Source organism: Dryobates pubescens, chromosome 2, assembly GCF_014839835.1.
Source record: "Dryobates pubescens isolate bDryPub1 chromosome 2, bDryPub1.pri, whole genome shotgun sequence".
NCBI classification, from domain to species: Eukaryota; Metazoa; Chordata; class Aves; order Piciformes; family Picidae; genus Dryobates; species Dryobates pubescens.
The window spans coordinates 37,950,354-38,200,901 of record NC_071613.1 but is presented as its reverse complement, the minus strand read 5'-3'; the positions used below and the strand labels follow the sequence as shown (position 1 = coordinate 38,200,901).

The following is a 250,548-nucleotide window of genomic DNA, read 5'->3' as shown; positions in this document are numbered from 1 at the left end:
CAACAGAAGTGACAAAGGTGGTCTTTTCACCCTTAGGGGCTGGGGCACCCACAGACTACCCCAAGGTGGCAGAGAGGACCCCAGGTCCGGAGGCAAGAGACCTCTGCCTAGACAGGGAGCACGAGCAGCTACTTGCTGGGGACAGAGGACGGCAGAGGCAGGATGGCCCCAGGCTGCCCCTTCCCCACCCTCAGGACATTCCTGCAGTATCGGGTGGTGGCAGAGCCGCATTCCTGCAGCATCTGGGCTGGCTCAGCAGGCAGGTGCTGGCTGATACGGGGCTGCCGCGAGCGGGGGGCACCCCGCACTTCCTCATGGGCTCGGAGGGACAGGGGACCTCCCTTGTCCCTGGCGATCACACCTCAGGGAGCAGGTCCACCTCTAAATTGTTGTCCCACCGGCAGGATTCAGTCCTTGAGCACTGAAAATGACAGTTGGACAACACCGGGGAGCAGAAGGAAGGCAGGAGATGGTTCCTGCTCTTGGAAAGCATTGCCTCCACCCCCAGCACTGTAGGTAACCGTCCCCACCATCATGGGTAGGAGTGGGGCAGGTTGCTCCGTGCTTCCCCTGGGACAGTGCACTCCAGTCTCTGCCCACACTGTGACCGGGGCAGAGGTATCTCTGCCTTCCTCAGGCAGAGGCAAGAGAAATTGAAATACTCCTTGAATGGGCCAGAAGGGACAGAGGGAGATGACTGGTGCATGTGGACTGGTGGGGACAAGGATCAGCTTCTCCTGGAGCCCTGCCCTCAGGAACAGTGCGTCCATCGAAGGCCACATGCTCTCCTGACCCACAGTCCACCCCATGGCAGTTGCTGCAGACATGCACAGCCCCGATAGCTTGGCTGCCCCACTGCCCCTTCGACCACCCCCATCCCTGATCACCCTGCCCCATGCAGCCCCGCATCCCAGTCTCCTGCCCCATGTACACACCTCACTCCACTGCCTCTCCTCAGGGTCTCACAGGGCCAGCACCCAGCTCCTGCTCCTTTCCCCAGCTCTGCTCCCGGGTGTCAGTGCGCAGAGACCAAATGTTACAAATGCCTGCAGCTGCTGTCCCCAAAAATACCCTCTGATGACACGCTGGGTTGATAAGACTGAGCCTGCTCCATTCAGCGCCTGCCGGCGCAGGGCTGGTCAGCCCTATGTATAGCAGCCTGGCAGTTGCCACTGGGCCCAGAGCAGGCAGGCAGCTTGCCTCTGGAGATTTGGGGCACCACAGACATGGTTGTGCCTTGGTGCTGGGGCAGCCAATGGCCAGAGGTAGCATGCTCTATGGGAGGCACAGCATGCAGTGCATGGTGTGGGATCCACAGTTTGCCATGCATGGCATGGGATGCATGGGGTGGGCCATGAGGCTGCATTATGATGGGACATGGCATGCAGAACATGCTGCACTGGATGTTGTGTGAGACACCAGGCTGCCCGGGATGGGATATGCCATATGTGCCATGTTATGTGGGGCATCAGGCTGCAGGAAGAGTGAAGGAGGTGCAGAGGCTGCCCAGAATCCTCCTGAAGCTGGCTCAGCATTCCCCAGCCCCAGGCAGTGTGGAGACCTTTTTGGTATCCCTCCTGCTTCACGTCCCCAGGATCTCACCAGCCACCTGGCTGCCCTGGAGGTACGACAACCCTCCCACTCCCCCAGCTTGCCATTCTTAGGTTCTCACACACTGGCTGTCCTGTGACCTTAGGGTGCCACAGCCATACCAGGCAGCATGGTGCCTGCCACCTGCAACATGGCCCCTTACGTGAGGGTCTTGCAGGGCTCTGGACCCCATCAGTTCCCTGCTCAGCTGTTGCTGCTGTGCACAGCCACTACCACCTCCCACTGTCCTCCCTGAAGCCCCAGATCTGCAGATTCTCCACCACGGGGACACCCAGCACTGATAGCTGCAAAGCTCACCCAGACTGCTCCCTTCATCCCTGCCAGTGCAAGAAAACTATCCCAGCAACACCCTGCCCACAGCCTAGCCTCCCCAGCCCCATGCATCCAATGCTTCTGTCAGCATCCCCCCCCACACACCCCCTGTCCAGGCGCCATCCCCCTGCAGACCACACTGTCCTTGCAGTCCTCACATTCCAGACGTCTCAGCGCTTTTGCTGCCCAGAGATAATATTCACGGCGAGCAGACATTTGCGTCAGTGTCAGATAGGTCTCAATGCCACCCTGCCCCAGGAGGAGTGCAGCGGGCAGATGGGCTGGGCAGGCAGGCAGGAGCCCACAGCAGAGCCCCCTGATCTGCCCCACAGTCATGCTGCTCCTCCTGCACCTGCTGCCTGCCATGCTGCCCACTTCAACCCTGGCTGGCTGCCCTGCAGCCAGTGCTGACCGGCACCTCATTCTAGCCAAGGTGCGGGCTCGGGTGCTGGAGCATCTGAGCCCCCCAGTTCTTCAGGAAGAGCCCCAGAAGGAAGCACGGAGGGTGCACAGGAGGGACATCGTTGAAAATGCTGAAGTTGAGCCAGAGGAGCTAGAAGACACCTCCCAGGTGATCCTCTTCCCTTCCACAGGTGAGAACATCCTGGTGAGATGGAGGGGGGAAAAGGGGTGAAGGGGCAACACAGATGCAGCAGGATGGAGGGGCTTCTGTGGCCATACGCAGGAGAAAGAGGGTACCCCAGTCTTGGGGCACAGGCATGGGTGAAGTTTGCTGGCAAGCCAGGTGGAAAGGTAGGGCAGGGAGGGACAACAAGCAGAGCAGTCTAGAACACAGGCAGGGAGAGGAACAGGAGGCATAAGAGTGTGCTGAGAGGCTGTGGAACAGCTGAGCCAGGGTGGATGTGGAAAGATGGGGAAATCTGAGACACAGGCAGGGTGGGATAGGGTGAGATGCTAAGGAACAGGGCAAATGGGTTGGGATACTAAGAAACAGGGTAGGATGCTGGTGGGAGAGGGCGGGATGACCAGCTATGGGGCAGGACACTGGGAGATGCAGCAGGACACAAGGGGACAGGGCAGGATACTGGGGCATAGGGACAGCAGTAATAGGCCAGCCCAGGGCACAGCAGAGCTTGGCTGTGGTGCGCAGAACAGTGGCTGATGCTTAGCACTAGGCATCTGCTCCCATGCACTCTCTAACAGCCCCTTCCAACAGCTGGGCACCCCACCTCAGGGACCCTCTGCAACATCTCACCCAGCACTGGGGGCCCTCCCCAGGTTTGGGAGCACACCCTGAGCATCTTTTTTTCCTCCTGCAGATGTGCCCTGTGAGCCCATGCAGCCAGACAAGCTGCTGGAGGAAGAAGGGATTTTCACCTACCTCTTCCAGCCCTCAGCACACACCCTGAGCCGCGTGGTGACCTCTGCCCAGCTCTGGTTTTACACCGGTCCCTCAGCTGCCCCCAACCACTCAGCCCCTGATGTGCTGACCCTGTCACCACAGGGCCGAGTGCCAGTGACAGCCACAGTGGTGCAGACACCCGAGCACTGGACAGTGTTTCACCTCGCCCCAGAGCTGCTGTCCCAACTCTCACAGCCACTCTTTGTGCTCCTGGTACGCTGCCCTGGCTGCCCCTGCCTGGCTGAGGCAGATAAGATGCCCTTCTTGGTGGCCAGCACACGGGCCAAGGGCAGTGAGAGGGCTCGTCGTTCTGCTGTGCCCTGGTCCCCAGCCGCCCTGAGCCTGCTGCAGCGCCCATCCGAGGACCTGGCTGCCCACACCAACTGCCGCCGGGCTTCTCTCAACATCTCTTTCGAGGAGCTGGGCTGGGACAAGTGGATTGTGCATCCCAGCAGCTTCGTTTTCCACTACTGCCACGGGAACTGCGCCGAGGGCCACGGGCTGAGCCACCGCCTGGGCGTACAGCTGTGCTGTGCTGCCCTGCCTGGCACCATGCGCTCGCTGCGTGTCCGCACCACCTCCGACGGTGGCTACTCCTTCAAGTATGAGACCGTGCCCAACATCCTGGCCCAGGACTGCACCTGCGTCTAGGGCACCCCACAGCCCAGCCCCAGACCGTGATCCCACTGGGGACAAGCTGCTCAGCCCTGCGCTGCAGGAGCCAGAAGGACCCAGCAGGGGTATCTGTGCTGTACCACCCTCCTACTGCACAAGTCAAAGGTTTGGGCTGCCTCTGCCCCTTGCTGAGGTCAGCCTGGTGTCTGCAACCAGTTCAGCCTCCATTTCTCCCTGCCTGCTCTGCCCCCAGCAATTTTCTCCCCACCCCAAAAAAGACCTATGTCCTGCTCCTGCTGCAGAGTGCTACATCCTCCCCATACTCCTAGGCAGGTTCAGGCTGCCATAGCAGGGACAGGAACAGGGACAGGCTGTGCCACACTGAGACTATGCAAGGACCTCAAACCAGTGACGGGGCTGGTGGTACATGTAGTGCTGCAATTGAGTCCTCTCCTAGCAGGACACCCTGTTGGAAAGCTTAACAGGATAAGTGAAATAAACCTTTTTTCTTTTACTGAAACAGCCTGGAAATTCCAGCTTCCATAGGAGGCAGCCACAGAGGTGGTGTGAGGTTGTGTGTTGGGATACGAGTTCCCCAGGGTCTGGAAGAGGGAAGGGATGGGCAAACACCGCAAGAGGCATCCAGCTCCAACCTGGGGGCCCTGAGAGGGGACTGGGTTATGCCGGCCAAAATCAGCATAGGGCGGCTGGGTTTGATCTAGCCTCAGGGCAGGAAAGCGCAGGGCAGGGCACCATCCCTTCTGGTCCTGTCAGCAGAGGTGGGGAGGCACAGGAAGGCTTCTCATTGGGCCTCTTGCCAGGGAGAGGACACGAGAGGAATGCAGCCGGGGCAATCCCGCTCCACCAGGCCAACGGACACTGCCCCGGCCACAGCCGCCTCCGCATGTCAGGAATGACTGAGTCACCCCCATCGAGCGGGGAGGTCCCAGCCCAGCTGCACAGGATTCCCTTCCCACCCCTTCCTCCCGAAGGACCGGATGCAGCAGTTCAGTACAAAACGTCTCCAGCCTTTACTAATATAGATATAAAAAAGAAACAAAACAAAAAACCAAGAAAAAACAGTGACAATCATTTCCGAGTTAAAAACAACGCCATGAAAACGTGTGTGACCCAGGCTGAGATGATCAGAAACGCCCCACTGGCTCCCGGCCAAGACTGGCTCAGGGCACCATGTCCCCCCACCCTGGGATGAGGGTCTGACCCTGCACAGGGGGTCCCGGGCCCATGGCCAGAGAGCAAGGAGGTAGGCTTTGGTCCAAGAGCGGCCGTCCGGGAGCAGGGCAGAGTTGGCAGGAAGGACAGCCCCTGCCCTCTGCACAGACATTTCCGAGCAGGCCAGCCCCACAGCTTGCAATCCTCTGCCGGGATGCTGTGCAGCACAGCCCTCCCTGATGCTCTGGTACCTTCCAGCAGCAGCACCATCAGGACCCTTTCCACCCCTGCCCTCTCCCCATTTCAAGCACAATGCCAGCCCAGTGCCCTGCCCCAAGGTTCAGCCCAGACAGATCCCCAGGATAGCCTCCCCTAAGTCCCCATACCACAGGGGCAACACCAATGTCACCAGCATGGTCGTCTGCACAGCACTGGCTGGCAACAGTGGGCATGGGAGGGTACAGGGAGGTGTGAGAAGATACATAGAATACATAGAATAAACCAGGTTGGAAGAGACCTTCAAGATCATCACATCCAACCCATCAACCAATCCAACACCACCTAAACAACTAACCCACGGCACCAAGCACCCCATCAAGTCTCCTCCTGAACACCTTCAATGATGGTGACTCCACCACCTCCCCCGGCAGCCCATTCCAATGGCCAATCACTCTCTCTGTATAGAACTTCTTCCTAACCTCCAGCCTAAAACTCCCCTGGCACAGCCTGAGACTGTGTCCTCTTGTTCTGGTACTGGCTGCCCGGGAGAAGAGACCAACATCTGCCTGTCTACAACCTCCTTTCAGGTAGTTGTAGAGAGCAATGAGGTCACCCCTGAGCCTCCATTTCTCTAGGCTAAACAATCCCAGCTCCCTCAGCCTCTCCTCATAGGGCTTGTGCTCAAGGCCTCTCCCCAGCCTCGTTGCCCTTCTCTGGACACGTTCAAGTGTCTCAATGTCCTTCCTAAACTGAGGGGCCCAGAACTGGACACAGTACTCGAGGTGCAGCCTAACCAGTGCAGTGTACAGGGGCAGAATGACCTCCCTGCTCCTGCTGGCCACACTGATACAGGCCAGGATACCATTGGCCCTCTTGGCTGCCTGGGCACACTGCAGGCTCATGTTCAGCCTACCGTCGACCAGCACCCCCAGGTCCCTCTCAGCCTGACTGCTCTCCAGCCACTCTGACCCCAGCCTGTAGCTCTGCATGGGGTTGTTGTGGCCAATGTGCAGAACCTGGCACTTGGATGTGTTCAATCTCATGCCGTTGGACTCTGCCCATCTGTCCAGCCTGTCGAGGTCCCTCGGCAGAGCCTCTCTACCCTCCAGCAGATCAACTCCTGCCCCCAGCTTGGTGTGGTCAGCAAATTTACTGATGATGGACTCAATGCCCTCATCCAGATCATCAATGAAGATGTTAAAGAGGATGGGGCCCAGCACTGATCCCTGGGGCACACCACTAGTGACTGGCCACCAGCTGGATGTGGCACCATTCACCACCACTCTCTGGTGCATCAGGAAATGTGTGTGGGAGGACAAAGGGGTGAAACAGGAGATGGGGACACAGAGGTTCAAGGTAGAGATAGGGAGGGGAGTATAAAAATGCCAGGGTGCACACGCTGACGAGTTTATAAAAATGTACAAAAATAAGATATTCCCTTTCTGAAAATTAAGAATGTCGCCACAGGCCCCAATCCCTGCCACAACCCACTGGAACAGGGCTGCCAAGCCAGTCCGGTCAGGCAGGCGTGGAGGCACCCTCTGTCCCCCACTCCTGGCAGGCTGCCCGTCTTGCGGTGGTGGTAGCAGCTGCTCTGGCAGACACCTCTGTCGTCCCTGGTGGCGCTTACAGCCCTGTGGGGAGCAAAAGGAAGGTTAGCACATGCCACAGGAGAATTACATCCCCTCCCTGGGAGCCACTCCCATAGCCCCATACAAGTCACACAGATTCTTCCCCCTCCCCAGCCCACCTGTGGTCCTGTCGCAGGCAGTGGTCCCCTTCTCATGGGCAAAGTTGAGGCGGTTTTGCTCAGCGGCGATGCCATTGGCCTCAGGGCTGCTGCTGCGGGCAGGACTCAGGGGCCGTGGCGGGGGCTGGAGGTGGAAGGCCACCTCCAGATGCTCCTGGGCCAGGCGCAGGTGCTCACGTAGCCGGTCCAGCTCATGCACTGGGGGAGCCCTGGCCAGGGTGAAGTGCCCTGCTGCTGGTGCTAGACTCTCTCGGTAGTCCAGCTTGCCATTGGGCAGTGGTGCTTGCGGAGGCTCCTTCTTCAGCGAGTGGTAGGTAGGGGGTGCACTGGGAGCTTTCTTGGGGTACTGCGGTGCAGGGCTGCCACCAGCTGGGAGCGGGGGACTGTCGGACCGGCTCAGGGCATCCCGGATGCGCCCCACGCCAAGGTGCATGAGCTCGCAGAGGTTGAGGAAGAGGCAGAGCCCACTGACAGCATACATAATGAGGAGGAAGATGGTCTTCTCTGTTGGGCGAGAGACAAAGCAGTCGACAATGTGCGGGCAGGGGCTGCGGTTGCAGACATAGGAGGGCCTCACCTCAAAGCGGTAAAGCAGGTACTGCCCGAAGAGGAAAGCCATCTCCAGCAACGAGCGGCACAGCAAGTGCAGGACGTAGGCACGCATCAGCCCGTCCTGCTTGATGCGGCGCCGGCCGTCATGCTTCTCTCCACCCTCAGGGCTCTTCTCCTTCTCTACCTCGATCTCTTCAAAGATCATGGGGTCTTCTTCATTATCATCCTCCGCCTCCTCGTAGTCCCTCCCGGCTCCTCGGCGCACCACTGGCATGCGTGCCCGCCGGGCTGCTGGTGCCTGGCGCCGTGAGGACTCAGGCATGCGGGCAATGCGGTGCATGGCAAAGCCCAGGTAGAGGACCGATGGTGTGGCTACCATGATGATCTGGAAGACCCAGAAGCGGACATGGGAGAGTGGGGCAAAGGCATCGTAGCAGACGTTCTCGCAGCCAGGCTGCTGCGTGTTGCAGACAAACTTGCTCTGCTCATCGTAATAGATGGACTCGCCCCCCACGGCTGTCAGCACGATGCGGAAGACAATGAGGACAGTCAGCCAGATCTTCCCCACAAAGGTTGAGTGGTTGTTGATCTCCTCCAGGAGCCGCGTCAGGAAACTCCAGCTCATCCTGAAGAGGCAGTTGGCTCAAACCCTGTGGGGAAGAGGCAGGCAAACAGGTACTAAGAAACCCCTGTGCGCCTCACCAGGTCCCCCCAGGCCAGCAGCCTTCACCCCAGCCTCGCCCATCTCATAGCATTGATATTCCTTCCCTTACCCACCAAGTCCACAAAAACAGCCCTTCAGGGGCACCCATCACCCCAAAATCGCATCTAGCACCTCCTTGCCAAACTCCTATCCACATCCTGCTCCTGCCCCACCACCAGCCAGGGGCATGGAGGGAACCAGGGAAAGGCTGGGATATCCCTGTCCTCTGCAGGACACAGTCTGGAAAGGAGCCAGCATGACCACAACCATGATAAACACAGCAGCACAGGGCAGCACCAGCTGGGAAGGGTGAGGGGACAGAGCCTCCTCTGCCTTCAGTGCCATGGCACTCATCTGCCACCTGGGCAGGTCCCCAAGAGACATCACACCCTGCACCAGCACCCACAAGCTTCCCACAGGGGTCTCTGTGCCCCTGAGAGAAAGCAACATGGAAGGGTACTGACAGGCCCTCTGTCCCACTGCAGCTGCCAGTCCCAAGCCCCAGCTGAGAGGGCTCCCCTGAGCAGCATCTGCCACCAAAAGCCAGGTTCCCTGCACCCTGCAGAGATGCAGCATCACTCTGCCCCACCAAATCCTCATGCTGTGCCCTCCCACCTCCTAATGCTTACAAGTCCCTGAAGGCTGTGATGGCTGGTGCCCAGAGAACCCCACAGCCCAACGGCAAGGGCTGGTAGGGGAAGTAGAGCAGGAGACAGAAGAGCGATGCAAAGGCAGTGTGGGGTGACCAAGGAATTGCACAAAGTTCTGGCAAAGCAGCTGACACTGGAGGTCAGGGAGGAAATGACGAGGATTGCGCTGCATCTCCCGGCCAAAGGAGAAGATGCAAGAGGAGACATCCCACCACCACCCCCAGTTTCAGCAGCTTACGCACAAGCTGATGCAAGTGACAAGGCTGTAGCAGGTGACAAGGCTGCCCAGGGTGAGGAGAAGGAATGTGCCCTCCTAGAACTCTCAGCCTTCCTGTTACCTCACCTGTCCTCCAACCAACCCATCTGATCACCTCCAGCCAGGGTACATCCCTGTGGACAATGGCTTCTGCTGCACTCATGCCACTATTGTCACAGTAAGGGGATCTTTTTGCTTAGCTCAGTAACCTCACCTAAACAGAAAAGCTCCTCCAGCACAAGCACCCATGTGAGGGACATGCTCGCATTGATAATATGGTGCTCAGTGAAGCCTACTAAGACACAGGAGGTGGCACAGGCTGGCACCAGGGGGCCAAACCCAGCCTATCAAGAGTCACTGTTCTCCCAAGGTCAAGTACCCTTCAAGGTAACACTACTGCTCTGTCTTTCCAGTGCAAACCTCTCTCCCCCAGGACCCCACGGGAAGAAGGATGCTTTGTGCCTGCCTTTAGCACATGGCTGAGAGTAGCACACCCACCTGGCCCCCAAGTGAGAAGCTGGGGCAGGGGACAAGGCGAGGGGACCAGGCAGGAGGGCAGCCCTGGGAACTGGCAAGCCCATGGAAAGCACACAAGAGCACGCCGTTGTGGTGGCCAAGGAGAGACAACACAAGAGTCAGGAGCTGAGGTGGGCATGGCTGAGGCAGCACATGGCTCCCCGCACCCTTTCATGGCAGGTAGCCCAAGCCCAGCTCTCTACGGAGGGTGCTAAGCCACCCACCACCTCCCGGCCACGCTGTCAGACAAGACCAACGCCACGTGCTGTAGCCAGGCCCTACACGTACACCTACACCCCCAGCCCTACCGACCCCAAGGTGCTCCTGCCTGGCCCCCCAGGACTCTCCCCCCTAGCCTGCCCTGCCCAGCGATTCCATCTCCCCAACCCACAACAGGGCCCCTGTGCCCCAGCACCAGGCAGCCCACCCCGGGCTCGCCAGCCGCTGCCCACCCGGGGACCCCTCCCACACTGACCCCGGCCAGCCCAATGTGGGACTCACTGACCGCTGTCAGCCTAGGGACACAGTCCCCCAGGCCCAGCCTTCCTGGGGTCATCAACCCCACCGACGCCAGCCCACCGGGGACTTCCAGCCCTGTGGCCCCCACAGACCCTGCCCATAGCTCCCGACGCCCCCCTCCCCCGCCCCCAGCCCGCCCCGGGGTAATTCCTCAGCCCCACCGACCTGCGCACTCCCGCAGCCCCCGCTCTTCGGCCCCACTCACGGCGCGCCGGACTCCCGCCGGCAGCGGCGGACAAAGCGGCGGGGCGGGCGCGCCGCCGCCTGCCGCCGAACAAAGGGGCCTGGGGCCGCCCCGCCCCGCGCCCGCCCGCCGGTGCTTACCAACCGCCCAGCACCGACCCGTGGCCGCGACGCTTGGCGTGGCTCTCCCGTCCCGTCCCGTCCCACTCCGGCCCCGCCGGACCCGCTTAGCCGCTGAGCGGGGCGGGGCGCTTCGCTGCCGTCCCCGGTCCCGGCCTGGGCCCCCTCCCCGCCGGCGGCTCGGAAGGCCGCGCAGGGCTGCGGGCAGGGGCTGGCCTCGGCGAAAACTCCTCCGAGCGCCGCGGCTGTCGGCGACATGAGCGACGGAAAACCTCCCGGTCGCTCGGCCGCCGTGCCGGGCCGTCCCGTGCAGCCCCCGATGGGGCGGCTCTTCCGCCTTTGCCCCCTCGGGAGCTCCTTGACTCCCGCGCCGCCTCTCCCGCAGAGGCTGCGGCTGCCTGCTCGTAGCAGGTAACCGCTCCAGACCGCTGGTGTGGCAGCAGCCTCAGGCCCGGGCCGGCCCGCCGGGTGTGCAGGGGTGAGCAACACCTGCCCAAGGAGTACCAGTGTTCCTGGCCGCAGGGGAGGAAGAGATAGCCGGCACTTTGACGGCCTCCTGCACAACCACCACCTCCTCCCCAGAATACCAAATTCGTGGAATGGTTTGGCTTGGAAAGATCATCCAGTTCCAATCCCCCTGCCTGTCCAAGGGACACCTTCCACTAGACCAGGTTGCTCAAGGCCTCATCCATTGTGGCTTTGAACGCTTCCAGGGAGGGGGCATCCACTACTTCCTGGGCCACCTGTTCCAGTGTCTCACCACCCTCACTGTAAGGCTTCCAGTGAACAGAAAGAAAGGGTGAAAGTAAGGAGAGACTCAGTGCCACCAAGGGAGTGGTGGCCCTAGATGTGGTGTGAACGTGGAGCAAAATGTGCACATGTGGTGGCAATGTGCACCAAATCTTTGAAGTCTTGGCGTTGCTTCTCATGGCCCACACCAAGTCCCTGAAGGAGGACCAGGCTGAGCGCACAGCATCTCCAGCTGTTTGCTTAGAGTCACCACTGCTCACCCTGGTTAATAGGACCAGCCTTCCAAGGCCAGAGCAATGGCAGCAGTGGCTGCCGCCCTCCACCAGACCACCCTGGCCACTGACTTTCTGCATTGCTAAAACTGGCTGTGGGGATTTTTGTGAGGCCTGAGTCACTACACTAGGCCAGCCACACCCATGATATCCTAGTCAGAGCACCCTGTCCTTGTCCTCTCATGTGGGGACAGGGAGGGTTGCCAGGATACCCTGTGCAACCCAAATAGCTGGGGAGAAGCTGAAGTCAGTGTAAGCTCATGAAATGCTGCTTCGTCCCACTGAAACATGCTCCCTCCTGCAATAGGGTTTCCAGGAGCAGGCACTGGTGGGTGCAGCACATCTGCCCACCTCGTGTGGGAAGCAGGAGGGCTGATGCCAGGAGGCTGGGGCAAGGAGCAGGGTGGGAAGCATGGTTGCTGCATCCGGTGTGGGTTTTTGGTTATTCTGGGCCCACTGAGTAACGGCAGCCCTGCAACTTCCCCTGCCACTTCCCTAAGTCAGCAAGAGGTGCTGCCCCAAGGCCCACCCATCCCGAGCACAGGCTTGCTGCTCTCACACAAGAGAGCAGTCAGAGGCCTCCAGAGGAGCGTGCTACACCTTGACAGGAGTGTAGATATGTACACAACAGGGAGAGGGAAAGGGTCCCACTTTGGGCTCTCTTGCCTAATCCTTACTTACCTGCTGCGCATGGATAGGTCCTTCCCATGTGACAGCTTCAGTGGATGGTCATGAAGAAACACTTTCTGTTGAACCCTGCTCCCATGCACAGAACTGCAGCACTGACTTTTTGGAAGGGTAAATTTGTATTAGAGATCCTCCAACAGGTGCTCTGGAAGCAACCCCTGGGAACAGCCTCCATCTCAGGCCAGGAGCCTCAGGCAGGAGGTTGGATAGAGGGAGAAAGCTAGATAAGCACAGAAACTCAAGGTTTTGGAAGGCTGCAGGGAAGTGTTCAGGGGCAGGGTAGAAGCCCGGGGCTGCAGCCAGGTGGCATGGAGAGGTGGGTGTAAAGCAGGAGGTTGCCAGCATAAGGGCCACATTGCAGCTGCAACAGGAGGGAAAGACCTGCATGGGAGGGCGAGCAGCACGCAAAGTGGAATCTTGTGTTCTTGCCAGGTGGTTAAAAAGCAGCTTAGGGGTTTCTTTCCTCACAGTCACCACTGGTTTTCAAGCACTCGTAGGTCTTGCTTCCAGCTTGGCTTCACCCCCAGGTAGCTGAGCAGTTTGCCAGGGGTAAGGAACAGATGTGACCCTTTGACTTTGGTACTCAGCACATTAAGAACAAACCCCCATATCAGCCTCATGTTAAAGTGGAGAGCATGACTCACTGAGGCACTACAGAGGCCATTGCACTGAGAACAAAGCCACTTGTTGGGCCAGGGCCAGGTATGGGTGCTGCAGCAGCATTTTAGCAGAGCACATCTCAGATCATGCCTCAGGAGACCAGCCTCAGAGGCTGGTGTCAAACAAACCCATGCTCAGCCATTACTGAGCTTGTCAGCACCTGGCCACTGGTGTCACATCCCTCCTGTTTCTGATGGTCCCTTGTGTACTATGAACTCTACCTTCATCTTGAGCTTGTGACACCAACATGCCTGCAGAGACATCACTCTTCCAGCCTAGGGCAGAGGACAAACCCATAGCAACTGGGAAAGGAAGGTGGTGGGTGAAGGGTGGTGCCCACCCTTACGCCTTCCCACATCAGCTGAGGCTGACAGAGCCTGGTCCTATCCAAGGCAGGAAGGATGTGCAAGACCAGCAGCCTTGCAGGGTCTGGCTTGGAGACAAACTTCGTAGAGGAAACAGGAGCACTGTCACCAACCACAAAACCCAGGATCAGCCCCAAAACACTGAGCCTGTGGTGCAGAGTCCAGAGCTGGAGCAATTGTGTGGAGCATGGCAGGGTGGCTGCACAGCCCAGAAAGAGTGAAGGGAGCTGGTAATTAAGGAGGTATGGCTGAAGGGGACTCTAAGGGCAGGAATAAGGAGAACATCCACTTCTGGGACAAACACTACCACTCAGGAGGGACGGGACATGGAAAGAGCTCCCACAAGCAGCCCCTCCTTGGTCACTGCTCAACCACAGTGCCACGATGGAGGCACCCTCTGGGACTCCATCACCAGACCCTGCCTTGGCTACCAGACACAAGGTGTCAAGGAGAGCACAGGGCCCAGCCTGGCTCTTGATATCAGCCTGTTCCTGCTCTGATCAATAGGGCAAGATGGTCTGGGCCCTATGACTGCCTCTTCCAGGGCTGGGATGGTGGTAGCACAGCAGATAGAAAAGCCAGGCACCCTAGGCATGTTTGCTGTGGGGCAGCATGGACCCTGCCCAGCTGGCACTTGGCAGCAGGGTGAGGAAGGGATGAGCAGAAGTGATCAAGCCAACTTCATTCTCCCTGATCAGGGACACAGGCAATGCACATCCCCAGCAGCAAACACTCTCTTCCCAGATTAAACAACTCATATGGTACAGACACAGGGAGCACACAGCTCTATTAGGGACTGTTTGTCCTGATATAGGACAGTTCCACAACTAGCTTAATAACCTTCTGATAAGAGGCAGAAGCACACTTCGTCGCAGGAGCACAAAGGGCAATGACCATCTGCTATAACACAGGCTAAGAAGGCTGAGATGGCTTCAAAATTAAGTTCCTTTCCCTTTCCTTTCCCTCCTTGAATAGGAAGTGTAGTGGGGAGTACGTAGCATAGTCCCCTTGCCCACCTCCCTACTGCTAGAGTCTCCTTCCCAGTTCCTGGGTGCTGACTTCTGCTGGCACCCTGGTACCGCATATAGCATGCAAACACAGACTTTGGGGTCTGCTCTTTCTCTACCAGCTAAGCTGGAGGTTGGCCCACAGGAAAGGGTTTCACATGGCCCCAGGCCATTGCTTTGTAAGCTGGGTAAGAAGTGTTGACACCTATAGGAGAGATGAAGCTGGCCAGGCAGGTCCACAAGCTGCAGGGAACATATGCCCTTTGTTGCTACAGCTCTGGTCTCCTGGAGATGAGACCAGCAGGGATATTCTGCTGGAAGTACATGACCAGTCCCTCTAGCCACCCAGTTTGATTAGAAACAAAGATTTGTTAGATTGCAAGGGGGCTGACAGCCAACCCACAGGCTATGTATGCTCAAGGCAGTACTGCTTTAGAGGTCAGAGACACAAAGTAGGAAGCACTGAAATAGCCAGACCCACGGCTGAGGCATCATCTTCATTGACAAGTTGAATGAAGTAAGGCAGGGCTGCTATGTGCCTGTGGAAAAGTGGTGGTACCTCCAGGCTTCTCACAATGGCCAGCCTCAGCCCACCACTGCCTGCAGCCTGTCTCTGGAGCCCTGAAGCCATTCCATGCCTGGGTATTCTAGCTACATACACCTTGAGAAAAGCCTGCTTCAGGGAAATATAGGCAGGGGAATGCTGAGATTCAAACCAGGTTTGTTCTGTCCTAGCAACTCAGTGCTGGAGCCAGCTGTGTCCTGAAGAGAAAAGGGCAAAGAAGGGGAAAGTTTCCAAGAGCACAGCTTGGGGATTGCAGGATTGCATGCACAGAAGACACCTGCAGTTGGTTTAACATACATGACACTTTTCTGCAAACCTTGGCCCTCCTACATAACCCCTGTTCCTGCACAGCCCTCAGTCTGCTGTGCAATACTAGGGCTGCCTGCAGGGCTGGAGTGGAGGAGCATGCCACGGAAGCTCTTGCACATGTCCAGCTGAGGCAAGGAGGCCAGCTAATTCTATCACTACGCCTAGTATGAGGAGCACCACAGCAAAGCGTTCACGATTACAAATTAACCACAAAGGAGTTAATCTGGCCACGACCACATCAAAACCCAAAGGGAAAACAAAGCATTTCATGAAGAGGCAGGATACAGGTTGTGGCAGGGCGTGTGAGCTTCCCCATCAGTGGCTGAGGGAACGCAGAAGAGCAGGAAGCTGTTCACAGGGCCAAAAGCCTAATTCTGAGCTGAGGGCACAAACCTGCAGAGACGTGGCAAGGAGCAGAAGCAAATGAACAGTCAATTATGCAGTAAAAAAAATAGTGGGAAGAGCTATGGACAGGCACAGCGCTGAAACCTCGGGTTTTGACAATCCCCTCATCACGTATCCAGCAACAGATGAGGAAGAACAAAGGTGCAGCTTGGGTAAGATGGAAAAAGAAAGCTCCAGGGATAGGTTTTCTCAAGGCATCAGCTTATGCAGAAGAGACATCAATGATCTGGTCTAATAACTCCGATTTTGACACTTGCCCTTTGTGAAAAACACAGCAATAGCAAGATGAAGACAGAACTTAGACAAGCTCCTCATGTGGCAAGATGAAGACATAAAACCCTTACTGGTCTTTACTGTCTCAGCTCTCTCAGACTCCTGTCCCTGGACAAAGTGCTAGGTGCTGGCAGCACTTCCACTGAGCTCATTCCTGCTTGCACTCAGATCACTCCAAAGAAACAGCAAGCAGCAGCCATATGCCCATTTAGGAAGATGGGAGAAAGTGGAATGTGTTGTGACATTTGCCTCAAGACAGCACAGATCTCATCAATCAAGTCTTTAGAAGGCTAGATAAAAATATTGGCCAGTGCAGGCCTTCAGGAGCTCAACTGCATCTGGAAGTGACAGGAGGAAGTCTAAGAGTGCAGCAATTCCAAGAAAGCATCTGCCTTCAGACCACTACAAAGTATGGAAACTGAATTTTGCACACTCCTAGAACTGTGGGGATGGCAGAGCTGCATTTGAGCAGGGAAGGAAACTTTTATCTTACCCACCCAGGTGAGACTGAAGCAGCAGGATGCTGTGGGACCCAGTCATTTGTATGGGATCCTGTGTCCTAGGGGATAAAAACTGAAGCCAGAGACACCAGCTCTAGGCATGTCTCTATGTCATAGAGACTGCTGCAAAGAGCTGATGTACCTGGTGTCCAAAGAAAACGAGCATCAGGTCACCAAATGACAAACACCTGTCTTTAAAGAAAACAGGATCACCTTGATGTAAAACAGAGGTTTTGTCACTAATGATTCAGCTATGGGAAAATTTGCCATGGAACTGTGAGTTGAGCATTCATGGCAAGAGAGAGACATTACTTTGGGAAAAGCAGACATCAGTAAAGGTCCCTGTTTGGGCTATCAGGGCCCACCTGGCAGCACCTTAATGTAACAGGCCCATTTCTGCTCACCCCCATGAGGAGCTTCAGCTACACTGAAGCACCACACATGGCATCTCCACTTGCTCTTCACTGGGCAGGGTGCAAAGATCCTGTGACACAGCAAGCCCAGGCCAAGCAGCAGCGGTTTTTAAGCTGCATGTAACTGTGCAGGAGAGGTTGAGACAAGGTAAAGCCTGGTACAGGGAAGGACCTGGTGGCAGGTACCCTCACGCCACAGCAGCAACAGCTCCTTTCAGATGTATGCCTCTGAGTATATCAACAGCCAGTAAGCAACTTGCTGGGGCTGGAAGCCCACAGGATGCTCACCTGAGGGCAATTGTCACAGGAGAACACCACAACCAGCACCTGTTGTCAAGCCTAATCCTGTCTGGGCCTTGTTCCTTGGTTGCTGCTTGGGAGCCAGGCAGGTAGAGAAGATGACTCTAGCAAATCATCAGCATCCACCCTGAACAGGAGTGAGAGAACGACTGGAATTCTGTGAGATGTTGAGGAACCCTTGAAACTGCTGCAAAGCTAGTACACGAGACCTCACAGAAACACAGCAGTGCAAGATGAAACAAGGAAAACGTGGCAATTCAATAAATATAAGCTTTTATTACAATAGAAAATAGTAAAACTCATGTTAAAATAGACTCTTGCTTTTGGACTGCTCAGAAAAGCCTAAGCTTTTTACCTGCCAGTGCCCACCAGGGTCCTGACCCCTAAGTGATGAGCAACACATTTCCGTGCTAAGAGCCTCCCAGCAAATCCCTCCCGTGACAGTGAAAGACTACAGCAGCAGACGGAGCCATATCCTGCCAGGCAGGCAGGTAAGGACTCTCTGTGGGCTTGCTAGTACAACATGACCCAACTCCTTGTGCAATCAGGCTCCTGTGTGAAGCAGGCAGCTTTAGGAAAGCCATGGACATGAGGGACAGGGGAGGAAAAGGGGGAAAAACCCAAGAGTCATCAGCAGATAACGGAAGCTGTTCTGAAACAGCTTGGAAGGCAGCAAACACACCTGTTAGAAAGACCACAGCACTCAACTGCCTCTGGCCTGCTGTTTGTCTAGTACCACTGCATGCTCTGCTGAATATGCTCTGGCCTGGCTCCCCTCTTCCTTCAGTGACACTCCGTGTGATCCTGAAGGAGACCAGCAGATACTGCCAAGTTAAAACTCTTGTGTAGCTTATGCAGCATAACAGGAAACACCCTCCACCTCCTCCTTCCAGGGCCAGCCCAGTGCAAACAAGTGACTGTGCAGTCTTGACAACTGTGTGCTTCCCTCCTCCTTCACCATAAAGGGGCAGGGGCAAAAACAGAGTAAAAAGCAGAGGCCACAGGACAGCAACGTCAGATGGGAGTGGGAGACACTTGTACACCATTGTCAACACAGCAGCACTGGACTCCCTGTCCTGCCTGCCTACAGCCAGGAAGCTCACTCCAGTCCTTCGCACACAGCCTTCCGTAGCTCGATGGAGAACATCTCCTCCCAGGGCCTGCGGATCCATTCCACCAGCTCTACCAGGAGCTCAGGGCACTCTGTGCGGATGTGCCAAGTGCTCTCCACCTTCAGCACCTTAGAGGGAGGAAACAGAATGAAGTGAATGAGGAGGGCCTAACCTGAAAGATACTGATCAGCCTTGAGCTGTTAGCTCCTCCCAGTTCTTAAGTGACATCCTCCTCCCTCTGTGGAAGTGTCCCTGCATGACTTCTGTACAGTGGCAATTCACTGTGCTCCCCTGCCTGTGTGGTGCAAGCCTTTAGGTTAGGATGGGAGATGACAGCCTCAAGACACTTGGCAACAAGAGGATCTGACCACAATCCACTCCCAGCATCTTTTGTGACCCACAACCACCTCCTGCTTACCTCATCATAAAGCATCAGCTTGATGTCACAGGGACAGAGGCGATAGGTTATGACACTGCTAATACTGCTGATCGGCTGCTTCTCTTTCAACTGGATGTTGCTACTAGGAGGCATTTCTGCCTCACTGTATTCATGTGAGGAGGGCTGCACCTGCCACTGGTGATTCTCCTCCAGCAGAAACAGCGTGGTGCGGGTGCTCAGCAGGGTCACAGGGAAAGCAGATGTCCCTAAAAGGATATGAAGGAATAGGAGAGGCTCTGCCGAGAGCCTGAGTCACTGCAGAAGCCAGCTTTGCTTTCCATTCCTCCCCTAGGGAAATCCTTTCCAGCGACAGTAACTGGGTGAATAGCCTTAATCAGCTTCCTGGCTGAAGAGAAGGGACAGCTAAATGTGGCTGGGCTTGACCAGCTTGGCCAAGCTCACTGCAGGAGCATGCCGAGGAAAAACACTGCCTTGCAAGCCTTGTCCAGCCTATGCCCTCATGAGAGGCAGGAGAAGACCCTCGAATCCTTTGACCTGTCAAACAACACTTCACTACTCCTTAGTTAAAAGCCAGCAGCTCCAGCTAAAAGGTTGCCTTTCTGGGCCCGAATCCATCAAGCTGCAGCTATCTGATGGTTGGAACAGAGAGCACACACAAAGTTTAAATACCAAGTTGGGATAGGTCATAAGTATGGCAGGCAGCAAAGCAGTTTTGATAAACTGTAGGGAGCACAAATATCATCCAGATGATTTCAGTGGATGTAAATGAAAAGCATCAGAACTTGGGCATAAGTCAGAAGCACAGCAATAGGGAATCACCAGCAGAACTAACTGAGGTCACAGGGTGTCACAAGCTGCTACAGCAAGACGTTGCCTTTCTCATCCCAGCTCACTCTTGGAAACTAATAGGAGAATCAAAAATGGGCCTCAGCTGGAACTGTGTTCACTTTTGGACACCATATAATCTAGAAAATATCAGGGTAATAAAACTGTACTTTAAGCTCTTTCTCCCACAGACTATGTTTTTCAGTTTGAGGAGAGCAATATACAAAGATTAGAGACCAGTTTCCTGCACATTCCTTCAGATTCTCATTCTCTCATACCTCCCCAGTGGCCAATGGTGAACAAGGGTGCAAAACCAGTAACAAATTCAGCACAACATGATTGTTTTGTTCATGTTGGAATTGTTTACTGAAGACTCAAATCCCATCTTTAGCACATCTGGCCCTCACCCATGCCCCTGGTCACTGCTTGACCAATGGCCTGGCTCTTTACCCACAGATTGCTCAATAAAAATACAAGCGAACAGCACAAGGCGTGGGACACCTGGCCACTGAGATCTCCTGTACCTTGGATCAGGTAGGCCAGCAGGTAGAAGAAGCAAGTGTCATCTGCAGAATCTGTAGTCTTGGAGTCCAGCAGAGGCCTGGAAGAGATGAAACAGTGGCCTGATGAAGGAAGAACTGTTTCCAGTCCAGGTTTGCTGTGACCTAGATACTGTTCACTGTCCTCTTGGAAAAGGGAGGGACCCCTCTCCTCCAGATGTTGCAAAATTCCTCTTCTCCTAACACTCTGCCTGCCACCTTGCCAGCCCCATTTTCCTTCCTCTATTATATTGTGCTCAGGCTCCTCCAAGAGAGCTGGAGTTGCCCTGGCTGATCCCCTGTGCAGCAGACACCTGAGCTAGCTGCCTTAAACCTGTAAGTTAGGCCTGGCTGCTACTCCACTAGTGTCCCCTCCTGTGCTGCCTTATTTTGAGCACTTTGCTCCCCAGGCACTGCTGGACAAGCAGACATCCTCTTCTGTCCAAAACTCTCGACATCTCAGAGCATGTTCTTACCATAGCTGATGTTGTGGATTCATTTCCACAGTGGGGATTTCCTTCACCTTACTCCTGTGCTTAGCAGGCAGTTCTTGCATGAGGCCTATAAAGGGAAAATGTAGATGTCATTTATTCCAAGCCTAAGGGCAGTACATAACAGCTCAGGATAGTTTTCTAGCGTACAGTGTGGCACTGGAAGTTATGCCAGCTGGGGTTCTCCCCCCACTTTTTCTCTGGCAAGAGTAACTCTCCAACATACATCCAATTACAGCTCTCCTGGTCACTCTCCCTGACCCCACCCCAGGCCCACTACAGCTCTACTCTTACATGTCAAGGCCTGCAGGAACTGGTCACAGCAGCTCTGGTTCCGGATCAGCAGACTATAGGAGGCTTTTGGGTTCTCAAACTCCATTCGCAAGCTCTGGTGGCAGAGTCCCACTTCCAGATGGGAAATATCAGACACGTAGTAAGAGTCATTCTTCTTCAGCCAGTCTGCAGGTTGTCCCCTAATCACAGAGCACAGCCCTCAGTTGCAGCAGACTGCCCCATCTCCTTTCCCACGTCAGATTGCAGCAGAGAGGTTTGCCAGATGAGCCTTTGCATGTCACCACCAGGGTAAGGCTAGCCCAGGTGGGCACTATCCAGCACTCAGCCTTGCTGCAGGATCTCACTTGACACCATTCTCCTCACCTGATAGCTCCAGTGACTTCCAGCACATAAATCTTGAGATCAGAGGCAACTAGAATCGAGAGGAACTCTTCCTGTCGGCCAAACTTCACCATGACCACCTAGAGCACAGAGAGGCTAGGTTATAGCACTGGCCTGCCCCTTGCCAGCCTACTCATGGAAAGGACTAACTCAAACACTCTTCATCTCCCTTCACATCCCACAGTCTCTGGGATGCCACCCTACTGTAGAACTTGCAAGGTGGCAATAAGGACAGCCAAGGAGCTGTAGAAATGGTCCTGCAGGAGCTCACCTTGAGGAAGAACTGGAACTCCTCAGTGTTCTCTTCAAAAACCTCCATATCTAGGTACAGCTTCAGTCGATGATCCACAGAACGGAAGTCCCTTGTGTTCAGGATGCTGTTCACAGCTGAGGAGAGCAAAGGGTAGGACTGACAGTTTGTCCACCAGCCACGTGCTGCCCAAACATTCCATGGCAGCAGTATCACCCTCTCTGCAAAGCTGCTTCCATCAAGTCTCTCCTCAAGACAAAGGGCTAAAGCTAGGGCTTTCCAGGCCACAGATCTCAAGGTGGAGACAAGGGACTTCATCACCCCCAACATTTGCTTTTCAGATATGTAACACTTTGGCCTAGCCCATCTTTAAGCTATGCATAGATATTTAATCACAGGAGGACTCTGTTTTGCTGCCCATTTTGGCAGGGAAGCAATTCTTTATCACAAAGCCAGAAAGACATTTCTCATTTCAGCTCAGGTCAGCAATATAAACTCTGACCTCAGCTGTGGTGACACTAAAGGGGACTGAGGAAGACACCAATAAAATTGTTTAAGAACATAATTAAGTTTGTCATGCAATTGTATGACCAAATAATTTATATACTATACTGCCCAAGAGTACACATTTCCCAGCACAGGCTGTTCTCTACCAGAAACACTACACTGACCAACTTCTCAGCAGAAGCCTTTTCATGGGCTCAGTTTTAACTTGAGACCTTGCAATTTGGCCCAAAAAGTAGAGACTGTTTTAGTTCTCACACTGCAAGTGTATGAGACTGAACACAGAAATCCTAAACACTGGTTCTACACCAACTCTTCTTTAGAGGTGCAGCAGTCTTAGAAGGCTGGGGGAGGTCTTTACAGACTCAGAAGCTGAAAGGTCTGCAAATCAGGACTAGGCTGCAATTGCAATGGTCACTTGGTGGGCTGCACCAGATAATCTCCATAGCTCCCCTCCAACTTCAGTTATTCTGTAAATCATAAGCTGATGCCCAAGTAACAGCAACAGCCCAAGCAAGTTTTGATGTCTGCCACATCAAAAGTCCAAGAGCCTTCACAAAAAGCATTTGTGTAGTAGTAACCACTGTCTTGCACAATAGTCATAGCCAGCATACAATCCTTTCTTTTGGACAGACTTTGCCATCTGAAGCTCACAAAGACCACTGAGGAAAACACATGTAGCTATGGATTTGCTAACCAGAGGCTCCTACAAACACAGCAGTCTCACACTGCACTGAAGCCAGACAGCAAAGACAGAGAAGCTGTGCACACTGCTCTCTGAAGGTAACGCTCCTGGCAGCTCACTGCTGCCACAGGAACCGGGGTGTCTGTAACTGAGCAGTGCAGTTCCAGAACAAAACCCTATTACTCAGGGCTGAGTAATACCAGGGATGAGGAGCTGACTCAGTTTTTCCAATCTTCAGACATAAGGATTGAACAAAGAAGGGAATGAAGAACTCTGCTCACTAGAACCATGGTCACTGCTGCTTACACTTGATGACCCCCCCTTCTCCATTAAACAGGAAGCAGTGCACTCTGTAAGCACCAGTGCTAAAGCCCAGCACCAAGCTGTGCACACTGCTAAACCCTGCACAGCTCCTGCATACTCACAGGGACTGAGATTCCACATTTCCTCAGACTCGGAGTTCAAAGAGAGCTGGGAATGAGTGGGCCCACGAGAAACACTGTAATGGTAGCTCCCCATCAAGCTGCCTCCATTGGTGTTTACGTGGCTGAGGGACAAGTACTGGCTCTTCATGTCCAGCTCCTTCTTCCCACAGCCCCCATCTGAACTGTGGGAGCTGGCATAGAGAGTGCTGCCATCGTGGTCACCGCTCAGTTCTGGGGTCCTGGTGCTGTTGCTGGTATCCATCTCCAAGCTGTCTTCCCTGCCAATGTAGAACTTCCCACTTTCACAGGGTGCTTCCTCTGGGCCCTCCTGCTGGCTGCCTCCTTCCAGGACAGAGTCTGACAGATCTTCACTCATGCTGTCAGGGCCAGGAGCCAAAGGTGTGCTGGAGTACACCTCTGAAGGCAGGATGACCACGTGGTCACTGCAACAACTGGGACAGGCTATGGGCTCACCAGGTGCTGCAGCATCTGTGGAAGATTTTTGTCATGGATAAAGAAAAAACACCCCCAACAAGATTTTAGTTCTGGGTATTTTTTTCCCCTCTGCAAACCACAAACCACCCCTTTCAAAGCAGACAATATTTAGTCTGACTTGAGGAGTTTGTTGAGCAACTCTGTTCACAATCATATCCTACACACCTCCCATTCTACATCAACGAGAAATTCCATGTCAGTGCCAAGATCCACCTGAAACAGCTCTGCTCAGATTTAGGGTGACCAGTGTGTGCTGGGCTTTGGCTCATGACTTCCCTCTGCTTTGTGTCCACAAGTGCTCACATAGACTTTGAAGGCAAACTCATGACCAGTTAACCCAACTTTCCTTAGCCACCTACATCCCCAGATGGGTTTATCTTCTAGCAGGCCAAGCCAAAAGCATGCTATATCCCTCCTCTGGCTGTCTTTATCCCTCCTGACCCCAGTTCCTGGTGCTTCACACAGACTACAGCAGACTCAGCTGGATCCTGGGACTCCCACTACAGTGGTGCAGGGGTGAAAGTGTCCCAGGGTGGTAGTTAGTGTTGCAGCCAGGACAGCACCTCTGCCCTCACTGCAGTACTTCAGTCTCAGGATACATCGTCAAACAGGCAGCATCTTCCAAGCTAAGGCTGGGCACTTCCCACTTTGAATATAAACTGAGCTTTGAAGAACTCAGGAATCAGAAGATGCCTGTTCAGCACTCACCAGGTCTCAGCTGAAAAACCACATCTAGTTTCAGACACCCAAAGAAAAATGTGGACAAATGGGAAGGAGTACAAAGGAGACCAGCAGGAGCAATAGCATTGTATAAGATATGAGTGACAAGCAAATTATCTAGGGAGTTGAGCTTATTTAGTCTAGAGGAGAGAAGACAGGACTGGTGGCAGGGGTCAAACAATGGACCTCAAATACAAAGAAAGGAATAAATCATTCCACGTAAGGGAAGCAAGACTGGGCTTAAGATCACAGTCAGGAAAACTTAGGTTAGGGTTCTGGTTGCTTTACTGATGCCCAATAGCCAAGGTTTTACCTGAAATACTGGAGAAGATTCTCCAGAAGCCTCTGTTAGCAAAAGCCCTTTAGAACAAACTACTCGCTCTGGCAGAACTGACCACAGTTTGAACGGGATGAGAGCTTACACGACCTTTAACGCCTCTCCTAGACTTCAGATTTCTGTGGACCATCTGCAATTCCCAGCACCTCTGTGTTCTTTCAGACCCCAGGCCACCCAAAACAGGGATGCTGTTTGCTTAACCTCAAAATGCTGATTTATTCCTTCTAGTGAACAAGGCAGGGTCTTCCCAGTCAAAGTGGGAGTACATCTCAGAAGTTTAAATTCCAGTATAGCCAAGGCATCACCCTCTCCTGTAAGTTCCATACTGAACACCACAACTACCATTTTGGCAGTCTGCCTGGGATTAGCCAGCATCCTTTTCTGGGCACTACATCCTACCTTGATTTGAGGTGGCTAGGCTATCCAGGATTCTGGCATCTTCAGCCTCTGAAGGATAAGAACTTTTGTTCCAGGGAACCAGGGACTGTGAAAACTCATGCTTGCATTTCAGGCACTGGAGCCTCATGGATCCCTTTTCCTGGTCTTGATTTTGCCGATTCTCTTCAACAGCTGGGGACAACACTTCAAGGACACACTAGAAGTAGTGGCACAGGGAAAAGAGTGCTACCAGGAAGCTCTAAATGTCCAAATGAAAGCAAGCCTCTGACATCAGCAAGTCTCATGTGCCTCGTTACAGCATTTCAGAGTGCAAGGGGTCCCAGGCCATTACTTGGCTAAAAGAATACCACAGCCAGCATGTGCAAGACTTACCAAAAGCACAGAGCTTCACTGTAGAAGACCAAAAGAACCTGGTTTTGCAGGTCTGTGCCTTGTATCTACATACTGACAGGCTCTTTCTGGAACTCTGGTCTCAAAAGTCTCATCTATTTCTGCCTTCTCTGTTACAACTTGTTTAAATATACTTAAATGATAGTACCTTCAGAAAAATACTTGGATTTGAGACCAGAGCTAGTACAGCAGCTGCACAGGCCAGAGCTACCATAGCACTGAGACTCTCACCATCCACAGGCTAAGTGGAGGCTACCATGCACTCAGCACCCTGGAAACACTGTGCTGCACATACACAATGAGTAAGGTTCACTAACTCAATACTAATTTTGCTTCCCATGAAATACCCTTTATGACCAACAGCTCCACTGCCCATGGCCATGCTCACAGGGCCCTCCACAGGTCATTTGTGAAGCAGGATAAATCCTGAGCTAACAAGCCAGGCGTGGGCTGCCACAGGGCAGCAGATGCACAGGTGCTTGGACAATAGGGGCCCTTTGCTGCCAGGAAGAATTCTGTGTCTTCCAGTAACACTGCCCAGCTTCCCAAGCCTCCAGCCTGCCCTACCTGCAGGCACTGCTCTGGGCAGTCATCAAGCACCACGTATTTGCGCTTCTGCCGGTCCTTGCGGATGTAGCTGAAGTGCAATGTGAGGACAGGGAAGACTCGTTCCAGGTCCTGCAGGAGACAGAAAACACCAGTTCTAGAAGGAGGACACAGCATCCTGTATGCAGACTGGATACAAAACTTTCAAGAGGTACAGTGGTAGGGAAAAAAAACGAGTTGAAGTTTTTGGGGAAAAGAGAGAAATCAGAGAAGCCTGTGAACGTGTCCATGCACACACTAAAATCCTGCCATGAGGAAAATGATTGCCAAACTCCCTTTCTAAAGAACCACATAGCAAAGCAGGGCTGGGAGTGCTACAGCCTGCAGACAGAGCAAATGGAAAATCACCTGCTGATCTACCAGTAGATTTCTAAACACCAAACTGAGCTCAGTGCTTCACTGTCTAAGAGAAAGTGCAATCCAAGGCCAGGGAGATGTCTCAGTGAAGAATGGACACGAAGGAGGTCTCAATTTAGGCTCCTCAAGAGTCTCCCATTCCTGCACTCTGAAACAAATCCAGCCATTGTCTTTAACTCCAGCTTTGGAACAGAACTGGTGCTGGCTTTTGCTGTATTACCATAGGCTCTCTAAGCAATACAGATGCTGTCAGATACGCATGCGTTGGATGGAAAAGATGCCCACGCAGGCAGGCTTTGCGGGAGCTAGGAAAAGACATGAAGAGGTCCAAAGCCAGAATGCTGGCCCACACAGGGAGTAAGATGCCAAAGGCTCACAGAGAGGCATAACTCACCATCCTCTTCCAGTTCATCTCAGAGGTTTCCACCTTCTGCAAGCATTTCAGCTCCAGCTTGTGGAGGACTCTGCCAGCCTTCAATTCCACCTCAATCACATGCTTAGCTGTGACTCGCAGAAAGATCCAGTCTGGCTCTGGGTCCCCTTCCCCTTCTATTTGGCTTACCAGCACTGGCTGACAAAGGTCCACTGCCAAACAAGACAGTGCAGGTCAGTACAAACAGCAGGCCTTCAGGCCTGCTTGAACCAAGTCATTAGAATTTCCACAGTACTGGGCAGCTTCAGAAATATCACACTTGACCCATCTGTTCTATTGTCACCTGAGCCTTCAAGCACAGCAGTGAAAGGATCTGATTACCTTCTGGCTTCTCCTCTTCTTCCTCCCCCAGCATTAGCTCATCTGCCTCCTCTTCTCCTCTCTGTTCTTCTACAGGCTCATCCAGCTGTACTTCTGGCTCTTCCTCCTTCCTAGTATCATTCAAAGGAGGAGAGGATTCTTTCTGTGATACCTGTGGTGTTCCCTGGTCTGGGTCAGAAGTCTCACTCTGCAAGTCCATTGCAGCAGGTCTGTCTGTGATTTCATCTGCAGAACGGCTACGGCAGATGACAGGTACTTGGTCCTGCTCCTCCAGATGTTTCTTGTACTGTAGCCAGTCAACACCAAAGCGATCTCTGAAGCTGTCCAAGCGCTCCATCTCCTTCTGATGCTGTAGAACCAGGCCTGCAGAGAGAAGAGCCATGCCAGAGCACTCCTATGACTGTGGGCAGTTCAACTCTGTGCTACTGAGGAAGAAGGGAAGCCTCACCAGCAGACAGAGGCAAAGCCTGGGACTCATGTTCTGTGTCGCTGGGCTCTGAAATACTTGCTCTGCGCACTTTGACTTTTCCCTGGAATAAAGGAGGTAAGAATAGTTGGGAAGCACCAGAACAAACAAAACAGAATCTGATGACAGGCTCTGCCAAGCTAAAGGGGTCATAGCTGTTACAGTGCAGAAGCACACCATGAACCATTTGTCACAGTATACCAAGACTGGAGCTAAGCCCAGCCCCTTCCTGACACACGGCAGCATAGAGGCTCATTACCACACCATCAGTACAAGACCACACTCCACATGGAACTTTCATTTTGAGGAAGCCCCTTCACCCAACACCCCAGATACATGGTTAAGAAGCTATCTCAGTCCCAAACCTTGCTTTTCTTCCGAGGGAGTCTGACAGCCATATTCTCTCCTGGAGACTGACTGTCACTGAAGTCTGCAGCACAGGAACTGTCCAGAGCACTGCGGTCCAGTGCGGTCTTCTCTGAGGTAGAAGTGTGGATGGACTGTGACACGCTTTGCACAAGTCTTGGAAGGTGCTAAAGCCAAAAGAGAACACTGCAGGCTGAGTGCAAATGGGAGATAAGGTAACCAAGCCACAGCTCATGCTGACAACTTCCCTGCCCCTCACCCCAAACTTCTACCATCTCAGTTGAGGTGGTTGAGTGGATTGTTTATCACGACCACTCCCCTTTAAGTCAATCTCTGCCTTTCTTAAAAACAGCAGATGGTAAACTGGTAACTGTTTGTTTAGCTGACATGTAATCAAAGCGTCAACTGGCAGATAGCACCTGAAGAGGAAACAGGCCAGGCTCCAAGTTCTGCAAGACTACACAGGACAGAGTTAAGTCACACTGGCCAAGCCCAACAATTGCTAGGAGTAAGCATGGACTGATCCAAAATAAACTGTGTCAAAGAGTCAAAGCAGCCCATACAGATGTAATGGGACACATTACAACACAAAAACCTGCCACAGTTCCCTCTCCCAAAGCCAGTAAGAACAATTATTCTTACCATTACGTCTGAGGAAGAGAGTGGCTCCCCATCCAAGAGGAACTGTAATTAAAGACCCATTTGCAGTCAGATTACATTTGGCTGGCACATACTCAGGACAACATCTGCTCACTCCTATTCCTGTTCAAACCAACCTAGGGTTGGGATCCCTGGCACAAAACCCTAAACACTACCAGAAACAACCCTGTTCCTGCCTATCCATCACTCCTTTAGTTATAGCTACCTGACCTAATAGCACATGTGGCCAGAAGGGCACATTGTGAATTTCCTGTTTACAGACTTATGACTCCCAGAAATGTATCCAAGACAGCCTGCGGAAGAGATACAAAAGATTACTCTACAATGATGCATGAATTGTTTTGAAAGGTACACACTTTCACCTCAAAGCTTGTACCCTACTTCTAGTCAAAGTCTAACTAGCTTCCAGTAAGTTGAGCTCAGTGAAACCTTGTGCCAAGATGTAGTTTGAAGAGATTGAATGCAGCCATTTGCCGCTAATATAAAGGGTAAGTCGCTTCAGAACCCCTCTGGACATTAGCAAGCAAGTAGCAAGCAAGTTTACTTTGCTAAAATGCTCTCTTTGCTGGCTGCTTTATTTAAAATCAGACTACCTAGAATTGACCTAAACACCAGAGTACACCAGAGATGACACCTAGCTGAGAGAAGAGTGATGGGGAGAAATTGAGAGGTGGCCACAGCTGACAAAGGAATATGTAATTAGCCAAGGAGGGCCAAAGACAGCAAGTTCCTTCTTTGCAAAGTCCAGCTACATAGCCACCATCTAGCAGGAACAGGGTAAAGTTTTGGGCCCATCACTGAGTAAAACTGATGAAGTGCACAGTGGAGATGTGTTAAGATCTGAGGTCTTGCAGACCCAAGATCAGTGTTCAACTGTGGTCACTCCAGCCAGCACATCACATAAACATTTAAGGATAAACTACTCTACCTGAAAAAAAGAAACAAAACAAAACAACAAAACACTACCAAACCATAAAACAATCACCGCTGTTATGCCACTGGAATACATTTTTAGGTTTATGAAATTCTTTCCCCTCACTTGCCCCTAAGTGTCAGAACACCCCACACCCTTAACTGCCAGGGCAGAAGGCACATTGTTAATACTCACATTGGAGGAGGCTGCCCTGGGAGACAGATGTACAAGGGTTGCAGATCGGTGGTTTTGATGGAACCATAATGGGTTTCCCTCTAAATGCAGCTAGGCAGGGAAAAGACAGAAATTATTATTACAAGCAAGAGTTTAATGCTCAACCTAATCTGCCTGCAGGTTTTCTCTCTGCTTCAGGAAATTTTCTTGGAGCAGAATGGTGATCAAGGCAGGAGAGGACTAAGCTTTTACAATGAGTCCTGCAGTTTGTTCAGCAAATAGAGAAGAAAATTTAAAGTACTTCCTACTCATCCCCCTAAATCATTAGGGGCTTTTCCAGTACTGACTCTGAGAAGTGTTGAGAGAAGAATCCTTTGCAGGCTATCTTCCCTCACAAGCACTATAGTGACTGGAGCTATCCTCCCTTAGACTTCTTTGAAAACACAATCCACAACAGGATTAGGGGAGGATCTTTACTGAACCTGACAGTGTTAAAATTAGAAAGGGGGAGAATGGAGATGGGGATGGGTACATTAAAAAGGGTTAGCTTGAGCAGGGTGAAGGATAAAATACAGGTGTTTCTCTAAGGCCCCCCTCATCAGCTTCCTGCATTAAAATGGAATGCTCAAGAGCTGAACTGATCTTTCAAAAATCTCTCACCATACAGTCTCCACTTTGCATCCTCTGACCATGACATCTCTAATCTACCAATCCACCAGGCTTTGTGCTTACTTTTTTTAAACAGTGCAGAGTGGACAATGGTGCCAACTGGGCATGTTCCAGCAGGAGGTTATAGGCCACATCTAGGTGCTGCAGATTCACTAGCTGTTCAACTCCTGCAAACAGAGAAGCCATCAGCATGCTAGAAGATGTATCTCCCCATCTAGTCTCCCCCAAAACTGAACCCTAGTAAAAATAGCTATGCCCAAGATTTCAAGTTCTGTTCCTCCTCAGGGATGAGACAAAGGCTTTGAACTCAGAAATGCTCCTTTCTTGTGGGCTTACCATTAATGCTGTCAAGCTCATTGTTGCGCAGGATCAGAGTCACCAGCTTGGATCGGCCGAAGATGCCAAGGCTTGGCACCTTGGACAGGAAGTTATAAGCCAGATTGAGGTACTCTAGTTCTGCAAGGGTCTGTTCAGAGAGAAGAGCAGCACTGGATCAACGGAGACCTTGGCTCAAAGCCTGACCCTGAACTCAAGACAGGGCACTAGCCCTTGCCATAGTTTCCATTCTGCCAAGGTCAACCAACAAATGACTTAAGACTATTTCCATAGCAAGACTTTGACATTCACATTTGGAGTGGCTTGTCCAGGGATGCTCAGCATGATCTAATCACTTTACAGAATTTGCTAGGTGCAACCTTCTTCTTCCTCATCAACTTCAATGGAGCACAGGAAAGGACTGGACCCACTGCCTCAGCAAAAGGCCTGAACTACTAAAAGCAGCCCTTCCTTACCTTTGCAAAAATGATGGGGAATGATACATTGTGAGCCCCATCAACTCCCCACCAATGAAAACCTTTCACAGCTTCTCTTAAAAGAAGGGGATCCAGCCCCACAGAGCATGGATTTTATTGCTACTCCCCAGAGATGCACATGCCACTGTGATGGACTGCCACCCTTCTACAGTAACCAACAGCAGGTTTCCGAGAACAAGAAAAACAAGCAGCAAGTCTCTGCAGCCCCAAGCCTGGATACGTAACTCCCACCTACTGCAAAACAGACAGCCAAGGCTTGGCCACGACTGAGCACTGCATGTGTGGCTGTACACAGTGTGCACTGTGGGTAGTTATCTCACAGCCACACCAGAGTGACGAGGGACACACACAGCAGTACACACAGCTAACCTTGTCTCGAAGCGGGTGAGGAACACTGCCTTCTCTGCCTCAGTGGCACAGGGGCTGCACATACAGGAGAATAGCTCTAAATCACATGCCTGCTGGGCCACAGCTCAAACTTATTTTGCTATGCTCCACCTAGCAAGCATATGGTCAACAATTACAGCACTTTAGCAGTGCCCTCACCATACAAGGAAACGCTGATGCTCACCCATGATACTCACTGTTAAATAGTGCTCACAATCCTGGATCTTGTTGTGGCTCAAATCCAAGACTCGCAGAGCATTCAGTAATTGCTGAAGGACAAAAACATGCTAAATTGAGTGCTACAAATATCTCTACTGCAGCATGGAAACCCTGTCCTGCTGGAAGAGGCCAGCAAAATGAACGCTGCCCACTGCTTCCCACCCAGAGCTAGCAGCATCAGTAAAGGAATGCCCAGTTTCTGGCTGTGATTATCACCCCTCTTCCCCCTAGCCACATGAGAAGGATGCCACACTCACCAGTGAGTTATCCAAAGCAGTGATTGAGTTATAGCTGAAGTTCACAGTCTGCAGTTCCAACCACGGCAGAGCACAGCTCAGATCTCCACCACATGCTGATATGATTTCCTAGGAAGAAGTGAGGAGCCATTCCTGGGTGAGTATTAGCTGTTACAGTAACAGCAGATGGATATAGAACAGCTCGTCTAGAATGAGGCTGGTATGTTGTGCCTTGCAGACCCTGCCTTGTCCAAAGAAGCAATGACTTTCATGTCACTAATTCAAGTATTTGGAGGTGGTGAGAATTGCATGGCTAGATATTTAGAAAGAAGGGGAGATGCTGGAAGAGGAGATGCTTTTGCTTCCTACGCTCAAGTGGCAATAGTTAACCTGTTACAATTTGTAGGCTCTGAACACTAAGCAGTGATTCATGCTAACAAAAGCTTTTTCACACCTCCTTCAAAGCAGAACTAAGACACATATGCCCCGGACAAACAACTTGTGCTCTAGCAGATGAAAGAAGTTCTCAAAGCATGCCCTATCAGCAGCTCCTGCTCCCAAGCAGGCAGCTGCTTCTGTGCCACAGAACGAGGCCCAGGGCCCCACAGCTAGCACAGCCCACACTACTCAGTTCTCTGTGCCTGGAGCTTGGTTTCAAGTCTCAGAAACCTGCTGGGCACCACTGCAGATAAGACACTGGGGCACAGCACTCCCTCTGACAACCACATCTAATTTAAGGAAATTAACCTCAATCAGGTGCTTGTCTTTGAATGTGGAAACAGCCAGACACAGAACAGTCAGACCTTGTTCATATGAATATTGGCTGGAGCCAGGAATTCTCAAGCAGCTAAAAAGGAGACTACAGAGCACTCACATAGGCAGCCAGGGAATACTTCAACACAGTTTGAGTCAGGAGTAGGACCCCAGAATGGAAAAGGGACAAAAAGCCATATACAACAAGGACTGATAGGACAGTTAACACGTTCTCCTACATCTCCCTTGTGTGAAGGGCTGTGGGATTAAGACACCCTTTCTCCTGCAATTTTCCCCACAAGCTGTGTAGAGACACTCACCTCCAGAGTACTGATGCATTTGCAACAGGTTAGAGATTCCAGCTGAGAATAAACAAATCGCAGCCCTCGGAGGCAGTGTGGAGGGACAGACCTCAGCTGCAGCAGTGATAAGAAAGTAAGAACAACATACATCAAAATATTACAGTGTAAATAAAATATTATGGTATAAAACTATACTGTAAGCTACCATCCCAGGCCTATCTTTGCAAGGGATCTCTCATTTCCTTGCTGGACTCTCCCTCGTTAGAACACCAGCCTTTGCTTATGTCCAAGCTTTACCCCAAGCTAGTGTTGCAGGAGTTTAGACTTGGCCTTCTAGGGAAGTCACAAAAGCCTACACATCTTTTAGAATAGGCATTCTGCAACCACAAAGCTAAGTCAGGAAAAGCCAGACAGCAAGACTCAAAGCCAGTTCAGCCTCCTATACTTACTTCGAGATGTCGGAGGGACTTGAAAGGGAAGATCTTGACAGCAGATTGCAAAGCACAGTTTGACACGTGAACAAGCTAGAGAAATCAGAAAAGAAGTCTCATGTCAAGCTCGATCTGTGCTGCAGTACTGCCCTCCTGATGCACTGACCACAGTCCCTTGGACAGGCCTCCACCTCCAGCTCAAGTGTTCACTAACAAGCTCTCCCCCAGTGCTAGTATCAGCAGTCTCCTGGCCCCGTAACATGAGAGGTCAAAGAGAAAAACATGTTAGCTAGTGCAAGACCACAGTCTGCCAGATCATAATGCTGCTTTTTTCTCTCCTGCACACATGGCTTCACAGGGAAGTCTGACAGCTGGATTCCTCATCAACCAGCATGTACAAATCTTCTGTATAAAGACAAGTCTAACTGCTGGAGCTGTGTTTATTGAGCAGCTGAGCTGAACTAGCACACTGGTGGGAGGTGTGTATGTGCACTTCACTAGAACAGGCCAAATAAGGCAAATCAGATACAATGGAGAACAGAGTTGGTCTCCAGGACACTTTTAGCATTAGACTGAGGTACCTGCAGACCTCCTGTTTGCATTCTGTAGTGCAGCCACAGCCTCTTTCACCACAGGTTTGTGAGGCTGTGTGCATGTACCACAGAGCAGCTTATTCAACCAAGTCCTGTATGCTGTCTATGGACAGTGCAGAACCAGCATTTCAAGGCAGAGTCAAGAAGTAGTTAATGCTTCCATCAAACACACCAGAGTACCACTGCAGAGATCATCTCTGCCAGCTACATTGACTTTCACGCAGAAGTGACTCATCAAGTGCAGAACTGACAGCCCAAGGCCGCCTCACCACTACCACTTCCACAGTTACAGCCCTGATGGCGATGAATCACTGCCCACTGTGTGCCAGCACTAATGCAGTGTGTTGAACAGGACCATTTGTAGGGGAGACTTGCACTGAGAGGCTCTGACGATTTATTTTAGCAAAGCTTATTTCAGGTGCCATCCTCACTCCATATCCTGTCTCCTCTCCCTCCACTGTCTTAAGAATCTGATCAGGCTGATAGATGTTATTAGTTTTTCCAAGCAAATCAGTTACTGCACCTCAATGGCTTGCTTCCCCTTCTTTGTTATAGAAAGAACCCATTTTTTAGTTAACACAAGCATTTGTCACAGCATGCTCCTGACTCCACCTCTCCTGCCAAGGGACACGTGTTTCTCCAGAGGCTTTGGGCCCCATTTCAATCTCCATCCTCAGCACACTGATACAAATTTCCCCCAGCAACGTTCAGTATTTTGTCTCATACACAAAATACTTTTAATGACATTGAAGGCCTAGTGCTTTGCCACAACACCTCCTGAGCACCACTGTGGAACCTAAGAACAGCTGCTAATTCCCTTCCCCCTTTCAGGCATTCATAACCGTGCCCCACTGCTGACTATAATCCTGTGGAGCCTCATAACACATGCCACCTTCCAAAAGCCCTTTAAAAATTCCCTGACTGTATATTTCTATCTTTATTACAGCCTTCTTAAAATGAAGGAGGACACACTACCAGCACTATCCTACACTGTCACACAAATCAACCATTGCCACTGCCCAGGCAGGAGCATGTGAAACTCCGAAATAAGCAGCTGAAGGTCTCAGAGCAGTGGGTGCACACATCTAACTGCTCTGCCCAAATACCCTGGCTCTGCTGCCTCCAGCAAATCAGTCACCACTCACGGAGTGCTCAGCTGTGTTCACTTGCCAGACACTGCCGGAATTGCTCAAGCATTTCAGGAAATAATCGTCTTCCCAACAATGTCAACACCTTACCAAGGTCAGAATGTCGGTAACCTCTGCAAACCTGGCTTTAACTCTGAAAAGCTTTCCACTGAGTAGCATGGCTGATTCTAGATGGAGTACCTACACACTATGATGCTGAACTACAACCCCGTCCAACAGCCCTATGAGAACTGCTCAAACCATGGGCAGCAGGCCCATAAGACAGCATCAGTGGGCACTAGGGGAGGCTGCTCTGAAGCAGGCGGCTGTGCTTCCCATCCCCACTGGCCAGCCCTGCAGTACTGGCCCCTAACATCCCCAGCCACAGCAGATACCGACCTTCAAGGAGTGAGTCTTCTGCAGGACGTCGAAAAGGAACTGTGCCTGGAGGATGGCGGCCGTCTCGGCGGGGTGCGAGGGCAGGGCCACGAAGCCTCGGTTCTGGTTGCGGAAGCCCAGGTGCTGTTCGAAGACCTGCGTGAGGTGCTGCAGGGTGGGGGTGAGCAGCGTCAGCGTGCTGGAGCCGTCCAAGACGAGGTCCCCTGCGGGGAAGCGAAAGGACAGAACGGATCGTAAAGGCGGCTGCCCCCACATCGAGGCCTTCACCCCGGGCAAGCCCAATGGGTTCCACACTTACCCGCGTCCTGCAGAAGCCGCGCCAGGCCGCGCACCAGTGTCTCCGCCGCCGCCATCTGCAGGCGAGCGCCAGGCGGAGGCGGTCGCGGCCCGGCTCGGCACAACCCGTCCTGTCCCGCGCCGCTGCCGCCGGTCCCTCGCACTTCCGCGTTTCCACAGAGACGCGCCCTTCCGCCGCACCAGCGAGGCGGCCGACACAGCTAGAGCGTCGCCGCTTACATCCGGTTGCCATGGAGCCCGCCCCAGCGTCCTCCCTCCCGCCCGTCGGGGCCCGCGCCCCGCAGCCCCCGCCCCGCCGCCGCCACCCCGCGCTGCCTGAGAGCTTCCCGCGCCGTCGCCCCAGAGACCCACCGGTAAGCGGGGAGCGGCCTTGGAGAGGCGGCGGGCCTGTGCCGCGCCCAGCGCAGGGCCGGCGGGAGTCCGGGAGAGCAGCGCCGCCCGCCGCCGCCGGCGCGGCACGGCACGTGTCGGGCGGAGCGCGGTGGCGGGGCCGGGGCGCGGCGCGGCGGCGGGCTGCTCTCCGTCTCCGGCGGTGCGAGGTACGGGCCGGACGGGGGCTGAGGTGGGGGCGGGTCCTCGCGCTAGCCCCTCCGCTGCCCCCGCTGCAGCAGTCCACGGGTCCCGCGGTCCGGCGTGGTGGGGGCTGTTGCCCCTTAAAGCCCGGGCAGCGCGCTTGGCCGCTCTCCCCCGGCCCCTTGTGCGGGGCTAGGTGTGCGCAAGGCGCTCCGGTGCTGCAAGGTGCATGGCGCGGTGCATGGTGCGGTGCACGGCGGTGCATGGCATGGGGCAGGACGGTGCATGGCATGGAGCATGGGGCGTGGCACAGCACGTAGCGCATCCCCGGGCCCGGCACGGTGTGGTCCCGCGCACCGCACCATACAGGTGGCACGGCACGGTACAGTGCGTGGTGCATCCCCAGTGCTGTCGCTCCCGCTACTGTATGTATGTCTGTCTCTCTGTCTGTTTGTCTGTCTGTCAGAGCCGTCCGTACGTCCAGTGAAGGGGTGTCTCCTTGTCACTGGTAGTGATACTTCGTTGTGAAGCGGGTTTTGTCCCCATGTGCTCCTGTGTGTGTCAGTGGGCTGTGTGGCTCTGTCCCGTCTGGTGCCTCCTTGAGGGGGCTGGCAAGGCAGGTCGGGGAACAGGGCAGGTGATTCAGGAGTGAATGGCTGTGGTGGCTTATCCAGGTTCATTCAGTTTAGGAGGGTGTAGGTTTCACTGAAATATTTAAGACTTATAAAATACTTCTGTATTATTAGTTTTGGTGTAGCCATGTGGCAGAGAGGATCTACAGGTTAAACTCCTCATGCCTGAAAACTTTCTGTTTACTGTCTTATTTGTTGCCTTTCCATTCTGGTGTGTGTCCCCATTCCACCATTGTGGCTGGGGAGAAGTGGGGGCTGCACAGCCCATTCCTGTTTTGTGCAGTTTTGAGGCTGTGACTGTCGCCGCAGGATCTGAATGCTTCAGTGTATGCAGCAGCACCCCTCTGGCCACTCTCTCTCCTCTGTGCCCAGGCTTGTCAGTATGTCTTCCCAGGAAAATCTTCCCAGGAGTCTAATCCTTCTTCTTTTTGAGCTCTTCCCATCTGTATCTATCAGCCAGTCTTATCTTTTCCTCTGTCCCCAAACCAGCTTTGCCTCTGTGGCTTTGTCACTATCTTAACATCCATGGCTTGTTTAGACACTCCAGAGTTAAATTATTCTCAGCCTGATGGCCGGGGGATTAGAGAAGAGCTGAGGAGGTGGACTCTGGGCCTGGTGGCTGTCTCCATGCAGCCCCTTGCCAGGGAGCTGGGGCAGCCTGCTGTAGCCTTCCTGGTTCATTTTTATTGCAAAGGGGCAGCATGAACTGCTCGACTCTGCCCCCTGAAGACATGCCAGATGCGTTTTTCTCAGCCAAACAGGAAAGCTCCTGTACTGCCACTCTAAAGCAGCCTTTGGAGGTCAGGGGAAACCCAGCCGGAGTCCCTGTTAGCAACATGTGGGAGATGCTGTAGCTGGCAGTGTCGCAGGGGCATGCCTGCTTGCTTTCCTTCAGCATTCTTTTACCTTACGTGGTCAGTACAAGGTATGGCGATTTAGGTTCTGTTTATGGATGTGCTTGCGGAGAGAGCAGGGAAGTGTGAAAGCGCACAAGTCGGCAGGCTGTGGATTTTTCTGGCCTCCCTTTGAATCTGGCCTGCTGGCGTGACGCTTCTATTACTGAAAATTACTTCTAGCGGGAGTGCTGAATCACGTACTCCCAACAAACAGCAGATACAGTGGGATGAAGGCATCATTCATTCAGTTTTCTTTACTGTTTTTTTTGGATTTTCTTTCTTCTTTTGGCTTGTGTTCTTACAGCAGCCCATGCGGTGATTCCGGCAGGCTGGGCGCTTCGCCTTGCTGCTCGTTAGCAGAATTATCCCTGATATCAATTTTAAGTTTCTCTTTTAATTTATAACCCGTTTCCAAGTCTCTTTTTGCAGGGCCACCTGAAAAAATAAATAAATAAATGTTGTGTTTTACACCCTTGAGATCTTTCCAGACTGCTGCCTTGTCCCCTCCCCGTCTTAGTCATCCCATATTGCGCTAGACAAATTTAGCTCCTAACCTTTCCTTATAAATCAATCCCTCTGGCCAACTGGCAATTTTTTGTTGCTGTTCTCTGAACTCTTGTCTGTTGTGGGTAGTAGAAAAGCCAGGCCAGATCCGAGGAGGTGTCCGTCCAGCCTTTCTCCCAGCAGTTGCACAGAATAAGAGGCAAGTGGCCTCTAGTGGCCGGCCATCAATTAATGCACCGAAAGGGAGCAGCGGCGCTCCCAGGCAATGGGATCTCCCCTTTTGAGAAGACAGGAGAGCCTGCAGGGTTAGGACTGGAGAATATGCTTCCCATCCTCACCCCTCTCGGCGCCAAAGTAGCAGACCCCTTGGCAGCTCTGACCCAAGCCTCCCCCAGCTTGGAGTGCCCACCCAATGCATCCCTCTTTCACAGGGTGATGAGTAGGGGATTGATGGAAACCTGTGATCACCTTGCAGTCCCTCCAAAATTACAAAGCAACTGCCAAAGGCTCTCTTACTTTACTGCTAGTACCACTGTCTTGCTTTTAGCTGTTCACTAGCATCATTGGAGTGACATCTTTTTGGTGTGTTACAGAATACGCTGCTTGGATGCATAAAGAAAGACTAAATGCTGGACATGCCCTCCTTTTTAACTTCACTTAGGCCATCAGGCTGTAGCTTTGAATTCGGTGCAACATCTAGCAAAGCTGGAGCCAGCAGAGTTTTTTGCACCCAGCCATTCTCCTGGCTGTGGGTTTCCTCCTGCCCAGAGCACTAATATCTCTGTGAGCCTCTGCCTAGCTCCAGACAAACCTGGGCTTGTCCAAAACCAAAGCACATTGTCTTACAGCGTTGCCGATAGTGTTGCAGTTTCCATTGGAGGCCCCATAAGGCACATTGGTGGCACACAGGTGGAGCTGGGCATTAACTACTTTTTTTTTAATAAATTACCATTTCACAAGTGTTTAGGGTTTGTGCAGCTACAGGAGGTGCTGTCCAAAGCTCCATTGTCATTTTATTCCCTGAAGCAGCAGTGCTTGCAACGTGTTTTTGCAGGCAGACTGTTGCAGTAGCTGTTATGTTCCTTACTAATCCTCAGTCCTTTCTTGAGCAGTCGTGATGCTGTGGCCCTGCAGGACTGCAGAGCCATGCTCCCCTGCCAGATCTTCCCACTAGAATAAAACATTCCCTGCCTTCAGTTTCAAACGTGCTGCTGTTTGCTTTCATGGAATGATGCCCTCTTCCTGAGTTGAATGCAAAAGGAAATAAAAGCCATGTATTACCCTTTTCTCTATTAATGTCTCCTTCTGAAAAGCAGCCGAGTTTCTGCTTACAGATTATTTCTCCTTTTTTCTTTCTCTCTTGGCACCCTTTTGCTCTATCTTTCTTGGAAAATGGGGTGTGAAGTTGAAGAGTATAGATTAAGATCTACAGGATAAATTGTGTATTTTCTTTTTTTTTCCTGTCCTTTATGGCCTACACTCTGCATTTGCCTTTTAGACATTTGTCTTGGCAGCATAATTCTTTTGAGCTGTTGAGGTCTCATCAAAGGGCTCAATTAGAGTCCGATGAGATGTGTTTGAGGGGTTTCTTCCATTAAGTTTTGCCTTGTTCCTGATAGGTAGGAAAGTGGACCAAGGGAGTTTATTTTATCAGTGGTCAGATTAGCTCCTCAAAAACTTGCCTTACAGATGGCCCTGGGGTTAGGAAAAGCCATTCGGGTAGGCAGAGTAAGCAGAGACTATAGTAACACCTTCTGGAGTCTTCAAAGACAGAAGGATGGGTGATGAAGTGACCTTACTGATGTCACCTTTAGACCATCTATTTTTGTGTTTTAGTGGTCTGTTTTGAACAACATCTCTCAACAGATCAGTGTGAGGGGCTTGGAACACAAGCCCTATGAGGAGAGGCTGAGGGAGCTGGGGTTGCTTAGCCTGGAGAAGAGGAGACTCAGGGGTGACCTTACTGCTCTCTACAACTACCTGAAGGGGGGTTGTAGACAGGCAGAGGTTGGTCTCTTCTCCCAGGCGAACAGCACCAGAGCAAGAGGACACAGTCTCAGGCTGCACCAGGGGAGATTTAGGCTGGAGGTTAGGAGGAAGTTTTACACAGAGAGAGTGATTGCCCACTGGAATGGGCTGCCTGAGGAGGTGGTGGGGTCGCCGTCGCTGGGGGTGTTCAGGGCGAGGCTTGACAGGATGCTTGGTTGTATGGTTTAGTTAATTAGGTGGTGTTGGATGATAGGTTGGACACGATGATCTTGAAGGTCTCTTCCAACCTGGTTTATTCTATTCTATTCTATTCTATTCTATTCTATTCTATTCTATTCTATTCTATTCTATTCTATTCTACTCTACTTTTCCCAGAGCTTTCATAGCTGGAGAATAGCTTGTCCTGAAAGATGTGTTTTAACTTCTCTTTATTTTTGTTGTCACAAATATGACAACTTGTTATCCAGAGAGATAGCCAAGCTATCCTCTGACTTTTCTTTTTTTTTTTTGCTCCTCGATGATATCACTGGAAAAAATGTTTTCTTTTGCCAGTTTTGAACTAATTTGTATTCTACCCCTGTAGTTTTAACTAATGTCTCTTGTGCTGTAAGTTGAGAACGCTGTTCTTGTCGCTGTTTCCAAAGCTGTGTGCAGGTGCTTCCATCTTCTCTCCTTCTCTGTATGAGTTCAGATGAGTTGGGGGGGGAGGGGGGGTTGATGTCTTCCCAGTGCCATTTTCTGTGCCATCTCCAGTTTTTCCCAGGGTGCAGCACATGCTGAGCTCTGCACTGTTGCTATAGATGATATGACAACGTCTGTTTCTGTGTTGGTTTCCATCCCACTCCTTATCAACTGTGGTACCTCACTGATTCTTCACTTTGGAGTTGTATATTGAGCAGAGCTTTCTGAGATGGTCATTTGTGACCTTTAGTCACACCAGTGCAGACAGGGCTCAGATCTGCAGTCTGGAGGTTGGCCTCTTTTCCTGTAAAGTGTTGTTTTGTGTTTGTTGTTTGAATGCTGAAATGTTTGTCCTTGTGCCATCTCCCTGGCCTGCACAGATCTGTCTGAGCTTCCATCTGGCCATGTTCAGATCTTCCCAGCTGAAGTTAGGTACAGCTCCAATTAAGCCTGCTCCTGGTATGCCCTCCCAGCACTGAATCTCTCCAACTTCATCGTTCCACAGCAGTCAGTCAAGCCCTAACTTTGCACAGGTGTGCCAGTGAGAGATGGCTTATCAGGAAGCCTTTCTTTCTCTCACACAGCTGGTGCAGAAGTTATGCATAGCCACTGCCTTGGTTGGCCCCTGCATCCTCCACTCAGCAGGTCATTTGGAGGAGGACAGGGTCCCACCAGCCTGTGAACTGCTGGAGCTGATGCACAAAGCAGCATGAGTTGGGCCATTCCTGTCCCCTCGCTGCAGTGTGCCAGGAAAATGTCCTAGGAAATGCTGGGGAGGTTCCCCAAGGACCTCTCTGGGTTAGGATCCAGGGGGGTTGAGGGCAGTGGCCAGCTGTCTCCCACGACATTCCCTTGTCCTGCCCTTTCTCCACAGGTTATGCCACTCTCCAGGTTTGCTGAGTGCCTGCCGGTGAAAGAGAAGGGTTGATATTTTGCCCAGGCCTTTAGGTCCTGAACCAAAATGGCAGCTGGAGAGTCCCCTCCCATAGGAGATGTCTTCATCGACCTGCAGCAGGTGAGGTGGGAATCCAGCAGTCGTGGGGCTGTCTCTTCCCCAGGGACTGTGCTCCTGCCAGGCTGCCTGCGGACCAGCATCCTGGCAGCTTGCTGCAGTAGGAGATGCAGCCTCTGTTCACCAGAAACAGGTCTGCAGAAAGGATGTCCCAAGGCTGCCCACAAGCCCACATCCACTCTCACAGCGAACTGTGGCGCAGAAAAGGCCTGAGATTGCTCTATGGGGTCTCTCTGCCTTCTCAAGCTGTTGGGTGGGGCAGGGAAGCAGCAGGAGGAGCTGGGCAGATTGGAATTAGACTCTTCCCGTGGAGACTGGGCTTGGGACACCCCTGCGAAGGTGAGAGGAGAATCAGTCTCACATACAGATACAAAGCTGCTCCCAAGGCACAGCTGGGAGCAGATGGAGGATGTGAGGAGAGGCACAACTCAGCTAAAGCCGCCTTGCTCCCTCTTTCCGCCCAGCACAGACAGATTTGTCATGGTTGGGCCTCTTTCTGTTTCCATGGAAACACGAGAGTCCACAACAGCTCTGCGCTGGCATTTTGGCTTTATTGACGGAAAATTTTAACAGCTGCAGCTGCTCGACAGGCAGAAAGGACAGGAGTCACCTGCCGATGCTCTGCTTGGAGCATCCCCACCAGCAAAAGGCAGAGAAGTGCCCGTGGCCTGAAGAAAGCACACCAGGGGGAGCTGGGAACCCCTAGGAGTGCTGAGAGGAAGTGGGAAGGCACAGCATGGTCACTGGTCTAAGAGCAGCTTACCAGAGCAAGGATGTTGTTTCCCAGGGGTAAATCCAGAGGTGGTTTAAGAAAAGAAGGGAATGCAGACTGGTCAAAGGGAAGGCTAGGGGGCAACAGTGAGATGTGAAGTAAGAGAAATTACAGCTAAACAAAAGGTATTTATCCCCTGTAGGAGGAAAGACATCAATGACATAGTCCCTTGATACTTGTCTCGAGAGAGAGGTGTGGAGGACTACTAAAGCTTGCTAATCTGTTGTGAGAAGCCTGCTGCCTGTCAGCAAGCCCAGCACTGTGTGCAGGATCCAAAGGGGTGTAGGGGTCTGCAGTGTTTGATTCTTGTCTGGCGACTTCTGTGCAGGGCAGAAATCATGCAGAGAAAGGCTCTCCTGGTGCCGAGGACGATGAGGACTTGGATAAGACTTTGTCAATCGAGAGATTTGGGGACCTGATAAGCAAATCAGCATCAAGCAATCTGGAGAAGCAAAGACGCAGCTACAGTGAGAGAGACTTTGAATGTAGGTTTGAACTATTGTATCCACTTCCACCTTCACCACCAACCCTTGCTCAGCCCTACAAACTCTTGTTCAGGGACCCTAGATATGATGTTAACCTGCTCTTCACTTCCTTCCTTCAGCCTGTTCCCAAAGTACTACATATGCCCAGTTTAGCTCCAGTGCCCACAGCCTCTTCCCAGTCTGTTCCCTGGCCCTGCAGGCCTAGCTACTGCCCAGGCCACTTGGCAGTATAGCTCAGACTGGGGTGTTCACTCACCTCCCCACTCAGCATTGAGGACCTCTGAAGCTGCTTGCCCCACATTGAAATTTCCAGTTTGAAACTATTTTTTCTTCCACATGGCTGCAAAGAAACATCCAAATATGGTCACAAGCCAGGCTGTCCTCAGTCCCAAAGCAGATGGCTACAGTCAGGCATGCCTGTGTCTTTCTGAATAGCAACCATAAGACCATCAGGGTTTTCTGTTCAAAGAGGACTGCAAAATAAAAATGGAGTGTGAATTTAGAATGTGGAAACAATCTCACCTGAACTCCTCTGATCAGCATATTTATTCCACTAATGACCCTTCCATGATGAAGGCAACCGTCTGCCCAAACTCACTTCAGCTGTAAATGGGAGTGTGCTCACAAGAGTGGCCATAAGCTATTGACTGGTGTAGGTGGGTCACATTAGCTTGTAGTAACAGCAGTGAAGGGCAGGAGGAAGAGGCCCTCATCCTGCAACCTCCTTGTGTGGCAGACAAGTAACAATGGTTGGAAGAGTTTCCCAGTCTCTGGCTCTTTACAGTCAGATACTGCTTATTTTATGAATTAGCTTTAATGGGATACAGCCTTGGGAGCATTACTTTCCAGGTAGATCACCAGGCTATTTTCTGCTTGGCTACTCATTTCCAGTGGCTGCTGTAAAAGTTTGCCGGTAGAAGCCTATACTCTAGTGTGCCCCAGCTGCTACTTTCTGCTTGTGTCATTTCTCTACAAAGGCTCCATTCAAACAACACTTTCTGCCTGAGCACACAGTCACACTCACACATGGCTGCAAGGTGCTGTTAGCTTTGCTGTGGGTTGAATACCTGTTCTGTGCCTGTAGGACTTACCTGCTTAGAAGCTCTGCCTATGTGCACAGGTGTGTGGGTTGGCTTGGAGGACATGGAGAATCTGCTTGAGCGTGCATGGCAGAAGCTTCTTTGAAATTTTGACTAGAGATTTGTACTGTTTGGGATTTTTTTTCTTAATAAGAGAGTTGTTCTTTGTTGGAATCAAGCTTATTTTCCTCTGAGCTCCTGATGTATCCCTGTTATCTAGGGCTACATCAACCCTGGTTATCAGAAATTTGATGCAGTTCGTATTCATAGAGCTGCAAGATGTGGTTGAGTCATTGAACCTTGAAAGATAACACACCAGCCCATGGAGGTGAATGCTCTCTAGGTTTGGAAATGTTTCCTGCCTTATTCAAAGCCAGGAATTCCTAATATGTAGGTTCTTCCTTCTGGGCTCCTTATCCAAATGACTTTTTCATATCTCTCATGTCAAGTTCAGAGGTGTAGTCAAACATCTAGCACACTGCTTTGGCAATAACCTTCCACACAGGCAGGCTCTGCAAGGGAGGAAGCAGGGATGGAGGGCAGAGGCTGAACGTGCAGGAATTGCAGGAGGGCAAGGAGGAAGAAGAGGGAAATATGAAGTCTTTTGTGCTTGGAAGAGGTATGTTTTGCCCACCTCCAGCCAAACTCTGTGGAGATGTAATTGGCTGATATGAGGAGGGCTGAGAGCAGACATAAAGAGCAGTGCTCCCCTCTGTTGCGTGAGCTCAGCTGCTTTCCATCACTGCCCTTCCCTGCAGTCAGTTCAGTTTCCTTCTGATCCAAAGGGTAAACGTTTCTGTCTTGGGCTGATGTGAACAAGCCAGAAGGAGAAGATGGACTGTGTCCTCACCAGCAGCTTTGTGCTGTAGAAGGAGCAATGCCTGTACAGTTGGGGCCTTCCTTGCTTCTTCCTATATTAAAAATTCATGGCTGACCTATCTGTGGCATGCGGAGTAGTGCTACAGGAATGCAGCAGAGGGACAGGAGGGTCTTGAAGCCAAAACCTGTGACTGAAATAGGGTACATATAATTAAGTAAAAAAAAAAAAAAAGAGCACTTTGGAGGAAATAAAGTTTTTAAAGAGCCTAAACCCTTTCCAATTTGCAGATATCTGACCATTCCAAATCTCCTCTAACTTTGCCACAAACCCCTCTTGCTGAACCAGGGATGTGTGTGAAGTATCCCTGCTGTTCCCAGGGGGGGAAATCAGGGAGAAAAGACTTGAGAAACCAAAGGAAAGGAAACATGACAGAAAAACAATGAACCTGCCTGGCTCTCCCAGGGAGCAGGTTACAGCTTCCATTGAAAATATCCTTTGAAGGTAGTTTTCACTATAAACAGATTTTGCTGCCATGTCACAGGAAAGCTGGGAAGGAACCAAATCAAAACAGACTGTGAACAATTCCTCAGGAAGAGCTGCTGAGCAAAGCCCCCTTGCAAAGTAGCTGGTGCCCCTGTGATTTCAGCTGCTCTGGGTGCAGCCCCATGAACTGTGCATCCTGCAGACTGTCTATGGGAGCCTTTGTGCCTGCAGATAGACCTGGCAGAAATTGCTTTCCTCTCTTTTGGCAGGCTGAGCTTACCCTGCTCTCTGCCTGGTGTATTATCACTGGTTTTGAGTGAAGGCTCAGAAATGCCATTAATTTCTTCTCACTCTGTAATTCCCTCGACACACAGGTCAGGCCTGTATGAATTTCTCTTTATAGATTAGTTTAAAGAAAAGTCCTTCTGGCCTGTTTTTCTATCCTGGTTTTTAAAAGACAGCCTCCTAACTGAACCTGCATTTCAGAGGCTGGTAGACACAAGTCCTCACAGTACCCACAGCATGTGGGTTTAAGTTGCACCTGCACTAAAAGGCCTTGTCTGTGGTTCCTGTGGGTATGCAGGAGGGACTTTCTGTCAAAGACTGAAGGATCAATATAAATATGGTGCATCTACTTAACCTAAAGAACACTGTGCTGGAAAGAAATCATAGAATCACAGAATCATTTATATTGGAAAAGACATTGAGTGCAACTGTAAACCTAACACTAAGTTCACCACTAAGCTGTGTCCCTAACCCCTAAGCGATGTCCCTAGAATGTTTGTAAAGGGACCACGTCATGCTTGTTTGAGAGTATGAGAAACATTTCCCCATGTTTAGGAAGGGAATGGCAGGTCATCACAGTTCTGCATAGCCATGTGGTGATGGTGGCTTTCAGTGATGCTGGGAGAGCAGCCCTGCCTTCCCCAGGGTAGTGGAGCTGCACTGGAGTGACTTGGCCCTGTGCAAGGGCTGCCTCCCCAGCTGCCCCAAGCTGGACACATCCTACCGCATCACTGGAAGAGCTTTGCTATGTCCCTGCGGGCTGGTGGCTCTCCTTGCCCTTCCTGGTCCTTGATCTCCAGACCATGCTGTTTCCTGGAGGGGTGCCTGGCAGGTTCCTCCCAGCCTCTTCCTGCCCCTGACTCTCCTTTTCTCTCTCAGTCCACCGTCAAACCTCGCACCACATCCATCATCCGCTTTCCACTCACCTCCCTTCTGCCCTCAAGTTCCAAAAGAGGACTCCCTGTGCCAGCAAAAGGAAAAAAAGGAGAAGGAAAAAGAAGAAAACCTCAGTACCCCCCTCGGAGGTCACCCCCACCATCCAGGAAGAGGACGAGGAGGGGGGAGAAGAGGAGGAAGAAGAGGAGGAAGAGGAAGAAGGAGAAGGAGAATCTGAGGCAGAGGAAGCCCACGAGAAAGAGATATCTGCAGAGTCTGAGGGTGAAGCTCGTGGGAAGGATACATCCCCTAAGCTGGAGCCCCTAAGCAAACCAAAGGCAAGGCTAGGGCATCCCTGCCTGGATGGGGGTTGGAGGCTGTGGGGAGGTGGAGTCAATGCCAAGGGGGTGCCAGGGTGTATGATCATGGGAGCATGCTGCTCAGGAGGAAGAGTTTGTGCAATATTGTGAGAAGAGTGATTTTGTCCCTGACTAGCAGATGCAGGCACTAGAGAACAGTGGCAGATAAGCCATTGCTTGGGGTGGATGCTGTGCATGACCATTTTGGCAGTGTAACATCCATGGGGGAAGATCAACATGTCTGTACTTAGAGTGTATAGGATATGTGGGAGGGGTTCAATATGGCCAGTCCCAGGGTATGAGGCACATGGGAGAAGCATTGTGGCCCATTCTAGGAGATGGGGAGGTGGGGAGGCTCTGTGTGAGAGGGGCTGGGATGAAGGCTGCCCGCCCTGACTCTGTCAGGACTGTTGTCTCTGCAGTTCACCATTGGTAGTGATGAGGAGGAGTCTGGCAGTGCACAGGCCCCTGCGCAGTTCCACTTGGAGGAGGAGTGTGGCATCCTGTCCCCAATGCCACGCTTCGCTGACCTGCTGCAGGACAAGGGCTCTGCCTCCCTCCGCAGGTAGGTGAGCAGTGCCAAGCTGTCTGCTGCTAACCCTGGCTCAGGGGTGCTGCACAGACCTGGTCCTTGGGCATAGTGGCTGCACTTTCCTGCTGAAGCAGAGGGAATATGGGGCCCAGAGGGACAGTCGCTCCCTGGGTCTCCTGCAACCTCCTTGGGTCTGTGGAATCCCTGAAGTGTGTTTTTGGGGGCACTGGGTTGCACATCTGAAGTCCCTTTCCTTCTCCTGCTGTCATGTTGACCTGCAGGCTGGGAAGCCTACAGACTCAGCTGAGTCAGGGGACCATGAGGCCATTGACTCAGAGGTGGGTCCCTAACACTGAGCACAAGCTGATCCCACTCTGTGGTGGGGTAGGGGAGGAGCAGAAGGGGCAGCCTTTAGGTTACTGGGATAGGTGACTCCTGGCTTTCCTTCTCAGGGACTTCTTGGTCAGGGCTGGGCTGAGGGACCTCAGCTGCTGAGGGGCCGGTGCCCACCCTTATTCACCCTGTTTTCAACCATCAGTCTCTTTGTTTCTTACAGCCCCCCTGGGCCTCGGGAGCATCTGCCTCGAGGCTGGGAGAAGCGCAGGCCCTGGGGCCAGGTGGCAGGCGGGCAGCGGGTTACCTATGACCTGAAAGAAAGGATGTGCATCGGCAGCATGACCACACTGGAGAGCGCTGCGTACCAGCGTGTCCCCACAGATGAGGCCGAGGCCCAGATGCTGGCATCTGCTGACTTGGATGGCATGAAAAGTGAGGCTTTGCAACTCTACTTATGTTACTATGTGCATGTCCCTTGTTTCTCCCTCCTTTGCCCTGTTCCCTAGCAGCTCCACGCCTAGTCTTCAGCCTGCTGAAGGACCTGGTCCTCACCGCCCTGTCCACCAGCCCCTGCTTGTCTGGCCTTGACTCGTCTCTCTCGGCTTTGCAATGTCCACAGTGTTGGTCCCCGTGTTTCCAGCACCTCTACCCACACCCACCCCACAAATGCTTGCTCCTTCACCTGTCCTACTGCCCTCTCTTGTTCAGGGCTCCCTGCATTTCCTTGAGACCCAGTTCTCTCCTCTCCTGACACACTTTCCCAACGACCAGCCCTCTGTGTGACATGCCAGCTCTGGCATCGCACAAAACGCGAGGTGAGGAGCCTTCCCTCTTCTCCACTTTCCTGGTGGAGAGCCAGCTACCCCCTCCAGAGCTCCTCGGTGCAGGACTGCCCCTGTGTGCTGTGTGAGGGCAGACAGAAGAGACGTCATGGAAATGCACACTCCGGGCCTGAGGACATGGAGAATTCAATAGGTTGCTCTGCAGGCTGGAGAGGGAGGGAGACACCAGAGGGGAGTGAGGGAGAGAAGCGGTGCTGCACACGCAGCCTGGCTGTCCCTGGGCCGCGGGCATCACGTCCCTGGGCATCTGGCACGAGACTCTGCAGCAGAGTTGAGGACCCTGTTCCTGAGGAGCTGGTGGAGCAGTCCCCCACTGAAGCATCCCTGGGTGGACCTAGCCTTACAGGAACCTCATCAGTCCTCAGGGGCTCCTGCCGCCAGCACCTTCATGCCCTGTGAGGAGGGGAGTGAGGCACTGGGGCTGTCCCCAGGGCTGTGGTGAAGCCCTGCCGGGAGCCAGCTCGCTTTCCACCGTCAACCTGGCTACCTCAACCCCTCCTCTGAAGGCAAGTGGCTCATGGCACCTGACCCCTGACCTTCACAAGGACAAAATGACAACCCTTCAAGTGAGAGAGGAAACAGCAAAGGAATTGGAAGGGGTCAGCAGCCCAGAAGTAGCATTAAACACCTGTATTCGCAACTCACTCGGCTATGAAGACTTTGATGAATTTGCCTTCAATTTTGAAGACTATGATTTATGGGAGGCTATCAGAAAACATCTGGGCTATCCAGGCAGTGAGCCCACCTGTAAGTACCTGCCAGAGCAAGTGACCCCGTGGTTGCAGCTGTAGATCAGAGCCCCCAGCTAAAGTGCTTATTCCTCACTCTGTGTTTGCTGTCTGCACCCTCTTTGTGTCAGGTTGGTCTCCTGGTTTAAGGGAGTTATGGTCTGCCCCACTGTGTGCCTGGGGACACTGGAGGAGCCGCCCGGTGTCTGTATGTCTGAGGTCTTTATACAGATCTGTGCTGTAGTGCTGTGGTGCTTCCCTGGGTGCATCTTGCTCAAGCAGCTCTGGAAGCAGCTGCATCTTGCTTATCAGGATGTGTCCCCATGCCGTGGCCAGAGAAAAAGCAGTTGCCTCAAGGTGTGTATAAGGACAGCGATATTTCCCCTTTCATCTGTGTCACAAGGTGACAGCATGCTGCTATTCTGTTTGCTGGAATTCAAGCTGAGCTGCGGATCCAACAGCCGAGGTGGATATCAGGTTCTCGGCTCTGCACAGTAGCCTAACACCCAGAGGAAAAAATAACCTAGTCCCTATGTCTGCAAGCTTGAGTGTGGCTGTGAAACTGGCTAATGGCAGGCTGGCTGGGGTGCCTGGAAAGGGGTAAAGAGGAAGGAAACGAGTGGGAAAAGCAGGGAAGGTGAATAGGAATCCCAGGAGTGAAGAACACCTCTCTGTTTTCCACAGCTGTTTCCATACCTGCACATCCCTTGGGGAGAGCTGGATCTCCAAGCTGTCCCAAGGGCTGTGAAGAAACTGGATCCTCAACCCCATCTTGTACAGGAGGTTCTTCCTCATCATAGTGGTAACTCACAGTTCAAAGGTGTCTTTGTGTGTCACCTTGGGAGTGACACTGTTCATAGCCATAGCTCTGTGGCAGTTGCCCTTGTCCTGATGATGTGCTATTTTTTCAAGGGATTTTAGGAGTGCACATAGGAGGGTAATGTGGTCTCAGAACTAGCCCTCTTACTGGCTTTGCACACAGGGGTAGAGAAGCAGAGTGCTTTCAACAGGGACTCCAGATACTTTGATTTAGCTTCTGGCTCCACCACAGCCTCTCTGTGTGATCTCAGGCAAAGTACTTAACATCCCCAGTCCCAGCATCGTTTTGTCTTTCTCAGCTGGTCCATCTTTACAAGCCTTCAGGAAAGAAATGTCTGCCTATGTGCTTCTGCAGGGACCAGCAAGTGGGGACTTGCTTCTGGCTGGGTCTGCTACTTGTTACTATAAATTGATAGATAGCAGTAGATAGCAGTAAAGTTCAAAGTAGAAGCCTGGAGTGAGTTGGCTCCATCAGCTGTCCCAAGCTGAGCAAATTGTACATGAAAAGTGTGAGGAATTGCCTTAGGTTCACTCAGGGAAGGATGGCTATTCTTGGAAAGGTAGAGGGGCAGATGGCTTCTGCAAGGTGTGATATGCATCCCTTATAAAGTGGGAAAATGGAGCTTGCTGGCAGTTAGCACATTCATTAATTGCTACAGCTAACACTGCAAGTGCTTGAAATAGGATGTGCTGTACAGTCAACTCTTAATTATTTCTGCACAATGAATCCACACTGTGGATTAATCCTGCAGAGAGATGTGGTGGAGGCAGAGATGCCAGAGTCAGTTCTGTGCAGAGCCAGCTCATGTCCAGCCCGTGTAACTTGCCCAGCTCCATGGCAGTACCTCTTCCAAGATCAGCTCAGATCCAGGAGGAATTAAATAGATTTTGAGCAGAACAGAGTCCTTGTTGGACCTGAGTGGGTTTCCTTGCACTCATTTTAGTGTTCAGAGCATGGGGAAGGCCATGCAGGGACACCTGGATGGCAGCAGGGATGAGCTGGGGTCCAGCTGTCCCCATCACATCAGCCAGGAGAAGCTTGGACTGTGTGCAGGACAGTAGCTTTTTCCAGAAGCCAGCACAGGGTTGTAATTTACTGTATGTTGATTAGCATTGTGCTAAGTCTAACTTTAGATATTCCAAGAGATGGAATTTCAGTCTCTTTTTTTCTCTTGCTATAACTTAACCATTGGGGTTACATGGGAAGTGTGCCTCACCTCCGTGATGCTGGGCTAGCAAGTTGCTCTCTAGTTCTGATAGAAATACTCTTGATGCCTCTTTCTGTGCTTCCTCCTTATGAATAGAGGCTAATGAAAGGAGGGAAGCAGGAGCTAGCATATGAATTGAGGGCAGTTGCCCACTGAGGTGGACCGACTTGCACAGGCACTCTGGGGAAGAGTTTAACCAGTGCAGTCGTATTTATCATCTTCAGTTTAAGCTGGTGGGAAAGGAACTTGGTCATCCCATGAAATCTGACTGTGAAAGCCAATGTAGCAAGAAGATCTTCTGAAGGAGGCTGTAGGAGATCCTATGTGGGAGGGTGACAACAGTTCATTATAGTGGAGCCACCGCAGGAATCACTCTCTGTCCTCAAACATTGTCACCAGCTCATGCTTTGCTCCTGGGGAGCACTGGAGAGGAGGTACCAGAAGAGCTGTCCTTGGCTGATTCACAAACTGAGGAGTTTGGCTTCAAGGAGGGATGGCAGAGCTATGCCCTGGGCACATCACTCTTGGGTCTCAGTCTAAGATCCTGTCCCAAGTAAGGACCACAGATGCAGATGCTTGCTTGAGATTGACTTCCATTTGGGGAAAGTGACTTTCATTTGAGGGAGGCATCAATCCGATGGGACACAAAAGGTCTCTCTGTAGAGCAGCCTGGAGCACCTCAGCTGGGCTCTGCGTGAGACTCCCAAAGCCAGCAGCCTGTTCCTAAACAAAGCCCATGAGTCCATCCTGCTCCCCCGGCATCTCCCCCAGCTGGCATTTCAGTGGCCACAAGCACTGCCAAAGGAAAGCAGTGCAGTGTGCTGCTTCTCAGTCTTTGTGGGGCTCTGGAGGTGTGCTGTCACCGGCTCGCTCTCAGCCTGCTGCGCTCCGGCTCCTCTTCCTGTCAGCGAGTGTGGGAGTCACTGGAGATGCTGGCAGGAAACTTGTGTCTTTCCATTTTATCTGTCCTCCAGACATTTGGTGGCTGAGACTGAATGCCTGTGCGTGCTTTCTAGGGCTGTTGCTGAGGAGCACTGCTCTGCAGCTTGTCATCACCATGGGGGAGCCTTGCCATGCTCTGGCTGAGCGCTATGTCTTGCTGGGCAGAGCATCCTCTGGCTCTGGTCTTCTGGGGACATGGTGAGAATGAGTCCCAGGGTGTGTGGCAAAGACAGAAGCTGCATGGATTGGAGTGAGGGTGCCAGATACCAAGACCATCTGCCCAGTGGACTGTTTGTTTTATGCTTGAGCATGTAGAAGTGGCCACCATGCACACAGGAACTGAGAGATGCACACAAAAGTCCAAGGAAGCCCCACACGTGTCCAGCTCCCAGAAATGTTTGCAGCAGTGGGCAGTTATTGGCTCCTATTGACATAGCAACGCAGTAAGTGGAGCAGGGAGGAGCCCAGCTGTCAGCAGGCCGTGCATCAGCAGGGCAGCCAATGGGGGAAAATGCCCTGAGGCTCAGTATTGATTCATTTTATATTTAATTTAGCGACCCAGATTTACAAGGAGCAAGGCCATGGTTTGCCTGGCCAGATGCTGGGTGTGTCTTTCCATGCCAGAGATTCACAGATGTTTTCCTACAACACTGAGGAGACCACTTGTCCTTCAAACCCAGTGCTTTTTGCTCTCTCCCATGCCCTGAGAGTGCAAGTCTTGAAGCTAGAGTGCAGAAAGATACGTGGAGACTGAACATTCATCCCAGCCGATGGAGAACTGCCTTTGATCCTCCAAGGAGAGGAGACCTCAGCTTTGCTTTCCAAGCAGGGCCAGCAAGCCTTGGTGGACTGAAGCTGAGCAAACCCCCTCATTCAGTAGATGCCTGTGGAAGCCTGCCCATCCTGGACCTGGGCTCTGAGGCCCCATGGGCCGTCTGTGCTGAAGAAGATACACCTGCTGTCTCTGAGTAGTGTCCAGAGAAACTGCCCTCCATGGCAACTTGTTGCCTGAGTGCTGTTTCTCTGGCATAGCAGAAGGGACTGGTACAGTTGTGGCTGGGTTTTGGTGGGGATTGGCTAGCCACCAGCGCTGGGAGTTTGGTGTTGGGTCTGTAATGCCGTCTCAGCAGCCTCTCTGAAGGCTTCAGGAAGCTTTGATTCAGCCAGCCAAACTGTAAAATGGACCTTTAGGAGGCATTGCAGTGGCACTGCAGATCATCTGGAAGCAGCAATAGTTGGAGCAAGCTGCCCAGCCTACATGCAGCTCTGGTCTGCACTGTTATCCTACAGTCTCATTGCACAATTAAATCAAACAGTCATTGATATTTCTGTGTGTCTCCCAGATCAGCAGCTAAATATTCTTCCCCTTCACTGCCCTTTATGCTTGCTGAGCACCAGGCCTTCCTCCAGTGGGAGAAATGATCCCCAGCCAGGTGTCTGCCTGTGCTAGCTGGGTGTAGACCTGTGCAGATAAGGCTTCAGGATGCTTTACATTGAAGGTTAATGCACCACTTATTTGGGTACCATAAATAAAAGCTTTTGCAATGATTCTGCAGTGTATGCACTGTCTGGGAAGCCTTCTTCTTGAAAGAATTAGCTCACAGACGTCTGGAAGAGCTGAAAGTAGGCAGATAAGTCAGAAAGGATCTTCAAAGTTCTGGAGGATGATTGCAAGTGCTCCAGCTGCCAGGACTTTGCTACCGTAAGCTAACAAGAGAAGGATGGGCTTGGATGTGTTTCTCTGCCAGACAGTGTGTTTCCACTAGACAAACTAGTGGTCTTTTTTTTCCTTTCCTGTGTCTTCAGGCCACCGTTTTGAAGATAACCCTGGTGTGAGGAGGCACCTGATGAAAAAACCATCTCGGAGTCAAATCACCAGGACAAGCAAAAAATTAGCATCAGCTCCATCTGTCAAGAAAAAGAAGAAGAAGAAGAAGTTGGATAGAAAGCCCCATGAGGTAACCATGTGCTGTCCTCCCACACTTGTTCAGAAGCCATAAATCAGGACTAGAAACAAGCACTTCATAAAGTCATAAACATGGTTTCAATATACTTATTTTTTTACATGACCTCGGGGGTGGCATTTTAGGCTCTTATTGATTATCATAAGGACTGAAAATACACTTTTTTCCCCTATAAAACCACAAAGCTTTGACCTTGGAAAAGATGCTATAAAGTCACAGGGTAGTGCTGTTGTGGAAGTTGGCAGCACAGTGACAGCACCATCTCTGCTAAGTGTGGGAATTCGGGGGGAAAACCAAGAAGCAGGCAGATGACAAAATGGTCACAGTTTGTTAGAAAGGAATTCAGCACTGTATCATTATCCTCTGCCCATGCCATCAGACTTGGAGCTTTCTGGTGCTCCATGTGCTGATGGAATCTCCTCTGATGCTACCAATGATATTTGTCCTGGCTGCTTCTGTTCACTAAACTTCTAGTTAATTATGGCAGGCCAAGTGGTACCTTGAGAACAAACCCAAGGCTTTCCACATAGTGATGCTAGAGATGTACACATCAGGGAAAGTCCATTGTCCTCTGTAATTCACACTAGGTGTTTGTGGAGCTGAATGAGCTGGTGATGGATAAGAACCAGGAGATGCACTGGAGGGAGACAGCCCGCTGGATCAAATTTGAGGAGGATGTGGAGGAGGACACAGCAAGGTGGGGGAAGCCCCATGTGGCTTCACTGTCCTTCCGAAGCCTGTTGGAGCTCAGGAAGACAATTGCCCATGGTGAGTTAGAAACCACAAGCTAGAGTTGATGTCTTACTGTGGGACAGGTTTTATTGCACAGCTTCTGTCACTGTTTGACTCTTCACTGTAAACAAGCTAGCAGCATCTGTGTCCAGGTTCTACACAGGGTCTGTGATGACAGACCATTCTGCAGCCAGTTTGCCAGGGTTTGCATTAGCCCAGGCCTGCCTCTGCTGGTTCCTCACTCTGCTTTGCAGCTCTCAGACATGTGGCAGCTGCCACATCCAGCTGTGCCTGGGCCAGCAGGTCTTGGACACATCTTTGGGGTGAAAAGGCAAATTTGGGTAGAGTGGGAATCCAAAATGAGAAAGAGGTACCATTGCATCTTGGAGCTTTTGGATTCTTTTGGGACAAGGATTTAGACAGAGGGCATGAGACAACTGGACATTTCTTGGTTGAGATTCTCTCCAGCCAAAGCTTGGCTACTGGTGGGACAACTGTGTGCTCAGAGTGTGCATGTGGTGGGGAGCATTGCACACTAGGAGCAGGGCTTTTCACCTCCTGCTGGCAGGTGCCATCCTCCTTGACCTGGAACAGACCACTCTACCTGGCATTGCTCACCTCATGGTGGAGACCATGATCATCTCTGACCAGATCAGAGCAGAAGACAGAGCAAATGTGCTACGTGCCCTGCTGCTGAAGCACAGGTGGGTGGCACATGGCTGAGGGCTGTCAGGGCTCAGGTTTTATCTGTGAGCCCCAGATGGCAAGGGAGGCAGGTCCCCTCATGGCTACCACTCTCCCTCTCAGCCACCCCAATGATGAGAAAGAGGGCTTCTTCCCAAGGAACCACTCCAGCTCCAGCATGAACTCCGTCGTGGGGAACCACCACCACAACCACACCACTGACACCTGCGTGCCTCTGATGGGGGAGGAGCGCATTGAGATGGCTGACCCCAAGGCCAATGAGACTGAGTGCAAGGAGGTGAGGGTGACATGGGGCTTCGCTGCTTCCTTTTCCACACCCTGGGGACAGCTGTTAGCTGGTGGCAGCACTTGGTATCCATCTCTGGGCCCCTTTATGGGGGGCCTTGTACTTGCAAGGGCTGGGCTCGCCTGGATCACCTGGGCTGCTGGAAATCAGGTCGCTGCGTTACGATTTCAAGGCCTAATTTTAGCCTCATGCTGTATGCAGATGTCTGCTTGAGCATGCAATGGCAGCAACAGCCCTGGCACTTGCAGGGTGGCCTCTGCCTTGTCTATTGAAGCAAGGTGTTGGGTATGCAGCTGAGACAAACCCAGTTGTAGATAGGCCAGTGGGGTGCAAGGCTGTGTAGGGAGACCAAGGTGTGGAAACTTTGTCCTTACTTATTTTTATTCTTCCCTGGCAGAAAAACCCTCATCTCCATAACTCTGAGGGCCACCGTAAATACCTGAAGCTGATGGAGAAGATTCCTGAAGATGCAGAGGCCACAGTGGTCCTTGTGGGTAAGAGGCAGCATGTAGAGTCCCCCAGCACCAAATGAGACTAGTGCAGAGCCTGGTCTGACCCCAGCTGCCTGTGCCCTCCTTCCTGAGGGGTATTCTGTCATCTTGTACATGTCCCCAGAGTTCAGCTGGGGAGGGAGCCTTGTATGCTCTCTCCTCTGGTGGTGGGATGTTTTGTTTGTCTGTAGTAAATGTGTGGGGTGCCAGGGTGGTTCCTCTCCTAAATTAAGAAAGAGGTTGATAGAAAGAGGTTGATGGACACTGCTTCTTGTAGCTGGGGCCCAGTTTGGAGGAGAAAGTCCCACCAGGCTCACCAAAATATCCCATTTTGGAGCTCAGAAGTGGGCAAGTGATGCCTGAGGGACTAATGGCCAGGCACTGATTGCTGTAAGTCCTCCCACTGTCCTCTAACTATGGCTACCCTCCTTGTGGCCTCTTCACACCTCACCAGCAGCTGGACCCTGCCCCTGGCCGGTGTTGGTTGCTGCTTGTGTGTGCCAGGTTACTTTGTATTTATGGAATCAGAGCCTGGCTGGTGGCAAGTTTTTGGGTATCAGCCATAGCACTGCCAGGAGATACTTCTGTACAAGAGGCGTGTGAGCACAAGCCTCAAGCGTCAGTGGGCGTGGTGCCTTCTGACCACCAGAGTAGTCCTCAGCACTTTGCTGCTATTAACATCTCAGCAAGGTTGCTACACTAGAAGCAAAGTAAATGTCATTGCCTATCTAGTGGATGAAAAGTTCAGACAAACAGGCTTCGCAGCTCTACCAAGCTGATGCTTAACCACCATGAGGCCAAATCAGGTTCATAAACACACTTTGAGTACTCTGATAACTAAGCACTGCCCATTTCTGAGGTCAGGCTGTCGTAGGATTTCTCGGCCACTTCGGATGGCTCAGATTTGACAGTCTAACACAGAACACAGCTACTTGCTGGACACAGATGGCAGAAAGGTCAGCAATAATGCCAGAGAAATGCAAGTGTTCGATAGAGGTTTGTGTGCAGCATGGGAAGGAAGCGGCTGCTGTGCCCGAGGTTGCAGGAGTACTTCCCAGTCTGTTAGGAACCAAGGAGGCTGCCAAGCATTGATGAGATTTGGACATTGTAAAACGAACTGTGCAGTTTGCACCGATGAGTTTTTAGAGAACTGGCTCATTTTCATCTCCAAAAAAGAAAAAAAAGTCTTAAGAATGCAGGGAACATAAGAGAAAAACAGATGAGAGCTCATAACTTCTGTGCTCTAGAAAGGAAGAGCAGTGATCCTGTGCCTGTAGGTTGGTCAACCTGATGTCCTTCTTGGACAGCATAATGGCAGAGCTGATATGGGATTTATTTAATAAAGAGCTAAAGGATAAGAATGTAATTATTGCCAAGAAGTGAGGTTTATGGGAAATAGGTCACATCAAGCAAACCTGATTTCATTCTTTGATGCGATTAGAAGTTAGTTTGATAAAAGTAACGTGTAAGAGACTTCCTTCCATAAGACAGTGGCTCAGTGGAAAACAGCCTTCTGATTTAAAATTAGCCCCTTCCAGTATAGGTCGAGGCCCATCTATAACAGGTTAAGAAAGGACTATGTGAGAAGCTACCGAAAGCAGCACTGCTTGGGTGTGATCAGGGAACAGAGGACTTGAGCAGTCCTCAGTATGAAACTCCATGCTGTATCAGTGCTCTGAAGACAAGCACAGGACTGCAAGGGTCATGGGAACCCCCAAAATCTCTGTTTCTACTGTTAAAGGCAGCTTGGTACAGCTCACCCCATTGATTAACTCTGCTCAAAACATTGCCTCCTGATAGGTTGTGTGCAGTTCCTGGAGCAGCCAACTATGGCCTTTGTCCGACTAAATGAGGCCGTCTTCCTGGAATCTGTCTTGGAGGTCCCAATCCCTGTCAGATTCATCTTCGTGCTGCTGGGGCCAAGCCAGGCTAACATGGACTACCATGAAATTGGCCGTTCAATCTCTACCCTCATGTCCGACAAGGTGAGGAGCTGACAGACAGTGATGCTGGCACAGGGGAGGGAGCTTTGTTACCTCCTCAGAAGTCGGTCCTGGGACGAGAGTGCTGAGAGATGCTGTGCAAAAAACCAGTTGGGGCAGGCAGATGTGAGCATCTGGTGTTTTTAAGAGCAGTCTAGCTTGACCAAGTAGGATGCTCGCAGACATTTGTCTGGGACAGAGAGCACTAGGCTGGGTGAAGAAAGGCACTCTGTGTAAAAGCAGGAACAAAGAACTGCCCAAGGTTAGAGTTGTGCTCAGCTGACATTTCACAAACAGAGAGGAGGGGAGGCTGAGCAGTGCCTGTGACCGTGATGCCTGGCCCAGGCCACACTGACAGCAAGACCCAGCAATGCCTGAGAACTCTCATCCAGTGTTTGGATGAAGCTTTTTAGCTGTCCTGTGGCTGGGTCATCCATGCAGAGAAACATATCTATGCAGGAGGAAAAATGAGGAGGCAGGGAGGTTTTTCTGCCAAATGTGTGCACTTATAGAAGCTCCCCATCTGCCTAAATGGTAAGAAAGAGAAATTCAGTATTGTGGTAAGCAACTAAAGGCAAAGAAAAGACAACCCAAGCTTCTGCTGCATATGTCCAGAACAGAAGAATCAGGGGTTCACAGGATCCTCCTGGCTGGTACCCTGTAACTATAACAGAATAACAAACTGCCTGTCCTGCTGCCAGCACACAGCTCTCCGTGAATGGGGGACTAAGAGATCCATTCAAGGCAGGTGGGTTGTGGCCAACAAGGGCTCCAAGCCTAAAGATCCTATCCTGGGAGTTGCTCAGCTGTGGCTGTGTTTTTAGCCAGGAGAGGTGAGGTGCCATATTCCAGCTTCAGCACTGCCTTTGTGGGCTGATCTCGCTCACTTGAGCCTCCTCTGTTGCAGGAAGAGGGGGGCAGCTGCTGCAGCTGGGGCTGGTTGTAGCAGAGTTACACAGTGGCTGGCGCCATGAAGACAGCATGGTATCATTTACACGTTGAAGCTATGGCTCCAGGGAGTCTGTGCTGCAGAGACCTTAGCTGTCTCCTACCTGCTTTACAGACTGTTCACTTGTTCATCCTTTCTTCAGCCTTTTCTTTGCAGGCATGTTCCAGAGGCACTTCCACCCATTTGCCAGCACATCTCTGCCTATCTGCAGTAGTCCTGTCCCCTCATGGTCTCCTTAGAGTCCTTCCTTGTCATCTTGCCCTCGCTGTCAGGGTGTCTCCCTTTTTCTGCCTAGTTTCCCATGCATGGCTTCCCTCATGCTGTCACCTCCTATTTTCCCTCTTTCCCTTGTGGAGACTCCCAAGAGTCTCTTATGTTCCCTATACTCACGTTTTGAATCTTGTGCTTTATTTCTGGTGCTTTAGGGCTCCACCAGCTATTTCCTCAAAACAAACCCAAGACCAGACTAGGAGGACATCAGTCTGTTGCAGAGTCCTAATTTTGAGCTGCAAGAGGAATAGGGGTTGGGGGAGAAAAGCAGGGGCAAGGATGGAAAGGATGGATAGGGAAGGGAGGGGAGACATGGTATTGGGTGGAGGTTATTGGATAGAAGGACTGGGAGGAGGGACTCAGGAGTGTGGGTCACAGAGTGGCAACAGCAAGACTGAGTTGAGGAAGCAGAATGTTAGTCTGGTCACAGCAAGCATTGTGTTTCCAGACTGTAGGTGGCTGGATGCAATCTTGGTCTGATCTTTCTCCCTTTCTTTTTTTCCCTGCACCTCCCAGCACTTCCATGAGGCTGCATACATGGCAGATGATCGTCAAGATCTCCTCAATGCAATCAATGAGTTCTTGGACTGCAGCATTGTCATCCCCCCATCAGAGGTGGAGGGAAAAGACTTGCTAAAATCCATTGCCACTTTCCAGAAGCTGCTGCTGAGGAAGAGGAAGGAGAGGGAGCAGAAATCCATGAAGGAGGGGGCTGTCCAGGAAGCCAAAGGTCTTTTCACTCACATTTTGGCAAAAGAGTTTGTGTGTAGTGCCCTGTGTGTCCCAGTGGGCCGTGCCCTCACAGAGCCTGGTAGAGGGGTGAGCAGGGCCTGGCTCCTGCAGTAGGCAGTGGGGATGGGACACAATGGCTGGGGGCAGCTCTGGCAGCTGGGGGCAGCTGGAGGCAGTGGAATGTGCAAGTCACAGGGTGCCCATCAGGTTAGCAGTGCTGGAGAAAGGTCTTCATGGGGTATGGAGGAGAAGAGCCAAAGGACAAACCTGCATTCCCCTGCTCAAGCTGCACTCTGTGCACCTCCAGAGCTGTGTGAAGTGAAAGCTGATGAAGAGGAGGAGGAAGCTGAGGATGACCCTTTGAAGCGGACCGGGATCTTTTTTGGAGGTCTGGTTCGGGACATAAAGCGCAGGTACCCCAAATACCTCAGTGACATCAGAGACGCCTTGCACAGCCAGTGTCTCGCGGCCGTTCTCTTCATCTACTTTGCTGCTCTCTCTCCTGCCATCACCTTCGGGGGACTCCTAGGTAATGGGCCTGCTTTCTGGTCTGCCCTTTGCACACTGGGACACCGGCTGTGCCTGTGTGATGCTGTGCTGGGGTGGGCTTTGGTGCTGCTCGCTCAGGGAGAGCAGCAGCACTGCATCTTGGCTGCTGCCTTGTCCCTTCCCTGCCACTTGGCCTCTCCAGCCTCGGCTCCCTGGGCTCCCTCTGTGCTCCCTGTGCAAAGCAGGGGACCTCTGACTGATGGGATGGGGACTTGTCTCCTCTGTCTGGAGCTGTGTCTGCAGCCTGCCTGCTTGTGGTGACAGTGCCTGTATCTGGTCTGCAAGACTCACATGTTATTCTCTTTCTCAGGAGAGAAAACTGAGGGTCTAATGGGGGTTTCCGAACTCATAATCTCCACCTCGGTTTTGGGGATCCTCTTCTCCCTGCTCGGAGCCCAGCCACTCCTGGTCATTGGCTTCTCAGGGCCTCTGCTGGTGTTTGAAGAAGCTTTTTACAAGGTACATGTGAGTCAGTATCTATGCTTGGCACTAGCTTGCTCTGCCCTTGTGCTGGAGAGGGCAGGGGGCATTTCTCAGCTCTCCAAAGGATCTTTAGTGGTGTAGACTCCTTGGATTGTGCCAGGCTGCTCTCAGCTAAGTCGAGCTTAGCCCTGGCTTTGCTGACCGTTTGCAAGCAACACCATAGAGACGTCTGCCTCTGTTACTGCATCCTGTGGGCTGACCTCCCTGGATGTGTGACAATACACTCTGCCTGCTGACTGTGAGGGGAGGTTTGTTTCCCTGCTCTGTGTTGCAGCCCATCCTGACACAATGACCACTTGTAGCTGCATCCTAAAATAGTGATCCATAATACTTTCTTATTCTTGAGGCTTCCTTAAAAGACCAATTCACAACTTTTACCTGTGCCCAGGCTCCTTGTGTGGGAACCCAAAAACATTCAGTGTACCACCTGTTTGGGATGTTCCATGTACATTACTTCCACCTTTTAGGATGAGCCCGAGTGTACATGTGTGCAGAGATCCTGATGAAGCAGGATGAACATGTTTCATTATCAAGCAGCATGATCTTTTCACTGTTTAAAGCATCCCTGTATTCCTCCAAGCAGTGGGTCTAATCCCCTTTTTTTTCTGAATCCTGTCATGTCTGGGATTTTAGAGCATGGGTTTTCCTACAGCTAGATCTTCACCTTGGTGTGTCAGGAGTTTGGAGCTGGTGATGCCATTGCAGTGGGAAGTTCTCTGATCTCCTGTGACCACACTTCTCAATGAATGCTTTTGCTTTGTCCCATCATTGTGTATAAAGGTTGGACTCAATGATTTTTGAGGTCTCTTCCAACCTTGGTGATACTGTCATACTGTGATGAACTTCTGTCCTTTGTGAGGGCACTGTTTGCAATGGCACTGAGGAAGGTGCCAAGTGAGGGATATGATTTGTGCTGGAAGTAGTTGGCATTGCTGTGTGTGGATAAGCAGAGGCAGTGGAGATGGTCTGTTGTGCCAGCCTGGGGGCTTTTTTACTTTCTGTCTGGGATCACACCCCAGCTAATGTAGCCTTTCTGCAGCAGGACATAGCAGGCTGCTCAGGCATTCATTTGCAGGGAATAAGTTTGTGCTGTTGAGTGCATGGAGCAGTGGAGAGCTGTGTTGGAGTAATGGCACCTCCATATGGGTGGGATGGGGAGTACCATGCATGGAATGGCTTCAGCAGAGAGCAGAGGAGGCACAAAGACTGGAGTGGTAAAGACCTGCTTGGTGTGAGCTGGCTGATGTTGATGACAAGTTTGCAATTTTACCTCTGACTCCACTGAATTCACTGTCTCTGTGCTGGATGGCCAAGCAGATCGAGATCATTTTTTTTCCAGGAGAGTCTTTGATCTTAATATGGAGCAGATGTGGGTGGCAGCCTGAGGAGCCATGATTGACTTCTTCCCCTTTCCATTTCAGTTCTGCCAGACACAAGGCATTGAGTATCTGACAGGCAGAGTGTGGATTGGTTTGTGGCTCATCGTCTTTATCTTCATTATCGTGGCAGCCGAGGGGAGCTTCTTGGTGCGCTACATCTCGCCCTTCACCCAGGAGATCTTTGCTTTCCTCATCTCCCTCATCTTTATCTACGAGACCTTCTACAAACTGTACAAGGTGAATCTTCCCCTGGGAGACAGGCTGCCACATCTCTCAATCCCCCAGGAACCTACTGCTTTAGCATACGGTAGATAGAGAAAGAGGGCCAGCTCAGCCACAGCTTTCCTAGGCATTCTGCAGAGCAGTTCTTTGCTAGCCTCTCATACCCCAGCCCAGCTGGTCCCTGTGCCACCAGAAAGGCTGCCTGGATAAACCCTAATATCTGCCTCCCATTCTCTTCCTGCAGGAGGCATTAAAGAGGTGCCACTTTTATTTCCCCAGCCTTCTCCAGCTGGATAGGTGGTGTGGCAAGGTGACAGATGCTGGGATTGTCTGTACCTATCATCTACCACCCTCTTCACAGAGCGAGACACCCATATTTCCCCCTGACCCCAGTGGTGACAGCACTCCCTGCCTCTCCTTGTACTGACAGTGCCTGCCGCTTCTCTCACCTGCCCAGGTGTTTGCAGAACATCCTCTGCTGAAGTTCTACCCCCCAGATGTGCAGAGTGGCCTGAACGCCAGCATGCTCTCTGCGGATGCAATGTCACTGGGACTCAGAATGCAGCCCAACACTGCTCTCCTCTCCCTCATCCTCATGCTGGGCACCTTCTTCATTGCCTTCTTTATGCGCAAGTTCAAGAACAGCCGTTTCTTAGGAGGAAAGGTGAGACATTTGTGGTGCCTAGATGTTAAGGAGAAGGGATGTGCCAAACAAATAATGTTTCTTGCTACAGCCCTTTGTTCTTCAGAGCATTTCGACCCTCCCAAAGAAACACCTTAAATATGAAGCAGAAAGGATGTAAGCCTGACTTAGGCTGCCAGTGAGCCTTAGTGGAAAGTCCCCTGGGCCCTGGGAAACCTCCTTTGGCTGGATGCAAATTTGTTAAACTAGAGAATAGGGGAAGAGTTTACAACTTTTTCTGTTTGGACACTGATGTACATGCAGGGCATCTGTGTAGCACCTGGAGCACCAAGTAGGGCAGTAGGAGCACTACCATTCACTTAAGAGTGGCTGGAGGACTGTGTGTTACATGGGCAGTGGGATGCGCAGCCCTGTGGGTCAAGGCTGGGTTTACTTGGCTTGCTCATCAGCAGTGCACAGGTTTGCTGTGGTGCTTGGCCCCATCTGGTGCTTCCATTTGCTGCAGGCCCCTTATAGCAGGGTGCTGCCACAGAGACAGCCCATTCCCTTTGTTAGCAAGAGTGTTTGTTCTGCAGGCTCGGAGGATCATCGGAGACTTTGGGATCCCCATCTCCATCCTGGTCATGGTGCTGGTGGATTACACCATCACTGACACATACACACAGGTAGGTGTCAGCACCACCCTCGGAGCCCCTCCTGTAGCCTAGTCGTGATCCCCGTGGCACCATGGCCTGCTCTTGTGCAACAGGGATTTGTATTTCCTGCCTCTTCAGTCATAACAGTGCAAAGCAAGCAGAGGCACTTCCCTCGTCCTCATTCCCACACTGAAGGAAGGCTCCAAGGGTCTTGCTGAGACTGAGAGCAGAGCTACAGGGACTGGAGTGCCCTGGTATCCCTCTGGTTCCAGCTGTTAGTAGGAGAGACTTCAAGGAACCAGAAAGGTTCAGCGCTGTTAATTCCTTGTAACTCTTAAAATTTGCAGTCAATCAACACAACATAATCTGGTTGTGCACTCTGAAGGGGGTGGCATTGAGAGTGGTTTCAGTGAGGTACTTGCCACGGGTTGAATACTTAACATATTTACAGTCTCTTTGATTATAGGCTACTAGATGACAATGATCTCTTTCCCAGATTAAGCACAAACTTAATGTTACCAACCGAACCCATCTCACAGGTTTCCATTTCTCTCCCTGCCCCCTTTTTTTTCAGTAGATGTGTAGTTATATCTTTTTTGGTTTGGTATTGTTTTTTTCAACTAACATTGTGGAGAGGGTGGAAGGTATTTCCTGTTCAGTATGCAAGCTCTCTAACAAGACAGCCCAAGGCTTAACGGAATCCAAATGGATTTTTATTCATTTAAATTTCAATGCCAAATCTGGGTTTATCAGATGTTAGTAAAATCACACACTTTGTTACATCCTTTTCATACCCTTCTACACTTCTACAATTAATATCAAAAGCATTATCATTTCAGTATTCACTCAGCATGTGTACAAAGCGTTCTGAGAAAACAGTAGCTAGTTACAGAGCTTAGCTCAAGTACAAGCATTCCAGGAATATTATTCATACTTATGCTGATTACCATAAATGCAAATGATAAGCTCTCTCTGCAGTGTTCACGCAGGAAGATAGCAGGAACCACTGTAGAGCAGCTCAGAGCCAAGAGTTCAAATGCTGGTGAACACAGGGTCAGGACAACATACAGTCAGGAGTCTGTGTGGTCTCTCATGGGAGCACAAACATGATATTCCCTCTGAACTTAACCAGAGTGAGGTCATTTCCAGAGAATGTGGCCACTTCTGGGGTCCATGCTGCAAAAACAATACCAAGACATGTCTCAGAAAAGGCATGGAAAGTCTGGAAAGCCACCTCAGAGAAGGGCAGGCAGTTCAGGACACTTGATTTCCCCAGAGGCAGGAGCAGCCCCATGGATATGAACTGAGCTGGGTTAGGCTGCTGAAGCCTTCCTGTTTGAACATGCCCAAGGTGTTAGCCTGCCTCTCAGTGATGAGCAGATGAGCAGCACAGGGGGTTTGTCTAATTATTACAGTCTGTGTAACATATTGAGGGAAAATGAAAGCACAAAGCCCCTGAGAGAGAGCTGGTGCTGTTTAACCTGGAGAAGACTGAGGAGGGGATCTCGTTAATGCTGATTGATAGCTAAAGGGCGAGTGTCAGGAGAATGGAGCCAGACTTTTCTCAGTGGTGTCCAGTGACAGGACGAGGGGCAATGGACACAAACGAACACAGGAGGTTCTACATAAACATAAGGAAAAAAATCCTTCACTTTGAGGGTGGAAGAGCACTGGAACAGGCTGCTCAGAGAGGTTGTGGGGTCTCCATCTCTGGAGGCGTTCAAACCCTACCTGGATGCATTCCGAGGGAGGTTTAGGTTGGATGTAAAGAAAAATTTCATTGGAACCGGTTGCCCAGGGAGGTGGTGGAGTCACCATCCCTGGAGGTGTTCAAGAAACATGTGGACATGGGATATGGTTTTGTGGCCATATTGATGTTAGGTTGACAGTTGGACTTGATGATCTTAGAGGTCTTTTCCAACCAAAAAAATTCTGTGATTCTGTGATTTATGCAAGGAGAGGTCAAGGAGCATTTTAACCATGGTTTGCAAGCACTGACATAGGGGTAAGGTTCCTAAGGGAAGACATTTCCTTAGGAAATGTCTCTTGGACAAACCCCAAGGGAATTCCAATAGCTGAAAGGAAATGAGATAGGCCTGTGTCAGAGGACATGGAATTTTTTGCACTGAAGGGGATTATCCATGAGAAAGTGCTGCTTGGGTCAGGGTAGCTGTCTCATCATCTGAAGTATTCAGACCAGAGATAGCAGGAGGATCAAGGCTAGTCCTGTGCAAGGCTGTGGGCATGTGTGTATCGATGAGTAACTGCTGGGTTTTGTGGCTACACCACCAGAAGCTGAATGTACCCTCTGGCCTGTCAGTCACATCTCCTCACAAGCGCGGCTGGTTCATTCACCCCATGGGCAGCAGTGGAACGTTTCCCATGTGGATGATGTTTGCCTCTGCAATCCCTGCCCTCCTGGTCTTCATCCTTATCTTCATGGAGACACAGATCACTACGTGAGTACCTCCCCTGCCAGCACCATCCATCACTAACACCTGGGCAGCCAGACTGAGACAGGTGCTGATGCCATTCATGCGGAGATGCATCTAGCATCCTGACAGGACAAGGGCAGGGTCCTGGTCATTTCAAATAGTATCCTCTTTGGTTCTCCCATCATCTCTTGGCTCCCCTGATGGTGTACAATGTGGTGGAGGTCTGTATTAGCCAAGCCCAGGAGGAAACCTCTAACCTGAGGTTGACAGCCACTGTCCCTCAGCCATCTCCTTGCCTCTGTGCACTCTCTTCAGAGAGTGAATGCTGTCGCCAGCCACAGTGCTGTCCCTGTACCATCAGGCTGGGTGTGGCAGTGACCCAAGGCTCTTCTTCCTTCCAGGCTGATTGTGAGCAAGAAGGAGAGGAAGCTGCTGAAAGGCTCTGGCTTCCACCTAGACCTTCTGCTCATTGGCACAATGGGGGGGCTTTGCGCGCTCTTTGGGTTGCCCTGGCTGACCGCGGCGACGGTGCGCTCCGTCACACATGTCAACGCCCTGACGGTCATGAGCAAGGCCATTGCACCAGGAGAGAAGCCCAAGATCGAGGAGGTGAAGGAGCAGCGTGTGACAGGAGTGCTTATTGCTGCCCTCGTCGGTGAGCCTCTGCTCAGGTGAAGGAGTGAGGGGGGAGGTCAGGGCCAAACACCTGAGTCTCCTGGCAGTGTCCCTGCCCCACAGCCAGCCCGTGCTCTGCCTGCTTGCTGCGGGACTGTCCCCACCTACACTCAGCTCCTCCAGCAGCCTTCAATACCACTCCCTGTGGTCAATCCATCTCTGCAAGCCTTCCAGATAGACCATTCGTGAGCTTCCTTTCCCTTGCACCCTGAGACAGAGAGGAGGTGGGAGGGGGATGAAGGTGCCGTGCCGAGGGGCAGGCGAGGGACACCTCATGCCCTGAGCTCTGTGTGTGCAGGTCTGTCCATCGTGATGGGGAACATGCTGCGGCAGATTCCACTGGCTGTGCTCTTCGGCATCTTCCTCTACATGGGGGTTACGTCGCTCACTGGCATCCAGCTCTACGAGCGGCTGCTCCTGATCTTCATGCCGTCCAAGCACCACCCTGACCACATCTATGTTGTCAAGGTGAGCAAGGTCAGATTGCAGGGAACAGGTAATGAAGAGAAGAAGAGGTGGGTGAGGGGAGGACTTTACTTTGCTAAAGTGATGCTTGGCTTGGTGTCCTCCCTTGGGTGCAAGTTTATGCTGAGAGATGTGTGCAGTCCATGCACAGAGGTCATAAAATACTAGGATAGTGTGCTGACAGGCTGCACACAGGAGTGTACTGCCAGAGACTGTTTAGAGGAGTAATGCATTGCATGAGTGGGTGTAGGGACACTGTGCTGCCAGGTGGGAATGCTGCTAGGTTGCACAGAGGCTGATGTGTTAGGCAGCTCAGCCTTGCTGTAGAGTACAGGCAGGTAGTGTGTGCAGCTGTGTTGCTCTACTGCCCTGTGCTATGCAGAAGGGTTATCTCTTGCCAGCTGGATCTGTGTGGATGGAAAATTTGTTCATAGACTGGATTTACCTTGCTAGGTAAAGACCTGGAGGATGAATCTCTTCACCTGCATTCAACTGGCCTGCATTGTGCTGCTCTGGGTGGTGAAATCTACAGTGGCATCCCTGGCCTTCCCCTTTGTCCTGATCATGACAGTGCCCCTGCGACGCTTCGTGCTGCCTCGCTTCTTCCATGACAGGGAGCTGAAAGCGGTAAGCAAGTAACTGTCCTCAGAGTCTAGCTCACGACTTTAGAGTAAGGCTGAGGAGCTTTGGCAGACTGAAAGGCTTTTCCTGGTGTTGTCTGGGGGTCTTTGTCCAATCCAGCAATAGCTGGGTGGATGGTTTCCTCAGAACTTGTAGTCCTGGGAGTGCAGTGTGGGATGGATGGGCACCCTAGAGCAATTTACCATGCAGAGGCCCAGTAAGGGTTTTCTTTCATCCTCCTCCCCATTTGTGGCTCATTCATCAAGAGACACCCCACTTACCCATAGAGACAGCATTAAGTACAGCCCAGCAAAATACCAGAGCTTGGCATTGGAGCACCTAGCTATAGAGCCAGGGTGCTGGCAGCTCCTCAGGTGCTGGCAGTTCCTCTGCCGCTGCAAACATCCTGATCTCCCATCGGAGAGCAGCCTGGAGCAGCACCCTTCAGTGAGTGCTGCCAGCAGGAGAGGAGAGAGAATCTCCTGGACCAAAGTGCTGGACCAATGCCCCAGTGATGGGCCACTGTCAAACACAAACATGTATGGGAAAGGGTATCAGACTGGGGGTGCATGGATAAGCATGAGGGGCAAAAAAGGAGCCAGCTGGGAAGGAAAGGAGAAAAAGCTTTGCTCTTCCTAGTGCAGCCCAGCTACCTGGCTTGCTGTGCTGCTGACCCCTTCATGCCAGGCTTGGCCCTGCACTGGGGGTGGCTGTGGCCTTCAGAGTCCGGTCTCTGCCTCTCCCCAGTTGGACTCGGAGGACGTGGAGCCGAACTTTGACGAGGATGGCCGGGATGAATACAATGAGTTGCACATGCCTGTATGAGCTGGGAGCTGCCCTCCCTGCTCCTGGGACAGGCCACTCGTGCCTGCTTATTCCTCACACAGACTTAACTGGAGACTTGCTGTGAGTCACATGATATCTTGCCTGGACCAACGAATGGCTGTTCAATAGCCCTGCTGGAGGCAACCCCAGCTCCTGCTGCCCCATCGCTTACTCAGCAGAGGCTGTCAGTCTCTCTTCTCTGGGACCTGGTGGGCTGAGAAATGCCTCCTCACATTCTGAAGCAGCATGAATCCCCAGTGCCCATGGGTCAGGGTTCTACCCCCTGGTTGCTGGAGGCAGCCTGTAGCTGGTCTCCATGTGATTAAGGGGAACCATGCCAGCTGGTGCCGCTGTGTCCCTCTCTGCCACCGTGAAGTTTGGGTGTCTCAGCACCACAAGCCACTGAGCAGTCACAGGGGTAGGCTGGATGCTGCCTGTGGACAGCCAGTGGACTTATCCCAACCCAGGAGTCTCCTTGCTCAGCTGGCAGATGCCTTGTTCCTGCTCCCTCTGCCTCCTTCCAAGAGAGCTTGCGCTGGGCCTGTGTCACAGCCCCTGGCCCATGGCACTGCTACAGCCTGACTGATGGACAAGGAGGGACCAGCACCCTGGCCCTGTCCTCCAGACCATCATCTGTCCAGTCACTCTCCCACAGAACTGTTTACAGCTCTTGCCTGGCATATGCAAGGCTGTTTGCTTGCTCCTTATTTTCCCAGCCCACTTCCCAAAGGAAAACAGCACAGCAAGGGAAGGCTGGGGACAAGCAGGTATTCTGAAGATTCAAGTGCCTGCCCTCTTGCAGAGACTAAGAGGAGTCCTGTGCCAATCAGCACCTCCACAGAGGTTGTAGGGGTGAAAACATCATGGGGCTGCATCCCAGTTCCTGATCCCCATGTTCCTGTCCCTGAGAGCAAACCATATTTGAGAAGCTATAAAAAACGATGTGGTGCTGGGGCACAAAGCAGTCCTCTGGATCCCCTCCCTTTCCCTGTGCTGTGATCCACTGGGTCTGGCACCCTGCAGCCTTACAAAGAAGTCACTGAAACCTCCAGCTCCAATTCTGCTGCCATACTGGGGTGACCTTTAATGTCCAGGGGTCCCCTCCAAGGAGGAAGGAGCAGCATTCATCATGCTCAGCTTCTGCTCCCCTCACCTCTGGGCAGCTCTGAACACTTTTTCACCTGGCAGGGCTGTCCCCTGGGTGCCCTTATTGCCTGCAGCAGGTCCGAGAGCAGTGCCAGAAGGATGTACAGCCCAGCCTCTCCTTGATGCTCAGAGCTGGAATGGCCTTGTGGAGGCTGGAATGCTTGCTTCACTGTTCAATTTGGGACAAGCTGCTGTCTTGGTTCCCACTGAGCAGGCTGACTCCTGTGAGAGATGGTGGATGCTTCATTACTGGAGAGGGTCTGATGCCTTCCCCAGGAGGCTGCAGAAATACACTGCCAGAGAGAGAAACCTCCCCCCATGGCAGGTTCCTGCCCCACAGCCTGGCCACTCAGCTAGGCCTGGGGTGGAGAGACAGTGTCTCTGTGTCTGTGGCCATGTGTGTCCTGTCCTCCCCATGTAGTGTAGGAGGCCTCTTGTCGCTGTGCATTGTGACTCCTCTGACTGTAGTGGAAACAGCTACACCAATAAACTCTAGACAGGATTGTGTCTGGCTCTCTGCTTTTGTTTATTAATTGGAAATAAATGAAATTGAAACACAAAACTCCTTCCTGTGCACAACAGTAGTCAATGAGAGAGGAAACCTCAGCTGAAGTGGGGACTGTCACCTTTTCTACCCACTAACAGCATGGAGCTGGGCTCTCTACCACTGCCACCAAGCAGGCCAGTTACTGTGGAGCCCCCATGCTGGCTGCTGGAAACAGAAGACCGAGCCCCATATTTACCAAGGGATGTGTTCTCATGCCTGCTTGTGTCCATACATGTGTTTGAGCATGCACCTGTGTGCTCAGTAGTGCTCACTGCCCATCTCCTTACCCAGCCATGCACTCACCAGCAGGGCCATTGGCTGAGCATGCAGGAAATCTCTCATTCAACACATGTTCTCTCCATGCTTTCTTCCCAGGCAGGAGCTGAGCCAGGTTCCTGTGAGCTGCTGTCTGCCCACATGATGATGGTTTTAATGTTCTCCAGTCCAGTCATGCTTTCCTGAGTGCTGCTGCTGGGAGCAGGTTACGTTCCCATCTCCTGTGGTCAGGTTTGCTGGCTCTTCCTGGGGCTGTGGCAGAAGTGGTGGCCGTCCCACCTCTGAGCTGGACCCACTGTGGGGCAGGCAGCGTCTGGCCTTGCAGCATCCTCTCCAGGTCCCAGTAGTGCTGCTGAACCTGTGGAAGAGAAGGCAGCAGAGGTGTCCAGCTCCTGAGCATGCAAGTGGGCTGCATGGGAGTGTCCATTAATGTTTTCTGCAGGCTGCTCCACCATGTTAAGAAACACTCCCTCTCCCATTCCTCACTCCATGGGTTTCCTTCCTCACACCTGAATGTCTAGGGCTGCCTAATGGGCCATTGGTTTGGACCAGAGAGGTTATGGCTCTACCTAGTCCCTCAAGATCCATTTCTCCACATAGCAGTGCCCCTGCTCTAGCTCTGGGACGTATGGTGGGGAGGGCAAGCAGAGCCAGTGTGCCCCTTACCACATCGATCTTCCTGATAAGTATGGGCCTGACCTCCAGCTCTAGCAGCCAGTCTGCTTCCAGGATACTGCAGTGGTACTCTTCCAGCTCCAGGCTCATCTGCAGCTCCTCAGCCAGGGCAGCCTGGTAGCAGTGATCTCCTGTGCCCATACCCAGGCTCTGCTGGGGCTGGCGCTGGGCCAGCTCCATCTCCTCACCCTGCTGCTGCTGGCACAGGTCCCAGATGCGCTGGACGAGGTGATGGATCTGGGAGTGCAGGGCAGCTGCCCGCTGCTGGCAGCTCAGCAGTGCTAGCAGTGCCAGCAGCTCCTATCGGCTCTCCTGCAGCCGAGCTCTCAGCACCCTGGCACTGCTCTCTGTGCCTGAGGCCTGCAGTGGGATCAAGAGGTTGGGCAGTGTCAAGGGAGAGCCAGACTGCTGGCTGCCCTGCGCTGGTGGCTGCTGTGGTGGTGATGGTGACCATGATGGTGGCAGGGAGAGGCTGTACTTGCTGTGGTGTAGATGGACCCACCTCTGGGCAAACTCTGCCATGGCCAAGGTCTGGTAAAAGACATCAAGGACCAGCCACAAGACCTTCACAAAGGGCCCCGTGCCAGTAAAGCCATGCAGGTCATGCAGGCTCTGGGGGCTGCAGACCTGCTCACTGAAGGCTCTCCCCTGCAGCAGCAGCAGCAGCCCCCAGTTACTCCTGTGGGCAAAGAGCTGTGCAGCCAGGCATGGGATGGGTGCCAGCAGGGTGCGCCAGGTAGGGTGGGCAGTGAGTTCCTCGTGCACATACAAGTTCTTACAGAGGGGGACCACCACCCTGGCCTTGAACTTCTCCTTCAGCATGCTTAGGTGTTGAAGGTAGGAGGCCAGCCAGCCAATGTAGCTGGCCATGTCAGGGTGCTGCCTGCTCTCCACCTGCTCCAAGGAGCTCCATGGCAGCATCAACAGCAGCATGTGGTACTGGCTGCACAGATCAAAGCTTTCCTGGCACTGCTGCATGTGCTTCACAAAGGTGCTGATCTCCCCTTCCAGGGCAGAGTAGAGAGCCTCCATGGGTAGCCATGGTGATGGAGAAGAGGCAGCTGGGACTGCAGCTCAGCCACACAGCCTTGGTCCCTGGGTGCACCAAGATGTGATGCACAGGCTCATGAAGGCAGGATTGCTGCAGGGCTCTGGTCTGAGTTATGCATGTAAGTTTTGCCAGCAGGTAGTGCAAAGGATGTCTGGCATGCTGCTTTGAAGAATGGGGTATCTGGCCAGCTTGGATGAGTTGGTTCTAGTTGCTCTTCTGGAGAGGAGAGGAGAGAATGGGTGGGTGAGGAGGAGGGCAACAGGGATGGGCTGGAGTGGGAGGAGTGAGTCAGCTGAAAGGGGTGAGCTCAGTCAGATACCCCCATTTTTGTGGGACCAGGGGAAGAGGCTGCTGAGTGCTGCCACAACAGGAGTGTGCTGGATCACAAAACACAAGTGCTGAGCATGGAGAAAAGAAGAGAGGCTGGCTGCAGCCCCATAGGCTGCCACTGTGTGTGTGGCAAGAGTACAGTGGGTGCCTGCAGCCTCCCAGCTGCCCAGGGGATGCTCTGGGAGGGGACAGGGGTCCTTCTGTTCCCTGGAAAGGGATATGGTTTTGCAAGACCAGCACTGCACTCTGTTGGGCCGTTTCTCCTACCTCTTTGCTGTTTGAGAAGAGTTTTATCTTTACAAAAGTAAGCAGCCACCATTGCCTGTCTGGAGAACTAAAAATGAGTCTGTTCCCAAAACTATCAACCATAGTCATTGTATGTTTAAGCAAACTCTTTGGGTTTCTGTTCCTGCCACCCAGGTTCAAGTATACTCAAGCTACCTTCTCCAGCTATTTTTATTCTCCACAGCCAGGAGAGGCTGGCAGATCTCTGTTGTGAGATAGCACTGGCACCCATTTGAACAGCTGTACATATGGGAAGTTAAGGAAACTGCTAGCTAGGAACATCCCCATGACAAAACTGGGAACCAGTACCATTGACAAAGTTTCTCCTTTTCCCCTCTATATCTGGAAGTCCTGGAAGCCAGGGCTCTGGTGTTTGCTTTTCAGGCACTCAAACTTACCTATTTTTTTTCCTCTTCCCCAGGAGGGTTTCTGAGCTCTGCATCTAGGGGGAGGTGTTGGGGGGAGGTGGTAAAAACAGCAGGAGGTGGCAGCAGGGCATGTCCCTCAAAGAGGGGGTGGCTTTGGTTGCATTCACCTTCCCCAACAAGTGTCTGCAGGTGAGTTTGTTTAAATGTGAGTTGCAACAGCTGGGACAGCAGAGCTGGTGCTGAGGGGTGTGATGCATGCATGTGAATCCTCAGCTCAGGAGTGCTAGCATCCAGCTTGCTGTTACAGATGCTGAGGATGGGCAGCAAGTACTGCTGAGCACCAGTGGCCCTGCACATCCTTCTGTGGCTTCATCCCCACACTCTCTGCCTCCTTCTGCCCTCCACCCATCTCCCCTTTATGTCACTCAAAAACAAGGACTCACCTACCCCAGGAGAGGCACGGGGGAGAGGAGAAAGTGCTGAGCTGGGCCCTGCTGCCTGTCAGGTGAGGAACCTGCCCTCCTCAGGCACGGATACAAACCTGGGAGCAATTCCATGATGACAACATTGGGACACTTCTCTTGCACCCATGCAAGGTTTTTCTGTCTGGTGCATGCTGTTGGCTGGGTTGCATCTACCCACAAGCTGCTATGTCTTGGTGCGAGAGATGACTCACAGAAGTTTCCCTCCTGAGAGGGGCAGTGCTGCTGTAGTCAGGACAGGGAAGGCTCATCCTGAGCTCTGAAATGTGGCTTCCAAATATTTTTCCTTGAAAGGAGCAGCAAGGAGGTTTGCTAGAAGCCATGGGTGTCCTACCTCACTCAGAGGGGATTACACAGGAGCCACAGCAAGGAGACGTGCTGAGCACCAGCGCTGCACATCATCCCCCATTATTCCTGCCACACTCTGTGACCTCCTGGGCCACAGGCTGCCAGATGTGACCTTGCCAGTGAGCAACATGGAAGGGTAATCCCCATCTTAGGACTGCTGCAGAGAGGGGGGGATCTTGTGGTTTCTGCTGCAGCAGCAGCCCAGCTGGATGATTGCCTTCATCTATCAATCCATTGTCCCTGGAGGATGTCCCTGGAGGATGTCCCCCTCCTCCAGCACACAGGGTACAGCAACATCACCGAGGCTGGGAGAGCCTGGAGAGTGGCCAGCTCCTGCTGTGACAGACTCTCACCCTCAGTAAGGACAGAGGGAGAGATGCTGGGGCCAGTCCCTGGTGCTCTGAACTGGGGCTGCACTCACTTTTCAGACCTGAAATGGACCTCAAAACCAGGTGCTCTGGCAGACAGGAGGAGCTATCACAGTCTCACCTGTTCCCTGGATTTACCCAACATTGCATGAGTAATGGGGACTTACAAGGGACACATAGAGCAAAACAGGGCAGGTACTGGCATCAGTTTGGTGTCAGGTGCACAGCAAGGGGAAGCGTTCTGTCCTTTAGCACAGAAATGATTTTGCACACTGAAGCTGCACAGGCAAGACCAGGAAGAGGAAATGTTCTGAGCTCTGGCTACCAGCACTCATCAGCAGAGCTTAGCTGTGACCAGTGGCAGTGATATGACACTATTTAACCTCCTCACTTGTTCACCTGGATTTATCATGCAGCCAGGGACACACAGCTACCCGCATCTGGCAAAACATCCCAGTCTGGGAACTGCCTGCACCACAACTGGCTGACACACTTTCTGCAGCATGAATCCTGCAGTATTGGCATCTGTGAGCAAAGCCCTGCTTATACACCCAGCTGAGCAGAATTCACAAGGCCCTTTGTAACAGAGCCATCTGTGACCTCTGCAGAATCACCCGTTAATAGCAAGGCTTGGTCTGGGTCATGCAAAAGCAGGGCAGGCTTAATAGGAGAGGAAATTAGGTGGATGCGCTTGGCTGGCCCCATCCCTGCATGTTCGTCCTGTAATTAGAGCCTTGTGCAGCCCAGCTCTCTTGTTCAGCACTCTCACCACCAGGACTGCATTTCTCAGGGGCAAGGTGCAAAAGCTGCACATGGATATATTTTTGCCCCAAGCAAACCTGTGGCAACATGAAGGGAGAAGTGGCAGGGAACCTCAGCTTGTCGCTGCTGGGAGCTGCTGTGTGGCCTGGAACGTGGCAGGGAAGGATGGGTTGGGCTGGGAGAACAAAACCAAGACCTCTATCCACAGAGAAAGCTGGAAATATTCAGTTATGGGTTTGGTCCATCCAACATGGCCAAGTGCAGACGGAGCTGGTAGAAAGTCACAAGCTGGTGCTGGCCCTAATGACACAGTTCAGGAGGATCCTTCAGAGTCCAAGAAGTGGCACATGGCGGCACTGGATGGGATGTTTCCCAGCATCCACCCTCTGAAGCCTGCCTTAGCTCTCTGTTCTTGTGCTCAGGCTAAAAAATGAAGAAAGTATTCTGTTTTTCTGACCTCCAGAGAAAGTAGAGGGCATTCCTGTACCTTGATGTGGTAAAAGGCTTCTCCCACTGTGGACAGACTGAGGAAAGGTGCAGCCATCCTTGGCCTGGACCTGTAGCGTGCACAGGCAGCACTTTGCTTTTCAGTGAGATGAGCTCACTACAGACAGTATCTGAAGTGAGGTGGGAGCCAATGGAGTGCCTAGGACAGATACCAAACCCACCCCCCCCATATGTTGTTCCCCCTTGCAAGTAGGGCTTCCCCCCATGCTCCTGCTCTCCAGGGGAGCAGGTGCCACAGTGCTTGGTGTGACCCTGTGAAAGCCCCTCCAAGCGGTCTTAATTACATTCCTCCGGAGCAGGGACACATCTGGTACAAATACGATCCTGTCCCCAAGGAGCCTGGGCTAATTCCTGCCACAGAGCCTCAGAGCAGCCGCAGGCAGGGAGAGCTTCGTCACAGCTTTGATTGTCTCCATCCTTACCTTGCAGGGGACATGACTGCCTTGTGAGCAGTGGGGCAGGAGGAGAGGTCCACTGCTCTGTGCTGAGTTGGGGCAGTATGAGCCTGGGCTGTCCTAGCCAGAGTGCCCAGGTCTATGCTGTGGCTGGACTCCCTGGAGGCTGGGAATGGGAGATGGGAGAAGCTGCACTTTTCAAGAGTTGATTTTTAAGCCTATTTCAAGCTATAGTGAAAGTGAGGTGGGGAGCCAGAACAGGGTGCTTGGTGCTGTGGGTTAGTTGCTTGGGCGGTGTTGGATTGGTGATGGGTTGGACGCGATGATCTTGAAGGTCTCTTCCAACCTGGTTTATTCTATGTATTCTATGTATTCTATGTAACTCTGGGGTCAGTACGTGCCCTACCACGTGTCCCCTTCCCCTTGCACTTGTGTAGTCCTGACTGCCCCATGTTTTGGGCAAGGCAGGATTGGGGGACCCTAGCAAAACTGCCGGGGCTGTGATGGTAGTGATGCACAGCAGAGCACAGATCCCCTTCTCCTGCATCTGTACCTCCCCGTGCCCCTGGCTGGATCCAATATATCTGTCTCTGCTGCTGGCTCTCTCCTGAGATCATCCCAGGTGTGATGTCAGAGATCAGTTCCCCACCCTACGGGTATGATTGTAATGAGCCACTGGGGAGGTGACTGGGGAGGTGGCACCTATGGGTGAGGTATCACAGCTTGTCCTTGCAGGTGGTGGGAGAGCAAGCCTGGCAGATACTCACAGTCTGCAGCAGGCGCACACTGGCCTGCCTTCCAGCCGTGTGCCAGACCCGTGGCAGAGGAGGAAATTAGGATATTGTCTGGTGTCCAGAAGGAATTCCTGCCTTGGCTTGTTCCTGCCAGTCCTCCACCGACCTTCCCTCAGTGTGGAAAGTCCAGCAGGAAGCTGACTCACCGTCTGCTGCCGCCGGGGCTGGGTGTGGGGCTCTGCTGCCTGCGGCACTGGAGGGCTGCTCCTTTCATGGATGCAGGAACAGTTCATTGCCCAGGCCCCCCATGCCTGACCACCCAGTCAAAGCCCATCTCTCTGCCGACAAGCAGAGAACAACCATGGAACCCTGCTTCCTGTGCCATCTGCAGCTGTGATGACAGGAGGTCTGGAACCTCACCATGTTGCCAGCATTGCTGCCAATCATGCGGGCAGTGCATGGGGTTTGGGGAGCCTTGAGCCGGGGAGACAGTTGGTGTGCTGGAGAAGGGTCCAGGCTTGTCCTGCATGGTGGGGCCCATGTCTTTGTTGACTGCTTCATGTTCATTGTGTTGCTGGTGTGGCAGCCAGCCCTGGAGCTGCCAGGGTGCCAGAGGTGAGGTGCCAGACACATGGTGAAGGTAGCACCTGGGCAGCCAGCAAAAGCAAGTCAGCACTTGCCTGCTGCCTGCTTATCAAAACTCTGTGAAGAAGCAGGTGGTGGTAGTGACCCCTTTCAGGCAAGCAGCACCTAAAGAGTGTCAGAGGACTGTTCAGACATCCACAGTTCCAGCTGGGCTGTATGACTGTAGGACTATTGGTTTAATCTTCTAACAGAGAGGAGCAAATATCAGGCATAAGTTTCTTCTCAAGATTCTTGACACCCTTCCTACTGGGCTGTTAGAGCACAGGACTTGCAGCATCAGTCACTGTTGCTGCATTTGGGAAATACATCTATTCTATGAAGAGTTTGGAAAGCCTCTTTGTTCTAAGGACCAGGTCAAGCCACTTTCTTCATCCCTCATTGAAAGTGTCGTTTGACAGTAGTGTTAATACTAACAAACTTGGGTTTTGAAACATTGGTTCTTTACCTTGGCTTGGGTTTTCCCGGGTCGCTGGCTCAGAGCTGCAGGGAGGTCTGTCAGGCTGGAACACCCACTATTCCCTTACAGCCCAGCAATACATGTGCTCCACCATCACCACCATGATGAAAACTGCAGTAGTTACAGGCTTAGATTTTTTTTTTTTCCCCCATGGTGTGTGCCTGGGAACTAATTAATGGGGAAAGGAGTTCACAAGGAACTTGGCCTGGTAAGCAGGGCTTAGGCCCCACGATTATGATGAGTGCATGCAGATTGCTTGGTATGTTTACTCTGAATAGGTTTGCTGATGACAAATGCATAGCTGCAGAGATGACTGCCAAGGACACATTGCTGTTGAGTTGATCCAATCCCCTCTGCTAACAGGGTAATTGGCCTTGCGGACAGAAGTATTAGATCTGAGATAAGGACTGCAGTTAGGCTCTGGCGCCGTCTTGCATGATGCTTTCACCAGCCAGGGAAAGTGGTGTAGATTAAGCTAGCGCAGCACAAAACCAAGAGGCTGGATAGTTATACCCCAGGTGGCACTTAGTGACTTATCAAAATGGAAGGACACACTCACAGTGACTCAGATATCAGAAAACCTTAGCAAAAGGCCCAGATAGTGAAGGCAGAAGAGGCTGGTGGGGGTGGTCATCACAGGTTAGGCAGTGGCTTAGGTGTTTCTCTGTCTTGTGGTAGAGGTTGGACGAGATAGTACTACTCCATCAGAACCTCTCTGTGTTTCAAGTAGTTTAAAAAGCACATTACTGACAAAAATAACAAACCCCCAAAACTTGTGTGTTCCCCTCCTCCTTCATCAGATCTTCTTTTCAGACTAAAGAAATAATTTCTTAGGGCCAGAAACAGCCTCACAGTGTAGGTACTTGTGGACTATGGTCTAGCCACACTTTTTTGACAAACTTCACCCAGCCTTTTGCTCTATGCTGGCTGGTCCAGATCTCAAGAGTCGTAATTTTGAAGTTGTTAATGGTCCCTTTCACTATATCGTGCTATGATGACCTGCTGCAGAGACCTTGAACCCAAAATGTTTGTTTTTGTAAACGAAATCACTTATTCTTCCAAAACCCGCCCTTGGGTGCTCTGCCTGTATAGAGGTGATTCCCACTGCGTGTCCGAGGGGGCACTGGCCGCTCGGGCTCACTTCAAACCCTTCCCAGCACTCTCCACCTTCGGGATGGCCGCTCCTCCCCACTCAGCGTGAGCAGCTCCCACTGCTCCTGAGCGCTCCGGGGCGGAGCGGCCGCTCCCCGCTGCCCGCGGCCGGCGAGGCGGAGCCAGCACGGCGGTGGGGCGGGTAAGCTGTTCCTGCCCGGCCGCGGTGATGCGGCGCTGAAAGCCGGCCGGCAGCGCTCGGTGCGGGGCCGGACCGCCGATGGACGCCTCTCTCCGTCAGGTGAGCAGCTGCGGGGGCGAGGGGCACGGCGGTGGCGGGGCTGCCCGCCCGCCTGCTCGCCCCGGCTCAGGGGCTGGGGAGGCTGGGAGGGAGCCGGGCGGAGGCCGGGCGGCAGGGTCAGGTCCCGGCGTGAAACAAGCATCCATGTGCCGTGCCCAGGCTCGGAGCTGCCGGGCGCTGCCCTGGGCCGGGTGCACCGGGATGCGCGTTCCCTGCGGGGGGTCTCTGCGGCCCCGCTCCTCCCGCGCCTGGGCAGTCCCGGTTGCACTTTTGCCGGAGCACTAAGATGCAGCGGGTTTATCCCCCGCGCTCCCCAGGCCCAGCGCCGCACCGGCCAGCCCCTGTGCGGGGCCGAGCGGGTTCCGGGAGCCTGAGCCCGAGGGATGTGCGGCTCCAGCAGCTCGGGCTCCTTGCAAGAGGAAGGAGCGGATTTGTCGCATGATAGTTATGGCTGCCCAGAGACGGCTGGGCTCGCACGCTGCTCTAATCCCCTGGAGCGACTCAGGGGGTCCGGAGCCTGCTCCTGCCTGCATGTGCGTGTCACAGCTCGCCGCGCCGCACGTGGCACCGGGCCAGAGCCCGCGGAGGAGCCGCGAAGCGTGCGACAGGAGGGAGCGTCCGCCCCGGTCCCCTGCCATCTCCGTGTCTCTGCCCGGTCACCTTCACGCAGGCGGCCAGAACGGGCATCTCCGGGAACAGGCTTGGACCCGTTAGACGTGGGCTCTGGTCCCACGTCTGCCCGCAGTGACCTTTCCTCGGGAGTTCACAGCAGCCGTGCTGGGCATTGTGTGGCACAGGAGCAAGGCATGTGCAGATGTAAGGCCTGTGATCTAGTGCCATGCATTCCAGACCCCCCCAAAATTATCTCTGCCTCTTTCCTTGCTTGAGCACTCACAGGTTTCCATCACAGCCTGGTGCTGCCTTTGGTTGTGCGTTACAGGGGGTGCCCATGGCACTGGCAATGGGCACAGCAGGCACTGTGGTGTGACAGGGTCATCCTGAAGTCTGCAGCTGAGTTTTGAAAGCCTCCTCTGCCCAGCCAGGAGCATCTGTCATCCACCCCTCTCCAACCTCTGGTTGGTTTCCAATGCCTTAAACCCAGGGTCTTGCTCTTGCCATGTCCTGGGTATGGTGGGAGTACTGGCAGCCCCTCCAGAGCAGCCTGGTGTCAGTGGGGCAGAAAAGCTGATGAGCTGATGAGCCTGTCCCCTCCCCAGTGAAGCACTTTCTTTATCAGAACAGATGTTTTCCCAGATCTGGCCCTGGAGTGAGGAAGGATTGGCTGCCCTGGGGGCTGTGCGGCTGAGGCTGCCCTGCGGCATGTGCAGCACATCACCCAGGATCTTTTCAGCCATTAACTGATTAACCTGCTGCTCCTGGAAGCCTGGGCCGTCTGTATCTAATCAGATGGAGGCCAAGGTTTCCCAAAGGGCAATTTCTCCAGAGCCTTTATGCCTGCCTCTCTTTCACAAGGAACCTTCTGGCCTCTTACAGGAGGAGTAGCCACCAAAGAGCCTGAAGCGCCTGATGGGAATGGGAGGCAGGAGAGTGGATGCTCAGAGACGCATGTCTCAGCAAGCAGCACCCAGCCTGCTTTGTCCAGCTGCACTTGTCCAAGCGTGATTCTGCCATTATCTGGAGAACTTTCTGGGGAAGGGCTGTGGGGCAGTCTTGAAGCCAGAGACTCTCAAGGAGTCTTACATCTCTGGTAAATCATGGTCTTAAACCCCAGCGGAGTGGAATGGCCAAGGCTGAAGAGCCAGGGCGAGCATGTGTGAGAAAGCATCAAACTAGGCTTTGCAGGAAAGGCAGTGGGGGTGGGAGAGAGGGAACTGGCTTCCCTGGAGCGGGAATGTTTGGCATTTGCTGCACCCCAGCCACTCTTCCTCTTTCTCCATGGGGGGGTTCTTGGTGGGAGGGCAACGCCTGAGCAGAAGGGAGTTGCTCCACCTCTTTCTGCTGCAGCAGAAGCCAAGCTTGTCCCAGGGGATGTATGTCATCCCTTACAATGAATAGTTTAAACCTCAGCATGTTGTTAGTCCTCCCTTAGAAGGGTTCAGTGCAGTGTTTGCAGCCTTTAGATATCACACTCAGCAATGTGGTCAGTGTCTGGGGTTAGATGGAGATGCCGTGGGTCTTCCCAGCTTCCCTGGTTCTTCCCTCAATATGCTGCAGACCAAAGGAGTTCTTAATCTTTGAAGTTTATCTATGATAAGTGGCTTAGTGATGGATTCAACCTACTTATTGTCCTGGCTTTGCCAAAGGGAGAAGTTTTGGCTGGTTGTTACCAGCTTGATGCTGCTGAAAGGCTTCCATGTGCCATGCTCTCCTCTGACTGCTGACCCTGGGATCTGTGAGCTGGTGAAGTGTGTGCTGCTGCCCCCCTTACCCTGCAGCATGCCAAGTGGGCCAGGTTAGAAAACTTTTGTCCTCAGCAAGTGGTACAGCACAAAGACATGTGGCTCTGTAATCTGGGGTTTGCAGCATGGCTCAGAGATGTGCCGGCTTTGGTCCAGCCAAGTGTGAGCTGAGGAGCTAAGACAGTGTGTGTACTCCACTGTCTCCTTTCTTGGCTACTGCCATGAGTCCTGTGCCCAGACAGGGAGAAGGGGCTGTGGAGGCCAGGGCTGTGGCACGCTGAAGGATGATAATTTCCTTTCGTGTCTGGAGTGTGGGCAGGATGTGGGGTGACACATAGGATGTGACTCGTTCTCCCTAGGAGCAGGAATGTCATGCCCAGGGTTAAAGGAGACACTTCTCCCATCACATCTCTCTGCTCTCTGGTTGGAGTGGCCATCCAGCATGGCTCCATGGTCAGCCTGCACTGAACAGCAGTGTCCAGTGGAGTCACAGATGCTATTCTCCTTGTGCTCGTGCGTCATTGGCCTAGAAACACTGGCATTTTGAGGATTAAACAGTTTTCCTCATTGCCCTTTTGGTGAAATGCAACACTTTTCATCTGTGTTGTAAAATAAATCCCCCAAAGTCCTTAAGCTTCCTGACATAGGAAGAGAAAGGGAGGGGGGATTCTGTGCTAATGCCTGCATGGCTGTGGTGGTCTGAGCTGTCCTCTCTATGGCAGTCCTGGTCTTCACTTACTGTCCCTCATCCTCCCCTGGCTACAGCCTGTCTGTTTGTCCTGTTGCTTAGGACATCTGTCTTGGAGGTGAGGAGAGGAACCACTTCTCCTAGGGAGACAGGGAGAGCATCAGGGAGTCCCAGAGTCAAGTCCATGGAGGAGTACAGGGGCTCCTTGAGTTGCCACCATGCATACATCTGAGCTGCTTTCTTAGCGCCAAACTGAAGTGGAGAGGAAGCAGCTCTTCAGTTCCCTTTTGCTTTGGCAGCGCTGCCCTGGCTGCTGTGCAGCTTTGTTGACTGCTTGATGTAACTGGGAAGTGTCTGAATACCTCACAAAGCCATCAGTCTGCACAATATAGCCCTTTGTCAATCATGGGCTACTCAGGTGTGCACACTGCCCTCCATGTATCTGATGGTGCTTTACTCCTAGTGTGAACTCATTGTGTGTAAACATTGTCAGAGTACAATTCTGACCAGCTTTGAGCTCTTGGTTGAAGTTGTCCTGCTGCATCATTGAGAGATCAGTGTCTTCAGGAAGACTGGCTTGTGCTGGGTGAGGAGGGCGTGTGTATGGCATCCTGAACTGGATTTTTCAACAGCTTGGTTTGCCCTCCACTTGATCTCTGCAGCTGGGAGAAGGTGGAGTTCCTGTGAGTGAGGAGCATTGTCTGGATGTCGTGGGGAATCCTTCCAGAGACTCCTGTCTGAGGTGAGGGAAATGGTTCAGCTGACTCGGGTGATGCTGACCATGAGTGATGTGTTGTCTTTCCTAGTAACAGTGAGCTGAGTGCTCTTGTGTTAACAGCCCTTGGCTTAGGAAAACTCCATCTTGGAAAGAAACAGTAGCTAGAGCGCCATTGTCTTCAGCAGTGGGGCTGCTCCATGGAGGAGTATTCCTACCAAGCCTCTCTCCTCCCCTCTGAGGTGTGCTTTGTTGGCTTTCCCTGGTCGTTTTCCCTGGCTTTCTCCTCAGTTTCCAAGAGTACTGTGACCTCTTAGAAAAGAGGATGTGGGGAGACTGGGAAAAGAAAAAGAATGCTGACTGTTGCATCCATGCTGTGTATGTAATGCTTACTGAGTCGACACCAAGCCCTCTCTGTCTGTGTTAAACAGCCTGTGTTAAACAGTTAAACAGAAGTACCACTGTCCTTGAAGGTATGTATTAGGATGGAGTAGCATGGATGTTCCTGCACACAGAATCTTCCACCCCAGCTGCACCTCCCCAGAATTGTTCAGTGTGATTAAAAGGCAGATGTAGGGCGAAAGGACCCAGCTGCCCTGTTCTGGAACAGCAGTTGCAGGGAAGAAAGCTCTTGTGCCAAAGGTGACATGAAGAAGTGTCTGGCGGAAGAGCGGGAGTCCTGTTAGCTCCCTCCTTAGGGCATTCATCTGGAGCCAGGCTGTGTGAGCTGTGACCTTGTCAGATCCTATCAGCAGTGCAAGGGTGGGCTGGCGCAGGCACTGCATGGGAGCCCTTGTCTGAAGGGAGCTGGGTTTCCCAGGGCCAGCTGCCCTATCACTGCCCCCAAGACCACCTTGTATATCCCTTTGCTTTCACTTCTTGCCTCACTTGTTTTTAACTAATAATCACAGATATTTCACAATTTCTTATTTCCCATTTTGCTCTAGGGAGAATGTGCAAGCTATTTAAATGTGATCATTAAGACTGAAACTTCTGCGAGTCTGGGTTTCCTGGTTATCCTCCAGTTACCCCAAGCTCTGCAGTTCTGTCTCTGCATTTCCCTCTGAGCTTGCACACAGTTCAGCAGTGCTGTAGAGCTGAGTCCCAGGAAAAGCACCTATGGAAGGCCCATCTGGTGTGCATTGCTTTGCACAGTGTCTGGGGTACTTTTGGGTCCTGTTAGCAGTAATTATTGTAGCAATGCACAATGCTGAACCAGCGGCAGGGCCTCTCTTAGGTAACATCAATCAGCATATTTGACGAGAAGGGGGAGCCAGGGCTGTGTACTGGTCCCATTTATTCCTGATACCTGTGTCTTGAACCAATGGTTAAGATTTGGCTGAATCACACTTCCTGGAAAAGCTTCTTATTTTTGGAGGATCCTCTGCTTTTTGCAGTTTCTTCAAGTGGTTACACAACCTTGTTTTAAAATAAATCCTGCTTAATTTCTAAAGTGTCTGGCATCTCCATCCATTTTAGGGTTCTACTTTGCTTCTCTTTCATGAGAGTTGTTTCATCCCAAATAATCGTCTGCAAGAAACTATTCTCTGGCACCAGGTAGCCTCTGGGTTGCTGGGAAAGATGAGACAGCAGGTAGCAGAGCAGTGGTTTCAGTACTGCTGGCAGCAGAGTTCTCACAGCAGGGTTTAGTTGGTTGAGTATGCAGGGACTGAGGTGAGGTCTGCAACTCATGCTGGGCCACATGCTGCTGTGATCCCCCTCCTATCAGTGTCTGGGCTAGATAGGGCAGCCTAGCTCTGGCAAATCTACATAATTACATTAACATTTCACAAATACTTTTGCATTACAAGGGATCTTTCTGAATAGCAAAAATGACTGATTTTTGGTGTGTGTCCCCCCAGTTTTCTCTGGAAAGCTTCTTTCTCACACCTCAAAGCATAAGGAGTAAACTTCCTTACTTCTGTTTATATGTCCCAGACATGCATGAGCTCTCATTGCAAACAAATGTCTTGGGAGGTTCTGTTCAGAAATTTGCAATCCTCTTTGGGGCTGTGACTTTCCAGAAGACATTCCTCTGAAGTGCTCCTTGCATTCCTTCTCCCCTGAAGCTGACCTTTCTATTTGGCTGTGTTTTAATCTCGTTTAGTTCAAGCAAGCAGGCTTGTGGAATTCACACTGCTCTGATGGTCTTATGCTTGTGGGTACTTACTGATCTACCAGATGTTCGTGCCTGCTAGTACTGTCAGCAATACTTTTGACTTCAGGTCCTAGATGAGAATACAAACTAGCACTGACCCTGTCTCTGCAGAGATCAGTTAGAAACTCCCTCAATTAGTCATGATTTTCCCCATGCAGATTTTTTTTGACATCTCTTGGCTGCTGTTGGCTCCTCAAGGACTGACATTTATCAGAATAGTGTTCTAGATCAGTGCCATAAGAATCTATGATTCCCTATTTATCTCTTATGCTTGGAAAAGAAGAACTTGTCTAGATTTCTTTTGACATGCTCTCTAGCACTGGAAAATAATTAAAGCCAGGGTATCTTTAAGTTGGAAGTGCTGAAGGTAGAACCTCTGAATTTCCCTGGGAGTGTCAGGCTAAGCAACCCATGGTGTGTGTTAGGATAATCCTGCTACCGCCCTCATTTAGGCTCTGGCCCTTCCTGTCTTTTGGAATTTTCTCAGCATTTCCAGGCTGAGTATCAGCTGGTGAGAAACTTTATTGGACAGATCTCTGGGAACTTTTGGACCTGTTGATTTAAAAAATGTTTTACATCCTCTCCATTTGGCTAATATGTGGGGAAGCACTTCAGCCTCCCAGTGTGATGCAAGAGGGGTGCTTTCCAGGGATGTTTATGAAAAGCTTCTACATGTCTCTGTTGTTATCCACAACGCTGCCCTTCCACTCTGGTAGTTGCTGCTACTAGCACATGTCTTTGTCCCTAGTGATTTTAGAAGAGAAAATAGTGAACCATGGGTTCTACTCTCTTTACTGTTCCCCAGCTTCTCACTTTCATGGGCTGTATCCCCCTTTTTCCCCACTGGTACTTATACTTCAGACTGGCCGACACTGCATCTCAGCTCAGAGGCATTCCACTTGCTTTCTGTGTGGTGTTTGAAGGAAGGACACTGAGGATTATCGAACACCAGGGAAATGTCTCACGTGGTGAATTTAAAATCTTGAGACTACTCTATTAGTGAAATGACAAATAGGAGGAGACATGGCAAACGAGCAGAAAATAATGGATGAGACAGGGAAGGTGGATTAGATTCCTCTGTTCTTCCACCTCTGACCGTAATAAAAAGACATTTTCTACTTCATAGTGATTGATTAAAAAGTGTATGATTCCATATGATGTGTGAGTAGATGGTAGAACTCCATGTGGCAGGGAATTCAATATTGAAGTCAAGGATGTGGCAAGATGCAAATAGGTATTAGACATAATCCCAAATTATGCATAATAAACACTGCAGCAGAAATGCCGTTCCAGGGCTCTCATCTAAGATCTTTTGCATGGCATTGCATAGTGACTGTTTGGAGGCAGGATGTTGGAGCTGGTGTCTCTGTGATAGACTGCTGTATCCTTGTGGCTTCCTGAGGCCATGAGCTCTTATCTGTGGATCTTGAATGCCACTCAAGTCTCCCTTTTCAGCTTTAAAGACATTGGCCTAATTTGACAAAGGGAGGGAGCTGCAAGGAAGCTGCTTCATTATGTGTTTGGTTGGAGGAGGGAAGAGGAGGTGCAAAGTGATGTCCAAGTTGAGGGCAGGAGTAGCTTTTCACTTGCTCATTGTGGAGTGGCTAGCTGGCCAGTGAAAGTTTTGCTACGGCCATGCTGGGCTTTTGCACTTGCCACGCTGCTTCTTTCTTTCAGGGCTACAGAGAAGATGTAGGAAAGCCACCATTGCTGTGATATGTCAGGGATGTTCAGAGACAGGGAATACAAACCTGTAGGTATCCATGTGAGTAATCTGCTCTAGGGAATTACTTGTTTTAATTCAAGTTTTAAGGGGGGAAACCTCATAGAGAAGGCATGGAAGTGGTGCTGGCTTTTTTGAAGTGATCTTCAGTATGTACTTTTGAGGCTGGTGAGAAGTTCCCTGGTGGTTGCAACTGTAGGATTGTTGCTTCACCTGAAGAAGGTACTGACTGCACTGCCCATGGCAGAATAGCAGGGGGCAGCTCTTCTTAAACTGAGCCTGGAGAGAGCTTGAAGTCTGGAAGGATGCATACCTGTCCTCTCCCCATGCACCTTGTGCTCATGGCAAAGGGCAGCCTTGAAGCGTGGGAGAAAAGTTGGAGGTTCACTCCCTCCACTCCCGTGGTGAAGAGCTGTGGTTGCTACTGGGTAGCTGCTTCTTTTTGAAGGTCAAGGACCAGGCATTTCCTGGGGCATCTCTGAAGTTGGGAGATGTGCAGGAGAGTGGAGAGGAGAGAAGCTGTGCAGCAGCCAAGTAGGGGGAGGAGAAAGGAACAGAACAGATGGAAGGGGGAGGCAAAAGAGAGGTGGGAAGCAGTGCACATACATCAGTGACCAGAAGTGACAAACTGCTCTTAGATTATTTAAAATGCAGAAACCTTTTCCTGATACTACTCTTCCGCAAAGCTGCTGGCAGACTGGAGGCTTTGCTCCTTAATTAGTAAAGAATGGGGCTGCTAATTGGCAGAACTAATCTGAGTCATTGATTCAGCCTGTGCTGCAGCTCCGGAGCAGCAGGACTCACAGCTGCAGGTTTGTGCTCAGCTCCATGAGCTGTGCTGATTTGCAGAGTCTGTCTAGGCTCCGTGGGCTGCTGTGTGGGAGCCGTGGGTCCTTCCCAGGTGAGATCCAGTCCTTTTTTGCTCTGCACTGTGTCCTCCTTGTGCCTTACAAGAAGTAGACTTTTGCTTCTGTTAGCCCTGCTGCTGTTGCAGGTATTGTCCCTCTTACCAGCTGGCCTGTGTTGGCTGCTTCCAACTCAGCTGTTCTTGCTTTGGATTCTCTCTTACCTGTGGCCTCCTGGGATGTCCCCTCCCTTCCAGGAGATGTGTCACGTTTTGCTGATCAGATACAACCCAGAGACTGGCTGTATGACTGTTTCAGCCTGACATCAGAAAAAGAGCAAGGTTGCATTCCTTCCCATATGGATTTAGTGTGTCAGACTCCCCTTCCCCACCAATCTTGTATCCATTAGCTAAGTCTCTTCATATTTGCCCTATCACTTATTCATGAACATCCAGATCAATCTGTTGAACAGTGCATTTATTGAAACCTGATCATGGCTTTGGATTTCAACAGCCTTTCTAGCCCAATCTCTGCTGTGCGGTCTACAACCACAAAGCCCATTGAGGCTGGGAAGAGAGCTGGCTTAGCACAATGCTGCTTCCAAGCCTGGTAGCACATGGACTCCTTGCCAGGAAAAGCACAGGGGTTGAATGCCTAAAACTCACTGAACAGCCTCAGTGTGCCAGGAGGATAAAGGTATGTATATATACAGTACTCATAGCTGAAAAACTTACAGCACCTGCAGAAGTTTTTGGCTTGGACTCAGTGCAGGGTTGTACAGTTTTGAGACGTACCTGCTTCTTGCAGCGTGGTTGCAGTGGTGATCAGGGATAGTTACCCAAACCAAGGCACTGCAAGAGCCTCCTGTAGTACTGTGTTTGCAGGTGGATCTGGAGGCTGAGAGCAGCGTTCATTCACAAAGAAGACATTACAAAAACATCCCACAATGAAGCAGTGGACAATTGTGTGTCTATTTCATACACTGTGAGGTGTCTTCTAACCAAAAGCACTTTCCTTCTCTGACTAACCCCTGGAAAACTGATGCACCCATCTTGGTCATAGGCTTTGCTGAGCGTGTTAGTCCCAGAAGTTACACAGGTTTGTGCACAAGGAGGAACAGCGACGTGCATACTGTCAGGGGCAGCACTGCTAACTGCCTCCTCAAATTCCATACAGCTGAGGTATAGCTCATTCTCACTTCTTCCTGGGAAGAAGTTTCCAGAAGAGGGAGAACATTCCTGGGGGAACATGAAGATTCAAGGCTGTTCCAGACTACACAAAAAAGGGGAAAGCTGGCTACGAAGACATGTTTCTGAAGTGTGGTATGGTTGCAGAGCATTTGTTTGCTCACGCTAGTTCCTGAATGTGTCTCCTGCTGGTCTGGGAGGCTCTGAAGAGGCAGAGGCACCTGCTGCATGTATAGAGTTCTGCATCTCATCCTCTGGAGCTTACTTTGCTTTCAGTGGCTGGATAGCTGATGTGGGTGCATCTGCACGTGGCTACATGCTTCGCTTTAATGCACAGGTGCTTTACTTCGGCAGTCAGGGCTATGTGCTGCTCGTCTGCCTCTCCACCCCTTCCCTGGGGTACAGTGTACCAGGTCACCCTTGTCCTTTCCCTGCTGACACAGTATTCTGCATCTGCTGAGATGCAGGTACAGGTGTGTGAATGCAAGAGAGAACCTCTGTATCGGTCACCGAAAAAGTCATGGAAGGACAAAGAAATCGGTGGCTTCAGTTGATTTCTCGACCTCATGGAAACCTGGAAATGTTATTTCTAATTTTCAAGTCTAGGATCCTAAAATGCCAGGTGTTATGTGAACAGAGAAAAAAATGATATCTTAGAGTTTACTGTGGAAGATTGGTGTGACAGTGAGGCAGTACTGATGAAATGCTAGTCTCAGTATAGAATCATGGGATGCTTTGAGTTGAAAGAGACTTTTAAAGGTCATCTAGTCCAACCCCCCCTGCAGCAAGCAGTGACATCTTTAACCAGATCAGGTTGCTCGAAGCCTTGTCCAACCTGACCTTGAATGTTTCCAGGGATGGGACTTCTACCACCTCTCTGGGCAACCTGTTCCAGTATTTCACCACCTTCATTGGAAAAAATATCTTCCTGATATCTTAGTCTAAATCTGCCCTCCTTTGGTTTAAAATCGTTACCCCTTGTCCTTAAAACCGTTATCTCTTTGCAACAGGCCCTGCTGAAAAGACTTTCCCCATCTTTCTTACAGGCTCCCTTTGAGTTCTGAGAGCCTGCAGTAAGGTCTCCCTTATGACAGCAAATTTATTTTCTAAGTTATAACCCTGTGTTATGGGATCCATTTTCCGACTGCTTTGCTATGCACTTTGTGGCAAGGCCAGTTCATGGACAGCTTGTCACTGGGGCCATAGGAATGAGGATGTTTGTCTCAGAGTTCTTTTAGCATCTGAGTGACCTACCCTTGATACGGGAGCTCTGGTACATTACTACTTGGTTCCTTCTTTCATTACTTGCCGTTTCTGCTCCACTTAAAACCAAAACAACTCCCCTAATAAAGTCTTAGAAGAATTGGGAGGGGATGAGCTACTCTTACTAAATAAAGGGCTCAAGTTAACTGCAGCACCAGCACTCAGCCAGCTTTGTTCAATGGAAAGCAATTGCAGAAAATTCATTGCTCTGTTACTCCTTCGCTGTCTTTGAAGGGGTTCTTTTCAAACCAGTGGTTGCTCATTGCTTCATTTTGTTCAACGGTTTTGCCTCTAGATGCAGGTGAGCACTCCTGCATTCCAATTTGAAAACCAATTTTATCTTCTCGTTCGTCGTTCGCTCTCGTGCTAGAAGAGCAGGGCTTTCACCACCATCTGCGGTGCCTGTGGAAGCTGGGATCCCCCAGAGCTGGCAGGTACACCTCTCTGCGGTGCTGGGCTGTGCTCTGCTTTGGTGCCCTTGCTTTTCCCATGGAACTTCAGCCTCGCTGCCTGGCAGTTCTGGGAAGTTTTCTGCTCAATTTAATCCTTTCAGCTGATCAATGAAATGTATGGTATTGGGGAAGAGAGGAGTGATCCGAGGGCAGTCTCTCTGGAGTCACCATCTGTTTCAGTATTTAGTCAAGGCTCCTTTGGGACTTTCATGTTTAGAAAAAGGGGCTGATGGAAGAAGATGCACTAAAACAAACTCAACCTTTCAGGAAATGGGCTATGCTGGGCAGAAGTTACAATAACTATTTGCTCTGTGGTTCCTGGTCTAACTATCTCAGCATGATATTCCTTTTGGAAACGACATAAATGGGTGCAGTTATTCTAATGGACAGAGTCAATTGCTCTTTTAAAAATGTCTAAGTAAACTGAACTGAGTAGTTCTGGGCAGCTGAAATTCCACAGTGCCTGGGAGTTTCATTGTGTTGCCTTCTACTTAGCAGCACCCAGAAGGATCTGCCATAAGCCCGTAGGAAATGCTGCAGTGTTGTACAAAAGAAGTAGATCTCCTTTGGAGATTATTTGTTAGTACTTTTCCACACGGACTTCTGCTGAGAAAGAGATCTGAGTCAGTTCTGGACTTTCCGATCATTTCTTGGTGTGAAGATACCAGAGGGATCTCTTTGTCCATCTCCTTTCTTTTTGCCTCTGAATGATACCTCATCAATAAAAGTGTTTGTGCCCATTGTGTGCCAGATTATCAACTGCCTCCACCTCCAAACAAGTTTCTGAGCTTAGGAGTATGTGTAACCTGGACCTCCCTCCCTGGCCTGCAGGGACAGACCATGTTCCATGAGCATGGCACGCTCCTGATGCTGCGTGGGTGCTTGTATGCATGCTGTGGCATTGGGGTGCAGCGTGTGCTCGAGGGTGCAGGCCTAGCTTGTGGTTAAACTGCACTTGCCTGCAAGCTGTAATCTATGTGTTGCTGGTTATTGGTGTCTGAAGGCAATGAAATGCCGTGTTAGGAATGTGTGTTTGTGGTAAGTGTATTAGAAAAGGTTTTCTTTTATCCTGCTCTTGGAAGCTCCAGACACAACTTTGCTGTTTGCTGACTTTTTGCTCTATACTGTGCTATAGAAAAGTAACCTTTGGTGAAAATAGCATACAAGATCTTTTACTATCACATGTTGCTGTTCATATCTTAATGCAGAGTAGTCAGAATGTGGTTTGGGAAATGAATGATTTCTCAACAGCAATGTCTTGCCCAGATCCCTCAGGACACTATGTCTCAGGCATCAAGAATTTCAGAAAATGTAAGAGGATGTCCTGAAGAGCTCTATACAGTTCCTCAAAATCTGTGTTCAGTGCATTGCTTAGTAGCTCTCTGGGAACTTAGAACTTGAATCTGTAACATAAGAAAGCATTTTTTTCTACAGCTAGTGCTCACTGGCCATGAGAGGCCACCCATCATCCTGGGGCTTGGGGTGCACTGGCCCTTTTCATTCACTTGGTGAGGGGAAATCAGTTCACCTGCTGTGGAAACTTTAAAGCAGAACACAACAGCGAAGCTAGAGTTGTGTAAGCCTTTTTAAATGTCGCTAAAACCAGTTCTTTTACTGGGAGGGCTGGAGTTTGGCCAATGGACTTATCCTCTACAGTAAGGAAAATCCAGGGTACTAAAGTGTTTAAAGTGACTAAAGTAGTTTAAGCCCCCCCCATCCCCCCAACTAAAATGAAGCATTAAAAATAGAATTAGTTTTCCACATTCTGTATAATGTATAATAGAAATACTGTTGCATCTCTTCAAACATCATAAGCCTATAAGCAAAAAGCTAATGGTGCTGGCAGGTTTAAGAGAATAGGAAGGGCTTTTATAATCAATAACTTAGGGACAGAAAACAAATTAGGAAGAAAGTAGGTCTATGAGTCGATGAAAAGCAGGCTGGCCTTAATGTTACTCAACAATTCAACTTTCCTCAGTACTTGCCTAAGCAGAGTTTATGTGATTTCTATGGGAAGACATTGAACAGATTAGTATGCAATAACTGAAATGCAGTGGGATGTTATGTCTAATTCTGCATAATTGCAGGTCAGGCTCTCCCTGATTTGCTTTCTTGCTTCTGCTCTGTTTCCTGTACCAAGTCCCCAAGTCAGTCAGGATGAAAGAGGCTGATCTAGCAAACCGATTTCCCCTGCACTTTCTTGATAGACAGGCTATGAGATATGCTTGCCCTGCAGGTCCCTGCATATGTGTTGTCAATAATCTGCCTTGGTGCTTAGGATTGTCTTGAGAGACAGTGAGCAATTTAAGATGGTGTAGTGTGTGTGTGAAACTGTACGTATAGCGGGGGCCATCATACGTACATCAGTGTATATATACAGCAGAGAAACACTCAAGTCATGTCACTTACAGAAGGAAACTGTTGCAGGAGAGGCAGACAAAGCTTTGTGAAGTTTCCGTAGCTGTTGCTGATGCTTTCTGGAAGTATTTTGACTTACGATGCTGTGGGGGTGCGTGAAATTGTAAACATGCTTTATTTACATTTTCTGCTATTATTATCATAGCATGACTTCTAATGACCAGCTAAGTTTGAAAATATTTAGACAGTTGAAGCCACTATTTCTGTGTGTTTGTATCTTTCCATGGTTCTTTCTATAAAACTTTGTGTCCTTACTTTGGTTTCTGCGTGAAGCCAATTAAAACTACATGTTCTGCTTCTCATGTTACCTTAAAAAAAAAAAAAGAAAACCAGTTTCCTTTAAAATGTGTGTTGGACTTGCTTAAAAATTTTAAGCAGCTGTGGCTTGGAAGTAACCTTTGAATATGATGGCTTCCCACAGCTTTCCTTGGGTATTTGCTTCTCGTGTGCACATCTCACAGGCTCCACTTCTTTCTAACGAGAGGTCTTTGGGTTTTGCAGGGTGCCAGGGTATGGCTGCGGGAGCAGGACCAGCTGCAGCCGTGCACTGTTGGCTCATGTGCCAACGGAAATGTGCTCTTCACCTCAGATTATGGCATGGTAAGTGAGGTTTGCCTGAGGTTGTAGCCTCTGCCGAGTTTCAAGATTGACGTCTTGTTCTTGCATGACCTTCCTGTTAAAAGAAAATGTATCAACTGAAATGCTGAAATTCTGTCTGAAAAGCGACCCAGCTCTGTTACAAACCATGTCAAAGGGTAAAAAGAGATTGTTCTCTTTCTTCTGTTCATTTGCCTGCCCATTTCACTTGTTTTCTCTTGTGCCATCTTTGAAGGAGTTGCATTAACTTTGGCAAAATGCTCCTAGGGAAGAGGCAGCTTCACCAACTATGCAGCCCTTTCTGCTGGGGCAAGGGGGTTCTTCTTGCAAGCCATGCTGCTTGCAAGGACTGTTGTGCTCACCAGTCTCCTTCAGCAGCTTTTGCCATCAGCCATTTGGGTCAGGGGCACATGGAAATGAGCTGCCCGTGTCTGCAGTGGAAGTGCAGCAGCGTGGACGGTTCAACAAGTCAGCTGAACTCTTCTTAGAGCAGAGCTCGCTGCCAGTGATAGCAATCAGGTCTTTTCCCTGAGTTATTTCCAGCCCTGTGTTCTTTGTGGTTCCCTGGAATGATTGCTGCAGTGCTCATGGTAAGAAGGGACCTCTGGGAATCATTCAGAGTCCTCAGTGAGTCAGCTCAGCTCAGCTCCTTGATCCTGGGAAAACTATTCACTGCCCTCAGTGAGGTTCTTGGTGAGTCAAACTGGTGCCTGGGCTGGGAGGAGGATGTGGAAATGGGCAGGACTGTGCCCTCCAGCAGTGAGCAATTAGATCTGCTCAGCTGTTTTGGTGAACTGTGCTCTGCTGCAGGCAGCTTCTTTGTACAGAAGACTGGACAGGGTTTTTTTCAGACCTTACCTGGCAAACAAAGGAGGGTGCAGGAGGAAAGGGGTTTTAGGACAGCAGCAGATGGAGAGTCAGTAGTAGGACTATCATGTATTTCACTCTTGCTTTGAAAGGGCTGGATTGCAAATCATCATTCCTTTTTAAAGAGCCCGATTTGTTTCTCAGAAGCAGAAGCTCACCTAGCAGACACACATATTTTCTGTCTGGTTACTCAAGACTCTCAAATCCTTTCTTGATGAGCTGCCTCCTTTTGGGAGTGCTGGGTAGTCACTAACTCATTTTAGGAGATCACAGGGGCATTCATCATAGATAATGCAGCAGCCTGCAGTTGGTCAACAACCAGTGAGTACTTCTGTGACTCCCAGACGTGCTTCTATCTCTTCTGGGGTTCTTTCAGAGGTGCCAGCTGGGTTTGAAAGATCAGAAATCCCACCATAGAGCCAAAATCCTAGCACAGAGCCAGCTGAGGGAGTGCACCCACCACCAGCCTGTGTCCATATAAGAAAATGTGCTGTGTGGAGTCACAGGTATTAAAAAAAAATGAATTTGGGAGTTTTCTTCCATGGAAGAAGAAACCACTAGGCTGAAGGAGTATGTGCTTTATGGATTATGAATAAAGCATTAAAGGACTCGTTTTATTCAGTGTCCTCCACAGTAGCTGCCATATGTGCTTCCCTTGCTTGCCACCTGAGGAGGGGTGAGCTGCTGGACTTGTAGTTATGGGCAAGGGTATTTGGTGAATGTCCCCAGCTTTAGGGAGAGACAGGTGACATCTTGGCTTCTGGTGTGGTGTCAGTGTGGCATCAGACCACTCCTCCAGGGACTGTATTTCACCTCTGCAGTGTTTCTGTCCAGGGGTTACCAGAGCCCATGCTCCTAATGCACCTTTGCTGCAGTCCTGCTGGAGAACTTACTTCTCTTTGAAGATCTTGGAAAAGGTTTTTTTTAGGGAGGGGTGACTGAATGCCTCCTATCAAATGGCTCAAGACAGGTTTCACAGATGATGATCTAATTCCTACTAATAATTTATTGTGTATTTAGGGCCCCTGATAGTCTTTAAGGTCCCATTTGTTCTGGCGCTGTCTACAAGATCAAGTAAAGAAAGAAGCTCTTACCCATCACACAGTTATTCTTCATGCATAGCAGCCTCTTGGCACAGGTGCCTGACTGCCTGGTGTCTTTAGGGACACTTGTCCACTTAGCTTTTTCCTTAGATGGTCTCTTCAGGCCATCCAGTAGTGTGTTGACAATCCAGTAGTAAATGAGTAAGTGTCAGGCAGATGTAAGAAAAGATCATGTCATACTGTTTTGGACTTGTCCCCTTCAAAGATGTGTCCAGTTGGCAGTTTGGCAGTCTATGCTTGCAGAGTGAGGGTCCTGCTGCTGGCAGTCACAGCTTTCTGATACCCAGGCACAGAAGTGGTCTGGAGAAGACCAGAGAGGCCTGGAGAGAGCCTGGGTGGGCTTCATTCTACTCTGTTCAGGAGCATGACCTATGTATTTTTGAAAGCCTCATGACTAGCAATAATTGGGCTGTGGGCAATATCCCAGTGGAAGAAACTGAGTCCTTGTAATACTAGGTGTGACTGGGCTGACCTGGAGCAAACACATCTGGGGAAAGGATCCTGCTGCTCCCCACCAGCTCCCTTCAGGAAGACAGTCGCTGTTTCATTTGTGCAGGCTTTTGCAGGCATCATGGGTGTCTGGTAAAGGATCCTGTGCCAGGTTATTCCTTCCCCTTGCTGGCAAGGATGCAGGTTCAGAGCTGAGCAGCAGTGCTTGCTGGGCACCTGCAACGCACTGCAGCTATAAGTGCCCTGCAAGAAACTCATAAGGGTGGCTCACTGAAGGGGGAAGGGTGACCTCATTCTGTCTTCAGCCTGCAGCTGTGTGGATGGCCTCTGCCTAGCAGTCATGGCAGCCTGAGGACTCCAGGAAAGCAGGCAGGAGAAACCAGTTAGATAACCATTATTGATCATGGTTCATTCCGTATGGAGTCTGTCAGTTTCTTGGGGCATCTGGGAATGCTGACAAGCAGGGATGGAAATGAGGTAGAGACTATACCCCCAGAAGGGAAGGAAGAGCCCAGTTTTCTTTGGAAGGGTTAGTGCAGGCCAGTTTGCTCCTCCAGCCTGCCTGTATGAAGTCTCCCATCTGTCTGTCTTGGGTCTTACCATCTAGTGCAGCTTGGGATGCTGGGGGGGAGATGGCACATGGTGGAATCCAAGAGTGGGAAGCAACTGAAATAACTGTTGCAAAATGCCAGCATCGTGCTTGAGAAGGAGGAAAGGAAGACTGGGATGTGGCTGTGGTGGAGGGGAACAGTCACATAATTTCAGCTGCGTTGAAACAGGATGAAGAAGATAACCTGATAGCTGAAGAGTGGGTTATTGAGGAGGAGGAAGCTTTAGCAGGAAGAAGGATGCAGCAGTTGAGGTAAGAAGAGTACAACAGCTTAGAGAGAGAAGTGGGTACTTCCCAGAGCAGTGATAGAGGTTAATAGATGTCACTGTACATACACTTTAAAAGCTGCATCATACACACACGTGCCAGCGTGTGCACAGGATGTCAGTACTTCATTTGGCTTCTTATCTGCTCTGCTTTCCTTTGCTCTTGACAGAAACCTTTCCCAGACACTCTCTGGCTGCTCCTATGGAGAGTGCAGGGCAAACCCTGGAATGTGAATAAGCTTTGCCTTGATCTCCTCACACTCACGAGACAAAATCCCACCTGTGTTTTTGTGAAAGACTGTGCCTGGTCTCTAGGGAGCAGCTGCCATCATTGTTCAGGGTCCTGAGTGCAGTGTGCAATACCTGTCCAGCCTAGGGCAGCTGGAGGCTGCTGCTGTGCCCCTGCTAAGGGGATTTGAGTAAAATGCAAGTAAGCTTGCATTGATCTGTCTCTGTCAGTAGTGAAGGTAAGAGATTAACATTGTAGCAAAAGAAGGGGGTGTGCTGTGTGATTTCTGGCCAGAGAGATCAAATAGGAACAGGAACAGAAGAGTGATTATAAAAATAGGATCTGTGCCTTATTCATTTCCTTTTCCAGTGCTGAATTATGAAGCTGTGGAAATGGGCATGTTTCTGGTAGGAAATCAGACCATATGCCCAGGTGTCATGAGCTTATTTGTCCTTCTCTCCATTCTTCCAGGTATTCCAATACCCCAAGGCCTCCCTATCCAGAGAAAAGGTCTTGCCAATGCACCAGACCAGTGTTGATGGGGTAGAAGACATGTCCATGCTGGGAGATCTGCATGAAGCTGCCATCCTGCTTAACCTGCACCAGCGCTACCAGCAGGGTAACATCTATGTAAGTGCTCTAGCTGTGCCACATCTTCTCTGGCTAATGATTTTTACTAAGCTTCAGGGCTACCACTTTGCATATTAAATACAGGCTTTATCGTTGTTTCCTAAACATTGTTTCACGTGGGTAGAAATTGAGATACTTTTTCTGCCTTGCCAGCTTCATCAGCTCTGTGAGACCCTACCCTTAACCAGAGGGCCCTCTTTGTATCTATGGAAGACCTCCCAGAACATGAACATTCACCTCTAGGCTTCATGATAATTGTGCAGCTCTGTATCCAGTGGCATGAACATCTGTGTTTTCCAAGCTGGCATTCATGTTCCCTGGATTCCTCTTTATTGCTGTTCAGAGGTTTAATGGCCAAGCAGACTAGAAAGTGCAGTGTACACAGGTTGTTGCCGAATATACCTCCTCATCTGCAAAAACTACTGTTTAACGAAGTAGGAGAGCAAACCTGTTGACTAATTCTTCTGCTTTCACGTGCAGTTATGGTTTTTATGGGGGTTGCTTTGCTCTCCTTGCACAGATGAGCATTCAAAGCACCTCCTGATTTCCCTTTTGGGCCCTCAGGAATGAGGCGAGTGCCAGGAAGGGGACTTGTGAGGGAAAGCACACCTGGGATGCGATGTCCCTGAAGTGCTGGGGTGGCAGCATGCTCCTCTGAGACTTGGAGAGGACAAGGGAAATGTATTACAAAGACTGTTCTACCTTGCTTTACTCTTACCTTGCTTGTCCGTGCTATATGCACACAGAGTTTTTCAGATTATGACAAGAAAAATGTAAAATCTCTGTGTTGCATAGCAACTGTTACTGAGGCAACCAAACCCTATGCACCTGTATTCCAGGAAATGATCAATAAAGTGACCCCATTTCTGAGCCATCTCCTACACTGGCATGCAGAGGAGACTGTGAATTCTCCTTCTTGCTGCTGTAGACCCACTTGCCTGTTATCAATGCAGCTTTGTGATCCTGTGGCAGTACACTCTCTTTTGATGGCCTTAGTATTTCGTGCTCTTTCTGACCTGTGTTTGAGTTGTGCTGAGTGTCTGTGCAACCTTTTGCCTATTTGGGTATATTCTTCCCATTTCCCCTTTGTCACACTTTGAAACATGAGGCAGCATTCTCTCCCTTTTCATTCTGTGCCTTACACCAGAAATGCCACAATGCCAACACTGTGACAGTCTTAAAGCAGCCATATCTCCATATCCTATTCAACATGAATGCTGTGCCTTCACTATGCATGTTAAAGTTTAAATATGATGTCACTTCTGCCTGTCCATAGTGCATGAATGTCAGCTGTCCACCTCAGATCTAAATGTTTTTTGGAGATTCATGAAGGGGCCTGACTTCTGTAACGTGCTGACATGTGTAACATCATGCAGTTGTTCTTCATGTGTAGCAGCCCCTTGAGTGGGGTTGTATTCAGATACATGACTGCACCATGTCTGGCTTGGAGGACACCAAACCATACAACGTGCTGGTTTGCAATTCTGCAGTGCAGACATGAGTAGTGCAGATACCTCATCACTGTCTATTAGGTTTTGCCATTGTCCAGCTGCATACAGTTTTCATTTAAGCAGCAAGTGAAAATGTCAGCTGTAGTGCCACCTAATGATCTGCAGTGATCTGTGAATGCCATGAACATTGCAGGGCTTCGGTTCATTTATTATCATCCTCAGCACTCTGCACAAGTAGAACACATAGGCTAAGGCTGCAGGTGAAGCTGTAGTGAGAGGAGTCATTCCTATCAGTCAGGGCTAAAAATATGTGGAAGCAAATAAGAGAGATTAGAAACATGTGAGAAATGACATCATTTTCTGGAAAACAAATTCACCTGAAGGAACAAGTAACCTGGAGTTAATGGCAACTAGTATTAAAAATAAGTAAGAATAAAATAATTAATGAGAGGATGGAAAACTGAGACTGTGAAGAACTACAGTATAAAAGGGCAGTGCTGAGCTATATTCCTGGAGGCATCCTACCATGAGCTCCTAAAGGGGATTGGTTTTGGTCAGGGAGTGTAGGTAGCAGTATATCTACACTGGTGTGGTAGCCATATTAATGTGTTGCAGCAATACTGACAGTCTCAACAGTTCCTTTTGTTTTCCAAGGAAATACTATTCAATCTATACCAAACTTTTAAAGGATGTTATATGAGCACAGCAACAGCCTGCAGCTTTTAGGGGTGCATCTTCCCCCTTCATTCCTGCTATTTTTGTATCTCTTAATACAGTCAGAAACAGGATAACATGAGTGATAAATGAGTCAGGGGCTGCACAGTTTGTGCTGTCCCTAGCTCTGCTATGTCTAACTATGCAGGTAGGATCTATTGTCTTGAGAAGTAGACATGCCACATGTGGCTTGTCCTGCTCTGCAAAGTTCTCTGGGGACAATTACTCCTTGCCCATACAGCAGCTGGTATGTACATGGTTAATGCACAAATGCTCCTGCTATTAAAAATTGTGGGTAGAAATTGTCTATAAGAGGACTGCAGGTAGTGAGGAGGCTGCAACAGGGAGATGAAAAAATTTCCTAGAAACTCCTTTGAAAGGGATAGCTATAGTTGAAGAAGTTCTATACAGCGCTGTGATGAGAAGTCAGCTGCTTGGGAGAATGAGAAAATGCAAGATGAAACATCTGAGAGGAGAAAGTGCTTTGAAGATCTGGGAGAAGTCTTAGGATGGACATCTCTGTCTTGTAGTCTCTGGACAAAATCTGTTACTCACCTGCTTGTATGGTGCTTTTTCTCAATCCATTTTTCTCTCTCAGTGCTTTCCTATTTCTTTCCACCTGTCTTGCCAAAGATCATCTGCTTGCTTAGAGTTTTTGTCATCAATGAATTGTATTTCTGTCCACAGAGGTCCATGTCAGCAGGTCCTCACAACTTGTTCCATGCTCTCTTCTTCATGCTGATAATGCAGTTAGGCCTAGGTGATGATATGTTTATTTTCCCCCTGATGATCTCTGGCTGCTGCTTTAATAAATGACTTTTAAATATTTTGGTGACTACATCATCTTATTAGTCTGGCTTCAGAGCTTAGTATTGCAGTATGGCCCCAGATTTCATTTGGCAGGGAGCAAGCATGTGCCTTTCTTGTCACCAAATGTTTCATTTTCAGCTTCTCCAATGGATGCATGCAAATCCTTGTATATGTACATGGTGACTCATAATTCGTAGTTTGGCAGTCACACTAGGTGTTGTCCCTGGCTACCACGCTTGGCACCTACTGCAGGAGTCTAGAACTTCTTCTGTCACCCCTGCTGAGAATGGATATTCCTGGAGTAAAACAGCCCAAGATACCCCTGTGAAGGAAGCCACCATACCAGCAGCAGGATTTAAGATAGGTGTTGGCCATATCTCAAAGCCATTGTTAGAAGCAGCTCTGGGAATAACTGGATTTGAGCTGCTTGGCTGAACCGAGAAAGTCATGCCCCAAAAAATCAAATTTAATCTCCTCTGACTTCACAAAATAGTATGTTTGAAATTCAATATTAGGCTTTAGGTATTTCACTTTAAGCTGTACTATCTCTTTCATTGAACTGTGAGATTTTTTTCAAAATAAATATTTTCAGAACGTTTAGAAAACACAGAAATATTTTGAGGGGAAATCCTGAGCTTCATCCTCAGCTGTCAATTTTGATTTGGCTTACCAAATGATTTCAGCTGCTTCAAACAGCATTTTTCAGCAGAAGAAAATTGGTATGCTGCAGTGGCTCTCTGCACACATCTGTGCGCGTCTCTGTGTCCCACCTCTTTGTTCAGGAGGTGCTTGAACTCTGCCAGGCCCCCTCCACTTCAGATGTGAATAGGGGCACTGAAGGTACCTCTTGACACTCCTTCAGTCCTGGCTCTGCTTTTCATCTTCAAGCATAGTGCAGGGTAGCACTGGGTATGATGATGGCTTTGACTGTAAATTGTGTAAGCTTATTTAGCAAAGGCAACGGGCTAAGAACATGTTACTGTAAAGCAGCAAAATTCAAAGTCCTATACCCAGTCATGTAGACCCTGCCCTGGGGTTTGACAAATTCCAGGCAGACTTCCTTACTGAAGCTTTCTCCCATCACCATGAGTTATTTTAGGGCCCAAGTTTGTCATGTTTGTTGTGTGTGGGGTTTTTTTTTTCCCCAGGAGTTTTATTTCCTTGCTCTGTTTTGTTTTCTCCCCATAGACAAACATTGGTTCCATCTTGGCATCAGTAAATCCCTACAAACCCATCCCTGGTCTGTACAGCGTGGATGCCATAGAGCTGTACAGACAGCACCGCCTGGGTGAGCTGCCTCCCCATATCTTCGCTACGGCCAATGAGTGCTACTGCTGCTTGTGGAAGCGTCATGACAGCCAATGTGTTCTGATAAGGTCAGAAATGGGAGAGCCAGCAATTCCCTGACTGCATTACCTGCCTTGCTCCTGCTGCTTTGTTGGCAATGACATCTGCCTAAATACCCACACCAGCCTCCCTATCCTTTGCCTGATTCCTGCTTGCCACAGTGCAGATGCCACATGTTTATTCCTGAAGATCATGTCTCTGCTGTGGGTGGGATGGTCATTAACTCTTTTTGTCCTGGCTTCATGAATCAAAGGTATGTTTTTCCTTAACAGTGGAGAAAGTGGAGCTGGAAAGACTGAGAGCACCAAGTTGCTGCTGAAATTTCTGTCAGCCATGAGCCAGACCTCCCTTGGGGCACCTGTGTCTGAGAAGAGCACTCATGTTGAAGAAGCCATCTTGGAGAGCAGGTATGACCACCCTCACAGACACCAGTGTGCAGAGGCACTGCCTTCTAGGCAGCTGGGCTGTGGATGCAGCCAAGTCTGGGCAGTGAGGATGATGCAGCTGAACTGTGCCATGTCAGGAAAATGTGGAGGTCATGGTCTCACTCGGACACCTCACGCTGGCTGCTCTTCCAGCTACTCTTTGATGAACTAGGCATCTTTCCAATAGCAGTACAGGGTGCACCCAGAGAATCAATGCTCTAGTCAAGGCTGGGATCTCTCCTTCCTTTGGTAACTCATGTCCCATGCCTGCCTGGCTTGCACTCTTGAGCTCATCTGCAGATCACTTTTGGCAGTGGCTGGAGAGGATGTGGGCGACATCCCTTCCTGGCTGTCCCAGGCTGTCCTTGTATTCCATAGCTCTCAGTTGTGGCGGTGCTTGTAGTGAGCCTCCATCATACTCTGACTTTTGGTCTCTTGCTTTACATCTTGCTCTCCCCCAGCCTCTGTTGGTTTCAGGCCTTCAGTATGTCTTGCCCTCAGAGGTCCTGTGGGCCACCTTGCAGCTCTCTTGCTGTTCAGACAGATGATTTCACAGAGAAACATTCATGGGAGCTGTGAGTGGTACAAGTGAGGAGGTTTGCTGGGGGCTGCAGCAGGGCTTGTATGACAGGAGGCCCCAGGCTGATCAAAACTGATTTTGGCAGGAGCTTGCACCAGGGAATAGCCATCACCCACCAAAATTTTGCCAAGGTGTAAGGCAGGCAGGGAACTGCATGGCATCCCAGATCAGATGTGTTGAGAAAGAAACTGGCAGCCATGCGGGGATAGAAACACACTCTGTGGAGCATCTTTCATGTCAAAGGAGGTCAGGAGGTCTTGACACCCCGGAGGGACCATGGCCCATGCCAGGGCAAGGACACCTCTGAGGGGCCATGACCCACATCAGGGCAGGGAAATCCCTTAGGGACTGTTCTAGAAGATGGACACCAGTGAAAAAAATATCAGGAAAACCTGAAGAAGCAGAGTGCAGCTGAGGAAGACCAGTAAGAGGCTAAGAGCAGCAGAGAAAATGAGGAAGTAAAGAGCAACAGGGAAGACAGAGTTGTGTGTGTACCCCCAGCTCCCTGCACTGCCTTGTCAGGGGAGTTGCAGGGGAGTTGCAAGGGACTGGTTGTAACCTGAGGTAAAAATAGAAACTGAGGCTAAATAAAGGAGGATAATACATGTTAGACTTTCAGGTATGCCTTGGGAAGAGAGCAAAGTGTCTGCTTTATTGTTCATGTCCTCCTTTTTTGTAACACCCGAATTCTGTTTAATACATTAAACCAAATGAAACATTTCCCAACGCAAGACTCTCTCACCTCTGACTGAAGCACTTGCTGGGGTCTTGTAGTTTGGTGCTGTCAAAGGTTGGCCCCAGTTTGTGAGCCTGTGGTAGTTGGAGAAGCCTGCAGAGGAGTAAATCAAATGTCTGCAAAAGGATCTAGTTGTGTCATAAGCTAGAAACCTTTGAACCATCTGTGTGGAAGTGACTCTCGTGCACATGGTATATTTCAGGGCCCAGAGAGTAGAGAGAAGAAACCTATCCTGGAAGACAGTGATGCAAAAAGAGTTGCTAGTAACTGTGGTGAAACTAAAACCAGACATGCAGTGCCATACATGGCAGAGACAAGAGCATTGCAGATTTTAGGATCCTTATATGCAGAGGAGCATTGAGCAGAAGGGTTGTTGCCTTTGGACCTGATGCTGAAGAGAGCGTCGTCGGATGATTTATCCTCTGCAGGTGTGCAGGTTTTACCAGAGACATCTGCAGATTGGAACAAGCTCTTAAGTGTGATACAGTCACGACTGAAGATCTGCAAAATCCACTTTAAGGCAAGCGGCTTAGAAGGCTCAAGCCCACTTAGCAGTTAAGTGGTGACTTGACTGGGATCCAGGAAGCTTGCGATGGTAGATAGGTGATTCCTGAGTCTGCAAGATCCCACAGCTGTGAGGTGGAGTAAGAGCTTACAACCTCTCTCGTGTGTGTTTCTGACCTATTGCAATGTGAGTGCAAGAGAATTTGATTTGTTACCTTTTCCTTGAGGAAGAGAAGCTGAAGACCTGGCCCAGAGCCAGAAGCTGCTGCCACTCCCAGCAAGTCTACCTCCTATGTTTGCGGTTCAGCTTCACTTGCTCTGCCATTGGCCCTCCTCTGGTTAGCTTGTGGCCGATTTTCATCCTTGCACCCTAGCATGTACCCAGAAACAGTGCTGTCAGACAGCATTATAAACAAAGCATCGTCAGCTTTCCATTATTGGTGTGTTGTAACATTCATACTTGGTGTATTTCTCAGAAATTGAGCTCTGAAGACTCCCTTGACAATCGGTCTGTTTTCCTTCTGGAAAGTATCCATCATTCCTTTACAAATTTTGCTAACTTCCCTTTTAGCTTTTTTTCTTGCTTGCTCCACTCAGAATCTCAGTTTTTCATCTTGGGTGCCACTACTGGCAGCATAGCCACCTTTCCTGTAATTCATCCCTCTAGTCCTTGAATCTTGGTTTTTGTCATCAGCTATGTTTCTCAGTCCTGTGTATGTCAGTGTTTCCAAAACCCAGGCTTTGCCTTCTGCTGCCCTGCTGAAACTGCTTCCCATTGTTTTGAGTCCTGCAACACACTCTGCCCATGTCCTGCCAAGCAGCCGGCGTCACTCCAGCTTGCACAGTTCACTGCTCCATCGAATGGTGTGTTGTGATGTGCCTGCTAGTGCACCTGCCTTCATTCCTGCCACTATCTGCTCAGCCACCTCTCTGCCCTGCAGCTGCTGCCAGCCTCAGACACCCATGTGCCTGTTTCCTCCCCTGTCCCTGAAAGACTTCTGCACTCAAGTGCATGAGCCTATTGCCGAACCAAACTATAAAGATACTTCCTTGTGCATTCCTTATCTAATTTAACATGATTTACAGCCATAAAGATTGTCTGGTTGGTAACTGCACTGTCCCTGTCCTCCCTTTTTCTCATTGTGCTCATTATTTTGTGTTGATTCATGGCATTAGTGTGTTTCAGAGGCATAGCTCTTGCAGAGGCATGGGTCTTGGAGTTCAAATTCTCCAAGGCAAGGAACTTACCTCCTGATCTGTGCGCACAGATTTCTGTGGCTGGGATTTCTATGATTGTAACATGTTTTAACAGAGCAATTTAATTTCTATGGTTTTGTTTCTTTCAAGTGATATTTTCAAGAGACAAGGTATTTTCAAGTAGGAAAATGCTGCCTGAATTTTGCTGAAGGTTGTTGGACCTTTCCCACAAATGCAGCTCCCACTTAGCTAGCACTTACCATAGAATCGTAGAATCAACAAGGTTGGAAAAGACCTCAAAGATCATCAAGTCCAACCTATCACCCAAGACCTCATGACTACTAGACCATGACACCAAGTGCCACGTCCAATCCCCTCTTGAACACCTGCAGGGACAGTGACTCCACCACCTCCCTGGGCAGCCCATTCCAATAGCTAACAGCTCTCTCAGTGAAGAACTTTCTCCTCACCTCAAGCCTAAACTTCCCCTGGCGCAGCTTGAGACTGTGTCCTCTCGTTCTGGTGCTGGTTGCCTGGGAGAAGAGACCAATCCCCTCCTGGCTACAACCACCCATTGTAGACAGCAATAAGGTTTCCCCTGAGCCTTCTCTTCTCCAGGCTAAACAATCCCAGCTCCCTCAGCCTCTCCTCATAGGGCTTGTGCTCGAGACCTCTCACCAGCCTCACTGCCCTTCTCTGGACATGTTCAGGAGTCTCAGTGTCCTTCTTCAATTGTGGGGCCCAGAACTGGACACAGTGCTTGCAAGGCCTGAAGCCTTCATCAAAGTCCAGTGGTATCTGTAGCTGTGATTGTCATAATTATTAACTTGTGAACAGCCCTGCATCCACCCCTGTCTGCAGTGGAGCCGCACAGTGTATCAGTGTGTGTGTGTTTTAAAAGCCTGTATTTCTCAGGGCAATAATGGCAATATTTTTTTGTTAAATAACTATGCATATTAAAATTAAACATGACCACACACAGGCTGCTCTTGCAGCGTCTCCATGACTCCTCGCTTGTCACACCCTCAGATTGTTTTAGAATTGGCTGAACATACAAAAGTGAATATTTTAATCCTGGATTCAGTGTGTCAGTTTGAATGGCTTAGGCTTTTCCCTCGTACTGTTCTGTGGAGGAAGAACCCTGCTGCATTTTTAACTCACTATTTTCCATGTTCTGTGAACCTCCTGAAGACCGGAGGGTGGCCGGGAGACAGAATTCAGCTGATCACCTCTCTGAGGTTTTTCCCAACATTGTTTTTTTTTCCTGAAGTGGATGATGTGGCTTTCTCAGAATGAATTTTTCAAGTCTGCAGTGTGTGGGTAGTCCCCCTACTTGGAAACCACATGGCTTGTATCAACCTAAGGAAGATTTTAAGTAGCAAGGGCTTGTATGTTTCAGTGTCAACTGTCAGTGTCAAAGGAATCAGCTTAGTACTATGTTTGTTTGTTTGAAAATGTTTGTAATTTCAAGAGATGGCTCATAGTGTCTTCTTTCAAAGGAAGAAGCAGAAACAAAAATGTGGTTTAAAGCTACAGAGTGTTTGCCCTTTATGCCTGATGCTTCTGAAATACCTGAAAAAAATTTAATGGGATGCTGCTGTCTTAAACACACAACCTGACTGGGTTTTGCCACCTTTAATTTCCTGAAGCCACATCGGTGGGGTATGCCCTTGACAGCATGAACATCAGCTGCCCATGCTGACCAGGGACTGATTTAATCAACTCCTACCCCAATGGTTTAAAATTTATCTAGCAGCGTGTTAAATTGCTCTTGCCATCCTTCCTTGCCCTTGAGCTCTTCTTGCTTGTCCAGTCTGGTGCTGTAACAAATTAATCTCACATGGCAGTGCATGCTGTGCAAATGGCAAAAGGCTGGGCACATGCTTAGTTTTAGTGGTATCTCATCAACAATCGTATCTTCTTTGCCTTGTTTCTGCAGCCCCATCCTGGAGGCCTTTGGAAATGCCAAGACAGTTTATAACAACAACTCCAGCCGCTTTGGCAAGTTCATCCAGCTGCACTTCTCTCAACATGGACACATCCAGGGAGGCCGAGTAACTGATTGTATCCTTTTCTCCAGAAATGGATGGGCTGAGGAAATTTCTCATCACAGTTGCTCAAAGGCAGTTTATAACTGTGGCCAAATTTGCAGCTTAAAGTGGGAAGAAGTGTTTGTTTTGTGGCTCTGTAGCACCTAACCCTGGAAAGCCTTTTGTCTAGGTACTACAGGAGGCAGGGAGGTGTTTGACTTTTCACTTTGGCAGTCACGTTGCTTGTTACTTAAATCTCTAGAATTTGCTGACTAGGAAGATCCTTCATTTTGATTACATCCTGTCTTTCTCAGAAGATTGTTCCCTTCTTTTAGCTTTGCCAATGACTTAACGACTTATAAAAGTGAGACCAAGCTAAGAATCAATATATTCTGTATATTCTGAGGAGAACAGGAATTTAGAGCTGCAGTTATAACTCCCTGTTTTGGGCTGCCCATCTCCAGTGGGCCTTGGAACTCTGACCATAGAATCATAGAATATCTCAACTTGGAAGGGACCTGTAAGGATTGTCAAGTCCAAACCCCTGCTCTGCTCTGGTCTACCTAAAACTAAACCACATGACTTAGACTGTCATCCAGACATTCCTTGAACTCTGACAAGCTTGGTGCTGTGACCACTTCCCTAGGGATGCTGTTTTAGTGGCATAAAGGACAGGGAAATTATCAAATGATCTTGTGCTATGACACCTTCCTTCTTTGTATGCCCATGTACTCTTCTCCCAAAGGCTTTGATGAATCTTTGTCTATACAAGGCAGCTAAAGCAGCCCTGGCTGCATTTCTTGGTTTCAAAGCTGCTGCTGACTGCAAACCACATCAGTTTCCACTGGAGTAGCAGCCAGATGAATTTACTATTGTTGTAAATAACAATCTTGGATTGTTTAGTCTTTGTTCTTTGTGCTGTCAGTAGGTTAAAGATTGCAATCTCCTGCTGAAGTAATGAGAACTGATGCAAGACTTCTGTGTGTCATACAGACTTTCAGATTTCTAAGTGTCCCTAATGTGGCTCATCCTTTGTTAGGTTTCCTCACCATTGTGCTCTATCTGACCCTCCCTTTTAAATATCTCTTTAGGACATAATACCTCCTTGGATAAGGAGTAGGGAAGAAGGATGTTTGGGGCTGCTCTTAGCCCACTTTCCAAAGCAACAGTTCTTTAATGATTTGTTGGTTGTTACAAGGTTCATCTTAATGTGTCTAGAAGATTCTTTGTCAGTTGTCAAGAGACCTGTGCATATGTCATTTGAATGTTTTCTCCTTAACATGCTGTTCAGATTTACTGGAGAAGGTAGGTATCACCTCTACTGACTGCTGGGTGAGCCTCCCCATGGTATGGTGGGGCAGTGCCAGATCTCCTGGATGATGCTGCCACCATTACAGCACATAGATATTATTAGCTCTTTAGGTGTTACTACTGCAGCTGTCCCAGCTGAGGAAGAGGATGGTGTAGGAACAATGTTTTTTCTTTATCTCTCAGCATCTGTTCACCTGTCTTTGATAAACTCTGTGCATTACAGAGAGACTCCCAAGAAAAAGCTGTTTACCAAGAGGAAAGGGAGAAAGAACATGTACCTGGAAACTCAGTTCCATAGAGATTAATATGAGGGTACAACTCCACAACATCTCTGCTCTGGTGTATTTTACTTTGGACTGAGGAGCAGGGTTAGAACTGACAAGGTTCAGTTTGTCCATGCACACATTCTCTGAGTTCAGAGAAATCTGCATGTGCTGACTTGCACAGCCACACATGTCAAGATCTTGATGCAGAGCTTATTTATACAACATGATAACTAAACTGGAAGAGGCCTCTCTTGTGCATTGGCCCTGGAGAATTGCCTGTATACTAGTCCCGTCATTGCCCTTGCAGCCACAAGTGTGATCTCTTTTCTACTGGCTACTCCTGTATTCTTTGTTTCAGAACAGAGTGGTACACCAGAACCCTGGAGAGAGGAATTACCACATCTTTTATGCTTTGCTAGCTGGTGTGAGTGGGGAGCAGAAAGGTAATTTCATTTTCTGGGATATGACTCAGTTGTCTTTCCAGTCCAGTATATGAAGCAGGTGGAGAGAGCATGGATATTTCAGATACTTTAAGTATTTTCTGAATGCCATATGGTGATTTCATGAGAAACAGAAACAGGAGTTGAGAGAAAGAGGGAGGGTGAGGATGACAGAAATGCTATATGAGAGAAGATACTTCAGGCATTCTAGGCTGGAAGGAAAATTCTCTGCAAAGTGATGAGGTAATGAAGCTGGCTAAAGGGAAAGGAAGGGTAAAGATCCTTGAATTAGATGCTGATGGAAGCTGTTCAAGGACTTCAGAGGTTGGACTGACAGACATACTTTTACACAAACCTTCAGTATACATAAAAGTAGTGATAAGGACTAGAAAGACCAGGCAGATTTGTATGTAGGGACAGGAAAAGTGGGTTTGGCAGAGGGCATGGAGAGAAAGCAGCAGCTGCCAGCTGTGGAAGTATCCTTTTTGCAGTGCAGCATCTAATTCTGGTTTTATGTTTAGTTCTATGTTCCTTCTAAAACTGAAGGAAGTTTTTGACTGCTGCTCAGCACTGAGATGATATCTTTCAGAAATCTTACTATGACTTTCTGAACTTTCTCTCAAGTGGTGACACCCCATTTAGCAGTATGTGTACAGTTAGGACTATTTGTCTGTACACTTTGTGAGATTGAATTTAATCTTCTGGGCATTTGTTGTTTGTTTGTTTTTTTCTGAGTCAATTCAGCAGTGCAATATTCTTCACAACTCTGCAGCTTGGGATTTGACTGTTATAAAACATTCTGCATACCATCTGCAAGCTTTGTTGCCGCACGCCCTACTCTTTCCCTTCTCCAATGCATTCACTGCCTATGCGTGGCTTTTGAGGAACATGGAATCTGTTCAGATGAACTCTCTCCCTGTGGAAAACATGCACGCTTTTGGGGGTCCAAGATTACAGAATGAAAAGGCTGATTGCTAAATAAATGGTTGTCTTTCTCCTCCTTTCCTCTTTGTCCTCTATTGCAGAGAGCCTCTCCCTCTCTGAGCCAGAGGCTTACCGCTACTTGAACCAGTCTGGTTGTGTGACTGATCAGAACCTGAACGACGTAGAGATGTTCAGTAAGGTCATGGTGAGTCCTGTCTGAACTTTTGGGCACAAGGTCATGGGTGAAATGTGCTGCTTGGTCTGAATCTCACAGGCAGAATTTATTTGCCCTAAGCCAATATTTGATGTTTGATGAGTCTGAAACTCGGCTTTACCTGCTTATGGTTAAAAAAAAAAGAGGCTTGAAGAGTGGTTTTAGGGTACAGAAACAGCAGAATTTGGGAAACAGTCAAGGATGAATAATTTAGAATGATGGAGGCTTGGGGAAGCATGAACCCCAACTGCCACCCCATAGTGGTTCCTGGGAGTCACCTAGATGATTGCCTGATGCAGGGAACCTCAAACTGACCATCAGGAAAGGAACTGTTTGGAATGAAGGTAATGTCCTTCAGAAAAGTTCTGGTAAAGTTGTCCCCCCCGTGCAAACTGCATATTCTGAAATAGCACACAGATTTCAATAAACATCTGTAACTGTACCAGAGGTCATGGGTTTAGCAGGATGAATACTCTACTGTTTTGTTTGATAAGTGGTTATTGGCCTGAGGGCTTTAATAATGTAGGTGAAACCAGATAGGCAAGATGTGAGGAATCATCTTAGGATTTCAGTAGCTCTTGTTTAGATGTATTTTACGGGAAGGAAATGTCTCCTGCACAACAGAGGGTTCAATGGCAACGTGACATCTAAACTTCAGCTGAGGAGATGCCTGGAGGAAAGATGGGAACTAGAACTCTTGAGTGCCCCACTGACAGGGCAAATGCATGAAAACCGATCCTGCCTCTCAGTCAGTTTATGCCCCAAGAACCCTGCTTCACATGCATGCATTAAAACAGGGGGACTGTGCTGTACTTCCTTACGATCTTGTAACCTGCTTCTGACCTTCAAGCAGTTGATGCTGGAAGCCTGTGTTTAAATATTGTTGCATAAATCTACTATGGCAAGCTAGAGTAAATTAAGGGCTTATGTGGATCAAAATGAATCAAGTATGTTGTAAGGATCTGTCCTTCAGGGAAGACAATAAGGCAGAATGTAGAAGCAGTCCAGTGACATCAGTAAGCTTTACTGCCAGTGTGCAGGGAAGGATTCTCTCACACAGGCAAGGACAAACACCTTCTTCTTGGGACAGTCAGGCAGTGGCAACAGCAAAGTCCAATGTGAGGATACAGCAAATGCCCACTTACCTTAGATGAGGATAGAGTAAATTAAGGAGAGTATGGGAGGCAGTGATCATCATTGACAGGGGTATAACAGGGAGGGTCTTTGATTCATGACACTGTAATTCTGAGTACAACTGATATGGGCTGTGCATGAGTGTGGTGGTTGTGTTGTACTGTACATACAGCCAACATTAGCTGTATGCTTTTGCATAGACTGCCATGAAGGTAGTGGACTTCAGCACTGAAGAAATCAGAGACATCTTCAAACTTCTTTCTGGCACACTTCATTTGGGAAACATTGAATTCATGACAGCTGGCGGGGCCCAGGTTACAACAAAAGCAGGTAAGCAAGACCCTAGTATCTTGGTTGATCATGCAAAGCCCCATAAGGCCTCCAAGAAAGCTCACTCCATAATCCTTTTTCTCTCTGTTATGCTGGCCTGTGCTGCTTTTGCCAGCAAGTTCCTTGCAGTTTGGCTCTGCAAAAAGCACTGCCACAGGATGCCTGGCTCCAGAGTCACTGATACGATTCACCTGGGCAGTGTAATCCACTTGTTCTCCTGGATACACTCAGACTGAGTCCACACTCTCCTGGTCTCTCTTGTGCATTGAAAGAGCAGGAAGAAATAGGAACAGGGAGGACTTTGAGATAAAGCTAGTCTGCTGCAGACTTTATCTCATCTTCTTTTGAAGCATCTGCTATTGTGCACTCTGTTACGGTTATCCAGTCTGACCTGGTTTGGTAAAGTGAATCCCTCAACAGAAGCAATAAATACATATTGCAAGTGCTTCAAGTCTTAATTGCCTCTCTTCTTGATATACAAGTTTAGAAATCCAACACTCAGACTGCACTTTTGTGGCTTTAGGAAAACATTTTCTCATTCAATAACTGCTTTGCTGGTGCTGAGCTTTACACAGGGCTTTGCTCTTCCTGTTGTTGGCAGAAAAGCTGACTTATATAGGAGTGTCTGTGGCCCATAACAGGTGTTGGCCCTGCCTCAGACTGGGCATTACAGCTTTTGGTATGCAGAGACTTAAGTAAAGAAGAGTGTGTTTTGTGCTGGGGCTTAGTCACTTGCCTTGTAGAAGTCCCTGGGATTTCCTTGCTGGCCTGCAGAATATGGATCCCCATGAGTGGCAGGATTCCATGCAGGAGAAAAAAGTGTGTCCTCCTTTGTTATAGTGCTCAACATTGCCAGTGACCTCCTGGGTTTAGACGCCTTTCAGCTTTCTGAAGTACTGACACAGAGGTCCATGATTCTGCGTGGGGAAGAAATCAGCTCCCCTCTCACTGTAGAGCAGGTAAGTGTCCTAATCTATGCTACTCTTCTGTCGCTTCTGCATTTCCAGGTCCTATCTCCCTCTTGTACCACCCATTCAAATTTAGGGTTTCCTGTTGCACCTTGGAGGTGTTCAGCTGTGTCCTCCAGTATTTTGCCCTTATTGGTAGTTCAGGTCCCTGTGTTGACTGTGATTTTTTTAGTCTTTACAGGTGAGTTTGGTTGCAAATGGCAATGTACAACACTAGTTTTAAGTCACCTTCACTCACTAGGAATTGGTCATGCTTGTGTCATGCAGAAAGTATGGCAGATGCTTTGTGATAATTGCATGTGCACATGCCTTTACCTTGCAGGACTCCCAGGTTGCTCTGCATTTACTGGAAGATAAAAGCTTGCACACAGTTACCATGAAACATCCAACAAATGGTAGGCTGTTACCCCACAGTAGCTTCTTTGTGTGTCCATACCAACCACAAAAGAGGATAGAATAGAATAGAATAGGAATAGAATAGAATAGAAATAGACTAGACTAGACTAGACTAGACTAGAATAGAATGGAATAGAAATAACCAGGTTGGAAAAGACCTTCAAGATCATCAAGTCCAACCTATCACCCTTCATCATCTAATCAACTAAACCATGGCACCAAGTGCCTCATCCAGTCCCCTCTTAAACACCTCCAGTGATGGTGACTCCGCCACATCCCTGGGCAGCCCATTCCGATGTGAAGAACTTCTTCCTAACATCCAGCCTGATACATAGTTTTCATCTTCTGAACTTGGAGCCAGTCCTGCTTACCTGCTTACAGGCACCTAGTGACAGGAAAAGAGGGTATGGTATGAAGCTGTGCCAGGGGAGTTTTAGATTAGCTATTAGGAAGCACTTCCTCACAGAAAGGCTGATTAGGCACTATAATGGACTGCCCAGGGAGGTGGTGGCACCTGGTGGCATGGTTTAGCTGGTGTTGTGGTGTTAGGTCACAGGCTGGACTTGATGATCTCAGAGGTCTTTTCCAGCCTCAATAATTCTGTGATTTCTCTGTGGTTCATTACAGTGTTGTGCCTACTGACTAATTGGTGATGCTCATGATCACTTGAGGGCACTCTTGGTGTTTTTGGTCCATGCACAAATAACTGCAGAAAATCTTCCATCGTAAATAAAATGCAAGACACTAAGAAATAAGGAATGATATTACTGAGATGGGAGAGGCATCATCTGTAATGGAACTTCTGTAAACTAACATCTGCAATGGAAATCTTGTGCTGGCAAGGACTGCACAGGGTTATCAGTCCAACCCCTACACTGGCAGAGAAACCAGAGTTACTAGGCTCTCTCTGGCACATGTCTGTCTAACTTGCCTTCAGACTTCCCGGGAAAGGAGTTTCACAGCCTTCTCAGGTGTTCCTGAAGATTCTCCTGATATTTAGATTCTCTTTGACATCCCAGCTGTCAACCTTATAAGCACCTGTTTCTGTGAATTTTTTTCATATGGCATTCTCTTTTCTAAGCTAAACAATCCAGTGCCTTCAATGTGTCTTCGTAAGCAGTTTTCTAAATCTCTTCTTCTGCCTCTGTTTTCCCACATCTTTCAAGAAGAGGAGTGCCTATAACTGGACACCATATTCAAAGTGAAGTCTCAGCAGTGCTCATCACAGCAGGATAGTCACTTCTCTTCTTGCAAACGAACCTGCTAATATACTACAAGCTAAGCTTTGCCTTTAAGGAATGGTATTTTCTTTTTCATAGTCTGTGACCTTTCTTTGTGATTTCTTTGAAATTCTGTGAAAATTATTTTTCAGTCTGTGGCAGATATCCTCTGTATCCAGTATCCAAGGTTTCTCTTCTCAGCTGTCTGTACTAAATAAGCCACATCTTTATCAGTGCACAAGGGTGGATAGCAAATAATGCAAAGACACTTCATATGGTCCAGAGCAATGGTGCACAGTTGTAGGATTTACAGGAGTCTCCCTGAACAGAGCTTTCCCTGATATTATAGCTATTCCTGATGTTTGTGCATGTTGGACTCCACACTTACTGCTTGCAGTCCAATGAAGTACTGAGATTGCAAGAATATTCTTCTAGCTGCTACTTATCTGTCTTAACCAGGCGAGCCTGTGGCACTGAATGCTGGGCCTGTAGAGACTGTTCCCACTTAAGCCCTCATGTTCTGCGCCCACCTATTCCCAGTTATTGATGTGGCTCTGCATTGATAGAGCTGCCAGGGATGTCTCATTGTGTAATGGGCTCTTTACCCATCTGAGCTTTGACATTTCAGTAGGCTGAATAGATGAACTGGCCTGAAGGCGGGCAAAGCTGGGAGGATGAAAGGAGCCTTTGAGAATCTCATTTGAGCCATATTATGGGGAAAGCGGTTTTGCTTACAGCTGGATGGGGAGGTCCTGTTCCTGGAAAATGACTCCAAGTTGCTGTGTAGCCAGAGACACTACAGAGGCATGGGCTTGAGGGCATTCTCCATCCCAGCTAGTATGACAGATCATCTGATGGAACAAAGAAATAGAAAAAGCATGTGTGCCCATGCTTGGAAATGTTCTCTTCTGTGGAGAAGTGAGGTTGCTGAGAGAGGTTAGGAACATTCAGAGGCAGTTGGTCTGTGCCATTATCAAAGCAAAACAGGACAGGTTGTGTTATTCAGGCTTGCAAAACTGAAGAGGATGGAGCATGTAGAAGAGCTCTGTTTTTGCTGGTCAGAGTTTAACAACCTGTAATTGATTTAGGTATTGTGGTTTGTTTGTGAAATGACAAGATTATAGCTTTTACCTTATCAGGTTGTTTCACAATACTTGTTCGCTCACACCTCAGCTTTATGTTCACTTGATGTCAGCTTCTTTTTCCAGGGAGGAGATTGCTTCTTGTCTAGGAGGGTCAGGCAGAAAGTTGTGTTGGTTCATGCTGTGTAGCTCCTTGCAGTTACCAGTCTCAGGAACTACCAGCCAAGGTCCTTGGGCACACCCTGATATTTGTCTCCCTATGTCTTTGATCTTCAGGATCTTTCCCCATTTCCAGTATCTTTTTTACAGTCAAGATTTTTGCTGTCTTACTTCCTGGCCCCTTTTTCTACTCTCTAGGATCATGTCTTCTCTTTGGGAAGCCTTATTTCCGAAACCCTGAGCTCTGATTTCCTGGTATACATAGTATATGTTCAGAAGGACAGCATGCCATCAGCCTTTACATTTGTGGTTGTGACTCATGTCTCTTTGTTAATTGGAGGATTTGAGGTGTGCCACTTTTGTTTAACCCAAGTGTTACCAAAACTTGCAACCAACCCATTCCTGTTACAGCCATCAAGTATCATGCTTTTGCTTGAGATTTCAGAAGTTTGATTTCAGATGTTCATCTACCCACTTACACCTACCTGATTATCTACTGCCTTTTAGTGATCACAGTTTAAGTTATTTTTTCTACCTGTGACTCTTGGGGTATGATCACTGCATGGGGTCATGTTGAGTCAGCTCCTGAAAAGTCTCTCAGCCCATGCATTTCTGGGATGTGTATTCTGGCTGTTGGCCAGCCTACCTGACTTCCAGTAAGATGATGCTGTTTGCAGGAAAATTTTGGAGAGGGGATTTTTGAGGGTAATGTAGTGACAAAATACTCTGTTAAATGCTGCCCCAACAGTTTTTGGAGAACAGAGCTGACAGCCATTTGTCAGCTGTGCTAGGAGCACTAAACCAAGATACTTTGCCTGTCACTGCAAATACTGGTTCAGGTGATGAAATTGACGCTGCAGGCATAGTCATGAGGTACTTTGTCAATTCTCCTGCCCCAGATCTTGTTCAAAAAGGTGTCAGTGATTTTGCTACTTCCTTCAGCCTCTCAAGTTGTTATTCAAAGGCCATATGTGGCACATCTGTGTATGGCTGGGCTGTTTGCAAGCTTGAGTGTTGACTGTACATAAAAATACAACATTGTGCACAACCAGTACAGAGGCTGAGACATCTGAAGAGGAGTAGAGGAACCTGAAAGTCCCATAGAGATTTATGGTGCTGCTTATGCCTTCTGTTCTCCCCGTGACTCATTTTTTGCTCTACAGGCAGCTGACTCCAGGGACTCCCTCTCTATGGCACTCTATTCCCAGTGTTTTTCATGGCTTATTAGCAAGATTAATAAGAAGATCAAAGGCAAGGAAAACTTTAAGTCTGTGGGCATCCTGGATATCTTTGGCTTCGAGAACTTTCAGGTCTGGATTTTCTCTTTTGTGGGGTGGGTTACTTGTGGAGATGTCTGTGCATACAGGAAGGGATTGTGGTTGGTTTGTATCCTGTTTAGATTAGCATAGGCCATGCTGGGATTTCTCCAATGTCACTTCCCCCTGGAAGCAGCAAAGTATATTTAGCTGCCCACTTCTGCCACCTGCATTCATGAAGGCTAATGTTCAAGGTCTGGTCTGTAACACAGACCCTAAACAGATAAGCTGTGATAGGTAACAATGATTTTTTTTCACGTGCCTACAAATTTCAGTGTCCAGCTCCTATGTGCACATTGTTTACATCTGTTTTGCTTTGTGTTGAACTCCTGTGTGTAATGCTTCCAAGTGCACCTGAGGAAGAACGTGTGTTGAAAAGCCATGTAGTGACTACTGAGATATTTCACAGAAGAGAAAGCTCAGTGACCTAGCAATTAGGGAATTATAGTTCGTTCTTTCTCGGAGGAAGAGAAATGTTATTGTCCGTAGCATTCTTTGCTACCATTTAGACCGAATGAATTAACCTTGCATGAGCTACAAAAGCTGTTCTCCTAGTGGACCTGAACATGTTGTCCATCTGACACCCCTTGTCTCTGTGCTGTCTGGCTGAATTTGAAGCCTGACACCTCCCCCCTTGCTATTACAGATTCTTTTAGAGCCCAGGGAGAAGAATATCAAGTTTTATAATGTTTGTGTGTTCTTACAGGTGAATCGTTTTGAGCAGTTTAATATAAACTATGCAAATGAGAAACTCCAGGAATATTTCAACAAACATATCTTCTCCTTGGAGCAGCTGGAGTACAACAGGTGATTTGCCCCTATTTCTTTCATGGGTGATAGAATGGAGGACGTCGTTCCTCCTTTGTGCTGTCCAGTCTTCACTGCTAAGGCAGGGGAGGCAGCTGCGCCTTAGTGTGACCCTGGGGGTGGATGTGTTTATAAGCAATTGCTGTGTGCTCTGCCAGAACAAGTCACTTGTCTCCAAGTAAAAGCTTTCTCTCTTGTAGTATTTAGGAAGTTCAGATTCCCATCTATCTTTTGGATGAATGGGAATATCTTGGGCTCACACCCATTAGAACACAGGGTCACTGGCCTTATTACTGACTTCAGTAATGATTTCCCTGAGGTGGTGGTGTTGTTATGCAGGTGGATTATTGGTGTGCAAAAACTACCATCCCTAAAGGTAGATGATTTGATATTAACAGCTCTTTCTGTCCTAGTGTTTCTTATGATGTGAAAAGGGCTTTTTTTCCTCAGCAAGGAACTTTAAATCAAACTGTTTCCTGAGCTTAAAGAGCATGAGGCTTTCTGCACAGCTGTTTCTCTTGTGGGCTTCATATTGGGTTGTGTTTTGTGAAGTACCTGGGATGTTCTAGAGTGTTTCTGCTTCTAGAGAAAGCTGATAGACAAATGCTTAGTTCTTGCTCTGAAACAGAAGCCTTTATGTTTGTGAATGAAGCAATTGAATAGGGTCAGTGAGGGCAAATGAGAGCAGCCTTTTAAAGGGAGACAGTTGAATAGGCAATTCATGACATTCTAAAGATTACAAAACTGCAAGGCTATTTGTGCACTCATTTCTCAGACCAATTCCACCACTGCAGGAAGCTTGCATTAAGAATGGTATCACTGTGACAAAAGATTTCTTCCTGACGAGGAGTTTAAGTTCTGTGGCTGAATTTTGGGAAGAACAAGAGAAGTTTATTATTGATTACTCATCAGGTTATTCTTGGGTGATGTGCTTAAAGCTTATCTTTCACAGTATCAGCTCTGCTTCCTCAGGTTTAGTAAACAGTTTCATGTATTTCATCATTTGATTAGACAAGAAGCACTAGAGATAACTTGATTTATTTGTGATTTCATTTGTTTCAGGAAACTCCCTTCAATTCTAGAAGGTTTTCTTGGTCTTAGAAGGAATCCAAGAGGTCTTTTTACAAAAAAATATATGGCCTCTCTGACACCCATTGTTGCAAAAGTCCAAAACACCATAAACTGATGCTTTTTGTCATTAAGTAGATCAGATATTCCATTCCTTGTGGGGAATAGGTAGGGTTTTCCATTTTTCAGAAATTATTCCACTTTGTTGCTTCCAGCTGTTGTCCACAGGTTTCTGAATGCTTTGAACATGAAAGTATGCAGCCTAAGCTGAAGGATTTGTAGACAACAGCTTCACTATCTTCAAAATGTTAGCTAGCATTCACCTGGAAGGTGGCTGTATCACAGAATCATAGAATGGTCACGGTTGGAAAGGACCTCTGAAGGTCATCTAATCCAACCCTCTCTGCAGTAAGCAGGGGCATCAGAGTGTTAGTAAGTAGCTGCACACATAGCCTGTAATCTTCCTAGGATTCCTGAGCAAGGGTTATTCTCTGAATTCTGAAAACAGAAATGGCCTGCATTATGAGACTGTAAGAGAGGAGAAAGCACATCCAGCACAGATTTACAGGATATCATGGATGACTTTCAATGCACACTTACCACACAGCTGTACCTACATCAGTTCCCATACTGCTGTACCGACATCACTTCCCATTCTCAAAGATGCAGAGCTACTGTGTAGGTCCAAAGTTCTCTCTGAAAAGTTGCTCTTCTTCTGGTGGACCTATGAATTGTGGATCAGTCTTCTCACAGAGGTGCTTCAGGCCTGCTGTCCAGATCATTGGGCAGCAGCTTACTCTTGAAGCCATGTAACAAACTGTCCGTCATCGCCACCACTTGGCCTGATGCTCATCACTTCTGAAAGATCAACTGAGAGCAACAAGAATTTCTTAGTGCTTTGTGTGGAATTTGCTCAGTGACTAGCAAGATGAGCATCAATTCAAATCATGGAGATGTATAGGAGAGGCTATTTGCTACTTCTGTCCCCTTGCATTAGCAGTGCATTGTCTACCGTATTCTTTTTCAGTCTTGGGACAGCTACTGTGCTTAGCTTCTTCTGTTCTGCTGCATCTCAAGGCATTTCACATCTTTTTTCTGTTTGTTTTTGACTGTCAGGGAAGGGATAAACTGGGAAGCCATTGACTGGATGGATAATGCGGAGTGCCTGGACCTTATTGAGAAGGTGAGCAGTGACAGTTTCCAGGGATCACAGTGGGGACTACTGATTGTCTTGAGACCTTTCCTGGTGTTTCCTGATCCTCTTCCCATTGGCAAAATTATGCTGTTCTAGTGTGGCATGTTCCAGCCATAGTCCTGGCTCAAGAAAGCAGATCTCTGTTCCTTATTGAGAGTAAGCTTAGGGAGGGTGTCATAGTTTTGGACAGGGAGCAGCATTGCAGTAAAACTTCCATCTGAATTTTTTGTATTTAATCTCACTTATATTCTGCTTGCTGAATGTATTGGCTGGCCAGAATTTGGCTTTCAGCTCAACCTTTGCTGCATATAACTTGAGGGTTACTGCTCAATGTGCTGTCCAGATCTCCAGTTCTTGGCTTGTTAGTTAGAGCTTTTGCTGACTGTAAAAGCCTGTCTCATGTTTGGCTGTAGAAACTGGGTCTACTGGCTTTGGTGAATGAAGAGAGTCGATTCCCCAAAGGCACAGACAACACCCTTCTGGAAAAACTTCACAGCCAGCATATGGTAAGTAAGAAAATAACCTGGCAGTCAAATGATCAGTATGTTAGCCCCATCAGCATTTCAAAACTGAAAGTGAAGGTTTTGATGATGTAAATTATGTGCTTTGTGCAGGAAATTTAAAATGCCTGAGGTCCAAACCTGCAAGTATTTAATAAGGCTGCCCTGAACAAAAGTAATGTGTGAAGAATCCTGAAAAGAGGCTCTTGTGCCCATAGAGAGAGGGAGCATCCCATGGGCTGTGTGTAGAGGAGACTTGAATTTGTAGCATGGGATGGAGATTGGGTTTTGCAGCACCCCAGGCATAGGATGTGGCTGCACAGTGTTCATGGGTTTCTCCAGTCAGCTGACACACAGGAGTCTGCTCCAGAGCAAATCTCTGTCTCCTGGGACTGGGGATGGCTTTTGCCTCATGATTTTTAATGAAAGTTCTCTTATTGTTCCTAATTAGTCCAATTCTGTCCTCCTCTTATATTCTGGACACAGGAATTGAAGGTTTCTTTCATGCAGATCAGAAAGTTATCCTGGGGACACAGAAACCACAGGGAGATGACTAGCAATCTCTCACCCTGCCTCTGATACAGCCAACACTCTGTTTTTCTTAATAGCAAAGAGATTGAAAACAAAACAAATTACACCCTCTAGCAGTGACTTACTAAAGTAGTAGATTATTCCATGAGGACACTCTCGGCTAATGTTGCCTAGTCCTCTAATTTGGCCTTATCCAAGCCTGAAAACGTACAACTTTGTATCCTTTATCTGACTTTATTTTAAATTGTCATAGATGCAGCTATTATAATTTTTATATTTACATCTACCTCTGCTAGTAATACTCATGGCCACAAATTGGACACTATAGCAATGACATAATTTTGTGGAAATATTTCCCTTTTTCGGGCTTAAATTTCTGCCTTCGATTTAGTCTGCTGTGGCATTCCCTTGTGTTGTAGGTCAGGTTATGTGAGAATGCCTGATTTGCCTTGTTTATTTTTTTATTATTATTGTTGTTGGTATTTTGTTATCTTTCAGTACAGAACTTATGAATATTTTTAATACATCACTTCTTTTGAATTTTCTTTCTGAACTGTCTCAACCTCTTTATTTTGTCTCAAAATGGAGAAATTCCAAAGCTCCTCTTTCTTCTGTTTTTCTCTGAATTCCTCTACATTTTTTTTCTCTGAGATAAATAATCAGACCAGAATGTGCTTCCCTTGGTAAGAAGGTACCTGTCATTTATTGTACAGCAGCATGAGACTGTCAGTATTATTTTGCATTCCTTTATGCCCCACAACATTTTGGTTGCTATTTTTGGTGATTTCTGTGCATTGAGTAGCCTTTTCATTAACCTGTTCATAGGGTCACCTCTGTCTGCATTGAGGGGATAGTAGTTAATGAGGAACACTAGGGAGCTTATGGAAGAGGCTGAGGAGTTGAAGTGCAGGGATGTATGGTTAAATAGATAATGCTCTAAGGTTTGCATTTTCTGAAGGCAAGTGTGGGTTTTGTACCAGTTAAAGCCTCAAGTTCTCACTGATGGAGCACTGGAAGGCATCCAGCCAGCATTGCCCTCTTTGTGTTTTCTGTGGATTGCAGTAGGCTTAAAGAGGGAAAGAACAGAGCTGGGATTTGAGAGAATATGACCTCTGGTACAACTGGAGAGAGGAGCAGTAGGGGAGATGGAACCAGAAGTGGTTGTAGACATGGGTGAAGTAAAAGGACTTGGTAGAGAGGGAGAGGAAAAGAGGATGCCAATGTACACAAGTCATATTAAGTCATGTTTGGAATGTTCCAGCCAGTGTGTGGCTGGAAAAAGATGACTGGACTGGGGAAAGGGAGAGCATAGCAATAGGGTCAATATGAAAAAAAGGCAATTAAAATTGTCAGTAGTATTAACAAATTATCAGGGTCAGAAGCCATCTGCCCAATACTGCCAAGAGGACTTGAAGATGAAAAAAGCTGAATTGCTAACAGTATTGTGCAGTGTCTTACTTAAAACTTCTGTAGGATTTGTATCTGAGAATATGGCAAATAATTTGTAGACAGTGTTCTAGGAAATTATAGACCTGTTAGTTCTCTATTCAGAGAATACAGGTGGTCAGTTACCTCAGTGGAGGGAGGCCTGTAAGACTTGTCTCATATGAGTACTGAGGTGTCGGCTTTCTGATGATTCATGAGGAAGGCTGAACTGAGAGGAGCCTTATGAGACTGACTGGGTTGAAAAATGAATATGAAAAGTTATGTAGATAAATGTAAAATGGTCTGCCTGGAGGAAAACAGTCCCAGGTTCAGTCCCATCTGAAAAGACAGTCCCTGAGCTGATTGCTGTTCTTCAGGAGCAAGACCCTGACAAAGGCTTTGATGGATAGTTCTATGGAAACATCAGCACACTGCTCAGCAGTGATGAAATCCTCTGATCAAGAATTAGAGAATTCTAGGAAACAAAGAGAATAAAACCAGAAAACATTCTTACAACGCTGTATAATCCGTGGATCACCTGCACTTTGAACAGCATACACCACAAGGACCCTCCACTCAGGAAGGGGTTGTATCAAATCTGCTAAACAAGAAGTCTAGGACAGCATCAGTATTGCAGAAAACTATACTGAAGGCACCCTGCAGTGTGAGAATGACAACCAAGAAGGGATGCAATGGGTTTAAAAGTCACACATGGCTCAGAGAAGAAAAATAGCACTAATGGGAGCCATGCTTAAAAACAGCTAGCTGTACTTCCATTTGTGGTTGGTTGAGAGGTTCCTGTGAAAAGACAATCTGGTTGCAGTGATTCTGTATATGGGTTCAGGTGTGGAATGGGCAAATATTTCAAAGTAGTCCACTTGGGCTTACTAATTAGGCAGACCTCATGGAAATCATCAGAGTTTGAGAGAGTATTAGGATGAGAGAATTATTCACTTGCCTTGTTTGTACTCTACCCCACATAGCCACTGTTGCACTTAGAATACTCCACTGTTGGTCTCAAGCAGAAAGGCTGTGCTTACATAGATAATGGGTTTCATAGAACAGTGAGAGGAGGGAAAAAGTGAGAAAGTAGAGCAGCTAGTAAAAGAAAGAAGGAAGAGAGGTGCAAAGAAAGATGAGGTAGAGATGAAGACAGGAAATTGGTAAGATATTTCTTCTGACAAAGATAAGACATGCAGTTGTTCTGCAAAGCTGCCATCTTCCTTGCATCCTAATCCTGTGTCCTTGCACCACGTGGTTTGTGTGGAGCCCAGTCCCCTCAGGTGTCAGACATGCAAGAATTAACATTTCATCCATGGCATGCCTGCCCAACCTCGATTCTGCAAGCTCTTGATCACATCAGGAATGCCTTGAAGGGCTGGATTTTTCCATCGTGTTTGAATTTGTAATGTAGCTGCAGCCCATGTTGCCAGGCCCTGCAGCAGCTAAGGTCCTTGCCCATGCCAGCCTTGTCATAGTCATGGCATAGTTCCTATTTATTCTTAAACTGGCATTATAAGAAGTCTTCTTTTTCTTTCATTTCAGGGCAACCACTACTATGTGAAGCCTCGGGTAACAGACCATCAGTTTGGCATAAGACATTATGCTGGGGAGGTAGGTGTTCTTGGTGTGTCTTGGGATTGGGGACCCGGATTTTAGATTCCAAAAATCAAGAATGTCTCTGAGCTGTGTGTTTCCACACAGTTGGTGCCCCATGCCAGAACACCAGTAGTGTCATTCTCCAGTGTTAAATTCTCCAGACTGGACATTTGTTTTTCTCAGGTAGCTTTTGGTTTGGGGAATAAACTTCTCCTTACTTCTGTTAGTCACATGTGTCTTTTTACAGACATTCACAAACAAACAAAACCTAAAGTGAAAGTCAAAAGGGAAATTTGACTTCTGGGGAGGAGGGAAAAAAGGCTAAATACCTATTGCCAGAAGGAAAAGGTCTCCAAGCCTTCAAGGTTACATGCTGCTCTTCTTTATGGAGAGATGTGGAGCAGATGGAGGCATGTCAAGGGAGAGCACCTGCACACTACAGAAGGGCTAAACTCCCTAATGGTTGGACTCAGTGATCTTAAAGGTCTTTTCCAACCAAAAAGATAGTATGACTCCTTCTAGAATCATATCTGGTGAGCACTAGTGGTTGGGAGGTCATGGCACCAGGTGGTACAGTTAGTATTTCCTGAAGTGAGTTGAGTACTGTTGAGTACCTTGTACCTTCCAGAGGATTTCCCCACAAACACAGCTGGCAAATCTCTGCAGCTGTTTCACTTGGCTCCTGTGTTTGAGAGGCTTTCATGGTGTTTGGTTTTGGGTGTTTTTGTTTGTTTGGTTGGTTTTTTATTGATGACTAAAAGCAGCTTTCGTGCTACTAGTGGCAGAGCTCTGGAGCTCTAATCGCCAGAATTCGGATCTTGGCACACGTTACTGCACAGCTCTGCTGGAGGTCTTGTACATTGGCATGTTAATGATTTGTATGGCACTGTTCTAGTGGCTCTGTCTACATTGCAGGTGCTATATGATGTAAGAGGCTTTCTGGAGAAGAACAGAGACACCTTTCGAGATGACATTTTAAACATGCTGAAAGACAGCAGGTATGCTGCCCTTATGCTTGTGAGGAAGCCACATCTGTTTGGCTGGATTAAGGCACATTCATGTCAAAAACAGACTAAGGAAAGTAGTTGCTGTTGTCTGAAAATCAGGCATCATTCCTTGTCATTCTTAATGTTGTGCTTAAGTGTCCTGGCATAAGAAAGGAGAGCTGGAGAAGTCAGATGAGGCACAGATTTAATCAGCACTGTTGTCTCACTTTTGAAAAGAGCTATCAAAGCATGACAGAAATCCCTCCAGGCAATGCCATCTTTTTCCCTGCTCTCTTCTCTCTTTCCTCTTCTTCATCTTACCTCCTCCATGTCCCAGTAATGGCAAATTTGCCCCTGAATGATTCAAGGCTCTTCACCATGCTGTTAAATGCCAGCCTTTGTACAGAGGCTGCTTTTTTTTCCAGCCTGCTTTTTAGTGGAGAGCCAGACTGAGCCCTTGCTGCAGGACTGAGCATGGCCCCTAATATTTATTATATCCTGGTGCTGCAGCATGGCCCTAGAGACATAAGCTGACTTTGACCTTGAGCAAGGTCTGGAATACAGAGGTGGAGCCTATTAGAAGGAGAAAGGCATTTAATAACATGGCAGACCCTAGAAGTTTTTGAGTAGCAACTCGATCACATGCCTCTTGCCACAGTCCATGTATTGCCTCTGGCTCCATCCTGACGAGCCTGTTTCGGAATTGCATCTTCTCCGATGCCTGCTGCAGAGTTTGCAGTGTGAAACAACTTGAGGGAGCTGAAAATAGGAGTTGTTTGTAGCTCCTTTACTCAGACAGTGGCATCTGGGGAACATTTTACACAGGGCTTGAAGCCAGAATTGTGGTCATCATTGTCCAGCATGATGGAAGAACTCAGTGTTTTTCAGCAAGCCAGAAAGGGAAATTCTGCTCTAAGCAGTCATAACAATAAACTGGCACAAGCAGTGCTGGAGAACTTTCTGCAACTTCAAATAACCATCACCACTGTCCTAAAGAGTAGCAAAACAGTGGAAGATTCCTCGTAGGTGACCTGCACTGAGGTTAGCACTAGAAGTCTTCTGTTGACAAAAGGCAATTGCATAAGTATGTCATGGGATCTAAGGTGGCTGGGATGTCGCAGCACACAGTCTAACTGGAGGTGCCTTCAAGATAGTTCCATCTGAGGCATATAGCTTGAGAGAGGTGTCCTGTCCAATGCAGAATGAAGATAGTCCATTGTGTAATACCCTGCTTGACAGTGTGAGATGGGGTTTCTGGCTTTGCAGCCAAGTGTGGCATACAAGAGCAGCCCATGGGGTCTGGACAGCCACATGGAAAATACTCATTTCCTCCCTGAAGTACCCAGCTGAACTGCCTTCTGCAGCCACTCTGTGGCACAGCAGGAATAAAAATTAAATGTTTCACATTAGGACAGGGCAGTAGCTGAGACTGAGAGCCATCTTTTCACAGCTGGTGGGTGTCTTGCATCTTCTTCAATTCTTTTCTTCTCCCTTAGGCTGGACTTCATCTATGACCTTTTTGAAAGAGTCTGCAGTCACTGCAGTGAAGAGACACTGAAAATGGGCACCCAAAGGCGCAGACCGACTGTCAGTTCCCAGTTCAGGGTAGGACATTTTCCAAGATAGCAGCAGGCTTCTGGGGAGGAGCAGATGGGTAAAGCAAGGCCTGCAGCCAAGAGGAGTCATTCATCCTTGTTTTGTGTCCAGCACCAAAAATATGCAGGAATGTTGTAGTGTGAAAAAAAAAGACAGCGCCACTGCCCCAAGGATTTCTGTCTGGTGTAAAATGTGAAATGCTAAAACTGAGCAGGGTGGCAGAGCAAAAGATATTTGGCTAAGTATACAAAGTTCTTGAAGCTCTTTGACATTTCATGTTGGTTTGGTGTTTCATCTCTGTGTGTGTGTGTGTGTGTGTGTGTCCTTTTAGGCCATATCTTTTACAGATATAGTGGCCATTCCAATAAAACCTTATTGAGGGGACCTTGCAGGTATGAATCCCATCCCCCTAGATTGTCTGCAAACTTTCTGTTAGTTTCACAGTTTTAGTTTCCTATATTTAAAGTTTGATAGTCTTGTAAAAACAATTCATCAGCTGTACAGCTCTGAGAACAAAGATGTCCATGTAAACAGTGTTAGAGTAAACAAACTCTGTGTGTCTGTTTTGGACAGGAAATGTTGGCAATCGGAGCCAAAGGCCATTAGGAATGGGAGGGCTGCATGAAGGACCCTATTGCATCAAATGTATCCCTCCTGTAGTGACTGATCCTTTGGATTTTGTCTTGCTGCTTTGCAGGATTCTCTCCATTCTCTGATGGCCACGCTTAGTACGTCCAACCCATTCTTCGTCCGTTGCATCAAACCAAATACAGAAAAGGCAAGTCTGACTTCCAGGAAAATGTGTGCATGTGGCACAGGCCTCCAGGAGCACTCAGTTGCACAAATGCCTGCCTCATGCCTCTGTCAGGGTCCAAACCAAGGATAAGAGCTGTTCCACCTCACCTTCCCTTTTTCCTTCTAGTTGTTTTATGGTGAGGAAAATACACCTTCCTCCTAGTAATCAGATGAAAGACTGCATGCTGAGAGTATGATACAGCCATTCCCACCTCTTTCTGTTATTATGAAGCCTGAAGATGAGTCAGGCTTGTGCAGAGCTGTGGTAGAAGCAGCAATCATTCATGTTTGTGGTGCCTGTAGACAATTTGTGCTGGAATGCAGGGTTTGTGCAGCAGGAAAGCATGTCCTGCAGATCCATGGCTCTGAGGCAGAGGAGGTGGACACTTCATGAGCTAGTCACAGTGCTCAGGGACAAGCTGGCTCTCACTTGTATTGTGAACTGTGATGGGAGGGCTAACTAGGTTGTGTGGAGAGCTCTGAAACCAATCATTGTCTTTGTATGTTTTGAAACCATGTATGACATGGCAGAAGAAAATGTGCTGGGGTTTTCATGTCAGAAAAGAATTCTGCAGTTTGTCTCCAGTTTGTCTGAAAAGAGCCAGCGAAGAACTGAGTCAGAGTTCTGCATTTTGTATGTGTTAGTGCTTTACTGCTCGGATCTGACTACGACAGCAGTCTGCAGAATGTATTTTTTCCTAAGATCTGCCCAACCCCCTCTCATCTGCACCATTTTCTGCGCCATTCATTGCTGTGAGGTTGCTTTCCTTTTGATCCAAACTTCTCCCTTTTCACCTGCCATGCCCAAATATGCACAGCTGACTTTCTACAGAGAAATGGATGTAGAGGCTGTGACTGTCTGTGTTCAGAGAAGCAGTCACTGTTGAGTCAGCAAAGTAACACCAAATGAACACCTGCTCCGTCTCTCCTTTTATTTGTTTTTGAACCTGGATCACCATGTAGGCACCGAACCTCTTCAATCCAGATGTGGTGCTAAATCAGCTCCGATACTCAGGGATGCTGGAGACAGTGAAAGTTCGGAGAGCAAGTTTCCCCATCCGGCGCCTTTTCCAGGACTTCCTCAGCAGGTAATTGCTATCATTGTACCACATGCTGTAACAGCCCCGAGGTATAGGATTCTGTATGTTTGTTCCCTCAGTAACTGCAGTGACTGATATGGATCATCTGTGGAATGTTTTTCTAAACATGGCCTTATTGACTGTATCAGAGGCTGATTTGGAAGCCCTTGTGGAGATTTGCCTTTGGGTGCAAGCCAGAATGGAAGAACAGCCATTTTCTTCTAGCCTTGCCACAGATTCGCTTGTATGATGGCTGTGAAACTCAGCTGGTCATAATGTGTAATAAGAAGACATCATGGTTAAAGGCTTTAATCTGGCAGGCTGAAACAAATTTTAATGGACAATATAGTTGATTAATATTGGAAAGAGTATTTCTTTTAATTAGCTGCATCAAAAGGATTTCTTGAAGTTTAAAGCTAGGAGGGACCATTGAACATTGGTTCCTTTGTCTCTTGGAACATTACATTCCACCCCTATACTGAACAAAATAACTTCTGTCTGATGAAAGCACATGTTTCAGAAAGACAGTTGTTCTTTACTGCAAAATGCTGTGGAGTTTGTATCTTATTACTGGGATTGCAACAATAATTGCCAATGTGGTAGAAACAGATAAAGGTTGGTGGATGGAAATTTCCAAATTGGAAGGCAAACACGAAGAAGGGAGGTCCCCGAGGGAGAGAGACTAATGGGAGGAAGATAATTAGAGTTAAAAGATTAGGGTGGGAGGGGGTGGGTTACCATCATACACCTCTCATGTCATTTTGTTTGGTTCTTAGGTACAAGATGCTTGTGAAGGGACCAAGTCTCTCAGACAACAGCAAAGCTCTGTGTGCAGGCTTTCTTCAGACCTATGACAGCAGCAAGAAAGAATGGCAGTTGGGTAAAACCAAGGTACTTCATCACTGTGGGGCAGGGCATGTTTTTTTCCCGTCTGCTAGGGATTCAATTGCATCTGATGAGATTCAAACCAGTAAAAAAGGCTAGTGATGACCCTTTAAATACATTGGAGTATGCCACTGACTTGTAGCATCTTAAATACTTCCCATATTATGTACCTAGAGATGTAGAAGGCTTTCTGATTTTCCCTAAATTCCTCTCTGACCAAGCCAAGCTGATTTTGTTGTGTCTGATCCAACTTAAGAAGCAGCAGCATGGGTCTTATTCTGTGCAATTGCTGTGTGTGCAGTTAACTCTTGCCTCTTGTGCCAGGTATTTTGCTCTGCTTGGCTAACTGAAATTATTGCAGGAGGCAGTGAGCTGCTGCTTGGTATAGATCTAAACTGTGAATAGGTAGCTAGATCACCAGGTACGTGACAGCTTTCTGCTGTGGAAGCTCAGACGATGGTTTGTGCAGTTAGCCCAGATGCTAACATACATTTTCTAGTAAAAGGTATCCAAATGCTTCTTCTCATTTGCATCATTCAGATTTTGGTGAATGTTTATGATGTCTCTCTTACCTGATGTAGTCTGGAAGTTTGTGCAGGGGCAGTGTTCTCCAAATACCCACCTGGAAAAGTACTATTATCTTTCATTTAATGGGGAGGGAGCTGAGTGTTTCAAGAGGATTTTGTTCAAGCTTTGAGACAGCTGCACACATTGTGAGGTATATTGCTATAGAAGTCAAGAGTGGGACTTTTTTATCTTTATTATAACTTTCCACATACTCCAGTGAATTCTTCAAAGAATATCCAAGGCAGACAGCATTTCTAAGTAGTGGGTATGCAGTCCATCTCCAGAACATATGGTGCTCCATCAAAGCAACTTTTCTTGCATTTTTTGCCCTTATGCCTTCCAAAAAGTAGTTCAGAATATTTCCAGAGTCACAATGGGCCTGGAAGTGTTTCTAGTGAAATTCACATTTAATTTGCCCAAGAGATCAGATAATGGTATTTGTTGTTTAGAGGAATAATTTCATAATGAGTGGATAGACTTAGAATGTTTCTTGGAGAGTGAGATCCTTCCTTCCTTTTCTTAGTTGAGTGCTGGTATCCCACTTTGGTAGTCTGGACTATGAACTCTATGACAACCAATGAAACCACTGGCCATTGCTCTGGGAAGGAGGTGTACTAACCTGAAGTTTCTAAGGCCTTCATTCACATGCTTCTGCTGATGTTCAAGAAAAAAAGGATTTATGACTTAGCTGTATTTCTGCTCTGTGATTAAAGTATTCCCCATCTTTGATTTGGGAATCTGGTGTCTCTTCACTGATCCCTTCAAGTCAGGAAGCATTTCAGTCATTCTTGTCCCTAGATAATCCACACTACTTGGGTGGCTGCCAGTCTCACAACATTTTAGTCTTAAAGCCTGTGTGGAGTATATGTGTGTTGCAAAGCTGCTTGTGCCTGGGAAGCTTTAGAAAAGGGTGGTTAGAGCTGGTAAACATGGAATTTGAAGTTTCTTCCCATCATGACAAGAGATGGAAGATTGCTGAGCTACAAGAAGGGCAGCAAGAAAATACATACGAGGACCAAACTCACATGCACATACCATTTAGAATATAAAAGGTTGTAAGGTATATAATCAGAGTCCAGGGACTACAACAGACTGACAACAAGCAGGAAATCCAGGCTGCTTTGAGCCCCAGGCAGAAATGGAATCCCTTCTCAGTCTGAGTTGCACATCGTGAAGGACTGAGTCCATCTGTCTTTTTTCACCCCTTGACCTGTGCAAACAAATTATTTTGGAAAAACAGTGTAGGTAGTAACTTGTGGCAAACAAATGTGTTTGTATTTTGCCAAAACACTGGATGTACTCTATTTCTTTTGAACAATTGTGTCCTCTAAACTAGAACTTGGCTGAAGAGCTGTATGCAGCATGTTGGCAAACAGAACTCTGTCTGCTCAGACACTGGTTGCTGTCAAGTCTGAATATTGTAGAAAGAAATGAATTATTAAGAATGTCAGTCTTTGTATCTATTACCTTCCTATGAAAAGGAAAACTGAAAGGAAGCAGCTAAGCCATCTTGTTTGGTTGTAGAAGTTATTTTATATTTGATATGGTTTGGGTTAGGGATGTCTGTCATGGTTGAGGGGAGCAGTTCTATTTACTCTAAAGAATGTATCACTCCAAGGCTGCCTTGGCCTTTTTCACCCTTTCTGCCATGCTGAATGACTGGCCAGCCCCTGCCTGCTCCAAGGTGCTGTCACCATTGTCATGCCATTTTATTCTTTAGTTGAGTTGCTTGACATTCTTTCCCATGCTCAGATGGTGGCAAAACCCATCTCATTGCTTCCTTGGAGACCCCTCTTGCAACTCTGCTTTGTGACGGTGCCTCCGAAAGTCTGCCCTTAGGGAAGCAGATGCCAAGGTGAGGCCATGCAGAGCAGTGAGGTTCCTGGTAGTCCCTTCCCTGCTGCACGTATCCAGCTGTTGTTTTGGTTTTTGGTCAGGGTGCTTTGTCCGTTTCCATGTTTTAGCAGTGCTGGGTAACACAGGCCTAGAACACTTGGCCTAATTTTTCCAGAAGCTTTCAGGCCAGAGTGAAGTAAAGCTACCAGCTAAGAGGCACAAAGTGTAGGTCATTGTCCTGGGAGGGAAGTTCCCTGTGTGCCCTTGCTGCAGCTTTTGTGCTACAGGTGCAGCTCTGGGTACCCAGGCAGTGATTCCCAGAACTAGCCTTGGCCTATGGAGTCAGGAGTAGCTACTAAAAAAGGTGTGACAGGCCAATGAAGATGTAACCTAGGAAGAAGTATGTGGGGTGAATGAAGAGAAAGGCTTATTGAAGGGGGAATAGTTCCTGCAAAATGAATAGAAGGATAATTATATCCCTAGCAATTGTTTGGAGGAGGAAGGAAAAGACTCTGTGAATTAGTGTAGGGGATTGTGTAGCTTGGGAAAGGAAATGGAGGAGGAAGGGCAGGATGATCTTTGTGTTTTTCATTAAGAATAGAGCAGCTGCTGTGCTGGCAATTGTCAAATTAATGTTTATAAAAGGTATTAATGTATATAAGGCAGGTTTTATCCGGTGGCATGGCAGAGATGAGGGCTTGGATGCAAACAAGCAGTGTGATGATGGAAGACCTTGTGCTAAGATGCCCTTAAAAGTCTTCCTTAGAGATGTGCTGGGATGGAGCAGCAGTTTCTGTGCCCTTTTCCTCAGTGCACCTGGACCTTCTGGTACACTTTCCCATACCTACAATGCAGATTTCCTGTGGCTGTTTTACACACTGTTTAATCCTTGCTGTTAGAAAGCATTCATTTCCACATCTCAACTTGCTGGTTTTCAGGGCCCCTTTGAAGGAGGAGGTTTCTGTAGACTGTTTGACATCCAGGTCACAGTGACCCACTTCCTGCTTTCCCAGTGTTGTCCCCAAGAATCATATGATCCCACTTACGTACACATGGGTGCACATGCCGTTACATTTGTGTCTGCTGATCTGCACGTAACCTTAGCATGTTCACTGTTGTACTGATGGTGCGTGCAGGCATTGAGGTTGTGTGAGCAACAGTCACGCTGCACTGTGGTATAGAACTTGGTCAGGTTCTAATATGAGCAGATATGATAGAAGTAACCTTCTATGTTTTGTTCAGTCATTCCTTCCTCTGATGAAAGTGATCGTGTTTTCAGAGAGTGACTGTAAATGATAACAAAGAAAAGGCCACCTTCCAAACTATTTCTGCAAGGTATCAAACATCTTTGTGGATTTGAATGCAATTTACTCTTCCTCATCATCTATGGGAGTCTAAACAAACCCTCAAAATACCAATGTAACTAGATATTGTATGTTATTTAAGGTGAACCCTTCACTCTCAAGCATATGTAGAAAGCTCTGTAGGATTAGAGTTGGGTCTTGCTGAACTCTGCATGTCCCAAACTTCATTTTTGTTGCACTCACTTTACTGGCAAAGCAAAGTGAGTGCTTGCTAGGGAAATACTGATGGACTGAGTATTTTTGCTATTTGATTGTAAGGTAATGGACCGAGACAGTGTTTTGCTGGTTACATTCTTGAAATGGGTGACTGTTGCTTGGTTCTGGAATGTAGTGGAAAGAGCAATCCCTGCCTCAAAGAGTCTTTAAAAGATTGTTGAGTGGATGTACAACTTGCAGGGAAGCATGCCAGCTTCATAGTTGGCAGTACCTTGGTAATGAACCCTCTTACAAGGCTACACATGGTTACTTTGTCATTACATAATAGTTCATTTCTTAAGGCCATCTTAATGGCTATGGCTCCTCGGGATAAATTTGAGTCCAGGGAAGCCACTGGCTACGTGTCCTAATTCAGGGAGAGGTTTCAATACACAGTGGTCACTGTGGGAGAAAAAAACCCATGTAAATAAGTGATGACACCAAAGGCAGTGATGGAAGGGAAGGAACAGAGAGACATAAGGGGAGGTTAAGTGCAGAGAGGGAGAATTTTGCAGAACACTGGCCTAAATGACTGTTCAAATCTCTGAACATCCCTCTGGCCTCTCAGCATAACCACATGGATCCAATAAATTTGTAAAGAGTTCTTACTGATTAATGCAGTTCTGCAGATTGTCAGCTCAGCCCATGTTCAAGGCAGCGCTTTGACAAGCAGAGCAGCACTTTCCTTGTGTAGCCTGTTCTGCCTCTGGCCCCAGCAGCGATTTGGCCAGTATCAGGCAGCAGGTCACATGGACATGGCCATATGGCAGTTGCTGCCATGACTGCAGCTTGTGTGGACATACCTTAGCCAATTTATTCTAGGCTGGATACTACTTCAGCGTATTCACAGTGCCATGGAGTTCCATGTGGACTGCATTCCCTCTCAAAAAGCAAGGCATTTATTTCAGCACCCTGTGCTAACATAGTGCCAGCCAGCTCAGATATGTCAGCACATTTCCTGTAAAAGTGCCCTTATCTTGCTTGTATCTCAGTCCTTTTGTCTCTAAGACAGCACTGCCATCCCTCATGCACGCATTTAGTATTGAGCAGAGGTTTGAAATACAGGTGATGGAAGATGCTTAAGAATTAAAATACTGGACACTGAAATGCAACCAGTAATATCTGGAGACCTCCTTTATTTGGAGATCTCTCTCTTAACACGTGCTGCACTGCTGAACCTCTTCAGCACAGAAGCATTCCCACCTCAGCCTTTCTGGAGGTTGGTGGTAGACTGAAGGTAGGTTTAGCTTCGTACCTCGACAGGGCTTTTAGCTTTCCAATTCTCTTACATTATTAGGATTGCTGGAATCTTAAAAACTAAATGTTTCTTCCTTTCCTCGAAATGCAAGGGAATTTCTGTGCAAAGTGTTTGATCACCCAAGCAGTTGTCGGTGCCAGCTGCAGGTACTGGGCTGTGTAGGGAAATCTGTCAGCCGGTAAAGAGTTAATCACAGGCGCTAGCACAGGCTCTCCTCCTCTTCCCTCCTCTCTCCCTCCTTCCTCTGCTCGCTCCCTCCCTCTCTCTCTCTTTTAAGTCTTGACCACAGAGTGAGGGAGGCGGGGGTTGGGTGCAGAGATTGGCTCCTGTTGTTGCAGAACTTTTTGCTGGTGCCCCGAGCACGGCGGGCGCCGGGGCGGGCGCCGGGCAGCGGCTGCCGCGGGCGCCGGACACGGATCGTGCTTGGCGAGTGCTGGTCACCGGGGATGAAATCTCCCGGCTCTCCCGGGGACTGACTTCTTTCCTCTCTTTGTGTTTATTGAAACTCCTCCCCGTGGCGTCAGGTTTTCCTGAAGGAAGCTCTTGAGCAGAAGCTGGAGAAGGATCGGGAAGAGGAGTTGAGGAAAGCAGCTATAGTCATCCGAGCCCACGTCTTGGGCTACATGGCAAGGTCAGTGCTGGGGGCTGCCCTACCATCCCTGTGCTTGCCTGCCTGGGTGGCCCCGACCCCCTGCTCTGCTCTCTAGTCCACTCGTATCCCTCCCTTCTTCCCTTCCTGTATTCTAAGGGAGAGTATCTGCCCTCCCTGCCACCATCAATCCTGTTGAAACCTTTCTGTACTTCTGCCACCCCTCCTTTGATTCTGTGCGCACTTGCACCTTCCCTCCACACTACTTAGCTGGCTTCTGCAGGGAGGGACTTCTGTACTCATTGCTTGCCTCCGATGACACCTTTTCCTTGCCTTCAGGGCTTTCCTGGCTGGGCCCCACCTACGCTTTGGGTCCCCTCCTTACGCTTGTCAACTCTTTTCTGCTCCCCCTATAAACCGCTTCTCCTTCACTTGCAGCTCTGCCTTTGCTCACCCTCTTTCCTCGCCCTGCCTGTTTGCCTCGTGATCGCCCTCTCCTTTTAATTAACTCTTCAGAATTGGGTTTTGGCCAGCTTTGCACCAGTACTCTCTTCTTGCCGCTCCCTTTTGCACCTGACCAGAGGAGGGCTGGGAGAACCAACTGCAGACAAACTGCCCCTCCTCTGCCCCTCTCAGTCAGTGTAACAGCTGACTCCTTAATGGCTGTGGCATGCACACTTAATCCCAGTAAGATGCTCTTTCCTGGCTGGTCTCTGCTCCAGACACCTGTCAGTCAGGAGTGTGAGGAAGTGAAGTCCCTGGCCAGCAGAGCCCTTCCAGCAGGCAGTCCTCTTAGAGCTCCAGTTACACCAGGTAGCTCATTTTGCATTGGGAGGTGTGTGCAAGGGTTGTGCCCTCCCTTGACAACATGGAATATCAGCAAAATACACGGTTTTGTGTCAGGGGCTTCTTACTAATTTATTTATTTCCCTCTAGAAAGGTAAGTATTGCTTGTACATGAGATTGCAAGTTCTCTGTGTCAGGGCCTCTGGTCTATTTTACTTGTGTCTAGCATTTGGAGAGAGGAGTAGGGGTTAGCACAGGAAGATTAATTTTTCTGGAGAAGACCACTGAAAGCAAACTGAGCACTGCATTTCTGAGTTCCTGGGGAGGTGGCTGCTGCCCTGCAAGCCTGTGATGGAGACAATGTTGCAGTAATGTTCTCTTGGCTGGAAATCCTGTGGTCTTGTAGTCTCCACGGAGCCTAATTCCTCATCCCACATGTTGCTTTTCTGAGTCTCATCTTTAAGAACAAGCTATACTTACACAGCCAGAGTGGAAATCCTCACAAGCAGCTGGAGATAACTGGACTGTGCAGAGGAGGAGAGCAGAGAGTGAGGAAAGAGCTAGGAAGGCAAACTGGAAAACTTCCCTGTGAAGAGTTTCTAGTTGCACTGCACCTATATTGGTGAGAGTCCAGTACAGTTCATCTGGGCAAGTAGCAATGGTCTCTTGGAGAGTTGGACAGAGGTCAGGAGAATTAGTGTGCACTGTGTTGAGCTTGATATTATTTCTGTTAGTTTTGCAAGGATAAGTGTATTTAAATTCATTTGGTCTCATGCAAAGTAGGTTGGCAAAGAAGGGTACATATGACACAGGAAAGATTTTACTAGTTTCTCCCCCTCAATGAACTTGCTCTGTGAGCCTGGAGAACCAGTCATAGGGGTAAGAACTTTTTTTTTGCTTTCATTACTTGCAGCCTAGTATCTCTGTTCACTACAATGCGAGACAAGAAAAGCAAGCTCATTCAAATGACCCCATTTTTTTGTAGCTAATCTGTGGAACTCTGAGCTGCAGGTAACAGCTTCACCAGCTAAAATACACATAACTGTTCCAAGGCTTGCAGAATCTGCGTACAAATTTGGCTGTATCCCTGGATTCTGTGAGACCTTACTGCTCAGAGGAAGATGATAGTAGGAAATTACCCCATAGCCCTGTGTTCTTTAGTCCTGGGAGGCATAACTGCTAGTGACAGCTCATTGACAGAATAATTAACTAAATTCTAAATGCTGCATTGGAACCGTGTAGCCACTCCATCTTCTTTTCTGATCTGTGGGCAGGATGTCTCCCAGCTCCTTAGCACAGGGTGCAGGTTGAATTTCTTTGGCCAGTGCAAGAAGGTAAGTGGAAGGCTGAACCAGGGGAATGAAATTCGCAGCTCATGTGCAGTAATTCCAGCTGAAGGGCGTCTGCAAGCTTGGCTGCAGTCGTGAGGAATGAGGGGGCACTTCAGCCTAGCAGTTCAGTAGGCAGAGCCAGCCTGTAGCTGGGCAGGACTTGGCACATGTTGCACTTGAGAGAGTTTCTGGCAGATGCATTTTGTAAAAGTCAGAGTGCCCTTTTTGATGCACTTATATCTGCTTTGGCAGAGAGTGTGTGTGCAGCTGTTCACACCCCATGTGCAGGGAACAGGGAGGACAGAAGGAGTAGGGGTGAGGGGACTGCAGGCCAGGAGCAATTAATCTACAGCCTCCCGGTTCTTATCACCTACTCCCTTTCCTCTTCTTTTTTCTGTGCTTCCTCCCTTTGACTTATTACTTCTGGAAGAGAGCATGACCTCTGCACACTACTGCTGTTAGCATCCCTCTCCTGATTTTCTTGACTAGGCTGATGTATCTGATGTACAGGGAGGTGGCAACCGTCAGTATGGGTCCCTGGTGCCGTTTGAGGGGAGTTTGGTTGCCAGGAAGGGGATTTTGAGGTGTGTCTTTTCCTCAAGGGGTTGCAGAACATCTGTGGAAAGGATATGTGAGAATGCTGTCCTGTTCCCAGTGTGCTTTCTAGGACTGTAAGACCTCAGGATTTTTCTGGCTGAAGATCCTGTGTAACAGCCCCATAGAATTTGCCTTTACAGTTTCTGGTTTGGAGTAAAGAAGGTTTTGATTTCAATAGCACAAATTACCATTTCCCTGCAGCAAGATAGTATGGTATCTAAATATATTCAATTTTTTAAATGCCTGCTAATTTCCAGCCTGTGGAGACTACAGGTCAATTAAGTCTTCTGCTGCCTGTTGGATAAATGGAAATGCCAGCCAAAAAATGTGGATACTTTGACAGACTTTTCCATAATCTTCCTGTTCTTAAGATTACGGAGCAAGTACTCTCTTTTATAAGCCAGACTTTCTGCTTCCAATTCTGCTTCCTCAGAAGTCACTTGAGTGTCTAACATCATTCTTGAAATAGAGGTGGTAACACTGAGCACAGGATAAAGGTGGCAATGCAGTCCCCTTCTGCACAGTATTTCTGCTTGCAAGTATAAGAATCCCAGTAGCACTTTTCCCTGTAACGTTGTGATGGAAGTTTGCCTCCACCTATGATCTTTGTGGCCCTGAAACGCTTGCTTGGGGCGCTGCTTCCTAGCGTAGTCCCATATCGGGTGCGTAATAGTAACTCTTCTGTTGTTTGCCCTGGTTTTGTATCATGTACAAACGTCTACCAGTGACTTTTCTTTTCAGATCTTGATAAAAACGATCTCTAATACAGAGGCAAGAACTGACCTTCCTAGAGCTTAACTATACAGAAATCCTGAATGGTGATTCTCTTCTTCTGGGGCTGCACTGTGCTTTTTGTTTTTAAAATACTGCAGAGTTGAATCTGATGTCATTATTGATTAAGCAAAACGTTGTGCAATAGAAGTATATGTTTGTGGGATCCTATTATAGTGTTATATTCCAGCAATCAATATTGTAGCATCACTGTGTTTCCTCCTAAACAATATGAGATTAATATGACCAGGTCTATTTTTGCCCTTTTCCCAGAGTAATTTGCTTTTAGCCACTTGTTCTCATATGGTAAGGCCATTTGTATGTTTTTGTTACAATAAATCCACACTGAGTGATGTTGCTAATTGCACAGTGAATGTGTTTATGTACAACACAAGGAGACTCTGAGCCAGTGGACCTTCTCTTTACATGTGCCAAGTATCCGTCCTTCATCCTTGAGAATCTTCACTAAAGCAGGTGCCCATGGAAACAACCTAAGGGTAGGTATGGGAGTGAGAACAGTGAGGAGAGCATTGGCAGTAGAGGAGCAGGAATTGTGTCATTTCTGAGTAGTATTTTTCCAAATGCATTTTCCTGTGGATGCGGTAAGATTGCTCAATATACAAGGGCACAAGAAATGCAAAGCATGTTACTTCATGGTGCAGTAAGTGTCTTGTTTCTGGTTTTAGGAAGAAGTATCAAAAGGTGCTAGCCAGTGTTGTTATAATCCAAAAGAACTACCGTGCATACTTCTGGAAGAAGAGCCTGCTGCGGCTGAAGGCCTCCGCGATCACCCTGCAGAAGCACTGGCGTGGGCACCTGGCTCGCAGTCTCTACCAGCACCTGCTGCAGCAGGAACTCAGGCAGAAGCAGGAAGTGGAGGAGAGAAGGAAGCAAGAAGAGGAAGAACAGATCAGAAGAGAGGAAGAGGAAAGACAATGGCAAGAAGAGGAGGAGCATAGGAGGAAACAGGAAGAGGAAGAGGTGAAGGAAAGGTACAAGATGCTGAGGTGTAAACGTGGGTGTGGGGCAGTGGCATGATGATAACACTGGAACAGAACTGCATGAGACAGTGTCCCAGTCCTAGGGTGGAGATCAGCGTAGGCTGGGGGCAGCTTAGAATAGAAAAGCAGTGTGGAAAAGGAGTGTCCTGCTTCCTTTAGGAAAGCCATTTCTGCTGTATTTTTACCTCTGCTTAGTGCTTTTCTGCTTTCAAATATACATGAAAGGAAGCAGTTTCACTGGCTGAGCAGAGATGCGTAATTTTCTTGTTGCCTTTGCAATGGAAAATGGTAAAGGAAGTTTTATGCAGTCTTCCAAACTCTGGAAAGATTAGCAGTGTAAGAAGGTACCATGGAGCTTGGTATGCCCAATAAGCAGGGTCAGAAAATAAGATGGGGAGCGCGCCTGTGCTCCCACTGCCGTTCTTACGCTCATGAGAATACGCTTGGTCTCCCCACTCCTGCTGCTGTGTATCTCTCATCAGGAGTAGGGATGCATCAAGATTAAGAGAGGGGGGGGAAAAAAAAGCTAATGTGACAAAGGGAGGCAATCTGTGAGCAGTGACAATACACCAGCTGAGAATTCTGCACCTCAAGTGTCATTTACTGTTCGCTCTGGTTACCTACATCCTGTCCAAACTCGGTGTCTCTTTTGTTAATCTTTCATTTTTAGAAGTGTAAAGCTTCAACTATGAAATTGTTACAAGCTTTAACAAATAATCCATTGACATTTTAAGTTGGTAAAGTTTCTTACAGGCTTTTGTTACATACTTGTCCCAAAGTTGGATCTTGGCAGACTATGATGTGTGACAAGCATCATAAAACTCTGAAGTTAGAAGCGTGTCACAAGGAAAAGAGATTGCCTGTGATTTCACTGGAGACAGTAGGGTGATGTATCTACTGGAACAAGGCATGGAGTCAGTGACACCAGTTTGGCCAGGGAATTAGTTGAACAACACTGAAAGCTCCATTTTGTCAATGTGTCTATTTTCAACAGCACCCTCATCAGCAACACAAAGCTGTTCAAGTTCAGAATGTCAATAACTAGTTGGCAGATATCAAATGCTAACAGACCCTCTCTCAGGTCTGAAGTCCTCATTGTATTCAGTAGAGCTCATCCCTACCTAGTTTTAGATAAAAGGACCTGTTTAGCGTATTCATTCTGGTGTGTTTCTGCCCATGCCCTTTAGTTCCCAACCCATGAAAGATAAATTGAACCCAGCATCGTTGTAAAGGAGTGCCGGTGTTTCTAGGAATCAGGTGCTCATTTTGCTTTCATTTTCTTCTTGATATCAAGTGGCTTCATTCACGGTGAGTAGCCAAGAAGGTACAAGGAAACCAGTGTGGCTAAATGCTGAACTTCCATTTGACCTCAAAAGTGATGGGGAAGTCCACAGACATTGCAAATTGGCTAATGTACTGAGAAGAAGCAAAGAAACCCAACACACAGGTAGAGACAAAATTAGAAAGACCAAGATGCAACCTGAGCTATAACAAACTAAAAGTCATCATGCAGTTATTGTGCACACACTGCTAGTAAAAGAGGGACGTAGAGGAGTTTGGTCTACTGTTCAACAGGAAAAAAAATGTAATGTTGAGAAAGCTGAGGTATTTCATGCTACTTTTGTCTTCCCACAAAGCCAGGGAAACAAAAGGTTAGAGAATACTCAGCTAAATCAGATTATAAAGAAATCGTCTGGACTTGGTGAAATTCATGTTTGGGTACTTCGAGAACTGGTTTAAATCAGTAGCTGTTCTCTTTGTCCTCCTTTGTGAATAGTGGTGGAGTTTCCATAAAACTGGAAAATTCCAAACATGACGACACCCTTGTAAAATGGGAAAAGGAAGAATGAGGGAAATGTGAACCAACCCACCTAACCTCAATTTCAGGGTGATTTTGAAACAAGTTATGAGACAGTAGTAAATGCTTAATAAAGGAGCCAAAAGCCAGCATAGACTTCTGAAGAACAATCAGTGTTAGTACCTTTGCTCTCTACAACAACTAGTACCTTTGCTCTCTACAACTACCTGAAGGGAGGTTGTAGACAGGTGGGGGCTGGTCTCTTCTCCCAGGCAACCAGCACCAGAACAAGAGGACACAGTCTCAAGCTGTACTAGGGGAGGTTTAGACTGGATGTTAGGAAGAAATTCTTCATAGAGAGAGTGATTGCCCATTGGAATGGGCTGCCCGGGGAGGTGGTGGAGTTGCCAGCGTTGGAGGTATTTAGGAGGAGACTTGATAGGGTGCTTGGTGCCATGGTTTAGTTGATTAGGTGGTACTGGATGATAGGTTGAACTCGATGATCTTGAAGGTCTCTTCCAACCAGGTCTGGTCTATTCTATTCTATTCCATTCTATTCTATTCTGTCTCCAGCTGATCTACACTCTTCCTGAAATGTGATATCCAAAATCAGGGACAGTTCTCCAGCTGAAGCCTTACCAGTGCAAAGCGGAACAGTAGAATCACCCCCACATCGTACAGAAACAGTGCTGTTTATAGACAGCATTTGCTTTCTCTTCTCACACAGCATGACAGTGACTAATACTCAACTCAGCCTCTTCCTGCTGTTGAAGCAGGCATTCCTCCTTCTCCCTCTGTGCATTTGGTTATGCAGATCTACAGTTAGGAATATGTCTCTATGGAAAGTTATCCTATATTTCCCAGACTGTTTATTTTAACATGCCAAAATTATGTGTCCTCTCGCTCTGGTGCTGGTTGCCTGGGAGAAGAGACCAGCCCCCACCTGTCTACAACCTCCCTTCAGGTAGCTGTAGAGAGCAATAAGGTCTCCCCTGAGCCTCCTCCTCTCCAGGCTAAGCAACCCCAGCTCCCTCAGCCTCTCCTCATAGGGCTTGTGTTACAAACCCCTCCCCAGCTTTGTTGCCCTTCTCTGGATGCGTTCCAGCAAGTAGCAAGAAGTATCAGAGGTCTAAAAATGTGAGGAGCGTTTGCAGGAATGAGTAGGTGATTATTTCTCTTTCGGTTTCTTGTTTTGTTGTCTCTTTTCTTTTTTTTCTTTTTTTTTTAAATGGCTCTGATTCTTGAACCCTCTTATCATTTAAAGCAGTTGTTTAACTCATGACTACTGTTAGAGATCTTTCAGCAGAGATGGAACCATCTGGAGCTGGCCTAAGTCAGCTTACATTTATAAACATTTCCTGGATTTTTTTTATTGTTTTCTGAGAGCGAAAGTGCAGCAGTGAGAGCTGTAAGGACTTTGTGACTTGGGGCTGCAATTTAGAATTGGGCTGGGGAAAGCTGCAGAGCCTGGGAAATAAATATTGTTGCCCTCCTGTTCTGCTTGGAGTTGAATTATAGATGGAGTTGAATTACAGATTTGAGAGTTACCACTGGCAGTCTGAATTTAGCTGCACAGTGGTTGCTACAGGCTGACTCTTCTACCCAGCCACATCCTATCCATCCTCTCTGTGCGTAACCCTGGCATTTTCTGTCTCCTGTTGCTTGTAGCATGCTTGCTGTGGAAGAACTGGCTGTAGTGACTGCTTTGCCAAGGAGTACAACCTTTTTGAGCTGGGTAGAGATGCAGCACTGTGGGATATATATTCTTTTTATTTCTCCTCTACTCACATTTACTAACAGACTCTTGACTCTTCCAGCCTTTACTAATAAACTAGGTTTTGAATGCCACCGAGGAGTTCTGCAAACTGGAGCACCCAAGTCTTCAGAACAGCAAATCTTCATCTTAGTCATTTAACAAAGTACAAAAATGTGATGAATTTGGAGTACTTCAGTACAATAAAAACAAAACAAAAATTCTACGCTGGTACTGCAGTAATTCTGTCCTCTATTGAAAGAGCAGGCACAATTTCCTGATATCTGTCAATTGTGCATGTGCAACCTCATTTAATGTCCACAGATGTATAGTACTTCAGAAGATTCTGTTTACAATTATGATGAGTCTAACTGATCTGTCATTCTGTCACTGTTTTCAATGTCCTTCATAGTGTGTTCCAACTAATCCAATTTCCTGATTGATCTGAAAGTTAAGTGCGTGGGGAAAATCTGTTGTATCCACAAAGGTCATGCCAACCACAGAGAATTGGATTTTTACTAAATTACAAAAGCTTTTAAGTCAGTCTTACAACAGGTACCTTATTTTAACCTTATCCGTGAAAGGTTGATACATCCATGTAATTCTGAAAGCCTCATGTAGGAGAACTCACTATCGTGTCTTGTTTTTCAGCAGAGAAAGGGAGCAACTGAATGCGCTACACCAAGTGGCTCAGGTAAGTTTGACCATTCTTCTTTCTTTAAGGAAAAATTCTCTCTCTCTACTTAGAAGTTCCTGTTCACAACAGAGACAAGAGTTTAGTAAGGCTTTATTCGGATAAAGGGAGAGTCCGCAGGACAGTTCCTGGTGGTGCCTCTCAAATTGCTGGGAGTCGCAGCTCCCCTTTTATCCTAATTTCCCGACTGCAAATTTCCTTCTCCTTTTCCCTATAGGCTCAGGTACTCAGGATTTACAGTCTTTCCCGAAACACCTACTACATGTCCCCTTTTACATTCAATGCCCCCTACTACATACATTGTATGTTCATTTTTATTAGGTTCCTCATGACTTTGGGCGGAGAAGTTAGTATCTAGAAGTCTATTAAGCCTGCGCTCTGGTCAAAAAGTTCAGAAGTTTAGGCTATGTTCAGTGTCTTGTCATCCTCTGACAGGCTCCCACTGATTTACCTTGAATTTAAGATAAAGGTCTTTTGCAGCTGCTGCTTCGTTGTTTATATACATAGATAAGGGAAACTGTCTGGTTCCCATCCCTTCTTCTTCTAGCCCCCCTTCAGACAATTCTTCCTTTGTAAAGACACTGGTTACTTTTAATTCCATCATTTCCATATGTCTTCCTTTGAGTATTTGTGAAGGGTCCTTCATGGTTTGTGCTTGGCCTGGAGCTAATACTGTTGTGGTGGTGACACCACCTGAAAGATTATTCAGGCTTTGTTCACTCAAAACCTGCAGATGCTTGGTTTTGGCAAGGTAGGATTTTTTTCCAAGGCTCATGGATTGGCTTTCACAGTTCCTGCTTGAACGTTTTGGTATTGAACATACAGCATCCTTTTTTGTCTCTACTGCTGAGCTTACTGCACTCCTTGTGATGTGCTACACTGATACTGTCTGTTTGGCTGGATTGTCACCTGTAACAGCTAAAATAAGAGTGCAATGGGCTGATACCACGGCTAAAATAATAAACCCTTTGTAACTGATCTAATTGTTGGGACTTGATACATCAAAGAGCTGCCCCTGGGGTGTGTGAAAGCAGCAGTGTGTCTTTCTTGTTCCTTTTCCCGAACCATTTTTTCCCCTTTTCAGGCCAGCATTTGTCCACAAGTAAGAGTCAAGTAGAGAAGAAGCAGCAGGGTAACTGTAAACAAAGCGAGGGATTAGCTTAAATGGGCCATCTGATTGGCTGCATTGTCACACTCCTATAGGAAATCCATTAAATCCTTTTGGAATTTATTTTTGCTTTTTCTTGTGTATGTTTTCATCATCCCCCATGGAGGGGAAAATGGCTTTATCAGGGAAAGTTACCAGTATCTTCTGTATTCTGTTATTGTGTACCTGCTAGAAATTTCTGTTACTTGAGTATAGAGAATAGAGGAGCACAGAGTCTTCAGCAGCTAGCCACTGTTCATCCAGCGATGCTAAAGAATGCCAAGAAATTCTGGGTGGAGTTTTGGTGTGATTGTGGTGGATATAATCCCACTTCATGGCAAATAGCCCTTCCAGACCTAAATTCTGATGGTCAGACCCTCCAACTCAGGAAACAATGAAACCTCATGAAATTCTAATGAATTTCTGGGAAATCTTCAGCTCTTAAGCAGGCCATGTGCATACACATATTTGTATATATTTGCTTTCTCTGTGCATACACATATTTGCATGTATTCGCTTTCTCTATACGTGTGCCTGTTTTTGAGGTGGTTACAAAAGAAAAAGAGGATGGACTTTCAGAATGCTTTTATCTGAATCGTAGTGTACAAAGGGCTGTAACACAGGTAGCATAAAGAGAGGCTCTTCCAAAAAGTCACTGATCCCAGTGAGCTTCCTTGTATGATTCAGAAAGGAGGTAGGCTGCTGGAAAAAAGGAGGTACCTGAAGATCCAGTAGTTCTACACAGTAGATGATTGCAGGATGCTTAAAGTCATCTTTATGCAGATGGGAAGTACAAGGCCAGCACAGGCGATAGGAAGAATGAAAGGTCCAGGCAAGGAACACATGTATACTGAAGGAACTGCTTTAACACTATTACAAATTCTTTAAGGTGGAAGCAGTAAAGACTGAGGAGGTAGATACTCCCCTGCAAGAAGAGGAGAGACGTCAGATGGAGGAGATTTTAAGATTGGAGAAGGAGATTGAGAAGTTGCAGCAACAGAAAGAGGATCACATGTCTATTATATGTGAAAACACCAGGAATGAAATCAATCGGCAGCGAGAAGAAGAGATCCAGAGACTGGAAAAGGAGGCATCAAGGGTTGCCCAGGAGTTCTTGGAACTGCTGGATTTTGGCAATTTGGATGAAAGCGTGCAGAACCTAGAGCGCTCACTTTCAAGCGAGGGAACACTCAATATTGACTGTAGCCTGGTGGCACCACTGGCTGAAGAAGAAGTGGATGAGGGTTTTCATGCTGATGACGAAGGACGGCCAACTTCCAGTTTGGTCTTGAGTCAGCACAGCACAAGAAACTCAGAGGAAGTTGCAGACACAAGACTTCCACTTCTCCAGACGGAGGTGGGAGAGGTTATCCCTGCTCCAGGACAACCTGTGGAAAGAACCAGTAGTCCCAAGGAGCAGAAAGCCCTCTCTGACCCAGCAGAAACTATTTACAGCGCTGTCTCAGATAAACAGAGGACTAACAGCAGAGAAGCGGGAGAGCCAGTTTACACTTCACCTCAAGATGTGGAGTCTGACTATGACCATGAGGAGTTTGATGGTAGTGGAGATGCAGGGAATGCCTCAGCTGAGCCTCTCGATGGTGAGGAAGGTCTGAGACACTCCCATGGTACCAGCCTGGACTCCAACCGTGGTAGCCTGGACTCGGTAAGAATCCCTCCCCTCACCTTTCCAGATGTTAGTGTGACTCTGTTGATATTGATAACACCCTCGAGTTCTTCTTAAGAACGTGCTTGTTTTGAGCATTGTTACTAGTGCATAACTTTCGCTTGCATCAGTAATCAGCTTGAAAAGAATGAAAAGTCATAGGTAGGCTGAAGGCCAGAGTGCTTGTGACTGTCCAGTAATCTAGTGGTACACAAGCTAGCGCATATGTACCTCGGCTATTTTAGATTATTTCCATCACCACATATTAATGCAGCACCCTTTAGGAAGACTGAAAGTAGTCTCCTTTCTTGTACCTATATGTTCTGCCTTAGAGAGGTTTTGCAGAGATAGCTTGAGCTTCCAGTGGACAGTCACGAGAAGAAATGGTGAAGGCTGGTATTTGATTTGTTTTCATCATCAAAACTTCTCTTGTTCTAGTCCTGTCACTGTTCAGAGTCAAGGGTTTATTTTCAGCTACTCTTTACAAGTTAAGCTATCCTAAGGCTTAAAAAAAAATAAATCACAGCGCTGATCCGGGCTGTGTGTCCCAGTCCACACAACCATGACCACTGAACCTTTTCATTCCTACCACAGGGACAATGACAGGGTAGTAATGCTGGGCTGTTAGCCTTGAACTTGAGGCATCTCAGCTTGTTTCACACACTAGGCTCTGGGCTTCCTGAGTGCCTTCAGGCTAGTTGCTTAGTAATGCAATGATAAATCCCCTCACAGAACAGGATGTCAGATAAGCCCACATAAGATTGTGAGGACTTCAGGTGTGAAGCTAATGACATACTTCAGATAAATGGTGGCTCTGAGAGCAGAGACTCAAATGACAAAAATATCTTTTAGAAAAGGGTTGATACTGTTTTTTTCTTTAAGGAATTCAGTTTGCTTCCTTGGCTGTTGTTTTCCAGTGACAGACCGTGACCATTCTTAAAACGCTGCTCAATTTTTCCTGTTTGCATTTCCCTAATGTCAGCTGCCAGCTGTCAGAATTTTTTTATGATGTGATCTGTTTCAGTAAAGATACCCTCTCTGTGGGCAGGTACTCACAGATCACTGTCAGGTAATCTTCAAGTCATGAATCATTCTGTCACAGCCTAGGTTAGTTTCTGCCATTCTTCCTAAAATGTAAATAGGGGTGGAGGGTTTTACTGGGCTCCTCAGTGAGTACTGTCTTGTCTGGCAGAAAAATCAGAAAGTAGCTCCAAAATGAAAACTCTCTTAATGCCATACAATTAGATTTTGGACTGTGGGCTCTGCCTTGAAACAGGAAGGTTTGTTACTTGCTAGGTAACTGGCGTTTTCTGGGTATGTCCACTGCTGAATGTCGCTCTCCTTTCTGGTATGAAAATTGCATGCTCTGGAGAGTGTTGCTTTAGGCATTAATGGGTAAGCTGTCAAGCCTCTGGTTTTGCTGTATTGCTTTTTTTGTGTGAAGGGAGTACGTGTCGTTTTGCACCTTCTGATCATGCGACTTCTGTAGCCTTCTTAATTTGCTCCAGTCCTCCTGCTACTAGGAGAACCCGAGCAGCCTGTATTTCTTCTTTTCCTTTTAGTTTCTGGACAGTGAAGAAGAAGTGGATGTTTACATTGATACAGATGAAGAGTTTTGCAATGGACGAGTCACTATCTTCAATGGCTCAGGACCACCCTATTTTCACAGCTATCTCTACATGAAAGGTAAGTGAGTTTAGTCAAAAACATGGAAGGATGGAATTCAGGAAACCAGCTTTCCTCTTCTGTTTCTCTAGAATTATTGTCTCATCTGCTCTTAGTTCTTTGCGTAATCTCTTTTCTTTTCTTCTTTTATTAAAACAAGCAAATAAAGAGCTAGGAGGTGGATGTCAGGGAATTAGACTGGATATCTTTGCCACTGAGACTTAGCTGTGCCCACTTGGGCTTAAATGACTCATTCTGAGCTACAAAACTGAAGACAGTACAAAACGTATTCCTGTGTTTTGTGGTTTTGGTGGTTTGGGGTAGTTTGGGGTTTTTTGGTTGTTGTTATGTGTGTGTGTTTTTTGATTATTTTTGTTTGGGTTGGATTTCTGTGTATATATGTGGTGGTTTGTTGTTGGGTTTTGTTGTTGTTCTGTTTCTTCTCTGTCCAAACTTAACCATAACTTTATTCCTGCCCTTTGGCTCCTGTGTTTTGTGTAGGAACTGAAGTGCTATCTAAATGCCCATGAAGCAGGATCATAACAGAGGCATGGCCCTTGTTGCATATTTGATGAAATCTTCCTCCCTCACTTTGCAGGAGGCCTCATGAACCCATGGAGGCGGCGCTGGTGTGTGCTGAAGAACGAGGCCTTCATGTGGTTCCGCACCAAGCAAGAGGCACTGAAATCAGGCTGGCTCTATAAAAAAGGCGGAGGCATGTCGACGCTTTCGCGCCGCAACTGGAAACGCCGTTGGTTTGTGCTTCGAGAGTCCAAGCTGATGTACTTTGAGAATGATAGTGAGGAAAAGCTGAAGGGGACAATTGATATCAGAAGGGCAAAGTGAGTGAAGAAACAAATCCTTTTCTCCCTGGTATTCAGTCTCTTTGGTCGGTAATGAAGTGTGCGCTGCTTCCAGTTTGTCAGCTGATTCGTCTCCCATAGGGCTAGGAAGATCAGAAATATAAGGGAGAAAAAAAGACAATTAGAACTTCCAGTTTTACTCTGAAGGGAGTCTGTAATTACTTGATAGTTATTTTTCCAGTCTTGTATTTCATAATCTGTTCGAATCTCTTTCCAAACCGTGGATGGAGCCAGACCAGGAGGGGCTAATTAAGTACATGCCCCATGCATTCTCCCCTACCCTGACTCCATCTGTTTCCTGGCTTTTCCAAGCATTTCACAGAGGTGGTATGAAGCTCACAGTGGGATTTGAGTTTGGCAGCACATACTTTGCCTTTTCCTGAGTCCTGAATGCTTTTTTTGCTGCCATAGCCAATGCCTCAGCTCCTGCTGTAAGAAAGCAGAGACTCGTCATCTATTAGCATTATGTGGACATGTAAAGTGCCAAAGAAGAGTGGCACATCCACTTTGTAAACAGCCTCTATATCAACCTCTCCTTTATCACTTCTTCCATCTAGTCTGCTGGTGTCTGCAGAAAATCCATTTAAGGCCTTAAGATTTACTTTATTGCGAGATGAACTGTATTAGTATTTTTAAGGGAACCCTAAAAGTTTTAAGGTACGTTGGGGGAGTTTTGTGTTTTTGTTGGAGTTAGAAAGGAAAAACTGACATTTGGAATTTAAGCCTGTGAAATGTTTTCAGTTTTGTCTCTTGTGATTTGCTTTGTTCCAGGGAGATTGTGGACATTCATGAAAAGGAGAATGCCTTGGACATTGTGACAGAAGACAGAGTTTATCACATCGTCGCAGAGTCACCAGAAGATGCCAGGTAGAAGGAGTTTTGTTAGGTTTGTTCATTCTGTACATGTCTGACCCAACTACTCATAGGAGAACCTGAGAAACACGGTCTTCCTTTTGCTGGAGAGAAGAGGGGATTCATTCCAGTGTTACTTATTGCTTATTGGGATGTGGCACACCTATTTTGGGGACTCCTTATTGCAGCTACAAAGATGGTGGTTCAGTCACAGGATTTCCATCCCCTTATGTGGCTGTGGGCATGTTGAATTCAAGGGTTACTTCAGGAGACACAATATAAACTGGAACATCTAATAGCTGATTTATTTATTAAATGGAATCTTGAATCAAACAAAAAGTCTATTCATGTTGTCTGTAAATGATTGCGAGAGCAGCTGGGTTTTATCCAGGAGACAGAGAAAAGGCTGCAGTTTATCAGAGTCTGTAGTGTCATCTGATAAAATCTTCCCAGTGCAAGGCAAACAAATGACTCATGTCCTTCCTTCTTGTCATCCTGGCCAGGCAGTGGGAATCAGTTGTTCAAGGGAAGGTTGGACAACCTGTTCTGGCTATGCAAAGCCAAGTTAAGAGGTTACTGTTGCTAGCTGCTTCTGTCTTCCCATTTTTCACACTTTTACCAAGGCTTCTGCTCTTTCAGCCCGGCCACTGCTCGGTTTTCATCTGTTTCTGGGATTTAAGGTCTGTTATTAGACTGAAAAACAGCCATAAGAATAGAAAACTAGCAAATTCAAAGGGCAGTAGCTGAAGAAACAGTAATTTCTTAACCCAGAAGTTCCACAACTTCAATAGGAATGTCGTAAGATAACATTGCAGAATTGCTAGGCAAACCAAATATGGCCTCTGTCAATGTCATGTCAGTCTCTGTTCTGAGAGAGAAGAAAGCACCAATACTTGCACTAGCAAGGGGCAGAATAGCAGATACCATATTCAGTTTGAGAATCCTCCATGAAGTCTAGATGTTTGCTGATCTCACTGTAAGCTGCAGATAAGAATCTGCTTGTTCTGCAGCAGAGATTAGCCTCCAGATATGTCTGTAATAAGAAGCCCTTTCACAGACAAATAACTCCAAATTAACTTAGAAGTAAAGCCATGAGAAATTGACAGCCATATGATTTTCAAGTTTATGAGCAGATCAGTGAGATACTGGTTACAAAAGCTTGCTGGTGCTGCTAGGACTCTAAGCCAGGAAGATGCCGAGCTGACCCTGTCTTTACAACTGGTGTATGCTCCTCTCAGTCTGCTGATGCGTGCTTTTGGTAAGGCCATTGCCTGCTTACAAGTAGAAGCCTGGATTTTGTGGGAGCAGCTGTCTGTGAGCTGAAGAACGTGGACAGAATTTTCATGGATAAATAAGGAGGAGGGAAGACATTAGAATTCAGTATGATCAACCCAGGACATGTTTTGTAGCACAGTCATCAGGAAACTGTGAATGAAGAAATCTTCCCACTGGCAGCTAGTTTTTACTACCCAAGTCTTAACTTTGATTCTGTTTTCATTGCCAGCGGTTGGTTTAATGTCCTGAGCCGAGTACACAGCGCAACAGTGCAGCAGCTGAGGGAAATGCAAGATGAACAGGCCAATCCAAAGAACGCTGTGGTGAGTTACTGTGCAACCAGCCTGTGGGCATGTTTAGAGCCCTCTGTGTTTAACTGTTTTGCACCTGCAGTGCTGTAGTTCATGAGCAGTATAAGAAAGCTGGACAGTTAGTATAAAGAAACAGCAAAGCAAATATTAAAGAGAGGAAGCAGTGGGGAATGTGGTGGGTGGGTGGTTCAGCGTCAGTCTTTGGTTTGGGCGGAAGAAGGGGACTGACTTACGCAGATAAAATGTCTTTGAATGGGATTACTGGACTAGTCGGGGGTCACAGTTGTTCCAGACAGAAGATATATATTTGAGAACAACAGTGTATTTATGTATTTTGCAAGTACTGAGAGACCAGCAAAGGTTATTTCAGACCTTCATAATGCTCTCTGGAAATTTGTGGCTTTTGGTTTTCCTCCAGTCCTGTGGAGCCTTTGCATATCTTCTCATGCTGTTTAGGGAGCAAAAATGACTCACTTGTGCCTTTCTCATATGTTCATTTCTATTCAAGCTGTTGGAATCAGAAGAATGTTTTCAGTTCCAATCCATGAAAGAGATGGTCTGTAATTTAAGGTGTAATTGCTGTTATCTGTGTCCTTCTCACTGTACAGGGCACCCTGGATGTTGGGCTTATTGACTCTGTCTGTGCCTCAGACAATCCTGATAGGTAGGTACCAGCAACCTGACCATCTCTTAGATCAGAAACTCTCTAACATAATTTCCTGGGTAGGTCCAGGTCATAAGAATTTATCTCCAAACAAAAAGACACAACTGAAGTCTTTAGCTTATTTCAGGCTAGGTCATTTAACAGACATGAAGCTTACACATGTATTTTCAAGTAAGAGCTTCTCATTTCCCTCTTAAAAGCAGAAGCTGCGTAATCTCAATGTCAAGAAGTTATAGTTTCACCACTTGCTAACACTGAACAAAAAATGTCCTGCAAAAGCAACACTTCCAGTTTTTCAACAGAGTAATTTTGAGTTAATCCTGTAAATTTAGGGGAAAGTAACAGCCTTGTGGAAGAATAATGGATGAATTTAGACATCTGTACTCTTCTTGAAATCTTTGCAATGCAACAGAGCAAGAGACTTTGGTTCACAGATTGGTTAGTTTCAGAGAAGAGATTATGGGACATTTCATACCACTTTATGTTAACACTGTGAGAAATAATTAAATGTTAACACGTTCAGCCAGAGCAAAAATTCTTACCAGAGGACTGAAGTAAAATGTTAGCTATTAAGTTTATGTAATAGCCAGACAGTTGCTTGATTTGCATTATTTACCTTTTGCTTCATATTTGCATTTTACTTCTTAATTTCTCATTTTTTATACAGACATTAATGTTTACTTGCAAAGCTTTCTCGAGGGTGTCCTCTGGGAATTAGTCATATTTTTATTTCTCCATTTTCTTGTAAAGCATCAGTTCTGTGTACAATTGTGAATATTCTTTTGATAGGACGCATTTGTCTGTTACAGGAGAAGGTGCAACATAACAGATTTTCCTCTGTATTGTCAGGATCAACTAATCCTTAAAACCTATCTGAAACATGTTTTAGCTCACCCTGCTGGGCCCTATGTTTGTTACCGCATCACTGGTTTTAATAGGTACTAGGAGACTGGCTGTACTGGCTCAGCCCAGTTGTACTAGCTCAGTCCAATCAGAGCATAGAACAAAGTCCTTTGCCTGTGAACCCAGGACATTACAGCTGGTCTTTAGCGAATTAATGTTTTGTAGTCTTTAGAGATAGCTTTTGAAAGATTTTCAATTCCATTTATCTGGTCTCTGCATTCATCAGTTTGCAGATCGACTGCACGGGTGGTGCTGTTAAATGTTCCTACGCTTCTCTGTAGTTTGGATTCAGAGAATCTTTCTGCATTGTTTATGGGAAGGTAGAGGACACGACATTGGGTGTGCTGTGAGTTGAGGTATTTGTATGGTTACAACCAATTTCAATGCTTTTATTTTCTGGCAGACCAAATTCTTTTGTGATCATCACAGCAAATCGAGTTATTCACTGCAATAGCGACACCCCTGAGGAGATGCACCACTGGATCTCCCTGCTGCAGAAACCAAAAGGCGAATCCAAGGTTGATGGCCAGGAATTCCTTGTGAGAGGTAAAAGGAAATGTATGCAATTATGACACGTGAAGCTCCTCTTCCATTTAAGATCTGAGGGGGAGGTTTGATTGCAGCTAAACTGATCCAGGGTTTAGCTACTTCTCCAAAACAATCATTCTTTGCCCCTCTCCACCTTCCTGCCCACTGCTTGCCAAATCATGTGTTGTGCTGGCACTGGTTCTTACCTGATTCCCTGACAGGTGGATTAAGAAAGCTAAAGCTGGATAATGTAAGTAACTGGTTTATGCATTTCGTTTTCTAATATTAGTCTGTAGTCTTAATTCAACACATCCAGCAAATGCCGACAGGGAACAGGAGGGAACGTGGCTGCTGGAGCAGCTGGTTTAGACCGACTATAACATGACACTGCAGCTTTTGTTTTCAGAAAGCTCTATTCCTTCTGACACCTGTCATAGAGAGAGGGAGGAAGAGAGATTTTTGTGGGATTGCTACTGTCCTCAGTCTAACAAACTAATGTGATTATGGTAGCCATAGTGAGGCAAGAAGAATTTTCTGAGGCTAAGCAAGTGATTTAAATAATGTCTCCAGTTAGAGCTTAGCTGCAGACAGAGGAGCTGATGCATGAGCAGTGATCACACATGTATTACAAAATATTCCCTCATTTGTCTCAAATAATTTTAAATTTCCTTAGGACTTTCAGCTCATCACATGATCTTAAATGTATTCTTACATGCACTGTTAGTCATCTGTGTTTCCCCATAGTTTGTGGAAAGCAAGTGCATGAGAAAATTGCCTTACATCTTCCGGTAGGTATCTGTGAGGGAATAAAGGTCTGAGAGTGGTAATGGACAGGCAGGAGAACAGGAAGAAAAGCATGACCAAAAAGTGATGCAAGCTTTCCATCCTAAACATTTCAAGGAAACTGAATGATAAAAAGCAGATGCTTAGACAACACCTTAAATTCAAAATAGTTAATTGCAAGGCAACAGTTCCTTTTATCTCATGTTGTTCATTTGTTAAAGAAAAAAGGGAATACTGCTGTGCAAAGTCAGTGTATGCTCTGCACTTCATAGGAAGATGTCTGAGTGATAGCGGCATAGCCATGAGAGCGTATGTTTGGGAAGGTCTGGCTCCTTCTGTCTTTGGAACCTCTGGGCTCAGTCTCATATTTTTTGACATTTTTTTGCCTTGTAGAGGGACATTGATTTTTACAGCTCTGAATAGAAAATGGCCTTTTTGACAGCTGTAGTAATGCAGATTGTCTTTTTTTCTTTTATAGTGTCAAAATTTTTTTTATTTTTCTTTTATGAGAAATCTGAAAGGAGAGGTTAGTTTTCCTGACCATAGGAGGAAGAGATACCTGTAATGCTTATAGATCTTTCTACTAGAAGATAGGTCTCACCAAGCCTCTTCCATTGAGGTTTGGATGGGCATTTGGAATTTCTTTGGAGGAATGAATTGTAAATTATTTCTATCAGATGTTTGTGACTTATGAAGGAAGCGTACTGAACAGGATGCCCTCCTGGTCATAGCAAATTAAACTGCAGATAATTAGAGTAACAGCTCTGTGGAAAATTTTGGGCTAATTTCTTACTGTAACTCCGCAGGATACTGCTATACTCACTAAAGCAGAGCTGGTAGGTCCCAGTGTGATCCTTTCACAGAGAGGGGGAATTTTGGTCTGAGTTAGAGAGCCACCAGGCAAGAGACAAGATTGCTCTGGTGGTGAAACAGTTGATATGTTTGTGTCCCCATGCTAGGCTGGCTTCATAAAGAAGTTCAGAGCAGCAACAAGATGTCATCTCTGAAGATGAAGAAGCGCTGGTTTGTTCTGACAAACACTGCCCTTGATTACTACAAGTCGTCTGAGCGCACAGCTGCCAAGCTTGGCACACTTGTGCTAAATAGCCTTTGCTCCGTAGTGCAGCCTGATGAGAGGGTCTTCAAAGACACAGGTAAGAGGAAGAAAGCAGTAATGAGCAGAGTTTACATGTGTGGAGCTGCCTGAAGAGGAGATGGTGCAGGAGTGTAGTGATGAGACATGTTCAGAAGGTAGTCTTGATGTTATCTGAGGCTCTGCGTCTGACTGCAGACATCTTCCCCACAGAATCAGTAAGAGGATTGCAAAGAGTAGCATGCAGGTGACGATAAGTCCCTCACATCTGATGGAGATACACAGTGCTGGTGCTTCTTCACTGGGTAGTGTCACTGTTCATCTAAGTTTTTCCCAGACATGGAAGGGGTGTGGGGTTTTATGGTTGACGCTCTAATTATCAGCACATCTCTACAGATAACTGTACCTTTGTGGCATGAACAGCATAGGTCTCTGGGGCCAGTGTTACTGTCTTACGTGACATCAGTAGTATGAACTGTAAACCTTTTCTGTAGCATCACTCAGCTTGCTAGAAACAAAAAGATTTTGACAGGGGCCTTCCATGCAGTATGACACAGTTCTGGGAAGACAGGAACTGGCATGATCATCCATGCTTGCCTTACGTGTTCGGGAGGGAACTCGGGTTGCTTGGAAGGGTCATGACAAAGAAAGTGATCCTTTGGACAAGACTTGAAATACTGGACATTTGAGTAGTGGAGTTACTTGGGATAGTTTTCAAAAGGGCTGGAAGCATTTAGTAGGGTGAGCTGAGAAGGCATTTATTCTTTTCACTCACAAGAAACTGTCCATGTTTTTGATCTCAACAGCTATCTAGGGCTGCCTTTTGCAGAATGAATTATCACTGCCCTAACATGTTCTCTGAATTTATTTCAAACACATGACTTTCAAAAGTTATGAGAACTTACTTGGCAGTCTGACTGGGAACACCACTTGTTACTGGCTGCTAACTGGATTGAATTCCATTTGCCACAACTCTCTGGGCCCAGCCATCCAGACACTTTTTTATTCAGAAAAGAGTGTGCCTGAACAAGCCCTGAACATACAGTTTCTTCAGGAAAACGCTGTGGGAAATAGTGACAAAAGCTTTACTCATGTCTAGGTGGACAGCATCCACAGCCTTTCCCTCATCTGCTAAGTTAGTCACTTTGTCATAGAAGGAGATTAGGTTAGTCAAGCAGGACCTGCCTCCATAAACCCATGCTGACTGGGTCTGACTCCTTAGTTCTCCTGGATATGCCAAGATGGTTACTCTTTTGCCTTCTGTGGCGCCAAGGTCAGGCTGACAAAGCCTGTAGTTTGTCAGTTCTTCCTTCCAGCCCTTCTTGTAGATGGGCATCACATTTGCTAACATCCAGTCTTCTAGGTAACAGGGAAGCAAGTTTCACCTTCCAACTTATTTCTCCACAGGCTACTGGAACATCATTGTCCATGGGCGAAAGCACTCCTACAGGCTGTACACAAAGCTGCTGAACGAAGCCATGCGCTGGGCCTCTGCCATTCAAGGTGTCATTGACTGCAAAGTTCCCATAGAAACACCCACACAACAACTCATTCGTGACATCAGGGTAGGTGGCATCATCCTAATGCTCAAGGGAGTTGGGAGCAGCCAGAGCACCACTGGCCTTACCCATGTGCCTGCATTGGCTGTCAGCCACAAAACACATTTGGAGTCAAAATCCTGTGCTGGTGCCCTTTGGTATGACCGAGCACAACCTACTTTGGTGTTTAATGTACAGAGTAACTTTGATACATGAATTACACTTTGCTCACCTAGTTCCTCTATGGACCTCCAGAAACTTGGATAAAGATGGTTGAGTTTGAGCCTAAAGGTACAAGGGCATCCTGCAAGGACTATCCCCATTTGAGGATAATTTTTTTTTTCCTCAGGAAAACAGCACAAACTTGGAAGTGGTGGAACAAACATATAGGAGGAACCCAATCTTGCGATATACTCAGCACCCCTTGCATTCCCCATTGCTCCCACTGCCATATGGAGACGTTAGTGTCAATTGTAAGTATTTTACCCATGTGACAAAATCTGCTCATGTTTTGAGGACCAATGTGGAGCCTGAGCACCATGAAAGTGGTCTGTAAGCTCTCTCTGTGCAGTGGAAGACCATTTGGTGCAGGGTAGCTCACAGGATTCAGGGAGGAAGCAGTTCCTTTCTCTACCCAGAATGTATTCTGTCCACTGCCTTGTGTCTTAGGAACTTAAAAGTAAGTGAGGGCAGGTAGTTTTATAATCCATTCAGGGCATGTGCAGCCTGTCATCCTTGAGCTGCAGCTGCGTTGTGAATGACTGCAGTGGAAATCCTACAACATGCAACTGGCAGTGGAATAGTCTTCATACAGAAGCTGCTGTAAAACCAGACTAAATGAATTGCTTCTTCAAATGCTTCAGGAACGTGAAACAGCCAGAATGTTTTGATAGACCACCAGAAAAACAAAGTAGTTTGCTGATGATTCCAGGCTGTTTGGTATGCTAAAACTGAAAGCTGCTGCTGATGACATACAGAAGAATCTATAATGCAGAGTGACTGGGACACAAAATCTCTTCAGAAGTTAATGTCAGTTTGGGTATGGAAAACAACGGATTGTGATTTAGTCCTGCTTAGAGAAGGCAACACAGGTTTATGCAGCCTTATGAAAATGTCTGCTCTTGTGCTGAGCACAGAAACAAAACAGCCAGTGCAAGGTTTTGAAAGCTTAGAAAAGGAAAAAGTTTTTGTGCAGCTGTGTTGATATGTGATGCACCTGCATCTTGAATACAAGATGCTGCGTGGCCTTTGCATCTTAGTGAAAATACAGATGTAAAAATGCACCCAAAGACATTCAAATGCATAGAAAGACTTATCTACAATTAAAAGGCTCAATACACCAGGACTCTTCAGCCTCACAAAATAGTTTTTAGAGTTGGACTGTCATGAAGAAAGAGGGAAAGAGGAGCTCACTGTCTTTCCTGATACAGGGATCAAATTAGGTGTCAAATTTGAAGCACAGGACAATCAAATTCTGAACTATAGAGAAATTACAGAGCAAGTACTTATACTGCAGAACTTACTGCTACAGGGCTGTGTATTTGTACTGTTTAATTAATGCATGTCCACTGGGGAAGCAGTGGCTCTATAGGAGATTCAGAAGGACCTGCAGCCCCAGAGATGTGCAAAGCAGGATGCAAGCCTCCAGCAGTATAGTAGTATCATGCACGTTGGAGCAATTCAAAGCAGATGTGTAGGTGCTTTAAAAACTTACTCAGTTTTGGTGCATCCATGGTACAACAGTTTGCCAAATTCACAAGTCAAGGCTAATTTGGGCACAACATACAGTTTTGGAAGTACACAACTCAGGCTGTGTTGTCTGCACTGAGGTACCTAAATCCTTATCTTCATTAGTCTCTCTTCTTTATAGGTGTGCTTAGGGAGGACATCGTTTATACATAGATGACTTTCTGCCACAATTGGCTATTTCTGCCACAAATTTGTTATTTGTGGGGGTAATAATAGGTCTGTTGATAGTATTGTACCGAGAGAGATGTGCAGCTAGCTGCTCTGTCTCTAAGCAGAGAAGGAGACATAAAAGATCTGGGTCTAATGCAAGCAATTCTAGTAGTGAGGAAGACACAGAGACAGGAGAAGCTGCAGCAACAGGCAGTAGCAGGCAGGCAGGAGTTAATGGAAAAAAACCTCATGACCAGTTTGGTGCAAACGTGAATAGGTGGGATGGTCAACCAACTTCTGCTCTGTTTAGGAGATTACAGGAGCTGCAGAGTGGCAGAGCCCAAGGTAGCAATACCAGAAGGGTAGCTGTCACTTCCTCAGTTTCCCAGAACAACTCTAATTGCTCCAACAGTGATTCTAATTCTAACACTAGGTACTGTGTCAACTGTACAAGTGGATGTAATCCCCATAATTAGGGGTGCCCTGCCTCCCGCCCCCGGAGGAATAATGGGGATAACAGAATCTATTGGGATGTTTACATTCAGTGGCCTGGCACACCACTACAGCTGTGTCTGCCCACAAGGTGCCAAAAGCTGTCTCTTGATGCCTCATCTGTAGACAATGAAGCCTAGGGGCTTGCGAATACTAATTAAAACTGCATTTGCATATCTAAAGGGGAAGCATTAATGATTTTTGAGTATAAATTTAAGTTCAGGAGATGAGCTTACCCTTCTTTGTCAGACTATTATAGGTGCTCATAATGTGGCTGGGCCAGTAGAAAATGAGGAGATACTCACCTCTCTGTCACCTTTGTGATTGTTCCCCAGTGCAACAAGAGAAAGGTTATAGCAGCTTACAGGATGAAGCAGTGAAGATCTTTAACTCCCTTCAGGAAATCGAGACAGTGTCTGACCCCATACCCATTATCCAAGGCATTCTGCAGACCTGCCATGATTTGAAGCCCCTCCGTGATGAGGTGTACTGTCAGCTCATCAAACAAACTAATCACATGCCGCATCCGAACAGCACTGGGAACCTGCACCACTGGCAGCTGATGTCATGCATGAGCTGCACGTTCCTGCCCAGCAGAGGCATCCTGCGCTACCTCAGGTTCCATCTGAGAAGGTACTGCATCTTCTTCACTTGCAGCCTCTTCCTTTTCTCTCTGCTTTTCTTCCGCTGCCTGTTGTAGTTGCCTTGCCCTCCTCCTGTGCAAGCATCTTCCCGTGGTGTCACGGGAAGGTTAGGCTGGAGGTTAGGAGGAAGTTTTACACAGAGAGAGTGATTGCCCACTGGAATGGGCTGCCTGAGGAGGTGGTGGGGTCGCCGTCGCTGGGGGTGTTCAGGGCGAGGCTTGACAGGATGCTTGGTTGTATGGTTTCGTTGATTGGGTAGTGTTGGACGATAGGTTGGACACGATGATCTCGAAGGTCTCTTCCAACCTGGTTAATTCTATTCTATTCTATTCTATTAATCTCCTGCCTTTGTCCACAATTCTTACTACCAGTTGTTCTGTTGTGTTCAAACTTACTTCTTGCCACCTGTCTGTTGTGTTGAAAGGATGTGGTAAGTAAGGCCACCCAAACAGAATTCCCTGGCACTGTGTTGAAGTGGATTTACAGCTGATGACCTATTACTTGCTAATACCCATATAAACATTCTGAGCCTGCAGGAGAGACAAGGACTGCACTTTCTCATATACACGGAAATCTATGCTACCTTCCAGCTGCCACAGGCAAAATGTGCACTCTGGAGTAGCAGAAATACTGAAGATCCAATCTAGATTTCAATATTTGTTTGCTTAACTATGTACATAAGGCTTACAAAGTGTATTTCTCATTTATTCTAACCTCCAGCTTTCCTGAACCAAATAATTTGCATTTCTTCCCAATTAATCTTCAGCATCTGATGCAGCTTTCCAAAGCAGTTGGGGTTGTGCTTGTAGATATGTAGCCTCACTCTGTTCACTAATGATGAAAAAGATCAGGAAGGTCTATTTGATTCTTTCCAAGCTAAGAAAGAGTGAGGTGAAATTTGTGGCAAAAATACACAGAATAGCTATATCCAGGGCCTGGTTCTAAGAGGTGCTGAGGAATATACTTCATGTTATTCTTCCATGTTTTTATTGCTGGAGCTGCAGATATAACAATCAAGACTAAATGAAAAGAAACTCACATTTGAGTTTACAATTTTTAATTTCAAGTTGGTGAATTGAGATAGTCAATCCTACTCCCTTCAGCTGGTACTGAAGCTTTGAGCTGCTTGGGTATCATTGCTGCTAAGTGCCACTGGAATGACTTACAAGAGCAGGTTTAGGAAATAAACAGGCTCATTCTTCCTGTGGTTGTACTTTACATCATTCTCTCTCTCCTGAACTCTTTGCATACTGTAGTGCAAGTTGCATGGTAATGTGCACCCTTTCTGGTTTACTGTGTAATGGTTGGTTTTGTTTTATCTTTACCATCAGGGTAAGAGACCTCTTTCCAGGTTCAGAAATAGACAGATATGCACAATTCATAAGTGATTCCCTGAAAAGGACAAAGACAAGGGAGTTTGTGCCCTCCCAGGAGGAAATCCATGCTCTTCTCACCCGTGAAGAAATGACCACGACAGTGTACTGCCATGGTGGTGGCTCCTGTAAAATCACCATCAATTCCCACACGAGCGCTGGGGAGGTAATGCAGCATTAACCAGATGTTAGCCCATCTCTGGATACTGGGTCCGTTGAATTGACCTCTTTTTCCCATCCAGCTCCAATTTCTCATTATTTATTTTTCTTATTACAATCCTTCAGCTGTATCTGCAAAGCCTGTAGGGAAAGCACAGCTTATTCTGCAGGTTCACAATTGTACAAGGCCTGTGCTCAGGCTGTAGAGTATCTCTAAAGAGCTGTGTTGCAGAATCTAAGAACTTCTGGTATTCTGCCCATTAGAAAAGTAATAATTCTGAGTGCTTGCTAAAGACAGGTTTCTGGTGAAGTTGAAATTCCAGTTCATAATGTAAATGTAATTCTTCTGAAAGGAATATCCTACCAGTACTTTGATGATTAGCAGGCCAGAAGAAAGATTCAGTGTCTATGAAAACATTAATACTAAGCAGAGGTAAAAATAGTAGTGAAGAGTAGAATTGTTACTGGAGGCATCAAGAATATCACCATAACATCTGAATCCATATCTGCCTGTATCTTGTGCAGAGTTGCAATTCTTTCATCTTCAAAAGGGTAGTGGAGATTGAAAAGGTTCAGAGAAGAGCAGCAAGGACAATCAAATATACCTAATGACTTCCTTGCAAGGAATCCTCTTTAAGGTTAGAATTCTTTAATCTGAGAGCAAAATAATTAAGGGAGAAATGTGGTGGATGAGCATCCTGAAGAAGCACTGATTCTTCATTGTGAAAGTGTGTGCAATCCCTGCTCATTGATCTGTCTCTCTGATTTTGCAGGTGGTTGAGAAGCTGATCCGAGGTTTAGCAATGGAGGACAGCCGTAATATGTTTGCTCTCTTCGAACATAATCAGCAGGTGGACCGTGCTGTTGAGAGTCGGGTCATTGTGGCTGATATATTGGCCAAGTTTGAGAGGTAGAAGAATGTTTCATAATACCTTTAACTCCTAGCTGGGTGTAACACTGGGTTAGGTGATGGTACAGTCGGGTAGCTACATCCAAAGCAGCTGCAGTGATTCAAACATTCACTCTGGTGTGAACTCCCCTTTGGTAAGGTTCAGTTGTTCTTCCTCACCATTTGGAAAACCAAGTTCACATATTCTTTGGTGATGAAGAAGCATTCTTTATCAGGCTCATCAAGACAAAATTAGTAGGCCCAGTAGGGCTCAGGGAAGGTCTGTTTAAGTCTGACAATTACCTTGTCAATTTACATTGTAATAGCTATACCAGAAGTGAGAACAACAATTTGGGCATAGAAATGCAACTCTAGTTTCTTACTATGGACTGTGGTTTTGTGGCCAGACATACAAAGAAAGGAATAAATTGTACAAGAAGCTGGCAATGCCATTGTCTATTTTACATCTATTCTAAAGACAAATAAAAAATATTTGAAAGGGTGGCAAGGCTTTTCACAGTCACAGGATCACACAGAAACAGTATCTTGAAAATGGAGAATAATTTGTGTCCTGTCTCCAACTTTTGTGTTTATCTAAAACCATCAATCTAATTTTTTGATCAAGTATACATGATCAGAACTTTGGGTCCTTCTGAGTTAAAATCCTGTGTGGCTCAGAGGCAAAAATGGAAGCTACCAGAAAAGTCTGCTGCACTGATGTTGTCCTGGTAAATCAGATACTTCTGTATGCTCTTTGCTTCAGAAATCTAGGGATACCTTCATATAGTGAGTTGCACTATGGACATCCCAGTACCATTGTGCTTCTGGTTACTGGTTTCTTCCCTTCTTACTAACTCTTTCCTGTCTTACAGACTTGCTGGCTCGGAAGAAGAAGAGGAGGAAGGACAGTGGCAGCTGTATTTTAAGCTTTATTGCTTCTTGGATATTGAGAATGTTCCTAAAGATGGAGTGGAGTTTGCCTTCATGTTTGAGCAGGTAAGCTTCTTCTGGGAGAATGATTTGGTTTCCAGGGTGGCAGAAGCACAGAAGAGTATGCAGAAAACTGGCTTGCCTTTGCATTAGAAGTGGGAATACTCATTGGAGGAGAAGAATTTACTCCACTGGATTTTTGTGTAGAATCTACCAAGCAGATGTACTGCAAAGTTCTCTAGGGAACGGGAGTGTTAGAACAAAAGAAAGAAAGATTAACAAGGGCTTCAAAAATATGGAAGACCAATGGTAACAAAATGCTCTTAAAATTTATCTTGAATTTTAAAATCTGCAGAAATGTGGATAATAGTTCTAGAATCATCACTAAAAATAACTTCTTGCAGAACAGAGGTGTAAAGAAAACTGGAAAATCTAGCTCTCTGCAGAGAAGCTTTCAAGAACAACACATCTGTGAGGTGTTAGAGGAATTAATGAAAAAAGCCTACCTTTTGGGCAATTGCTTTTGATTAACAGAAAGGCACTAGCAGAGTGCTAAAGGAAAAGGCAGTGTAGGTAACAATACTGATCTGCTGAGTAATCTTTTGTCACATCACTAAACTCCATAGCACAATGATGCTGGTTAGGCCAGAGTTCACAGAATCACAGAACATTAGGGGTTGGAAGGGACCTCAAAAGATTGTCCAGTCCAACCCCTCTGCCAGGGCAGGATCACCTGGAGTAGGTCACACAGGTACTGGTTTGAAAAAGCCTTGCAATTAGGGATGTGAAACTAAACTTACTGGAGTACTCAGCTCTGTGATTTTGCCTCATCTTTATTACTTCTAATGAACACTTTGATCTTGCCTCAGAAAATTACAGCTGTTGAAAATGAATTGCTAGGTGTTAAAGGGGGTCAGTGTCCTGAAGACTGAAGTTGGCTGGTAGTGGATGGCATGTACATCACACAGACAATGGTACCCCAGGAGTGTTTTCTTGAAGTGAAGACTAAGTGTTGTTTACTTGCTGAATGTCTAGGAAACAGTCTAGACCAAGACATCTGGTACTCTGTGGAAACTCAGTTGTACCAACCCCCCCCATTGCCAGGACTTCCAGTCTACAAAACTTTCACTAGCAAAGAGTGGTGAAAGAGAAGTAACAGTAGGCAAGTAGCTGTTACTCAGAGATTAGATGTATGTGGAAACACCTCCCCCCAAATATATTTCACAGATAAACAGGCAAAGGGAATCAGGTGAAAGAGAAGGTGGGAGGTGCCATGGTGCAATGAGACTGAGATTAAGAGTATTGAGTTTATAATATCTAACTCTCTGCTGGGGAATATAATCTGCACACAGAAGCTGTAGCTGGTACAGCACAAACCAAATTGCCTCAACTCCAGTCTCTCCAATCTGTCCCAGACCTAACAAGTCCTCAATGCAGGACAGGATCCTCTTAGAGATACCTCTCCTGCCCAGGCTTGAAGAAAGAGATGTTCCCTCAACATTGTCCAGTTTCATACTTAGATTTCTGTATTATTATGTCTACTTTGACCCCCTGATGGGATTGACATTCTTGCTGGGATGGGCAAATGCCATAGGAATCTGGACATGGACCCAGCTGTGACTGAAATGTGCTTCTGCTTTCTAATGAGTTTGGGGGAACGTTTTTGTTTGTTTGTAGGCTCATGAAAGCCTCATAGATGGTCATTTTCCTGCACCGGAGGACACTCTGCAGCGCTTAGCAGCTCTGCGGCTGCAGTATCTTCATGGAGATTATTCTAAAATTAGTTGGACCCTTGATGGAATCTACCCAGTTAACAGACTAAAGTCCAAAATACTGCAGTCAACAAAGAACACTGGCACTAGCAGTCACACTTTAGAGAGGAGACGGACCAGCTTCCTTGAAGGGACGTTGAAACGTAGCTTCAAGACAGGCTCTGTAAAGAAGCAGAAGATAGAAGAGGAGCAGATGATGGAGATGTGGGTAAAGGAAGAGCTTTCAGCTGCTCGGGCAAGCATAGCACAGAAATGGACCAAGCTGCAGGGACTCTCTCAGCATCAGGCCATGGTGAAATACATGTCCATTGTAAAGGAGTGGCCAGGTTATGGGTCAACCCTCTTTGATGTTGAGGTGAGTAATGTGTAAACTCATGTAACTACTGCCAAGGAGAGGTATTAGCCTGGAGAACAGATGCAGCTCTGTGTATTACAGTGCTCAGCAACAGAAGTGAATTTCAGGAACTGGCTGTATTTTGCCTTAGTAAGCTTAGGGTAAGCTTGAGGTACTGTGTACCCAAGAGGTGTGACACAGCACAGAACAAGCAAGTTGCTGCATCCTAGTAAATGGAGGGAGTCAGTGGCTTCCTACTTCATTGGAATAACGATACCCATTTGGAGGGAGCTTTAAAAAGGTGGTGGCTGGTGAAAGCAAAAGTAAAATGAAGCTCTGTTCTCCTTACCAGCAAAAAGTGCAGTCCTGTTTTGTAGCAGCACAACAGAAACTGTTCAAACTGTGTCAGTTTGACCACTCATGCTCAGCCTGCTAGAGTACAAATTCACAGTTGCTGCCTAGGTGGATTACCATGGGAATTTGCTTGCACTCACTGTATTATCTGCAAAACACTAACTGGAATACTGATTTCACAAAACACTTCAAAATCTAATGAGAGCTGGTAGGCATTACAGTTCTTTATTACTCAACTAGTATTTGACTTACAGCTATGTCACTTCTATGTCTTTGCAACAGGGGCACCTGCAAGATCCCCTCTGCAGATAGCCCTTTGTTTCTATTGGAGTGAGGAGCTGAAATGTCCTATAGGAGCCAGAAATGAAGGGCTTTTCATTCCCCAATGCATTTGTGCAAAATTTGGTGTTTCTCTTTCTGCAGTGCAAGGAAGGTGGATTTCCAAATGATCTTTGGCTTGGAGTCAGCACAGAGAATGTGTCAGTCTACAAACGAGGAGATCCTAAACCACTAGAAACCTTCCAGTACGAGCACATCGTTTTCTTTGGAGCACCACAGCCTAACACCTTCAAAATTACAGTGGATGAGAGAGAAATGTTCTTTGAAACATCCCAGGTATATGAAAGCACAAAGCTTGTATGTGGAGTTCCACTAGCACCTGAGTGAAGCTCGCTTTCTAAGGACTAGACAGGTTTATTTGCAAGAGCTCTTGCAGAATGGACTGGACAGCCACTAAAAAAGATGAAGGGAGCTTAAGCCTGAAGTGGCATGGTCACTGTTCTTGAATGCAGGGATAAACAGAGAATGCCAGTTAGACAGAGGATGCCAGTTAGAAAGTGAAGGATGTTGAATGGTCTTCTAGTGCCATGGGAATTTCCAGTTTTGGGGTGCCTGTGAGTGTGGTTGGCTTTTTCATTCCTTTCCAGTATGCAAGCACAGAGTTCACAAACTTTAGAAAACAAAACAAAAAAACAAGCAAACACATGAACAAAGAAAACCACCAACCCATCAACGCCAACAAAAAATTAGTAGCATTAGAGTTGCTTTTCTTTGAGCTACAAGCCTGCTAAGGGTTGCCACACCACAGCACTAACTTATTAAGCATTTCTTTCCCTAGGGTCATGTTCACATTTAGTGTACTCCACGCAAAATTTGTAGTTCCATGGCTTTGGACAAGAGGGATATTTTTCTGCACAATATCTGGTATGCCTCAGTGGAATTAGGTTTTTAGTGTACTTATCCTCTGTTATTGTGTTCTCTCTCTAGGTGGGTGAGATAATAAAGATTATGAAAGCATACATCAACATGATCGTGAAGAAACGCTGCAGCGTCAAATCAGCCACCAGCGTGGACAGTCACGCTAGCATCTGGACTAGGTGATATGAATGCACTGCCACAAGAGAGAGGAAGTTGTTTAGTGATTGGTATTTGCAACTTGCCAGCACAAGTGTAGCAAGGATGTTTTTTTTAAGAACTCCACTTTCCACTTGACTGACTACTGTACTTAAAAACTGAAGTGACACCTACAGCACCATAGGATTTGCACCTCTGCCCAAAGACATTAAACAGTAACAACTCTTGTTAAAAATTAATGACCCCAAACTTGTTTTTCCCTTGCTTGTTTGATGAACAATGTACCTTAAAGAAGCAAAGTCAGAAGCATCCTCCTTCTCCTGTGTGTCCTCTGCTGCTTTCACCATTACCTGTTACAGTGGCAGAAAAATTGACAAGAATCATTTCTGCACTACAGGAGACAGACTTAAGCTTCCATATGAATTTCCAACATGCAGACATCTGAGGTCATACAGATCTGAGGTCAGACATCTGAGGTCATGGGATTGCAGTACGATCTGCTGAAAGAATATCTGGGGGTTTATTTATTTTGCAAGAAACTCTAAAATATATCTCACTGTGGGGTTTTTTTCCTTCAGGATATATTAATGATCTGATCTGGTCTTAAAAGAAAATGCCTTTGTGTAATGGAAGCCAGGTGGTCCAGCTAAGTATGGAGAGAGTATTATCATCCTACATGAGAGAGCACCTACATAAACATAGCCAAGGTGGTTCTTTACCTTCCAATAGAAGTTCACAGGTACATAACTATAAAAAGTGGCACTTTAAGTTAAAATTCTAAATACTCCAACATAGGAGAAAATCTCTGGGACTAGCACCATTGAAACAGATCATCAGGTGCCATTCCAGGTACATTCCAAATAGCACCTATTGCCTAAAAGTGAAGACTGCCTTTCCCCTGCACACCCCAGGAGGGGAGATTGATTTAGTTGTGTTCCCAGGAGAGCTACTCCTCACAAACTCTGGGTTTTAGATGGAGGCCAGGGGTTTTTATGGTGAGCAGCCTGCCTCCACATAAAGTTCCTCCTTATATGGGATTTCAGGATGATTGAGATCCCTGAAGTTTAGTTTTACGTGAACTGTTTCCTACTGAGTGAATAGGTGCCTAGACAAGAATTTCACTTCCTTTATACCACTGTAAGCAAATGCCAAACCATCCTTTAAATTCTAACTGGAACTACTTCCATTGCTGAGTCTCCAACTCCCCTTCCAGTCTCCTCTAGGTCCCTAGTTATCAGCAAAACTTGAACACAATGCTGTTTTGCCAAAACAACTGCTTCTTGGAGGTTTATGTAGCTACTTGCAATTTGAAGAAGCAGAATTATATTTGTTTTCTTCTCAGTGAAAGATGACATCCATCTTCAGTCTCTTGACTTCAAAAACTTGATTACATTGTTTAAAACTATTCAGTATCAGCCACATCATAAACTGGTTGTGTTAGCCATCAAGAAACCTGATGGCTAGTCCTTTTCCACGGCCCTTCTCTAGTCTTGAGATCCCAGAATGCAAAAGGCCAATCACTAGCACTGTGTTGCAGACCACTGTAGTTTTGAGGTTAACAGTACAAGAGGGAACCCTGTACATAATCCAGGCTTTTCTCTCATTCCCACTGCGCTTGCAGCATGTGCAAACACATGTGTGTCCACTTGTCACACAACCAGCCTAAGAGGATAGCCACTCCTGTGTATCATATGTTCAACTGGAGTTTTGCCTTAAAACCGTTTTACTGAGAGATCCTACAAACAGCCCAGTTTTTGTCACAAAGAATACAAACACAGCCAGGTCACAAGTGAGAGAGCAGGAATGCAGAGGCAACCTGAGAAGCAACACTTTCTATCAGTCCATACACTGACTAGATTGCTTTATGTATCAAAATAGCCCTGATTATCCCTCTTACTCTGCACTAGCTCTGTGTTCTGGCTCTTGGGTTGCTGCAGGCAGCTTGAACCCACTTGGAAATGTAACTCCCATTACTATTTGTTGTAATTTTGCTCATTTCTATTACAGAATTCCTTCTGCTGTCCTTTTTTTTTTTTTTTTTTTAATTTGTAACTGGCTTTACAAGATGAAAGTTTAATAAATTATTGGATTGCACAGGCTGTATTCACTCAGACATTGTGTGCCCGTGTTGAGATGACTGCTTGGGGATCTAACACTCACAACTTGTAAGTTTTGCAGGCATCATCGGCATAAGGAAGCAACAGCCCTTCCTCTCAGAAGCAAATTTGGCCTTTGTGGTGAATTCTAGAAAACAGTTTGTTGCTACAATGGAGAAGGCTTGGTTTCAGTTTCTGCCGCTTGCTTTGGGGCTGAGTCACACCATTGGTAGGTGGGAGATGTCCTATGGCAGTTCAAGGAACTGGTTCTGAGGTGATTACTGTGGGAATTGTCTCTGAAGACCTAATCTGCAGAATCAGCCCCATTCCTTCTCTTGGGCACAAGTCCAGAATCACTAATAACAGAGCATTGCTCCTAGCTCACAGAAGCTGCCAGCTGCACGTCTCATAGAACAGCAGGACCTGGACATAGTCCCTGAAGGGGTGAATCTAGGTGGGAGGCAGCTGAGCAGGCAGCAATGCAGACAGCCTGGCCTCTGGCTGACAAAATTTCACTCTGCATGCACAGGTATGGAAACCAAGCAGTGATGCATGATCCCCTTTAACATGCTCTCATATATCCTTTGTTCAGATGCTCAATGAGTGCCTCAAGACCCTAGAAATACATTATGCAATTTTCATCTCCAACTGTTCACAGATTCTTAGTTTCTCCATCCTTATACTCTTGCATAGTTTTTTCAGGTCTTTATTTGAGGCTGGAACTGCCTCTGCTTACTTCAGCAGTTGCTTTTCTATCCTAAGCTGTCACATTCCTTTCTGTGCACTTGTGGAAACTCGCTTCCTTTCTGCTTACAAAGTCTTAAGTCAGTTGTGTGCAGGCAGCTACTGCATGGAGGAGGGCATCAAAACCAAACACATGCTGCTAGGCCTGGATGTCTGTCTGAAATAACCCTCTTGTGATACAGCACCCCTCAGTCCCACCAGGGCCTGGCATGGTGTGTCTCCCCCACTCACTGCCTGCTGAGCTATGACTGAAGCTGAATTTTTTTTTAATTGATGGCAAACACCGAGACCAACTGCAGCCATCATGGATTAAAGCAGGAGCCAAGTTTTGCTTTTTGCATCTGTTGCATTTCAAACTGCTCTAGCTTCATCTGAGACACTGCTACTGTGATTAAAAAACCTGCACTGCTGCAGGTCCAGCACAACTCTGACGACATGGCACCAATTCATCTATGACTGATGGGGGTGAATAAACATGCAAGTTGGTGGCTGACTAACAGCATTCTCTCACTGCCTTCCTAATTCTGTTAACATAGAATCACAGAATCACCAAGGTTGGAAGAGACCTCAAAGATCATCAAGTCCAACCTGTCAACACAGACCTCATGCCTAAACTACGGCACCAAGTGCCACATCCAATCCCCTCTTGAGCACCTCCAGGGACGGTGACTCCACCACCTCCCTAGGCAGCCCATTCCAATGGTGAACGACTCTGTCAGTGAAGAACTTTCTCCTCACCTCAAGCCTAAACTTCCCCTGGCGCAGCTTGAGACTGTGTCCTCTTGTTCTGGTGCTGGTTGCCTGGGAGAAGAGACCAACCCCTTCCTGGCTACAACCTCCCTTCAGGGAGTTGTAGAGAGCAATGAGGTCTCCCCTGAGCCTCCTCTTCTCCAGGCTAAACAATCCCAGCTCCCTCAGCCTCTCATAGGGCTTGTGCTCAAGGCCTCTCCCCAGCCTCTTTGCCCTTCTCTGGACACATTCAAGTGTCTTAATGTCCTTCCTAAACTGAGTGGCCCAGAACTGGACACAGTACTCAAGGTGTGGCCTAACCAATGACGAGTACAGGGGCACAATGACCTCCCTGCTCCTGCTGGCCACAATTCACTATTCTTGATGCATGCCAGAATGCCATTGGCCCTCTGGTTTTATCACCCCATCTGGCCTCCATCTCGGTATTTCTTTTAATAGTTAATTGACGTTTGTATGTCCTAATATTCATGTTCTATGAAACAGTTGCAAGCCAATGGGTGTTAGTTTAGAATAGGATACAGTTAATAATCAGCACCTACACAGTAAGCATAAATGGTTTATATACAAGCTCACAGCCCAGGTTAAGTTCTGTTATCACAAGCACATGCATCCTGTTACTAAAGCATCTTGACTACAAACTGCAACCATTTGTTTACACCTTGCTCCAGACCAGGCAGCCTTTCCCTGTGTCAGCTGCGTGTTTTATCACTACTCTGTGCACTGACTCCAACATTTACATGCTCCCCTTGACAAACAGGTGCCACACACCGAATTCAGCCCCTTCTGTAAAATAAAAGCTCCTGAATCTGTGGATTGCAATTTTGCTAAGGTCTTCTCTATATTACACATCAGAGATTCCTAATGCCACACTTTGGCTCCATGCCACTGTCCACACAGAGGTGATTCCTGAGACCTCACATGCCAGTAGAATTCACAGTATCACAGTATCACCAAGGTTGGAAGAGACCTCAAAGATCATCAAGTCCAACATGTCAACACAGACCTCAGGACTAGACCATGGCACCAAGTGCCATGTCCAATCCCCTCTTGAATACCTCCAGGGATGGTAACTCCACCACCTCCCTGGGCAGCCCATTCCAATGATGAATGACTCTGTCAGTGAAGAACTTTCTCCTCACCTCAAGCCTAAACCTCCCCTGGTGCAGCTTGAGACTGTGTCCCCTTGTTCTGGTGCTGGTTGCTAGGGAGAAGAGACCAACCCCCTCCTGGCTACAACCACCTTTCAGGTAGTTGTAGAGAGCAATGAGGTTGCCCCCGAGCCTCCTCCAGGCTAAACAATCCCAGCTCCCTCAGTCTCTCCTCATAGGGCTGTGCTCAAGGCCTCTCCCCAGCCTCATTGCCATTCTCTGGACATGTTCAAGTGTCTCAATGTCCTTCCTAAACTGAGGGGCCCAGAACTGGACACAGTACTCAAGGTGTGGCCTAACCAATGCAGAGAACAGGGACACAATGACTTCCCTGCTCCTGCTGGCCACAATTCTCTTATCTCTACCTTCCTGTTCAGTGCTGTCTTCTTGCAGACCTGCAGACTGGCCCACCTTTGAAACCCTGATGGAGAGGGCTCCATCTCACTCTGTCTGCAACACTGTTCAGCTCTGGATGCAACCAGGAGCAAGTACATTTTTGGGCGATTCCTGGCTCTTGCCAGATGCGCACGGCCCAGCTGACAGCAGGTCACCACTGGCTGTTAGGGAGCCCACCTCCACCATCTGCTACCACCACCCCCAGGACATGCCTGTGGCATCCCACAGCCCTAATGCACCATGTCATCTCATCTGCCCCTGAACAATGGGGTCTCAAGGCTTTCCCCAAACTGGTGTGGTGGCTCTGGCTTACCAGTACAAGCAATATGTCCTTCCTGTAAAAGCAAACATCTGTAAATCCTGAGTGACTCTTCATGAAATAGTGACAACCTGTCACTATAAACTTAAGTGGTTCTGTAGTGCATCAGGCACTGGAGATAGCTTTTGCAAGTCTGCTAATGAACCACACATTCACAGGTGAAACTTAACTGCCTTGTTTCTTTCTCCTATTGCAGCACGATGCTGAGGGCAATTCAGCTGACCCTGCTTGTGCCTTGTCAGGGTGTGTCGATGGACACAGCAATATTTAAATCGTCAGCCTTCTTGTCCTAGCCCCCCTAGGATGGTTGTGCCTTGGTAAGTCAGTGTCTCTCAGCACAGCACTATAGAAGATCTGTGATTAGGCGCTTAGAACAAGAGCGGGATCTGCAAGGTGAGACTGGTGTGGGATATAAGGACACCGAATCTTTGTGGTAAGAGAAGCTCTAGTTGAAAGAGTGGAGGTGGGAAGGGAGGCCCTTGGGGACCCAAAGAGGGGAATGTTTGCAGCTGACTACAGCAAACTCCTTGTTGCTTTCCAAGTGCTTGAACCAGGGTCAGAGAGCTGCTCATTCTGGGGTTGCTGTGGGTTTGTTCCTTGCAGAGCCTCACCAAGGCTGTGGTGTCCTGGTGTTACAGGATGTTCTGGCTGTTCATGCAGGCTAGTGCTGGTGGTGGTGGGCTGTTGGCTCTGCTCATCCCTCTCCCTTCAGGCTCGTGGCTGCACTCAGCTGGCTGCTGCTCTTCAGAAGGTGGTGCTTTTGGGCCTCCTTTCCTAGGAGCTCACGCTGGTGGAAGGCTGCCAGGTTGGCTCTTGTGCCTATAGCAGTACACACGTTATTTTGTGGCTTAACTGTCAGTGCTGCAAAGCTGGTATGAGTCAGAACAGGTATAAAGCCTCATCTTTGTGCCTGGTGGCTGCAGGAAACAATACAAGATGCAAATTGCAGGAAGCCAGCCCTTTTCCTTAAAGTAGCTCACAATCCTGGTAAATGTGTCCTGCTGTTGTTCACACGCAGACCTCTAATTTACGCTCTCACCTGACACAAGATGCTCTTTAAACACCCAGATCACATTTATGAAAACAAAGACATTTCCATGAAGCAGAAAGCAGTTTGGTTGCTAATGGGGATGATACTCAGTCACAGGTGTATTTGTGAAATCCTCTCACCCAACTGCTTTGTAAGTGTGAATATGCATACAAGGCTTGATAGTTCTTACGACGTACCACACTTTTGTGTAATCTGTTCTGTATCATCTGTTAAAGGGGTGCTACAACTCATGACACTTGAAAATACATGTTTTATAGAAAGCAGTAGCACTCTTACTGTCCATATGAGTATCCTGAGATGCAGTGTGCAGAGAAGGTCTTTGTTCTCGTTCATTCTAACAAACAAACAAAAGAGCACATTTCGCAATCGTTATTTTGTATCACTGAAATCCCACGTTCTCAAAAGCCACATTGGAGTAAACTATTATATTTATGCTGAAAAGGAGCAAAGCTAACAAACAACTGTTGTTCTCATTATAGTCCCTTCTGTACTAGCAAACAGAAATCCTGAAGGACTTGCAGTCTGTGTTGCATTATTGTGTAATCACAATAAAATCCTCATCTGGTAATCCTCCTCTACCCCTGTGTTAAAAATTTTAGTTCCTGGCAGATATTACAAGAGAGCATACAGGAATTTTTGAGGTGAAAGTATTATAAAGGAATAAAAGCAAGATAACAACCTTTTAAAATTGCATTTATGCTATGCACCATTTGCAAGTTAATTTGCTACCAACAGAAAATTACCTTTTCTAGTGCTTTGTCAGCTCTCATCTTAAAGCCCTTCAGAACTAAATGGGAAAGGTCCATTAGAGTAGTAATTGAATTTTTCTTTCCAGTAGCTAATCTTTTTCCTAAGCTTAGTTCTTTAATACTGCTTATAGTTCTTGCTTTTAAACTCTGCAGTCTGTTTAATTTGGTCAATAAGAACTTTATGTACCTCTTGACAACAGAGTGAATTTGAGTAACTTCTGTGATCTTGGGCATTACAGATCCTACTGTGCTCCATACATACAGCAACAGTGGATGCACAAAGGGTCCAAACTGTAATTGACTTTTGGCAGCAAACATGTTTGGTCTTTATTTGCAGCCACACCAAAACAATATCACTGACAGGCCATGCAATGTACTTCCTTCTTTCAACAATGTTTAGATGTGTAACATATGTCCAGAGCAATGAGCAGATGGTGTGTTTGGTTTAAAAGGAAAAAAACATCCTAAGAAAGAGAACAAATGCATCAGGCCCAAACGGTGCTCCTGCATAAACACTTGTGGTTGATTTCTATGCCAATTAAGTTATTGACGCAGAAACTATTTATTAAAATAAAAATGCTGGCTGGTCTAGTGGCAGACGTGCATTAAGCTTTCCATGACACAGAGACCATTTTGGATTTGATGATCTTTGGGGTCTCTTCCAACCTTGGTGATACTGTGACCAGGCAAAATTCAAGAGGAAACAAAACCTATGCTGCTCCACACACCGTGGGACAGGCTTATCCCCACAGGAGCAAGCTCTGCCCCAACAAGAGGGAGACCAAAGAGAGGATCACACAGCAAGATCTAAGTGTACAAACCCCTTTCTACATTTACCTGAAGCTCTGCAGTTTTTGTTTAGAGGTGCCATAGTCCAGCAATCTGAGATGGAGTTCCAGGATGTCTTCTCACCTCCATTGCTCTGGGACCTGTGAAAATTACTTCATTTATGTGCTTCTCTTTCTCTGCTCATCATCTTTAGGTTTTGGATTAATGTTTTTGAAGCAGATAACCTTGTTCAGCATCCTGCAAAATAGGGTGTTTATCCCAGCAACCCATTACTGTAGCTAAAAGTAACATTGCCCTTTGTCCAGCAGTCACAGAATTAGGAGGTCTAGAATTCACAGTTCAGGTGACACTTAAAATGAACTCATCTCATGCTTTAATTGCAAATGTTACATGGCTGGAAGTAATTTAACCTTGCTGGAAGTAATTTAACCTTGCCCATGCTTTAGGAGGAGTTATGCTGGGAGCTTTTAGAACTTAATCTGGGCCACGAGGCACTAATGAACTACTACTTGATTAAAACAATGCACAATGTGTTTCCTTTCTCTGTGAGCCCTGATGCAGTTTGATAGAAGCGAGGTGTAACCATGTTCCATCAAAATGCTTTCAAATGACAAAAAGAAAGTTACTGGCATGCTTTTAAACGCATCACAGATTTTTAGTGCCACTCAAGTTTTCTCATCATGGTAATAGATAATTATCTGCTTTAATTGTGGTCACAGTTCCTGTGCTATGTGCCTTTTTTTTTCTTTACCCAGGGATTAATGAGCTGTAGGAGCCTTATCAGCCTTAGCTCTGATAGCTGCATCCACAGAAATAAAACCAGTGTAAGCGGTTTACTGTTTTACTTAACTTTATTCTTTCTGTAGCAATACTGCTAAGTAATTTGTGTATATCAAATAAAATGGGTTATTCGCCTGCACTAAGGCAGTTGTGCTTCCTCAAATAAGAATTACCAGTGATTAGACAACTTGGGTATGATGAAACAAACACAAGAAATGGGGCCTTACAAAATTATTTACATCGCTCATAAGAATAAATTATACCATTTTTTTAAAATAATAATAAACAGCATATAATTCATGTCTGTTGGAGAATTAGGATTTTACTACTAATTTCCATTTTCCATTTCCGATTCACACCTAAAAATGCCTGAAGTATAAACATCTATAAAACTAGTGTATCTCAAAATGTGAGAAATTGCAAGTAATTGTTGCCGTTTACCACTGCGGTTAGAAAAGGGCAATAACCGACACTTTCTTTAGTCCATTAAGTTAGAAGTCATTTGGCAAAGCACTTCTGCATATAAACTAAACCAGAAGATGAAAGGAACCAGGCTTTGTTTCAAACGCTTCTCATATCAGGGTAAGCCTAAGAAAGGAGAGAGGGATATTTTCATTACATAGCCACTATCATCTGAGCTACTATTTCCACAAGTTTCCTCAAGAAGAAAGAAAATGTTCACAATTGTGCCCAAAGTACCAAATAAACAACAAAGTGCTTACTTATTTGATCAGCAAACTAAACACAATGGCTCCTTCACTGTGTCCCTTCAGGCTGCTGTTTTAACAGGCTCTAAAGCTCTCAATACAAATGATAAACACTTGCTTATCAAAATAGTGCAAACAGGAACAGAAAAGTGCTGCCAACATACGTAAACTGCAGGGGGAAAAGGCAGTTGAACATCACGACCACACACCATGGCTTCAGAGAAATCAGTAGTACTTTTCTCAGCATGTCAGACCAAAGGTATTCCTATTTATTGTATCCTACCCTCCATTACACAGGCAAGGGATCCAGTCCTTTACATAGCTTCCTGCATAAATGTGCCTGCTTTTTGTATTGTGCATTAAAAAAGCCTCAAGACTTTTTCCAAAACATTAATTGATCAAATCATTAGAGTGATTAAAACACACAGTACTGTCTGTCTTTTCTCCCTTTATAGCTTTCTTTGGAGTGTGTGGAACAGGCCACAGTGACACAGCATGTATAAAAATCAAGTTTAAGTTGTATGTAAAATACTCAAGTATTTTTAGCATTTATGTACAAAAGTTTATTTACCATACATCCTTTCTCACTCTCTTCTTAGATATATCTTTATCTTGTTTCTTGGAAAGATGACATACTTCACCTCTAAAGTTAGTTGGACATTTATCTTCTTATAAATAAGAATATTAGGGGAAGTAAATGTCAGGAGGATCTCATTACAGAATAAGGAACACTGCCACTTCAACACTCTTGTCCTTGGAGTAGGTCTTTTTGGTGTTTTGATCCAAAAGAAAAGCATTCAAGTCTAATTTTAGAGTAGTCTGAAGATGTAAAAGAGAATGTGGTGTGTCTTTCTCTAAATACTACTCCCAGCGCAGTTTTTTTTACTCTTATTTAATTAATGCTTAGGTTCAGATGCTGATTTTCACTGTAAATATTTCTGCTATTTGTGTATTCCAAACTTTGTGAAGGGAGCTGTTAAAAGAAACTGAAGCACTTAGTTAAAGAGCAGTTATGTCACAGGATAAAACATACCAATCATGCCTTCGCTTTTAGAGGGCGAAGGCTTTCGTTGTATCTTGGCTTCTGCTGTGTTTGCAGTTAGCCCTTAATGGGTATTTTTGTTAGCCTCACTACCACCTTCAGGGGGATAAGAGTAGTGATCTATCAGCTTGCCACAGTCTCAGGCTTCAAATAATCTGTTTATTTAATTTACTCCCAGACTTTATGGCTTTAGTGGAAGGTATTTCCCATGACTCTTCATTAAAAACAGACAACCTAAGAGATTCTACAACACAGGGGGCAGGGTTTGTGTGTCTTTGGGAGGGGGGAAAAAACAAAAATCACAGTATGACCTTCTACATGGATAAGAATGAATCCTTAATTGTCTGGTAACTCCCTTCACCCCTGCTGTACCAAAATTTACAACTGCTTATTACAACAGTTGCTTCTACAGGATAACCTAACTTTAGCAGCAAAACCCTTACAGCGTATCAAAATGGCAAATCATTTGGCTTGATGTTATCAATGGATAACTGTACAAAGTTGCAGAATTCACGTAGCAATTTTAAGTGCATTCATTAAGGTGACATTGCATGAAGTAATGTTGGCATTTGTTATTTCATCAAAAACCTCCTTCTGGCAAAGAGAGAAACTACTGTAAGTTTAAAAATATAGAACTCTAGAAACCTTGCACCTTATAGCTGGCTGAGGTCAAATGTAAATAATTATTGTGGACTTGAGTAAAAATTGCACTTCTATAAAAGACCAAAATTTAGCCCCCATTAATAGCCTTCTTATTACTTTTCCAAAAAGAAGTAATAAAACATCACATAGTTCATTCCTTATGGCTTCACACAGTGAAGTTCATGCTAAATTGCCCAGAAGGAACAGTTCCTCAATAGCTGTCTTTAGTGAACATATCATCTGTTTCATCATCGTTCATCCCTCTTTGGTAGCGTACTGAAGAGAAGGCACTCCAGTGAAGATGCTGCTTTTTATAGAGATACCACACTAATCCAACAACAAAGACTAAGATAATCAGCAGAGCAAATGCTACAGCCACCCCAGTATGATTAGAACCTGTAACAAAACAAAACACAAACAGTTATTCTAGAGTTTGGGTGAGAATATTTTGTTTGATGCTTAGGTAGCTACACACTAATACTGTATGTATTTAGTTACGGCAAACTGCTTCATCGTATCTCTAAGTCTTCATCACGTGGGAATTCAGGTCCCCTTATGAAACACTATTTATTGGTTTATTCTTGAGCATTCTGTTGTTAATTTCTTAACCATGTTTAGGCTGGAAGGGACCTTTGGAGGTCAAAAAACCATACTAGTAAATGCTGCACTCATTTCAAGGTCTGGGTAGTTCAGAAATCTAGTGAGATTCTGGACTTCTTTGGAATTATGCATCCCTTGGACTGCAAAGATACCCCTGAGGTCTTCCATAGCAGCAGAAATGTGTATCTACTCCTGCCTTTCCACTTAAGTGAAAACATATAGAAAAAGAAAGAATTCACTGCTGCTCAGGAACTCACTTGCTTAATGCTCAGTTAACTGCTTGCCTTCCTGTACAGAGCAGAGTATGAGACAGTAACATGAGGCCTGAGTCTTTTCCTAGAGCTGCAGAGCACCATTTTCAGAAGCCTCCTCAAGACTGAAAACACAATCTGCAGTATCTGCTGAGCATCTCTTACAAGCAGAAGTCTTTCTGTTCTCACCTACAGACTCACCCATGAGACAGACCCTGTGGTAAGTAAGAAGTGATACCAACTAATCTATTTTCTAAGTGGAAGTTTCAGTTCTCTCCCTTACCCTTTAAGTAGATAGTGGGAGGCAGGAGAAGTAAATTCCTAGAGAATACACTGAATGCAATTTTATGGCAAAACAGCAACAGAAGGCTCCTGCTTAGGCAAAAGTATTTGACAGGTTGTTTTGTGAATTGCACTTTGGTTATTTCAACAGACATTCCCCACCAAAAAAAGAAAATCCTGGATATAGTCACTACAAAATTAAGGCTCTGCTAAAATCAGTGCTTCCATACCTATAGGAGCTTTACAAACCACTCTGCTTCGACTATGACTGCAGTCAACTTTGGACCACGTGCCAGTTGTGGACAGGATAACGCTGCATTTCTCATTGACTTCTGCAGTTTTGTTTTCCCAGTTGGCATAATTAACTGATGAGCCATCAAGCCAGTTCAGGGACTGATCTGCTAGGGGAAAAAAAATGCTTAGTTTAGACCCCCAAAACATGCCATAATGCTACACATTCACCATCTAGTGACTTTTCACGCTGCTAAAACAAAGAGGGGTGAATCTGTCCCATATATTAAAAGCAATAAAGATGAACACATCACTTTTAGCCACCTCTTGGCCATATCATTAGCATTTGATGCATTTGCAGCTTAACCATTAGGCAGCAATGACAGTGCTGGGGAAAATTCAGTGACTCCTTGAGATCCAGTGAAGTCCAAAGGGCTTTCTTAACACTAAAGAAGGGATCTGAACCTCAGCCAGAAGTTACTGCAGGCTATCAGCACTACAAACTTCTCTTATTTGAAGATTTATGCATTTTATTTACCACACAGAAACACTCACACAGGGTTGGCACTTCTTACCCTTCGAGCTCTGAGCCAGGCCAAGCCATACATTCTTGGTGATGAGATCATTTTCCTTTATGTGTGTGCTCACAAATGCATTTTCTTCAGCATCCATTATAGTCAGCAGGGTTGCTGAAGGATCTAAGGGGAAGAGAAAAACCAGTCAGAATTGCAGCTTCAGAGCTTGTACATGAGTTTTCTGTGGGAACAATTACTATGTAAAAAGATTTCCTGATCCAGACTCGTAAGATTAGCTGCAGGTAATCTGCTGAATATTAACCTCCTATTCCCTACAATACTGCATGTCATACAAGAGGCTGCAGGTGACTGGCTGTTCAAGCAGGCCATACAAAATAAAATGGGAGTAAACTTACTGCATCCACAGCCTACACACATGGAAGATATCAAAAGATATGCCACATTTAGAATCATTAGTCTTGTCCCAAGAAATAAGCCCTCTTCAAAAATACTAGCTTAAGAAAAGCTCAGCATTTTGTGGAGTCAAGTTCATTTCTGATTCAATCCCTCATTGTGCCTCAGGTTTTTACATATTGTGTTACAGCAATTAAGGACTAAGAGGGAGGAAAGGTTATTCTGCACTCACAGAATGTACCCCTTCTTTACAGGTATATGCAAATATAAGCCAGAAGCTTAATTTAGAGAAAGATTGCTTTCTCTTTGAACTACCAGGCCATGTAGAACTCAATATTGAACTGCATCCAGGACTAGGACTACCTGAACCACCCTTTTTTTTTTTTTTTAAATCCTACATCAACATTACCTTCATCAAAAAGCAACACAGTAAAAGAAAGTTATGACAGTTAGTAGCTTCCAGGCTAAGAATGTGATTAAAAACTCTGTACATGAGACTGCCTAGTATCATCTTCTATAATACAATTCCCCACACAGTTTATCAAAGAAGAGTGAAAGTCTTTTAAGTTTTTTAGTGGTATTATGTGCCTTAATCTTTACAACATTCATGTTTTGAATCATTTAAGTTAGCAGGCTCTGTATTAGCAAGCAGCTATAGCAGGGATATAATAAGAAAACACTGCTAACAGCACTAACTTTGTTATAAATAGTTAATGGTATGAAAATGCAATGGTTTCCTCCAAACTGTAAGCCTTACATTTCCAAATTCTCTATCAATGGCTATCTGCATTTTACTGCAGAGCTGTGCTCTAGTCTGTCAGCATACTGCAGGTTTTTTTTACCAAGAACCTTTTACAGACATCCAAAGACAAAGCTTGCCATTAACTTTTCCTAAAAGGAACCGGAAGAACTGAAAAGCTGAACTATTACCCAGTGTTGGGTTGGTTTTTTTATGCTTGTGGGGTTTTATTTCTTTTCAAGTAGTGAACTAATTATTCTCTTTATCACATTACAAGTTGTGAACATACTCAGTTTCTGGCAGACTTTCTTAGCATCTTCCACGCTGTACACTGAAAAATTATAGAATGCCATGTCAAACGCATAGCAGTGATCCTTGTACTGTATCCATGGCAGGGTCTCACTGATCTGTGGGCATCCTGGGGCTCTGCTTGCTTCCTTTGGCTGGAATTGTCTCTCTGCAAAGACAAGAAAATGACATGATTTCTGCTACAAGAATTTGTGCACAGTCTCTGGAGTAACAGGACAGTTAAGTAAGTAACAAGGACTACTCGTATCAACAACCACGATTCAATTCTTCACCTGTTATAGAAAAATTCCTCTGAAAATGAGCACAAGACCAGTCCCAAAGGCTTGGGGACCATTTTTTCTTGCCTTTTAAGGGGGGGTTGAAATTTATTGTGTGCAACTGATAAGGATTTTGACTCAGAAAAGATACATGCAGTTTGATATTCATATCACAGGCAACTGAAAAGCGACCAGATTTGGTTTAGCTTTTCCCCACTTAGGGGAGAATGAATCTCCCCAAAGTATTTAGAAGTGTTTCATCATTCCTGACAGACAACTCTTCTTAAAGAGGGAATTGTGTGTATTTCAGCCTTCATTTCTAGTTCTAAATACAACATGTAAAGATAGAATGCCTGAGACAACTGTACAAAATATCAAAACCACCACTTACTGTTTGGAGGGCTATAGCAAATGGCACCTTCAGCAACATTTGTACATTTTGTACGGTTCCAAGATCCTTTAGTATCCAGCAGAACACAGTTCTCAGTAGTATTTGAGTTTTCCAGTTCCCAAGGATAGTAGTCAAAATCGCTTCCATCTGACCATTCAAAATTAGCTTTACTACCCTAATTAAAGAAAAAACCCACAACTTTTAAACCACAAAGATATGCTGTGGTTTAAACCTTGTCAATCATTACTAAGTCACGTAGAAATATTCATCCTTTCTGGAGTGATAAAGTGCAGGTGGCCTCACTTCCTAAATCCATACTAAATAAATGTACAACATAGTTTGCATTTTCCAATCAATTAATTCCTGATTATTTGTGGGAGCTGAGGAAGTGTACCACGTTCAGAAGTTTAAACCTGCAGTCTGCCTTGTTTCATCCTATAGGGAACATTTGACTTAATTTCCTCCTCTGTTTCATTTGAGCAGTCTGCCTTCCTTTCTGTGAACATTGCTAGATGTGTTGCAAACTGCTAAACTGTTGAGATGGCCTCAGCAAGTAAAGCTGGGCAGATCAGGAATGGTTTGCCATGCTAGCTCCTACTGCTGGAAACCCACAACAATGACAAGTCAGTTGTGGGAAGTGGTGGGACACATTCAGGCCAATGAACAGGCAGCGGTAGCAAAGGTATACAGAGAAACCACACACCTCTGTAGAGGTGTTTTCCCACCAATTAACTCATGTGACCAGGTCTGGCAATTTGTGCAGGGAGCAGGGTTGGGGCCACAAGCTTTTGGCTCCAAGGTTCAGCAGACAGAGGTGGAGGAAGATTAGCATCTGTCTCTTGCTTTGCCTCATGGGAGAAGGGACACAATTTTTGCTGGAAAGCCAGGTCCTGAACTGCCCTGGAGAGCCAGTCCTGACCTGCACTAAACAGGTTCCATACAGCCTTGTCTGACTATTTGCTAATGGACTCTGATTCTAGAGGCCATAAATCTGAACCTCTAAAAGGTTGTGCTGCAAACTGTACTTCCCTGTGCTGCAAGGAATTATTTTAAAATGCCAAGGATTTGAAAAAAATACCTTCATGTGGGTACATACACTACAATGTAATATACTGTAACATACATTACACGGGGCTGAAAAAGTAGGTAATGTACTAGGTGGAATAGATTCCAAGAAATTGGGAAAAAGCATCAGAAAATATGTTGTATCCTGTGCACAAAATTATTTACAAGCTCTGTTCCCAACACCACCAACAGTATATACTTACATCATGAATTGACAACCCAAGCCACAGAGGGTAGCCGTCCTGCTTGACAAGATCCTCTAGAAATAACTGTTGTGACTCACTGTGTACACTTGCTAAATCACTCTTATTTTGTTTGCATTCTCTCAGTGCCTCATACCAGGTCAACTTTTTCTGAAGGATCCTGTATGTTCTGTTTCCATGTGGAATAGATTCAGGCAATGGAAGCTTGGGCTGTTGGGGTCCTATTTCAGAGAATACAAATACAAGAAGTTCTGTGAACTTAATTTGTATTACTAGGAACATACAGAAAGCATTAAAATCCATCTGTATCAATGCAACTCAAGCCTTAAAGTGTTCAGTACAAGCCACTTGCATCAAGTCACCTTTTGCTACTTTGAACACTGAGCAGTTGATGGAGGAGTACAGCAAACACCTGCCTCCTGATCAGAATATTACAGCAGTGATGCACAGCCTGATCATGTAACCCCAGAAGCCCATGACAGCTGTGCCACTTGTTTCATTGGGAGCAAAACTGAAGCCTTTTATAGCAGGTACTGCAGAATTAAGACTTTTTCATTAGTGTCCAGCAACAGGCACAAATTAGAACACAAGAAGTTTCATCTGAAGAGGAGGAAATTCTTTATTTTCACTTTGAGGGTGACAGAGCACTACAACGGGCTGCCCCTCTGGGTTGTGGAGTCTCCTTCTCTATAGATACTCTCCATCTGCCTGAACATGGTCCTAAGCAACTTGTTCTAGGAAATCTGCATTAGCAAGGTGATTGGAACAGATAATCTTCAAAAGTCCCTTCCAACTCCTACCATTTTGTGATTCTGCAACTGAAATTATGACCCTCATCCAATACTACACTTAAATCCTCTCCATTACTTACCCCTTTCAATTTTACAGGCGAGAATACTGTACACATTATAGTGATGAGCATGCCAGCTTTGAGAATAGTTATAAATATCCCAAAACCCATCAAGATTTACACCAGCAAAAAAACTGTTCTTCTTTATGTTAGGTCGTCCCAGCCTCCAGTTATTGTAAGTCAGATGAGTTTCATCATACCACTTCAGAACTTTATCTGTGGAAAGTATTTGATATTTATTACACCACTGGCATTGTGTGTACAAATACCATTTAACTCCAAATATATTTATGACATTTACAGATACTCACTTTGGGGAAAAAAGCAGTGACAGACTTGAGCTACTATAAATCGGTTTCATTACCATTACTCATCCATTATGCCTTGCTGCTTTTCAGGGAAATCAAATCTAGACTAAACAGAACATCCTGGATCTAATTATTGCTCAAACAGAAAGCATGTCTGGTTATTCTCTTCTAGAAGAACTATAAAGTGAATGCAAATGTATAATGATATTCTGTTTCTACACTGAAACATGCAAGGAACGTGCACTTAATGCTGTAAACTTTGTCTCCAACCCAGTTATTATGAAAAGAAACCTTAAATCTTACCATTGTCATCATAAATCACACCCAGCCAGACCCACATAGCCAGGCCACTGAATGCATGAAGCTGCTCAGTAACAAAGTTGTTCTCTTCTTCATCTCGAACACTCAGAACAAATGCTTCTGGGTCTGTTGAAAGTGTTCTTAAATTACTTTCTTAGAAATTCTCTTTTCAGTTATAAAAGAAACATTTCCCTTCCCCCCCCATTATTGTTACTAATTCTTACAGACAGGTCAAGAATGTGTAAAGGCTAGTCTTTTATGGCCCTCATAATTAAATGAACAGTGAAAAAACAATTTTCAAAGGTTTTATCAACAGTGCTTCCCCTGGTTTTGTGGATAAGGGAAAGATACCAGCTTCAGAAATATTTGTAGGGCCTACTGATGCTTCAAGTTGCATGTAACAAAAATTCCCTGCCTGGAACATAAAAATATCATCAGTCTTTCCTGATTTTCTTGAACTGCCTAGCAGAGAAACAGTACTAAGATCGAATTTACATCAATACATGAAAAATAAAAATGGTTTCTGGAAAGAAGCATGGTCTGGAGTGCCCTGAGCAATGGTTTAACAAAGAGGAAAGCTGTTCCTAAGCTTATACTTCGTTCAGGATGGACAGAAAAATCCCACATGCTTTTCTGAATTGGACTATTCTCGGTTTACTTTGTCCACTTAAGTGTTCCACACTGCAAGGAGGGGGAAAAAACCCCATGAAGTAAATGTGACTGTAAAGGCAGAAAGTTGCTAAGGGGATAACAGTTGCCCCATCTATTTAAGATCTTCAAATTATAAAGAGAAAACCAAACCACCAACCACCTTCCAATTTTTCGGAGATATGTTGCAATGGTTCCTAGCCATCTCTCTCTCTCAAACTCTCCTACCCATGCTCTGGCACTTTTTATCAGAGTAGTGCAAGGACAAAGAGTGTTGGGCAGTGCAATACTCATGCACATTTCCAAACGCTACAGCCTTTCTTAACACTTACTTTGCTGTCATTGTAAGACAGTGACTCAGATCAAAAACTCATCTCCCTCAAGCTGGTAAAAGTCCATAAATACCTGTAATATGACACAGAACTTACTCATTTTCTTGCATATATGATGAGCTTCTTGAGACTTCAGTTCTCTCCATCTATTTTTGGTTACCATAAAAGTGTAACAATTGTTTCTAAATGATATCCACGGTGTATTTTTAATCTTATGTGGGCATTTAACTTGTGCAACTTGTTCTTTTTCAATCTTCTCTAAGGAAAGGAAAGAAGACAACCAGGACATGACTTACTAATAACAACATTTAACCTGACACACCCCAAATCACTTTCAGGTAACGTTTGAAAACATACAAGACAAATGAAGTACCATCCTCTAAATGTGCAATACATTGCTGCTTTCAGTTTTCTCATGATGGTGATTTCTTTTAAAAAGTAACAAATCCAGCAGTAAGCATTATTGAAGAATGCAGATGGCTGCAACTTTTCACAATCACTGTGTTATATAGGCATAATATCCCTACGTAGAAGTGTTAAGTGTGTACCAATAACTACTGTATAACTATTCACTTTACTGTGACTCAGTATGTATGACAATGGCTTAAGTGTGTGCCCTCACAGGGTGGGGGGCAGAAGACAAAAATACAATGGTTTCATAGGTAAAAATCTGTAATGGTTTCTCAGAAAAACCTTCCTCATTTTTCAGCAAAGGGCTGTGCCTACATGTGTCCCCCAAAAGAGACATCCTGCTGTCTCCCTACCTGTCTTGCTGTAATAGGTATAAATTCAGAAGGATTTTGTGAACTGCAAGTGACTTTAATTTACACCTTTCAACTTGTGCTGGGTTGAGGCAGCCCCCTCCCCACCACAGGCAGAAATAACAACTCGGACAAACGGACTGCAAAAGTGATGAAAGTTAAAATAGAAAGCAGTGAATGTTTACAGAAAACCAGAAGCGCAGTGACAAAGAGAAACCCCAAAGCAAACCCAGGAACATCCCATCCCCACCTGAGGGTACACCCAGGACCCCCAAGGCTCCTTCTTTCCCCCTCACTGCTAGGCTAGCCTCAGCTGGCCAGATCTGAGACTGCCCATCCCCCCATGGCCTTGGGCCTAGCCAGGCCCAAAGCCAGCAGACATCTCCCCCAGTTACCGGCTGAAGGAGGAGGAAGAAAGAGGAAGTGCTAGACCCCGCACTGGATCTTATAGTGGTGCAAAGAATTGTGGTAAGAAATACCTAATTTCCTGTGTCCACCCCTCCGGGCTGGACTTCTGGACACAGGAAGTAAACACAGTAGGGGGCACCCAGCTCAAACTGCAACACAACTCATTGTCTACCTGCTATCTTTCTTCTCCATGTAGTCATGTACCTCCTCCCTGTACAGACTTCCATCTCTAAAGAGATTTCAGGAGGTCCCAAGATTAAGATGTAAATAACCTATGAGGTAGCTGAATCTTCTTCCACATGCAAGTGGGAGAGATTAGTATGCAGCAATCTTGCAGAAACAATGCAAAGGTAGAATAATTTGCCAGTGTGAAGGGTACAGTCTGGACCAATGCACCCATGCCAAGTTTTGTGTGGCTTAAGACCAATGGGTGCATGCCCCCCTTATCTGAAGTTTGTTTCTTTTTTCCTGGCACACAACTTGGCCTGCCCAAGGAGGCGTGAACTTTAAAACAGTTGTCATTTTGAAGTTACCATCTGGATTTATCAAATATGCTTCATAATAAACCAAAACTCAGGTTTTATAAATACAGTGGCTAGGATACATACTTTCTGATGCATAGCAAATAGCACCTCGATCTTCAGAGGAACAGTCAGCAGCTTTCCAGAAGCCATCAGTATCCAAAACCACACATTCTTCACCTGTTTCTTCATCATCTTCAGACCAGCGACTAAAACTAACATGCTTCCCATCCAGCCAGCCATAATGTTTTCCACCCTAGCATTGTACAAGTAAAAAATATTTGGTACAGAAAATGGCATGATAATATAGTCACACTGGCTGCATATTTGCAGTGTTTCTGGTGAGAACTGTTAAGCGTGCCACTGCCCTCACTCTCTGATCTGCTGCTTACAATATAACATGTGTTGTTATTTTAACTTCCAGAGTTGCAAAAATATGCATTAGCTGAAGTGGATGGCAAACCATTGAGAAGGTCCAAACTGCATCGTTTGCACCTGCACATCAATCATGGAGATAACTACCTGGTCATGGAAAAGTGGCAACAGCCAAGAATAAGGCTCATCCTCAGTTACTACACACTCTGCTGAAAGTAATCTATGAAATACTTAACTGATTTATTAAATCTTATGTGTTTCTGCCCTGGAGGGTGAAAGAGGAATAAGAAAAAAACCACAAACAAGCAGCGCACCATCCTTTAGGAATCTTACATTTACAAGTATTCATCAGGAAATCCCCCTGCTGCTTTGTAATTTAATTATCTTGTATCTTTCTTTGGTGTCTAGGATTCCAGCACTGGAGTAACAAGTTCTGCTGACCAGTTTCATTGTAATTTCCTTTCACCTGACTCTTTAATTCTGCCCCCCAAAAAAGTGTTGCAAGAGTGAGAAGCCAGTACATGCCCAAGTTTATGCTGCAAAATTAATCATTTGATCTTTGCTTAGAGATAAAGATTCAAAGGGAGTTCTAGTGTCCCCAGCTTCAGTAAGATTAAGTGCATGTTTCATTTAAAAAATATTTTCCCCAAAGTATATACTCAAACTTTTATTTCCCCCCACTACTTTGCCTAGCATGCTCAGTAGCCTATTAATGACACAAGAAGATCATAACACCATAGATGCAGAGTAAGCACCATTAACCTTTGTAGGTAAGGCACTTCTCAAATAAATCATAACCTTTTTCTTGCTATTATCTCAAGACTTATGTGCCTAACAGAACAGATAAACCTTGCAAGCAAGCCCAAGCCATTGCATTAATGGTTGAGCAATCTTTCAATCCACAACAAAGATCTTAAAGAGGTCCTCTGGCTAATAAAGATGAAGCAGCACCTCTTGCATTGGGTTTTCCAAATACAAAACAAATGGACCAAAAAAGAAAAAAAACCCACTGAACTATCTTAGGGATGCCCCCCTCTAACTCAAAGCACAGGTACAAATAACATGAAGTAACAACAGAGTCTAAGTTAAGTTTTGGAAATGTATCTCCAGAAGCATTCAATGATTCATTTTGGATTTTATTTGCCACTTCTAGTTTCTCCCTTTTTGGGTTGTCTTTCTAGAGTGGTACTGTAAACAAAGTCATGATGACATTAAATGTCAACACTAATTAGTCATTCACTAACAAAAGAGACAAAGATGATTCAGTGATCGATGTTGCTGCCACCCTACAATTTATCGCTTCTTCCTACAGTCTTTTAAAACCCAACTGTCTCATCATCATCAATCCATCCACTGGAGTTAAAAAACTATGCAGCTTGGAGAACTAAAGATTTAGAACATTAATCTAGAGACCCTCCAGACGGCTAACCCTAAATGAAAACAGTTACCCAAGAAATTAATTTGATTGCACTGTTTATTCCAGGGTCTATTTCACACAACTCTAAAAATGACCTTCAGCCAGGGGCTGAGGGGAAAACAGAACTTACGTCTCTGCTGAAGAGTCCAATCCACAGTGGGTAATTTCGAAGGGCAGCCTGAACAGCAAGAAAAGCCTGCTGGAACTGATCTGTGATGCTAACCAGCTGCATCTTGTTATTTATGCATGCAGCCATTGCATCATTCCAGGACACATTCTTCGGAATTATCATGTATTGAACATTTTGGTAGGTCAATGTTTCATTAAGAAATTGCTCTGTCTGGTTATCAGCAGCTCCTATTTGTAAGAAAGAAATCCAGTTACTAGGCGATTAAACTTGGAATACATTTTAAACTCCCAATTTTTCTCTAACAAAGAGAAAAACCCTCTTTGAATTCCCTCTGGAAAAAAGAAATCTTACAAAAGTAGATTACATGAATAGTCAGAAGAAAGTAGTTGTGACACTTAAGGTAGCAAATAGGTATATTTAAAAATACATATTTTCAGTTGATCTATTTCTATCTTTCTTTTGAATTAGGTTCACGTCTTTTTGAACCTGCTATTTTTAACTGCTAAAAGACTATAAAGAATTCTATTTATTGAGTTTAAAATACATTTACAATTACATACATTAATGGGAGAGAGCAAATGCTTTCTGTTGTAGTACAGCAGCAGCTAAACCTGACTCAGTTATCTTTCCAGAGTCTGTTTATTTATGCTTAAGCAAATCTGATGGGGCATGAAACTTGCCTATGCAGATCTTAGCACAGCACAGTCCCAGAATTCCTCACTGCCATCCACAGGTATAATGGGAACTGATTATGCCTCCATATGTGCTTAACTAATTGCAGAAAATCCACCTTGCACAGGAAAAGGTTTCATTCACGATTTGTGCTCTAAGCACTAGCTCTTATTGCAGTCATCAGCATCATACTTCAAGGCATACAGCTCAGTGATGCATAGCAAATGCATCTATAGCAGATGCCTCCTCCCTGGGGGTGTTCAAGGCCAGGCCCTTGAGCAGCTGAGTCTAGCTGAGAGGTGTCCCTGACCATGGCAGGGAGGTTGGAGTAGATAGGTATCTCTAAGGTTCCTTCCAACCTAAGCCATTCTATGATTCTGTGAAATGCAGTTTAAAAAAGATGCAAACGTGCCCATGAATGGTAAACTACAGTACACAAGCCTGGTAACCTCAAACATTTTATATGCCATAAAAACTAAAGTTGCTTTCCAACAAAGGAGAAAACCCCTGTCATTTAACATCTCTCTAGCTGAAAAAGGCTCACTGAGAGAGGGGGGTTATTTTTGTTTTAATCCCATTCTATAAATAACAGGATATAAATGGATGATTGACAGGCTGACAGGGCCATTTTCCAAAACACAGGAAGACAGAAACAAAATATTAATTTGATATTTACAGCTTTCAATAGATATGAAAAGTGACAAGGCTGAAACAGTGGTTTGTGTCTGATGCCAAATGCTTTCATTTAGTAAACAGCTACAAAGAACCATGGAACCAAGGGCAAGTGTCCATTTCTGAAAGAAGTAATTGATGATGATTTGAGTCTCAGGAAGTTCTGCAAATCACAGTCATGTCAAGATTTCCAAGGAACATGAATCATCTTTTTCCCCTAGGATAAAGCCCTAGGCAACCTGGATTCTCTCACAGATGTCCCTGACACCTGCTGAATTACCCTTAGAGCTCTAATACAATCATAATGTAAGATCAGACCATACTGGGACACATTCTTTGCTTGTCTGGAAACCTTTCTCATTACACCCTCTACAGCTGTGTCAAGGAAGAAGTGCTTAGCATTTCAGTCAGCCCAGACCAACATTGTATTGATCAACACTTTTTGATTCTGTAAGACTACATCTCTTCCATCCAGGATTCTAATCTGGACATTTGCAATTTCTGAAGTATCTGGCACTGAAATACAGAAGAGTATTTGTGTTAAAATGAGGGCAGATCAGGGAAATCTGTCTATTTGAGAATGAAGGTGGGCATATTCTTGGGTGTTTTGCACACCTGGTTTTGGTTTGTTTTCTTTGTTTTTAGATGACAGCATGTTAATTACTTAAAAGGATTGTTTACATAAAGGAACATACTCAAAAGTGAGTATGCTGAACATTTGCTGATAGCAGTAATTAAATAGATATAATAGCTCCATGCGTTTGATCTGCTTCCAGTAATTTGCATCAACCAACCCACGTGGCTGCATCAGAATATTATTTTTAGTTCTGATTAAGAAAACCCACTCACACTGACAGATCTGTACAAAGCTGGGGAAGGCTGCATCACTCCACATTATCACCCTCCATGTATGCCCTTAAGATTTGCTCTAGGGAGACTGATTTCAATGTTTATGATGTACCATACACTCTTTTCTGATAGTGCTAAAACCCACAGATATGTTTAAGGAGGATGGAAATACTGTGAGGTTCTCACTTCCACAATGAGGTCCACACTTCCAAAGAGGAACTTGTTCCACCCCTTTAGGTACATGACCTCTTTACACATAGAACATTACAGCCCCATCTGCTGTAGCACTGAAACCATGTAGAGTCTCCCAGGAAAACAGAATCCCTTTGAACTGGGCTCTGAAAAATGAACGGAAATACTCTGAATGGCTGAGAAAATAGGTCCCAGATGATCCTCCACACTCTGCTTTTCCAAAATTTATCTACTTGGTCTCTACAAGAATCTTGCTCTTGAAGTGCAATAATTAAATGCCTTAAAAGGTCTCCTGGCATCTTAACTGTAAACTCTGTGTGCAATTATTTTGACTCTTCAGACTTACCTATAGCCCGCTGGCATATACCCAAGTAGTGCTTGTCAGCACAAGCAGTGAAATTCCATGTTCCAACATACTGTGATTTGGGGCCATTGAGGATTACACCACACTGATTGTTAAATTCTTCATCAAAAAGCTAAAAACCAGAAATATGCTTATCAGACTCAAAAGAGACATAAACATACTTGTCTAGAGAAGGTGAAATAACATGAGGGTAGGAGAACCTGAGCTGACTGAACTTGTTGAAGAAGCTTCAAAGGAGTGGTGCAATACAGCTTACCTATTTTAAAAACACTACCAGGTGGCTGGACTCAAAAAGAAATCATAACTTAAATAGAGGGGATAATATTAAATTAAATTATTTAACACTTAAATCTTGTTTGTGGGTGTGATCTGATTATATTTATTATGCTTCACCTTGGGTAGAGCAACACACAAAATACCAACATATAATGGTTTACAGATGGGTTCCAAGTGTAACTGAACCAAGAATTACTGATGACATTTTTTGATGACTGTTTTCATGTAGTCTTTATATTACATAAACAAATTCCAGAAGAGTTACTAAATAGCTGTTTGAGCTTTTCTCCTTCACTCTTCATTGTTTCATACCTCAGTTTAGAAGTTGCCATCAAAATAAAGGTAAACAGAACTCCTTTACTGTCAGCCACCTCGTGTGTCAATTAAAACCACTAAATTGGGGATTTCATCTGTTATTTTTTTCACCCTTTTTTTCTTTTGATAGGGTCAATATTCCAAATTTCATTACTCAACAGACAAGAGAAGTCAAAAGTAAGAACTTACATCCAGTGGAATTTTCCTTAATCTTCCTGTCAGTAGAGGGTGAAAGTTACTATACAACAGTCTGCTCTCATCGATCCATTTGTTTTCCCTTGTGCTGAACAGAAACTGCAAGCCAATCCAAATATCTTTTGGCATACCAGGCAGCAAGGATGTTATATAATCTGTTGGGCAGAACAGTAAATGTACATATTGTGATTCAGACAACAACAGTAAACATCTGAAAAACTTCACATAAATAACACAACTCCCATTTGTGTTAACTTTCCCAGCCCTTTATGACTGCCAAATGCTTATCATCCCTTCCTCCCGTAAGATAGTACCTTTCATGTTGATTTTATCTGAAAGGAGCAGAATGTTGGTATTGGCCCTCCAAACTCTCATCTGAGGAGCAGATAGAGGATTTAACCTGTTTCTCTGCCCACTGCTTTTTATTCTTGCACTTACATCCAAACATTTGTAGATGATTTTCCACAGGCCTGCAAAATCTTCTACTGTCTCCCTGCAGAGATAACAGAAGAGCTCCTTCCTGCCCTCTCTGAATTCATGGGTGAGGTCCTATATCCCATCTTCCTCTCCTACTGATGTATACCATAAATTAGAAGCATTCCTTATATTTTGGAAGAGTTTGCCCACCCCACCATCAGAGAAAGCAGGGCAGGACAAAAGAAGTTAGGTTTAGTTGGAAAAAAATTCAGCATGGAAAACCTTAGCTCGACCCCTTTTACTGAGCGTATCCCCAGGCACCAGGCATTCACTGAGCTTGTCTAGATTAGGAAGACAAATTAAAGCTATATAATTAGCTACTGCTGATATGTCTTAACTATTGGCCATATGCCAGACTAGCCAGAGCGTATTTTCTGAGCTAGACAAAGCCATTGAAGATATACATGTCAGAGCTAGCCAGCCACCTATTGCCACTGGGAGGAGTAGAAGCAGCCTACAGAAAGAGTCACGCCTCTTGAAGAGGACTGTGCCTTCTTTCCATGTAAGAGGCCTCCACTACAAAGGGGGAAAAAAAGACAAACAAGAAAAAACATTTCCATATGCACCAAAACAGACAAAAGAGCCTGCTACGTAACATTGCAGAATGGCTATGCTTTTGCAATCTTAAGGTCTCAGATGTGTATTCCGGTATGATTACAACTCTTCCACCCCAAGAACAACAGTAAAAAAGTATTTGCCATTCAGCTGCTGCCTGCAGGAACACTAGTGGCGTTCCTAGTCCACTTCCCATATTCCATTTCTTATAAAGAAAATATGCTCCGTGCACATTGCACAATTCAACTGAGCTACTTCAGATAGAAATTATCCACAAGAATATTGATGCAAATACAGTTCCCTTGTTCAGCAGTTTATGGCTGAACATCACCTGCAGCCATTGTGAACACATTTCTTCTTCACTTGCATTTACCTCAATGACTCCAGTTTATCTGACAGATGAGAGGGAGGCCCCAATTATGGAACCACTCTTTTGCAGTTTCCCTGCCTTCCATCCTCCTACCAGTGTCCTTGAAAGCTTGCAGGTGGTTGATTTAGACACAGTACAGTTAACAGACCTATGTGCTCCAGCAGGCGTTGTGCTTGTTGTCCCCCTTTCCACACAGGGGCAGCTCCTAAGGTGGGTTTTTTTGAGTACAAAATCTACAGTCTCAGCTATGTTTTAACTTGCAAAGCAAAACATGAGAATTCTTCATTCAGTGGTGATCCTTCTACCCTCAGCCCTTAATGCAAGGTTTTACAACTTTTTATAGCAGGTTGCAATCATACAGAGAAGCTGCTCCTCAAACTGGCTCAAATGTTTGATGACTGCACTCCATGTTATGTTTCCAGTCAGGCAAGCAACTGTAACACATTTTTTACTGTCTTAGATTTGTAGAATGCTTCCAATATTCCTGCAGATAACTAAGTGGTTTTATGCTCAAGCTCTGAAGCAGAACTATACTGAATTTGGAAGAGAAGCTGCATATTGAAAGTGTTCCCGGTTCACCATCGTACCTTGCTCAGCTTGATTTGAGATAGACGGAAGAGAGCCTCCAAAAGTTACACATTTTTCATTAGCTGCATTAAATGTTAAATATTCAGGTTTCATCTTTAGAAAACACTGCAAAATAAACATAATGAAACTGATTTTCATCACACCAGTGCTTCCTAAGAAATAACCCATATAAAAAGGTTCTTAAGCCAACCTTTAAACCTCATTTCTGATTTCCTGCAATACCATACAGTTCTTTTTCTCAGAAAGCAAGGGAACAGATACTAGCTGCATGCATTTTTTATTAGATTCAGCAGAAAACATAACTATAAAAGGCTCCCATTGACTAACTCCTCATTCACTGATGAATACAATTCAGCTATTTTTAATCAGGTACTGTTTCCAAGAATGAGAATTCACACAAGAACTCTGAAATCAGATAGGGCAGGGTCAGGAACCGGCATTGTATTGCACTAACTTTAGCGAGAAACTGCACGGGAACTCAAAAGCTGTGCGCTGCACTGACGTGAAGTAGATCTGCAAACCTTGGCACAATGCACACATTTTCTTAGGTACAAAATAACACGTGCCAAATAACAGTCTCACTATGACTTTAGATGTCTGCCTCAAAACACTGCTCTATGGCTTCTGATCTGTTGGTTCATTCCAAAAAGCTACTCCTAGTTATTAAGTCCTTAAAGAACTTAGGAAGCAGCATCTGCCAGCTTGCTGCCTATGATTACTCAGTGAGAGAATTAAGATGCTTCTGCCATTAAGATTCTATGATTCTATGCTTCTGCTTCATTCAAAGAGGAGCACAAAATAAAATTATACAGCAAATATTCTTGGACCTGAACATGAAAATTACTTCTTTAAAATTAAGAAACTATCAATCCTGAATAAGGGACAGAAGTGGGGGAGATTTTAATCGCTAGACGTAGCTTTCAAAAGCCACCTCCCAGTCCATTTCTGAGCACAGGGGCTACTTCCTCACCTCCACTTCACTAGGCTATGAAAAACAGGTTAAGCATGACTGATCTGCATTGTCTCTGTACCTTATTCCGGAACTGATGCCAACCTTTAGGGCAACCTCCTCTGACCGGGCGGTAACTGGGATCATGCTTCTCTAGTAAGGAGGCATTATTTTTTTCACAGATGAAAGGCAGCTTCATGTTACAGTTAACTGGGTAGTCTGCAGAAACAGAAGTTTAAAAAAAACAGTTATGGTAATGCCCATCATCTTCAACTGCCATCCCTACTTTATGACATAACAAAGAGCAATATGAAGTCCTTTTCAGTGCAATTGTGGTGAAGCACCATGAAATCTAAAGCTTTAAAAGTTACAGCAAAGCAAAGACAAATGCAAGTGATTTATATCAGACAGCAATATAATATCCCTAAACATCCAGAGCCTGATTTCTTACTTTCAGCAGTTAACACTTCATATAGACAGAGTTAACTTCAAAAAAGAAAAATCATGAAATAAGGAGATTTTGAATATGAGGACTGTCATAAAGGGTCTGTGACCTAAAGGTCATTGAAGACAAAAGAAATCCTTCAACATCCATATATCTGGCCTGTACTGCTTTACACAATCGCGACACTAAGTGGACTGGCTTTCTAGTCAAGAGCAATTTCTGGCTAATAGGGATGAAAACAGGTCAACAGCATAAAACAGAATAATGGGGGAAATGTGCTTTAAAGTGGAAATGGTAGCAGACAAGAGGAACTATTTGTTCTCCAGGGGTTACCCAAACCCCCAGTATAAAACATTCAAAATAGGAAATAAGAAGCTTCAAGTACCACCAGGTGGCATTTCCATTACTTTGTGTATCACTTCCAGTATGCCTCCGCTACTCAATGAAATTTGTGTCTCCAGATCCACATAGGGTTGCAAATATTCAATCGAGCTCCTCTGCCTAACACAACTCTACCACTTAATTTCCTGAGCTCACAGTATGCAGCATAAAACCAAAAAAGATAACTAGCTAGACCAGACGTCACCTAGTCAATTTCTGTTGCAACACAGTGACAGTAAATTACAAACATTTGTCATCCAAATTCAAGTTTGCCTCTGGTCATCAAGAAGTACTACCATGGCTTCTACCAGAAGGAAGAAATAAATTATTAAAAATTCAATCATATTATTATCAAGAAGCTATTCACTCCTAATTCAATACCAATTTTCATTCAATATAAGAGTTTGGGCAGAACGGTAATTACCTCTTTTTTTCTTCATAAAAAATAATGACAAATAATGAACAAATAAAACCAGCCTTACCTCTATACCAGTTCTTTCTAGAAACATACCAGCAATCTCTCAGGAATCGATCATGGAAGCGTGAAAATAACTGTAAACTGGATATAAACATTTCAGAGTCAATCACCAATCCATTCGAATCTTCAAGCAGAAACTCTGATAGCAATAGAGTCAGTGCAAACAAACACTTGGGCTTGTAACTGTTTCTAGGAGATGCCCCAAAACACTAGAAAGGATAGAGGGGGGAAAACTAGACAAGGAACAAATATGTGGTAGGTTCAGTATTTGTATACCAGAGCCAAATTTTTGGGGTTTTTTTTGAGATGTGGAGAATGAGGGTAGGAGGTTATTTATCATCATGCTGCAAACCACAGCACAGTCAGGATAACTGATGAGAATGGGCAGTAGATCTCATTTTATTTTCACAGTGGTATACTGCTTTAATGTTTTGGAAAGTGAAAAACTGTCATTGTAAGGAGGCCATGATCCTTTGCTGTAGCCACGAATGTCATGGTATAAGGTATGCTGCGATTCATCTCAGCACTAGAGAGCTATACTATATATAAGCCCTCCAAGATTTTGGCATTACCAAACTGGAAGGTAAACATTTTAGAACAATTCCCTACTCCTTGTTCTTGGGTATTTCTCATATATCCTCTGTTCAGAGGATATATGAGAACAGGATCTGTTCAGAACTTTTGTTTTTTTTCAGTTCTGCAATCAGAAGAGAGAAAGCAGCCTTACAAAAAACCCCAAACAATAACAGCATTTTAAAGATCAATGGAATACATTATCTACGAGAACCACAGATTTCAAGGATTCATGTGCCAGGACGAAGATGTCAGAGTCCAATAGCTTTGAAATCTGGAGCTCTGATGGATTATGAATTAGTTATGGATTATGAATTTAGTTATTAGGAATTAAAAGTTTTGACATCAACAATGCTTGTAGTTGGAGTTGAACTCAGAATTTGGCAGGTAATTAAAATATTTCAGCAATATTTTAAAAGATATCCACTTTTTAATTGTGCACCCACACTGTCTTAACCACCAATTGTTTTGTCTGAGCACTACACTACTCTGCTCTCTCTGGTTTAGGTACTCTGTGGTCTAAGTGTAGCACAGTAGGAATAGGTGCAGGTACCTATGAATGGAAGTGGAGAATAGTAGTCACTAAATAATGCTTTACTTTTTTCTAGCTTAGTTCAAATTATTTGTCTTACTTCTCACAGATGATACAGAGGAAGTAACCTTTTACAAATCCGATTAAATATATCCCTTTGGAAATCATTCTAGTTAACTATATTCCTAAAAAGCACATTAAAAAAAAGTTTACAATAAGTTATCCAATAATTATTCTACATACGGTGAGTGATAACTGTAGCCATAATCAATAAACTTCAGCCACCACTTCTGTTCACTGTTTGATAACTGCAGGAATAAAGAACAAATACCTCAGTATTTTACAATCCAAAGAGAAAGAGCTCCACAAATAAATCAATGACAAAAAATAATTTTCATTTAGAATGTTTCTAAAATGTGCAGGAATTACTGTTCTTCAGCCATAGGAAAGAATACAGTTTGAGACTGATATGCCAAGTACACAAACACCTGTATCTACTAGAAAAATAAAGCTCTTTTTTCCCCACTGTGCAGGACAAAGCTAGAGTATAACTTGCAGCACTGTCGTACGTGTGCTCTAAATACATCATTCCCATAAAACTCATCGCAGGAACACTGCTATACAACCAGGACATAGCTGCAAGCTGCCTAAAGCTGATGTGGTTTCACAGAACCTTCCTTCCTTAGAATAACTCTGTTCTTTCAGCAGGTATCTTATCAACAAATATTTCATGAAAAGGTTACAAGTGTAGCAGATCAAATCCTCTGTTTCTCCTGCCTTGTAATTTCTCCTTACAGGCAACTTCTTGTCAGGAGAAATTCCACGAGTAGAGCTTTCAAGCTGCTAATTTCACAAAGTATTGTGTCAGAAGCAGTAGCACTAAGAAAGGTAGTAACAGAGGTGCTGAAACTTGATTTTTGTAAGATTCCTCAAATGAATATACTTTCATACTATGAACACCACGAGGCCCTTTCAGTAATGGCTATCAGGCCATCATGCATTTCTAATTAAATTCTCTCATCAGATGAAAAATTTTATGCTGTTCCATGCATAAAATTAAGAACTGGCACAATTCTTAGTGAAGAACTTGCAGACAATGGGATGCCTACATGGTGGTCCTGTTATGACATTTTCTCTCCCTTTGGAAGTGTTTTCATGTAAGGTGTTTTTAATTTTTTTTCCATGTTATTAAGGCTACTTTTAAATATAAAAATTCCACTATAGGACTAGCATTAAAATAATTCTGCTTCAATGCTTCTTTTCAAGCACAATTATAAACTATTGAGGACAACAGGAAACAAGAAAAATGAAGTATTAGCAATCTCTTATATTGGAAAACTGATAAAATTTCCCCTATACTGAAAAGTACCTGTTAGACAGACTACATTCCCTTACCTTTTCTATTTGAGACAGTATTGTCCTGAGTTTTGGGTAAGATTCCACGGAGGCTAGATCACTATCATTATTTTGGCAGTAGAAAATAGCTTCCTGATAGCTCAAGTTTTTATCTGGTACAAACCACAGCTCAGCTCCATCAACAACAAGTGGGGCTCCATGAATTCCAATTTCATCTACACAAAAGAAGTATCACAGACATAAGGTATCAATTCTGAAAGACTCATCCTTTCTTTTTCTGAATGTAGTAAGAAATTTCAGATTGATGCTGGGAAGAACCAACACTCCTTACATTCTGAGCTCTCTCATAATCTATCAGTTTTCTATTGAATTCTATCAGAATTCTACCTCTGTTGGTATCACACAAGTAATACAGTAGTAATAAAACTAGTAAGAGGCAGAGAGCGTCAACAACTATATTCACATACAGGAAGAATACACAGAAAGCTCCTTACCTGGTATATACCACTCAGGTGTCTTTGGAGTGCTACCTGTCCAGAGAAAGGGGGGAAAAAAAAAAAAATAGAACAGGAAGAGTCATTTTGAGTTCATCTTCTGACAAGACTGTGATAACCAATAATGAAAGTGATAAATTGTACTCATGTATCTTAGGATGAATGATGGAAAAAATAAAAGGAGAAGGAAATTATACATGTTTAACAGTTTCAAATAAGCTGATGAAAAAATAACTGAACCTTTGTACACCTCAGTTTTAAACATCTGAGTTTTTTCCTCACAAGCAAAATACAAGTGGCAGAGTAATATAGTTACCTGTATCTTCCCACAACAATGAAATTTCATCTCCTGAAATGCCTTTTAACAAACAACCAAACTGGGTTGCAACACTTTTCATACCACATTTTAAAACCTGTCTCTGTGCAGATAGGCCATGCCATTCTTTTGTATTCTCACTCCTCTGTCTCAATACAGTGATGGGATAATACAGCATTTTACCAGAAGAAGGCTAATTCACCTAAAATCGAAACAAACTGTGCACCTAAGATATCTGTGTTCATATAATTATAAACATCACTAAGAAAAATCATAGAATCAGAAATGTCTTGTGTTGGTGAATTAAGAAAAATCCACAAATGCTGCAACTCGGCAACTTCTATCAACTTCCCTAATGAGAAGCCACTTCTTACTTCATGGGTCAAGAAAGAACATGGGAGCACTGATATTGCCTCTTCCTCACAGTTATTTTCCAATGTATCTTTGAATATTCCAAGCTCACGTCTGTTTGTATGTGACACGTGTAAGACTTCTCATGCACTGTCCTCTTAACAGTTCAGAGAGGAAATGGTAAAATATTGTTTGCAAAGCTTCTGATACTGGGTAATAACAGCAACTGAGTGGTAATAAATCATAATCTTTTTCATGTGAGGGTAAATGCCATGGATGTGACTGCAGTTTACCTTTTGTTATTTGGCAGACCCATTCAAGTTTAGCTTCACAGTCAAAAGGCTTGAAGTAAAATTCCAGGTCTCTGCCTTCATGGAAATAAAACCTCCAAAATGATCTCCGTGAAAACTGAGAGGTCTGTAAAAAAGCAGGAGCAGAGAACTGAGTTGGTATGGCAGAGGCCTCTGAAATGTGAAATGAAACTGTATTAAAAGGTACTGTGTCAAAGTCAGGATATTTCACTGTGGCATTAGTCCCGCAATTTATCTCATATAAAAATGAGTAAACACAACTGTAACTCTTCAACTGTAACTCTCCATGCTAGGCAAGTTTGTGAAGCAATTAGGTAAAGGGCTCAAGGTCGGTCCACACAGAGAAGTCTCTTCTTTCATTGTTGCTTCTTTCTTTGTTTTTTGTTTGTTTGTTGGGTTTTTTTTAGTTTGTTTTTTGTTTGGTTGGTTGCATTGGTTTGGTTTTTTTGTAGTGTACAGGATCTCATCAATGCTTATTACGGAATTACCTGTTGCAACTTCTTGCCCTTAAAGGATTCTCATTTCTGCTCAATAGAACCATCTGAAGAAATAGAGAAATAATCTTTCTTATTTCTAAGATTATTTCTTACAACCAATCTTAAAATCTGACTCCACTCTTCCTGATCTCCCAAATAAGGAGAACTTTTAATTACTTAGTGAAAGAACATGTCTATACCTAGCAAGTAGAGGATGGAGATTATTATATTCAGTGACCCCTTCCAACTGCTCTCCTTGTCTGAGATTTTTAGTAGCATAATGCTGACAGCTGCTCAGCCTGGGGTCATGAATACGGGAGAAGATCATGAGAGGAAATAGCCATGAACTGAAGCAAAGGAATGTAACTATCCTTTTCTTCAGTAAATCCTAAAAGCAGAGGTAGTTCTAATTAGGTTACAAGAAGGGATGGTATTGGAATGATCTTATAAAAAGTCAGGTGATGCTTCAAAGAAGTTTAAAGTAATTTGAAAACTCATGGCAGCAAGACTAAATTAAGCAATAAAGAACAGTTAGGAATTATGCAGAGGCATAACATTTTGAATTGGAAACCAACAAAGCACACATAAGTCTATTTCACAGGTAAACAAAGAAAAACACACAATAAGCACAAACACACATTCCCATTTTGGTTACAGCATCCCCCTGTTATAGGTTTCAAATATTTTCTTCAATTGCAGTCCAGAAAATATAATCTAGATGTTAAATTTCTGGTAGGGCTCTGTTTGCTTTTTTGTTTCAGACTATGCTACATCCTTAGGTGTTATGTGTAATATGCAAGAGATACATAGTGTAGCATTATGCAGTAGACAACAGCATTGTTAGTAAAATACTTTATAGTTCAAAAGAAGTCTTATGGACGTTTATCATTAGCACAGCATTCTGTTCATAAAAAAACCTGCTTGGATAAGTGAGAACTGATAATAAGTGTAGACTGATAAAGGGAACACCAGCAACTTTTTCACTATGCAAAGAAAACATCTCAGAAGTCAACCTTAATTCAATACACATCTGGGAAAAGTGTGTTTTTCCAAGTACTTCCATGTAAAATATGCATGTTTTTGTTAAAAAACCTTGAAAACAAACCTTTAGTGCAGCACAGTCTCTTGTATCATATTCATCTTCCATATAATCAAGTGGCATAACAACACTAGTTACCTACAGGACAGACAGGATGAAAGAACGATTACTTTGTAACTATTTTTGCTATGGTAATCCCCAGAATGAAACAGTCAAACCTGAGGCCCCATTATGGTTATCACTATTAAAATATGTATTAAATGCCAGTTACTGGATCAGTTGTAAGTCTAGGTAACTGGTATGACATTTCAGGCAAATAAACCAATTACACTGAATAAGATATTTTTGGAGAAGTCTCACATGTCAAGGAAATGAACTGATAAACCCTACACTCTGTGGTGGCATGAAGACATTTCGTTCTCTCCACTAGCTCCTAGATGTTTACTAGTATAATTCTGTTAAACTAATTCAATGCAACAGGGACAAAATCAGGTTAACCTTATTAAAGAAATGTTTTTAATTGGAAACCTGGCTGGATGGCAGTTCTTAAGTGCATCATCTTCCTCTGATTTATTCATCTGTTGAAGGATCTGCTATATTTTAATTAAAATATTCATCAATTTACATTTAATCCAAGCTGAAACAAATCAGGACTGGATGCTTCCTGGTTAGAAGTTAACTTACAGGTTTATCATCACTCCATTGCCAGGTTCCCAAAGAATCTGGACTCCTCTTATTCATTCCAATCCATACCCATCTGTCATTGCTGTAAATAAACAAGATAAAATCTTCATCTAGATATATAGTTCAGATCACTTTATAGAAAGACTGATCTATGTTATGGCATTACTTAGGATGAAGCAACAAACCAAAGGTTTACTTCTGCAAGTTGTAGCAGCTCAAAGAGAAAATAGGCATACTGGCTAGGTTAATTTCTGCACTTTTCTCTTAAGATCTGTAGGTTGTTTTTCCTTGCCCACAGAGAAAATTAACCAAATCAAAAAATTCTTTTGTTTGCAGCATCACCACGTTATCAGTTGCCACTTGATATAAAGGTCTTTTTTGTACACTTTTACTCCAGAATCATACACACAGTGCTTATTTGGCTTGCTCCTCTTTCTCTTGCCCATCTCAGGTCATCTCCCTCCACAACATCAGCTCAAACCACAGGAAAATGTCTACTAATGCAGACGAACTAGCTCCATACTTAATTTTTCAGTGATACAAATGAACTGAGCATGGCTGTGTATTTCAATCATGCCCCTTCATCATAAGTATAAACGAGCACATAACAGCACTGACTCCAATGCTTGCATTCAAGAACGGCAATAGAAATTTGACTCAGTTTTACATAATTCAAGTCAAAACTTTCTTTTTTCCTAGATTTCACTTGTTTGGTTTTCATAAGCAAAGGACACTTAAATTCAAGATTTCAGCTATGTTCCAAGATACAAAGTTGCCCCCTAAAATGGGTTTACAATGTAAATACATAAATCTGCCCTTACTGCGATCTTTACTACTGCTTATCTGTCTCATGATACTGTTAAAAAAATTACATATGTGCAAATCAAACCGCAGCATCTATCGCAGCATCTACTTGGGGTTGTCTGAGAGAAATACTAAAGTACTGATGCCATAGTAGAGGGCTCTTGTAAAACTAATCCATAAACTCATATTGTATCAAATACAGAGAATGAATACAGAATATATACGGAAATGGGAGTTTAGGCTATTAATTTCTTGTCTAGCCGTGACAAAAAAAGACAGGGAAAGGACATAATTATTCTTTACAATATCTCAGGAGACTACACTGCAATAAGAGAAGTTACTTGAACAAAAAGTCTGAAAGAATGGCAACTCAAAAACAAATTTAGGTTCAAAATTGAAAGTGATGTCTGACCAGCAGAGGTCAGAGTTTAGAAAAGGCTCCCAATAAAAGAGTGATGACAAAGTCATTTTAAGACAGAACATGGAAATAATTTTATGACATGGAGAGATGGACTCAGACCTTACCTGTAAAAGCAGTATTATGAAATCAGAGGCCAAAGTTAAGAAATTCTTTAGTAAGACTATGCCACTACTTTTCCACCCGGATCACTGTAATGCTGCTAAATTGAGCCTAAAATAGCTGACAGTGCAGCACCAACAAGCAGCTCATCCCAGAGGACACAGGCTAAGTACATGAAGTCCACAGACAACAGCATTTTATTTGGTAAGGTTCCCATTAGAAGAAAAGCATCAGGCACCAACAATTCCCATTCTGTTTTTTTTTTGCCAACTCCAGTATTAATTTTCTGTCATTCACGTGATAGTGTGATCCTGGTATTGTGATCTGATCAGACTGATGAGTCTTTAGTCTTAATATCACTAAGGAGCCTTTAAAGAGGCTAAATGCCCTGTATCACTCCAGAGGAAGGAAAACTGTGAGCCAACATTCACAGATGTCAAGCATCTAAATGGCTTTTGGCAATTTGCCTTTAGGGTTTTATTTTTCTGTGATTGTTCTTTCAAATTATGAACCAGACATTGCCCAAACCCAACCCCCACCCCCTCCAAGTTGTCACCTACAGACTTAGTGTAGCTTAAGCAACTGATCACCACAGAGGAGTATCTACTAAAAAGATACTAATTTCAAAAGGCTCTGCAGTAATTACCCGAGGAACTGAAGCAACATTTAAAAGTATTAGAACTTGTATTTGTCTTTTATGTAAAAAATATTAAGTGAGCCAGGTCAAGAATTTGTCCTGCTTATCCCCCAATTTACAATTAGTATCCTGCAAATAAAACATTTTCCAGCTGACTGGGCACTTAGACATCAATATACATTTTTGTTTCTTTTGAAACTATAAAGACATGATGATGAGCAATCCAGTAACTGCTACACTGTTCTTGATAGCCCTTTAATCTTACATAGGGCCCTTTGAGAGCCCTCTGAAATTATACTATCATCTCATCATAGAAAATAATCTAACCAAGTGTTTAAGATAAATAAGAATTGACTCCTCTACTGCAACTAAGCTTGCAGGAAGGAATTTTTTTGTACTTTTAAGTATTTATCTCCTCACTTAAAAATATTTAAAATTCATCCTATGGACTGGTATAAAAATCTAGATTATCCTGAGTTTTAACCTAAAAAATAGATCCAGTTTGTGGTTTACAATGGACTCCATGTTGATTAACAATTAAAGACTACATCTCCAGTAATCCCTACAGAATACCAATGGCTTTTCCTTCACAAAGAAGTAAAGCTTCCATTTAAAAAGTCAGTGTTGTGCAGGAGTAGAGAACTACAGTTTAGATCAATGTTAAGGGAATATAAACCAGTAACTTTTCTATTGCCTTGTTCTTACTGCTGAAATCAAAACCAGGACTTTTTTTTCCTGTCCCTTATGTCAGCTCCAACACATGATAAAGAGCCTAAATGAAGCTGCTGTGGCTTGGAGTTCAATCTAGTTCTGGACAAGAAGTAACACGTACATGTGGGGCAACTCCTTAATAGCGTAATTTAAGGCATCATTTAATCCCTAGTAGTGTTGGCCTAAAAGCATATATGAAGTCCATTTGACCTCTGGCTCTTCCCTCTGGAACAGGCTGCTGCCGTTAGCTGAATCCCCATTCAGTTAATCACCTACTCTTTAGTGAAAGAAAAAAACCAGCTGTATTAATGGAATTACTACAACTTGCACCTCAGCTTTATAGCTGTTTTGACCAGTGTGTTCAGAATAAGATCATTGTTTTCTTTCAAACTCATGTGTTAGTGAGGCTTTCTAGATTTAGAATAATTACAGCAACAGAGTTGTGCATATAAAAGGCAACTGATTTTTTTCCAGTAAGGTGTCCTCATTGAAATGTTATTTCTAACCAAGCCAAGCTGTTAGTCTCCTCATGTCCAGAACTGCTGCCAGCTATAAGCTGCAGAAAGCTCACAAAAACAACCCCAAGAGAATGGAAGTAACAGTACTGGATCTATTCTGCCTATATCATGTTCTTAGAAGTGAAAAGAGGTTATCTCCTGTTTCCTATAGGCAGGGGGAGGTTGGCAGGCAAATTTTATTTTCCTTTCCAATGGCAATCACCCAACTTGGCTGGAGCAATTCTAGCTCTCATTTGCCTCTAAGGTGGAATCTGAGTAAAGAACAGAATGGACTAGGCAAGCTGCCCTTTTCCTGGTGAACCAAGCTAACTTTTGCTAACATTTAAAAACAAACAGTTCTCAATGAGTCACCAGACAACTGTGCAAAGGGAAAAAAAACCTGAAACCAAAGAAGACAAGGTGTGGCTCCTTCCCCAAGCTGAAATAAGTGCCCTGAATGAACAGTTTAGGTCAGTGTTTGCACTAAGTGCAGGCAACACAGACAAACCACATGCCAGCATACTTCAGCAGCTAATCACATCTAACATTATCTAAGGATGATTACTCCCAGTCATCTAGATTATTTGTTCTTGGTGAAATAATTCCCTCAGTTTCTTCTTTCCTTTCTCAAACAAGTTTATTTTCAGACAAGCTACCCTTGACTTTTGATCTCCAAAATACTCTATATACTCCTCCAAAGTAATTTAAAAGTGTAACTTAAACACTTCGTTATCTAAATAAACAAACAGTACTTAAAAGACTTGAGGCAATACTAAATGTCATATATCTGTTCAAGAAGTTCTGCAGTGCTTTAGAAGGGCCTAACCCTGATGAAAATATTGTGGAATGGGTTATATTTGACATATACAGTCACAGCAACACTGACTGCAAAGTCAGTTTATAATGGGTTCAATATATTAACCCTTACTTACATACTGGGCTTATACTGCCCCTTATTTAAGTTCTGGTAGAGTAATACTGAAGTACCAGGACTTTCCCACCAGGCTAAGTTTAAGTCTTCTGAAATAAACGAACTGCAGTAGCATCATGTGTCAGTTGACTTTCTGGAAAGACAGAGAAAATCTCTACCTTTAAACTCCTAACTAACTATAGTTAATGGCCGTTTGTTCATAAGTCAGAGGCCTGCAAACTGAAAATTAGTACCAAGTACTTGTAGGAAAAATAAAATCAGTTACTCTCCTATTCATATTTCATTGTACATTAAGTATACTAAACCAAAATTTCTAACTGCAAAAGAGTGTAAGATGATCTACAGCTAAAAATAATTTGTGCACTAGTTTTTATTTCAGGGTCTTTAGTCACTTCAGCAAAGGAATCACAAGTGGCTTTTATACAAGCTACGCCAACTATATATAGAGTACACAAGTTTGGGTTTGTCTCTCATTAACATAAACATTGAGTAATTTTCATTACTTGTGCACATCTAAAGTAGTTCACTGGGTTTTCAAGAAGGCACCTCTTCATTCATCAGATTTGAAAATTCAATCACAGTGTTGCACATTGGCAGCTTCTGAAAAACTCCTGATTTAGCTCAGTGAGGAAAAAGATCTAGATCATGCAATTGTCAGCATTTGAGCTTAAGCTGGCAAAAGTACTGAAAAAACAGGGTGCCAATCAAAAAACCCCAACATATTACACAAGAATCTGACACCACACCAATGCCTAATAAAGCTTTGCAGTGACAGTTCCTTTGATTAAAAATAGAGCCTTAGACTCATAAATTATGTAGCATTTAATTTGTTGATACCAAAAAACTCAACACACCCATCTAATGCCCATCTAGTGTTATTGCAGTTATGCCAAACGGGAGCTGTGCCAACCAGACTGCTGGACACCACAGTATTCATGTTTTTAAAAGACAGCGCCCCGTTCAGTCAGGAAGCATTTCATGAATAAAGATGAGACCTATCTGAAAAACTGAAATAATAACTCATCTCTGAAGAATGTATCAGTAAATACAAATTAATATAAGGTAAAGGGCTTACAGCCCTGAAGGCCAACCATGTTCTGGGCTGTATCAGAAGAAGTGTGACCAGCAGGATGAGGGAGGTGATTTTCCCACTCTGCTCTTGTGAGACCCCACCTGGAGTACTACATCCAGTTCTGGTGCCCCCAGCATAAGAGGGACACGGAACTGCTGCAGGAGGTCCTTAGGAGGGCCACAAAGATGATCAGAGGGCTGGAGTACCTCCCCTGTAGGGACAGGCTGAAAGTTGGGGCTGTTCAGCCTGGAGGCTCCAGGGAGACCATAAAGCAGCCTTCCATTACCTGAAGGGGGCCTACAAGAAAGCTGAGAAGGAAGACAAATTTAGACTGGATATTAGGAAGAAATTCTTCATAGTGAGTGTGGTGAGACACTGGACCAGGTTGCCCAAGGAAGTTACGAATGCCCCCTCCCTGGAGATATTCAGGGCCAGGTTGAATGAGGCCTTGTGTGACCTGGTGTAGTGGAAGGTGTCCCTGCCCATGGCAGGGAGGTTGGAACTAGATGATCTTTAAGGTCCATTCCAATCTAAACCATTCTATGAATCTATGAAGTTTTGCACAGCAACAACTACCAACATAAAGAATAAAACTTTGTAACAACACAAACCTAAATTCAAATACTGGAAAGATGCTCAAGCAAATCTCTCTCTTCCTGTGTTCCCTCTAGCAATGCAAAACATTTGCCCAAGCTGTACTCCCTTGACATTTTCCAGGAAGGCAGTGACACGACCAGCAGTTCAAATGCCACATCTAGCTGTTTTTACTGTGGGAAACAGGCACCGCATGCTGTCTCATACTTGCCATTTGGGGTCAGCAGCAGCATTTGCGATCTACTGAAGAATGCAACCAAAATAAAACTTCAAGTGCATGGCTAGTCTGTTACCTGATTATTTTTCTCAGGATAGAATGAAGTGCCTTGATTTCTTCTGAGTGACTAAAACTGGGCAGATGGCCTCCAAGTGCTTCGCAGAACCTTTCTGCCTCTTCCCAAGTCCTGGTTCGCAGCACTCTTTCGCTGTGGAAGAACTTCACAACAGCCAAACATCAGAGTACAAAATTACACAAGTGACAGCATTTTTAAAACACTCCTGGAAATACTCAAATATGGCCACCCTTGGTAGGAATGAATAACTGGCATTTCCATAGGGAGAGCACTTGACTTGTCAACAATTATTTTTTTTCCCAGTTTGTTTGATAACAGACAGACTCTGAAGTTCAGCTGACAACATTTAGTTGAAATGCAACATATTCCATATGGCAGATTTTCTGTTTCTCTTTACCAGAAAGACTGTAGAAAACAACACTCAACTCATTCCAAACCTGCAAGCCAATTTATAGGTTTTAAGAGATGTTGTTCTTTCAAATTTATGGTGAACTGCAAAGCCCAAAGTTCACTGAAACCAGGGCTCTGGGTGCTGCAGGGTACTCTTCAGCACACCGTCTGCTGCCTCTACCTATCAGGAGTTGCGCACTTTGCTCATACACCTCAGCTAACATGTCCACTTGATCCCCTTGACTTTAGTCTAAGTCAGTTCCCATCAGCTGGATCTCTCTGAACACACATGCTGCACTTGGTCACCAAGAGTTTTGGAGAAGCTGCCAGGGCCAGCTGTCACATCTTATCAGGTATGGGACAGCTATGTTGCATATCAGATAGACCCATCCATCCCTTTTGGATCCCTGCCCAGAGCCTTGTTACTCAAGCTGGGTTTCCCCGCTTTGCCACATGAGCTGTTTACAAGACACGTCTCATTGCAGACACTGAGTCCAGATGTAATGAGTAAGCAAGCCAATGAATAGCCTCATCTTTAACCTGATTTGACTGTCAACAGGAGGGTACAAACCTGCCCTTCTAAACAGAAACTTGTTTAAGCCATCCAAGCTAACAGTTTGCTTACTTCCACTATTTACTTCAAAAACAGTGAAGTACAACTGAGGCTGAACTTTTCTGACAAGTCTATCCATATTCCAACCATAGAAAATATTACCTGTCTTATCTACATTCTAAGAGTACAGAAAGGAAAAGGACAAAGAGAAATGACGCAAACACTTTCCTCCCCTATTCAGGTGTCTGTGTGTGCTAGATGATGGCAGGCAGGCTATCAGACAGACATGACACCTCTGTCAGCTCCCAGGAACGAAGCACAGGGTGAATGCTGTCACCCAGCTCAGCTCTGATGTGCAAAACTGACCACAGAAGGTGCAGACAGAGGCATACTGTGTCTTTCAGGAGTCAGCAGAGGAGGATGCACGAGAATATCTGGAGACAGTCAGCATGAATTCTTCCTCCTAGTGTAAAACATCTTTGAAAAACCCATGAAGTATCTAATCACATACTTGCTGCAAGACAGTATTGAAAAATTGGCATCTAATAGGAAAAGCATTTTACCTTGTAGCAGGCAAGGCCAGATCCATTGTGCCACCCAGGAGGACAGGGATCAGTTGGCTTTGGGAGCACTTCTGGCTCCTTAGGCAGTCCAATGTATTTTTTGCAAACAGAAAATGCTTTAGTGGTTTTACAGTCCTTAGTTTCCCACTTTCCAAGAGACTTTCCACTGGGCATAGCCACACATCCTCCCGAAAATTCTAAGATTTAAGTTGCCAAAGACAAATTTCAAGTTACTGCCTGGTTTCGAAAAAATCCAGATTTCTGAAATAATTTTATTTTGTGCTTGGAGTTCTGTAACATGGCACTCCAATGCTTGCTTAATATAAAATGATTTTAGTTTTTTTTTAATTGTTAAAGTTACCTGGTTGCAAGGAATTCCAGTTAGTGTACGTCACAGGTTCAGTTTTTTCTCCATCCACTAAACCCCAAGAATATATTCCTGATTGGCTAATATCCTGCAAACCAGTCCAGAAGTATTTTTCTTCAACTTTGGTGTGTTTTCTAATTAGACTGTTTATAAATTCTTGCTCAAATCTGAAAATTCACATATTAATTTGAGTCAATATTTGATATATATCTGAAACTACAGAGACAATGTGAAAACCAAGCATATTATTAGATGAGTAAGATCAAGTGGTTGTCCAGGAGCCATATATTCACCATGGGGTCCACAGGCTGGGAATTCACATATTTCCAAGGTGTCACACTGTAGCTTTACCATTGTCACACCATGGAAAACATGGGCTGCTAGTTCTCTGCAAAAGAACTCTATCTCTGTTTTTGCTTTACAAATCACTGATTAGCATACAGAGGTTTTCATCTGACTGTATCTTCAGGATTGCACTGTAAAACATGTCCATAGAGATGTGCTTTACCTGTTCGTCACGGTAAGATTGCACTGTGCGCCAAACGAAACTTCTGTTTTATAGACCTTGTAGCAGTAGTTTCCATGTCTTTCCCATCCCTGGTTAGAGAATGAAAAAGATGTTTCCACATCACAACCTAATTTAGCCAGTATCTACAGAAGAAAATAAATCATTGCTAACACGGGTTGCTGCCCATAAAGTGGCACAGCATACACAAGAAAGAAATGAAATGCATCACATACAAGGTCCAGTACCATCAGCTCTCAGATTCATAGGTCTAAGAAATAATGCAACCGCAGGAATAAAACACACCACTGTTTTAGCTGGGCTGTGCAGCGTCTTCTGACTGCTTATGTGCATTCAGAGAGAGAAACACAAGGGCAACAGCTTAGTCCCTTTCAAAACAATAGGAGTTTTCATGCTGTTCCACCAATGGCAGGATTCAAATAGAGGAATAATTAGAGGGCCTCACTGGTGTTTTTTCACTTCTGAAAAAATATTTTAAACTGGAAAAGTGTGAACTTACAAATTTCTCTCTTATTCAAATCGGTTCCCCTGTATTTATGCTGAAAATTCAAGAACATTCGTGTGTTACCAACTTTGCTAGCCTACCAATGCCACTGGTGTCTGAACAGCAGAGAAAGCTGTAACTGTCCAGGCTGTCAGCCTCTGAAGAAACCCCAAGGTTGTGCAGAAACATAAATAAGGGGTAAACATGCTTCCTCCTTCAGGCAATATGCCACATAAAACTGAATCAAAAGAACTCAGAAATAGTTAGCAATACCATCCCAAGATTGTTCCAAACAGAAAAGACATCTTTTAAAGCCTTATTTATACTGTAATATGTTATACTGTAAATCAGAAAACCTAAAGCAAACAAAAAACCTAAACAAAACCCAAAACAAACAAAACGCCAAACTGAGCAAAAATCAAAACAACAAAACATCCAGAACCTGCTTAGGAGAATCTGAAATTTGGCTCATGCTATATAAATGTCCTTTCCAGATAAAGTGGTCCACAGATTCTATTGCATGGGCAAAAAGGAAATGGGACATAGAGGAAATAAGTGATTTTATTCAGGTTTCTGGACCATGTGAAAGTAAAAGAAATACAGACTTTCTATTACCTCTTCCAATGAACAACTTTTATCTGATTTTGTTTCATTCAAAATCTCTCCTTTCTTCTTGCACACATATTTCAATTCTTCTTCACAGGATTTCACTTTCCACTGTCCCAGCTGTGAAAAGGAAAAAAGAGTATTTAAATTTCAAAAGTCTTTCGATTTCCATAGTGCAGGGGCTGAGTTTGCATGAGAAAGCAAGCTATAATGCCTCAGGCAAAAATATTAGGGGCAGGATGCCCTGGGTTATATGCATAGGTGCATGTTTGGAAAGGAGAGAGAAAGCTGACAAATGCTGAGATTCTGAATTAAATCTGAAAATGGAAGAAAAGGCCAGCGTGGTGCCAACTCTCAGATCACAGAGGGAATGAGTGCAGGGAGCGTGTGTGCTCAGCTTACTGCAGAGGTGCAAGGAGGCAGCTCAGAAGTATTGGGCACGTGAGGTTCACTGACAGAACAGCAGGCAGACATTTCGCCTAGTTTTTTATTTCATCTGGGAGACTGGACACAGCCTACTTCCATCTCTGCTCATTTTTGCAACCTCTCACCCACTGAAGCTTCTGAAATGTATCATCCCAACGTTTGTCCCTTCTTCTCTTACCAAGGTATCTCATGCCCCATCCTCAGATAGAGCAACCCAAATTGGTCCTGGAGACGACTAAACACAGCATTTCCTTTCAACAGTTCAGCCCACATCCCTCCTAGCACTCTGCCATAGACAGGCACAAATGCAGTAACCCAGAATGCAGACTGACAAGGACAACTGACTGGCCAACAGCAGTGACAGTCAAAGCTGTGACCAGTATGTTCCATTTTTTGCAGCACACATTAACTAAAGGTCAGCTAAATAATGTTAAGAAGTTTGCTTGTAGAAAAATTAACATCTGCATTTTAAGGGTTATTCCAAAGATAAAATCAGTTATCTGCTTTACTCCTCTTCTTGACTTTCACACATATCAATGTTGCCTCTACCATGATGGGGAAAAAAAACCCACAAAATTCAGCACTGTATTCCTACCTCGCCTGAATATGACGCACAGTTCGGAGTGCTGTTAAAAGGAACTTTTGGTTCATTCTGATCCCAGTAAGTAAAAACCACAGCTGAGTGATCTGACCATTTGAACAAGGTTGGTACATCCTCATTCCTGAGACCCATCCATATTTCTTCTTTAGCATCTGCAATTTAAAATGAGGACAACGCTGTGGTTTCAAAATAAAATTCAACTTAATTGGAAAGGAATATGACATCAGCAAAATTAGGTTCTTATCACTACATTGCACAGTATAAATCCCACAGATTATTTTTTTTCTTACAGCAAGAAAGGGCATTTGAGGCAAGTACAATGTGTTCTTGTTATTTTGTTTCTTAACTTATATGCTTGAATATGAGTAAGTTTCAGAGGGAAGATAACAAAAAAATCCAGAGAAGATGAGCACACAAGCACAAAAACTCAATCAATTTAATTTTTAGAGTGCAGACAAAGAAATAAGAGTAGAGGTAACACTTATGAGTTCAGTGATTCAGTAGTCAAAATATTGCAACTAGAAATAGGTTACCACAGTAAAGACATAAACAAATAAATAAGAAACATCAAACCAAAACAGAGCTAACACAAAACGCCTGGACCCAAACAGCAACACTTGGCACTAACCTGTGTACAATCTCAGTGTTAACGCTTTCATTTAAAAGCTAGAGGTTATGGTAACCATATACTAGAACATGGAAAACACTTTGTAACTTATGGTGTGCAGCACTTGGTACTTGTCCTTTACAAATATCTCAGCTCACCGTTATGAAGCTTTGTAACAACCAGTTCTACATCTGCTAGTGAATGTATGCTGATGAGGTTACTCTTATTTGCTTTGCACAACTCGTCTGCTGTACTCCAAGATGCCTGGTTGTTTAACAGCATGTAGCAAAAACCATTGTGAGGAAGCCAGCCCGAATCACAGCGAGTATCCAAGTGTCTCCAAAACTCTAATAGTGAAGAGAAACAGAATTAGTCTTTTGTTTTACACTAGTTAGTGCACCAAGGTGACATTTTGTACATGCTTTAAATCTGGCAGCACCTTAAAAACAGCCAGAATGCAGCAATCAGAATGTATTCACCTCTCTTCAGGGCTAATGATTTAAGAAAGGGTCACAGCTTAGTCAAGCAAGTAGACTTGACAAAGTAGCATTATGGGGATTTGTAGCATTCTGGGGCTATGAGGTAAACAGAAGGAGAAAGAAATTGGAGGGATTGAAAGTAAAAACCTGGGAGGCATTACATTAAGCTGGTTCTAGCATAACTGAAAGGTTCAGAAGTAATTGAAAGCAAGATTTCAAAAGCTGTTAAAGGCAAACAAAGTTATTTCATTGCAGGACAGCAGCTTCCAATAAAGTTGCTTGTTTTCTTCTAGTAGGGGTTTGCACTTTTGTAAAGCCACACAAGACCAATTTGAACAGCCTGCAATTAAACAAATGCTTAGTTTTAAACATTTTTTTCTTCTGAAAATGAAGATATGCAAAAATTCAACAGGGTTTAATGCATGCTAACAATCTATTAATATCTATTAATAGCCTTTCTGGTTCAAAACACACTATAAAATACGCCAAGGAGTTTGGGGTTTAAATAATACAACGCTGAATAAACACTGGTAACAACTCCAGATACCCTGCTGAGGAGCCAGAGAACAGATAAGGGTAATTAATTGACAACTAGTTTTCAACAGATAATTGATGACTAGTTTTCAAGGGATCACTTAAAAATTTGGAACCAATCCGAATTTAAACTGCTTACTCTCTTTTTTACCTCAAAGGCACATACCTCTCCTGAGGGAGCTGGAGGGAACATGCCTTAGCCAGAGGCACTCATGACACCACCTCCACAACACTGCTTCATCCCTATTACCTCCTAGTCCTCCCTCCCCATCCAAGGACAATAACCTTCTAGCAAAAGTTGTCCCATGAGAGCCCCACAAGCCTAAGCCTGGGAAACTCAGTAAAGCCAAAGCACACATGGAAGAACATGGCACATGCGTGGGAAGAGCTGGACATCCAGGTGTAGGTAAATGGCCAAGAGCATGGAAGCAGTTTTATATCACAGCTGGACACTGTAAAATCTGAAGGACTCTGTATGTGTGTGTAGAGAGAGGAAATTAAATATCTTGTAAGAGCTGTTATGGATCCCATAAAGATTACACAGTGGGCAAGCAATCAACTCCTGCACTCTGATTTCCAGTGCTGGGCCTGGTTTCCAAAGGCAGTACTTCTATCTGAATTCAACAGAGTTTGACCCAAGCCCTAAGTAGGTCACATTTTATGTCAATACACTCCAAGAATGAGAGAAATGGGCTTAAAGAAGAGATGTGAAGGTTTAAGGGGCAACTGCGAAGTCCAGACTTTCAGTTACACACGAAAAGAAGGCACAAGCCATGGAAGAAAATGTGACAAAAAGGGCAGGACCATGCTGAGAAATGCTTTTTGTGTGAATGAGAAAGCTGCAAAAAATTAAAGCTGTTTGTAATGCATCATCTTGACACTGAAGATAGAGAGTTTGCTTCTGCTCTACTAAAAACTCAAAGCTGTTGTAAAAGCGTTTTGGCAGAGACGCCTGAGAAGGCTTGGGCAGGGAAAAAAAAAAGGACTCCATAAGTGAGCTTGTACAAAAAAGTACAAGCTGTCCTACCTGGGAGGCTTGAAACTTCATCAAGTGACTTCTTGCAAATATATGGAAGTGGAGTTCCACAGTGGTAACTCTGCCACTGACCTGAGGCAGCATTCATCACCACACAGCTAGTCCCATCCAGTGGGGACAAACTCTGCATATCTATGGACAGGTAAAAATAAATACAGAAAAGTACAAGTTATCAAGCAGTAAGGTAGTGACAACTTCTTTTTTTTTCTACTGCTTTCCATACAGGAATAGCTTACTTTGCTTAGTACAGCACTTTGAAGAACATAACTTGCTTTGAATAAAAACACCTGTCCTACCACAGGTCTCACAAAAGTTATTTGTAAGACAAAGTTTCAGAATCAAGGAATCTGGACTTCTTTTCCCCTGTTTAATCCCCGAACCAGGAGGAATGTTCTATTTACAATACAACAAACCCTCGGCTGAGCACTTTCCCAGGCCAGAAATATCTCAGAGGAGAACCCTTTTTGCATGTCTCAGCTTCCTGTGGCAGTCCCTTTCCAGCCCCATTCCAAACACAGCTCTACACTCTTTCTTTCAACACTAATCATAACCCTCACCTTAACAGAACCTGGAGAAAAGGCCCCAAATGGTGAAAAAAAAAGAAAATAATAAAAAAAACAATCACAGAGAACAACTCAGTCTTCAGTCTTGGAGTCCCTTCCCAATGGTACATTTTGGGTTTCTCTTTGAGAAAGTGTGCAAACCTGAGCTTTGTGCTACACAGAGCACCCCAGCTCCTCCTGAACTGAGTCTGTTTAGTCTCACATAAAAAAGGCTTGGGGGGGGGGGGGGGTTTCTAAGTTCTTCATGGGAGACTACAAGAGAGACAGAGCTAGGATTTTCAGACACATACAGTGAAAGGACAAATAATGGGCAAACTTGCAGCTGGCAAAATTCCTGTAAGGTGCCAGGAAGTATTTTTCTTAAAAAGGGTAGTACGCCTGTCATGACTGCAAACTAAATTATGCGACTCTCACTCCGGATAGCCTAATGCCTAGCTCTGCATTAAGAGTCATACAGCATTATCACAGCTCCAGAAAGCACAGCCAGTAGTACAAGCAGCAGCACAGTCCCGAGCCTTTACAAAGGAAAGGCCACATTTGGAAAACCTCACAGAAATTTCTTAGAAAAGCTTTCAAAGAAGTAACAGAAACCACTTCTTATCTTTTCTCAGAATTCATAATTGCAGCACTATTCTAGAAACTGAAGGGAAAAGAAGAATTCCACTTTAAAAAGGTCAAATGCAGCTTGAATAACAGAACAATATTAGCTTCAGTATTCTGATTATTATTCCTGCAGGATTCTCATATATGCACAACCATGGCATATTTATGTGTATATTACAAATAAATACTGGAAATTCCCAATAACTCTCACCAATTGTACTAGGAACTTGGGAGTAATTAGGAAAGGCTTTTCAAAGGTTTATACTTCTTTAATCTTCACCTTGGAATTTAAGCAACATTGGAAGTTTAAAAACACAGTTAATCTTCTAAGTAATGTCAGTCCACATACATCAGTAATTGTAATACCTGAGAGAAATCAGTGCCATTCTGTCAGTGTGAGTTGAAATTTAGCAGTGAGGAAAGCTGTGGATTGTTTACTAAAAATGGACCTCAAAGATACTATATGTAAGTTTTACTTTTTTAGGAATTAATCTTATCACCCATAAATACAGAACAAACACAGAAAGATTCACCAGCTAAGAGGAAAAGATGCTTCCAGACTTTTAACAGGAATAGAACAATGATATTTTGATGAAGGCAAATAGAGTAGGGTGTGCTGGTTTTGTCTGGGACTGAGTTAATCTTCTCCATAGTAGCTAGTATGGGGCTATGTTTTAGACTTGTTCTGTAAACAGTATTGATAACACATGGATGTTTTTGTTGCTGAGAAGTGCTTGCACAGCCAAGGCTACTTCTGCTTCCCACAACAACCCACAAGAAGCAGGTTAGGGGTGCACAAAAAGCTGGGAGGAGACACAGACAGGACAGCTGACCCCAGGTGACCAATAGGATATTCCACACCATAGTTGTCATGCTCAGCTTATAAAGCTGGGAGAAGAGGAAGGAGGGAGAAGGACATTTAGAGTGATGATGTTTGTCTTCTCAATTAACTGTTATGTGTGATGGAGCCCTGCTTTCCTGGAGATGGCTGAACACCTGCCTGCCAATGGAAAGTGGTGACTTAATTCCTTGTTCTGCTTGGCTTACCTGCACAGCTTTTGCTTTACCTATTAGACTGTGTTTATTTCAACCCATGAGTTTTCTCACTTTCAATCCTCTAATTCTCTCCCCCACGCCACTGAGGGAAATGAGTGAAGAGCTGGGTGCTGCTTATCTGCTGGCTGGGATTAAACCATGACAAAGCTGTTAAAAACCCCACAAAAACAAACCAAGAAAAAAACAATGTAAAATACTAGTTAGTGCTGTGAGTATTGTTATCAGAAAAGTTGTTACCTGGATGCCAGTTGAGAAAATTCAAAGGTTTGTGATCTGACCACTGCCAACCTCCAGAAACATCCAACTGATTTAAGCCAATCCAAAAGATCTCAGCAACACCATCCTTAGCTGGAGATAATATTTTTTTTTAAAGAAAATTAGTATAAAATACTCATCCTTTACTGGTCTCATTTAAATTAAAAATGCGATCTGAAAGGGCATGCTTTTGAGGAAAGAAAGATTGCCACTATGATCAGACATGCAAACTTTGCTGAACCGAGAAGGAATTCACCCACACAAGTCTTCCCTCCCAATGCATTCAGAACTTTGTCCTTTGGTTTTATATTCCCAAAGGCACACTGATAGCTCCTCCAGGCCAAGTGTAAACATCAGTGAGGGTGATTTCATAACAACGAGTGGGTGACAGACTGCTAAAACATCAACTGCCAGTCCGGCCTCTATTTGAGATTTTTGGGACATTCCTCATTGCAAATATGAGCAACCGTTAACTACTTTAATGAAATCACACAGATAAATTTACAAATAACCTCTGAAGGGAGATTAGCATCTTGTTTTTGCTACACAAATGAAAGCACCAATGCATTTTAAGTACAATCAACTTTTAATCCAAAATTTTCTGACAGATACCAAAATGGTGTCTTCACTTTATGTTAATTTGTCAAGATTTTCTGATATACATACTTGAGTAATTTCACCTACCTTGTATGTAACTTAATTCAGATGCATCCTGGATGCTAAGTAAATCTCCCCCTTGCCTTTGACATGAAATATAAGCTTCCTTCCAAGAAAGAGCAGACTGTGTATTAAACTGGTAGCAACTTTTAGATCCTGGATCACGTTCCCACATATCATGACAACCACTCTCTGTTTGAAGGAAGCAGAAGGGACTTGTAACTACAACTATACTGAAACATCATGAAAGTTTTGAAAGAAGAATTAAAATAGTGCAGGTCTATCATTTTTTATGTTTATATTGGTAATCACATACATTGCAGAGCAGGTGTGTGCTGATTGTCCTGTTAATGCTGCAATAGGAAAGAACTTGCTTTTACCCAGGTTAACAGCAATGTGATGGAGCAAGGTGGAGTCTTACATACATGAAGCGACAATGCTTTTTGAACATCTATTTAGAAATCAAACGTGCCTGGTTGTAAGCAGATTCCCCATTTTCCATCGTGAGAATAATCTTCAGACGTGGCACACCATTTCCCACCCGTATGCATTTCATCCTGAATGCAGTCATGATGCCATGTCTTATTATACAGAAAGGGAAACTGACAAGGTTTGCCATAGGAGTTCCCATCTTTGGTATAAACCTCTGCAAGAAAAAGAAATATTGAAGACATGTATCTATGTTGTCTAGGGGAAGAAGGACAGGCAAATAAGTATTACTGCTTGTACAGAGTTAACTTAAAAACATGCAAATCACACTTCCGATCATTGTTATAGATAATATAGAGCAATGTCAAAATTGAAAGAAATGAGAAGGAAATATTTTTCTGCACTTTTTCTTATGACTGGGGTTGACACAGCACAGATTTGTGTCCCCTTTCCTGGTAAGTTAGGGATAAATACACTGTCCTGTTGAAATCCAGGTAGTTTGCACAGAGTACTACAGAACAAGGTTCTACTAATCAATACATACAGGAGAGGGAAAACACTTAGAACTAGAGACTAATGGGCTCGTCAGACTGGCCACTTCATAGAATCAATCATAGAATCACAGAATCAACAACGCTGGAAAAGACCTCAGAGATCACCAAGTCCAACCTATCACCCAACACCTCATGACTAACTAAACCATGGCTTCAAGTGACAAGTCCAATCCTTTTTTGAAACAATTCAAATAAAATTAAAATTCTGCTTTTAAATACAGTTTAAAAAGTTTTCGCCACTTCTTCCGGTAAGCATGAGATTTCAGATGAGACTGGATTCCATGTCAAGCAGACAGATTATGAGACCAAAGCAAATGTTCCTGCTCCTGTTAGTCCAACAGGCTGCAAGCTAGCAGTATGCACGGAATCTGATTGTACAGGCTACCAGCAAAGCAAATATCCTCAAACCCTGCTAACAGCAAACTTCGTATCACTGTGAAGCAGAAAGTGTCAGTTCTGATAGAAGGTGGCTGACATTTCAAAAGTTAATGGGTTCTCACTAAAATATGGAGGGAAGGATTTTAAAACGTTAAGGAAGCCACTTGATAACACAATTTCTGCCATTATGCACATTTGTCTATTATTACAGTTAAATTTTTGTACATGATTCTCAGTATGTCTCTACAGCAAAATATGATATTGCTTTACTGTTTAGTCTTCTCAGATCATTAAGAATTTATTGGCACAGACATACATGAAAAGTCCCTTAACACACACACACGAAGGAAAAGAGATACTCCAAACCCTGTGCAAACTTACCATGGTAAGGATACCGACAAATATCATCAGAGGAACTGCTGCTTCTCCACTGGTCTGTTGCATTTATGCTTGCAGTTACGTAATTGCCCTTGACAGTCACCTTGTACTGAGATGCACCAAAGATGGAAGCATCAGCACATCGCCACCACAGCATTAGTTCTGAGTTACAATCAACCATCTTCAGGCGAGACAGTGATTTGGTGAATATATCGAGTCCCAGGCACTGCCTGGACCCCAAATGAAAGAGGCGATTCTGGGATACCCATTTCCATAAAGCTTCACTTGTCTCCTTGCAGTCATCTATCACTATCCGTGAGTTTTTCACTTGCATGCACTTGTTCAGTGTGTCATGGCGAATGGTAAAAGCATTATTGCCTGTGTAAGAATAAACAAATATCCACATGGGTATGATTCAGTATCACTTTCACAGGAAGTACATTTTCAAAAGCACAATCACGTTCGAGACTACTAGAAAAGTACAGGAACTGTTGTTTATATGTTATATTATCTCTTTAGTATATGCCACACTAAGTACATTTTCCTGCTCTTTAGTGAATATTCTTTGCTCCTGGAGGGAAGGAAAAGGGCTCTAAGTTATTATAAAATGAGGGGAGATTAAATGAGGCAGTTTTCTAAGTCAAAGTCTACCCATGAGAACTCCTCCTTTAATTTTAACACATACTGATTGGATGGGGTCGCTGTCGCTGGGGGTGTTCAGGGCGAGGCTTGACAGGATGCTTGGTTGTATGGTTTAGTTGATTGGGTAGTGTTGGATGATAGGTTGGACATGATGATCTCGAAGGTCTCTTCCAACCTGGTTAATTCTATTCTATTCTATTCTATTCTAATTTGCAAGCTTACTGGGTAAAGAATCTTGTCTTCATGTTTATCTGCAAATGCAGTAATATACAGCAGATACCATAAAATATAATTCATAATAGTTTTCACTTTGTAAGTGATTTTATTTTTTTTTAAAAGTGAGTATCATCTATGATATACAAGCATGATAGGCTCATGAATGAACCAGCTTGTGGGTGCAACTGCACCCACAACTAAACTAAACACCCATAACTAAAGTAAGTGGCACTGCTTTTGGAAGAGAATTAAGATCCCACCAAAGATACCACACAATGATCATGAGTATAATTTTCAAAATGATCCAGAACTTTAGTTTCATTTTCAGCTGTGACGTGGCTTCTCATTAAAAAGAAAAAAAAAAAAACCAAACCACAACAGCTGACAAAGCATAGTACACAATTTAAAAAATATGGATCACCCTACTGAATATAAGCTGACACCTCTGCCAGTACATCTCTATGACAAGTGGCAGTAGGTTTAAGACAATAGAGAAAAAAAAAACCCTAACATTATTTCTATGCCACAACAGAGATGGGCCCACAGTATAAAACTTCAACTAATCAGGCTGAAATGGGTCTCAGTTGTCCAAGACCCACAAGGCTATTACACTGTTTAAATAAGGAATCTGCTGAGTAGTGTTTTGCATTTAATAGTAATGCACTGTCAATCACATTCCTCCTGGGTTGTTTTTTTTAATATGACTTAATAATAGGTTTGGCTGAACAGCAAGGAAAATATTCAGTGATGTTATGCTGGGAATTTTACCACTACTTCCCTGTATACTTGTGAATTTTCCACTGCTGAAGTGCCAAATAGTATCTAAATAGTACTGAGCTGGTCAAACTGTGAAGCAGAATCTCTTAAGTCAGCTACCTACTGGAGTGACTTTTTCTAAATAGCACATTTCAACCATCTGTTTCATCCTCTCTGTGAACTAAACAAGAAATTTTAACAACCGATCCTGCTTTTGTGGCATCTTTTTACCCTGTACTTTTTCAGCACTGTATCTGCTGTTTATTGTCCCCTCTAGGCTTGTTAGTTTCAGTTTCTTGTAACACTTTCTTTGCCTTCCCCCAGGTCTCCTCATCAAGAAGAAAAGCCTCCCCCCCGCCCCCCTCAAAAATAATAAATTGCTGACACTATCCGGCCAAATCCTTTTGTACAGCAATTTATCAATACACTCTTGCCATTAAGTTTTACCTGACATCTTGTCAGGAAACCAAGCCTGGTTACTGCGACACGATGTGAAAATATGAGAGATGTAACTATTTAGCAAAGAGCTAACCTTGTTTCCTAGCAGCTGTCACCAAACCAGCGGCTTTGGCTTGCAAGACTTTGGTCAACGTGGAATTTTTCCACCTGGTTTCTGGAGAGCAGGGCAAGCCTCCTCCTCTTTCTACAAGTAAAAGTGACGGCTTGACGCCCTGCAGGGGACCTGGCCGAGTGCGAGTTATTTCTCCTCTCGAGGTAACAGGCCAAAGGCCCGCTTCCCTCCCACCGCTCCGCACCGGCCCGGCACTGTCCCAGCTCGGGGGCCGCCCACGACACCGAGGGCACGAGGAACGTGGCACTCGGGGGCGGCGGGGCAGCGGCTGCTTTCGTGACGCCCCAGGCGAAGTGCGCAGTCTGGGAGAGAGGTTTGAGGACTTTTTCCCCTCTTTTCCGCTCCTCCTTCTAACTTTCCCACGTTGTTTCCACGCAGCTGGACTTTGCTACCCAGTGCGACACCCGGAGGTGCCGGAGACTATCGGGGGCGGAAGGCCTGTCACCGTCCCACCTTCGCCCTCCCACGCCCGCCGGGGCACAAAAGGGCCTTCCGCGCCCCATGTGCCGCCCCGCGCCCGCGCAGCGCCTGCCCCCTTCCAAAGTGGCCGCTCGGCTTACCTGAGGTGTCCTGACGGGCCGCGCAGCAGGCGAATAGGCAGGCGAAGAGCCAGGCCAGGCCGCAGGTGGCCAAGCAGAGCCCCACCGCCCGCGCCATCCTCCCGCCGGGCGCAGGCTGCGCGGAGCGGGAGCTCTGCCGGGCTCACACTGCCGGAGCGTCGCGCCCGCCGCCGGCTGGCCGGGACGGCGAGCAGCCGGCGGATTGGCTCGCCCCGGGCAGCGTCACTTGTTGCCAGGAGGAGAGCGGCGGCAGAGTTTGCCGGGAGGTGTGGGGCGGGGACGGGGCGCTGGCCAGGGCTGCTCCTGCTAGAAGGAGGTTACTGTCTAGGGGAGAGAAACACAGGAGCGGGGAGGGGAGTCGCAAGTTCGGAAATAAGAGTCAAGATGAGGAAAGCATGGGGGGACAGAAAGGGAAAATTACGACAGAAAAAAAAAAAAAAGGGAGTGGGGGGAAAAAAGGGCAGCTGAAAAGTGAAGGAAAGACACGAAGAAAGAAAAAAAAAATAGGAAAACCCGAGGGAAAAAGAACAGATATCCAGACCTAATTATGCCCTGGTAGTTTTAGTTTAAACTAAACAAAACAGGTTTAGAAGTTCAGTTGGGAAAGGGAAAGCTTAGGGCAAAAAGTAAAGAGAATCTAAACCAAAACTGGTAAGATGCTGAAGTAAAATACCTAAAACTGTTATCAAATAATAAACTTCTGGACATTACCCAGTGAATCCTCATCACTCTTATCACAGGGCCACATACCTACCATCCCCGGGCAGGTGACCATCCCCACAGGACATGGGCCAGGGATTGTGGGGTGAATGGCTGTGGCCACACAGCACAGCCAAGGGGTTACTGCCCTGCTGGAAGGTAGCCTAGCCCACGAGGCCTGGTGTTAGCCTACGGTCCCTCCATGTTGCACTAGTGTTTGCATCGGGTCCCAGGGAGCATCAGGGAGCCCCAGGGAGCATCAGGGAGCATCAGGGGGTCCCATGGCAGGTCTCAAAGCCCTCCCCTCCCTCCCTGTTACAGACCTGCCACTGGGTATTTTTTCCGTAGGTTCTAATTGGACCTTTGCAAAGCTGAAGAGAGAACATAGGCAGGCCAGGCAGCCTTGCCATACTTTCTAAGATTTTGTTGTTGTTGTGGTGGTTTTTTGTTTGTTTGTTTTTTGTTGATAGCTGGCAGCTAAAATTGCAATTGTCTGACCTGTTTCTGCTGGGAAGAGGAGGAAGGGATGAGATTGGAAGGAGCTGAAATAACTGGGAAAATACAGAGAAAATTTTGTTAGTGACTACAAAAAGATACAGAAATTAAAAAACAACAACAACAACAAAACAAAACAAAAAACCCCAACACACACACACACACAAAACTCCAAAGATGCAGAAACACAGTTGTCACAGAGGAGGAAAAGAGAAAGCAGGAAAACTCAAAGAAATCATGTAAAACAAAATTGTGTCTATTTGTGGTTGTGCATTGGGTGATTTGGTATTGGCCTGGAAAGGTTGTATAGCTGGAACCCCAGCTGTGCAAGAAAGCACATGCAAAGTCACAAGAAAAACAAAAATTGACTAGGAAAATGTATTTTAATTAGACTTGGAAGGATAGTAGTTCAGGGAAAATATTAGATTTTCATCAGAATGGGAAATGCAATGTGCAGTCTGGTTTATGCATTCCAAACGTGCCCATCATTTAAGAATCTGGACACTGAGAGCATGCAGGAGCTGAGGGTGTGCCGGGCTGGGAATTGGGTGGAAAGACAGTGAACAAAACCAGGCATCTGTAAGCGAGCAAATGTTCTCTCCTGCTGGAAACCACAGAGCAAAACCTGCCTGCCAAAGCAGGAGCTATTTGAAAAATCGGAAATTGGGTTCAGGCAGAGTGGGTTCCTTAGCTGCAGCAAAATTGAAGCTGTGCTACCAAAAATGTTTCATTTTCTGGAAGTGTGAAGCTTTAAAGTCTCCACGCAGAGAGTGGGAGGCTGAAATTCCCCACTGGTGAGCCTGATACAAGAGCAAGCTATTGAAACTAAAATTAAATATGTGGTGGGATGGTGTGTCGCTTTTTAACTAAAACATCATTACAAGAAGCAGTAGGTGTGAACCCTGCATCCCCATGAACCTTTCCAAATGTGTTCTATTTTCAATGTAATAAATGACTGTCCCAGTTTTGGTATGGAGAGTTTAACTTTGAAACTAATAGCACGCAGTGCATAGGTACTGAGCATACATCAACAATTCTGAAATTAGCAGCATCCTATTTGCTGAACATGTATCAGCAAACATGTGAATTAATAGTGAGGAGGGTCTCTTGAGGTATCTTAAAATATGTAATGTGCTCTCCAATATGTACTTCTTATTGAAAGTCTTTCTTTGTGTATCTGTTTATAAAATACCATGCTGGATAGGGCAGGATCCTAGGACAGAAAAGATCAGTTGTTTGCACTGGTGCCTCTTAGTTTCAGTTTTGTGTGCCTGTGTGTGCCCTGCACTTAAACTGTCATACATTAGTGTAAGAGGAGATACACAACGTACAGCCCTGGTGAAGCCATCAAGAACATCCGTTCCCTCTGCCCCCAGCCAAGCAGTAGACAGGGACATGGACTCACACCTGCACATCTGTTTGGTTAAAGTGCCTTACATACAAAACAAGAAGTCAGTGTTTTAATGGCAAAAATTTAAATGCTAGAATGTTATTGAGAATCCCATGTAAACATCAGTTTTACTGGGTTTGATATCAAAAGCATTTAAAAAGAAAGCCTTAACACAAATACTTACTTTTTTTCAGTTCTTTCTTCTTTTTCCCCTCTTCTACTGAGATAAAATGAGTTGCAGTATAATATTTTGTGTAAAACGAATGATCGATTAAAAGCTAATATGCAAATTGTGGTTATTAATTCTTTGGTGAGCTTGCACAGTATCTAACCAAACTTTGTGCACTCTGATGCCATGCATTCCCCCAGTAGGGCAAAGGACTGGCAGCCTGTGTAGGACAAAACCCACTGCAGCAACACTGATCTGTCTAGGACACATTGACACACAGACCACTGCTACAGAAATTAGAAGGATCTGGGCACTCAAAAATATATTTTGGTAATCTTGTATACTAAGCTCAACCATAAATCTCCACAACCTACCCAGAAAAGCCAGCTCCCATGTCCATGTCAGGGCAACGAGGCTGGTGAGAGGTCTCAAGCACAAGCCCTATGAGGAGAGGCTAAGGGAGCTAGGGTTGTTTAGCCTGGAGAAGAGGAGGCTCAGGGGAGACCTTATTGCTCTCTACAATTACCTGAAGGGAGGTTGTAGCCAGGTGGGGGTTGGTCTCTTCTCCCAGGCAACCAGCACCAGAACAAGAGGACACAGTCTCAAGCTGCACCAGGGGAAGTTTAGGCTTGAGGTGAGGAGAAAGCTCTTCACAGAAAGAGTTGTTGGCCATTGGAATGTCCTGCCCAGGGAGGTGGTGGAGTCACCGGCCCTGGAGGTGTTCAAGAGGGGATTAGACATGGCACTTGAAGCCATGGTTTAGTTAGTCGTGAGGTGTTGGGTGACAGGTTGGACTTGATGATCTCTGAGGTCTCTTCCAAACTTATTGATTCTATTCATTATAAGACTACCAGTTGCCACCAGTAACTTCCAGGCTGCCAGCTCCTCACCTAAGTACATTGAATGTGCTTCTGTTTTCCTAAAGAGCTGGTGCACATCAACATTTATACTACTCTTACCTGTTTCTGCTATCAGTTCTGCATTACACTGCTACATGCAATTGCAGAGTAGAACTTGGAAAGTTATCTTCCCTTCCTCTAAATAGTACGGCATCTTTCTCATCCCCAACATGGTAAAGAGTTCTACACATCTCTTCCTAAGGTAACTATCTTTGAAAGGCAATATCTCAAACAACCTTTTTTCTGCTGCATTTGCTGATCCTCTGACCCAAGCAACCTCTCATGTGAAAGCCTCAGCCTCTTCTTGTCATTCATGTTTTAATCACGTCAGATTTAAAAAAGAATTAAAAATATTTCCTTGAGGTGAACTGCTGTAAAGGAAGCAATCACTCTGCAAACAAAACCAAATCAACCAACCAGCATTTTGGAAAGAACTGCAGGGGGAAAAAAATCTAAATCAGTATATGTCATATGATAACCTATGGAACTCTCAATACAGTTTTCTGTTAGTTGAAAAAATGGGTTTGTACTCAACAAAATTACACAAAGCCTGCTTCTTAAAGGAACTTTCCCAGTTTTTTCAATGGCGCTTCAGCATTTAATGTGAGCTGTGCAGCAGCATTACTCACAGCATAATTGTTGAACAATTTCTGTACTGCAAATCACAAATGTTATCACATCTCCATGAATGCCTGCAGCTCACTGCAAAACAGCACTAATAGCACAGCAAACTCCAATGATGCCTACAGAGATAACTGAATACAGAATTTCAGACAGAGGAGGGACTCAGCCACAGAGCTGACAATAATGCACAGCAGCCTTTTTCTCCTGCTTCCAAGCAGATTACTTTGCCTTTCCAGATTTAAAAAACCAACAAAACAACACAAAAAACAAACCACTTTTGAGGTGCTAAAATCATGATTAAGAGCCTTATACTTCTAGCAGGAGTCTTTCTTGCTCATCAACAGATAATTTCTTTGCTTTTATTCCCGTATGTTTATAACAATAGCATTACCTGTAGAAAGTGTCAACACCTGTCTATCCATAAATCTCCACCCCCTCTGTCTTCTGCTCACCACATGAAATAGACACTTTGCATGAGCAACCTTCCTCCCTTTTTTACAATCAACACATTGTAATCCAGTTTTACTGGCTAGGTTGAGCATATCCACATGCCAGTGAGAACAAAGGAAATGCTGGAAAAGGATTTGCTACCTCCAGCATCTCCCAATAGTGGTAAAAGGCTCAGAAGGTAATAATTTCTGCTCTTCTCTACTCCCCCAAGCAGTGACTTTAAAACTGTGACACCAGAACAGGGGAAACAAAGCTGTTTATTACTTTTTTCCCACCTTGCAACATTGGTGCTTGCGATACCCAGGCCCTTACAGGAAAAAATAAACCAAACCAAAGCAAGACAAAACCAACCAACCTAAATAAATAAATAAAATAAGAAACAAACAACCAATAACAACCACCAGCCCCCCCCCCCCCCCCCCAGCCAAAAAATAAAGACTTACAAGAGTTGCAGGAGCAGTGTTATTTCCTAAGGCAGAGAACTTTCTCTGAGAAAGTCATGATGCCCACAAAGCAGCCAGCAGATAAAGACTTCAGTCCTGCCTAAACTCTGCTTCTAAGTTTAATATTAGAACATGACTGGTTTGATTAAAGTGCCTGCAAGCCATTTAAAATATCAGCCCTGGGTATATTTAAAGGTAGCTTAATGGAAAACTGGACAATTGCAACACTTATCATAAGTATAGCTAAAAGATAAATGATCATTTTTTGACTTATACATGTTTGGTTTGATTGAGCTAAGCATACATATGGCCATGAAAAAAATCACTAACATTCAAAGGGAAGGTGAAAAGCATTCAGCAACTGATTTGGATAGAGAAAGATCCTATCCAGAGAGGTATCAACTTGGTTTTGCATGAACTCCAACTGGATGGCCTTTTTTTCATGGACGCTTACATTATTTTCTGACTTGCCTTTTTAACTGAATGCTGAAGACTCAATTATTTTTAAATGTTAAAGAATATTTCACCTTTAGCAAAGAGGGAACACAAAGGAAATTGGCTTTTTCTCTGTTGTTGCTTTAGATTTCCTGTTTCGGTGGCAGCAGCCTAACCTTTTAGCACATTATGAAACTTGCACAGAAAACTTATGATGCAATCACACACTCTCAGCTGAACTTCTAGGTATTTCTTACATCTCTTTAGCAATCTTTATATGAATTTTTGGCACAAATTCCAAGGTTTTGAGTTTTTCATTGTATTTGAAGGGTTTATTGTTGTTAGGGATCCTTACATTTGAGTCTGTTAAAGTATCATTCATAATAAACAGGCTAGATATTATTATAGCATTTTAGGCTTGTTCTATTTCTCCCACTGCATGGAAACATGGTAGGTAACCTTCAAAAATAATGAAAGGACTTACAAACCTTTATTCTAATACCAGCCTCCCTTTTCACTCAGATGTGAAGTGCCGCTTCTGTAATGCTTATGTCCTAACTCTGTCCTGCTGCATAGTCAAACTCAGATTAGACAAGGCCTGCTGAAATACTGGAAATGGGTTTAAGAAATAAGACAGAAAAGGAAGTGTGGACATCCACTCTGCATCTTTGTCTGCATATAGCAGGGAATGTCTTTCTGTGGGTGTTGGTTTGGCTTTGACTCCTGCTAGGATCTCTGCATGTTCCTGGAACAACAACAAAATAATTCAAGCAGTACTTCAATGTTCTGAAAACTGCTTAAATCATAAAGTAAGTGGTAGACCATACTGTTTTCTATCACTTTAAAAAAGGGACTCAGACACCTGTACTGTGCAATTTTAATGGAAATTGTGACTTGGTGTAGTAGCTTTCCTGCCAGTGTTAATATGCTCAGTCTCCTCAAAAGTTGTTTTCTGTTGTCACTGTGCCAGTGTAGCATTATTACTCAAATTATGATTGTGGGAGCTGGCAACTCAGCTGGTATTTTGTACCGCATTACATTTCTTGCAAAAAAATGTATTTTGGAGGAATGGTTTAAAAGAACATCAGTTATAATTTAGGAAATGTTTTTAAGCAAATAAAGATTAATTCAGGTGGAAGAGCTTTTAAATTTAAATGAAGAAGCTTTTTGGTTTTCTTCCTGAAATGTGCAAAGCAAAACAATTCCCTAAAAGTGCTGGGGAAGAGCCTATGGTTTTGACACTCACATGATGTTCTGCAGACAAAATTCAGCTTATTGAAGGGAGGATGAAGATAGGACCTTCTTCAACAGCACTCTCCAAAATGGCCTCACTTACATGGGATCAGAAAGGTACAAACTTTTAATGTGCAGTTGATAGGACAGTATAAAAAGTAAAATTTCACATTGGACTTGGGAGCACCTCTGAGATTAAAGGAGCCTGTGTGGAAAGAGTGGACTCATTGTGGGCTAAACTGCTGGCATTTAAAGGTTGGGGTTGATTAAGTTTTAAACCAAAGAGCAGCAGGTGTGGGGAACACACAGCTCAGCATGCCATCAGCAAAGGCTTAGAAATTGTGCCTTTTTTGAGTGGAGAGAGCAAAAATAAGGAATGGAAACCCAACAGAGTGCCTTTCAAATGGAAAATGAAGAAGGAAAAACTCACTGCAACAACATATACTTTTACACAAATGCTGAAAATCCAATTAATAAATTGAGGGACTTACATGAATGTGTAGGACATTGCAGTACTGGAATGCAAAATGTACAGAAAAGAGTCACCTCTACTGGTAATGGGGTAGTGAAATTTATAATCAAAACAAATTAACAAAGTAGGGACCAAGCAGATGACGCAATCCACATGGGCTGAAATGCCATCTTTAAGCTGAGTCTGCAGACTGCCTGCCTGCCCAGAATGACAGAGGGTGTGTGCTAAGAGCGCTCAGATGGGCAAAGAGGACAGAAAATAGAACCAAAACTGTACTTCAGGTAACCCCCATGTTGCCTGGATGCTGCAGCATTGAAATATAAAGCAGACTACATTACACTCCATCAGTAATAATACTTCACAGAGCAGTTGGACAGGGAAGCCACAAAAGAGATGCAGCTCTGCATTTGTTCCTCATTAAAATGCAAGATCTTGTCCTACATCTTCAGCTCAGAGTTGCTGTTCCTGTGTTTGTGTTCAACATTCCCACAGGCATGCAAAGGCCAAGCATTCACAGCAGTTGCACCCAGTTTCAAAAGGGATAGAGATGCACAGATGGGGAAGCTTGTGAAGAGGAACCAAAAAGGAGAAGATGGGAACAGTAAACTCGTAGAGGTAGATGTGAATTTCCACAAGGATGTACAGCACAGCATACTGGAATCAGTATATGCCATCTACTAAAGTTCTGAGAACTGATAAAAGGAAATAGGCATAGATAATTTCACCACAGGATAGATTCTTAGGAACAAAATTAAATCATCTCCAAATGAAAAATTAAGGAAGGATCATAAACTGATGTTAAAGGAAAGCACAGTGAAGGAACAATTAAAAAGTGTGAGCAGCAGCTAGCAAAAGAAATCCAAGATACTATTAAATTAGAGCAAGAAGTCCTCTGGAATCTGATGGAACAAATGACAACTGCAAAGTAAAAAAAGATGAGAAACCAAACCATTTCCAGAGAAGCAAAATAATGTCTTTGCATGTGTTCATTGGAATAAGCAAATGATCCCTATACTTGAACCCTTCTTTCTGAGGGTATAAATAGAAACTCTGCCCTGAACGTGTGCTAAAGCTGTAATCCAAAGTATGCAGAGTAACAAATCTGCAGGCACCCAAACTTTCCAAGGGAGTGTGGGTAAGAACAGATCTACTAATGGACCTACCTTTCTCTTGAAGCTTTCTTTGTGCCCAGACTGGAGGGTGGAAATGTGACACCAGTTTCTAAAAGAGATCCCAGGAGTGAAATGAGTAGACAAATGGACAACACTAAAGGCTGGCAAGCCTAACACCAGTGCCAGGCAAAGCAGTAGGAATTACAATAAAGGATAGAATTAATGTGCACTTGGATAAATATGATAAAGTTGGGCAGTGCCAACACATCCTCTCTAAATGTAGCATAGCTGTCTAGGCCTTTTGACAAGTTTTTTGGTGAGGTCAGCAAGCATGCAGAGAACAGTGGCTGATAGGGTGCACTGGTAATTTTTCGATCTGGATGAAAGTTCCTACTAGGTGACCAAATCAGCAGGCACTCCTAACTGGAACTTGTGTTAGCATTTTGCTATTGATTTAAGGGTGTTTTGTTGTAAAGAAATTATTTGTACCTTACTCTTCTTATTTCTGAAAGGGAGACTGAAATAGCTTTTGTTATTATACATGGCTTACATGAGGCTGGGCTTGAACAAGAACTACCTGTCTGTGACTCAACACTTACACAACTTGAGATAAAGTTTGTGGGTGGACAGTGCATACAAATGAGTTTATAGAACTTCTCTGTGTGCTTGACACCATGGGTAAATTAGAGAGAGACTATAAGAGCATTGCTATCAGCTTTTCATCACTGCACAAGTACTGCCGGTGAGCTGCTTTCATGTGCTTGATGCAGAATGTATCAGGGAGAATGTGGAAGATTAAGATAGTACAAAACAGCACAGATCCCTTATGACTCAGATCTGCAGTGCTCTGCACATGCACTAATAATTACCAAGCTCCTAGACTAAACTTCAGAGTAGATTTTAGGCTATAATGCCTTCAGTATTTTGTTGCTTCAGGGATCACCTCTCTGTATGACATACTCTCAATTGTAGAGATCATCAATTGTGTCCAAGCTGAACCTGTTCCTGACTTTAATTTTGAGCCCACTCTCCTTCCTTTGCTGAGGATGGCAAAGAGTAAGGTTGCTCTTAATGGTGTCTTATGTAAAACTTTATAACACTGTTTGAGTACCTCTAGCAATATTTTTAAATTAAAAAAGGAAAAATGTAGTAATGCTATATAATCAGTAAAGAATTAAACAGTACTATTATCACTTTTTGATTTGTCTGTCTTTAATCTCAACATACCTAAATAAATCACAAAATTCTAAAAGAAAAATAAAAACCAGAAAATGAACAAAAGGTTATAGCAGTGAAGAAAATGCAACTGCATGCTTAATGAAATAGCTCTGTTTCTGTTTACTGGGGGGAGGGGGAGGGGCAATAACATGCCCATAGCACTAAAACGTCAATTGTTACATATATTCTATTAAACAGCAGCACTTCAGCCTCTGAAGTCCTAAGTTTCTTAAGCTTTGTGTTTACTACAGTGCTGAGACAGTCTGGCCATGAAGAATAACCTGGTGCTGTATCTATCACAGGCGGTATTTACAGGCCCCAGAAGGAACCTCTGGCTAGTATTTAGGTCCCATGGGCATGCACATCAGAAATCTCTTTATAATCAGTGTACCTGGAAGAAATACTCATATGCAAGAAATCATTGCCCAGAGCTGTGTCTAGTTGCATTTTGAATATCTCAATGGATGGAGACTTCACAACCTCTCTAGGCAATCTGCTCTAGTGTTTGACCACCACCACAGTAAAAAACCTTCTTAATTTGTTTCAGTATAATCTCCCATGTGTCATTTTGTGCCTATTGCTTCTCGTTCCTTCCCTAAATGCCACTGAGAACAGTCTTGATCCCTCTCTTTTACTCTCCCCAATTTTAGGTATTTAGCTACATTGAAAAGATGTCTCTGAGCCTTCCTCTTCTCAGCTCTCAGCTACTCCTCATATGACGAATGCTCCAGTGCCTTTATCATCTTAGTGGCTCTTCACTTGATTAACTCCATCTTTCCTGCACTGGGAACTCAGAATTTGATCCAGCACTCTAAGTGTCTCACCAGTGCTGAGTAGGATGAAATGATAACCCACATCACCTGCTGGTAATATTTCCAATGCAGTCCAGAATGCTGTTGGCCACGTTGGCCACAAGGGTATATTGATGGCTCACATTCAAGATGGTGTTCAGTATGGCTCCTACCTCCTTTTCTGTAAACCTATTTCCCAGACGGTTGATCCTCAGCTGCTAGTAATGTGTGGGAGCATTACTCAAGAGGTGCAGGATTTGGCATTTCCCTTTACTAAACTCTATGAGATTCATCTTGGCTGCACTCTCCAGCTTGTTGAGATCCCTTTGAAGTGCAGCACAAAGACCTGATGAATCACTCCTCCCGGTCTTCAACTCTGGAAACTTGCTGAGGGTGCACTCTGTCCCACCATCCATGATCATTAATGAGGATGTTAAACAGTATTGGCTCCACTATTGACCCCAGGAACTTTGTGCCACTGATTATAATCTTTTGCATCTGGCATATCAGGCAATTTTTCAATCCACCTCACTGTCTGCTTGTCTGATCAGCAGTTTGTTAAAGAGGATACCATGAGAGCCAGTAATGAAAGCCTTGCTAAAGTTATAATGACTAACATCCTGTGCTCTCTCCTCACCCACCAAGCTAGTCATTTCACCATAGAAGGCTATCAGGTTGGTCAGTCATGATTTTTCCCTTCATAAATCCATACTGATAACTCCCAATCATCTTCAAGTTCTTAATGTATTTGGCAATGGTTTCAAAATTATTTGCTCCATCGTCTCCCTGGGTATCAAGGTAAGGTTGACTACGCTGTAATTGCCCTCATCCTTCCTCCTTTTCTTCTTGAAAATGTGGCATGACAGCTGCCTTGAACTTCCCGCTTTCCTCTGATTACTGTGACCTTTCAAAGACAGTTGATGCTGGCCTTGCAATGACACCTGCAAGTTCCCTCAGCACTTGTGGATGCAGCCCATTGAGTCCCATTAACTCGGTTTTGTTTGATTTGTTCAAATGTTTTGATCTTCATTACTGAAGGTAAGTGTTCACTGCTCCAGATGCTCCCACTGGCCTCAGAGGCCTAGGATTCCTGAAAGCAAATCTTACTAGTAACGACAGAGGTGAAGAAGGCATTGAGTACATCTGCCTTTTCCATATCTTCTGTTACCACCACCACACTAAGCAGCAGGCCCACATATTCCCTCATCTTCCTTTTGCTGCTGAGACACTTACAGAAGTTTTGGCAGTGCAGAGCTTTTCAGCTCTTCAGTTTTCTCTCAACTTTGTCCACTAGGAAAACTCCCAGATAGAGAAAGAGGAGCTGTTGCCCCCTTTTTAACAAATACATGCACCATTTAGGCATCTTTGCTATGGAAGTCTTACATGCAATCCCTTTTTCTAAGAGGAATCTGAACCCACATTGATCCAGATTAATTCAGTAATTACCAGGCTAAAACAATTTCTCAGTGTCTCATTCTGGAGCTGATCCACTTTATTCAAAGCACTGAAATATTTACTAGAACACAAAGTATAATTTAGGTCTCCTGCTTCCCTATCCCCACTCTTACTACTGGAGCACAGTCTCACCCATATTCTTACTGTGATCTGCTGAACATTTATTATTGGTACAAAGCCCAATGGTTAGACTATATTCCCCTTACGAATCTAGCCCTTGACTAGACCTGACAATCCTGCAGTCTTCAGAAAGACAAAGTGCTAAGTATACCACTTTCAACTTAAACTCAGGCACAGATGTGGAATGCAATTGTAATCCTACCTTAAAACCAGAATGATCCAACCACTAACTTCAGAAATGAATCCTTATGGCAACAAGAACCATACTCATTAAACCCAGTATTTATCTTTAACCTTTACTCCCACACTTTTATAGCCACAAGTCCTGCCAGAGAGGCGACGACAGACACGGCAAAGTAGGAACAAGCTAAAGGGGAGCCAAGCGTCTTGACTTAAACCCTTAAAGTTAGTGGAGACTCCAAGCCAGAGTATATTTTATTCGTCTAACAAAACATTTTTAAACACAAATGTTGGACATAAAGTATGAACACACACACACACACACACACACACACACACACAAATGCTTTAAACAGAAGTTGCTTTTGGTTAACTTATTTTTATGAACAATATAATGGATTTTGAAAGATTGCTAATGCTGCAATGTAACACCAAACAATGCTGTACTGAAATGAGTTTGGGATGGTAATCTCACGTTTTTAACCCAATCCATAATTGAAAATAGACTTGGTGTAAGCATTTCATTACATTGTTATTTTAGCTTCCTGTTTCTGCTACTAGCCTGAACTGAGAACAAAAGTTACTACAAGTTTACAGTATCACAGTATAACTAAGGTTGGAAGAGACCCCAAGGATCATCAAGTCCAACCTGTCTCGACAGACCCCACGACTAGACCATGGCACCAAGTGCCACGTCCAATCTCCTGCAGTATCACAGTAGGATAGTTGGGCGGGGGGGAAGCTTTGGCTATTAAATTTTACCACCAATCTTCTGGCAAAACATGTATCTGTTTAGCCTCAGAAGCAGTCTGGAAATAGTGATGAAATGAAGTAGTTCAGACTGCTCCTGCAAGGGGGTTTCCCTTTAGTAACAATATGTTGGATTTGCAACTTGCATTGTACTTGGCAATCCTTCTTCCTTGAAGACAACCAAAGAATAATTTGTTCTTTTCCATTTTATATTCAGAACACTCAAAGCAAAAAATAGGTGAGCTGGCCAAGATGATGCAGGAATATTAGTAAAACCAAGAAACAAAGCCTGGACCTCCTCTCGTCCTCAGCATCAGGCAAATCCTTTTGCCTATACCTGCCACTAAAGAGCCCACTTATTCTCAGAAGTAGAAAAATAAGGACTGGTTGATTCATGGACTCTGTGACTGACCATTGCTCTGATGTCATTTGGTTACTTGTTTGCTATTTGTGTTGCAACAGCCTAAGCAATAAAGCAGTGATGCATACCCACACATCTTGATTATTCCACCTGCTGGAGGTTTGCTTGTTTTTTTCCTCACAAGGGCATCATGAAAGCAGCAGGGCCCACAATCTAAGGCATCTCACACAACTGGCATTTCACCAGCAGGAATCAGGGTTGGGTCTCTTTTGCACTAATTCCTGCGCAAATGGGTGGATTTCCCCTTTAATATTGAAGTGTATGATAACATACTAAGTCTCTCGTCTGTGGTCACCCTGGGATGCTTGTGTTTCATGCACTCTGTCAAAAAAATACGGTAAGTGTTCACTTTACATAAGCAGTTGCAATTTAAATCAGCCCTGGGGGGGAGAGAAGAGGGGAGGTGTGGGATTACAGAACTCTGGAAATACCGCACTTTATAATTACTCCAGTTCATCATCTGTAATAGCTGTCAGTACACACACAAGTTCTATCAGAGAGCCGAGTTGCAGTCAATCAGAGAATGGACAAGTTCAGAAGATACATTGCCAGCCACTGTATTGCTAAGCTGGTAACAGCATGTTAAAGTTTTTATGCTGGTACAGCATAAAACAGTAAAAAATATGCACATCTCTGATACTAAATTAGTTGTCAAGCAATTCAACTTTGAAAAGCTTGCCTAACACTATTTTTCTCTAACAACCTGACACCTAAAATGACTACACACTGAATCATGGGGAAGAAAACAAAACTCACTTCAGCATCCCACATGATCTATTTGTTTTAAACAATAATGCGTTCTGCTACATCTATTTTGGCATTTACTTGCTAACAGCAGATGCCTCTGTGCTGCAATCAACATATCAAGCAGGAAAAGTGCTCCAATGTTAAGCAAATAGTGCTTAACTTCTTTTCTTCCTAAATTTATTTTCTTCTCTCTTATTTTTAAATTTTTTTTTTGGTACCAAAATATGGTTTTTGCTTTAATCTCCTTTTTCCGTCTCTATTTCATACTATAATTATAGCTAAGACTGGTCACAAGTCAAACACTGAACTGCACTGAAATTTGTTGTAGTGTGCATATCTAACCCTGTCTTCTACCCCTAAACCACCTGAAAGGTGGGGAAAATACCTGCACATATTATATAGTTACCTCTCTGTCCACGTTTTAGAGGTAGGATTAGAGCATCCAGGTAGAGCAAGATGTAAATATGCCACAGCACAGCCTACTATCCAGAGACTTTCATGCCTTTATTTCCCCCTTTCTTTTTGTTATATTAGGTATCTGAGTATTTATCATATTAGCTTTTGAATAGTATTTTCTATGGCACAGTATGCAGTTTGATGCTCCTCTCCTCTTTACAGCTTTGAAAATTCCCCCTTTCCTTATTTCAAAGTGGTCAAGAGGCTGACCATACCCTTTTTGCTCTCTCCTACCCTCCCCCCACCTGCCCTGATTTACATCACAGTAAATATGTAACTTCTCTTAATTCCCAAAACTGATCCTTTAATGTTATACTTATTTCAATCTCATGACTGCTGAGTAGTACTACAGGGAGAAAATGAATCTCCCATGAATTGCTATCCATTTTGAGGAATTCAGTCATTTATTGCAAATTGTCTCTTCCCTTTCTGCTAAAAATATGAGGAACAGTTTAAGTATTTATTTTCCAAAGAGATCTGCATGATTTTTTATATTTTCCCAGAAAGTTGCATATGCACATTTACAAGTCAATCCCTTCCCTAGAGGGTTAATAATTAGCAAACTGACTTCTCCAGCTGGTTTTGTTCAAAGTGCCGTCATCCTCCCGAATTCAGTCAACATCTATCAGAAACAAAGAAGTCAAACAAAACATATTAGGCTTCAGTATTCATTTGTGAAGTTTTGGCCTCCAGCCAGAAAATTTTGTTATTTTCTGTGTCAGCTTTATTTTTCTTTCCCTGACCAGCAGTTAGCATGGATCAAAAGAACCATTGCTTTAAAATGCAATCATAAAAATAATAAACACTATCACTGACATAGCACTGTGCACCTTAGGTTAAGTCTTGTGTCTGTTCTGAGTGTCCTTGTATTTGGGAACATGCTCCAATGTGGACTTTCTGGGGCTCCAGTTTTTATCAGCATCCCCTGAATGTTCCTCTGTCTCCAGAAAACCTAGCTGTGTTAGGGCTTTGTTTAAATACCAGTTCTAGAAATGCTGAAGAATGTCCACATGAGAATAATTTTTTTTCTTCTTTCTGGTGTTGTATCCAAATGAATTAAATGCATTAAATTGTTTAAAAGGAATTCTTAAATTGTTTTACCATCCTGGTAGAACTGGGACCAATCATTCCTGCCCTTTCTCACAGCTTATGACTTTGCTTTGGACATCATGGGCTTTGCAGTCTATCCAGCAACTCTTGAACCAGATTTAGCCACAGACACTCCTGCAGACCCACGTGGAGCTAGCAACAAATATTTGCACGTTTGCCAAGAGCTACTCTAATAACTCAGTCATATCTCAGTGCTTTGAACCAGGCAATTGCTGTGCAGGAAGTTGCTGTTTTCATGAACATGTTACAAAAGCGAAAGAAAGGGGAGCCTGGGACATTGCTGTCTCCTTCACAGAAGTAGTTGCTGCTACTTTCCCCAGCAGGCTGTCCCCACCTGGAGTTCACCAGACCTGCTGAGGCAATTGGACCACTCAAAGGTATATCACAGAAACATCTTTGAAGTATAACCCAAATGAACAGATCATCAGGCATTTCATAACCTGGGCCTGTGACTTCTCTCAGGGGAAACAAAACCAAAACCAGAGACAGTAAAAGAAATGAAAGAAAAAGAAAAAAAAAAGCAAAAAAGAAAGGTTTTGGTTTTGCATGTATCCTTTTATTTTTGTGCTCTTCATATAGTGATTCTGGACCTTCACTTCCTTTACCCTGGATGTGCATTTTACATACTCAGAGCAGGCTGGGTGCCTGTGTTCCACTGGCTGCTGTAGTGGATGAATGGGACAATTCACTTTTACTCGCTGTACAACTGTCTCTTTCTATACTGATGCTGACCACAAATTTGACCAGAGTTGTGTCCCATATACCAGGTGCATGGAACTTGTGTCCACAGGGATCCTAAAGTCTGGCTGTTGAACACTTGTGTGGGTCAGAAGGTCACCCAGGGAGGTGGTGGAGTCACCATCACTGGAGGTGTTTAAGAGACTGGATGAGGCACTTGGTGCCATGGTTTGGTTGATTAGATGGTGTTGGGTGATGGGTTGGACTTGATGATCTCTAAGGTCTTTTCTAACCTGGTTTATTCTATTCTATTCTATTTTAAGCTAGGTTTGGGTTATAAGGCAGCAGGATGACGCATCAGCAGTCCCACAAACATATACATATCAATAATTTCAGGTCAGGCTTGCTCATCTTTGCCAGGACTAAGCTGAAGGGACCATGCAGCAATGTTGTGAATGTATTCAAAAGCATTGGTGGTGGATGCATTTATTTCTAAATCATAATTATCCAATTTAACAGTGCGCACCATCACTGAAAGTGACCCTATCACTTACACTGCTTGCTTACTTTTCAGCCCAGCAATTCCCACATCACATATTCCCTGCTGGGGTCTCAGTTACTTCTTGTTCTAGTATTTGCAAGTAGTAGGAATACTGGATCACTGTTCTCTTTATACTTTTGCTTTCACCAGTGATCAGCTCTTCTTTTCATCTTTCCTTCCACAAAGGTTTGTTTCGTTTTGTTTTGTGCAAGTGGGCAAGCACCCTGCAAGAGCAGCTGAGACTTGCCCAACTACCACTTTACATTCTTTCAATCAGGCAAGAAAGAAGCAAATTTATATGTAAATAGCTATAGTTAAAATCCAAGTCATTAATAGAGACTGGATTCTGGAAGGCTGGGGAGGATGGATAGTCCCAAAGATAAGACAAAGAAAGGAACCCATATTAGCCTTCCTTCCCTCTTCCATAATTTGACTGCACTGGGACATGCAGACATGTGGTGTGTATGCTCCAGAGGTGCCAGGTTCAGTGGGGCAAGGCACTCCAGGAGCCTGCAGTAATAAAACCAATGTCAGCTGTGTTCCTGGATATGGTGTATGGGTAAGAGCCACTCTACTATTTATACTAGAAGTGTTTTAAAGAATAAAGTAGCTGCTGTTTCTATAGGCAATTAGTCTGCTCTTTCCAGGTGGAAAGCCTCCCAGAGGCATTTCTACATTTAACTTCATGGTACCTTACGTTATTTATAGCCACGACATGCCCCACATGTACAACTCCATCTTAAATATTTGAAACAATATTTAAAGTAACTCATAATTTTCATCCCATGGGACTAGCAGGTCATGATATGCAGCAGCAGAAACATTACCTTCTTACCTTTTCAGAAAGAACCTTTCTGATATTTTTGAATGTTAAACACAAAAATTATAATCTCTAGGTCATGTAAGCATTTAAGTGTCAGATTTCAGATACATAATAGGTCAGCATGCTGGCATCAGGAAAAATTTTCCAGAAGAATCAAGTGCAGATAAAGCAGTACTATGTATAACCTGCACCAGGACAAACGAAGCTTTATATAACTTAAAATATTCTTTTACTTTACAAGAAAAGTTTATGTACTCCAGCTCATTGGCAAAGTCCAGTGTTAAGGGTTCTGGTTGCATACCTGAATGAACCTGGAAGCATCAAGCTCTGGGATGGAGTTCCAAATCCTGCATCAGAAAAGCCAAGCAGCCCAAATCTGCTGATGAGGTAGAGTCTGTCTTGTATCAGCTCTGTGCAAGCTTGCTTTTGGCTTCCAGCAAGGGCTTTCCAGGGGCTTCTCACCTACAACACACAGGGAAGGTTTATGGCAAGATGAAGCAGCAAAGCAGATTTACTCAGGTTATGATAGTATTCAGAAGCCTTAGATCACACTTTAGAACAAATGTCCTGAATAGCTTCACAAGATGAACACGCTTGATGGGATTTTCAACATTTGCTATAAAACTAAAAGAAAGAATATAGGGGATTTTTTGGTACATCAGAAGTAGAAACTTTTAATTTCTTAAGATAAATATCCCTCCATAAAAATCTGAAAATATGATTTTTTGCTTTTCCAGTGTATGATCCAGCTACTGCATTCCACCAGTCAACCCAGCAGTGGTGGATGGTCTTCAAGTGCCCAGTGACTGCCAACATTAGCTGCAGGCTAGCTGCCTCAGTGGAAAGCAGGCCTTTATGTGCGTGATTCAGAGAAAGACTCTTCCCTGATTTCCTGTGCTAGCATGCAGAGAAGAGTAACTTTTATCCCACTACACATTTAAAGATTTATCTTGTATCTACAAGTTTGGCTGTTGTTTGCACTGCAACGGTTTTGAAGCATTTATTTCTGAGAACCACAGTCACGATTCAGTCTGTAAGCTGAGGTTAAGAAAAGAGCAGGATTTGTTACAATGGCAACAAGCCAATGAACAAAAATAAGCATCAGAAATAAAGGAGATGCTAGTAGAAGCATTTTCACTACTATCTAGCTGTGCACTTTTGAAAACAATTGCAGCTGAGAATCACTTCAGTGGCAATAAATTACCGTAGTGTTACTCACAAGCATTGTGGCAGGCTGGGTCTAGCACACTTCCTCAGACATCTGCAGTTGCTTCGTCACAGGAGGACTGGTGAAGTCTAGAAGAGATGCAGTATAAGGAAACAAGATTATAAAAGCTAAGACCTTGAAGTGAGGCTTTTTTTTTTAACAAAATGATTCTCAATGCCTTTTTTTTTATGGTTAAGTTTCTATGACTAGAATCCAAATCACAGTTATCCTGCATAAAGATAATGAATATAGAAAGGGATCAGCAAGTCTTATGCTCAGAGCAACTTACAGAATAGATTGAGAGTAGGAAGAAATAAATCTGCTTTCAACACTGCTGTGGAATGATTACTTATACCATGGATGTCTACCATGACTAGTAATTTTTGTTTCTTTATTTCCCTTTTCCCACATAAATTAGTAAGTAAATGCCTGCATTCATACAGTCAAGAACTAAAACAGCAAACCAAATCCATTTACAATAAAGAGACCTGGCTAAAGAATTTTCAGTAAACTGTCTTTCCACCAAAGGGATCACACCCAAAACATACCATGAGGATCTATTTACTTACTTATTTAATAGCCACAAAAGCAAGTGGATGAGGAGAGGCTGAGGGAGCTGGGGTTGTTTAGCCTGGAGAAGAGGAGGCTCAGGGGAGACCTTATTGCTGTCTACAACTACCTGAAGGGTGGTTGTAGCCAGGAGGTGGTTGGTCTCTTCTCCCAGGCAACCAGCACCAGAACAAGAGGACACAGTCTCAAGCTGTGCCAGGGGAAGTTTAGGCTCGAGGTGAGGAGAAAGTTCTTCACTGAGAGTGTCGTTCGCCATTGGACTTCATCATGAGGTCTTGGGTGACAGGTTGGACTTGATGATCTTTGAGATCTCTTCCAACCTATTGATTCTATGATTCACCAAACAAATGTAAAGCCCACAGACTTCAATTATCCCATCCTGAGCATTTCTGTGGGTCCCATTGAAGCTGTTAAGAATGAACCCCGAGACTTGGAAAACCATTTCAACACAGCTTTGTAATGATGTGGCCAAAGCTAAGAACTGGCACTGATATTTGCAGTCCTGCAAATAACAAGTTTTGCTACTTATTTGAGTAAACTTCTATAGGATCAGAAGCAGATCCCTCTGATACTTCTCACACAGCTCATCTTGTCAGCTCCGTGTGCACCGCTACCATCTACTGGCCAAACCGAGACTGACTGTTTCCAAGCATCAAGATAACTATCCCAGAAGAGGGTAATTAATACCTGTGAATCGACGCCTCATGGTTATTTATACGAGGGCTGCATCAGATTGTAAGAGGTCAGTGCTGGCCTGCAAGGGTTTAACATCAACATTCCTCTGATTACCAATGGAAATATTATTATAGCTGAAGAATAGGCCTCATTTGTTGTTTTGTTTTGGGTGTGGGGTTTGGGGGATTTTCTTTTGGGGTGGTGGTTTTTTGGTGTTGTGGGGTTTGGGGTTTTTGTTGTTTGTTTTTTTTAGCTGAGGATTTAGAGCCCAGTTGCTAAATGTATGCAATTTAGCTTTTAACCAAAAAAATCATGCATATATATAAATTCTCTGGAGAAAGGGCATATCACACATCTCATTACAGTGGGCTCATTATTACAGGAGACTGAAGATGCTTGTTACTACACTAAAGGAGGGACCTGATGGAAGAAAGTAGGGGCTAAACTTAATGGTAATTTGTGTGATGGTGCCTTAGGAACAGAGTTGGCCAAGTCTTGCAGAGCATGTAAAACTCTTGTTTTTTCCTACGCTCTCCCCAGACTGTACTGCACAGTACTGCTCCTCTTTTGCCATGACCCAGCCACAAAAGTGTGTGTGCAAAGGCAGTGGAAAGAAGGAAGGCAGAGGGAATGAGGGTCCCTGAACAGAGGTCAGCACTGCATCCAGAAATGGCACAGGCAGAAAGGGTTTTGCTTAGGAATTATGTTGCCCACTTGCATTGTGCCACAACCCCTCACTCTGCCTAGTTGGCCTGGACATCTCCAGTATACATATGTTCACACTACAAACCTCTGTCCAGCTGGGATGTGATGGCTGCATCAGGCATTTCTTTCCTTAGAGACATGCTGCAAGGACTGCTAAAGGAATCAGGAGGCAAATTTTCTCCTGGAATGGAGTCTGGAAATACAAGTACGTGGATTTATTTTTTTTTGTTTTTCCCCAAACCCTCATATCTGGTAGAAAAGGTTTGTCATATGTTGGCTCGAATGTTTCTATCTGTGCTGGGGATAACCCACCAGTCTGCCAAGCAAGGGAGTGGTATGAAAACATGTAATGCTTCCCTTTCAGTATACACATTCAAAGAAGTGTCAGGGCAGAGGAAAACTCAACATTTGTTTGCCTGCTCAGGCACTGGTGAACCCAGTGCTTGGACATGGGAAGCATTTCAGTGCTACCCTGGAAGCTACTGTGCTGCAGCCTATGTATCTTTACCTTCTTTGAAGCAGAAAGGAATAGGGCACCCTACATCACAGCTTCCTCAGCCTAGCAGGAAAATTCCTTCAGTCCATCACTCATCCCTGGTGGCCCCAGCTCCCAAGGGCTGCAGGAAATGGGTAGTAGCCTGGGACACTATCTATGGATCAGTGCCATGCTCCCATCCATCATCCTTACTGACAGTGCTGTGGTTTCTTCCTCCTCTCAGCACCTCAAGGCATTTTTTTCCATGTCCTGGGAAATACTGTGGCCGCCATGTCTATGGAGACAATCTGCAGTGCCCAGGTCTAGGCTCAGCAATGTAGCCAGAAAAGAGGCTGGTGCAACCTGTCCGTCTCCTGCCAGGATGACTCAGTGCAAAGCCTGGGGACTGCTGTTATGAGACACTAAAACCTGGCAGTTAATTAAAGCTGGGAAAGATTAAAGAAAAAATACAGCACAGAAAATTATTATTCATGCTTTAATTTTCCAGTTGAAATAATACAGTGAATCTCACTGCCAAGATCATCAAGGTCAGCAGCAGGAACAGTCATCACCACACGCTGATCAGGAACAGTGTGTAGGAGACCTCTGATTAAGGGAAAACAAAATGAAAGCCATGGTAACAATATCCAGAATGAGGACTAGAAAACAATCAATGATTACATTCTTGAGTGAGTAATACCTGCAATTTTAAATACTGAATGGTGAAAATTTAAAAAGAAATATTTAAAGGACTCTTCACTCAAAACTGTTTCAAAGTAGGAAGAAACCACTGCCTGAACTATTTTTTCCCTTAGCGCTAGATCACAGACTCACAGAATGGTAGGAATTGGAAGGGACCTCAAGAGTTCACCTAGTCCACCCCCCCTGCCAAAGCAGGTATACCTAGGACAGGCCATACAGGAATGCATCCAGGAGAGTTTTGAAAGTCTCCAGAGGAGGAGACTTCACAACCTCTCTGGGCAGCCTCTTCCACTGCTGTCAGCCTCACTGTAAAGAAGTATCTTCTTGTGTTGAGGCAGAACCTCCTGTTCTAGCTTGTACCCATTGTTCCTTGTCCTGTCACTGGGCACCACCAAAAAGATCCTGGCACCTTCATCTTGACATCCACCCCTCAGATACCGATAGACATTGGTAAGATTCCCTCTCAGCATTCTCTTCTCAAGATTAAACAGTCCCAGGACTCTCAGTCTCTCTTCATAGGATAGATGTTCAAGTTCCCCAGAAAGAGTTACGTCAATCAACAACTACTTTGAGGTTAGGGTTACTTATTATAACACTGCCCTTCAAATATATTTCAGTGATTGCAGCATACCTCAAGGAAAACTGATGAAAAGCCTATGCTGAGTTTTATGAAAAATAAAAAATTAACCACATCAAAATCTGTCAAGGGTCAGCATAATAAGTGCCAGCACTGCAGCCTGATAAATACACATCCTTTGAGGTGACACAGCTCCCTCTCGCAAACAATAAACCATCCTGCAGGACACTGCTTGCTGTACTCCGAGAAGTCGGCATTTACACTTGTCAGTGCATGTGATGAAGGGCATTTGTTGGTTTATGCTCCTTAAACCTTTTTTTTTTTCTTTTTTTGGTGGTAAAAAAAACCTATCAGAGTCTAAACAGCAGATTATCTGCAAATTGCACACAAAAATTGTAGTCCACAAACTTGGGTGGTGAGCATTACGTAAAAACAGACCCATCGATAAATCTACAGGACTGAAAACAAACTTTGAAAACATTACTGAAGACTAATGTGTGGGGTCAAGCCATTAGGCAAAATATACACAGAAAAGCTATTTATGCTTCATACGATAGAAGAAGCTCAGATGTAGAACTTGTGATAGCTACACCCGTAGAAGTTATTTGAAACAGTAAGCTGCAAATGGTACTAGAATCAAAACCATCTGCAGCCTCATTGGTGACATTTTTGAATGGTTCTGTAAACCAGCACACAAATATTCATCTACTAAATAATTATATTTTTTTAAATAGCACTATACATAATTATGACATGAACAGGCAGTTTTTGTTCCCAGAATTTGCCGTGTGAAATCTAACTGAAAAGGCAGACATACATTCCTTTGCAAGTGCACAAATACTATGTAGAAATATTTCATTTGGCCTTGGTTGCTTGCTTAATTCTGAGGAACATACCTCCACCTTAAGGCTCTTGCAAAATAGTTAGAAGGAGTCATCTTAAAACAAACAACCCAACAACAAATGCAGCCCTTCGCAGCAGCTTTTAGAGATCACAGTATAACTGACTGAAAGCACAGTAAATCAATTTGGAAGTAACTCATCATGACTAACCATTTGTTTTTCCACAATTCAGTTTAAAAAAATAAATAAAAAATGTTTAAAATCCCTGAAAACCTTCCAGGTATTTTCAGAGATGCGGCTGGAAGAATGGTTAGGGTGAAAGAGCAAGTGTTGCTGTCCTGGGTTGATGAAACTGAGGTAAGGGCAGAGATCTGAGCTGGGTCCTTCACAACCATGAGCCGGCAGATGAACTGATCAGAAAAATTTATCTCCTTCATTAGTACCTTAGCGTGAACACTGAAAGTGAAATGTGAGGCTTTGCTAAACTGAATTACAGGACTATAGCACCTTTGACATCAGCAGTGTGGATCCCCCATTATTCATCCTTAGCTGAGAGCAGGAGGTTGGAAGAGCATACATGAATACTGCCTGCAGAAATACTGTAGGTGAACCATTAAGTAATTTATTACCACAATTTGAGCAAGATTTGTAACAGGGTTTTTCCCCTCTTCAAACAGACATCGCTCAAAAATGTCTCAAATGGAATCCCATCAACGTCTTTTAGAGAGGTCACATCTGTAACAGGACACTGGACACACCTCAACTGAACATATTAA

General features: G+C 45.6%; 6 protein-coding genes across 8 annotated transcripts; 3 read left to right on the top strand and 3 right to left on the bottom strand.

Annotated features, from left to right (window-relative positions):
* The first annotated feature begins 2,061 nt into the window (after window positions 1–2,061).
* Window positions 2,062–3,937, top strand: INHA (inhibin subunit alpha). Its single transcript, XM_009911082.2, has 2 exons — window positions 2,062–2,516; window positions 3,204–3,937. The coding sequence occupies exons 1-2, from the start codon at window positions 2,165–2,167 to the stop codon at window positions 3,935–3,937; spliced, it is 1,086 nt and encodes a 361-aa protein (XP_009909384.2). The 5' UTR covers window positions 2,062–2,164.
* A 2,982-nt stretch (window positions 3,938–6,919) lies between these two features.
* On the bottom strand, window positions 6,920–8,242 carry LOC104309786 (gap junction gamma-1 protein). The gene is made up of 2 exons (XM_009911148.2): window positions 7,044–8,242; window positions 6,920–6,927 (listed from the first exon to the last, which is right to left on the bottom strand). The coding sequence occupies exons 1-2, from the start codon at window positions 8,218–8,220 to the stop codon at window positions 6,920–6,922; spliced, it is 1,185 nt and encodes a 394-aa protein (XP_009909450.1). The 5' UTR covers window positions 8,221–8,242.
* Window positions 8,243–17,325: 9,083 nt separating this feature from the next.
* Window positions 17,326–35,979, bottom strand: STK11IP (serine/threonine kinase 11 interacting protein). The gene is made up of 24 exons (XM_054175291.1): window positions 35,818–35,979; window positions 35,520–35,722; window positions 33,419–33,493; window positions 32,988–33,083; window positions 31,936–32,043; window positions 31,657–31,728; window positions 30,597–30,726; window positions 30,324–30,427; window positions 29,613–29,702; window positions 28,487–28,528; window positions 27,844–28,011; window positions 27,461–27,542; window positions 27,013–27,375; window positions 26,653–26,843; window positions 25,863–25,973; window positions 24,906–25,101; window positions 22,955–23,443; window positions 21,362–21,477; window positions 21,073–21,170; window positions 20,710–20,888; window positions 20,401–20,485; window positions 19,910–19,986; window positions 18,579–18,805; window positions 17,326–18,288 (listed from the first exon to the last, which is right to left on the bottom strand). Exons 1-24 carry the CDS (start codon window positions 35,870–35,872, stop codon window positions 18,148–18,150), a joined length of 3,498 nt encoding a protein of 1,165 aa, XP_054031266.1. The 5' UTR covers window positions 35,873–35,979; the 3' UTR covers window positions 17,326–18,147.
* Window positions 35,980–36,090: 111 nt separating this feature from the next.
* On the top strand, window positions 36,091–71,294 carry SLC4A3 (solute carrier family 4 member 3). 3 transcript variants are annotated; one of them, XM_054175275.1, is made up of 23 exons: window positions 36,091–36,169; window positions 41,906–42,046; window positions 43,144–43,300; window positions 46,847–47,181; window positions 47,625–47,767; window positions 48,291–48,502; window positions 54,416–54,567; window positions 55,161–55,341; window positions 55,874–56,009; window positions 56,113–56,287; window positions 56,694–56,790; window positions 58,588–58,772; window positions 60,505–60,718; window positions 61,028–61,249; window positions 61,580–61,728; window positions 63,174–63,368; window positions 63,811–64,017; window positions 64,572–64,661; window positions 66,924–67,090; window positions 67,468–67,721; window positions 68,040–68,209; window positions 68,660–68,833; window positions 69,575–71,294. In XM_054175275.1, exons 2-23 carry the CDS (start codon window positions 41,993–41,995, stop codon window positions 69,650–69,652), a joined length of 3,747 nt encoding a protein of 1,248 aa, XP_054031250.1. In that variant the 5' UTR covers window positions 36,091–36,169; window positions 41,906–41,992; the 3' UTR covers window positions 69,653–71,294. The 3 variants fall into 3 exon arrangements, with proteins under 3 accessions (XP_054031250.1, XP_054031241.1, XP_054031256.1); XM_054175266.1 differs by lacking the exon at window positions 36,091–36,169 and adding an exon at window positions 36,286–36,355; XM_054175281.1 differs by lacking the exons at window positions 36,091–36,169; window positions 41,906–42,046; window positions 43,144–43,300; ... (1 more) ...; window positions 47,625–47,767; window positions 48,291–48,502 and adding an exon at window positions 49,097–49,659.
* A 9,025-nt stretch (window positions 71,295–80,319) lies between these two features.
* On the top strand, window positions 80,320–171,068 carry LOC104309725 (unconventional myosin-X-like). The gene is made up of 42 exons (XM_054175253.1): window positions 80,320–80,421; window positions 94,732–94,830; window positions 98,824–98,982; window positions 103,146–103,333; window positions 103,577–103,711; window positions 108,686–108,810; window positions 110,068–110,081; window positions 110,712–110,796; window positions 111,819–111,922; window positions 113,266–113,395; window positions 114,236–114,354; window positions 118,384–118,530; window positions 119,243–119,343; window positions 121,528–121,594; window positions 122,020–122,112; window positions 125,608–125,676; window positions 126,577–126,659; window positions 128,144–128,252; window positions 128,941–129,021; window positions 130,002–130,126; window positions 130,894–131,008; window positions 136,747–136,853; window positions 140,983–141,288; window positions 145,500–145,542; window positions 147,579–148,355; window positions 149,918–150,041; window positions 150,619–150,862; window positions 151,655–151,750; window positions 153,240–153,333; window positions 153,930–153,985; window positions 155,292–155,434; window positions 157,159–157,353; window positions 158,700–158,857; window positions 159,180–159,303; window positions 161,557–161,854; window positions 163,197–163,404; window positions 164,171–164,307; window positions 165,159–165,282; window positions 166,894–167,343; window positions 168,100–168,291; window positions 168,943–169,475; window positions 169,506–171,068. The coding sequence occupies exons 1-41, from the start codon at window positions 80,401–80,403 to the stop codon at window positions 169,054–169,056; spliced, it is 6,159 nt and encodes a 2,052-aa protein (XP_054031228.1). The 5' UTR covers window positions 80,320–80,400; the 3' UTR covers window positions 169,057–169,475; window positions 169,506–171,068.
* Window positions 171,069–178,127: 7,059 nt separating this feature from the next.
* LY75 (lymphocyte antigen 75) lies at window positions 178,128–226,487 on the bottom strand. The gene is made up of 35 exons (XM_054175242.1): window positions 226,309–226,487; window positions 223,567–223,941; window positions 222,297–222,470; window positions 221,852–222,016; window positions 221,150–221,260; window positions 218,682–218,822; window positions 216,800–216,988; window positions 216,029–216,186; window positions 215,017–215,127; window positions 213,900–213,988; window positions 213,386–213,558; window positions 213,025–213,221; window positions 211,519–211,661; window positions 205,460–205,541; window positions 204,842–204,913; window positions 203,243–203,366; window positions 202,283–202,318; window positions 201,828–202,003; window positions 200,676–200,740; window positions 199,332–199,408; window positions 198,106–198,242; window positions 197,074–197,179; window positions 195,079–195,239; window positions 194,281–194,410; window positions 191,550–191,776; window positions 189,715–189,883; window positions 188,034–188,195; window positions 186,961–187,083; window positions 186,371–186,565; window positions 185,500–185,720; window positions 184,232–184,406; window positions 183,564–183,731; window positions 182,182–182,304; window positions 181,606–181,776; window positions 178,128–180,638 (listed from the first exon to the last, which is right to left on the bottom strand). The coding sequence occupies exons 1-35, from the start codon at window positions 226,403–226,405 to the stop codon at window positions 180,454–180,456; spliced, it is 5,208 nt and encodes a 1,735-aa protein (XP_054031217.1). The 5' UTR covers window positions 226,406–226,487; the 3' UTR covers window positions 178,128–180,453.
* Between the last annotated feature and the right edge of the window lie 24,061 nt (window positions 226,488–250,548).

Excerpts from the sequence above, each read along its gene's own strand:
- INHA (XM_009911082.2), top strand. The coding sequence starts at position 2,165 with ATGCCACCCTGCCCCAGGAGGAGTGCAGCGGGCAGATGGGCTGGGCAG. Across the intron at positions 2,517-3,203 it reads GATCCTCTTCCCTTCCACAG|ATGTGCCCTGTGAGCCCATG; the intron begins GTGAGAACATCC and ends TTCCTCCTGCAG.
- LOC104309786 (XM_009911148.2), bottom strand. The coding sequence starts at position 8,220 with ATGAGCTGGAGTTTCCTGACGCGGCTCCTGGAGGAGATCAACAACCAC.
- STK11IP (XM_054175291.1), bottom strand. The coding sequence starts at position 35,872 with ATGGCGGCGGCGGAGACACTGGTGCGCGGCCTGGCGCGGCTTCTGCAG. Across the intron at positions 30,428-30,596 it reads TGAGCTTGACAGCATTAATG|GAGTTGAACAGCTAGTGAAT; the intron begins GTAAGCCCACAA and ends CTCTGTTTGCAG. Across the intron at positions 27,543-27,843 it reads TCCCTCGGAAGAAAAGCAAG|GGAAAAGTCAAAGTGCGCAG; the intron begins GTTTGGGACTGA and ends CCTTTATTCCAG.
- SLC4A3 (XM_054175275.1), top strand. The coding sequence starts at position 41,993 with ATGGCAGCTGGAGAGTCCCCTCCCATAGGAGATGTCTTCATCGACCTG. Across the intron at positions 60,719-61,027 it reads GGCTGTCCAGGAAGCCAAAG|AGCTGTGTGAAGTGAAAGCT; the intron begins GTCTTTTCACTC and ends GTGCACCTCCAG. Across the intron at positions 64,662-66,923 it reads TCACTGACACATACACACAG|AAGCTGAATGTACCCTCTGG; the intron begins GTAGGTGTCAGC and ends CTACACCACCAG.
- LOC104309725 (XM_054175253.1), top strand. The coding sequence starts at position 80,401 with ATGGACGCCTCTCTCCGTCAG. Across the intron at positions 118,531-119,242 it reads TTGGCTTCGAGAACTTTCAG|GTGAATCGTTTTGAGCAGTT; the intron begins GTCTGGATTTTC and ends GTGTTCTTACAG. Across the intron at positions 164,308-165,158 it reads ATATTGGCCAAGTTTGAGAG|ACTTGCTGGCTCGGAAGAAG; the intron begins GTAGAAGAATGT and ends CCTGTCTTACAG.
- LY75 (XM_054175242.1), bottom strand. The coding sequence starts at position 226,405 with ATGGCGCGGGCGGTGGGGCTCTGCTTGGCCACCTGCGGCCTGGCCTGG. Across the intron at positions 204,914-205,459 it reads AATGGAGTGATGATAAACCT|GTAACTAGTGTTGTTATGCC; the intron begins GTAAGTTAACTT and ends TCTGTCCTGTAG. Across the intron at positions 195,240-197,073 it reads CTCAAATCAAGCTGAGCAAG|ATTATATAACATCCTTGCTG; the intron begins GTACGATGGTGA and ends TCTGCCCAACAG.